General features: G+C 36.2%; 1 protein-coding gene and 1 long non-coding RNA gene across 2 annotated transcripts; one reads left to right on the top strand and one right to left on the bottom strand.

Moving 5' to 3' along the window:
* Positions 1-11,077: 11,077 nt before the first annotated feature.
* On the top strand, positions 11,078-227,625 carry LOC140844268 (uncharacterized). The gene is made up of 5 exons (XR_012122417.1): positions 11,078-11,178; positions 18,816-18,964; positions 78,032-78,157; positions 211,390-211,460; positions 227,367-227,625. It is a non-coding gene; the product is annotated as an uncharacterized lncRNA (long non-coding RNA).
* On the bottom strand, positions 157,323-159,537 carry LOC140844267 (uncharacterized). The gene is made up of 2 exons (XM_073215732.1): positions 158,397-159,537; positions 157,323-157,647 (listed from the first exon to the last, which is right to left on the bottom strand). The coding sequence occupies exons 1-2, from the start codon at positions 159,394-159,396 to the stop codon at positions 157,643-157,645; spliced, it is 1,005 nt and encodes a 334-aa protein (XP_073071833.1). The 5' UTR covers positions 159,397-159,537; the 3' UTR covers positions 157,323-157,642.
* Positions 227,626-288,358: the final 60,733 nt, after the last annotated feature.

A 288,358-nucleotide genomic window follows, 5' to 3' on the forward strand; every position in this document is an offset into this window, starting at 1 on the left:
TTTGGGCTAGGGCATCTCTCCTGTTTCTCAGAAATGAAGGCAGCTCATCATGTCCAGCCATTTACTGGCACTAGATACCTTCTTGCAGGAAAAAGTATCAAATGTAGCCAGCGTATTCACACTTGCACTATTTCCTTATGAAAAAATCCATAGCCCTCTTAAGAAATAAATTAATATTAAATATTCCATTGGCTGAATCCCATGTAGACACTAATGGGAATCTGAAAAGGGCCCTGCTTTTGGTAAGCAGTCTTGAGTGATTTTCTTTTTCATAATACTGAAGAATATGGATCTAGTTCTCATCTCTTTACCCTCTGTAAATCTATCCTATATTCTGTGAATATAAATGGTCATATTTAGATAATTTGTGAAAAAATACACAATAGAGCTCAGTTTTCCTAAAAACCTCCTTGTCCAGCTGAATAGGCAGCCATATAATATAACTGAAAGCATCAACATCAAATATGAATGCCAATGGAATGGTATTGCCTGCAACTTCGTCTTTAATTTCCGCCAGTCTGTAAGTCAGATTTATTATTTGAAGTTCCTCTCTTGTATTCATTTCATCAATGTTATTAATTATCAATAATTATCCATTATAATCAAACAATAATTAATAATTAAGAAGCAATGAAACAGCACTGGTTTTTTTTTTAGCTTGTTACCCTTTCATATCTCCATCTTTTATGCTGTACTTATGCCTAAACAAACTTGCTGACTTTTCTTCCTCTTATGGCTTCAAGCCCTTCATACAAGAGCTAACAGTTATCCCCACTGCATTTTACCCTTTCTCTGATGGGCTATTTCTTTAGTTAATCAAATGTTCATTTGAATTATCTTTCTGTTATTCTTGAGTTAGGTGCAGCTGTACTTGACTTAATATCATCTACTGATTGTATGACCATAGTTTTAATGCTCTTATCGAAAATCACTGGTAAGGACAAAACAATATGTGTATTCTACAAGTGTTTCCAAAGAAGTTTAAGAGAATAATCCTTATATACAATTATCCATTTATCTAACACCCACATTTCACCATCAAAACTAAAATAACCAACCTTCATCAAGCTCCTCATGAACCGATAGTTTGCTAATGTGTCAATCATCAAAGTTGTAGCATGATCAAGTAGGAAAAACTTCTTTAATTAAACTAGATGATTGGCTCTGCTATTTTAATGAGTTTGGCAGTCCCCAAAGTGCAAATCAGATAAATAAATACACTCAATATTTTGTTGTATGAGTAACAGCCAAAAGAATTAGGTAGAGCTAGGTTACAGGTGAGCATTTTGAGGAGTACCAAGCTTTTTGGTTGATTTCAAACATTTGGAATGTTATCTTACAAAAATGAAGGAATGGTCTTATTCTAAATTGCCATAAAAATCAGAGCTAATACTATATATAGACACATGTCAATAGAATTATTTCATTATCCTCTGACTTATTTCATGAAGAATTTCTAAAGATATATGAAGAATGTAGACTTCTTGGATAAAAGGGACAGTAAGCAGGAATGGTGGTAAGTTTCTTGTCAATTTAGGGATCCAAAAAGTCACATGAAGATTACTTTCTAAGTCTCTTGTAGAAAGAAATTAAGCTTCAGATTGGAGGTTTTATTAAATGGCACACATGTTTCCTTCTAGCCCTGGTAATCTATTATTCTATGAAGGATGTCATCTACCTTCCTTGTCCCCTTTTCCCTTCCACTTACTCCTCAGCCTCTTACAGTCTGATGCTCATTATTACTCAAATTATTCCTTGCAGCAAAGTTATTATATAAAATTGCATTCATGACACTGATTCTTTACCCCCACCCCCTCATATTTATATTCTTTGTTATGTGACTTTGCAGTTCCTGCTACCAAAGAGGAATGTATGTTCCCACCTTTGATTTGAATTTGGCTATGTGGTTCTCTTTGACTGATGTGATATTAAGAGGCATGGTGTGGCAAAAAAAAATTTAATTTCTGTGTGATCAGGGTTGCCTTCTTGTGTCCCTGATATATCCATGAGAATAACACATCTGGATTAGCTTGCTTATTCCAGGAGGAGGATGAAGGACTTGTGGAGCAGCTCTGAATGATCCACAGATACCAGCCTAGATCAGTTGATCCACAGCAAAGCTGCATTTCTTGAAAATAAATTATTGTTGTTTAAGCTGCTGAATTTTTAATGGTTTGTTATGTACCTTTTTTGAACCAGTAGCTGATATGAAAATTTATACTTAAAAAGAAGGTGCTAGCATATTAAATACTTAAAATCTGTGGCATGAGTCTTGAGACCAGCATTATCAGTGATGAGGAAATAATTAGGGGAGGCAAAATTTAGAGGGCATATGGAGTCAATCCATAACCTGGTGGGTTAGAAAATAAAAGAGGTTCTTGACTCTAGCCTCTCCAGGCAGTGAAAGAATCTTCATTTCTGTAAGTCCTAAGGGGGAAGAGAAAATCTAGAATACAACTGATATATACAAGGTCTCCAAATAAAAACTAACTGAAGGCTATGACTATAGGGCCAAATGTCTTATATGTCTTTGATAAGGCCTCTGGAAAATTTAGGGTAATGCTTTTTCAGACTCTCTGAAGAAGGTTGAGGTTATGATCTCACAGCAGGTGCCCAAAATACATGAAATTAAGTCTTAGCTGTTTTGTCCTGTATGGCAGCCACTAGTCACATACAGTTATTAAAATTATAATTATAATTAAATATTTGGTTCATCAGTGACACTAACTAAATTTTAATTGCTCAGTAGTTACATATGGCTAGTGGCTTATGGCTTATTGGGCATTACAGATTAACACGTTTCTGTCATTGTAGAAAGTGCTACCAGACAATTCTGGTAGAGCTATCTAATAAAATCCAGTATGTTTTAGACAGCTCAATTACCATATTTGCTACCATTCTGGATTAAAAGACTCTGAGACTGTTCAGAATATAAGAAGACCACTGGATTCTCAACTTTTTTCAGGCAGGAAGTTGCTCAGTCACAAAAGATGTCATCGGTTAACTCTCTCCTCACAAGAGCCAAAGAGGCGTGATGGAAAAAAGGAGCGCTTCAGAGGTTGGAGCCATGGGGAATAGTGTGCTCAGGAGCCACTTCCAGAGCAGAGCCAGTACCTGATAAAGAAGTATTCTCTGACCCAAGAACAGGAACAGGCGACGTGTTTTCACAGTGCGATTTTAGAATTGCAGTGCTCAAATGGCTGCTAATCTCATTTCTCTTCTACTTGAATAGGAGGGTTTATTGCTCCTATGGTGCCTGTTTCACCATTGTATTTTGGTCTTTGTACTGTAGGTCACTCATCTTTTTAGACAATGCCTTCAGATCAAGGGAAGTCACATTTGAACCTAATAGGATCACAAGATCCTGGTAGAGTCTAATGCATGAGTGAATGAAAATTTTGTGGTTCCTGAGAAGGGGTTTATTAGCATATTTTGTATGTGAGAAAGATGTAAATACATGTCACTAGGAAAGCAGACTGTGATAGATTGCTGTAATGGCCCTAATGCTACACCTCCTCTCTATGGCCAGATATTTGCTCTGTGACTATAGTTCCTTTAACTAAGGAGGCACAGAATATTTTCCCATCCTTTGACTTTGGATTTAACCATGTTACTTGCTTTGACCAATGAAATGTTATTGAGTTTGAAAAGACCAAATGCTTGGAAGTGTTTATGTGCTTGGATTTATCTTCTTGACCCTGGTATTGCCATGAAAATAATGTTTCTGGACTAGCTTGGTGGTTCCAGGTAGAGGATAAGTAGATGTGAGTGGCTCCAGCTGAGTTCAGAGCACATCAGCTAGTCTTCCAGCAACACACAGATCAGTGAGAATCAATGATTCTTGGTTTGAGCCACTCATTTGGGAGTTGATTGTCATGTTGCATTTGTGTGTCAATTGTGAACTGATAGAGTCATCACTGACCTCTTGTTTATTAACTTCAGTGAGCACTTCTTAGTCTTTAAATCTCTCTGGAACATTTGTCACTCTTCACCATTCCCTGTTCTTGTAACTTGATTTCCATGACCCACTATTTTCACCTGTCTGCTTTTATGGTTGCTCTTTCCCAGCTTTCCTTTGTGGGATTTCTTTCTCTGCTTCTTCCTTAAATCCAGATTCTCTCTACCATTAAGTTGTCCTCTTTTCACTCTATGTACTATGTGTGATGATGCATCTCTCTTCCTGACTTAATTCTCTCGTACCAACTCATAATGCCCAGATCTCTATGTCCTACCAGGATCTCCCTGTGCTCTGGAATACTTAAACGTCAATGGGCTACTTCAACACGCATGGCTCACTGAATTTGTTTAAACCCACATTCCTCACCATCATCCTTGAATATGTACCACTCTCTGTGTCTCTTGGCTCAGTGGGTAGCTGTATCACACGTCTGGCTGGTCAGGCCAGGGACCTGGCCTGCTTCCTTCTCCTTCATTTCCTTACCTAATGAACTGCAAAGTCCTCTCAGCTCTATCCCTTAATGTATTTAATCTACCTTCATTTAAACCCTCTAGCTTTGTCTTCATTATTTTAGGTCCCTGTTATTTCTTGCCTAGATTTCCACAGCTGCCCTTTAATTGTTTTTTGTGACTCCAATTTTGTATTTATAAGTCATTGTTCTCACTGTGGTCAAGCTGATTGCTTATATTAATTAGGGGTCTTTGGTGGCAAGAAAGAGAAACCCTCTCTTGCTAACCAGAGTAATAAGGTGATATATATTGGAAAAAATTGGAAAGATATGTGGAAATTTAGAGATAGAAGGGTATCTTAATGAATCAGGCTCAGAACAGACATAAACAAATTCCTATCAGTAGGTATTGCTCCGTAGGTTTGCCTAGGCATACTGGCTGGAAATGAAACAAAAAATATGTTTTTTCCTTTGACTGGCTGAGGTTAGGTATTTCTTTTGTTCAGAATGAGTGTCATAGAGTAGTGAAAGAAATAACAATTGAAGCCTCCAATGACTCAAGTTTCTGAGGGCAGAAGAGCTGGAATTACAATCTTACTAAAATTGTACATAATGAGGTAGAGGTCATTCCCAAGAGGAAACAGGACTATTGTTAAGAAGGGAAAACGGATGCTGGGTGGCCCTCTGTAGGTAAAATGTAGATCTTTTCCTATACTTTCCTTACATTGCTTAAAATCATTTTAATATTTCTTCATGTCCTTTGGGGTAATTCCCATATTCCCTGCCATGAGAGGTATACCTTTTCCTGGGGAGTTTTTATGTTCTTAACCTCGTAGAACCCTGTATCATTGAAACCAGCAGAACAGTCAGACTACTTGTACCTCTTCTAACCAATCATGTCTTCATCCAGTTCAGAGTACCTTGGTAGCTGCTACCTCCCAGGCTGCTTCTGACTGTGCCTACCTAAATGTGTCTGGTCCTTCAGAACTCACATACTATTCATCTCTTCCAAATGCTGAGATGGCATAGTGTGTTCTCCATGGGCTCCTATAGTCCCTTGCGTTGCTTCTAGCATAAGACTTACCACAATGAGTGTTAGCTGTCTTTTTAGAGAAACTGGGGTTGATTCCCATACACATTTGAATTCCCAGTGACTTACACTGTAGTTGGCACATAGTAGACTCTCACTGAATGTGTGGAAAGTTAAAAAAAAAGAAGACCCTGATTTCATTGGTAAATTATTTGTAAACACTATTAAAATGGTAGTAACATTAACCACATGGCAAAGATACAAGAGAGTAAGGCTTTGAATTAATGAAATCCACCCACTGTGGACTCATAAATCACACCATAACACTATGTTCCAGGTTCCACAGGTGCAATGCTTACATTTAATTGCACTGATCAAACTCTCCTTATGCTGAATTCCTGTATATATCATCCTCTGGGTAGGATCAACTGAGCAGTTTCAAATCCATTTGTTTCAAAATCCCAGGAGGACTTTGTGTTCTTGTGTGACTTTGTGTTATTTCCTGATGACTCATGGAGTATAAGAGCAATGAAAGTAGATGCTGCGTAAATAGATTCTCCTGGGGAGAAAATTCCTCTTTAAATCAACTTAATTTTCCAAGTTTTTTGAAATGTGAGCTAAGCATGTTGCATCTTTCTTTTAAGGAGCTCAAACCTCTTTGCAAATATTTGATCCCTTATTCTTAAAGCATTCTGAAAGCCTAAGGCAACTGGCTTCAGCGTCCAGGTTTCGTAATTTCCTATAGTTTGGTAGGTATATCAAAGGCTAGAATCCTCTGTTCTACTTTAAAGACAGATCAGAGGTATATTAGAAAAATAATAATAAAAGAAAATGAGTACCATTGTGTTGGGTTTCCATAGAGTATGTTTTTGCTATAGAACTGGAAATTCTTTCCCATATACTATATTATATTTATATGTTCTGTCAATATGACAGAAATGTAGAAATAAAATAATTGGGGATGCAGAGGCATAAGAAAAAAAAATCTGTTCAGGAAGGTCTCCAGGCTCATCCTGCTGGCTTAGATTCTCCAAAATGTGTTGGAGAAATGTCTCACCCACATTTAAAATGTTGGTCATGATGTTTTGAGTTTCACAATGGGTATACTCGCAAATTCCTCTCAGTTTTCTTCTGGCTAGTTTGTCTTAGAGTAAGAATGACTCCCAGTTGACCAAGGCTGTATTTTGAACACACATTGTAATGAATCAATTTATACAGGCAAACACTGGCTTCTCTCACTGATTTGATTTTCTGAAATATACCAAAAAAGGCCAGAAGAAATTAGATTGATTCTCTGTCTTCTACCATCAGATCCCCTAAGCATTCTCTATCTCTTTGCTCTGACTAAACACTTTACAATGTGTATTCTTTGAGTATTAGTCCTTCTAAGTATTCTGGAAAGTGAATTCCTTGGTAAAATAAATTTATTAATGGCTGAATATTACATTACCCTCTTAAGGACTTATAATGCAAATTAGCATGTTAAAAGCTCTGAGAAGTCCTTTAAAAAAGAAACTGGCTCAATTTTGTTTAACCCAGTGTTTTTTGAACTTAGTTGATATAGATTCCTTTTTTCACAAACCTCATTAATTTCCTAAAGGAAGAGTTACATTCCATGAAATGTGTTTTGGAAAGCCTTGTTTTAGCCACATGCAACTGTTCCCAGAGTTTCCTATGTCTATCCAGTCTCTCACCTTAGAAGATCTCATCTACCATTTGCAAACACCTTCCCAAGCAAATTCTATATGCCATCCATACTCTTTCCCAGTCTTCCCAAGCAGATGTATCTTCTGCCACTTCTGAACTCTCATTGCATTTTATGTCTATCTCTTCTATGGCCCTGCTTATTCTCTATATTGAACAATAATGAAAGACAGTTTAATTACTTTCACTGGACTTTAGGCTACTTGAGGACAGAGCCTCTTTTTAATTATTGTTCTATCATCTAAAGTATAGTATATCATCTATTTTAAAACATAAATGTAGAGCAAACAAAAGAACAAAGAGATGAATGAATAAATAAATTCATGAATGATTAACCTTTTATTATCATTAATCAAATGTCACTTTTAATGTGGCTAGATTCAACTCTATAAAAATATTTTCATTGATGATATGCAAGGTGACTATATAGTTTAATGACATTAGTGCTTGATCATTTAATTTACATAGGAATCAGCTTCAGCAGCCTTGGCCTTCCATTTCAGGCCTAATATTGTTGCATATCTCTTTTATGATCATAAATCTTCAAGAACCAAACACCATATCCTCATTTTCAAGAGGTCTCATATATTAGACTCCTCTTACTTCAAATTTTGACTGTCTTCAACAGAAAAGTCTGTTCCAGGCAAATATATCTCATCAAATGAATGCATAGTCCATTCTTGCTTTATGCTTCCATGCAATACACTCTTGCCTTGCATGCTTTTCATTCTCCTAATCAGGAGAATTAATTGTACCATTTTTCAAGGCCCCATTCCAATCACAAGTTCGATATGAAGACTTGATCACTTCAGTCTTTCCATTTCCTTTGACACCTAGCATAACAGATCTTGTGTTACTACTTACGTTTTGTTCTGCCTCCCCTCACCAGGCCTCAGACATCTTGAGAGTAGGAAAATTTTGTCCTTTTAATTGCTGGAAAGAATAATAGTAATAGTAATAATAATAATAATAATAATGAGATAGCATTATTTTGCACAGATTGGTTCAGTAAATCCTCACTAATCTGAGGTATAGAAAAGTTAAGTACTTTGCCCAAAGTAACACAGCTAATCTGTGATTTGAACTCAGGTGGTATGGCTGTGGAACTCACATGCTTCACCACTAATTGGTTAGCTAAAATAGGTGATTTCTATTTTCTTGGGCATTATAAATTGTGTGTACCCATACACATATTTATTGCATGAATTATGTTGATAAATATGGATAGTATTTTTAAAAAATCCTACAAGAAAGAATTTATTTTAAATTGGATAGGGTTAAATAATCCAAAGAGAGATTTAAAACCCAAAAAAGTTAAAATTTCTTTTTTTAGGCACATGAAGTTCATATCCAGACCCATATATATGAAATACATAATACAAAGACATAAATACACAAATAAAACAATATTGGAAATAAATAAAACTCTGCATGTATAATTGCAGGAAAAAACAGGTAAACTTTGATAGCCTACGGAAAATATCAGGCATTTCAAAATCCCAGAGAAGTCAATGTGTTTTAGATTTTCAAGGGGAAAATTACAGTTTTCACACAAACTAGAAAAACCAGCTATAATAATGATTAATATTATTAGCAAATTTTGCACTACAGAATGAAAAACTGTGTCAATCAATGAGCTGGTAAGGGTTTATTCTCCCCTATTTGCAGGGGCAATTTGACAGGACTACTAGTTTCAATAAGGTTGGGCTTTCCTGACTTCTCAGATGAATTCGGTAGACATCTAAAGTGTAAAGAGATTTCAGAAGTTCAATGGGCAACACTGCTCATAGCAACATTCTGGAAATATTGAAAGATTGTGATGTATAAAGATAACACTAGACATTGGTTAGGCAAACACATTGAAAAAACGTGGATGAGTTGTTGTTTTGCCTTGTGATATTAAAACTCTAAAGAATACCTGCCTGTACTTTTGTGATCAGGGGTTTCTCCTGCAGCACCTTTCTCCCCAAGAAACTAAGAATCTCTACTAGGGGTTTCTACAATGTTAGGGCTCTCCTGACTTTTTCTACTGATAGTTCTTGTAACTGGTTATATGTTAAAGAATACCACTAAAATGTCAATGCTGTATAATGTCTTAATGTGTCATCTCTTCAAAGTATTTACATGTAAAAGCTGGACTATCTAAGGATACTTTGCCTTGGTCCCAAATGACCACTCCTTTAAGGTAGTAAGTCAGTCATCTGGCCAGATTTGTAAGGCACTCCGTGTGTGTGTGTGTGTTTGTATGTGTGTATATGTATGTATGCATGTAATAGTTCCAGAATTTCTTTGGACACTCATTAGCCTCTTGTTCTCTTTACACCATCCTCCTTTGCAAAACTTGCCTTCTGGAAAGATTCTAATGCCTGTCATTTACAGCTTAATATAAATTTAAGTACCAGTATTTCTCTCCAGTGGCATCTGAATTTTAAATCTAATTTAAAAACAAGAGGTTCTATCACAGTAAAGGATATTTTAGTCACTTCAATATGGGGAGGAGGGAAGTAACATTCTAGCTTTCCAAAATATTCTCTTACTGGATGTTCTCCCCCAAATTCATGTCTGCATAGAATATGTGAACTGTAACTTGATTTGTAAATAGCTACTTTGTAGATGTAATCAAGTAAAGATGAAGTCATAGTAGATCAGCCCCTCATCTAATAACCAATGTCCTCATAAGAAGAGAGGAAATGGATACAGGCATACCCAACAGGGATATGCCATGTGAGGACAGAGGCAGGAATTGCAGTTCCTACCACAAGCCAAGGAATGCCAAGGATTGTTGGAAACTGACAGCAACTGGGAAGTGCAGCCGAAGGATACTCTCTTAGAGCCTTCAAAAAGAGCATAACCTGCTAACACCTCCATATCAATTTTTTATCCTCCAGAGCTGTGAGAGAATAAATTTCTATTCTGTGAAGCTACCCAACTTGTGCTCATCTGTTAGAGCAGCTCTGGGAAACTAATGGATCATCCAAGCAACGGTTGAAAAGATAAGTTGAGTTTTTTGTTTAACTATAGTAAGGGAGAACACTACCCTGACAGTTTTAGTAACTTCCTGAGTTGCAGGAGGGGAAGAAGGGGAAAGTTTTCAGGATATTAACTGGCATTTTTGAGGTGTATCTTTCAGTTAGCGGGCTTTGTTAGCATTGGGTAAAGATTATGCTATAATTGATCAAGATTGATAGATTGCAAGGTGAGAAAGTTGAAATGAGGGGGGTCAAAAAATATTGAGGTGCAAAATATCATTTGAGCATTCTACTGAAGAGCTGATGTGCCATTTAGGAAGTTTCTAGAAAGAACAATAAAGTGCTTTATAATTGTAATTATTATCTTCCTGTCAAGAGATTTCTGGAATAGTAAATTAAGACAATGAAGACCATGGAATAGTAGAGTCAGGTTAGTATAGACAGTAAGCTGTATTGAGTATGATGGTTTCTTTTCTCAGATACCAAAAATCACAACCTATAGTAAGTGACTTACTCTTATCATCTCACTTAAGCAATTGTGTGTGGGGGGTGCTGGCATCTTGCAAGCCATGATTTCATCAACCCTTAATGTTAGCAGCTCACTAAATCCTGCCTCTGATAGGCTGACTTTTTTAGGTGTCAGTACTTGAATCTGGAGTGTCGGATCTAAAAAAGCAGAACAGACCATGTGTTAATTTGGATAAGACTCTTTAAGGATGAACAAGGCTATTCCTCAGCACCTTTAAGCTGTCCACTGTAGGGGAAAGTGGCTCTAAAGATCCAGTTTGTGCTTTACCATCTCTAGAATGTGGCCCAAGCAGAAGTACTTCCTCCCTCTTTTGTGTACCTTTGGCACATGTAAACACCTTATCTGTAGAGTATGTATTAGAGTATGCTAACTGCTATAACCAAAACTCCCAAATATTGATGGTGTTAGGTAACAGATATTCCTTTCTCAGGTAAGCATCCAGTGTGAGTATTCTGCAAGCAGCCTTGTGAGCAGACTTCCTGAGACACACATTCCATCTAGTGGTTCTGCTATCTGTGAAGTTCTCAGAATTATCAGCAGGTGAGGAATCATAAAGAATATCACTAGTAGGTGGTTTCTATGAGCCAGCTTTGAAGTGTCCAAAACCATTTCTTTCCATATTCCATTGGCAAGAACTTAGTCAGATAACCACAGTTAACTGCAAGGGAGCCTGAGAAATGTTCTCTAGCCATGTTGTCAGAAGGAAAATGAAATAAGCTTTTATATACACACAGCAGTCTATGTCACATAGACCTTTTCACATCATATTATATTTAAAACATTATTTATTGCTAATTTCTCCTACTGTTTCATGAGCTCTTTGAGGACAAGAACTACATCAATTTATAATTTGGTATCCTCAGAGCCTAGTATCAGAGTACCTAGTATAAAATAGTAGGGGTCTAATAAATATTCATTGAATGATTATTTCAATGAATATTACAGTAGCAGGCTGAAAACTATTATTTGATATTTTGAGGTTGTATAAGACTACCTAATATCATATTTTCAAACAAAATAAAAATTGAGTAAGAAATAACTCACTTTCAGCATGTGTACAGTTCACTCACCCAGCACATACTAGAGCACAAATAAAAGCCTCTTTTCTCCATGCTATCACACTGCCATTATGTGAGTCAGACTACATGCATGCTGTTATTATGGGATTAATTTCCTTGCTTAACTTTTACTGGAAACTGTTTTACTGACTACTATTAAGAGTAATGTGAAACACTTTCGACTTGCTCCATTAAGCAAAGCAACTATTGCTTTTAGCACTTTCCTTCTGGTTCTTAATACATTATGTTTTTTTCAAAAGGCTCATTCCAGTAAGAGTGAGGTTTGCTCATATGTTCACTTTAAATGAGTGGCTTTGATCCGTAAATACTATCTAGGAATATTTACATGGGGCAGTATTCCATACTTGAGGAAGCCTATGTTAAACCTCTGAGCAGGAATCTTGTTTCCATTGTATTTTCAGATATTAAAAAATGTCAAAAGTATATATTTGCTCTGTGCTATTCAATATTATAATAAATAAACATGGCTTGCATTGTAGTCATCAGTGAACACTTATTCTACATTTGATATTCTCAAAATGGGCTTATAAAGAAAACTAGGGAAGTTACAAGAGCAAGTCTTTGAAATTTGACATTGATGGAATTAAACTCTTAGTTTTGCCACTTGAGTTACATGATTTTAAATCCTAGATATCCCTGAGTCTCAGTTTTCTTCTCTCTAAAATGGGGGTAAAAATAGTACCTCTTCCACAGTATGATTGTGAGAATTAAGAGATTGACGATATAATGTATATGGATACATATCCCACATCAAACAAGACTCAACAAATGATGATTTAAAATGTTTTCATAAGTAAATCTATTTAGCTCCTATCATGATGAGATGTTGTTCTAAATACTCTATGGAAAGTTGTGACCTCCCCTTGTCCTATCAATAATCCTTAGGTGAGGGGAATAGAGAGGAAACAGAGGCTGTGGTAAGGGGTGGGTTCAGAGTCTAGGACTTGTCATAACTGCTGCTGTCTTTTCCCCAAAGGGCTTACAAACCTATTGGAGAGAAAAATCTAACAAAATCTCAGTGGAATAGTAAACTCAGTGGCATGACAGCCAACAATTAATGTCAAGCATTTGAAAAATCCTTCATACACCATGAGATAATTGCTACCATCATCCCTATTTTGAGGCAAGGAAACCAAAGCAAATAAAGTTTAAGTAATTTGCCAAAATACATACATCTTATGAACATCCTTAAAAATCTCAGAGCTATCGGCGATGCTCACCTGCAATCCATGTCATCGCTCCAGGACATCCTGAGGGCAGCCCTGCCTATGGAAGTTTAGGGGATTAACCCAGAGGCTGCTCCCTGTATGTGGCCCACTGGCCCTGACAGTGGAGGCAGGCACTGTGGCCGGGAAGCAGGAAAGGGCTTGCTCGTTAGGGTAGGCACCAGCTCTGCTCGCCTGCAATCACTACCACTTTTACAGATACTGGGAAACTCCAAAGAGAAGAGCCTCTGGACACAAACCTAGTATTTCTCACTACTCAATAGGATTATGGAAAGGCAGAAGAACCTTGTTCAATCTAAAATCAGTCAAACACCAGAAAGAGGGCTCAGTGAGACTGACATCAACAAACTTCCTGAAAAAGAATTCAAAATAAGAGTGAAAAGCATGCTAATGGAGCTACAGAAAAAATATTCAAGAGCTAAGGGATGAATTCAGAAGGGAGATAGACACCTAAAAAATACAGTAGCTGAAATGAAACATACAATGGAGGGATTTAAAAGCAGATTAGAAGAGGTACAGGAGATGGTAAATGGAACAGAAATTAGCAGGAATACAAAGAAACTGAGGCAGAGAGAGAAAAAAGGATCTCTAGGAATGAAAGAATATTAAGAGAACTGTGGGACCAATCCAAACATAACATTATTATCATTATAGGGGTACCAGAAGAAGAAGAAGAGAGAGAAAGTATTACAAAGTGTCTTTGAAGAAATAATCGCTGAAAACATCCCCAATATGGTGAAGACAATAGTTTCTTAGGCCATGGAAGTGCACAAATCTACCAACACAAAGGACCCAAGGAAGACAACAGCAAGACATAATAATTAAAATGGCAAAGATCAAGGACAAGGACAGAGTATTAAAAGCACCCAGAGAGAGAAAAAAGATCACCTACAAAGGAAAACCCACCCAGTTATCATCAGACTTCTCAGGAGAAACCTTACAGGCCAGAAAGGAGTGACATGATATATTTAATACAATAAAATAGAAGGGCCTCAAACTAAGAATACTCTACCTGGCAAGAATATAATTTATATTTGAGGGAGGGATTAAACAATTTTGAGATAAGCAAAACTTGAGGGAATTTACTTTACACAAACCATCTCTACAGTGTATTTTGGAGGGATTTCTATTGAAGGTTAAATAGCTGTCACCAGAGAAAATAAAGCCACAGTAAAGGAAATAGACCAATTAATTACTAAGCAAATATAAAATTAAATCAGATAACCACAAAGTCAGTCAAGGGATAGACAAAGAGTACAGAATGTGACACCTAACATATAAAGAGTGGAGGAGGAAGAAAAACAAGGGGGGGGGAATCTTCAGATTGTGTTTATAATAGCATAATAAGTGAGTTAAGTTAAACTGTTAGATAGTAAAGAAGCTGCTGTCAAACCTTTGGTATCCATGAATCCAAAGCCTGCAATGGCAATAAGTACGTATATATGGATAATCACCCTAAATGTAAATGGTCTGAATGCACTAATCAAAAGACATAGAGTCACTGAAATGATGAAAAAACAAGTTCCATCTATATGCTGGCTACAAGAGATTCACTTCAAACCCAAAGACATACACAGACTAAAAGTGAAGGGATGGAAAAAAATATTTCTGCAAACAATAGGGAGATAAAAGCAGGAGTAGCAGTACTTGTATAAGATAAAACAGACTTCAAAACAAAGAAAGTAATAAGAGGCAAGGACATTGTATAATGATAAAGGGGTCATTCCAAAAAAGAGGATATAACTATTCTAAATATCTACGCACCCAACATAGGAGCACAGATATATGTGAAACAAATACTAACAGAATTGAAGGGGGAAATAGAATGCAATGCATTCATTTTAGGAGACTTCAACCACCACTCACTCCAAAGGGAAGATCAACCAGACAGAAAATAAGGAGAGAGAGGCACTGAACTACACATTAGAACAGATGGATCTAACAGACATCTACAGAACTTGACACCCAAAAGCAGCAACAGGATACACATTCTTCTCAAGTGCACATGGAACATTTTCAAGAGTAAATCATATACTAGGCCACAAAAAGAGCCTCAGTAAGTAAAAAGATTGAAATTGTACCAACCAACTTCGCAGATCACAAAGGTATGAAACCAGAAATAAATTGTGCAAAGAAAACAAAAAGGCTCACAAACACATGGAGGCTGAACAACATGCTCCTAAATAATCAATGGGTCAATCACCAAATTAAAACAGAGATCAAGCAATATATGGAGACAAATGAAAACAACAGCTCAATGCCCCAATTTCTGTGGGATGCAGCAAAGGCAGTTCTAAGAGGAAAATATATAGCAATCGAGGCCTATTTAAAGAAGGAAGAACAATCCCATAAAAACAGTCTAAATTCACAAGTATTGAAAGTGGGAAAAGAAGAACAAATGAGGCCCAAAGTCAGTAGAAGGAGGGACATAATAAAGATCAGAGAATAAATAAATAAAATTGAGAAGAATAGAACAAGAGAAAGAATTAATGAAACCAAGAGCTGGTTCTTTGAAAAAATAAACAAAATAAACTCCTAGCAAGACTTATCAAGAAAAAAAGAGAGTCTACACACATAAACAGAATCAGAAATGATAAAGGAAAAATCATGACAGACACAACAGAAATACAAAGAATTATGAGAGAATACTATGAAAAATTATATGCCAGCAAACTGGATAACCTGGAAGAAATGGACAACTTTCTAGAAGAAAGCATACTTCCAAGACTGACCCAGAAGGAAACAGAAAATCTGAATAGACCAATTACCAGCAATGAAATTGAATCCATAGTCATAAAACTACCCAAAGCACAACTCCTAGACTAGATGGCTTCATGCTGAATTTTATCAGACATTTAGTGAAGACCTAATACCCATCCTCCTTAAAGTTTTCCAAAAAGGAGAAGAGGAGAGAATACTCTCAAACTCATTCTATGAGGCCAGCATCACTCTAATACCAAAACCAGGCAAAATGCCACACACACATAGAAACGAAAATTGCAGACCAATATCCTGATATACATGCAAAAATACCCAACAAATATTAGCAAACCAAATTAAAAAATACATCGAAAAGATCCTCCATCATGATCAAGTAGAATTTATTCCAGGGATGCAATGATGGTACAATATTCAAAAATCCATAAACATCATACATCAAAAAAAAGGATAAAAATCACATGATCATCTTCATATATGCTGAAAAAGCACTTGACAAATTTCAACATCCATTCATAATAAAAACTCTCAATGAAATTGGCATAGAGGGCAAGTACCTGAACATAATAAAGGCTGTATATGGAAAACCCACAGCCAACATCATCCTTAACAGCAAGAAGCTGAAAGCTTTTCTTCTAAGATCAGAAACAAGACAAGGATGCACACTCTCCCCACTTTTATTCAACATAGTTGTGGAGGTCCTAGCCATGGCAATCAGACAACACAAAGAAATAAAAGGCATCCAGATTGGTAAGGAAGAAGTTAAACCTTCACTGTTTGCAGATGACATGATATTTTACATATAAAAACCTAAAGAATCCAATCCAAAACTACTAGAACTGATATTTGAATTCAGCAAAGTTGCAGGATACAAAATTAATACACAGAAATCTGTTTCATTCCTATACACTAATGATGAAGTAGCACAAAGGGAAATCAGGAAAACAATTCCATTCACTATTGCATGACAAAAAAAAAAACCTAGCAATAAACCTAACCAAGGAAGTGAAAGACCTATACCCTGATAAGTACAAGACACTCTTGAGAGAAATTAAAGAGGACACTAATAAATGGAAATACATCCTATGCTTTTGGGTAGGAAGATTTAATATTCTCAAAATGACCATCCTGCCTAAAGCAATCCACAGATTAACTGAAATCCCTGTCAAAATACTGACAGTATTCTTCAATGAACTAGAACAAATAGTTCTAAAATTCATATGGAACCACAAAAGACCCCAAATAGCCAAAGCAATTCTGAGAAGGAATTATAAAGTGGGGGCAATTATGCGCTCTGACCTTATGCTCTAATACAAAGCCAGAGTAATCAAGACAATTTGGTACTGGCATAAGAACAGACCCATATATCAAAGGAACAGATTAGAGAGCCCAGATATAAACCCATACATATATGGCCAACTAATATATGATAAAGCCATTGTATAGCCATGGCTATACAATGAGGAAATGACAGTCTCTTCAACAACTTGTGTTGGCAAAGCTGGACAGCAATATGTAAGAGAATGAAACTGGATTATTGTCTAACTCCATACACAAAAGTAAACTTAAAATGTGTCATGAAACCACAAAACTCTTAGAGGAAAACATAGGCAAAAATCTCTTGAATATAAACATGAGCAACTTTTTTCTGAACACATCTGCTTGGGCAAGGGAAACAAAGGCAAAAATTAAGGAATGGGACTACATCAAACTAAAAAGATTCTGAACAGCAAAGGACACTGTCTTTATAACAAAAAGGCATCCTACAGTATGGGAGAATATATTCATCAATGCCGTATTCAATAAGGGGTTGAAATCCAAAATACATAAACAGCTCACATTGCTCAACATCCAAAAAAGCAAATAATCTGATTGAAAAATGGGCAGGGGATCTGAACAGATACTTCTCCAAAGAAGAAATTCAGGTGGCCAACAGGCACATGAAAAGATGTTCCACATCATTAATCACCAGAGAAATACAAATTAAAACCACGATGAGATATCAACTCATACCATTTAGGATGGCCAACATTCAAAAGACAAGCAACAACAGATGCTGGTGAGGATTCAGAGAAAGGAGAAGCCTCCTACACTGCTGGTGGAAATGTAAATTAGTTCAACCTTTGTGGAAAGCAGTATGGAGGTTCCTCAAAAAACTAAAAACAGAAATACCATTTGACTCAGGAATTCCATTTCTAGGAATTTATCCTAAGAAAACGGGATCACAGATTCAAAAAGATATGTGCACTCCTATGTTTATTGCAGCAGTATTTACAGTAGCCAAGACATGGAAGCAACCTAAGTGTCCATCAGTAGATGAATGGATAAAGAAGATGCAGTACATTTTCACAATGGAATATTATTCTGCCATAAGAATAAAACAAATGCTAGTATTTGCAACAACATAGATGGAGCTAGAGCGTATTAAACTCAGTGAAATAAACGAGGTGGAGAAAGACAAGTTTCTAATGATTTCACTCATCTGTGGAATATTACAACAAAGCAAAAACTGAAGAAACAAAACAGCAGCAGACTCTCAGAACCCAGGAATAGACTATCAGTTACCAAAGGGAAAGGGGTTGGGGAGCCTGGGTGAGAAGGGAGGGATAATGGGATTAAGGGGAATTATGATTAGCGCACATAAGATAGGGGGTGGCATGCAGAAGGAAGTATAGCACAGAGAAGTGAAGTAGCGACTCTATAGCATGTTATTCTACTGATGGACAGTGACTTTAATCAGGTATATGGTGGGGTCTTGATAATAGGTGGGAATGTTGTAACCACAATGTTGCTCATGTGAAACCTGAGCATAAGATTGTAAATCAATGATACCTTAATAAAAATAATAATCCCAGAGCTGGAATTTTAATGCACACAGTATGGTTTAAGAGATATGCTCCCCGTGAAGTCACACAACTACTACAGTATAGCTGCATCATTACGTACACTATATTGTGTAGGACAACAAAAGAATAGGGGAATCAGAATATGTAATGGTAGTTTAGGTGAGGAATTGAGGCAGGATTTATGCTATACCTTAAAAACAGAAGGAAATTTAGATCAATGGTAAAGAGTAAGATGAATAGTTAAAGGAAATGGACTAGCATGATCAAATGGTAAAGTTTGCAGTATAAACATTTCCATTCTATTGCAGTAAACAGAACTACACATTTGCTGATGAAAGTATCTAAACAGCACAGCACCAACTTGGAAAGACAGAACTGTTGAGCAAAGCATCCCAGAAGCCTTCAAGTTTCAGGTGGAATTGCGTGGGCACATATTGAAAAAAAATATGGATGACAGGTAGACTTGGCTCATCTATTACTTTTTTTGAAATCCATTCAAGTGTCACCATTAAGTGACAAGCTCATTGAACTTCACATAAGAATCCACAGGATTAAAAAAGTGAATTCATGTCAAAAAGTATATTGGAAATGGCCAAGGAAATCTGATAATGAAAAAGGCAGTGCCCTTTAACATACTTAATGTTTTTAACTGGTTTTGCAAAGTCATGAAACTTGTTTATTAGTCCAATGATCATGTTATCTCCTGAGCAGTTGAATGTACAGTTGACTTTCATTTTTAATTTTTGTTTATTTGCTTTTAAGACTCCCCTGAACTTCTGTTTTCTATTTCTATTTAATTCCTCTTTTAAAAGGGAATTCACCATAGCTGTAGTTGCCCCAGCAGTGATCTCTGGTTGAACTATTTCCCAGTGGAAGGATCATCTGATTGAGTCTTAGGGTTGGTTTGCATCTACTTTCTGATATATGCTCACAGCTCTTTTCTCTGTCCACGGAATTCTTCTGGCTGCTCTTTGGTAATTGTTCTTTTGAGTAGTAAGTTAATTTGCTTTATATTCCTACAACTAAATACATTAACCAATAGAATCAACTCAATTCTTGAGAAATTCAAGACTAAGGAGGCTTGTCATCTCTCTCTAATGGTCTGCAGTCTACATCAGTGTAAAGATTAGGGCATGTGATAATCATCAGCATCCCCATAATCACCATTATCATCATGACACTGTCAGTGGCATCACCACCATGGTTGTTATTGTAGCTGTCGGCATCATCATCACGACTTGTTACAGGCTCACTCTAGTTGCCAGACTCTTTACAGATCATTATTTTTTTTTACAAGGCTCATTATGAGAAAAATTGTAATTATTATTCCTACTTACCAGTTGTGGAAATGAGGTTTCAATAACACAAGCAAATACACATTCCTTGTTTGTGGAACCGAAAAGCTATTTTTTTTTTTTTTTTTGCCAAGGTTTAACATTCTGAATCTTGTTTTCCCTTTCTACTGTACATGAGTTTTATTCACCAGCTTCAATCTAGAGCCCTAGTCCATGTCTCAGGGAAGAATATTGTTCATAGCTATAAATTAAACTAAGTAGAGTGTTTTTTTAAATATCTGCACTTCCGATAGTTTGGTGTAGATCATAGTTTTTGAAGGAATGGGTGGGGAGTGTGCTTTCCTGTGTATAGTCGGTTGTTGAGCAGCATCTGTGGCTTCTGCCCACTAGAAGCCGGTAGTAGCCCTCTCCAGTCCTGGAAATCACAGATGTCTTCAGACATTGCCAGATGTCCCCTGGGGAGCAAAATTATCCTGGTTAAGAACCACTGAGTTAACATCTTGGAAAGTGTTAGCTTCTCAGGAATAGAAGTTATTTTTCCCAGGGGCATTTCCAAAGAACTGATTTCACGATGGAAACTCTAGGCATTTCCAAGGACAAAAGGGAAACTAATTTTAGGCATGGGGTAGAGACAAGAGATTCTTCTTGATGCTGCTGAAAATATGTGTCTTGCAGTCACAAGGCGAATGTTGATGTGCATATTAATGTAATATACAAGAAACAAAAAACTAAACACAGTAGTCTAAACAGTATAATCTTGCTTGCTATAAACTTCTCGCACACTACTCAAAATCTTATGGAACTGTTTCATCTCAATAATTCAATTTTAAAAACCAGTTTTGAATAATTTAAAAAGTGAATAATTACATTACAGAAAGTTTGGGAAATTATATCACACAGTGAAATAATCACCTATCTCCCAAATAACTACTGTTGGCATTTTGGCACATTTTCTTCTATGTAGTGTGTGTGTGTGTGTGTGTGTGTGTGTGATAATAATAGTACCTTTCTCATAGTGCTGTTATAAATCTCAGTGTTTACCATATCGCCTGGCACACAGTAAGGACGCTTTTTGTGTTTATTTTCACTGTTATTATTATCTTTGTAATTAATTATTTTATGAAAACTGCGACTTGTAAATGTATCATAATGTATTTAACTATCTTCCTATTTTGTAGCATTTAGATTAGTTCAAAAAATGAGAAATCACTTTTTAATTCCAAACATACTATTGAATGTAGTTTATAATCAGTAAGGGGCAGAGGACTTTTTTCTAAAGCCAGGCAATTAGTAAAACAATATCTTCTTGGCATTAACATCTGTTCACTCTCTCCACAGTTTGGCTTTATGGTAAGAATAAGCATTGAGACAGAAATTTATTTATTGATTAAGTTCAGGTGGGATGTATTGTGCATAGAAATCTTCCTTTTGGAATGATCTGATCACCTATAAGGTATTTAGATGTTATATTCATTTTTTGTGGGGGGGGGGTTCAATTATGGCACTCAGGGAAACAGGTAAAGTGGTTGCTATAAACCAATTTCTGGGCAATGTGGAAAATTAAAATAGTTACAGGAACTTCATCCACAGCTTAGATGTTCCACAAGTGAGATGTGAAGTAGAATCCCAACCCCACAGATTCTCAACTCCGAGTTTCCTGGGCTCTGCTCATGAGTAGCCGTGGTTCTGGAAAGATGTCTATTTGCCTAAGTTAATGGCAAATATTTTCTTTAAGCTGATTTTTAAGCTGATTTATGTTTAGTAATTACAACAATAAGAAGAATTGGGGTAGAGATGGTTCTTCCCTGAGTGTCAAGAAATGTTGGTTTTCACTACAGCCTCTGTAGTGAAATTATTCTGGGACTGGGACTCTTTCCTGGTGTTTAGCAATGAGGGTAGAATTAAATCACTTTTAAGTCCTCTTACAATTTTCTCATTTTAGTTTTTAAGTTTCATTCAACAAGTGTATTCAATGCCTTGCATATAGATTGACAGAAGTAGATTATTAGTATGCAGTATATTATATCTGTCAGAAAAGAGATCAGACAAAGCCTCAAGTTTAGATCACTCAGCTTTTAAAGTAAGATTCAAGTGAGTCAAAGGATTTCAATCTATGACACTGAAAGAAAGGACTGGACAGCAATGGTGGTCCACTTTGAGGTGCAGACACCAAATACAAAAGTTACTTAATACAAAGACTATAAAGAATATCTACTGGACAATTGGAAAGACCTGATGGTTTGAAGTCTCAAAAGCTTATTCTTTCATGGATTGTATATTCAGTTGGGTCAGTTAAAAGAATTTGAAATAGCAGAAGCTAATGAGGCCACATTATATCTGCTCCTCAGTCTATGTTCCATGGGTTGCCAGAGAGGACACCGGCTAGAAACTACAGACCTTGGATCTTTAACACTTTGTCAGAGTATCATAAATATGTACTTAGTCCAGCTGTTCTTTTTTTTAATTGAGGTATAATTGACATGTAACATTACATTAGTTTCAGGTGCAAAACACAATGGTTCAGCATGAATATATTATGAAATGATCATAATAAGTCTATTTAACATCCAATACCATGCATAGTTACAAAATGTTTTTTTCTTGTGGTAAGAACTTGTAAGATCTAGTCTCCTAGCCACTTTCAGATATATGACACAGTATTATTAACTATAGTCATCATATTGTCCAGCTATTCTTAATATCCATAAACAAAGCAGAAAAATGTCCCACAATTCCCTTAATTTATGCATTAAAATATGTTGATATCTATTCTTTGTCAAACACTGTATTGGACACTGGGGATGCATGTAATGAAATCATATTTATTTGATCTGAAGGCATCCCTGCCTTCATGGATCTTAGACCCTGCCAAAGAAGCAAATAATCATTTAAATGAATACTCGCTGGATTGCATGCCTGAAAATGTTTCAAATAATCTGTTATTGTGAAAACACAAGCAAGGAAGATAAGAGAAACTTTCACTTCTTTACCTGAACTAAACCACAGGGACATCTCCAATGATCTGACTTACTTCAAATACTTTGTGACCTCCTTTTCTTTCATTCAATCCCAAAGATTTTTGTGGGATGAGGTAGACACAGGCATAAATAATCCACTGATGCTTTCTCCATGCTTTGATATAGCACTTTCCTCTTTGGGATTCCCAACAAATCAAGAGAATGCAAAATGATGAGAGCAAGAATATTGATCCTCATACCAGCTTGTACTTAATTTCACCTTATAGTAGATAGCTTTAAATTTGACCATAATTGAAAGACAGAGATGTGTAGTTCAATGAACCTGGGCCATATTAGGACTGACTTCCATATTTAACATCTACTTCAGACTTACTCATCTTTCAGAGATGCAGAAGAAATTTCTTTTAGTTTGCCTACCTGATTCATCCATTTATTTGACGAGTATTTATGAAGTGCTTGCTTTTGCTAGATGTCAAGAGCTCTAACATTGTAGAGATACACATTGTACCCACCCTCAAGGGACGTAGTGTCAGATGCATTCAGGGTGTGGCTGCAGATCTCTCAAGTGGTTAGAAAAAAGCTATTTGGCCAAAATGGTGATTTTTAAAAATGTGTTCTTTTGTCCATAAGATTATAGAATGATGCAGAATGTTATTAATCATCAATTCCCCCAAAACTTAAGGTACTCATAGAACTACTGGCAATTGAATTTTCAATTTTGATTAGAATTAACATGAAGACATGGAAGCCAGCCTATTATCAAATTAACTCTTTATGGTTCCTCATGTAATCTGCAATATATTTTCACCCAATTTCTGTTCATTTATCTGGACAAAACATTAACTTATTAATATTGTCCTCACATATTGCTTCATTTAGACTGCTATGAAGTGCCAGTTAACATTAGAATTTCGGGCAAAAGCCTGGGATTTAGACCAGAACAGTCAATTAATAACATTAGCAATAACAAAGATAATAATAATAATAACAATGATATGTATTATTGAGTATATATGCCAAATACTACTTTAAATACATTTTCCACATGGCTTTTAATCTTTACAAGAAGTGACATAGGAGGCGTAATTAACTTACCCAGTGTGGATAAAGTGAAGGTTCCTGTGGCCAGAATTCTCACCTGGCCCCAGTTGGCTAGCTCACTACACATGTGTGGGCAATACCTTGTTATTGAGTCTACATAAAGAGCTCCACCCAGTGCTCTGGGCGACATGGTGGTACAGCTGCAAGGCTGCAGGAGAGCAGAGACTGGAGTGGTGGCAGCACCTAGGACAGAGACTGAGACGGCTGCCAGAGTAGAGAGGCCCAGAGGAAGAGACCGAGACTTGCTGCCTGCAGACTCACTCTGAGAGGATGGGATTCTGAGTGGATGAGATTCTAGTGATTGACCTGCCACCATGGGAGTGCAGATGGGTATAACCCTTTCACCCCAAGAATGTTCAGCTGTGATTTCTTTGGTCACATTGAATTAACAGTGAACTTTTCCGGAGCTGAAACTCATTGGCAAAACAATTGGCAAGTCACCCAGTGTCATGTAGCTTATAAATTGTGAAACTAACTGCAAACTGAGTCTGTCAGATTTTGAAATCTGTTCTAATCTCATTAGTTATACTAACTGTGACCGACAGGGTGTTGAGAAGTCTGACATTGCTATCTGTTCATAGCCTGGCTCTCCCATGGGTATGGCAAAGGTGAGGGCTTGCAGTCAGGCCACCTCTGCATGTGGTTTGTTGCCTTTCATGAGGGATGAAGAAAAAATTTCCCAAAGCCATAGGCATCCTTCTGGCCCACTTTTCAAACCTTTAATATTGGTAGCAAGATAACTCGATGTATAAGGAAAAATCTGTCTATTTCAAAATTGATGTTTTTATAGAGGGTAAATATTACCACCTTCATTTTTCAAAGTGCATCATTAGAATACTTTTAAAATAAATTAGAATTGATGCATTCATTAAAAATATATTATTTTTCTGTATAAGCTTATTTTCAAATATATATATTTGAAAAGTGCAAAATATGTACTGTGGAAAGTCAGTCTCTTTCTACATTTAATCATTTATCATAGTAATCATTTATCCAGCTACCCTCTCTATAGAGAGTTTTGCCAGTTTCTATGTATCTATTTAAAGATAATCTATAAATAAGTCTACATAGGTATGGGGAAGTATATTTTTTCATCAGATATATATATATGATGGAAATTGGTCCATGTTTATATGTCTGTACATAATTCATACAGTTAACATCTTTATTTTGTTGTACATGGGTGCTATAATTCACTTAACCCATCTTATATTGATAGGTATAGTTTCCAATATTTCCTTAGAAATGATGGAATAAATATATTTCTATATACTTGTTTTTATACATCTAGGGGTATATTCATAGGAAAAATTCCTAGAAATCATTAGAAAAGATATGTGCATTTTAAAATGTAGTTATTACCAAATTTTGTACTCCAATAAAATAATATGTAAGTGCTTTCTCCATACCCTCATGAAAACTTTGTTTTATCTTTTTGTTTAAAAATAATTTCAAACTTAAAGATAAGTTAGAAATAAAAATAATACAAATAATATCCATACATCCTTTATCCGGATTCACCTATTGTTAACAGTTTACCTCATTTGCTTATTTGTTACATCATTCTTTCTCTCTGTATGCATATATGTGTACATACAAGTGCACACACACACACACACAATATTAAGGGTAAGTTAAATACATCATGAGCTTTTATTCCTAAATATTTTAGTGTTCATTTCCTAAGACTTAGAGATTCTTTTATATTAACATATAGTTGATGGAAGTAAATTTAACATTGATACATTTACCCAAAACTGTTTATACAGATGGGTGAAAATTTTTTTCCAAATTTATTATAATTGTTTTTCTTAAATGAATATGTATTTGTTTATATGTCTACATTTCTATTTTTTTGAGTTTCATGTTCATATCCTTTGTCCTCATTTTTCTATTGATTTGTAAATGTTTTTATTTTATTTGGCAAATATGACAAGTATTTTCTTCTATTTTGTAATTTGTTTTGACCTACTTTATGGTACAATTTGCTTTGTAGAAATTATTTTTTAAAAATTGACTTTATTTTTTAGAGAAAAATACAGATATTTCCTATATAGTCTATGCCTCTACTCATGAATAACCATTCTCATTGTCATTCCCCCTTTAGAGTGGTACATTTGTTATACTTGATAAACCTACATTGATACCCCATTACTACCCAGCATCCATCATTTACATTATAGATCTCTTGAACATTCTATGGGTTTAGACAAATTATCATGAAATGTTTCCACCATTATAATATCATACACAATAGTTTCACTGCCCTAAAAATCCTCTGTGCTCTGTCTGTTCTTCCCTTCTTACCCCCCTAACCATGGCAAAACCATAGATCTTTTTTACTTTCTTCATAGCTTTTCTTTTCTAGAATATCATACAGTTGGAATTATACAGTATGTAGCCTTTTCAGATTGGCGTCTTTCACTTAGCAATATGCACTTAAGGTTTCTTCATGTCTTTTCATGCCTTTATAGCTTATTTCTTTTTAGCACTGAATAATATTCCATTGTCAGCATATACCACAGTTTATCCTTTCACCTACTGAAGGACATCTTGATTACTTCCAAGTTTTGGCAATTATGAATAAAGCTTCTATAAACATACATGTGCAGGTTTTGATGAGGACATAAGTTTTCAGATCCTTTAGGTAAATATCAAGGGGTGTGATTTTTTTTTGCTGGATCATATGGTAAGAGTATATTTAGTTTTGTAAGAAATCACCAATCTGTCTTCCAAAGTGGCTGTACCATTTTGCATTCCCTCCAGTAATGAATGAAAGTTTCTCTTGCTTTACATCTTCTTCTGCGTTTGGAGTTGTCAGTGTTCTGGATTTGGCCATTCTAATAAATTTGTAGTTGTATTTCACTAATATTTTAATTTGCATTTCCCTGATAACATATTATATGAAGCATCTTTTCATATACTTATTGATCATTTTGTGTATCTTCTTTGGTGAAGTGTCTATAAAATTTTTACTTTTCATTAGCCAAATTTGTCAATCATTTTGATAATTTCTGGTGCTATGATTTAAATAAATTCCAAGAATGAAAGTATAATTTAAATACTCCCATATATTTTTTTTATATATTATGGTTTCATTATATATATTTAAATATTTGATATATCTGGACATTCTTTGAATGGCAGAGATTACGTGAGAACCCAAGTTCATTTTTTCCAGATGGCTGCATAATTGTTTCAACACTATTTAATTTTTTTTAATTGTTTGATTGAACTGTTACATTTACCAGGTATACTATATTATTATATGTACTTGGGTCTATCTGGACTCTCTCTTATTCCATTTATCTACTTCTGTTCATGTGCTAATTCCAAACATTTTTATGACTATATTTATACTGTATTTTACATTTTGCTAAAGAAAGTACTCTCTACCTTTCCTTTCAGAATTTTCTGGTTTGTTATGGCAAGATTTTTTTAATGCATATTAGCTTTAAAATGGCACTGCCCATTTCCAATATTAACCATACTACTAATTTAATTAGAATCACATATAACTTGCAACTTAATTTAGGGAGAATTAATATTTTCACAATTAGTCTACCATTTTTTTCTATGTATTGAATTGTTATATCCCTTAAGAGCACTTTATTTATTAGAATGTAGTGTTTGTTTACTTATTTAGTGCTCTTTTTATGTTTAACGTATATTTCCTACCTTTTGTGACAACAGGATGACCACACTTAATTCCCACCCAAAAGATAAGTATTTTAATAAGATGGAGTATGTGTGTCCATATTTTTTAAATTATTATATACTCTTTTATACACACACACACTTGACACACGCATACATTTTTTTCTCTTTTGATCAATTTTAAACAGTGATCATTTAAATTTTAGGTTTGCCAAAATAAAATATTATTAGGTACCTTTCTGTATCTTTATTCTCTGTCTTCAGCACATTTTAGAAGTCCCTCACTATCCTCTGCTATACTTTAAATTCATTCATTTGTATGATTGTATAATATTTAATGGTGCAAAACAACACTATCAAGTGATTCCTTTGTTGATAGCTCTGTGTTTCAAGGTCTTGGCCACTGTGAGTAAGGTTGAATACATGTCCTTACCCATATGCCTTTATTGTCTTTATGAGTTGGTTTCTTTCTTTTTGTGACTACCATAAAATACCATGGATTACCATAGGAGGGATAGAGTAAGTATCATAAGAGATATTTTTCGGTGTATATTACTGAATTCCTTCTGGAAGGGCTTCCTTCTGGAAGGGCTGTAGCACTTCACATTCTTAGTAACAATATGAAATAGTTTGCCATCAGAAAGAGCTCTAGACTCTAGAATTTAGATAACATATCATTGTCACTTAAATTCTCATTTCACTATGAGTTATTAAGCACATTGTTACATATTTGTTGTTTATGTGGATTCGCTTTTCTGTGAATTATCTACTCGTATAATTTGCAAATTTTTATATTGATTTGTTTTTACAACGTGTAAGAGCTAGGGTATATATCATACAAATTAATATATGGTCTATCATCAACATTATATATTTTTTAGAGCAATATTTTTCTTTTAACTTTCTAAAGGTATCCTCTTCCAGACAGGGATCTTTTCAATTTCTTTTCTTTTCTTTCATATCATCTTCTAGGTTTCAGTTAGGAAAATCTCCCAAATTCCTAGATTGTGTAGTCTCTTAGAGTTCTTTATAAGACTTGTTTTTGTTGCTGTTACCTATTTAATCTAGCTGAAATATATTTTAGGATATTAGGGCTTATTTTTCTTTACTCTAGATCGCGAGCCTGTTTTGCCAGAACTATTCATTAAATAGTGTATATTTTACTCACTTAAATAAACTTTATATTTGTTATATATCAACATCAGATATGTAATTCTAAGTTCATAATTTATTTAAAAAATTCTATGTGTTGTACAGCAAAGCCAAATTATATTGATTTTACTTCAGTTGTCTTATAATGAAGTTTCTCAGTTGAGGTTCTGCAAAGTGATGCTAGAGGTTCCATGAGAGATCATGATTAGTAAAATAGTTATTTAAATTTGGGAGCTTTTCAATGCTCCTAGGAATTTACCCTAAGAATGCAGCAGCCCAGTTTGAAAAAGACATATGCACCCCTATGTTTATTGCAGCACTATTTACAATAGCCAAGAAATGGAAGCAATCTAAGTGTCCATCAGTAGATGAACGGATAAAAAAGATGTGGTACATATACATAATGGAATATTATTCAGCCATAAGAAGAAAACAAATCCTACCATTTGCAACAACATGGATAGAGCTAGAGGGTATTATGCTCAGTGAAATAAGCCAGGCAGAGAAAGACAAGTACCAAATGATTTCACTCATCTGTGGAGCATAAGAACAAAGCAAAAACTGAAGGAACAAAACAGCAGCAGAATCACAGAACCCAAGAATGGACTAACAGTTACCAAAGGCAAAGGGACTGGGGAGGATGAGTGGGAAGGGAGGGATAAGGGGGAAAAACAGGCATTAAGATTAGCACACATAATGTATAGGGGCATGAGGAGGGCTGTACAATGCAGAGAAGACAAGTAGTGATTCTATATCCTCTTACTATGCTAATGGATAGTGACTATAATGGGGTATGTGGTAGAGACTTGATGGGGGGTGTCTAATAACCATAATGTTGCTCATGTAATTGTACATTAATGATACCAAAATAAAAAAATAAAAAGTAATAAAAGAAAAGAACTGAGTGCTTTGCAATGCTTACTCTGCCAGTAGTTACTACTGAATGAGTAGCTCTATTTGAATTTGTATTATATGTGTAGAGTGCCTTGTATGGCATTACCCATTAGGAAGGGCCATTTGATTTGGTTCATTCTATTGCATTGCTGGCATGAGGGAGGGGAGAGCACTGATCACTGATAGATGCTATGCTAGAGGGAGGCCAGACAGCATGGTGATGACTCTGGCTTCTCCCTCTAGATTACCTCCCCCAGCGTTCCCTATGTGCTGCTGATGGACTCACACCAGTAGAAGAGAAAATTGGAGGGAGATTTTCAATATAAAAAAAGAAATTTTTGCCTACCATGATTTAGTCATCCCTCTGTATTTTGCTGCTGTAAGCTTGGTAAAAGGAGGATTGTATTAAAATTGATTGTATTGTGACTTTAATTTTATTTTCTAGTTTTATCGTTCAGTTACTTACCATGCCCTTCTATTTTTTTAAATTAAGGTGTCATTGATGTACATTCTTATAAAGGTTTCACATGAGCAGCATTGTGGTTACTACATTCACTCATATACTCAAGTCCCCCCCACATATCCCATTACAGTCACAGTCCATCAGCATAGCATGATGCTATAGAGTCACTACTTGTCTTCTTTGTTCTATACTGCCTTCTCCGTGCCCCCCTTACATTATGTTTGCTAATCATAACATGCCTTATTCCCATTCTCCCTCTATCTCCAACAGCCCTCTCCATGCCCTTTCTCTTTGGTAACCCCTAGTCCTTTCTTGGAGTCTGTGAGTCTGCTGCTATTTTGTTCCATCATCTTTGCTTTGTTATATTCCACAAATGAGGGAAATCATTTGGTATTTATCTTTCACTGCCTGGCTTATTTCACTGAACATAATTCCCTCCAGTCCATCTACGTTGTTGAAAATGGTAGAATTTGTTTTCCTATTATGGCTGAATAATGTTCCATTGTGTATATGTACCACCTCTTCTTTATCCATTCATCTACTGATGGACACTTAGGTTGCTTCCGTGACTCGGCTATTGTAAATGGTGCTGTGATAAACATAGGGGTGCATATATGTTTTTAAATCTGTGATCCTGTTTTCTTAGGGTAAATTCCTAGGAGTGGAATTCCTGGGTCAAATGGTATTTCTATTTTTAGTTTTGTGAGGAACCTCCATACTGCTTTCCACAACGGTTGAAGTAATTTATATTCCCACCAACACAGTAAGAGGGTTCCCCTTTCTCTGCATCCTCACCAGCATCTATTGTTCTTGTCTTTTGAATGTTGTCCTTCCTAACTGGTGTGAGGTGATATCTCATTGTGGTTTTAATTTGCATTTCCCTAATGATTAGTGATGTGTAGCATCTTCTCATGTGTCTGTTGGCCATCCGAATTTCTTCTTTGGAAAAGTGTCTGTTCAGATCCCCTACCCATTTTTTAATCAGGTTATTTGCTTTTTGGGTGTTGAGCTGTGTGAGTTCATTATGTATTTTGGATTTCAACCCTTTATCAGATATTTCATTGATGAATATATTCTCCCATACTGTAGGATGCCTTTTTGTTCTAAAGATGGTGTCCTTTGCTGTTCAGAAGCTTTTTAGTTTGATGTAGTCCCATTTCTTAATTTTTGGTTTTGTTTCCCTTGCCCAAGCAGATGTGTTCAGAAAAAAGTTACTCATGTTTGTATTCAAGACATTTTTGCCTATGTTTTCTTCTAGGAGTTTTGTGGATTCATGACACATTCAGGTATTTTATCTATTTTGTTTTTACTTTTGTGTATGGAGTTGGACAAAAATCCAGTTTCATTCTCTTACATATAGCTCTCCAGTTTTTCCAAAACCAGTTGTTGAAGAGGCTGTCATTTCCCCATTGTATATCCATGGCTCCTTTATCATATGTTAATTGACCATATATGATTAGGTTTATATCTGGGCTCCCTAGTCTGTTCCATTGGTCTATGGGTCTGTTCTTGTGGCAGTACCAAATTGTCTTGATTACTGTGGCTTTGTAATAGAGCTTGAAATCAGGGAGCTTAACCCCCACCCCCACTTTATTCTTCCCTCTCAGGATTGCTTTTGCTATTTGGGGTCTTTTGTGTTTCCATATGAATTTTAGAACTTTTCTTCTCATTCATTGAAGAATGCTGTTGGTATTTTGGTAGGGATTCCACTGAACCTTTAGATTGCTTTAGGCAGGATAGCCAGTTTGACGATATTAATTTTTCCTATACATGAGCATGGGATGTGTTTGTATATATTGGTATCTTTTTTAATTTCTCTCATGAGTATCTTGTAGTGTTCAGGGTATAAGTCTTTCACTTCTGTGATTAAGTTTTACCTAGGTATTATATTCTTTCATATATAACTGTAAATGGAATTGTTCCTCTGATTTTTCTTTCTTCTAGTTCATTGTTAGTGTATAGGAATACAACAGATTTATGTGTATTAATTTTGTATCCTGCAACTTTGCTGAATTCAGAGATCAGTTCTAATAGTTTTGGAGTGGATTCTTTAGGGTTTTTTATGTACAATCACATCATCTGCATACAGTGACAGTTTAACTTCTTCCTTACCAATCTGAATATCTTTTATTTCTTTGTGTTGTCTTGTTGCCGTGGCTAGGACCTCCAGTACTATGTTGAATAAAAGAGGGAGAGTGGGTATCCCTGTCTTGTTCTGTATCTTAAAGGAAAATCTTTCAGCTTTCACTGTTTAGTATGATGTTGGCTGTGGGTTTCTCATATATGGCCCTTATTATGTTGAGGTACTTGCTTTCTATACCAATTTTGTTGAGAGTTTTTATCATGAATGGATGTTGGATTTTGTCAAATGCTTTTTCAGCTTCTATGGAGATGATCATGTGATTTTTCTCCTTCTTTTTTGTTGATATGGTGGATGATGTTGATGAATTTTTGAATATTGTACCATCCTTACATCCCCAGTATAAATCGTACTTGATTATGATGGATGATCTTTTTGATGTATTTTTGAATTTGGTGTGCTAATATTTTGTTGAGTATTTTTGCATCTATGTTCATTGGGGATATTCGTGTGTAATTTTCTCTTTTTGTGGTGTCCTTGCCTGGTTTTGGTATTAGAGTGATGCTGGCCTCATAAAATGAGTATAGACGTATTTCCTTCTCTTCTACTTTTTGGAAAACTCTAAGGAGGATGGGTATTAGGTCTTCACTAAATGTTTGATAATATTCAGCGTTGAAGCCATCTGGTCCAGTGATTTTGTTCTTAGGTAGTTTTTTTTACCTATTTTATTTTGTTGCTGGTAATTGGTCTGTTCAGATTTTCTGATTCTTCTTGGGTCAGTCTTGAAAGGTTGTATCTTTCTATAAAGTTGTCCATTTTTTCTAGGTTATCCAATTTGTTAACATAAAATTTTTCCTAGTATTCTCTAATAATTCTTTGTATTTCTGTGGTATCCATAGTGATTTTTCCTTTCTCATTTCTGATTCTGTTTATGTGTGTACACTCTCTTTCTTTCTTTATAAGTCTGCTAGGGTTTATCTATTTTGGTTATTTTCTCAAAGAAGCAGCTCTTGTTTCATTCTTTCTATTTTTTTATTCTTCTCAATTTCATTTTGTTCTTCCTACTGAATTTGGGCCTCATTTGTTATTCTTTTTCTTGTTTCATTAATTTTGATTTAAAACTTTTCATTTGGGATTGTTTTTCTTTCTTGAAATAGGCCTGCATTGCTGTATACTTTTCCCTTAGAAATGCCTTTTCTGCATCCCACAGAAGTTGGGCTGTTGATATGTTGTTTTCTTTTGTGTATGTATACTATTGATTGTTCTTCTTTCCTGAGTTAAGCCTGTATTTCAATATACTTCCCTCTCAGCACAATCTTTGCTGCATCCCACAGGTTTTGCAGTGTTGAGTTATTGTTGTCATTGGTCTCCATATAATCTCTATTTTTATTTGGTTATTGATCCAGTGATTATTTAGGAGCATGTTGTTAAGCCTCTATGTGTTTGTGGGCTTTTATGTTTTCTTTGCATAATATATTTCTAGTTTCATACTTTTGTGGTCTGAGAAGCTGCTTGCTTCAATTTCAATATTTTTAAATTTACCTAGGTTCTTTTTGTGGCCTAGTATACGATCTGTTCTTGAAAATGTTACATGTTCACTTGAGAAGAATGTATATCCTATTGCTTTCTGGTGGAGTGTTCTGTAGATGTCTGTTAAGTCCATCTGTTCTAAAGTGTTTTTCAGTGCCTCTGTCTCCTTACTTATTTTCTGTCTGGTTGATCTGCCCTTTGGAGTGAGAGATGTTGAAGTCTCCCAAAATGAATGCATTGCATTTATTTTCCCCTTCAATTCTGTTAGTATTTGTTTCACATAAGTAGGTACTCCTGTGTTTGGTGCATAGATATTTATAATGGTTATATCCTCTTGTTGGACTGACCCCTTTATCATTATGTAATGTCCTTCTTTGTCTCTTGTTACTTTCTGTTTTGAAGTCTATTTTGTCTCATATAAGTATTGCAACACCTGCTTTTTTCTACCTATTAGTTGCATGAAATATCTTTTTCCATCCCTTCACTTTTAGTATGTGTATGCCTTTGTGTTTAAAGTGAGTCTCTTGTAGGCAGCATTTTGATGTGTCTTGTTTTTTTATCCATTCAATGACTCTATGTCTTTTGATTAGTGCATTCAGACCATTTACATTTAGGGTAATTATCAATAGATATGTACTTATTGCCACTGCAGGCTTTAGATTCCTGGTTACCAAAGGTTCAAGGGCAGCTTCTGTACTATATAATAGTCCAACTTAACTCACTTATTATGCTATTACAAACAAAATTTAAAGAATCTTTGTTTTTCTTCTTTTTCTTCCTCCTGCACTCTTTATGTGTTAGGTGTCATATTCTGTACTCTTTGTGTATCCCTTGACTAACTTTTTGGGTAGCTGATTTAATTTCTTTTTTGGCTATCATTAATGTACAATTACATGAACAACATGGTTACTAGACTCCCCCTATTATCAAGTCCCCACCACATACCCAATTACAGTCACCTGTCCATCAGTGTAGTAAGATGCTATAGAATCACTACTTGCCTTCTCTGTGTTATACTGCCTTTCCCATGCCCCTCCCCTACATTATATGTGCTAAATATAATACTTGTTTTTCCCCTTTATCACTCCCTTCCCACCCATCCTCCCCAATCTCTTTCCCTTTGGTAACTGTTAGTCCATTCTTGGGTTCTGTGAGTCTCCTGCTGTTTTGTTCCTTCAGTTTTTTCTTTGTTCTTATACCCCATAGATAAGTGAAATCATTTGATACTTGTCTTTCTCTCCCTGGCTTATTTCATTGAGCATAGATATTTATAATGGTTATATCTTCTTCTTGGATTGACCCTTTTATCATTATGTAATGTCCTTCTTTGTCTCTTGTGACTTTCTTTGTTTTGAAGTCTATTTTGTCTGATACACGTTCTGCAACCCCTATTAGTTGCATGAAATACCATTTTCCATTCTTTCACTTTTAGTCTGTGTATGTCTTTGTGTTTGAAGTGAATCTCTTGTAGGCAGCATTTAGATGGGTCTTATTTTTTTGTTTTTTTTTTTGAGAGGGCATCTCTCATATTTATTGATCAAATGGTTGTTAACAATAAAATTCAGTAGAGGGGGGTCAATGCTCAATGTACAATCATTAATCCATCTCAAGCCTAACTCTCATCAGTCTCCAATCTTCTGAAGCATAACGAACAAGTTCTTACATGGTGAACGAATTCTTACATAGTGAATAAATTCTTACATGGTGAACAGTACAAGGAGCATTCATCACAGAAACTTTCGGTTTTGATCACGCATTATGAACTATAAACAATCAGATCAAATATAAATATTCGTTTGATTTTTATACTTGATTTATATGTTGATCCCACATTTCTCCCTTTATTATTATTATTATTTTTATTTTTACTAAAATGCTGAAGTGGTAGGTAGATGCAAGATAAAGGTAGAAAACATAGTTTAGTGTTGTAAAAGAGCAATTGTAGATGATCAGGTGTGTGCCTGTAGACTATGTGTTAATCCAAGCTAGACAAGGGCAATAAAACATCCACGGATGCAGAAGATTTCTCTCAAAGCAGGGGGGATGAGGTTCTGAGCCTCACCTCTGTTGATCCACAATTTCTCACCTGATGGCCCCCCTGCGACTGTGCCTGTCTTAGGTTGTTCCTCCCTTGAGGAATCTTACCTCTCTGGCTAACCAGTCATCTTCCGGGGCCATACAGGGAAATGTAAAGTTGGTAAGTGAGAGAGAAGCCATATTGTTTGAAAAGGTTAGCTTTTTACTTCTTTGCAGATTTATGCCCTGTGGCTTCTATGCCCAGCACTTGTCTCGAGGTATCTTTACCACCTGGAGGAATTATGATACTCGGTAACTTCGATATGAGGCACGAATTCTATTTAAGGGTTGTAATTAGGAAGGAAGAAGAAAAGCTATAGAGGTAGCATATGGAAGAAAACATGGGAGGATTGATTATTTCTTTGACATATCTTCTTGTAGAGTACCTTAAGTATGTATAGGTTTTAAACTACTAACTAATTTGTACACACATATTAACATAATAGGAATATGGTGACATTAACAAAGCAAATCTATAATTACCATCCATCTCCAGTGAAGCCAAGAAAACCATTTAGGCACCCTAGGCATTTGTGAAAATTTGTCTATGATATGATGGATATTGTTCAACTGTACTTGAACAGTCTGAGAAAAATCAGACAAATTAAAGCAGCCCATTTCTGGGATCTGTTCACCTCCCATATGTTCTTTTAACCGTAGATAGTCTATAGTCATAAGATTTTGGAGTGCTACAACTTGCACCCCTCCCAACTCCTGGTTGAGTTCCAACAGTACAGACCCGGTCAAGTTCGTTGTCTCACTGTATGCACATGCCAGCCTAGACATCTCCCTCCTCATTCCAATGGCAAGTCCACGAAACGGTGGGGTGGATGCAGCCACAACCACAGCATCGCCCGGATCCCTGTGGAGGCTTTTTGATGATCATCCCCCGGCACAAGTCCTCCAGAGAGTGCTGATGCCGGAAGCTCCTCCTCATATCGTATCTTAGTTCATTTTCTGGGTATCCAAGCTAGGCCTTGATCTTCTGCATAGAAACAAACAGACCCTTTGCCTACACTTTGACATGCCCTCTATACCACTGTGCAGAACTCATTGGAGGTCAGCACACAGGGACTGCTTTTTTTTTTTTTTTTTTTTTTATTAAGAGAAAGGAATATTATCAGAAAAGAGTACCTCCATAGCTGATCATCTGACACCCTTTAAGTGATCAACATTAAGGATATTTAAAGCATGTGTTGATCTTTGATTTACCAATAGTTTTATCCTATCAAGGAGTAATCCCCCTTTTCTTTCTTTCTTTCTTTTTTTTTTAATCTTTAATCAACACTTACATGAAGAGTACTATGTTTACTATGCTCTCCCCTATATCAGGTCCCCCCTAACAACCACATTACAGTTACTGTCCATCAGCTTAGCAAAATGTTGTAGAATCCCTACTTGTCCTCTCTGTGTTGTGCAGCCCACCCTCCCCTTTCTCCCTACCCCCCATGCATGCTAATCTTAATACCCCCTTTCTTCTTCCCCCCCCTTATCCCTCCCTGCCCACCCATCCTCCCCGCCCACCCATCCTCCCCAGTTCCTTTCCCTTTGGTACCTGTTAGTCCATTTTTGGGTTCTGTAATTCCGCTGCTGTTTTGTTCCCTCAGTTTTTCCTTTGTTCTTATACTCCTCAGATGAGTGAAATCATTTGGTATTTCTCTTTCTCCGCTTGGCTTATTTCACTGAGCATAATACTCTCCAGCTCCACCCATGTTGCTGCAAATGGTTGGATTTTTCCACTTCTTATGGCTGAGTAGTATTCCATTGTGCATATGTACCACATCTTTATCCATTCATCTACCGATGGACATTTAGGTTGCTTCCAATTCTTGGCTATTGTAAATAGTGCTGCGATAAACATAGGGGTGCATCTGTCTTTCTCAAACTTGATTGCTGTGTTCTTAGGGTAAATTCCTAGGAGTGGAATTCCTGGGTCAAATGGTAGGTCTGTTTTGAGCATTTTGATGAACCTCCAAACTGCTTTTCACAATGGTTGAACTAATTTACATCCCCACCAGCAGTGTAGGAGGGTTCCCCTTTCTCCACAGCCTCGCCAACATTTGTTGTTGTTTTTCTTTTGGATGGCAGCTATCCTTACTGGTGTGAGGTGATACCTCATTGTAGTTTTAATTTGCATTTCTTTGATAATTAGCGATGTGGAGCATCTTTTCATGTGTCTCTTGGCCATCTGTATTTCTTTTTTAGAGAACTGTCTGTTCAGTTCCTCTGCCCATTTTTTAATTGGGTTATTTGTTTTTTGTTTGTTGAGGCGTGTGAGCTCTTTATATATTCTGGACGTCAAGCCTTTATCGGATCTGTCATTTTCAAATATATTCTCCCATACTGTAGGGTTCCTTTTTGTTCTATTGACGGTATCTTTCGCTGTACAGAAGCTTTTCAGCTTAATGTAGTCCCACTTGCTCATTTTTGCTGTTGTTTTCCTTGCCCGGGGAGATATGTTCAAGAAGAGGTCACTCATGTTAATGTCTAAGAGGTTTTTGCCTATGTTTTTTTCCAAGAGTTTAATGGTTTCATGACTTACATTCAGGTCTTTGACCCATTTTGAGTTTACCTTTGTATATGGGGTTAGACAATGGTCCAGTTTCATTCTCCTACATGTAGCTGTCCAGTTTTGCCAACACCATCTGTTGAAGAGACTGTCATTTTGCCATTGTATGTCCTTGGCTCCTTTATCAAATATTAATTGACCATATTTGTTTGGGTTAATGTCTGGAGTCTCTAATCTGTTCCACTGGTCTATGGCTCTGTTCTTGTGCCAGTACCAAATTGTCTTGATTACTATGGCTTTGTAGTAGAGCTTGAAGTTGGGGAGTGAGATCCCCCCTACTTTATTCTTTTTCAGGATTGCTTTGGCTATTCGGGGTCTTCGGTGTTTCCATATGAATTTTTGAATTATTTGTTCCAATTCATTGAAGAATGTTGCTGGTAATTTGAGAGGGATTGCATCAAATCTGTATATTGCTTTGGGAATGATGGCCATTTTGATGATATTAATTCTTCCTAGCCATGAGCATGGGATGAGTTTCCATTTATTAGTGTCCCCTTTTATTTCTCTTAAGAGTGACTTTTAGTTTTCAGAGTATAAGTCTTTCTCTTCTTTGGTTAGGTTTATTCCTAGGTATTTTATTCTTTTTGATGCAATGGTGAATGGAATTGTTTTCCTGATTTCTCTTTCTATTGGTTCATTGTTAGTGTATAGGAAAGCTACAGATTTCTGTGTGTTAATTTTGTATCCTGCAACTTTGCTGTATTCCGATATCAGTTCTAGTAGTTTTGGAGTGGAGTCTTTAGGGTTTTTTATGTACAGTATCATATCATCTGCAAATAGTGACAGTTTAACTTCCTCTTTACCAATCTGGATTCCTTGTGTTTCTTTGTTTTGTCTTATTTCCGTGGCTAGGACCTCGAGTACTATGTTAAATAACAGTGGGGAGAGTGGGCATCCCTGTCTGGTTCCCGATCTCAGAGGAAATGCTTTCAGCTTCTCGCTGTTCAGTATAATGTTGGCTGTGGGTTTATGATATATGGCCTTTATTATGTTGAGGTACTTGCCCTCTATTTCCATTTTGCTGAGAGTTTTTATCATGAATGAATGTTGAATTTTGTCAAATGCTTTTTCAGCATCTATGGAGATGATCATGTGCTTTTTGTCTTTCTTTTTGTTGATGTGGTGGATGATGTTGATGTATTTTCGAATGTTGTACCATCCTTGCATCCCTGGGATGAATCCCACTTGGTCATGGTGTATGATCCTTTTGACATACTGTTGAATTCTGTTTGCTAATATTTTATTGAGTATTTTTGCATCTATATTCATCAGGGATATTGGTCTGTAATTTTCTTTTTTGGTGGGGTCTTTGCCTGGTTTTGGTATTAGGGTGATGTTGGCTTCATAGAATGAGTTTGGGAGTATTCCCTCTTCTTCTATTTTTTGGAACAGTTTACAGAGAATGGGTATTATGTCTTCTCTGTGTGTCTGATAAAATTCCAAGGTAAATCCGTGCGGCCCCGGGGTTTTGTTCTTGGGTAGTTTTTTGATTACTGTTTCAATTTCTTTGCTCGTAATTGGTTTGTTTAACTTTTGTGTTTCTTCCTTGGTCAGTCTTGGGAGGTTGTATTTTTCTAGGAAGTTGTCCATTTCTTCTAGGTTTTCCAGCTTGTTGGCATATAGGTTTTCATAGTAGTCTTTAATAATTCTTTGTATTTCTGTGGAGTCTGTCGTGATTTTTCCATTTTCATTTCTGATTATGTTGATTTGTGTTGATTCTCTTTTTCTCTTAATAAGTTTAGCTAGAGGCTTATCTATTTTGTTAAATTCTCGAAGAACCAGCTCTTGGTTTCATTGATTTTTGCATTGTTTTATTCTTCTCAATTTTGTTTATTTCTTCTCTGATCTTTATTATGTCCCTCCTTCTGCTGACTTTAGGCCTCATTTGTTCTTCTTTTTCCAGTTTTGATAATTGTGATGTTAGACTATTCATTTGGGATTTTTCTTCCTTCTTCAAGTGTGCCTGGATTGCTATATACTTTCCTCTTAAGACTGCTTTCGCTGCATCCCACAGAAGTTAGGGCTTAGTGTTGTTGTTGTCATTTGTTTCTGTATATTCCTTGATCTCTATTTTTATTTGTTCATTGATCCATTGATTATTTAGTAGCATTTTGTTAAGCCTCCATGTGTTTGTGAGTCTTTTTGTTTTCTTTGTAGAATTTATTTCTAGTTTTATACCTTTGTGGTCTGAAAAATTGGTTGGTAGAATTTCAATATTTTGGAATTTCCTGAGGCTCTTTTTGTGAGCTAGTATGTGGTCTATTATGGAGAATGTTCCATGTGCACTTGAGAAGAATGTATATCCTGTTGCTTTTGGATGTAGAGTTCTGTAGATGTCTATTAGGTCCATCTGTTCTAGTGTGTTGTTCAGTTCCTGTGTGTCCTTACTTATTTTCTGAGATGGGTCTTATTTTTTATCCATTCAGTGACTCTATGTCTTTTGATTGGTGCATTCAGTCCATTTATATTAAAGGTTATTTTCAATAGGTACGTACTTATTGCCATTGCAGGCTTGAGATTCGTGGTTACCAAAGGTTCAAGGTTAACTTCCTTGCTATCTAAGAGTCTAACTTAACTCACTTAATATGCTATTATAAACACTATCTCCTCCTTTTTCTTCCTCCTCCATTCTTTATATATTAAGTATCATATTCTGTACTCTGCCTATCCCTTGATTGACTTTGGGGATAGTTAATTTAATTTTGCATTTGCTTCATAATTAGCTGCTCTACTTTCTTTACTGTGGTTTTATTACCTCTGGTGATAGCTATTAAACCTTGGGAACACTTCCATCTATAGTAATCCCTTTAAAGTGCACTATAGAGATGGTTTGTGGGAGGTAAATCTCAGCTTTTGCTTATTTGGAAATTGTTTGATCCCTCCTTCAAATTTAAATTATAGTCTTGCTGGATAAAGTAATCTTGGTTCAAGGTCCTTCTGCTTCATGGCATTAAATACATCATGCATTAAATACATCATGCTGCTCCCTTTTGGCCTGTAAAGTTTCTGCTGAGAAGTCTGATGATAGCCTGATGAGCTTTCCTTTGTATGTGATCTTATTTCTCTCTCTTTTAATAGTCTGCTTTTAATAGTTGGTTCTTATCCTTGATCTTTGCCATTTTAATTTCTATATGTCTTGGTGTTGTCTTCCTTGGGTCCCTTGTGTTTGGAGATCTGTGCACCTCGATTGCCTGAGAGACTATCTCCTTCCCCAGATTTGGGAAGTTTTCAGCAATTACCTCTTCAAAATACTTTCTATCTCTTTTTCTCTCCCTTTTTCTTCTGGTACCTCTCTACTGTGAATATTATTCTGTTTGGATTGGTCACACTGTTCTCTCAATATTCTTTCATTCTTAGAGATTCTTTTTTCTCTCTGTGCCTCAGATTCTTTGTATTCCTCTTCTCTAATTTGTATTTCATTTATTGTCTCCTCCACAGTATATATTCTGCTTTTAATACACTCCATTGTGCCCTTCAACAATTATATCTCCAAATGGTATTCATTCCTGAATTCTTGAATATTTTTCTGTACCTCCATGAGCATGTTAATGATTTTTATTTTGAACTCTCTTTCAAGAAGATTCATGAGGCCTGTGTTATTTAAGTGTTTCTAAGGAGTTTTATTATTAATTTTACTCTAAACCAGTTTCCTTTGGCATTTCATATTTGTGCGTGGTGCCCTTTGGTGCCCTCTATTGCCCAGAAACTCAGCTCTCTGGAGCTGCTTAGCCCCTGAAGCAATGTTGGGGGTTACAGGGGAGTGGTTTTGGTGCATGGGGGGAGGAAAGAGCTACTTCCTGCTTCCCAGCTGCTATGCCTGTCTCCACTGCCTGAACCAGTGGGCCAAGCACACAGGTATAAGCTTCTATTCTTTGTGTTTGTAGTTTCTGTGGACAGGTTTTCCCTCTGGCTGGCCTAATGCCAGGGTAGGGTTTGCTGGTATGCGAGCAAGATTGGGCTGGCTGGGAGAAAGGTGCAGTAGGCTGCTTATCATGGGTGGGGGGAGACCTTTGAGCTGTGTAGCCAGCCAGGGAGCTGGAGTGCCTGAAGATCGTGAAAGCTCCCAACCTGCTGGGCAAAGTGCGCCCAGACAATTTTGTCTACCTGTCCTTTCTCCTGAGCAATAAGCTCTGTGCAATCCTTGCCCCTTTAGCAGTCCTCTTGCTGTTAGGAAGTCTCTCAGATTGCCCACCTTTCTTTTGTCCCAGAGCAGCAAGATATGGATCCCTGCTTTCCACAAGTGGCTTGCATCTCTGTCTCTCCAGGAATTCTGCCTGTCTTAGCTTTCCAACCCCCTAATCACAAGAGTACCATGCAAGCCCCATGAAATGTAGGTTTGTGCTCCCAAAGCATACCTCTGGTGTTAGGTATTTAACAGTCCCAGGCCTTCACTCCCTCTTACTCCATTTCTCTTCCTCTTCCCCATGAGCTGGTGTGGGGGAAGGGCATGGGTGCCACCGGGCCATGGTTTTGGTGTGTTACCCTGTTCCTTGAGGTTTAATTCTTTTATCCAGGTGTATGCAGTTTGGCACAATCTTCTGTCCAGTTGCTTTTTCAGGATTAGTTGTATTAATCATATTTTCATATTATATGTGGTTTTAGGAGGAAATCTCTGTCTCACCTCTCACACCACCATCTTTAATCCTCTCAGGGTTAGTGAAGTTTTATTTTTGAATATTAATGTACCTTTACAGTTTAAAACAAATTACTGATAGCATGCCAGTCCTTTTCAATCATTTGCTGTTAACTTATCTTTAAGTTTAAAGTGGATTTTTTATATAAGAGCATATAGTTCAATTTTGCTTTGTTCTGAAATTTTCTCCTTTTAATTGGGGTGTTTATGCTTTCCTCCCATAATGTAGTCATTTGTATTGTTGGGTTTAGATTAGCACCTTGATAGGTATTTTCTATTTGCCCTATGTGCACTTTGTTCTTTTTTCCATCCCTTTCTGCCTTCTTTTAATTAGTTTAATGATTTAAGCGCTACACTTATCTTGTTAGCTATACATGTTTTAAAGTTTTTCTTTGTTGTTCGAATGCATACATCTTTTCACAGTCTATCCTCATACCACTCTATATATATGAACCCCGCAACAGTATACTTACAATTCTCCTTACACTTTGAACTGTTTTCATACATTTTATTTTTACATGTGTAATAGATAAGTAATAGCTGTAATAGATAAGTAAAAATACCCATAATGTATGAAAGCCACTGAAAATATAGAAAAACTATCTTTTATATTTCCCTTTATGTTTTACCATTTCTGATGCTCCTTATTTCTTTGTTTATATTGTTTATCTATCTAGTATTATATTTCCTCTGCCTGAAGAACTTCTTTATAATCTCTTACTCTATAGTTCTGTAAATGAATTCTCTTTGGTTTTGTATTTCTGATAAATATTTTATTTTGCTTTCATTTTGAAAAAAATTTTTTGCTAGGTGTAGAATTCTGTGTTGGTGGGGTTTTTTTTTCTTTTAGTGTTTTAAAAATAATTCTTGATTTTTCTTCTGTCTTGCATGATTTCTGACAAAAGATGCACTGTAATATTTATTCTTTTCTTTGTGTAATGTGTCTTCACAACCTCTTCTTACCTTTACCTTCAGGATTTTTTCTTTGTCTTTGGTATTTATAAGTCTTACTCAGACATGTCTTTCTTTTTATTTCTTTCTGTCTTTCTTCTCTTTGGGTTTTAGGGATTCACATCTGTACTCATTGTTAATCAAGAGATGCCTTTTCCTCCCCAGAAGTTACAGACATCTGGTTGGTATGGTCCCAAGAGAAATCATTGCTCCTTCCCCATGGATAGACGATTTTTTTCTGCTACTGTTCTCATTGTTATAATAGAGCTTTGCTTGTGTTCTGAGAGTGACAAATTTACTGCTCTTCTCCAAGTGGTCTTAAACTTTAGCTTTGTTTAAAGAAGGTAGGATCTGTGGAGTAGGCAGGACTTCACAATTACCTGCTAACCGCCATCAATCAATTTCAGCATGCCTGCACCACTGAGGAGAGCTTTTTTGAGTGTTCTACTCTACCATTAATCTTTTCTTCTCAGTACATAATGGAGGCCCTGGGTAAGGTCTTGCAAGTGAATGCAGACATCGCTTATGTCTAGAGCCTCCATCTATTCTAAAATAGCATGTTAGTTCACACTTTGCCTTTTACAATGTATTACATTTTTGACTGATGTCTTCCTTCCTCCTTGTATGGTAACCTTTGTCTCCTGTGCTCTGCCAAAGGTGCAACTCTTGTGTGTTTCATCTGTCTGTGAATGAACTTGCTCCTTTTTGGAATTCAAGTTAGTCTGTCGCTTTACAAATTTACCTCTCTGTAATCTCAAAAAAGTTTTAATTTTGTAGATTATTCATCTTTTTATCATTTTAAATGAATGGTGTTCTTTGGAGCTTTTTATATCCTAAGTGGAAGGTTCTGCTATAGTGACTTTAAGTGTAATTAGTGAATGTTGACTATCATGCAAATAAGTTGTAACTTGACTTTATCTGGACAAGAACCTGGAGAGCTAAGATGTTCTTAGTAAGTGAAATTAAGACTCATGCTTTCCTAAATAAATAGTGTAACTGGATTTTTAAGATTGGGAAGAAACAAAGCCACACATATCTATTTGCTTCGTAATGTCCGTAGGTGTACAAGATTATGAAATGGGGTTTCAAAAATATGAAAGATTATCTGATGAAGGCACTTTTAGAGAGTGGTGTTTCTGAATTAATACCTGAATTTGTTACAAAGATCTCCGTTATTGGAATCAGGGAGGAAAGCAGTTGTGGGAGGATTGTTGGCTATGACAACAATGTATGTATTCTTATTGTAAGGAAATTATTTGGGTTAATTGGCAGAAGTCTAGCTAGAATCAGGAGGAGTACATGGGCCCTGAGTGAGGCTCTAGTGATACTGGGGACAATAAGTTGAAGTCAGGTGACTTCACTGTAGAACTGCTAGGACTTTTGGCACAGCCACTAGCAACTGTGAACACTTAGTTCTTCTGTCAGTAGCACTGGAGACATCCAACAAAACAGTTATTACAGGATCTGCATTTATAGACTCTGACACCAAGAGAAACTCCTCAGAATCTTCTCTTCTATAAAGCAATTGAAGATGAACAGTAACAGTGACTAATTCAATAACAGTGGACATATTTGAGCATCACTGAGGATTTGGGGGTGAGGAAATCCCTGGAAAAAGGTGAAATCTGTGTTAATAAAACCACTTGTTCTCAGAGTCATTTAATTTAGTCCATTTGAGCACTCAAGCTAGTGAGATACAAAAATGGTTGCATTTGAAGATTAAAGAATCTGCACAAAGAACCTAATAACCACTCTTGATGGTAGTTTTCTTAATATGCAGACTGTTGTTATTTGTAATTGCATCCCAATATCTGATCCAGTACCTGACATGCATAACTTTTCATTATATGTTTCACAAAATAAAGAATGGCCATAGGTTTAAGGAGAATGTAATGTGATACTTGACAGTATTTATTATTCAGAGTTTTTTTTCTTGCATAGTTCCTAATAGTTCCTAATAGAAACATTCTGTGACTGAGAATACCATTATTTCTATCAATTGCTTATGTGTTTGTTCATACAGGTAAAAATTTTAGAATTGTATAGATTGTTATATTCTAAAACTGGACCAATCATAATGACTATGATTTACAAGTTTCTTAAATTTTCACACCTATTTACGGTCATTGGACTTTGGACTATCTATGTGTCAGACAGCTCAGGAGGCCCTTAGGTTGTAGGATTCTATCAGGTATTATCTGTAGACTCATTTTACCAATCGGATACAAAGATGTACTTCAGAAATGGTAACTACAATTTCTTGGAACAACAAAAGTTGCTATTATGCCTATGAAAAAAATGCATTCCTAAATGCATATAGTATATAGGAACAAAATTTCCTCATTTAGTTATATCCATGCTAACTCAATTCAGTCATAGTCTAAGATGGGAGTCGACACATTACAACTCACAGGCCATCTGTACCGCCTGACCTATTTTTGTAAATAAAGTTTTTATTGTAATACAGTCATGTCATTTGTTTGTGTATGCTATGGTGAAAGAACTAAGTTGCAACAGAGACTGTATGGCTTCCAGTACCTAAAATTTTTACTTTCTGGCCCTTTATAGAAAAACTTTACCTGTTTCTGCTCTAAGATAAACTATATTCATGTGTGTGTTCTGTCAACCTTAAAAATAAAATAGCCAGTTATTTTACCAGCCACATGAATTTAGTTTGGATAGGTAGAGGAATATAATTTGGGACATGCAAACTATGGCAAACAATAGGCAGGTCCAGAGAAGAAGGGAAAGGAACATTATTTTATTTTGTTGAGAAAAAGGAGGAAGTTAGGAGGGGCTTCTTTGAAATAAGGTCTGTTGGAAGAAAGTGAGAATTCATGGTGGCAATGGTTTCTCATTGTCTGAGTTGTGGCAGTTTCTCACTGGCTAAGCTATTCTGGGCAAGGAGAAAAATCTTTCCTCCTTGTAGGCAGTACAGTGAACTTCCTGCCCAAGAACGTGAAGTTAGCTGTCTGTGGCAGAAGGTTTGTGCATGAGAGCACCCCCTTCTGAGTTTCCCAACTCTGTTTCAAGTGAGGTTTTCTTTATTCATTTTCACAGTTTCTTTGTGTACAGGATTTCAGGAGAGAGTGTTATGCCTGGAAATAACTGAAATAGACTTTGCTAGGAGGGTTGAGCATGTATGGCCCGTAAGTTTTTAATCTTATATGCTGAGATTTGAGTTAATTAATGTATAAGTTTGGGTCTGAATGTTAACCTGATCTGATAAGTACATATCTGGCAATAGCTTAGGACATTAGGGTTGCATACTTATAAATAAGTAAAGAGAAAATCAATGATTCTTAGCATTTCACAAAAGATTGTGCTTCACAATGTGCTCTTTTAGAGAACTTTACCATGATTTTTTATTATTACCATGAATAAGGGTTCAAGATGTTGCAGTGTATTTGATCAAATATTAATAAATGTGCTTGGAGAGAGTGAACGTCTACCAGCAAAATAGAGGGAAAATGTCATCTGATCTGGCGTAGAAACTTAGCAAACCAGTAGTGGAGATTGTTCTGGGAGGCGGATGAGAAAGATTATTTTTCACAACTACAGCTGAGTGAAATGAAAATGCGTAGCTTTATCCCTTTATCGCAAAGGCTGAGGAACTATCAGTCTTGTCAGCACCTGAATACTATTCTGCTGGTGGACTTTAATTACATAGGCTAGACAGCTTGCAAAGGAAAAAAACGTTGAGAATCTCTATTCTGGGGTAAATTTCCTGAGCTGTGTGTGAGAGGTGTATGCAGAAATCCTGTTGACAAAATATTTTGTTCAAGTGCCTCCTACACACAGCTTTAAAACGTTACCCCTATGTATTTTCCATTCCTGCTGCTATTCAAGTAACAAATGTCTGCAGCATCTTAATATGTTTCCTTCTCTGCATTGCCCCATGACTCCTCCAAGAAACATTAGCGACTATTGCATTCATCTCCTTATGTCACTGCATGTAATTTTTAAATGATTCTAGAATTAAATTGAGTCCTAAGTTTTCCTAAGAAGTTATCTGGAAGGTAAGTTAAATTAAATGAACCATGCACACATTACATCAGTATAATATGCTTTTTAAAATGTTGAAATTCACATTTTCAGTGAAAAAGTTATAAGTTTTCTTTCATGTATTTTTTAATGTTTCCAGGAGTACCAAGGAAACATGTAGTTTGAGATTCTGTGGAGTAACTGAAATGTTCCATCCTGTAAGGATCAAACCGTTTTCATGCCATCCTTCCTCAGTGCCTCCAATGTTTTTCTTGCCTGCCCTTTTAAGTGAACCATAATGTTGGTCAAAGTGTCTTTGCAGTTTCTGGAAGCTCTCTGGAACCTGTCCACTGAGAGGGCCACTGAAAATACAGTAATAGTGAAATTAAGGTCATTTTTATTGAACACATGTGGTGTACATGTTAGAGAAGTGTGTGGTATTGAGGAACAAGTGTTCCAGTGGAAAAGCATAGACTGCATTCACGGAGAGTCAGAGTAGAATCCTGCCTTTGCCTTTGCTGCCTGTGTGGCTCTGGGTGCTGGGTTTAACCTACCTGAATCCCTCTCCTTCATATCTCATCTGCATATCTGTGGTGTGAGGATTAAAGATACTGGTATGTACAGGGCCTTAGATGTGGTAGAAGCTCAACTGGAGCAAGTCATTTTCTTCTATCCTGTTCTTTGTGGAAAGGGTTACAGTGACTGTTGGGAGAGAAAGAGAATGGCATAACATGGAGTGTAGTCTTCTATTAAGACATATCTGGATTTGAATTTATGCTCTAACACTTTTGGGTTGGGTGGGGTCTCAAAGTGACCCTAATTCAGTAGTGCAGAGAAAATGTAGATTCTTTATTGGTTCCATAATGAATCAAATCCCTCTCATAGATTTGGGGGTCAGTGTTAAATGTCCAGTACAGTTGAGCTTTCAAGTTTAGGCTGTGTGATAATTTAGTCTTATTAAATCAGTGGTCTCAGACTGTGATATATGTTGTAATCACCGGGAGGTCTTCAAAAATAAAGATTGTGGAACCTCATCTCCAGTCTCTACTTCAGTAGGTCTGGGAAAAGCCTGAGAATTTGCATTTTTAACAAGTCTCCAAGTGATGCCGATGCTACTGGCTTTTGCGCTGATGCATTTTGAAAAACTGCCTTAGATAATATTCAACCTTTAAGGAAAATTTCTGCTTGTCTTTTATTTCTTCTCACTCAAATTTCAACACCTGACTTATTTTAATAAAGTTTTACCTACAATTGATGAAAAATAAGCATATTTTATTTCATTCTGAATGTTAATATTTATGTTATATATATATTTTATATGTAATATATATTGCATATGTAACATATTAACATTTATGATAGTCAACTTAGGCAGTTATAAAAGCTTAGAGATGGTATTCAAATGACATTAAAAATATTTTTGATAATGTCTTTAAATTAGTATAATTTATATTATTTGTCCTTTTGAGTAATATGGACCCAGGGCACTTTAGAGGCTAAATTGTCTCTAGTGAAGTCTGATTATTATTATTATTTTTATCCTTTTAGCTGGGATACTTGTCCTGGTTAGCATGTCCAGATATCTTTGAAAGCACTCTTGCAATCTAACAACATGTTGTTATCCTATACGCATTATGGTTTTCCCTGTCCAAAACATGGACTCCACTAATATTCATGAACAGTAATTAGGGATCATAACTGTGTGTTCTAGGAGTATATTGAATTAGGTAATAGAACTAGAAACATTTATTGAAAATCCCGAATTGATATTGATGTATGTAATTTATCAAATTATTCTAATGTTTTGAAGTCATTTCTCATCATCTTCTATTATTTTACAAGTACAATCAATATTTCTGTTTTAAAATATCAGCTTCTACAAGGTCTATCACAAAATTTTTATCAATTTAAGTATGTTATATATTCTGTCACTGCAAATATTATGATTAATTTAGAATATTACCATATTCCCTTGGATGCTGGGAGATGGTAGCATCCCTAAGATGCTACCTACTGTATCATAAAGAAAGAAATCATGCCTTAGGGATACAATATATTTTTAAAAATATCTTGATTTGTACCACACACTGTACACAAACATCAGTTCAGGTATGTTGTGGATATAAATGTGAAAGGTAAAAAATTAGGGCTTCTACAAGAAGGTAAAAAATTAGGGCTTCAGACCTTGAGGTAGTAAAATATTTTTTATGTAGAATACAGAAACATTAACCATATAAAATTAACAAATTGGACTACATTAAAATTAGAATCATTAATAAAATGAAAAAGCAGACCACAAAGGAGAAATTACTTATATTATGTATAACTGAAAAGTGTTCATATCCAGTATATATAACCATTTCTCAATTATAAGAGAAAAAAGCTCAATTATAAAAATGTTCATAAAAATGCTTTTCATATATGGGTGAAAAACTTGAACAGTTAGTTCACCAAAAAATAAATAAATAAAAAGCCAAATAGCCAAGACACATATGAAATATTTTGACTCTTATTTGTAGTCAGGGAAACTCAAAGGTAAAACCACTGTGAAATTTCACTTCATACCCACAAGAAAGACTAAAAATAAAACGACTGAAATACCAAATATTGGTACAGATGCAGAGCTGCTAGAATTCTCATGCACTGCTGATAGGAACCTGATTTTGGAAAAGTGGTAGTACTGTCAAAGTTGGCATAGGCACACCCCGTGACCCAGCAATTCCTTTCCTAGACTTATGCTTAATAGCAATCTATACATATGTGCACCAAAAACTATGCACAATAGTTTATAGAAGTGTTATTCTTGATGCCAAGGTCTGGAGACAGTACAATAGACATCAACAGTAGACTGGATAAATAAATTGGAATGCTAAACAACAAGGAAAATGAATGAATTACTGCTTCATAAAACAACCTAAATCAATTTAACAAATACAATAGTTTCCTAAAGACTCTTTGTACAAAAGAATAGATGCTGTGTGTATAATATTCATGTAAATTCAAAAACAGGACCTAAATCTAATTTGTGGTGGTGGAAGTTAAATTAACTGGTTACTTTAGGGGAAGGGGGATGGTAGTGACTAGAAGGCAGCACAAGGGGGCACTCTGGGTTTCTGTGAAGGTTTTATTTTGGGTTCCAATTTTGTGCTCATTTGGAGTAAGTCATTAAGTATGTCCTTTAATTTGTGCGTTTTTAAATTTATACTTGAATTAAAACATTTTTTTTGTTACTGTTAAAAAAAACTGTACAAAAGTATGTGAGAACAACAAACACAAAATATCTGACTTGGGACATCAAGGAAATCATCTCAGAGGGAGGATTTGAAGTCATATCTTATACTGTGATGCATTCAAATGGCAAATATAGAAATCCCTTTCTTTAGTAGTTTAAAGAAGTAAGGACTTTATGTTTATCAGAAGAGAAACAACTTTGGGAATGTGCATGACTCAGTATCAGAGGCTCAGGCTAACTCAACTCCTGCTGTCCTAACTCTGTTTTTTACACTTTTGACTGCAAGATGGCTGTTGCTTCTTCAGGGATTTAGTCTAAGTTACAGAAATGGAGAAGGAAAGAGAGAGAGGGAGGTTGCCCAGCAATCTCATACCTATGCTTCTTTGACCAGAGCTGCGTCATCCCTAGGTCTGAAGAAGTCAGGACTGATAAAATAGAGGGAGGCAAGGAAAGGGGGTTTGAAATTAGTGTTTAGTGAGCCAACTGATAGGCCTCACCATATATCTGAAGTTCATGTCTTATCTATCAGATGTGTTTTGGGAAGATACTACTATGTAAAGGAAAAATATGTACAAATGAACAATTTTTATCACCATCTACTTCCTCTAGCTTAAGGAAGGACACATGCTCTCAGAAACTTTCCCATCTCTTCATGTGTAGTAGGATTTAAGGTACACTGACAATTCTTACAGTAATGGTCTTCTCAAGGAATAAGGACCACAAAGGAGTTTAGTGCTTGGTAGTTAATTAGGAAGCAGGAGGAGAAATGTCTAGGCCCATATAGTAACAGGGAGATCATTTTTTTTTCTTTTTGGTTGTTCTTTAGTAGTTTGGCATAGAAGAAATCATGGGAAAAATAATGTTAGGCGTCAAATTTCTGAAGTTTTCAGTAGACATCCAACCTTAAAGTTTCTTAAACAAAAAAGCAAGAAAAGAAAAATCATGTAGCGAACTTCAGAAACAACAAAGCTATCTTGTTCAGTCCACTTCAGTAGAATAGAAAGACTTTGTCAGTTCTTAAATTCCTGGGAATTGATAACTCATTTGTTCAACAAATAAGTATGGTGTAACCCTTAGGTGCTAAGTGCTGTGCTACCTATTTTAATGCATGGTACCATATTTATCTCCACAAAAGGCTTTCTTATTTGTAGCTATGAAACTGAGTCCTTGATGGGTTCAGGAATCAGTCAAGTAATATACAGCTAGCAAATTCTGGAATTAGAGCAAAGGCCTTCTTGACTTTAAGTCTTTCTAATCTACAGGCTGCTTGGAATGGTCTTGATCCCTATAATGATCTGGACGCTTGAATGGATCCATCCAAATTTCCAACTGAATAGCCAGTTAATGTTAACAATGCATCGAGGTGGTGTGTGTGATGCAGTTTCACATTATTTTACATTAAGTCTCAGTTGTTGTCAGTAGGTTCTAAGGTATTTGCTATTAACTAACTTAAAAAGGAGGAATGTGTATTCCAATTCTTTCCCCAGGGGTTCACTGGATTATAGAATTTAGATGTGATTCTAGCTCAGATTTCTGCCACATAGGAGTGGGGGTCGGGATATATCTCATGCAGCCTAATATTTTGATCATTATAGAAAAAAATTAGACAAGTCCTTAAGTATTCAATTATTAGGGTTAAAAATAAAGGGAATAATAGAAAAGAAAGAAATTTCAATAGATGACATACCAAAATAAAACACATCATCCATTTTTCTAGACTTAGGCAATCCTAAACTGGATCCTAAAGCAGGGTTGGTACGAGCAACCTCTAAGAAGGAATGCTGTGCGTGGAGGTGGAACCTCCATTTAGCTTTGTACATTAAATGCTTTTTCTTGGCATTATTGTATTGTTAGAGATATTTAACTTTTCTTAAATTAGCAATTGAGGCAAAAGCATTCCAACTGATGCTAAAAATAGAATTTTAAACAAAATAAAGTGCTGTTCAGAATTCTAAAATAGAATCAAATGCTGATAATCTCATGGTAGTGACTCAAAGCCACATTAGGCAAAGATCACATTGGTGTCGATCTTTGCATAGATCAACCTGAAGCAGAATATATGTCGCCCACGAACATCTAGGAACACTGATACTGAATTGTAATTTTGCCTTTTGCACTGTACAGAATATTTTTACTCTTTCACTGCCCTGAGCAACTGATAAACACTTAATGACTACTACACTTAAGAGTATTGTGTCTGGTGGGCGTTTTCTTCCCTTTTTAAAAATTTTGAGGCAAAATATCTGGCTTGCCTTTCAGTCGTAGAGATAGGTCCACGTGTATGAAAAGGAAGCAAAGACACAGATTTTTCATATGGTTCTTTCAAGTATAAACCATCTTTAAAATATTTAATCCCTTGTCTGGGAAAATAAAACTAATTTATACACTGTAAAAATTTACTTTCTTGTCAGCAAGCCATTGCAGAGGATGGAAAATCCTTTCTGATGGCTCATGAAACTTGTCACAGGTAGGTGGCATTTGATGACTCATAAAAGAGGAACTGTGGTGCAGATTAATTATTTTTTTGGCTATAAAATGAGGCTGATTTATTTTATACTAATAATAGGAAAGTTAATAAATGTCATTCAAGTCATTAAAACAGAAGGTTCTGATGCTATTGGAAACTGTAATCCAAGAAAGTTTTGAGAGAGGAAACGTTTATGATAATCTACCAAAATTGCTAATATCCCTACCATTAATGTAATCCACCATTAATTGTTAATATTCCTTAGCAAATCTATCCTTTATCAAGCAATGGATAACTTGCCTCATGGTTTCACTCAAATAGGGGATAAACTAACATTAACACTTAATACTAAAGTTTCCTTCCTACATATTAATATCATGCCATAAAATAGTTTTAAGATATGCCAGGTTTAGTGTGGGTGAATATGTTGGAAAATGGACATCTTCATATATTGCTTGTGGGAGTAAACTAGTACAACATTTCCAGAGGGCAACATGTGTCAAAAGATAACATATTTTTTGAACTAGTGTCTAATTCTAGAAGTCCGTTCCAAGAAATTAATTAAATACTAAGCATTTATCACAATATTATGAACAACAGAAAAAATGAAAAAAATGAAATATCCTATAGGAGGATTTTAAAGATGTTATCACTGATCTATACAATAAATTATGTCAGAATTAAAATTAGGTAAATTTATGTTTCTGATAATGCAAATGTTCATACTGTATTACCAAAAGGGAAAAGGAGGTTATAAGAAACTAGTATCTGTTTTTGTAAAAATAATTGTATTTATTCATAAAGGTAAACATACATGCTTTATAGATATGCATTCTATCTAAAGATAGCTTATATGGATATAATTTGCCATATAAAGTACAAGTGAATGGAATAGAAAAATAGTGTTATAATATTAAAAATCTCTATATAGATTATTTAAAAATTTACTTTCCTTTTGGTGTTTATCTTTTACTAAAATTAGCATGAATACTTGAATAGTGGAAGTTAAAATTAATAAAATATAGGTTATTCACTGACTTCCTTCTCTTCTCTCCTCCTGGAATGGCTCTGTCCACTTGTGAAATTGTAAGACGCAAAAGAGCAATCTAAGCAGTAAACTACCTAGATCACACCTCCATTTACATCAACACGTAAGGCACCAGGACTTCTTCCTATCCACACACGTCACCCTCCCCACACACAGATACAACCCATTTAGGGCATTGACTGGAAGGGCATAGGCAGGACATTGGGCTTCTTATTAGGGACCTTCCCGAATTCCTCTCTGATCTTACTGCTTCTGTTAGTTGGTTGAAATTTTTCCTCCTTTTGAGTTTGAAAGATCTTCTTCCACTATTACATATCTTTATCCATGTGGAGAGGGGAATTCAAAATTTGAACCTGGGCACTTAGCAAACCAAATTTTCAACTGTGGGTCTAGGACTTCATGAGAGACTTCTGCTTAACTCTACTTCCTTACCTGTTTAGAAGCATTAGGAAAAATGTCCTGAACCTGAGACTGTGGCTCCTGCCACTTGGACATGGAGTGGGGGCAAGGGGGAAGCGGAATCTAGAGAGGGGTTAGGAAAACATTGGAAGGGATTTTTCATTCCATTTTGTAGACATTCCACTAGTCTATACTTTGGAATATCTCCAGCCATGCTCCTGGGCCAGTTTGAAAAGAGGACATGGGAGACAAGGGGGACTGTGTAACTTAGTGGTTAATAACCTGAGCTGTTGTATTAGGCATACCTGGATTTGATATCTAACTCTGCCATTTACCCCTGGATGACCTTAAGACAATTCAGCTAGGCTCCTTGAACCTCAGTTTCTCCATATATAAAATAGGCATAAGAATACCTGTCAATTACTCCATTTTATTTATTTTTTAGGGGCAGATATTTTATTTATTTATTTATTTATTTATTTATTTATTTATTTATATTCTGTTATCATTAATATACAATCACATGAGCAACATGTGGTTACTAGATACCCCCCATTCTCAAGTCCCCACCACATATCCCATTACAGTCACTGTCCATCAGCATAGTAAGATGCTCTAGAGTCACTACTTGTTTTCTCTGTGCTATACTGCCTACCCCATGCCCCCCTACATTGTGTGTGCTAATCGTAATGCCCCTTATTCCCCTTATCCCTCCATTCCCACCCACCTTCCACAGTCCCTTTCCCTTTGGCAACTTTTAGTCCATTCTTGGGTTCTGTGAGTCTGTTGTTTTGTTCCTTCGGTTTTTGCTTTGTTCTTATGCTCCACACATGAGTGAAATCATTTGGTACTTGTCTTTCTCTGCCTGGCTTATTTCACTGAGAATAATACCCTCTAGCTCAAACCATGTTGTTGCAAATGTTAGGATTTGTTTTCTTCTTATGGCTAAATAATATTCCATAGTGTATATGTACCACATCTTCCTTATCCATTCATCTACTGATGAACACTTAGGTTGCTTCCATTTCTTAGCTATTGCAAATAGTGCTGTGATAAACATAGGGGTACATATGTCTTTTTAAAACTGGGCTCCTGCATTCTTAGGGTAAATTCCTAGGGGTGGAATTCCTGGGTCAAATGATATTTCTATTTTTAGTTGTTTGAGGAACCTCCATACCACTTTCCACAATGGCTGAACTAGTTTACATTCCCACCAGCAGTGTAGGAGGGTTCCGCTTTCTCTGCATCCTCACCATTATTTGTTGTTCTTAGTCTTTTCTATGTTGACCATCCTAACTGGTGTGAAGTGATATCTCATTGTGGTTTTAATTTTAATTTCTCTGATAATAAGTGATGTGGAGCATCTTTTCATGTGCCTGTAGGCCATCTGAATTTCTTCTTTGGAGAAGTGTCTGTTCATTTCCTCCCCCTATTTTTTAATAGGGTTATTTGCTTTTTGGGTGTTGAGGTATGTGAGTTCTTTATATATTTTGGATGTTAACACCTTGTTGAATATGTCACTTACAAATATATTCTCCCATACTTTTAGATGCCTTTTTGTACTGCTGATGGTGTCCTTTGCTTTACAGAAGCTTTTTAGCATCATATAGTACCATTTGTTCATTTTTTATTTTGTTTCCCTTGCCTGAGGAGATGCATTCAGGAAAAAGTTGCTTATGTTCATATTCAAGAGATTTCTGCCAGTGTTTTCTTCTAAGAGTTTTCTGTGTTCATGACTTAACATTCAGGTCTTTGATCCATTTTGAGTTTACTTTTGTGGATGGAGTTAGACAATAAACCAGTTTCATTCTCTTGCATGTAGGTATCCAGTTTTGCCAATACCAGTTGTTGAAGGGGCTGTCATTTCCCCATTGTTTATCATGGCTCCTTTATCATATATTAATTGACCATATATGCTTGGGTTTTGAGTTTACTTTTGTGGATGGAGTTAGACAATAAACCAGTTTCATTCTCTTGCATGTAGGTATCCAGTTTTGCCAATACCAGTTGTTGAAGGGGCTGTCATTTCCCCATTGTTTATCATGGCTCCTTTATCATATATTAATTGACCATATATGCTTGGGTTTATATCTGGGCTTTATAGTCTGTTCCATTTGTCTATGGGTCTGTTCCTATGCCAGTACCAAATTGTCTTGATTACCATAGCTTTGTAGTAGAGCATGAAGTTGGGGAGCATAATCCCCCCAGCTTTTTTCTTCCTTCTCAGGATTTCTTTAGCTATTCAGGGTCTTTTGTGGTTCCATATGAATTTTAGAACTATTTGCTCTAGTTCATTGAAGAATGCTGTTGGTCTTTTGATAGGGATTGCATTGAATCTGTAGATTGCTTTAGGCAGGATGGCCATTAATATGACAATATTAATCCTTCCTATCCATGAGCATGGATGTGTTTCCATTTATTGATATCTTCTTTAATTTTTCTTATGAGTATCTTGTAGTTTTCAGAGTATAGGTCTTTCACTTCCTTGGTTAGGTTTATTCCTAGGTATTTTATTGTTTTTGATGCAATTGTGGATGGAATTATTTTCCTGATTTCTCTTTCTGTTAGTTCTTCGTTAGTGTATAGGAATGCAACAGATTTCTGTGTATTAATTTTATATTCTGCAACTTTGCTGAATTCAGATATTAAATCTAGTAGTTTTGGTATGGATTCTTTAGGGTCTTTTATGTACAGTATCATGTCATCTGCAAACAAGGACAGTTTGACTTCTTTCTTGCCAATCTGGATGCCTTTTATTTCTTTGTGTTGTCTGATTGCCATGGCTAGGACCTCCAGAACTATGTTGAATAAAAGTGGGGAGAGTGAGCATCCTTGTCTTGTTCCCAGTCTTAGAGGAAAAGCTTTCAGCTTCTTGCTGTTAAGTATAATGTGGCTTTGGGTTTGTGATATATGGCCTTTATTATATTGAGGTACTTTCCCCTCATTTATTGAGGTACATACCCATTTTGTTGAGAGTTTTTGTCATGAATGGATGTTGAATTTTGTTGAATGCTTTTTCAGCATCTATGGATATGATCATGTGGTTTTGTCCTTCTTTTTGTTGATGTGGTGCATGATGTTGATAGATTTTCAAATGTTGTACCATCCTTGCATCCCTGGAATGAATCATACTTGATCGTGATGGGTGATCTTTTTGACGTATTTTTGAATTTGTTTTGCTAATATTTTGTTGAGTATTTTCACATCTGTCTTCATCAGGGATATTGGTCTGTAGTTTTCTTTTATTGTGGTGCCTTTGCCTGGTTTGGATATTAGAGTGATGTTGGCCTCGTAGAATGAGTTTGGGAGTATTCTACCTGTCAATTATTAAGAACGTGAAGATAAAACAGTATACTCAAAGTGATTAGAGGAATGCCTACTACATAGTAAGAGCATGAAAACACTGACTTACAGTGGTAATGATATCCATGTGCATTGTCAGCATTGTCATCATGACTGTCATCACTGACACCAGCGATCCATCATAGGAAGTAGGACTCTCACCTTAGCGTTTCCCTTAATTGTCCTGAAGTCATTTCTTCATTAGTAAAATGAATGACCAGCACTTCTAAAATTTTGATTCTCCTGTTCAAGGTCATTTTTTGTCCCTAAAAATGCATGTGTGGTTGTAGAATTTCCACCATTAGTCTTTATGAGACAGTATGTTTAAAATGACTTGTCAGTTATCTTCTTGGCCTACTCATTCTAAAATTGTAGGGAAAGGGCAAGTGGAAGTGATTTTTGAGTGCTAGAACAATAGATAGCTTCTTTCTGCCACTCATCCCTATATTTCACATTTGTACAATGAGAATAATTACCTTTATAATGGAGTGCTACTATGCATATTCTAGTTTTGCTTAGGAAACAAAGGTTAAATACCAAGAGAAGAAATGGAAGAAGTCAAGTGCTACTAAAAACTAATGGAAAAAAATTCACAAGGCAAATAGAAGCAAAAGAAGTGTATGTAAAATTGAAAATAGGAGAGCAGAGTTAATAGAAAAGCAGAGGGTGTGTTAGGCTTTCAGTGTCAATGTTGGTCTTTTTTCTGATTTTATATCTTGTTTAGGATTTTTCATTTTAATTCTTTTACTGTAAGATGATGTTTTCTCCTAAAGTTTCTAAGCTGAAGTTTGTTTAAGCTTAGAATATGTTGAATCTATCTAGCCCACAGACAAGGGATAAAATAATGAAAGTGTCATATTGGGGTGAAATTGTCAGAAGCACTGTCAGAAGGTGGGTGTGCTCATATGAAGACACAGATATAAGAAAAGTGAAATAAATAGAATTGCTTACACTTTACTCTTTTAAGAAGAATAAATGGAAAGTGTTTGTATATAAAGTACACACTCATCTATGTATGTTTACTCATATATCTGTATATTGATAGCATAAGACCTTGCAATTAGACTTTATCTGTTTTGAATTCAAGTTTCAATTTTTTTTCCTTAGAACAAGGCCAAACCCAGGAAAAAGGACACTGGGGAATGAGTTGACAAGAAAACCAATTTACCAGCTGACAGTTTTATTATTTCCTTTGATTTTGTAAGAGGCTTTATCTTGAGAGGAAGTCAAACTCAGCACCTTTATAATGAAAGGGGGAAATTTTGAATTCATAGACATTTCTTCAGGAGTCAGACCATTCATACAAAAACTGTTGAGGGCCTAATTTTGAGAGTTAGGAAATATTCAGGTGATGTGAATAATTGAGATCATGCCTTAAATTATTTGGGTAACATTCTATTAAAAGGAGAAGTGAATCTCAATTACAGATTTACACTGATTTAAATATGGGAAAAGTTACTTAACTCATTGTGTTACCTTCTTAGTGTTTATGAGTAAATTCACATCACATATCAGAATTCCTTATTACTGACTAACAAGGTTAAGTCAAAGAAATTAGAGAATGTCTTGAAGTCATACAGGGCTTTCAGTTTATGCTTGGATATATGACCGTTTGAGAAGGCTAACACATACAAAGTGTTTTCTAAGAGTTTCTAGACTATTTTGCTGGGTTGCCTAGCAACCTAAAATCTTCAGCTTTCAAGGGTTATCCTTTCCTGGTGACATGTCAGTCCCCTTATGAATGATAAGTTCTAAACGATATCCTGCAATCTAGTGATAATTTTCACCCAGGGAGTGAAAGAACTTCTACAGAAGTAGACTTAAGTCGAGTGCAAATTCAGAGACAAAAATTACAGATGGACACTTCAGGGAAGGGAAGGATTTCTGCAGACCAACTAGGCAGCTTTCTGGTTGGTAGTGATCTAGGAAAAATATATTGATATTTGTAGTCTTCATGGGTTTGGAAATATAAATGTTAAAGAATTGTTTACCCACATTGTAAGGTGCTTATCTCATGAGCACGAAAGCTGGAGAAGTTTCCATACTTTAACCTGAGTAGATTGTTTATAAAATCTACCTTAACACTGATATTCTAATCTCTTAGAGCAGCAAAATCTACTTTATGGTTTCTGTACACCCATCCCATCCACCACCAAGTTCTGTTCATTTTCTGTTTCTCCCCACTTTCATCATGAAATCTCAGTCTGTACAATAACTTCTCTTTTGGACTTCCAGAATAACTTTGTGATTGGTCTGCCTGTATCCAGACTTTCTTCCAGTAATCTGTTCTTCAGTCTATGCATATTTCCAAAATACAATTTAATTCCTCTATTAGACATAATTCCTCTATTTCCATTTACTTAAAATTCTTCAAAGGCTTTCCATTACTTTCAGGTCAAAGATGATATTAGGATAAAGGTACATGTCATCTTTCACCACACGCCCCCTTTCATTTTCCCGCTTCTCAGAGCTCCCTCAACCAATCTTTCCTACTTCAGGATATCTCAATGTTTTTGTTTTAGCCCAAAGTACTCTCAGAGTAACACATAATTTTTCTTTTGCAGCATGTACCACTCTGCGATTTTCTGTTGTTTTATATGATTCCTTTATCAGTGCCATTCTTCCCCACCACACCAGAAGTTCCATAAGCAGAGAAATCAAGTCTGTTTGTCATCATCATTGACTCTCCAGTTCCGAGCATATAGCCTAACACTTGGTAAATACTCAATAAATATTTTGTTGGATGTATTAAAGGATGAATATAGTATATTGTTTATCTTTTTCATCTGCTGAAAGGCAGTCTGAGGTGAACACTATAATCTCCAATGTCTTAACATATCCACAGGGTAATTATTTTTCAACATTCTAAACTCAGTATATTTTTCTATAATAAAAGGAATTAAAGTAAATTAGAGTTACCACCTACCTAAAACACTTCTAGCTCAGGAAAATATGAAAACATTCATATCTCTTCATCATCCCAAAGAATATAAAATTTTTCATGTCTTCTCCCCATCAACCATCAAACAATAACATTATAAGTCTTTGATGAAATACTGCAGCCTTGGAAAGAAATACTTTACTTAAAAGCTGCCCATATAGATGACCTCCATAACTCCATTTTTATTAACAAATAGCACAGAGAAACCTAATTTATCTTAAGAAAAGTATGTAGAATATAGGGATGCTTTAGTGAATAAATAATTTTATTAATTTTTTAATTGATTTTAGCTCATGGACTTTTTAGAGATGATTTTTATTTTTTGAAAATCAATGATCAAAGTTGAACAATCAGTGGTGTAGGAGGAACCACTAATTAAAGTTCTAAAATTACCTTTCACTGTTAATATTTAGAAATTCTCCTCTGAATTAAGTTAGGTGGCATTACATAAAATGAAGCAACCAAAGTGCTAAAGCAAAGACCCAAATTAGCAGCAGGCTTTACTGGTATTTGGAACTTGTAAATTAAAAAATCACAAACATTAATTGCATCTTTGTAGTATAAAAATTAATAATATAATGATGACTTCATCTTCATGTTTAATCATACCATAAAAAAATCACTTTATGATTAAGTCAGTTATACTAAGTTAAAGACTATTGGGTTTTCTCATAAATCAAATTTATTTCCATAACGTGTCAGCTCAAGATATAATTATCTTTGGAGCTAAAATTTAGTATTTATCCTATAACTACAAGAAAGTAAAATAACTGCATTCACAAAGTAGCCAAATGTTGCACATGTTTATAATTGATTGATTAATTAATTAATTAATTAAAGGCTATCATAGAATTTGCAAGTTCACAGTTTACTTTATGTTTAAAGATCTCTTCTTTGTTTATTAGCATCAAATTTTGTGATTTGGAGCAACTGAGTTCTAGATCAATGTGCCAAGGTGATTGCGTTCTGGTGACAGCTGTCTTCCTGGGTTGAAAATGGCCACCTTTTAGCTGTGTGCTCAAATGGCCTTCCCTTGGTGCATGCATATATAGAGGGTTCTCTTTCTCTCTTCCCTCATTATAAAACCACCACTCCTATCATATTAAGACCCCACCCTTTTAACTTCATTTCACTTTAAATTGCATCCTAGAAGCCCTGTCTCCCAATGCAGTCACATTGGGACTTAGAGCATCAACATGTGAATTTTGGAGGTACCCAAATCAGTCCATAAAATATCATTTTAAACTTATAATAAGTCTGTTACATCCCAAATGTAACATGACAAAAAAATTCACATTATAAAAAGTTTCCTGTCATAGTTAATGGACTGTTTGCTTGGAGCAATATTCTATACAAAGCAGAGATGTTTAAAGAACATAAAATACATTTCTCGGAAATCAGTTGTTAAAGGGATTTGACCTGTAGTTTCAATATGAGGCACTCAATCATTTTTCACCATCTTTATAGGCTAACACAATTGGTGAAGATATGATTCACACAGGACAAGTTTCCTGTCTTGCTGTGTTCCTATAAAGTCTGACTCAAGTGTGAGGATTCAATTTAAGACAAGCTCCATGTTTGGATCAAAATTGAGAAAGAGGAGGAAGTGGTAGCAGTTTTTGAGCCTTCTTAAGTACAGATGACTTCTACAGAACAAGTTGTACTCTCTTTGTAAAGAGCTGAATATAAATCTGATTTAGGTAAGAGCTTAAAATTGTAGACGTAAATGTCAGTTACTTAGGTAATGAAGCTCTGATGTATGAGAAGCTTATAGTATTTGAGTATATATTAATATTTTGTTGGCTTCTTCAAACAAAATAGCCAGTATTTTCTATTACTTCCATTTGCCCCACTTGAAAGCCAAAGGAACTTGATTTTGGTTTTCCTAAAATGTGTGACAATAATGCTTGATTGGAAAATATGAAATTAGAATCCTCAGAAAAGTAAACTATTAGTCATCTCAAGAAAAGGATGTGTACTCAGACTTTAAGCTTATATATTCCCAGCTTGTTGTAAAGATTATGTCAGAATTCAGAAAAACAAAGGACAACATACTCCAATATTCTAGGGTGGTTCATCTAGTCCAGCCATAAGCATAATCTATATATGAAAACCTTTTAGATGATACTGTGTGGATTATCTCCTCAAGAATATTTTTGCTTAACACATTGGGATCAGTTGTTCTATTTAGACATGATCTGGTTTCCATATTCTTGGTGAAGTTCTGGATTGTCCTACTAGAGATACTAAATGTTTTCCTTGTTCAAACCTCTTTTTGACTAAACTCCCTATCCATAACCCTGAAAGCCAATTAGATGATCTCTCCTAGTTACAGAGTGAATGTGAACTAGCTAACTGGGGAGTTTGTGCTCTACTTATGATTGACTATATGCAAGGATACAGGAAAGTTGGTCTCAGAGAGTTAAAGAAAACTGGAGGAAAAATAGAAAGTCAGCAGCAAGAGGCAGGAGTAGACAAAAATTCTGAAAGAGAGAAAGAAATGTCCACCAGTGAGTTTTCAGTTCCCTTACTCAGTCCCTGTTATGATGATGTCAATTCCATTCATTTCTTGGTCATGAAGGAATGTGTAGTTGACTACTGCACACCTACAAGAACATCTATTTTTACCTTTATATTAGTGTTTTTTTTCTTTGCCACCAAATATGTCTAAGAGAGCTACCAAGAACTTCTGCCCTCCAGTTTCTTAATTTCTTCTTCCCACATATTGGAGCTTTGTGTGTAGTTTGGGAGTGAGGTGAACGAGGCCATTATAGCAGTTCTGCTCTTCAGTGTTGGAAGACCTTGTTAAAAGAGGAGCTCTCCTTACTCCTAATCATGCCACTTAAGATTCTGGCTGTGGCAAAAGCCAAGTTATGGTACCAAGGCCCATTTTAAGCTTTTGATACTTAGTCAGTCCTTTTTGTCTATTTTTAGCCATAGAGGAAGACATTTAACAAGAACAGGTATGAGCTCTTATATACAACTGAAAGGTATTTTTATTACCTCCCAAGTTCTGTATTAAATAACATGTCAGATTCATACCAGAAATTAATTATTGAGATTTCTGCCTTTATTGTATCTTCTATATTTGTTATTGATGCCAATGAGCAATAATATTAGCCCTACTGTATCACTAGTCTCCAAGGCCCACACTTACAGAACTAAAATTACTATACTTTGGTTTATTTATGTGTTTATTCCAACTTTAGATCACTGAATGCTCTTTTTAATTTTCAAAGATGCTTCCTATTCCCCAAACATCACTCTTCAAACATCTATTATCTACACTGCTTACTCACTTTGTTTTGGCTGTCAGGCCATGGAATGCTGATGAAAGAAAATGCACAAGAGTGTGACAATTACAGATTCGTTCTATGGAGTTTCATCATGATCATGCCTGTCATCACATCAACCCTTTTATTCATCTCAAATGTCACAAAGCTATTCTCTCACTTTCTTTTCCCCTTGAAAACATCCAATAATCTTCCATTTTTCTCCTCCTCATTCTGAGTGAAAACATTGCTTCTTATGTTGCAAAGTTAATTTTGCTGAAAACTCTAATATACTTTCATCATCAGCTCAGTATCTCTTTTTCTTAAGTAAGGTATCATTGATGTACAATCTTATGAAGGATTCACATGAGCAACATTGTGGTTTCAACATTCATCCATATTATCAAGTCCCCCAACAACACCGCATTGTAGTCCCTGTCCATCCGCATAGTAAGGTATTTTAGAATCATTACTGATTTTCTCTGTGCTATACTGCTTTCCCTATGACCTTCCTACATTATGTGTGCTAATCATAATGCCCCCTAATCCCCTTTACTCTCCCTCCCCACCCACCTCCCTTTGGTACCACTAGTCCCTTCTTGGAGTTTGGGAGTCTGCTATTGTTTTGTTCCTTCAGTTTTGCTTTGTTGTTATACTCCACAAATGAGTGAAATCATTTGGTACTTGCTGTTCCCCACCTGGCTTATTTCACTTAGCATAATACCCTCTAGCTACATCCATGTCGTTGCAAATGGTAGGATTTGTTTTCTTTTTATGGCTGAATAATATTCTATTGTGTACATATACCACCTCTTCTTTATCTATTCATCAACTTAGGTTGCTTCCATATCTTGGCTATTGTAAATAGTGCTGCAATCAATGTGAGGGTGCATATGTCTTTTTAAATCAGGGATCTAGTTTTTTTCAGGTAAATTCCTAGTAGTGGAATTACTGGGTAAAATGGTACTTCTATTTTTAGTTGTTTGAGGAGCCTCCATACTGCTTTCCACAATGATTGAACTATTTTACATTCCCACCAACTGTGTAGGAGGGTTCCCCTTTCTCTACATCCTGGTCAGCATTTGTTGTTGTTTGTCCTTTGGATGTTAGCCATCCTAACTGGTGTGAGGTGATACCTCATTATGGTTTTAATTTGAATTTCCCTGATGATTTCATGTGCCTGTTGGCCATCTGAATTTCTTCTTTGGAGAAGTGTCTGTTCCGTTCCTCTGCCCATTTTTTGATTGGGTTATTTGCTTTCTGGGTGTGGAAGTGTGTGATATCTTTATATATTTTGAATGTTAACCCCTTATTGAATATCTAATCTATGAATATATTCTCCCATACTGTAGGATGCTTTTTGTTCTGCTGATGGTACCAAAGCTTTTTAGTTTGATGTAGTCTGCTTTGTTCATTTCTGCTTTTGTTTCCCCTGCTCAAGGAGATGTGTACAAGAAAAAATTGCTCATGTTTATATTCAAAAAATTTTTCCCTATGTTTTCTTCTGTGAGTTTTATAGTTCCATGACTTACATTCAGGTCTTTCATCCATTTGAAGTTTACTTCTGTGTATGGAGTTAGACAGTAATCCAGTTTCATTCTCATACATGCAGTTGTCAAGTTTTCCCAGCATCCAGCTCAGTAACTTTCATGTTTTTGTTTAGGCTTCTTGGAGAAGATGTCATTGGTCTGTGTGTAGCTTGAGGGCAGTCTTCATGATTTATTAACTCTTGTGTCTTGATGCCCAACTATTTTTCTTTAATGTTAAGTCTGCTTCCAAACATGCTCAAGCATATCTACTTTTAAAAAATCAAGAACACCTCTTTTAACTCTGCCACTACTTCTACCTACTTTTTAATCTTTCCATTTATCATCAAAATGCCAAAGAGACGTCTGTGTTGCTTCTGCTTCCTATCTATTCACTCATTTTAACCATGTGAAATAAGATTTTTCTTTCTTCCAACCCCATGAACTCCTGAAAATACTATCAAAAGATTACAAGTGACCTTTATGTCTCTACCATCAGTAACCATACCTTTTCTCTTATATTCATTCCTTGAGTATGCTTAGATACTTGATATTTGAGAATACCTTCTCGAATCTTTCTTCTACTTCAGCCTTTGTTGTTCTTACAGCGTATTCATGGCTTTACTTCTGATCTCCATGTAGATAATTCCCAAATGACATCTTCAGCTCTTGTTTCCTGCACGTATTCTTCCTGTGTATTTTCAGCTAGCAATAGTAAAGATTAAATTTAATTGTGGATAGCATAAAAATGCTGTGCAAACCAAATGAATTAAACATTTTGCCCTCCCAGCTGTCCTTTCTTTCCAGATAAACTCATGTAGTAGTTCTCTCATATTGTAGCTTCCTGAACTAAAATCGCAGAATTGCCTTTCACTCTTCTCTCTATCATCCATAGAATCCCGTATGTTACTGTGTCTTTTGATTATTTGAAAAATCATTGGGATTCTTTTTTCACCTTCTCATTTTTCACTAACATGAAGAGCCTAGGCTTTCAACACCCAAAGCATGATACCATTACAGTGATTTTCTTGTCTAGTCCACTAAGTGATTTTTTTAATCATTGGATCATCACCATATCATGAATATTAAATGCAACTTTCAAACCATCATTCCCATCATTGATTTTCCTCTAACATCAAGTTCATGCTTCCTGGTTTAAGTTAATACTCTGATAAGCTTACTTTACTTCCAGTTAGTATATTCTCTTTAATCATTACCTTCTAACTTCTGCCACAGATAAATTTGTGTTCTCATACTTTCTATCTGAACTTTTCAAATGTACATCAAAGGTTTCCTGACTTCTATATTTTTTCTCATTCATCTTTACCCATGTAATCCTATGTTTCCTGAACTATAGTATGTATCTTTTTACAATTTCATGTTTACTCATCAGTCTTACAAGACCCATAGTGCATAAAACTTTGTATTATGATTCCTGCAATATACTGAGTGCTTAGCGCTATGTCTGTTACTGAGCACAGTATATACTAAAAAATAAGCATACTGAGGATTAAAGATGGCAATGTGAGAGGTGAGACAGAGACTTCCTCTTAAAACCGTATATAGTACCAAAATATAATTAATACAAATAATCATGAAAGAGCAACAGAAAAGAGGGCTGCACAAAACTGCATACACCTGGAGGAAAGAATAATCCTCATGGAACAGGGTAACATACCAAAGCCGTGGCCCATCTGGACCCAAGCCCTACCCCCACCCCTGCTCACTGGCTGGAGGAAGAGAAATGGAGCAGGGATGGAGTGGAGGTCTGGGAATGTTGAATACCTAACTCCGGAGATCTGCTCTGGGAGCACAAACCTACATTTCATGGTACTTGCGTGGTACTCTAGTGATTAGGGTGTTGGAAAGCTAAGACAGGCAGAATTCCTGGAGAGACGGGGATGCCATCCACTTATGGAAAGCAGGGATCCATATCCAGCTGCTCTGGGACAAAAGAAAGGCTGGCAGTCTGAGAGACTTCCTAACAGCAAGAGGGCTGCTAAAGGGGCAAGGATTGCACAGACTTTACTGCTCAGGAGAAAGGACAGACAGACAAAATTGTGTGGGTGCACTCTGCCCAGCAGGTTGGGAACTTTCTCAGTCTTAAGGAACTTCAGCTCCCTGGCTAGATACACAGCTCGAAGGATGCCCTCCATGATACGCAGCCTACTGTGCCTTTCTCCTGGCCAGTCCCACTTGACTTGAAAAATGGCAAACCATACCCTGGCATTAGACCAGCCAGAGGGAAGCTCCATCTTCTGCAACTACAAATGCAAAGCATAGACCTTATACCTGTGTCCTTGACCCACTGGTTCTGGCAATGGAGGCAGGCATATGAGCCAGGAAGCAGGAAACAGCTCTTTCCTCCCCCCCAGGCACTAATACTGCTCCCCTGCACCCCCAACATTGCTTCAGGGGCTAAGAAGCTCCTGAGAGTAGAGCTTCTAAACACTAGACGACACCATATACAAATATGAAATGCCAAAGAAACCTGGTTCAAAGCAAAATTAGGAATACAACACCTCAGAAAGATTCAAATGAAGTCAACCACATGAATCTTCCTGAAAGGGTGTTCAAAATAAAAATCATTAACATGCTCATGGAGGTACAAAAAAATATTCAAGAACTTAGGAGTGAATTCTGGTTGGAGATCTAATCATTGAAGAGCACAATGGAGGTTATTAAAAGCAGAGTAGATATGGTGGAGGAGATGATAAATGAAATAGAAATTAGAGAAGAGGAATACAAGGAAGCTGAGGCATAGAGAGAAAAAAGGATCTCTAAGAATGAAAGAATATTAAGAGAACTATGTGACCAATCCAAATGGACCAATATTCACATAATAGGGGTACCAGAAGAAGAAGAGAAAGAAAAGGGATAGAAAGTGTCTTTGAGGAGGTAGTTGCTGAAAACTTCCCCAATCTGGGGAAGGAGATAGTCTCTCAGGCCATGGAGGTGCACAGATCTCCCAAGACAAGGGACCCAAGGAAGACAACACCAAGACATATAGTGTTACAATGGCAAAGATCAAGGACAAAGAAAGACTATTAAAAGCAGCCAGAGAGAGAAATAAAATCACATACAAAAGAAACCCCATCAGGCTCTCATCAGACTTCTCAGCACAAACAGTACAGGACAGAAGGGAGTGGCATGATGTATTTAATGCAATGAAGCAGAAGGGCCTCGAACTAAGAATACTTTATCCAGCAAGATTATCATTTAAATTTGAAGGGGGGATTAAATAATTTCCAGATAAGCAAAATCTGAGAGGATTTACCTCCCAGAAACTGCCTGTACAGTGTATTTTGGAGGGACTGTTATAGACGGAAGTGTTTTTAAGGTTTAACAGCTGTCACCAGAGGTAATAAAACTATTCTAAATAAAGTAGAACAAGTAATTACTAACAAATGCAAAATTAAATCCACTATCCACAAAGTTACTCAAGGGATAGACAAAGAGTACAGAATATGATACCAAATATATAAAGAATGGTGGAGGAAGAAAAAGGAGGAGAAAAAAAGAACCTTTCAATTGTGCTTGTACTAGCATATTAAGTGAGTTTAGTTAGACTCATAGATAGGAAGGAAGTTAACCTTGCACTTTTGGTAACCATGAATCTAAAGCCTGCAATGGCAGTAGGTACATACATATCTATAACCACCCTAAATGTAAATGGACTGAATGCACCAATCAAAAGACTTAGAGTCACTGAATGGATAAAAAAACAAGACCGATCTATATGCTGCCTTCAAGAGACTCACTTTAAACCCAAAGACATACACAGACTAAAAGTGAAGGGATGGGAGAAGATATTTCATGCAACTAATAGGGAGAAAAAAGCAGGAGTTACAGTACTTGTATCAGACAAAACAGACTTCAAAACCAAGAATGTCACAAGAGACAAAGAAGCACATTAAATAATGATTAAGGGTTCAATCCAACAAGAAGATATAACCATTATAAATATCTGTGTGTCCAACACAGCAGCACCTACATAAGTGAAACAAATACTAACAGAATTAAAAAGGGAAATAGAATGTAATGCATTCATTCTAGGAGACTGCAACACTCCACTCACTCTGAAGGACAGATCAACCAGACAGAAAATAAGTAAGAACACAGAGGTACTGAACAACACATTAGAACAGATGGTCCTAACAGACATCTACAGAACTGTACACCCAAAAGCAACAGGACACACATTTTTCTCAAGAGCATACAAAACATTTTCAAGAATAGATCATACACTAGGCCACAAAAAGAGCCTTGGCATATTCAAAAAGTTTGAAATTGTAGCAACCAGCTTCTCAGATCACAAAGGTATGAAACTATTTAAAAATAAATTACACAAAGAAAACCAAGAAGCCCCCAAACACATGGAGGCATCACAACATGCTCCAAAATAATCAGTGGATCCATGACCAAATAAAAATAGAAATAAAGTGATATATGGAGACAAATGACAACAATAATTCAACACCACAAAATGTGTGGGACACAGCGAAGGCCATGCTAAGAGGAAAGTATATTGCAATACAGGCCTACCTCAGGAAAGAAGAAAAATCCCATATGAACACTCTAAACACACAGATAAAGAAACTTGAAAAAGAACAACAAATGAGGCCCAAAGTTAGGAGAAGAAGGGACATAATAAAGATTAGAGAATAAATAAATAAAATCAAGAAGAATAAAACAATAGAAAAAAAAATCAATGAAAGCAAGAGCTGCTTTTTTGAGAAAATAAACAAAATAGATAAACAGCTAGACAGACTTATCAAGAAAAAAAGAGAGTCTACTCACATAAGCAGGAAAAATCAATACAGATACCACAGAAATACAAGAATTATTAGAGAATACTATGAAAAATTATATGCCAACAAACTGGATAACCAGAAGACATGGACAACTTTCTAGAAAAATATAACCTTCCAAGGCTGACCCAGAAAGAAACAGAAAATCTGAGCCGACCAATTACCAGCAATGAAATTGAACTGGTGATCAATAAACTACCTAAGAACAAAACTCCTGGACCAGATGGCTTCACCACTGAATTTTATCAAACATTTAGTGAAGACCTAATACCCATTCTCCTTAACGTTTTCCAAACAGTAGATGAAGAGGGAATACTTTCATCTCATTCTATGATGCCAGCATCACTCTAATACCATAACCAGGCAAAGACACCACACAAAAAAAATTACAGAGCAATATCTCTGATGAACATAAATGCAAAAATACTCAACAAAATATTAGCAAACCAAATTAAAAAATACATAAAAAAGATCATCCATCATGATCAAGTAGAATTTATTCCAGGGATGCAATGATGGTACAACATTTGAAAATCCATCAACATCATCCACCACATCAACAAAAAGGACAAAAACCACACGATCATATCCATAGATGCTGAAAAAGCATTTGACAAAATTCAACATCCATTCATGATAAAAACTCTTAACAAAATGGGCAAAGAGGGCAAGTACCTCAACATAATAAAGGCCATATATGACAAACCCACAGCCAACATTATACTTAACAGCAAGAAGCTGAAAGCTTTTCCTTTAAGATCAGGAACAAAACAAGGATGCCCACTCTCCCCACTTCATTTCAACATCTTATTGGAGGTCCTAGCCATGGCAATCAGACAGCACAAGGAAATAAAAGGAAATAAAAGGCATCCAGATTGGCAAGGAAGAAGTTAAGCTGCCCCTGTTTGCAGATATCATGATATTGTATATAAAAAACCATAAAGAGTTCACTCCCAAAGTTCTAGATCTAATATATGAATTCAGCTATGTTGCAGATACAAAATTAATACACAGAAATATGTGACATTCCTATACACTAATGATGAACTAGCAGAAAAAGAAATCAGGAAAACAATTTCATTCACAGTTGCATCCAAAAGAATAAAATACCTAGGAATGAAGCTAAAGAAGGTAGTGAAAGACCTATCCTCTGAAAACTACAAGACACTCATGATAGATATTAAAGAAGATACCAATAACTGGAAACACATCCGTGCTCATGGATAGGAAGAATTAATATTGTCAAAATGGCCATCCTGCCTAAAAAATCTACAGATTCAATGCAATTCCATCAAAATAACAACAGCATTCTTCAATGAACTAGAGAATATTGTTCTAAAATTCATATGAAACCACAAAAGACCCCGAATAGCCAAAGTAATCCTGAGAAGAAAGAGTAAAGCTGGGGGGATTATGCTCCCCAACTTCAAGCTCTATTACAAAGCCACAGTAATCAAGACAAATTGGTACTGGAACAAGAAGAGGCCCATAAACCAATGGAACAGACTAGGGAGCCCTGATATAAACTGAACCATATATGGTCAATTAATATAGAATAAAGGAGCCATGGAAATACAATGAGGAAATGACAGCCTCTTCAACAACTGGTGTTGGTAAAACTGGGAAGCTACACACAAGAGAATGAAACTGGATTATTGTTTAACCCCATAGACAGAAGTAAATTCGAAATGGATCAAGGACCTAATGTAAGTCATGAAACTGTAAAACTCTTAGAACACAACAGAGGCAAAAATCTGAATATAAGCATGTTTATTTGTCTTTTTGTTTCTTTATAAATTATTTATAATATAATGTCTGCATAACCAAATTGTCAAAGATAACTTCAATAATATATAGTTTATTGTTGACTTTCAATAGTTTTATATGAAATAGATCAATTATGGGGACTACAGGGACAATCATATTAATCACCCATTTAATCCTTCATCCTTACCCTTATTAAAGAAGGGCAAAGATATTTCATAATTCTTCCTATCTATGTTTTATGTAGTCTTAAGGCAATTGACTTAGCATACTATTCTTTATGACTTCTTTGCTTGGAAACAAGTGAGACTATTGTTCAGTATATTCAGATTAAACAATGAGGTTTATTCTACATTATTATGATTTTTGTTATTATTATTACAATTATTATATTACTCAGACTCTGAAAATTTTCAAAAAACTTATTAGGCTTAGATGTATTCTTGGGATAAATAAGCTATGTTCCTTAAATCCATTTGATACTGTTTATAACATTTAAATTTAAAAAGACAAGCCACCATTTCTTGTTCAGAAAACCAGAAAACTCTGGCTCAGAATTAATACATTCATGAATATAATCTGGAGAAAAGAAGAGGAAAACTATGAAAGGCTTTGGTTTGGTATCATACAGGCTTAAAAGTATATTTCTCGTCTGTTCTATATAATTCCAAATTACTAAAGACAGCAAGGTCAGTCATCTTAAAATTAAAATAAAATGATTATGTTCTTATAACAGAGAACCTTGTATAGTATGCTAATTATAAAAATTGTATAGCTCTTGATAAAGCAAGAGGGAGCAGATTCTTTAAGAATCTTTAATCATGAAGAATATGCTTAAGATTCATAAAAAACGTACTTAACCTTTGGTTTTCTTGGTTTTGGGGACTGTTTGACAAATTTTATTTTCAGAAACTAAATATAAATGCTTTCATGGATAGAAGTCTGGGAAAATGTGACTTTTGCATCAACGACAGGTTAATACAACAGAAGAAATAATACTTTGTAGCATTCTGAATGGAAAACTGGTACTGAGAGTTTCTTTTCTGTCTGAGGCCTTCTCCTCTGTCACCTGCCACCCACTTCTGACCTATGAATCACTGACTAGTTCAACTTCATTTAAAATCTTTATTAAATTAGTTTGAATCCTAAGCCTTCTGTATTAAGAGAAGCTGTATTGGCTTTATACCTTTAAAATGAAGAATTGTAGTGGAGATTACAGAATCCTTAACATGTCTGTGTATTTGTTTATGTGTATGTGTGTGTGTGTATGTATATGAATATATTTGTGTGTGTGAATGTGTGCATGTGTGTATAAATATGAATGCAACTGAGCTGACACAGCCCCCATGTATCCTTTAGTCTGGTGGTGTGCTCTATTACTTCTTTGAGAGGAATAACAACACTAATGATGATTATCATTTATTGAGTGTTTTTTGTGTACAAAGTGATATGCTAAGTGATTTGTCACACACTCTCTCTAATAAAATCTCCTCTATTCAGTGGTAAACTTAGTGTAGTAGCCTGTGTACCTTGTTCATTACTAATGCTGCTTATTGTGTAATGGATACTGAACAAACATTAAGTTATGTGAAAGAATAAATCCCACTAAATCCTTACTAGACAAAATTGTCTTTATTTATTTCTCAAATGAGAAAAAAATAAGACTAGGGTGATTGAGAACTTGCAAAGTTCACCCTTAATCCAAAGCCCATGGATTTAATTACATTATAATTAGATGGGAATATTTACCAGAACAAGCCTTTTTGGACAATGTTTTCAATTTAATTTATTCATTCGTTTGTGGCGAAAAGATCCTACTACTAACACGTAACTTCATTCTGTTATGAAACAGTAACTAAAAAGTTTTCCTTTAGTAAGAGTATCTACAGTACTTCACAACTGCTCCAGATTAACTCCATGTTAAATAAATGGCTTAGAGGGTTATGGTTTCTTGGTATTGTTTTAAACATATTTATGTTGTTACTTTTTATGTTATTTTCATTGTTAAGACATGGAGGTTCATATGACTAGGTTATGTTTAATAAGCCTTAGGTTGTATATAAAATTTAATTTTAGAATTACTTATTTCGAATTATCCTTTGTTAAAATTATCTGGAAAATGTCTACTCTTATCTTTGACATGAATGAATAGAGATAAATTCTAGTAAACTCATTTTTTTGTCCTTCAAAATCATGAAGAATTTGATGTATTAGTAACATGAAATTGATGCACTTGAGAATTCAAATGTATTTGTTTTCTGGAATTCTCTGGGAAATCATATCTTCTTCAATCAATACTAGAAATATATTGTGATGCATTTTTTACAGTTTCTCAAATTCCATTCTTCTCTCCTTTGGGGGATGTTTAAAAGCTAATTAGGCAAAGGAGAGGAAGCTACTTCTGGAGTTTCAGAGAAGAGAAAAGCATGTGCAAAAGGCTTGTGGCAAAACAGCTTGCAGCTATGGGAAAAGAGCAAAAACAAACTGCAAGAAAGCTGCCCTTAGGAATAACAGAATGAGTAAGAGATAGAAGATATAAGGTGCAAGAGAGACCTTATAAGTGACTTTGAGCTGGATGGGCAATGCAAACTGCCAATCACATTTACACTTTGCAGAGTTAGCAGACACCCCTCCAAGATGTGTCCTGTAGGCATTCCGAGAGACAGGTTGGAAACATTTATGTAACAGTGGTGCTAGGTGTATGGATTTGGGAGTTATCAGCATCAAAGGAACAAAAATTCATGAGATCACACTGGAAAAGTATGTAGAGGAGTGAGATGAGAAGAATGAGAGAGATCCCTGAGAAAGACCGACTGTAATATTACCTGCTGTGGTTTATATAGCCATCTAGTTCTCATTTCAAAGAAGCGAGCTCACATCCAGAACCTGTGGTTCTTCAGAAAATGGTTCAGTTTTCTAAATTATTTTGGAAATGTCTATTGAATTATTATAAAACTAATAAATTATCATTTTGGAAAATGCAAAATAGTTTTTAAAAAATTACCTGGAAAGGATAGTTTACCTGTACTTAGAAGGCTTGGATTTCATCTCATCTCCACTGCATCCTGACTCTATTGCTGTAGATAATTAGCTTCACCTACTGGTAATAAAATTTCTTTTTCTGCAGAAGATCTCTGTGAATGAAGTGTAATAATGAATATGAAGTTGATTTATAAGTTCTGAAACATCAGCTGTTCTTGTTTTGCTTTTGTATTAAAGCATAATTCTTTTTCTAAACTGAATTTCCAATTATCAGTTTAATCCAGTTCATCTGTTTTGATATCCAATGCATTGTAGTAAGGGTGTTCCCACATTTCCCACAGCAAAACATGATTTAAGAGTCCAATGGGTTCATATAGCATTATTTCTGTTATTAAGAATAAATATAGAAGCTCATATGATTGAAGCAGATGGGGACCTGATGTGTGTTGTGTTTTGCCCATGTGTTGTGTTTAGCTCACAGGAAGTTCCCAACAACCCTGTGAAACAGGCACTGTTACTATCATCACTTCTCATGTGAGGAAACTGCCAGGACTTAGCCTCTAACTCGGTTTTTCTGAATTTGGAACCTGGGTTCTAAACCATGTTGTTGTGTTCCAAAAATACAGTCCCAGGTTTCAAAGAGCAAACCAACTGTAGAAGTGGAAGCCCTTGTGAAGTTCCCAGGTCACTTGGGGCATCAAGGTGCTGACACTCTACTTTGCTCACTTACGGCTCTTTGCATAGTGATCCAGACTCCCACAGAGAGGGTCTGTGACAATTCGGGATGCTTTAGCCATTGTCCATAACATAGAACCTGTGGCAGTCATCAGAGCACTCCCAACTCACCTCCGACTAACCAGTGCAGCTTTTGGGAAAAAATATTTCTTCCTGCATGGAATTATCAGTTCCTCTTCAGCTGTTCTCTCTCTCTCATGTCAGGTGGTTTGTACCAGTGTTGAAAGTTAAAGCTTAAGAATTTCTGATTTGTATCAGGCTCACTATTTTTCTTTTGACATAAAATTTTCCCTTAAACTGTCCTCTGACCTGACCCTTGCTTTAAAGGCAGGTACTGCTAACTCACTTCATAGTAGGTCAGAAAATGAAAATATGACACTGGCTAACTTGTCATTGAAACTAGTGTTAAAAATCTAATATTTTATAGAGTATTCTTTTTCCCAAAATAAATTCTTTTGATTTTAATGATTTCAGTTCAAGGCAAAATAAGACAACATATCTCCTAATAATCCAGAGCTAGAAGAAAACAAAATCACTATGGACTCCAGAGGATTATTCCTGTTACCCTTTTCTCATTTTTTCAACACTGCCCCCTCCAAGTCCATTCAGGTGCAAAATTTTGTTGACAGTTGAACAGTTTCAATAGTTTTAAGTGACTTTTTTTCATGGTTCATTTGTGGTGTTACATCTGTCATAGATATTGAATTATACCCCTTTTCTTGATTAATAAATTATCTATAGGTTAGTGCTAATAGCAAAGTTACTTTTCCTCTTTAAAGTGCAGCATTTAAAACAGCGAATCATTGCTGGATCCTCCTTGTGAGAGATGTTACTTAATGTAAAAATATAAGGCACCTTTTGAAAAATCTGATAATTAAATGATATTCAGATGCATTTCAGGCTTATATTCAAAAATAAACTGCACTTAGAAGAAGTTCTGACTTTGATCTATTGCCTGAGTATGCAGTTAGTTTTTATGAACTAAAACAAGTAAACTCTGCCATAATATCTATTGAGAAACCACAAGCCTTGCATGTCATCATCTGCAAGCTATCAGATTTTATATTTCTTGAACTTCTCCAAGTAGCTTATATTTTTCAGATATTCTTTTATTTGTTCCTTCCTGTTACTTCCACCAACTTTCCAAACAAGTCTGTTCCCTGCTTGGTATGCTTTGGTTGCATATCACTTCGTGTTGAACTTACCTGTTTTCTTAGCTTTCTTGCCTTCTAGAATTGAATCCCTCAAACGTGGGGATTTAAATAGGCTTTCTGTCATCAGTGACTCATTTAGAGACATATACAGGGTGGGTCTTCATTAATAACTTTTGAGTAAATGCCTCATTTTATGTGTCTTACTCTCCCTTTCCCATCATGTTTCTCCATCATTTTCCCTCTATCCTTCTCTTTTCCCATCTTGCCTTCCATTTTCAAATCTGCCCAGGATCGTAAGAGCCTCTAGAATGTCTGAGACCCAATCTCTGGCTCTCATGTAAGGAGCCTTATGGCTCTGTCCTCAAAGTTCTCTGCAGATTCATAATTATTTTCTCAAATCCTTACACAACAGCTTAATTACTACATTTCCTTTTCCAGTCAGTACTTCCAGATCTTTAAATAGTTCTCTTCCCTTATTGTTCCACCAGGTGCCAAAGAAAAAGCAAAGTGAGATGGATGAACCAAAGCTGAAGTTAAGCAATCTGATGGCCATCCCAGCAGAGAAGGTTCCTTGTTTCCCACCACTTTGCAGGAGTGAAGTTTATGATCCAAAGGTAAGCTTCCCTATCAGGGGACTAACTCTTGGCCTTGGGCCCTGGGAACAATCAGTGGTGCAAATGTGCATCAGCTGTTCATTACTCTTCACCTTCTATGTGTGCAGTCTGTTTGTTCTATATGACCAGCTGATGACCTGCCACTTGGCAGGCTCACACCAACATGGTGTTAACCAATTTGCTTCCCCTTCCTCTGGATCTCGAAATTGGTCCAATGCATATCTGATTTATTACTTCAAACAAGCCTCTGATCAAGAGGCTTGAGAACCACAGGTGGCCATTTCAACTGGGGGAAACAAATGAACCTGTGGAGATAATCTCTTTGAATCAACAAACAACCCTATTTTTATATGCCACTTGCATCTGATTTCTTGAATATAGCAAGTGTTAATTCATATTTTATCACAATGAGATTTCTGCAGCTGTCAAATGAACTTAATATAATGAGATACAACTTTGCATTTCTTTCTACTTAGGGGAAACCACATTATCTAATGCATTTTTCTCAAGCTTTGTATTTATCTGAGCCTTCTTATCCCAACCCTCAAATGAATCCTAATAAATAAAAGATGATCATGTTCTAGGACAAGGTGGACTTACACTTAGGTATTGTTGAAAAATATTATATCCATATTACTGAACATGAATGGAAGAGGAGATATTTATTCTTATTATTATAAAATGTTTTTGTAGTCTTTACTACATACAGACTAAATGTGTGCATTTGGGGGTTGTGCTGAATGTTTTCTCATTTAATTTTCAAAATTATCCTATGAGAAAAAAGAGATAAAATTCTCATGTTATAGATGAGAAAGAGAGACTTTGTAAAGTTAAGCTACTTCTTAGGGGGTCACACAGTTAATAAGTCATAGAGCTGAGAAAACCAATATTATTTAGCACTAAAGTCTATGCTTCTTTAAATCTATGCTATGGTGTCTATGAAGACTAAGAAAACTGGTTGGGACCTGCAGTAATTTGAAAATAATTCCAGATTTGCAATTGGGAATTACATTTTATTGTAGTTCCTAATTAGTTGCCTAATTTTACCTAGAACAAGTCACTTAACCTCCTTGGAATTCTGCTTTACCGCACCATTTGGAGCTTTTTATAAAATGAAATTTGGAGGCAATTCAGTTTTATTTTCTAAGTAGAAATCTAGTTATGAGAAATTCTGATTGGCTTGATTGACTGCATTTCTATGTTTTTATTGACTAGAAAGGGACTCAGAGCTGCTGTTAGCATGACCTATGGAATTTGTGGCAGTCTGACTGCTGTGTGTTATTCATTCTCATCCCTGCCTTTTGATCTCCTTCTCCCAGTGAACATCTTATTGAAGACATTGAGCAGTCACTGTATACTTCAAATGCACTGTTATCTTTTATACCCCTGAGTTTTTGCCAGTACTACTCATTACACTAAGCAAATCACTTAGAACGGTGAAACAGGCTGCACAAAGTAAGAGCTTACATGGTATTATTACTATCAATATTATTTTCCTCTACACAAACTGCTCCACCACTTTTAAGAGTAAGTTAAAATGTTTCCTCATCTGTGACTCCATGAATTAGTAAGAAATTCCACTGCATGTCACAGAAAGCCCAATTCAAATAATGCAATAAACAAAAAACATAAATAAGAGAGGAGAGAGGGAATTTATTGATTCCATAACTGAAATATTCAGGAGTAGATCAAATACTATTTGGGGGCTCAAATAGTTTCATTTTGTCTCTTAATATTTCTCTTCCTCATTTGCTTTATTTGCTTAGTCTCATGAGGTGGCAATAGGACTGGTTATAACACTAGACCTGCCAACTTCATGATCAGCACAGGAACAGAGTGAGTGTTAGTTTTCTCGGAGCTCTTATGCAGGTTCTTGGATTTACTCTGATCAAAGCCATTTGCCTCAAATGTCCATTCCTAAAGCAATCACTGTTGCCTGTGGGAAGAAAGTATGCATACTGGCCAGGCTTAGACCAAGAGTATACCTGTGAATAAATCATTTTAACTAAGCAGCACACTTCTTTATATCCTCGTCTACCCGGTCTACAAGTGTCTTCAATACCAGAATTGTGTCTCAGACTCTTATGGATCTCTGGAGAGTATGATGCTAGGCACAAATTGTTAAATAAATGTTAAATGGATACAGGGATGAATGATTGGGTTCATGGACTCACAAAAGCTAAGTGATTGAAAGATATCTAATGTGTAGCGAAGCAGTGAATTTATTATTTGTTGACTTATTACAGTAATTATAAGTTACCTCTAATGTGCCAGGCAACATACCAACTGTTAGGAAAACAGCAATAAATAAAAGAGAGATTACCTCTGTTCTCATGGAGCTTACAGCCTGCTGGAGAAAACCAACAAGAAATTATAATTGAATAGCATTATAATAGAAACTGAAAGGGCCATTGGCATTTGGGATCAAATCGACCTAACCTAGTTTAGGGGTCAAGGGAAACTTCTTGCCAGCTTTACCTTGAAGCTGAACCCTGTGGGGATAAGAAATTAAGGTAAGAAAGAATTGAGAACCAGCATGGCACGTTCAAAGAAGAGAAAGAAATTCAGTCAGGATGAGGGTGGATTAGGCTAGAGAGGTACTTGAAAATCATTTCTGGGATTGAGTGGCTGATCTGAGGAGAAATGGAAAGTCTATGATTACACGATCATATCTGAAGTGTATGGTAACAATTATATCAAAGGGAGATGCATACAAAGTTGTATGCTACCTGCAGCGTTACTGAGGAGAGTTCACAAAAGAAGTTAGTTATGTGTCTCTTATGCTTTGAAGAATGAATAGAAGTTTTCCATCACAAAATGAGTAACAATAAGACATCAGTAGCACACTGATGCAAAGGAGCCTTATAATGAATTATGTCTGGGTATGGTGGATTGGGTGTGTGTGCGTGCAGGATAATGAATGAATGAATACTCATCAGAGTCCTAGAGATGAGCCTGGAAAGGTAGTTAGTTGACAGTTTGTGAACATCTGTGTCTTCCATCTTAAGAAATATGAATTTTGTCCTATAGTCAATGGAGAATCTTTTTAAGTAACAATGGTCATTCTCTCCATATTCTTTCTACTGTGTTTTATAGTCAATTCTGAAACTTCCAAAGATGAGGAGCAATAAATATAGGCCTAAACTTTTGTTTTTAATTTAGTTGTAAAGACCCACAAAATAATTTACATAAAAAGTAATTCAGATTAATATACTGCATGCAGTTCTCCTTGAAATTTCTAATAACATAGATAAGAATTGCTGACCTTCAAAAGACCACATTTGACGTCACCCCGTAGTCCTAAAATAACTACTTGCTTCATAGATTTATTGCACAATACATTTTTTTTGCTCACACCTTAGAAGATCAGTGTTATTTTGTAGGCAGCTGCCCTTTCCCTTTACAAGGGATGTAGCATTTTATCACCTACCAAAGATCATTGTTGAGAAAATAAGTATTATCAGTCTGTCAATGGCCTATTTTAACTACCTTCCTTGGGTTGTGATCAGAAACTGGCTGAGTAAAAAGAGCTGAAAATATTTCAACATATCTTTATAGTGGAGAGGAAGCAAGAATAGTCACAATCTTGACTTTTTACTGGTTTATCATTATATAGTAGCATAATCTGATATTGGAAAACTCTGTAATATAAGGAGTGGACTGCAAATATCACTTGCTGAATCATCCAGGCACATGGAAGTTATTTTGATATAATTTTAATTTTTTTAATATGTAAAATTTATTAGGTATCTTTACAAATTCCATTTCTTAGAGACAGCTGGGTTAAAAATAACTCACTCAGGAATAAAATTTGCCTTTAGGCATCAATTTCTTTCTGTCTGAAGTCCTAGTGCCTTCTCCTGCTTGCTTCCTTGGATCACCATTGAGACGTCACACTTCTGTCCCTCCTCAAACAACCTCTTCTATACTAATCATAAAATGTTAGTCTGTCTGTACCATTTCCCCAGATTCCTGATTCCTGGATAGGGAATTATTTTAATAAATTAAAAAATGCTAATGCATGATGCAATAATTTTAAGAAGTTTCTCATGATTATGTATTGTTTTAGAAAAATTGTTCTGTTGAAAGTGGGCTGGATGTATTAAATAGTATGGCTAGTTCATTGCTGTTGTTAACTGTAGCAGTCCACATATTAGCCATCTTACCTAGTATAGGTAAGAGATAATAAAGGCATTGGCTGGAAGATGAACAGTAAGAGTGTTATAGATTACACACACACACACATGCAGAGCATTTGGAATTTGTAGAGTGATTTCTGTAGGAAATGAGGAAGAAGAAAATAATAAGAGTGGCAAGAATGGGTAAGAAGGTGGACAATGGGAGGTTACTGACTCAAAAGCATATAGAAAGAAGTGTGTTTGGCGTAAGGTAATGAATAGATTTATTGAAATATGAGTATTAAGGTGCCTCTGGGGATATCTAACTGGGGATACACTATAAGCAATAAAAATGTTTTTATAACTTTAGAATACATAAGCTGTAGAAGTCAATTTGATAGTCATCAATAAATAAATAGATAGCTGTTGAGTCCAAGAGAATGGACATCATATGGGGAGACTACATGTCACACTAAGCAAGGGAGTCTAAGGACAGATACCAGAATTCTTTAGCTTATGGAGACTAGAAGCCGACAAAGGAGGGGTCTGCAAAGTAGGAATAGATGAGTACATTGTGAGAAAAGTCAAAGTAATAAATTTTTTAGGAGTAAATGAGTCACAAGGGTCAAAATCTTGAAAAACTGACAGGATAAGTGCTGAAACTTAATCAAGTGTTCATCTTCAGGATTTTGTGAACCAGGTCTTGAGATAAGGATTTACAGCTGGATTACCAGGAGATAATTCCAGGAAGCCTGGTAGAAGGGACAGGCATGTAACAGAAGAGCATGTAGCAGGCAAAGAGAAGTCAATAAAAGTTATTGTTTGGGCCCACTGAGGAAGCAAGTAGCAAGCACCTCAAAATAGTCTCAGCAAAGTACTGGCAGTTGAGGGCTACCCCTGCCAGTGGTTAGAAGTCTGCCCCAGGGGATGTTAACTTGGGAAATTCTGGGTAGGGATCAGGCAGCAGCCACAACTACAGAAAAAGCCCTGGGGCAAAAAGCTGAGAACTTGGTATCCACATGAGGCAGAGGACCTTCGTGTGAACAGAAGCTGTATATCTAAATGCAGCTTAATTTAAACGTGGGCCTAGGGCAGATGACTTGGATGCACAAGGAGTTCATGAGTAAACACACAGAACAGGCTCAGAGGCAGGAAGTAAAACTAAGATCTCGTTGCAGAGAGGTAAGGAAGTTAAAATACTGGGTGGGTGGTGGTATAGTGGACTAAACTGAGATTGGACAAGAGCGACTGGAAATATCTGAAGAATGCATTTCATAATTGATTAGCATTGGGGGAAGAAAATAGAGATGTTTATGGCCTAATTCATACCCGCAGATATTTGGATTATGACTATTTCCAGAATATAGGCCATGGAGGCAAAAATGAATTAGTAGAGGTTTGAAGGTAAGGAATGGCTGAAAGGAGTTTTTTTGAACATGATTGTAGACATTCATTCATTTATTCAAAAACCCTGATTTTATTGGGCAGCTGTGTAGTTCTGAGCCACCCATTCACAACTCCATTCACACACACACACATGCAGAGCATTTGGAATTTGTAGAGTGATTTCTGTAGGAAATGAGGAAGAAGAAAATAATCTAACCTGAATCTAACATGCCCTTTGAGAAGGTGGGAGACCCATCCTTGGATAGATTTGACACCTGGGCTCTAGGGTTTATGTAGCTCCAGGGATAGACGAATTTCTGCTCCACAGGACATGCTCCTTTCTGACCACCATCCTGGGAGGGCGTGGCTTCTTGTCACCTTTGTAGGTTTATTATTGGTCAATTCTAGACCATGCTTTAAGATGCTGTGGTGAAAACTAGAGGCATGATTCCTCCTTCATGGAGTTTGGTATTTAGTACAGGAGATAGACAAGTTATCAATATTACTTTCATTGTAACATTTATAGTTATGATAACTACAACAAAGGAAAATGCAGTGTGTTCCCAGAGCAGGTAGCTAGAGAACGTCACATAGTGAGAAGAGAATGAAAGATCAAACAATAACAGATACAGAGTTGTCTCTCCTGGGGTGGTGCCAGTTCTTCCTTTCCTAATTTGGACTCACTGCTTTTTGGACCCTTATATTCTTCACCTTATTGACATTCATTTAATTTGCTTAAATATATCTTCCAGTAAAAATAAACAGTAAATTATAGATAATTTTGTTCCACACAACTTGACTGAAAGTCTCACCACAGATAGTTTACAAATCAAAACCATTTTTTCTCAGAACACTGTAATCACATTTGAATTCAGTTTTGCTAACGAGAATTCCAGTGCTATTCTGATTCTCACTCCATTACATGTAATCTTCACCTATTTCCCCTTTTTCTTCTGCTGCTATACATCTTTTTTTATATCATTAATCTACAATTACATGAAGAACATTTTGTTTACTAGGTTCTCCCCTTCACCAAGTCCACCCCACATACCCCTTCACAGTCACTGTCCATCTGCGTAGTAAGATGCTGTAAAGTCACTACTTGTCTTCTCTGTGTTGCACAGCCCTCCCTGTGCCCCCCACGCACTATACATGCTAATCGTAATGCCCTCTTTCTTTTTCCCCACCTTTATTCCTCCCTTCCCACCCATCCTCCCCAGTCCCTTTCCCTTTGGTAACTGTTAGTCCATTCTTGGGTTCTGTGATTCTCCTGCTGTTTTGTTCCTTCAGTTTTTCTTTGTTCTTATACTCCACATATGAGTGAAATCATTTGGTACTTGTCTTTCTCCGCCTGGCTTATTTCACTGAACATAATACCCTCTAGCTGAATCCATGTTGTTGTGAATGGTAGGATCTGGTTTTTTTTATGGCTGAGTAATATTCCATTGTGTATATGTACTACATCTTCTTTATCCATTCATCTACTGATGGACATTTAGATTGCTTCCATGTGTTGGCTATTGTAAATAGTGCAGCGATAAACATAGGGGTGCATCTGTCTTTTTCAAAATGGAGTGCTGCATTCTTGGGGTAAATTCCTAGAAGTGGAATTCCTGGGTCAAATGGTATTTCAATTTTGAGCATTCGGAGGAACCTCCATACTGCTTTCCATAATGGTTGAACTAATTTAAATTCCCACCAGCAGTGTAGGAGGGTTCCCCTTTCTCAACAACCTTGCCAACATTTGTTGTTGTTTGTCTTTTGGATGGTAGCCATCCTTACTGGTGTGAGGTGATATCTCATTGTGATTTTTATTTGCATTTTTCTGATGACTAGTGATGTGGAGCATCTTTTCATGTGCCTGTTGGCCATCTGAATTTCTTCTTTAGAGAACTGTCTATTCAGCTCCTTTGCTCATTTTTTAATTGGATTATTTGCTTTTTGTTTGTTGAGGTGTGTGAGCTCTTTATATATTTTGGATGTCAATCCTTTATCGGATCTGTCATTTATGAATATATTCTCCCATACTGTAGGATACCTTTTTGTTCTATTGATGGTGTCCTTTGCTGTACAGAAGTTTTTTAGCTTGATATGGTCCCACTTGTTCATTTTTGCTTTTGTTTCTCTTGCCCGGGGAGGTATGTTCATGAAGAAGTCACTCATGTTTATTTCCATGATATTTTTGCCTATGTTTTTTTCTAAGAGTTTTATGGTTTCATGACTTACATTTAGATCTTTGATCCATTTCAATTTTACTTTTGTGTATGGGGTTAGACAGTGATCCAGTTTCATTCTCCTACATGTAGCTGTCCAGTTTTGCCAATACCAGCTGTTGAAGAGACTGTCATTTTCCCATTGTATGTTCATGGCTCCTTTATTGTATATTAATTGGCCATATATGTTTGGGTTAATGTCTGGAGTCTCTATTCTGTTCCACTGGTCTGTGGCTCTGTTCTTGTGCCAGTACCAAATTGTCTTGATTACTGTGGCTTTGTAGTAGAGCTTGAAGTTGGGGAGCGAGATCCCCCCCACTTTATTCTTCCTTCTCAGGATTGCTTTGGCTATTCAGGGTCTTTGGCAGTTCCAGATGAATTTTTGAACTATTTGTTCCAGTTCATTGAAGAATGCTGTTGGTAATTTGATAGGGATTGCATCAAATCTGTATATTGCTTTGGGCAGGATGGCCATTTTGATGATATTAATTCTTCCTAGCCAGGAGCATGGGATGAGTTTTCATTTGTTAGTGTCCTCTTTAATTTCTCTTAAGAGTGTCTTGTAGTTTTCAGGGTATAGGTCTTTCATTTCCTTGGTAGGTTTATTCCTAGGTATTTTATTCTTTTTGATGGTATTGTGAATGGAATTGTTTTCCTGATTTCTCTTTCTGTTAGTTCATATGCTATACATCTTCAGTAGTCTCTATTCAATGGTGTAGTTAAATTTCACAAAGAATATTTTATATTTGTCTTTCTCAGCAACCTATGTGTTTAGGTTCTGTGAATTTATAGGCCTTTTCTTTTTTTTTCTGGGAATTTTCTTAGGTCATATTATTGCATTAGTTTCTCTTTTCCATTCTCTTTTTGTTAGTATGAAACACCTTTAGGATATGGTGAGGAATGGCTGAAAGGTATCCTCTTGGGTCTTCTTCATTTATTCTTTCTCATAAGATTTCTTTACTTTATGATTTTAAGATTATTCTTATTCTTTTACACCTGATTTTATTCTTAAAACTTTTTCTTCCTAATCAATTGAATATTTGATACAGTCAAATCTATATGTGGTATAGAGATAAAGCTTGTGGTATGATAATAATCTGTGACTAAACTTAAAAATTAAACCATTACCGATCCTAGTGAAGTTTAGTGTGGTCTTCAGATCACATCTGTTCTCTCTGTAGAGGTGATGACCTTTACATTTTCTTTTTAATAACCCCCTTGCTTTTCTCTCTAGTATTACTAAGTGCATATTCCTAAACACTATACTGTTTAGTTGTGCATATTTTTAGACTTTTAAGAGACTAGATCAAGATGACAGTATAGGAAGATTCTGAACGCACTTCCTTTCATGGACACACCAAATCTATAGTGACATATGGAGTAATTCTCTCTGAAAACGACCAGAAAACTAGCTTCACAGCAAATGAAAAAAGGACCTCATTGAGACAGGTAGGAGAGGCAGAGATGTCATCTCACCAGAAACTCGACCTGCAGCACAGGAAGGATTTCACAAACACAGAGTTTCTCCCTGAGGAGCAAAGATTCATGCGCTACCTCAAGATCCCCAAACCTTGGGACCTGCACCAGAAAGATGTGACCACAATATGTCTGGCTTTAAAAACCAATAGGGCTTATGTCCAAGAGACACAAAGGACTGTAGGAAACTGAGATACAGCTTTTAGAGGGCTCATGTACAAACTCATGTGCCCCAGAGCCCAGCACAAAAGCAGTAGTTTGAAAAGTGCCAAGACCGTATGTGAAGGAAATTAATTTGCCAATCTTAAAGTGTCTGCTGGAGGGACAGGGGGCTGTTGAAATTCCCTTCAGGGATGGAGGCACTGGTGGGCACCATTTTTGTGTTATCCCTTGACTTTGCTAGTGCCAGCAGGCACATGCAGTCCCTGCATTCTTCCCCTGCCTCACTGAAGCTGGTGGGGGTGTGTCCTGACCTGTGGTCTCCTGTTACCTCACTAAAGCCAGCAGGTGTGCACAGTCCATACAGGCTGACTGAATGCCTGGCTCTGGTGGCCAACAGAGCTTGTGATCCTGAACGCCATGAGACTGTAACAACTTGAGAGAAAGTTCTTGGCAGACTACCACTCATAGGGCACTGCACAAACAGCAGACCAAAAAACCCCCTGACAGGTTTCCCGTGACTACTCACTCCTTTAGGATTTAGAGAAATAGCTGTTCTGTGTAATACATTAAAAAAAAAAAAAGAGTCAAGCAGAGTGAGGAACTGGAGAAATATGTTCTAAATGGCAGAATAAGATAAGGCTCCAGAGAGAAAATCCTTAGTGAAACAGGGGTAAGTCATCTACCTGATAAAGTGTAATGATCACAAAGATGCTTACTGTCCTCATGAGAAGAATAAATAAATACAAAGAGAACTTCAACAGATAAAAACAAAAGAAAGTACCAAACAGAAGTCACAGAGCTGAAGAATATAATAAATGAACTGAAAACTAGGGGGGTTCAGTAGCAGACTAAATGAAGAAGAAGAAAGGATCAGGAATACATGACAGTGAAAGTCACCCAAACAGAGCAGCAAAAGATAAAAGAATTTTAAGAAGTAAGGATAGCTTAAGAGAACTTTGGGAAAACATCAAGTGGAACTATATTCATATAACGGGGTCCAAGAAGGAGATGATAGAGAGAAAGGGACATAGAACTTATTTGAAGAAATAATGGCTGAAACTTCACTACCCTGGGGAAGGAAACAGATATCCACATCTAGGAAGGAAACAGACATTTACATCTAGGAAGTCCAGAGAATTCCAGATAAGATGAACCCAGAGGGATCCACACCAAGACACATTATAACTAAGGTATCAGAAGTTAAAGATAGAGAGAGAATCTTAAAAAGTAGCATGAGAAAAACTACTGGTTTTGTACAAAGGAAAGTCCCTAAGACCATAAACTGATTTTTCAATAGAAACTTTTCAGGCCAGAAGGGATACATTCAAAGTACTGAGAGTGAAAAAAAAACAAGTTTTCAACCAAGAATCCTCTAGCAAACAAGGTTATTATTCAGAATTGAATGAAAGATAGAGTTTTCCAGACAAGTAAAACCTAAAGGAGTTTACCACCAAAAAAACAAACCTTACTGCAATGTTAAAGGGGTGTCTTTAAGCTAAATTATAGGGCTCAAATTCTCCAAGGTAGATCACGTGTTGGGCCCCAAAAAAGTTTCAATAATTTTAAAAAGTTTGAAATCATATCAAGCATCTTTTCTGATCACAGTGGAATGGAAACCAGAATTTAGTGACAAGAAGAAAACTGGAAAAATCACAAATATGTGGAGATTGAACAACATGCTACTGAACAACCAATGGGTCATGGAAGAAATCAAAGGAGAAATAGAAAAATAACTTAAGGCAAATGGAAATACAACATACCAAATCTTTGGCATGCAGCAAAGCAGTTCTAAGAGGGGAGTTTATAATAGAGACCTATGTCTAGAAACCAAAAAGTCTCAAATAAACCATATAGTTTCATACTTAAAGGAACTAGAAATAGAAGAACAGACAAAGCCAAAGTCAGTAAAAAGAAGGAAATATAAAAATCAGGATGGAAATGAATGAAATAGTAAAATGACATTAGGAAAGATCAATGAAATTTAGACCTGGGTCTTTGAAAAGATAAACAAAATTGACAAACCTTTAGCTAAACTTATCAAGAAAAGCAGGCGTCAAATAAATAAAATAAGAAATTAAAGAGGGTAATTTACAATTGATATCACAGGAATACTAAGGATCATGAGGCTACTTTGAACAATTATATACCACCAAATTCGACAATGGATAAATTTCTAGAAATATACACCCTACCAAGACTGAATCGTGAAGAATTATAAAATCTAAATTGAGTACTAGTAAGGAGATTGAATCAGTAATCAAAAATCTCTCAACAGACAACAGTCAAGGACCAGATGGCTTAATTTTTTAATGCTACCAAATTTTCAAAGAAGATTTAATATCTATCATTCTCAAACTCTCTCAGAAATTTGAAGAGGAGGGAATGCTTCCAAACTCATTTTATAAAGCTAACAATTATCCTGATAAGAAAACCAGTCAAGATACCACAAAAAAGGAAATTTCAGGCCAATATCCTTGATGAATGTAGATGCAAAAATCCTTGACAAAATATTAGCAAACTTAGTTCAACAAGACATTAAAAGAATCATATACCATGATCAAATGGACTTTATTTCAGGGATGCAAGGATGGATCAAGGATTGAATATTCACAAATCAATCAGTGTGATATACCACAGCAATATAAGGAAGGACCAAAATAATATGATCATCTCAGTAGAAGAAGAAAAAGCATTTGACAGAATTCAAAATCTTTTCATGATAAAAAAACTCTTAAGAAAGTGGATATAGAGGGAACATAATAAAGGGCATATGTGACAGACCCACAGTTAACACCATACTCAATGGTAAAAAGCTGAAAGCTTTTCCTCTAAAAATAGGAACAAGAGAGGAATGCCTGTGTCTCTATTTTTATTCAAAATAGTACTGGAAGTTGAAGTCACAGCAGTCAGACAAGAAAAAGAAAAAAAGACATCCAAGTTGATAAGGAAGAAATAAAACTGTCACTATTTTTGCAGTATGATACTACATGTAGAAAATCTTTAAGACTCCACCAAAACTCTATTAGAACTAATAAGCATTTCAGTAAAGTTGCAGGATACAAAATTAATACTGGAGTACCTTGGAGATATTTCAAGTTTGGTTTCAGACCACCACAATTATGTGAATATCACAGTAATGCCAGTCAAATGAATTTTTTAAAGTTTTCTCAGTGTTTACAAAAGTTATGTTTATGCTGTACTGTAGTCAATTAAGTGTGCAATAACATTATGTCTGAAAAACAATGTACATACCTTAATTAAATAACACATTATTGCTAAAGAAATGCTAACCATCATCTGAGACTTCAAGTAATAATCACTGATTACAGATTACCATAAGAAATATAATGAAAGATAAATATTGCAAGAATTATTAAAATATACACAGACATAAAGTGAGCCAATTCTTTTGGAAAAATGGCACCAATATACTTTCTCAATGCAAAGTTACCACAATCTTCAATCTGTAAACAATATATTATCTGTAAAGTGCAATAAAGCGCAATAAAAAGAGGTATGCCTGCATATAGAAATCTGTTGCTTTTCTATACACTATTAATGAATAGCAGAAGGATAAATTAAGAAAACAGTATGACACAATTCCACCAAAAAGAATAAAATACCTAGGAATAAATTTAACTAAGGAGGCAAAAGACCTGTACTTTGAAAATGTTAAAAGACATTGATGAAAGAAATTGAAGACAATACAAATAAGTGGAAAGCTATGCCATGCTAATGGGTTGGAATAATTAATATTGCTAAAAGTCCATATTATCCAAAGCAGTCTACAGATTCAGTGCAATCTCTGTCAAAATACCAATGGCATTTTTCAAAGAGCTAGAACAAATAATCCTAAAATTTGTAAGGAATCACAAAAGACCCCAAATAACCAAAGTGATGTTGAGAAAGAACAAAGATAGAGTTACACTCCCAGATTTCAAATTATACTGCAAAGCTGTAATAATCAAAACAGTATGGTACTGGCCCCAAAGCAGACACACAGATCAATGGAACAGAAGAGAGCCCACATAAATCCATGCTTATATGATTTATTGATCTACAACAAAAGAGGAAAGAATATACCATAGGGAAAAGACAATCTCTCCAATAAATGGTATTGGGAAAACAGGCAGCTACATGCAAAAGAATGGATCTGGAACACTTTCTTATACTACTAAAAAATAAACTGAAAATAAATTAAAGACCTAAATGTAAAACCTGAAACCATAAAAATCCTAAAAGAAAACCTAGAAAGTAAACTCTTGAACATTGGTCATAACAACCTTTTATGGTTTTGTCTCCTCAGGCAAAGGCAACAAAAACAAAAATAAACAATGTGGATTATATCAAACTAAAAATCCTTTGCTCAGTGAAGGAAACCATTAACAGAATGAAGGGCAACTTACTGAATGAGAGAAGATATTTGCAAATTATATATACAGTAGGGGTAACATCTAAACTATATAAAGAACTCATACAACTCAATACCATAAAAACAAATAATCTGATTGAAAATGGACAGAGGACCTAAATACACACACACACACACACACACACACACACACACACACACACACACATATATATATATATATATATATATATATATATATTATATGTACGTACACAATGGGATATTACTTAGCCTAAAAAAGAATGAAATCTTGCCATTTGTGACAAAAAGGGTGGATCTAGAGAGTATTACGCTAAATGAAATAGGTCAGACACAGAAAGACAAATACTGCATGATTTTACTTCCATGTGGAATCTAAAAGGTCAACACAAATGAACAACTGAACAAAATAGAAACAGACTAATAAATACAGAGAACAAACTGGTGGTTGCCACTCATTCAAGGAAGTGTGTGAAATAGGTAAAGGGGGATTAAGAAGTTCAAATTTCCAGTTATAAAGTGAATAAGTCACAAGATATAAAGTACAGCATAGGAAATATAATCAACAATAATAATAACCTTGTATAGTGGTAGATGGTAACTAGACTTATGGTGATCCTTTCATCATATATATATAAATGTCAAATTACAACATTGTACATCTGAATAATATAGTACTATATGTCAACTGTACTGTAATAAAAAATTGTAATATACATCACAGGTGTTTGGCCTAATCCTGATACTTAGTAAGTATTCAATAAACTTACTAGCTCTAGCTATTCTAAAATAGGAACAACAGCCCAATTTACCTTACAGAGTCATCCCAAGATTTTAAATTAAATATTTATATATATAGTTAAGCCACTTTGGTAAATGAGGACTGAGTGAAATGGTATTTCACTTTAAGATAGCTTTTTGTACAACTATTGTCACAGTTGGGAAGCTTTCTTATTTCCTCTTTATCTTACAATTTCATTCCTGGGACAAGATCATAATCATGTAGTCATGTGGTTTCTACTTAACTGCTTCTAATGTCAAGAATCTCCATACATTTCACATCTCCCTACCTTTCACAGCAACCCATTCCATTATAGAATATATTGGAATATTTTTCTTCATATTGAATTATTGCATGCCCATTCATAGCTTACACTTTTGTGTGCAATTTTGTGAGTTAGGAATTCAAGGAGTGTTCATTGGGCATGTCTTTTTTTCCCTGTGGCCAGAATTATCCAGATGGAGGGTCAGCTGATCTGGGGAGTACAAGATATCATCATGTACATGTCAGGTGTAATAGGATGAATTGGACTGCCTACCTGAGCATATATATATATATATATATATATATAAGCCCTCTGTAGCATATTGGCTTTATGGTATAATTGGACTTCTTGCATGGTAACTGGCTTCACTCAGAGCAAAATTCCAGCAGTATCGGTTTGCATGGCGTTTTCTGACTTACTCTGAGAAGCCAGTTAGCAACACTGTACTCTATTGTTCAAAGCAGCCACAAACCCACCTGGAGGGAAGGGTTAGAGACTATACCTTTTGATAGGAGGAGTGTAAAAAAATGGGAGGGAGGTATATTTCAACCACCGTACTTGAATTGTTAGTACACCTCTGGCTGAGGGACCTAAGCCTTTAGAGCAGAAAAGGCTCTGCATATGGCACTGAGGTTTACAAAACACTCTGAAATGAGGTCTGAGTCACAAGCTAAGGGGCTCTGGGGGGCTGCACATCAGCCGGTCCTCTCTGAAATGAAGCATTCCTTGTCATGGGAGATTCTAGAGAGGAGCAGCCATAAATCTTGTCTATCTATTTGAAAAGTGAAAACTTCAGACAAAAATTGTTGTGGCATTGCTGTGCACATAATACCATACAAAAATACGATTGGAAACTATACAATATTAAGATTACTTACAACCACCAAATAAAACCAGGAAGTAGAAACACACACATTTTTTTTCTAATTGTAATTAGCAAGTAATTTGTCTAGAATTTTGCTTAATATGATCCAGTCAAAGCTGGAAACATCTGTATTCTAAAATGTGAGTCTTTTTTGTTGTCACATGGCAGAAATGACTAAAAATTGTGATACCAGCTCCCCACTTTTCCCTAGGTTCCCACCAAGGTAGTCTAATTGCCTACAACACATTGATATCTTTTATTGTTGGTTTGAACCTGGAATCTGAAAAGAAATTAAGTTGGCTTAAACAACTAAAATTATTTTAATATAGATTATGTGGCATCAGTACAAGCCTTATTAATATCATAGATTCATATTCTATCCATTCTTAGGGATTTAGCAGGAAATTGTATACGAAAGGAATTTTATAAAAAAAATAAACAAAGTACCCCAATATAAAGAATCAATAGCAATATAAAATTAGAAAGAGAAACAGAAGAAATAATGAATGCAGAGAGGAATGAAAACTTGGATGGCTTCTGACTGCATATAAAACTACATGTAAACTCTTTTATTTTGTATTCAACTTACTTTGAAAAGTTGTTGCTCCCTCCGCAAGCTTATTTTTCTCTTCACTCTATGGAAACACTTTGTTGCAGTCCAGACTGCTACCTGGCTGGCTACAAAAAATGGCTCCTTCTTTCCTTCATGCAATTTTTCTGCCTACATTACCTTCTCCATGTATCGAAATCCAAAGCTTAAGGCTCTGCCCCAGTGCCATCTCTGTAACAAACTCTGAGCCACCTGCTTCAAAGTATTAACCTCTTCTTCAGAACACCAGTGGCATCTACTTTTAAGATGCTGCCTTATTCGTCAGCTATTTTTACCTGACTCTTCTTTTGATAAAGACATTTGCTCCTTAGCTCTTTCCAATGTGCAGCACATGTGCATTAGGGCCATGTTGACAGATAATTACAGTTTTAAAGAGAAGCTGCATGGGAGATTTTTATGTAACTTGTTTTTCATTATTAAATGTGACTTAATTAAAAGAAAAATTAACATTGTCCTGGCTAAAATGAATCTGTAGGCTGGTGGGATTCATGGGCTTCCACTTTATGACTTTAAAGCATAACCTTTATAGGAAAAAAGAGACAAATAAAAATTGTCCCTCTTTCTTTTCAAGGCTGTACAGTGAGGATCTGTGTCTGCTTCTGCCCCCACACATGTGAAAACCTATCTTTTTCACCCATGGGTTAGAGAATAGGTCTCAATATTTACCAGCAATTCCAACCACATGTATCTCAGTGCGGCCACATAAGAGTAAGTCTCAGCGGGAATCTGTTCACTTCAGGTTGTATATGGAATATAAACATCTGTCTAGTTGGAGAGAGAACACACTCACTTCCCTTATGCCCCTCATTAACTTTCTGTAGTGGGGTTGATTGTTTTGGAAACTTTCAGTTAATGTGAATATTGTGCATGATGATTTCATTTATACTGAGTGTAATATCCTCATATAGAGGCTATCGTGTGATTTCCAACCAGTTCACAAACATTTAATCCATTTTCTGATGTGAATGGCTGTGTTTTTGTTGGTCTAGGCAGGAAACACATGGGAAGTCGAAAGGAGTCACATTAATTGAAAACAGGAAGGTGCCAAGGCCTATACTCTGTTCAACTCATTTCATAAGTAGACAACAATTTAAGAATCTCATATTATATTTGGAGTAGCTTACAAATATACATGAAGAAAATAGCTGGCAACACAATGCATTGAATGTTATATACCATGAGTAGTACAAATAGCACAACAAAAAGAACCAGCAGCAAGGTGGTGACATTACTTTAGGCAGGACAGATCATGGAAGACTTCTTGGAGGAGTGAAGCCTGCAACTGACTAGGATGAAGGGATAGAAGTAACTCTGTTGTTAACAGTGCAACAGTCTGAGTAAGAAATGAAGGGGAGAATCTAAGAAATATTTTCACCAAATGATTATGTAAATAACTTCCCAAAACATTTGAAATCATATTTTATAATATGGAAAAATGCATGTTATTGAGAAAGTTTAAATTATTTATATATAAAAGTGTATGTATATTATTTAAGTCATACGTACAATTTTTTATATATACAATCATACATCACATCTGTATAATATACATGTAAGTGTACATGTCTAGATAATCTGTTTTCCAATTCAGTCTTTTAGTATAGTAAATGGAAAGTAAACTGAAACTTAAAAACTGATAAAAATAATGTATAAGATTTTTATATTACATAAATAAGCTTCTTTTTTCCTTGCTTTGCACAGCAGTTGTTTGGATCACTTCTAGAAACTTGCATGGGTCAAATGTACTAATAAGATAGAGAGTATTCACACTGTTTATGTGGTACTTTTGTTAGCCTTTTTCTAAAAATAATTTTGTGCTAAAGCACCAACTATTCAAAGTCACATTTTAGGTAACTGAATAAAATATAGGGCTTATTATTCTACATTTAACAGGAACTTCATAGAAATCCTCCTATATTTGCCAACTTCTGACAGCTAAGAATTGGTGACATGCCACTGAGAGTTTGAAAATAGAGCTTGATAAAGAGGAAGAAAGCAGTGATTTAGGAACATTCATTTTGTGGTGTTAGAAAAGACAGAACATTTACAAGAAGGATAAATGAAAGAAAGCTGTTTAAAAGCATATAATAAACTCATGTTATTAACAAAATAATTCTATGTTAATCAAATGAACCATTATTTAATAAAGACTTCTATATGCTAGAACAGTGCTAAATAATGGTATTTGTCAGCTTGCAGGATGGCCACCACTCCTACCTGCTGGTATCACACTCTTGTGTAGTTCCCTCCCACACTGGATCAAATCTGGCTTGCATGATCTCAGACATGATGGTAGTAATAGGAGACTTTGGATACAAGGTCTTAAATGGAGTTGCAACTTGGGTCTTGCATTGTAAAAAGCACTGCAGCTTCCACCTTGGTCTCTTGGATCACCCAGACAAGGGGGAAACTGGCCACTGTGTCATGCGGACTCTCGAGCAGTCTGTTACACAGATTTTCATGGAAAGGACCCTTCCACCAAAAGCCAGCACTAACTTGTCAGCCATGTGAGTGAGCTACCCTGGAAACAGATCTTCCAGTCTTAGTCAAGGTTTCAGATCACTGTAGATACAGCTGAGATCTTGACTACTTTAGGTGCCTTAAGTCAGAACTGCCTGGCTAAGCTGCTCCTGAATTCCTAAATCCTTCTGTTGGGGGTTGAGTTTGTTCTCGCCGGTTCTTGTTCCCACTGCAACAAAAAATTGAAGGGCAGAGACACAGTAGGGAACAGAGTTAAAGTTTTAGTTAAACACATTCCAAGGGAAGAACAGGCCAGAGTCAAGGGGGACAAAGGCAGATTTACTTGAATAAAGCAAAGGCGAAGGAAAAGCAGAAGGGGGAAAGGAAAGCTTATTGAGCTCCTGCTCAGCACAGGGCAGATCCTTTGCCAACTCCTAAAGCTAGGGTCACTTGGTGTCCAGTGTCTTCTTGAATCTGTGCAGCATGCGAACTAAGTCCCTAACACCCCAGGATTTGTGGGAGCCGTGGAGCACTGTATGGACTGAGTTTATGTTCTGAGAACTTGCCAAAGGCAATACAGATTTTCAGGCAGGCTACTAAAGAGCATGATTGAACACTGAGGTTCCATCCAGGTCATCCAGGTGACCGGAACTTGCAAGCCCCAGATCAGAGCTTTCAGCAGCCCCTCCCTACTTGTTTGAAGCAGAACAGAGAGAGTGACACACTATAACTCCAGGGGGAAAATCCCAGGACAAAATACCTTTAAATCGAAAATCAATCAAAGGGAGGAATAAAGTTTAAGAAACCTGTTTATTTCTTATAAGCAGTCGTCCCATCTCTCATCCTGGCTGCAGCAGAAGAAAGCTCCACCTGACCTCCCAGGTCCAGATAAACCCTTGCATGCCCTTGTAATTATCTATTGATATATAAATGAGCTAATACTCTCCACCCCTTGGAAACACTTATTGATATGCAGATGAACTAAAGCTAGGTGAGAGATTCTGGAAATAGTACAATTTTACCCACACACAGTCAAAGAAAAGCAAGTGTGGGCAACTTGAGAAAGGAGATGTGCTTAAGGGTTTTGAGTCTGGGGTTTTACAGGGCTTTTCTGGGTCAGCATAAGACATGATGTCTACAGGTGATTCATAATTCCTTTGAAGTTTTGTCTTAAGAACAGGGTTATTTAGGTTAGTGTGTTGATCCAGATCCCAGCATCTTTGTCCACATAGATTTATTTACACTTCTGAGGTTTGTCCCCTGACCTGGTTACAAAGTTACTTGATGACCTGGAAAAAGAGGAAGAACAGCATATAGATTAAGTTAAAGAATAAGAAGGGCCTATTAGCAGGCTAAGTAGATTTTACAATGGCATGACCCTTGTCCTACTTCCCTGCCCTACCTCATGAGGTAGGGCAGAGAAGCCCTTGATTGACTTTTCTTTATCTGGGAAATATTCAGACAGTCCAAGTTGCTCTTGGTCTTTGAAACTTCAGCTAATTAACTTATTAACTGTGAGTATTTTCTGCTTCTCTGGTTTTATTTGGTTAACTCTTTTGAGGCCCTTTTAGTGCAGGTTACTGGCTTTATTCTCCTTCCACCTGCTCATGTCTATTTTTTTTTTTTTGCCTGACATTTCTTTCAGAACTTTGAGTCCCCAAAGCACTTGCACAAAACTCAGAAAGGGAGCAGTAGAACGAGGGTGAAGGAGCTGTTGAAATTTTTTCTTACTTCAGTCATTCCCAGAAATGTCTCTGAAATTATGTGAGTCATGGAGGGAAGCTTTGCCGCCTTCCTGTTCTCTATGTAAGTCATTGTAGAGCCCTACCATGTAGGATGTGGGACAATAGGAAAGATTATTTCCAGGGAGTACTAGTAATGATACTGAGCATGAAAATAGTTAAGCAGATCGAAAGAAAAACCTGAAACAGATCAATTGGGCAGAGAGCTGATGTACATATAAAAGAATTCCCATGTGGAAACCAGAGGGTTGAAGTTCTCAAGAAAACTGCAGGGCCCCAGCCAGACAATGTCTCTCATGCAGAAGGCCTCAGTGATGGAAGGAAATGTCATCAAAAAAACTAATGAGACTGTCAAGATTCAGCTGGAATTGGATGAAAGCCTGCTTCACTTGCAGGGGACAGTCCTAGTTAGAAGATGAGGAGTCAGAACAGAGCTTGAAGAATTGGATGTTTAAGATAGATTTTTAAATTTCTTCTTATTCCCTATGCCCTCTATGCTACATTGAAGAACAATAACTTCAAAGTACCTGGCAACCCAGAATAGCTGGCATTTCTCTGGAGAATGACTATTCAAAAAGGTGCCTGGGACCTCCAGTTTCAAGGGGGAAAGTCTACCTGCATCATGTACAACTTGAGAAATTGGGGCTTTAATGGACCTGACTGTGGGAGATAATTTCAAAAAGAAACAAACTGAAGTGTATGTGTGTAATTGTGCGTGTGCATGTGTATGTGTGTGTGTGTGTGTAAATGTGACCCACATATCAGCTTTGCTTTGCTTTCTAAACACACATGAAAGTATTTGAAAGGCTCTAGCACAGTTTCTCATATATATGTGTATATATATCTTCAGATTTCAGGTTAAAAGGCACATACATATTTATCTACTGCTTCTGAAATTAATAGCCACACTGATTCTTATATAGGACTGATATTTTTTCTACTCATTATATAAATAATCCAAATAGAAGATGTGCTAAAAGTATGTTAATTGATCATTTTCTTCTATGATTTATGTGTAAATGTCCTCAGACCACATTCTCAAAGTATTTATGTTGCTCATGACACATACACACATATGTTTATAGAAATTGCATTTAGATATGCATATATATCTCTGGTACTAATAAACAATATTTTCATAGAATTTCAGGCTGGGTCAGATGCTACTTAAAATATTGAAAGATAGTATAATCTCTCTGTAAAAATTCCTGAGACCAAGCAGTGATGGAGACCACACCTGCCTTTGATGCTCTTTGGCCCTCTTTCTGTATCCACAGCTTTCACCTCTGCTTTGCATCTCATTGCTCTATGATACGTTTTGCTACAGATCCCCTTATTAGGACATCAGTGCTTTCACAAAATGCTTTTCTCCTTGTCAGAATGAAAATTATTGTGATCCATCACTGCATTTCTGTTTTTGTTGGAGGTGTGAGTTTTCTTTTTTTGTTTCCTGTGTCTTCTTTCTTGTTTCAGTGTGAAATTGGTAAAAATGCATTGGAAGCTTTTCTCTAGTTACTTCTTAAACCTTAAGGACTTACAAATAATTTTTGAAATCCATTTTCTTCTTCTTCCTGTTGTACTAACTTTCGAAGTCTGTTCTGGCCTTCATCATTTTTCATCTAGATATGATAATTGCTCCTAAATTTATCTCCCTGTCTCTAGACCCTGTTCTTCTAAAATCAATCATATTCCATGGTTCCACAGAATGATCATTATAAAGCTCAAATATGATTGTGATTTTTTTTAGTTAAAATCTTCCATGATTCTCCATTACCTACACCATAAATGCAAATCAAATATCCTGGTGTACAAGGTTTTTAGTCTGTTCCCAATCTACCTTATTAGACTCATCTTTCTTACTTCTAATAGACTTATCTCTCTCTCTTTTCCCTTTGTTTCCAGACACTTAAAGGACTGTCCCCACCTATAAAATACTTTTTGTCCACATAACACTCAGTTCTTAATTTCATAAATAGATATTGCATAAGAAATGGAAAGAAAAAGCTTTCCCTGACCTTTATTATATATGAACTTACTTACAATATGTGGGTAAAATTGTAGAATTTCCAAAATATCTCACCTGGCTTTAGTACATCTGCATATCAATAGACGTTCAGAGGTGGAAAGAAGTGTGGCTTTAGTGAACATTTGCATCATTCCTCAGGGGTGGAGAGAAGTTCATCTCCACATCAATGGCGTAATTACCTAGGCAGTGGAGGGTTTATCTCTATCTGAGAGGTGATGGGGAGGGCTGGTTTTGCTTCTGCTGGAGCAGGAAAGAGAGAAGGCCCTGGACTGCAGTTTGTAAGCAATAAATGGATTTTAAACTTCATTTCTCCCTTTGACTGATTTCAGTGTTAGAGGTATTTTGCCCTGTGATTTCCCATCTCCAGACTTATGCAATACTACAGACTTCAACAACTGACACCTGGCAATATCCCTTTGCTAACTGAGCAGGAGCAGCTTTACAAAGCAACTATTGTACTTTCAATTCATCTCTTTTTCTCTTCCCCTAGTCAAATTTCTAATCCCAAATACACCCCAGAGCATTACTGGGAAGAAAGCAGGGAAAATATCTGCAAATGGGATGGACAGGATTGGCGGTGTAATGTATCCAGGCAGATGAGATTAAATACTTTTGATGTAAAAGAGACAGGAAATATCCTGTTTTAATAGTTTGTCTCAAAATTTTGTGTGTTTGTCTTTAACTGTTTCATTAGTTCATATTATCAGAGAACCAGTTAACAGATAGGAAAGATAGCTAACAAACTAGAGTTGCATTAGAAGATTATCTTCTAGAGAATTTGTATTGTCTGTCCCTGGAGCTAAAATTCAGAAATTGGAGAGATTCAGACAACATCTAAAGGCACAGGAAGTAGAGACAAAAGCAATCCTATAAGCAAGCACAAGTTTATAGTCTAGGTGGGATTTGTTTATTCAAGGGAAGGTATAAAGAAAGAAGAAAAAACAACTAATACATGTGACTGAGGGGGAAAATTTACAATAAAATAGTATCTTATCTTTAAAACCAAGAGAAAATAGATGCCTTTGAAAATAATCTGTTGTAGGTAAAGGAAGAAAATATTTTTTATAGCCTCAAGGACATTCAGTGACGAAAGTATAACAAACATGAAGAACAGAGAAGGAAAAAACAAAAAGTTAAGATAAATAGAAAACGAATGAGTAAGAAAGAACTGCTAGAAAACTAACAAGGAAAGAACTTTATTAAATGCCACATTGGAGTGCTACACACATAATACTAGGGAAAACTGAATTGGATATATGTAGGAGCAATTTGAGCTAGAGATAAAAAGAAAGAAAACAGAAAATGCTGTATTTAAATAGATTGAAAACTTACTACATGCCAAGTTTTTTATAACATTTACCTATTAGATCAAATTTACATATATTGTAATAGAGTTAATCCTAATAACAACTTTGTGAGATAAGCACTATTATTTTCTCTTACTTACAAATGAGAGAATTAGAGGTTAGGAAGTTAATGTGCCAAGCTTAGACAGATGGCAAGTAGAACTGTTGATGCCAGGTTAAGGAAAATGTCATTAACTAGTCTTCTTATAAAAATAAAAATCTGTCTATCATAAAACACTAAAATTGTAGTTGAAAGGCAAATGAAAAACTGAGAACAGTACAAGTAAAGCATATGACAACAAAAGACACATAATTCGCTTTAACTGTAAAAGAAAACCATGAGTAACATGAATACTGTAAGAGACAATGGTCTGAGGATATTTATAGGTAAGTTGTTGAAGAAGAAACATGGCCAATTAACATACATTTTGTAAATAACAATTTTACTACTTAAAAAAATAATTTCAAAACAGGGCAATGGAGTATTTATTTTTCATGTTTTAAATCAACAAAAAGAAAAAGAATGGTATTGAGTGTCAGTGATGGATGAGGACAAGAACACTTTCATTGACTGATAATGGTAATATAAGTAGGTATAAATTTGCTGGAGTGTAAATTAGCAATGTGAGCAAAGTGTCTGGAAAGTGAAATGGATGAAAAGGATCATGAGGTACAGGCTTCTAGTTGTAAACTGGATAAATTACTGTGATGAAAGTTACAACATAGGGATTATTGTCAATAATACAATAATTTTGTATGGTGACAGATGGGAGCTATACTTATCATGGTGAGCATTTTGTAATGTTTGTAAGTGTCAAATCACTATTGACACCTGAGACTATAATATGTCAATGTACTTTAATTAAAAAATATATGTATACATATGCCATTTTGGCTAAAACTTCAGCATTTTGATGCCCACAGTTTTAAAAATAGTGAAAATACAATTTTTTTAATAATACTGCTTTTAGAGAGTTTTAGATTTACAGAAAAGTTGAGAGAGAGGCTCAGAGATTGCCCATAAACTCCCCATACCCATACATGCATAGCCTCCCCCATTATTAACATAACTCACAAGAATGGTACATTTTTTGCCAAGGATGAACTTACACTGCAATATCATTATCACTTAAAATTCACAGTTGACTTTAAAATTCCCTATTAGTGTTGTCCATTCTATGGGTTTGGGCAAATGTATGATGACATATATCCATCATTACAATATTATACAGTGTATTTTTACTGCCCCCAAAATCCTCTGTGTTCTGCCTATTTATTCTTACCACTACACATCTCACAATTACTGATGTTTTTATTATCCATGGTTTTGTCCTTTTTTACAATTCCATATGGTCAGGATCATATAATATGTGTAATCTTCAGATTGGCTTCTTTTACTTAGTAAAATGCATTTAAGTTTCCTCCATGTCTTTTTATGGCTTGATAGCTCGTTTTTTTTAGGAGTGAATAATATTCCACTGTCTGGATATGCCACAGTTTATTCATCTATTGAAGGGCATCTTGGTTACTTCTAAGCTTTGACAATTATAAATAAAGTTGCTGTAAATAATAGTGTGCAGGTTTGTGTGTGTGTGTGTTTATATGTAAGTTTTCAGCTTCTTTGGGTAACAACCAAGGAATGAAATAGTAAGAATGTGTTTAGTTTTATAAGAAACTGCTAAACTATCTTCTTTAGTGGCTTTATTATTTTACATTCCCTCCCGCAATTAATTAGAGTTTCTATTTCTGCACAGACTCATCAGCATTTGGTGTTATCAGTTTTTTTTATTTTGGTCATTCTAATAGGTACATAGTGATATCCTTGTTTTAACTTGCATTTCCCTGATAACTTGATATGGGATATCTTTTCATATGCTTATTTGCCATCTTTTTATCTCTTTTGGTGAGATGTCATAATAAATATTTTTAATGGTATACCAAGTAGTTTTAGTGGTACTGATTATTTTGGGGTTTCTAAGTCCTCAGTCTTGATATCAGAGTAATTTTGATTTATTGCAAAATGGTAGTATATAAAACAAAACAGTTTTATATATGAATATCTTAAATTGCAAATCATAAAATAAAAATGCATGAAGTTTTTAAAAGATTGAAGTAGCACAGGCATTTCTAGGAATATTTTTTTCAGGGACACAATGGAGTAGAAGAGAAAAGAATATTGATTAGTTTATCTAAAGGAGAGCAGCAATGTCATTTTGAGATCATTAAAATTACCTTGAATTAACTGAGGTTCAGATTTTTAGAGTTCAATTGGGATGGATTCAGTTTCTTAACAGGTAGATGTCAAAGGAAAAGGAAATACTAGGAAAATGAAAAGTCTGTGTTTACTGAATGTATTGAAAAACTGGCCAGAAAAATTAATAAAACTAGCCTGTAGTTTTGTGAGACAACATCCAAGTATAAGGCAAACAGCAGATATTTTAATAGAGCTATACTTTTAACTTTAAAAGAGGCCTAATTTGTTTTTTCTTTTCTTTATTTTTGCTATGGTATCACCAATACTTCAAACATGTTAGATAGCTTTTTGGGGGGAATTGGCCTCAGCGTTTATGGTACATGCTTTGATGTATTGTTATTAGCAGAAAATATCTATCTTTTAAAGTTTAACTTGATTTTTGCATGTTGATAAATCTTTCCCAGATGGATGGAGAGATGAAGTAGTCTAGGGAATACAGACTTACCTTGTTTATTGAAGTTCACTTATTGTACTTCCCAGATATTGCATTTTTTACAAATTTAAGGTTTCTGGCAACCTTGCATTGGGCAAGTCTATGAGTGTCATTTTTCCAACAATATTTTGCTTGCAGTGTGTCTCTGTATTACATTTTGGTATTTCTCACAATATTTTGAACTTTTTCATTATTATTGTACCTGTCATGGTGATCTATGATCAGTGATCTTAGATGCTACCATTGTAATTGGTCTGGGGCACCAAGACCACATCCAAATAAGACAGGAACTTAATCTATAAAAGTTGTGCATTCTGACTGCTCTATCTCTATCAGCTGACTGCTCCCTCTGTCATGACCCCATGTCTCTCCCTTTCCTTGGGTCTCCCTATTTCCTGAGATACATCAATATTGAAATTAGGCCAGTTAATAACCCTATAATGGCCTGTAAGTGTTCAAGTGAAAGGAAAAGTTATACATCTGTCACTTTACATCAAAAGTTAGAAATGATTAAGCTTAGTGAAGAAGGCATGTTGAAAGCAAAGATAGGCCAAAAGCTAGGCCTTTTGTACCAAAGAGTTAGTCAAGTTGAGAATGCAAAGAAAGTTCTTGAAACTAGGAAGTGCTACTTCAGTGAACACATGGATAATAAGAAAGTGAAACAGCTTAATTGCTGATATGGAGAAAATTTTAATGGTCTGGATAGATCACACCAGCCACAGCATTCCTTTAAGCCAAGCCTAATTCAGAGCAAGCCCCTATCTCTTTTAAATTCTGTGAAGGCTGAGAGAGGTGAGGAGGCTGCAGAAGGACAGTCTGAAGCTAACAAAGGTTGGTTCATGAGGTTGAAGGGAAGAAGCTGTGTCCATAGTAGTAAAGGGGAAGGTGAAACAGCAAGTGCTGATAGAGAAGCTGAAGCAAATTACCCAGATCTAGCTAAGATCACTAATGAAGGTGGCCACACTAAACAAAAGATTTTCAATATAGATGAAATAGCTTACTATAACAAGATGCCATCTAGGACTTTATGGCCAGAGGGGAGAAGTTAATGCCTGGCTTTAAAACTTCCAAGGACAGGCTGACTCTCTTGTAGGGACTAATACAGCTGTCGACTCTAAGTTGAAGCCAGTGCTCATTTGCCATTCCCAAAATCCTGGACCCCTTAAGAACTATGCTGAATCGACTCAGCCTGTGCTCTATAAATGAGGAACAACAAAACCTGGATGACAGTACGTCTGCTTTCAACATGGTTTACTGAATATTTTAAGCCCACTGTTGAGACCTACTGCTCAGAAAAAAGCTTCCTTTCAAAATAGTACTGGTCATTGACAATGTACCTGGTCACTGAAAAGCTCTGATGTTTATGATGTATAATGAGATTAATGTTGTGTTCGTGCCTGCTAACAGAACATCCATTCTGCAGCCCATGGATCAGGGCATTTCAACTTTCAGGCTTAGTTATTTAAGAAATATATCTCATAAGGCTATAGCTACCAGAGATAGTGATTCTGCTCAAGAAGCTGGGCAAGTCAACTGAAAACCTTCTGGAAAGGGTTCACCATTCTGGATGCCATTAAGGACCTTCCTGATTCATGGGAAGAGGTCAAAGTATCAGCGTTAACAGGTGTTTGGAAGAAGTTGATTCCAACCCTCATAGATGACTTTCAGGGGTTCCAGACTTCAAGTGCAAGAAGTAACTGTATTTGTGGTGGAACCAGTAAGAGAACTAGAAGAAAAACCTGAAGATGTGACTGAAATGCTGCATCATGAAGCAATTTGAACAGATGGGGAGCTGCTTCTTCTGGATAAGCTAACAAAGTGGTTTCTGGAGATGAACTCTACTCTTGTGAAGGTGGTGTGAAGATCATTGAAATGACATTAAAGGATTTAGAATATTACATAAATTTAGTTGATAAAGCAGCAGCAGAGTTTAAAGAATTGACTCCAATTTTGAAAGAAGTTCTATCGGTAAAGTGCTATCCAGCAGCATGGCATGCCACAGAGACATCTTTCATGACAGGAAAAGTCCATTGATGTGGCAAAGTTTATTGTTGTCTTACTCTAAGATATTGCCACAACCACCCCAGTGTTTGGCAAACTCTATCCTGATTGGTCAGCAGCCATCAGCATCAAGGCAAGACTTTGGACCAGCAAAAAGATTCTTAGTCATTGAAAGTTCAGATGATGGTCAGAATTTTTCAGCAATAAAGTATCTTTTAATTAAGGCATGTACTTTTTTTAGACGTAATGCTATTGTACACTTAAAAGACTATAGTATACTGTAAGTTTAACTTTTATATGCACTGGGAAACTAAAAAAGTTATTTGACTGGCTTTATTGTGATACTCACTTTATTGCAGTGGTCTGGAACTGAACATGCAATATCTCCAAGGCATGCTCAGACTGCATTAGGGATAAATGTTTGGTGGACTTAAAGAGTACTGATTTTCTTCCATTGCATGAAAATTGTTTTTGGAGATAATTCTGAAATAGTAATGTGGTAGATTGAATTATAAGTTCATAATGGTATTTCCACTCCATGTTCCATTCCTTCTTTGTGGACATTGGTTTTGAGGTTGATCTAAGCAGAAATGACATTACCATACCTGAGCAAACACTTTATATGTGTCTTCATGGTTTGGCTCTGTTTTGCTTCTGCCTTTGTCCTGAGAAGACAGCATTCCCAAGTAATTGCTGCCCCTTCAGTCTGGGTTCCAGAAGAAGATGAGACAATGAATTTTATTAGGCCCAGCTTTGCCCAGAAGAATGGATGTGAGCCACACTCAACCCATTGCTCTATCACATGAGCAAGAAGTTATTATTATCCTTCTTCTTATTATTATTCTTATTCTGTATACCTCTAAGGTTTAGGAGTTGTTAGTTTCTAAAAAACATACCAGTAAAGTAAGTGGTGCCAGAATTGGCATTTCTACTAAAATGTGGAACTAGCAAGTAGGCAGCAAGTGATCTGATAAAGGAGGCAGGAAAAATAACAACCTATCTGGTGCATTGGTAAAATATTTGATAAAAAGATTGCCTGCAATAAGTTGGAAAGACAAAAGGCATCTAATAAATTTGTAACTTTGGACAAAGAGTGAACATAATTTTCATACATGACTTAATTATTAGGTAAATTTGATGTGATGTTGTAAGAAAAATATGAGCTAAAGGAGTATTTGACCTGTATCCAAGGATAAAGAAGGAGAGAAATCCAACATTCTAGGTCTGGCAGGTTGAAAGATGCAATGCTTTCTCATGTCCTGCCAGTAAAATACCCTGAAATTAAGACTATCTCAGGGAAAACACCATCACACCCTTTGTTAAGACTATTGGATTTAAGATGGAACCAGAAAACTCTTTCAGTTGGACAAAAAGTCTCAGAGAAAAGTCTTTAAATGGGTTTTTATCCTAAAGAATAATGTTAATTTTGAGGCAACCAACAATAATGATAAAATAGCACTGTCCAATAGAAACACAGCTCAAACCATGTAATTTTGAAAGTTGAATAACAGAAATTTAAAAAGGAAAAGGAAGCAGAAGATATTAATTTCAATAATTTTATTAGTTTTAGTATGTTTATTGATTCCAATAGATACAAAACAATTTCTACATGAAGTCAATATAAAAATATTAATGAGACCTTTTCCATTTTTTGTACTTAATGTTGAAAAGCAGGTGCATATTTTATATGCATAGAACATCTCATTTCAGACAATACACATTTCAAATGCTCAATAGCCTTATGTGACTACTATACTGGACAGCAGAGTTCTAGAGAGAGAGGAATGCCAGAAAAAGGTTTATTGATGTGGTTTCTGGCAAAGGAGATGATTAGAATGAAATACGCCAAAACACAAAACAAAAATATTGTCAAAAAACTTTTTGAGAGGGTTTACATTGTTAAAATGAACTAAAGAGACCATTACTCCTTGAGATGTAAATTGACCTGTTAGACTTTCTATGGCATTCTGAGAACTGTAATTAATGTATTCTGCTGAGATATTGGAGGTGTTTGTTGCCATATCAAAAGCTAACTAACTCAAGGAATATAAAAAAAATATATTTTTAAAAGCAGAGCTTTAATAACATAGTCTTTTACTACTGCCAAACCATGCATAACTATTTCTCCTCACTTTGGTCTCTGCAACATTTATAGAAAAAGTGGAAGGTTATCTCACTATATATACCAGTGAAGACTAATAGCATGGGGCACTGGAAAGAGAAGGGTTGTTATTAGAAAGACCTGGATTTAAATCTTCATCTTACCACCATTTAAATATGTAATACTTACACTGAATACCATGATAGCAAAAATAACACAAGCAGAAGCTTGAATAGCTTTCGTTGGTTGGAGTTCGCTCTCTTGAAATGTGGCCACTATATAAAGAAGTTTAGGATAGCCTTCTAGAGACGTGTAGCCTGGCCAAACAACCATGCCTAGCAGTCAAACCTGGGAGTGAGCTACCTGAGACCATTCAGCCCATTCAACCCATCTGATGACTGCATCCATATGAATGATCCCAGTCAAGACTAACAGAAGACTTGCTTAACTGAGTCCATCCCAAATAGCTAATCCAGAGAACTGTGTGCAAATGAAATGGTTATTGCTTTAAGCCATCAGATTTTAATGTAAATGTTTTTCACACAGTGACCAGAAAACAGATACATATTACTTAAGGGAAGTTATTTAACCCAGTGATCAGTTTCCTTATCTGTAAAACAAGGCTAATAATATTTGCTTCAGCATTATGTGGTAGTGCCAGGCATATAGCAGGCTTCAAAAAGAAGTAATACGTTCTTTCCCTTTTTCTTCACTCTTCCTTCCCCCCTCGCTTTTTTCTCGCTCTGTTGCTCCTTCCTCACTCTCTCTTTCTCCCAGTGGCATTCTAAGAACAATATTGAAATTAATGTGTATCCTACCAAGATAGATACTGCAGAGGGGCCAGATTCATTTGGATAAGTCAATAACAAAAAGTTGGTATAAAATGAGCTACATTATATTACAGACACATTTGATAAAAAATCTCATTAAATACAGGGAAAAACATAGATCCCTAGAGAAGGACAAATTTTCCTGTAACTATTGCATCAAAATCTTCTATATTTCTCTGCTAATCATGATTTTCTCATCAGTAGAATGAAGTCTGTATGATTTTGTGTCTCATCTTGTTAATATACCAAAAAAAATCTTTCTTTTACAAACCTAATAGATGAACAAGGCATTCTTTATTCTTTCAACTTAATCAAAACTTGTAATCAGTGAATAAGAATCATTTGCCTCAAAAAAAAAAAAAAACTTGGTCTGGGATGGAATGACTCATGCAGGAACTTCATGATTTTGTTCTGTGCTTTATAAAGTAATTTCATAATCATATGTAATTATTTTAAATATTTTATAAACTACAGTGACTTTTTAATAAGGGTTTCTAATTATCCAATACAGTTTCTAGAAAGATTTGCCAAATATGTAGTATATGTGTGATGAGTCATTTGTCATCCAAAAGCTTGTGAAGAAACCCTCATTCCTAAAAATAGGGCCACCATAGATTTGGTACCGGCTGTAATTTTTCACTTGAGACATTTTCCTTTTATAGCTCTGACTCTACTTTTGGTAAATCATGATACATAACTATATAAAACATCACATAATCTAAAAAAAAAAGAATAAAGGTGCCAACTATACCATGTCACACAGTATACTAGGCACCATAAAATTAAACTTGCAAAGTAAATTTCAGGATAGGAAAGATTACATTTTAGTTTTCTTTGCTCTACTCTGCTCCATTGTCTCTACCCTACCCCTGAGTCCCCCATGTCTTAGAAATTTATGAGTTCTGGTATGCACTGACAATAGGGGAAAAATCAATTTTTAACACAAATAAGAACTTTTTTAAATATTCTTAAGATAAAGCTTTCATATCAGTGCAAGAACTCATTCATTCTAGTGTATCTGAAGGATAGGACCATAGCAATGTATCTTAACTTTAATATCTCCTATTTAGAAGATAGAATCAGTTTAGGAGGAACAGAGAAATCTTTAGACTTCTCAGTAGTAGCCTTCTAACTACTCAGTTCCCCAATTTTTTTTATGACAAAATGCAGAAAAAATAATGCATAATCCAAGTAAAGAGCTATATGAATTGCAAATTGTTGAATAACATTGCAGGATAATGAATATTTTTTTTTGTGTGTGTGTGTACCCTTGTAAACATCTGGAAAAATCCACAGTTGTGGTCCATCTTAGGCTTTGATGAGTTTCTCCCATTATGCTTTCACCAAAACTGTTGTGCTGCAATCTGATCAAACCAATATTTTAAAATACTTAATTTTTAAAAAAATCTTGGTTCTTGTCCTCCTTGGCACGATTCTTCCAAGTAATGATATTTTTGCAAGGCTTGGTGGTTAACAGAGCACATGCTTCAGGATTATAAAGTTTATCCTGAAATGCTTTTTACCGCCAGGAAACATCTCTATGTCACAAGTCAGCCCATAGTCAACACTATCTTATCACAGATAGTAATGATTAGAAGGCTTTCAAAATGATCCAAATCTCTCTGGTTCAAATCCCTCATTTAATATATAGGAGTCTAGTTCCTAAGAAGTTATTATGCTTTTCCAAGGTTGTACAGCTTTGAAAAGCCAAAAACAAGCAAAGAAAAAAAAAACATGGAGCCTCTTCTGTAATGGTGACTCATTTAAGGGTAGGCACATGACCAGAGTTTGGCTAGATTGGATAATTTTGCTAGCTATAGTGTGACAGCTTGGAGTGCTTCACCAAAACAAAGTGGAATAGTCAGGATAAATTCCACAACCCATATAAAATCCACCAGATTATTTCTTATGTTGGACTTGAATGATTACTAGCAATTCTAGTGCTAATTGTGACCATGTTAATGGAACGACACTTTAGGGGACCAAGCCACTAGAGTAAAACAGATAGGTTGTTTTTGCTTTCCAATGCTTACATGTGTCCCTGATATATCCCTGATTATTTCAGCTATGTAAACCAATATATTTCTTCACTTATTGGTGTATGTATTTTTTATTAGTTTAAATAAGTTTGAGTTTGATATTATGTCACATGTAAAGCATCCTAATTGATGCACTCAACATAATTTACTTAAAAATAATATAAGACTTTTAGGTTGTTCTACTACATTAAAAATAATGTCTTAACATATCTCTTCTTTATTATTCAGGATTATTGCCCTAAGACAAATATTAGACAGATTCTTAATAATGCAATTCTTGAATATGAAAGATTCTTAAATATGGAGTTAGTAGGCCAAGAAAAATGAATAATTTTAAAACTTTTGATACTTATTTACCAGTTACCTTCAAAATGAGCCACTTTATTTCTATTGGAAACACACGGGCTGATCTTTCTCATGGAAAATTTGCTAGCCCTATATACTATCATTTAAAAAACCTGTTTCTACTTTGAGGCAGAGTCAGTATCTCATTTTCAGAAAGGAGAGTTAATTTTTTTTTAACTAGTGTTTTAGGTTTCTTTTAGAATGGGTGGTATGAAAATTATGGAAAATCATTCAATTCTAAGCAGTTACAGGTGGGACAATGTCTCTGAATTTGCAACCAAAGTATCTGTAGCTGTAGGGAGAGGCAGAGACAGTCCACTTGGGATAGCAAGAGTTAGGGCAGAGAGCAGTGAAACCCACAACTAGCACATTTCTTGGAAACAGAATTTCAATTTTAAAAGTTTTTAACATTGGCTTTCTATTTTGCATCAGAACTACATATATTTGTAATCTGAAAGCAATGACTCAGATTTTTCTTTTCTTCTTATTATTTACATTCAAAAAAATAGAAGAAATTCAGTTTGAGAATTTCAACAGGAATGAAACTAGATACCAGCTATTCTGAAATATAGAAATAATACCACTCAAAAAACAATAAAACCACTCAAGAAACAGCAGATGGGCTTACCTCAAGAAAGAATAACAATCCCAAATGCACAGGCTAAACTCACACTTTATGAAACTAGAAAAAGAAGAACAAATGAAGCCCAAAGTCAGTAGAAGGAGGGACATAATAAAGATAAGAGGAGAAATAAATAAAACTTAGAAGAATAAAACAATAGAAAGAATCAATGAAACCAGGAGCTGATTCTTTGAGAAAATAAACAAAATAGATAAACCCCTAGATATACTTACCAAGAAAAAGAGACTCTACGCACATAAACGGAATCAGAAATGAGAAAGGAAAAAGCACTATGGACACCTCAGAATTACAAAGAATTATTAGAGAATACAATGAAAAATTATATGCTAACAAATTGCATAACTTAGAAGAAAGGGACAACTTTCTAGAAAAACACAACTTTCTAAGACTGACCCAGGAAGAAACAGAAAATCTGATCAGACCAATTACCAGAAATGAAATTGAATTTATAATCAAAATACTACCCAAGAACAAAACTCCTGGGCTGGATGGCTTCACCACTGAATGTTATGAGACATTTAGAAAAGATGTAATAACCATTGTCCTTAAAGTTTTCCAAAAATTAGAAGAGGAGGGAATACTTCCAAACTCATTCTATGAGGCCAGCATCACTCTAACACTGAAATCAGACAAAGACACCACACAAAAAGAAAATTACAGACCAATATACCTGATGAACATAGTTCCAAAAATCCTCAACAAAATATTAGCAAACTGAATTTAAAAATACATCAAGAGGATCATACATCATGATCAAGTGGGATTAATTCCAGGGATGCAAGGAGGGTACAATATTCGAAAATCCATCAAAATCATACACCATATCAACAAAAAGGATAAAAATCATATGATCATCTCAATAGATGCTGAAAAAGCTTTTGAGAAAATTCAACATCCATTCATGATAAACACTCTCAACAAAATGGGTACAGAGGGCAAGTACCTCAATATAATAAAAGTGATATACGTCAAACCCACCATCAACATCATATTAAACAATGAAAAGCTGAAAGCTTTTCCTCTAAGATCAGGAGCAAAACAAGGATGCCCACTCTCCCCACTTTTATTCAACATAGTTCTGGAGGTCCTAGCCACAGCAGTCAGCCAACACAAAGAAATAAAAGGCATCCAGATTGGTAAGGAAGAAGTTAAACTGTCACTGTTTGCAGATGACATGATACTGTACATAGAAAACCCTTAAAAATCCACTCTAAAACAACTAGAACTAATAACTAAATTCAACAAAGTTGTAGGATACAGAAGTAATACACAGAAATCTGTTGTGTTCCTATATACTAACAATGAACTAGTATAAAGAGAAATCAGGAAAATAATTCCATTTACAATTACATCTAAAAGAATGAAATACCTAGGAATAAACCTAACCAAGGAAATGAAAGTTATACCCTGAAAATTACAAGACACTCATGAGAGAAATTAAAGAAGACACCAATATATGGAAACACATCCCATGCTTATGGATAGGAAAAATTAATAGTGTCAAAATGGCCATCTTGCTGAAAGCAATCTACAGATTGAATGCAATCCCTATCAAAATATCAACAGCGTTTTTCAACAAACTAGAACAAATAGTTCTAAAATTCATATGGAACCACAAAAGACCCCAAATAGCCAAAGCAATCCTGAGACAGAAGAAAAAAACCTGGGGTATTATGCTCCCCAACTTCAAGGTTTACTACAAAGCCACAGTAATCTAGACAATTTGGTACTGGTGCAAGAACAGACCCATAGATCAATGGAACAAAATAGAGAGCCCAGGTATAAACTCACACATATATGGCCAATTAAAAATAAGATGAAGAGCCATGGATATACAATGGGGAAACCACAACCTCTTCAACAACTGGTGTTGGCAAAACTGGACAGCTGCATGTAAGAGAATGAAATTGGATTATTGTCTAACTTCATACTGAAATGTAAACTCAAATTGAATTAAAGACCTGAATGTAAGTCATGAAACCATAAAACTCACAGAAAAAAATAAAGGCAGAAATCTCTTGATAAGTATGAGCAACTTTTCCTGAATACATCTCCTCCAGCAAGGAAAACTAAAGCAAAAATGAACAATGGGACTATATCAAACTAAAAAGCTCTGTACAGCAAACGACACCATCAGTGGAACAAAAAGTCATCCTGCAGTATGGGAGAATATATTCATAAAGCATATCTGATAAAGGGTGAACATAGAAAGTACATAGAACATGCCTCAACACCCAGAAAGCAGATAACCTGATTAAAAAATGGGCAGAGGATCTGAACAGACACTTCTCCAAAGAAGAAATTCACATGGCCAACAGGCACATGAAAAGATGCTCCACATCACTAATTATCAGGGAAATGCAAATTAAAACCACAATAAGCTATCACCTCACACCACTTAGGATGGTCAACATCCATAAGAGAAGAAACAATAAATGCAGGCAAGGATGTGGAGAAAGGGGAGCCCTCCTACATTATTGGAGGGAATGTAAATTAGTTCAACCATTGTGGAAAGAAATATGGAGGTTCCTCAAAAAACTATAAATTGAAATACTGTTTGACCCAGTAATTCTACTCCGAGCAATTTACCCAAAGAAAACAAGATCCCAGATTCAAAAAGACATATGGACACCTATGTTTATCGCAGCACTATTTGCAATAGCCAAGATATGGAAGTAACCTAAGTGTCCATCAGTAGATGAATGGATAAAGAAGAGGTGTTACATATACAAAATGGACTATTAATGAGCCCTAAGAAGGAAACAAAACCTACTATTTGCAATAATATGGTCAGAGCTAGAGGGTATTATGCTGAGTGAAATAAGCAAGGCGGAGAAAGGCAAGTACCAAATGATTTCACTCATTTTTGGAGTATAACAACAAACCAAAACTGAAGGAACCAAACAGTAGCAGACTCAGACTCCAAGGAGGAACTAGCAGTTACCAAAGGGTAGGGGTTGGAAAGGATTGATGGGGAGGGAGGGACAAGGGGATTCAGGGACATTATCATTAGCACATATAATATAAGTAGGTCATTGGAAAGGCAGTATGGCATGGAAAATACAAGTAATGACTCTATAGCAGCTTACTATCCTGATAGATAGTGACTACCATGGGGTTGGGGGGGGGGCTTGATAATATGGGTGAATGTTGAAACCACAGTGTTGCCCATGTGAAACCTTCATAAGATTGTATATCAGTGATACCTTAATAATAATATAAAAGAAAAAGAAACAGCAGAGGAAACTTTAAGTATTTCAAAGAGCAAATAAGTTAGAATTCAGTCTTTCTCCTTTTGATCCAATTTTATATCCTGATGAATAAAGATCTATTATATAATTGATAACAGACCCTAATGGGACATGGATAACCAAACTGTAGGTTATCACATTGCTTTCTATGTGTATATTTCCTTCTGTACTAAGTGGACATCTTGCAAAGCTTATACCTGGCAACCTTGCTGATTGATAAGAGAAGATATAATTAGTGACAGAAATATGAGAGAAGGTGTGGTCACTGACAATTTTAAGCAAATATTGTAGTTAGCATAAACATTTATGGAACAGATTAAGAATTATTTTCCTCAATTTTGAGGGAAAAAGTCTCAAATTAAACCTCTATGTAATATGCTCAATGTTGCAAAGAAGTATATCAGAACAAGGCTCAGAAAACCCTGGTTGTTGATGTTGTTTTTTAATTCTGTTGCCTGAAATATATATATACACTTCTTTCTATAGAACTGAATTATCTAACTATGGAAAAAAGAAACACATACATAATCCTTATGACTCTAGGAGTGATTTTTCCCTTGGTGATGCAGTTTCTGTTGAAATGTTCTTTCTGTGACACTGCCACAGCAGGTAATTATCATGAACAGAAGACATTGTCCTTCTACAAGGAGCAGAGTCTGTGCATCACCTGATCTGAGCTGGTGTTTTGTGACATTTGAGTAAATTAGTAATACTGTGCTGTTTGAAAAAAAGTTCTATCTTTCCTAAAATGTAATTTTTAAAATCTCATTTAAGAAAAGCTCAGAATGCTTATATTTTTTTTTTATTTCAGATTCACTGACTTAATTGAGTAGGATCATTCTCTGATAAATCTGCACTGAATAATACTCATACTAATATCCTGATCATCTTCAAACAATAACCATTGTCATGGTAACTACTTATCATGGGAAAACAAACTGTGCAAATGAGCTTTTCCATAGCTTTAATTATGCAAATAGAAAATTGAAGGAATATATTTTAAGGAGTCAGTTTCCTATTTCAGCATTGACTAAAGTACATGACTCAAAAGCTGTTCTCTGTATTTCACTATTGATACGTTAAATATGTGAACATGATTACGTCTGCCTGGATTTGTTTTGACGTTCAAAGAGGAAACAATTTAAACTTCTGCTTAATATTTTTCTTTGAAGCACAGTAATGGAGTCCAATTCAGTTGTTTAAATCAATTATTCCGATTGCTATTTTCTGGATTCAGTGCATGTGAATTAGTAAGTGACTATGAAGCAAACTACTGATTTTTCACTTCCAATACAGTTGATTTAATAGTTGGACAGCAAAAGTTAGGCCTACTCTTACAGCTTTATTTATTCATTTACTTTATATTTATAAGCATATGGAATATACACTGGGGGATGTTAAGGTTACCCTAGTGAAAATTAAATGTCTATCCCTAGAACTTTGACCCGGAATAGGACATAAGATATATAAAATATAAAGTGCTATGGGCTATGTGCACATCACTAGCATGAGTATTTGTGGTGAATGTAACATATTCAAGGACATGCTATCAATGTGAGCTCTGGCAAATTAGAAAAAAAGTTCAGAGTGGAAGAGAAGTGTGAAATTAAGAAAGAAAAGATAGGTTAAGGAGCCAGTGATAGAGAAACTCATTAGAAGGCAGTATGAGTCCACATGAATGACTTGGATAATTAATGGATAATTACAAATCAATACACAGGAGGTTATTGTTTTCTTTCTTCTTCAAATGGTTCAGAAAATCAGAAAACCATAGAAAAAAAGATAATTATGAGAAATAAAATCAGGCATAGAACATGGACAACAATTCAGGTATTGATGTCACAACCCTCTTTGGAATTGTGAGCATCTAAGAGGAATATTGTAGATAACACACACATGCATACACATACACACACATGCAAAAAAAAAGATACTTTAAAATAATGTTTTAATTACAAAGAGGAACAAACATAGGATGGATGTATTGTCTGTGATGGCATTGTACTGAAAAATGGAAAAAAAGAAGGCAGAACAAATTGGTTCGTAGTCTATCATTAACAATGATCTTCAAATCAGAAGAGAATATTTCACTAAGGGATGAATGAGACTCAAGATGGAGGAGTGTTAGGATAATGTCAAGTCCATCAATGAAATAATCTAGGACTGGGGTTGTTAAGAATTAACCACAGACGTAAAGGGCACATGTTAGTAGTCTGAAAGAATTATGGAGAAGAGAGTGGTGTAGAAAGTTGGAGATAAGACCATGTGCATATGTTGAGAGAGAGAGCATGGATTATTGAAATTGCTTTTCTATAAGGTTGATGCTGTTTCTTACTGATTTTTCTCAATTTATTAACTCTTGGTTGTTATACTTTAGGAAAGAAGACAGTGATCAGTTTAACAGTGATCAGTTTAACATTGTTTAACTTTCTATACTGTCTCTCTGGAAATATTGATAATGATAAAATAATACTTGTGTAATATTGACATCAAAAGTTAAGCTAGAATCAGGAAAAATGCCTAATCTTGCTGTTCTTGTTTGCTTTTATTATTATTATTTTTTGTTTTAATTTTACCTTAAGGATATTTTGCTCTTTTATCAGGTAAAAGTTGTTATTGGAGAGAAAAATGTTTCTAATGCTTGAATTTCAAGTTTACTTGCAAGGCTGTTACCTCTAGGAGCACCTAGTGTCAAGGCAATGTCATTTAAAATCTCTAATATGTAGGGTTTTTTTCTGCTTAGCTAACCTCTGCTTAGTTTGGGATAAATAATTTGCTAAATTTTAACTAACAGCTTTCTATGCTCTGTTTTTAGTACTTTGTTGGGAGATTATTCAAATAGAAACACTTGACTCCTATTGGACTTCCATATTTTCTTGGACACTAAGGAGGCCCAGCACTTTCCTAGAAATCTTAATTACTATAATAATCCTTCTTTGCATGCTAAAAAATACACTAGAAAAGAAGACATATTCACAGGCATTGAATATAGGTATTATGTATCTGCTATCAAATCCCAAATTTTCCACTTCCTACCTGTGAGACCTTAGTTTAGGCTTATCTTAAACTGTAGTTTTCTCATCTTTTAGAAAGAGGATGATGTCGCCTCATAGTTCCTGGTACACAGTAATTGTTCTTTTAAAAATAAAATTGCAATTGTCTCCTCACTTTTCAATATTATGTCATCTGTGGCAACAGAGAATGAATCAACTTCCTCTCTTTCAAGACAGTATTTCCAGTGTTCATTCATTTGCTGCTTCATTCAAACGTATCCGTATAATGTTTAGTTCTAGTCAATGCACCATGTAAGGAGGCTAAGCACATGAATAGGAATAGTTTTATTGCAATTAAATGGGGATATAGCAGTGTAAAGAAACAAATCATAACAGTGTTGTCTTAGTTTGAGCTACTGTAACAAAGTGCTATAGATTGGGTGGCTTAAACAACAAACCTTTATTTCTCAGAGTTCTGGAGGTTGGAAATTCTAAGATCAAAGTACCAGCAAATTCGGTATCTGGTGAAGGCCTTCCTCCTGGTTTTCAAGTGGTTGGCTTCTTGCTATATCTTCACATGGTGAAAAGAAAGAGGGCTCTGGTCTCTTCCTTTTCTTATAAGGCGGGCACAAATCTCTTCATGGGTTCTCCACTCTCATGACCACATCTAGATCTAATTACCTCCCAAAGGCATCATCCCACACACTATTTTAAATGAGTTCTTTGATAAGAATGTGCAATTGTTTAAATATGGTGGGCTGGCTGTAAGGCTGCTGCATGAATGACACAGAGATCTCTTAGCCTTCTGCAGTTCACAGATTCACTCTTTTCAAATGCCTATTTTGAGATCAGATCTGGGGCTATGTATACATGATGCCAACATAAATTGAAAAATGAAAAAATGCAACAAATTTTCTTTGGCATGGTGCATGATGTTAGACAATATTGCAGACTCATTTTGTCTTCAAACTTTTGGAATTAGGATAAGACTCAATGCAATGAGGAATCAGGCCACTGCTCTGGCAAGAAATGTGACCTGCAGTATGACTCAGAACTCAGCAGAAAATGGTCCTTTTTCACTTTAATCCCTTTGCAGCTTTGATCTGGCTATGCCATCTGTATCAGTCAAATGCGACTGTGTAGCAAACAACAAACATAATTTATTAGCTTCTGACTCAGTGAGTAAACAATTTGACTAAGCTCAGTTGAGCTATTCTTTTTTATCTTGCCTGGGTTCACTGGAGCCACTACAGTCAACTTGTGAATCATATGAGTTGATTGATCCTGGATGATCTTATCCATGCCTGGCTTTTGGCTAGGGTGAATAAGTTACATGTATTCAGCAGGCTTACTCAAGCTTTTTCACAAGGCAGCTGGGTTCTGAAAACAGTAAGTCCCAATACACAAATGCTTTTCAAGCTTCTGCTTGCATCATGCATGTTAATTTCTTATTAGCTAAAGCAAATCACAAGGCCAAATCTAGATTCAAAGAATAAAGATAAATAGATTCTATCACTTGGTAAGAGATGCTGTAAAATGCTGTGGCCTCATTTTTTTTTCAATTTTCCATGTTATATTCCACAATAATGTATAAGTTTTACAAACTTGTACCTCTTCCTATATAAGCATATTTCTGTTCTCAGAAGAAAATAAGAAACAATTATGGAAAGATGGCATATGAGTGCTAAAACCATGGACTATGGTGAGGAAGAGGGGTCATGACTTTGAGCTGGATCAGGAAAGGACACTGTTATTTACTCTGAAAGTCCACTTTCCTGCTTTTACTCTGGGAAATCTGTATTTGTGAGCAGAACTCTATTTAGTCTTGTTTACTTCACTTCTTTTGCTTCAATAAAATCTGCACCTGTTTGTTCTGGCATTGAGAGCAACTGCTCCGTAGCAGTATTTCCCACCTGGGTAGCTAAGCTGTCTCTCAGTGGCAGACACCTTTGTCAGCGCTGGTGGGAAATGAGCATCTTGGCTAATTTGGGTGCTTCCCTTTGGACTTAGTGAAACAGGAAAGAAAGGAAGTGTTTGACTTCCAAAGTCATACTAGTAAGTTTCCTAAGACACACACACATGATGAGAACAGTGTCAAAGAGGAAGCAGGTGATGTAGGACATGAAGAGGCATTAATAACTGTTGCAAACTGTGAGGTAGACAGAACAAATTATACCAAGGGACTTTGATAGTAACCATGTGAGCAAAACCTTTGTAGTTGATACACCACACATACCTAATGTATGTGAGTAAATTAAGATATTTTCCTGTTTTGGACTCTGGGTACCTGAGATATTGATACATTAAGTCATACACACACACACACACACACACACACACACACACACACGTGTATATATATGAATGATTGGGATTACAGTTGTGATTGTTTTGAGATTTATCTATGTTGTTTCCTGTACCAGTTTTTTGTCCCTTGTTATTGCTGAGTATATTCTATTGTATGAATAGCCCACAATATGCTTTCCCATTTACTTATCAATTAACATTTGAGCTTTCTAGTTCTTGACTTTATGAATAAAATTGCTATGAGTCTTATAAGTCCTGTTGTGGCGATGCTTTAATTTTCTTGAGTAAGTACTTAGGAGTAGGATTATTAGGTTGTATAGGAAATGTATAAACTAACTTCACAAGAAATTGCCATAATATTTCCTGAAGTGATTGTACAATTTTTTGTCCTTCCCAGCCGTGTATGAAAGTCATCATTAATGGCATTTGGCATTGCTAGTTATTAATTCTAGATAGTCTAGTGAGAATGAAGTAGTATCTCATAGTGGTTTTAATTTCCATTTCCCTGGTCATTAACTATGTTGAGCTTCTTTACATCTAATTAGTGGCTATTTTGTATTTACCTTAAAGTATCTTGTGAATTTTTTGTTCAGTTGTCAGTCTTCATATTACTAAGTTGTAAGGGTCTATATATTTGCATACAAGTGCTTTGCCACTTTTAATGTAAATATATATGTATATATTGTCAACCTTAAAAATAAAATAGGTAGTTTACCAGCAAAATAAGTTCACTGGGGAATAGCAGAGGAACTGTTATTCAAGATCTGAAAACTATGGTGAAACACAGGGAAAGTCCAGAGAACAAAGCTGTAGAGCTTCCTTTATACAGGAAAGGATGAAGGTGGGGGGTGGTTGAATGAAAATTCAGTGGAGGAGATCAAGAGTTAGGGGTTTGGTGGCTTCTCATTGGCTTAGTTGCTGCAATTCTCATTGGCTGCATTGTTGCTGGACAAGGAGAAGATCTTCCTCTTGACGGGGATAGTAAAGAAAGCTTCTTTTTGTTGGGTTATGTAAAGTGTCAAGGAGGGGTACATGTGTGATATCTCCTCCTTTAGGACTTTCTGACTCCATTTTGAATGAGGTTATCCTTTACTCACTTTTACAATATGTATATGCATGTGTATGTTATGTTTATGTATATACATACATGTGTCAAATCTTTTTTAATAGTCCATGACTTGCCTTTTTTCCTTTCCTGAATAATGTCATTTGATGAGCAAAAATTTTTAACCTTAATGGAATTCAATTTATTCTTACTTTTTAATACTTGCTGCTTTTTGTGTTCTAACAAATATTTGCCTAAAATAAGGTTGAAAATATTTTCTCCTTTATTCTCTTCTAAAAGTTTCTAATTTTATCATTTGTGTTTAAGTCTATATTACATTTCAAATTAAATTCTGTGTTGTGTGAGAGAGGAGTCAATGTTCTTTTTCTTTGTCATATAGATAACCAGTTTTGACAGCACCATTTGTTGAAAGACTGTAATTTAACCATTGAAATTTGTTGGCATTTTTGTCAAAAAACAGTTGATTTATGCTGACTTATGCTTTGATTCTCTGTTCTTTTCACTGGTCTAGCTATACCTGTATAACAGTGTTTTGATTACCTTTGAAATCAGATAGCTTAAGAACTTTGATTTTTTCCTTCTTTTTCAGAATTATGTTGTTTATAGTGAAGTCCATGAGTAACCTTGCTAAATTTGCTTATATAATTGAGAAGTTTGTTTTCTTTAGGTTTCCCAGAATTTTCTGCAATCATGTGATCTGTGAATATGTCTTCCTGTCCTAATTTCATGTTTCTTCATTTCTTTTTCTTACTTTATTATACCTCTAGTACAATATTTAACAGAAGTGGTGAGAATGGGTATCTTTACCTTGTTCTAGTTTTTATGGGGAAAGAATTTAGTCTTTAAGCATTTAAGTATGGTATTAGCTATAGTTTTTTCTTTAAATTCTGTTTATCAACTTGAAAACATTTCTTTTTATTCCTAGTTTGCTTAAAACTTTTCTCATGAATTGGTGTTGAATATGAGTTGATTATTTGAATATTCTCTTTAGTTCTGTTATGGTAGTGAATTATAGTGATTGAAAAATGTTGAACCAACCTTGCATTACTGAAATCAGTTGCACTAAGTAATGATTTGTGACCCTTTTATACATTGCTGGATTCATATTTAATATTCTACTGGATTCAGTTTGCTAAAATTACCTGAGAAATCAGTTTGCCAACAGTATTTAATAGTCTACTGGATTCAATTTGCTAAAATTACCTGAGAAATCAGTTTGCCAACAGTATTTTGAGGCTTTTTATTTCTAAGTCCTGTGATTTTCCCTCTTGTAATATCTTTGTCAGTTTTTATGTTCAAGTTATGCTGGCCTTATACAATAAGTTAGGAATGTTGCTTCTGACTGATTTATAAAGGAAATGTATAAAACTTATATTTTTTTCTTAAATATTTATTAAAGTTATCAGTACAACCATTAGACCTGAATTTTAAGTGTTTAATTTTGCATTAAATTTAAAAAAAATAGATTCAGAGTTATTGAGAATTTGTATTTCTTCCTGATACTGTTTTGAAAAGGTGTTTTTTAAAGAAATTTATCTTTTTTATCTAAGTTACTAAACAGATTAGCACAAAGTTATTCAAAATATTCCCCTACAAACCTTTCAGTGTTTGTAAGATCTGTATTAATAGCCCCCTTTCATTACTAATATTGTTAATCTGTGTTTTATTTCATTTAAAATTATTCTAGATAGTTTATCTGTTTTATTAATATTTTTAAAGAACTAACTTTTGCCTTTAAATTTTTTCTTTTTTATTTCATTGATTTCTGTTCTTATCTATATTTCCACTTATTTACTAAAATTTTATTTTATTTTTCCTAGATGTTTTAAAGAAACTTAAATGAAACATTTTAAATTATGCTTTTTTCCTCCTAATATAAACAATTTAAAGCTATAAATTACCCTCTAAACACTGCTTTTGCTTGTTCCTATAAATTTTTGAATGTTATTTTCATTGTCATTTAGTTTGAAATAATTCTTATTTCAGTTGGTGTTTTTTTGTTGTACCATGGGTTATTTAAAATATTTTATTGCTAAATATTTAGTGCCAATAAATATTTAGTGTAAATATTTAATAACTCAATTCTAATAAGTATTGATTTTTAATTTAATTCTCTTTTAGTCACAGTACATATTTTGTAAAATAGTACTATTTTGTTACTCTGGAAGATTTATTTTATGACCTAGCATGTGGTTTATCTTGATGAACATTCCACATAAGATTAAATTGTGTATTGTTCTGTTTTTGTGTTTAATGTTTTATAAAAAATATCAATAGTCAATTTAATTGATGGTGTTCAAATATTTTATATCTTTACTGATATTTTGTCTATTTTTTCCATTAAATGGTAAGAGAAGAATGTTAAAACCCCAATGTTTATAGACTTGTCTGTTACTCCTTATGATCCTGTAAAATTTGCTTCATAATTAATTTTAACTGGGCACATATATAATGTGTGTCTTCTTGATGAATTTTTTAAAAGTTTCTTATAGTGTCCTTTTAATCTCTTGTATTATTCACTACCTTAAAATCTGCTTCTAGAATTAATACAGCCACAATACTAGCTCTTTATTTCAATATGCTTATGTATTGAAATTTCAAGTGCATCTGTCATAGACAGCATATAGTTCAGTCTTGGTATTTTATTCCATCTGAATTGTCTTCATTTTAATTATTGTTTTAGTCAGTTTACATGTAATACAATTTTAAATGTAGTTAGTTGGGTTTTAGTCTGCCATGTTGTTATTTGATTTTCACTTGTCCCTTCTGTTTTTTTGTTTTCTTTCCTGACTTCTTTTGAGTTAAGCAGTTTCTTTTTCTTTTTCTTTTATTTTCTCTGTTTGCTTTTTTCACCCACCCTTATTTTACTATTTGCCCTAGGGCTTAAAATTTAAGGCCTTTCAGAGTCAGTAACATTTACTTCACACCTCTTATTTTATGCCTATTCATTGTATATGTCCTTCTGAACACTTTCTACTTAAAACAGTATGCCTATGTTTACCCATCAGCTATAATGGGTTAATCTTTTACTTCTTCATGTTACAAAGTCTATCTTATCAATGTTATTCTTCTAACTTTAAACAATCAATCATCTTTAAAAGAAATTACAAGAACAAAAAAATCCTTTATATTTATCCACTTGTTTGTAATGTCTTATGCTATTCATTTCTTTGGTAGATCTGATTTTCTTTCTGATATCATTTCTCATGATTATTTAACAGAAGTCAATAATTACTTGGCCTATAGGTTTTTTTCTTGTAATATTTTGTCTGATTTTGGTATTAGGGTAATGCTGGCCTCAGGAATGAGTAAAAAGTATTCTCTTTGCTACTATCTTCTGAAAGGGGTTGTGGATAATTAGAACTTCCTTAAATGGCAGAATATACCAAAAAACCTATCTGATCCTGATGTTTTTTACTTTGGAAGGTTATTAATTGTTAATTCACTATTTTTAATGAATATAGGACTATTAAGAGTGCTAATTTTTCATTGTGAGTTTTTGTAGATTGTGTCTTTCATGTAATTGGTCCATTTTTTTAGCAGGCATAGAGCTGTATTCTTTTATTATACTTCCAATATATGTGGAATCTATAGTGATTCCCCCTCTTTCATTTCTTGTATTAGTCATTTGTGTCCACTCTCATTTTTTTCTTCTTAGTTAGCCTGTCTAGGAACTTATCAATGTTATTGAACTTTCCAAAAATCAACTTTTGGTTGCATTGATTTTCTCCATTGGTTTTCTGTTTTCAACTTGATGGATTGCTGCTGAATCTTTTATTATTTCTTTTCTTCTGATCATCTTGGTCCTAATTTACTCTTTTATTTTCTAGTTTCCAAAGTTATGAACTTGGATTATTGATTTTAGATTCTTTTACTTTGCTGATTTACACATCCAATGCTATAAATTTCCCTCTAAATACTACTTTTGCTGCAAATTTTGATAAGTTGTTGCTTGTAATTCAAAATATTATTTAATTCCTCTTGAGATTTTTCCTTTGATTCATGTATTATTTAGAAGTATGTTGCTTAATCTCCAAGTATTTTGGGATTTTCCAGCTCTCTCTGTTACTGATTTCAAGTTTAATTCCACTGTAGTCTCAGAGCAATCATTGTATGACTTCTATTCTTTTAAACTTGTGAAAGTGTGTTTTGTGGTCCAAAATGTGTTCATCTTGGTTATTGTTCCATGTAAATTTGAACAGAATGTATGTTGTGCTGTTGTTGGATGATGTTGTCTATTTCTGTCAATTACATATAGTTGATTGGTGGTGGTGTTGAGTTCAACTAGATTCTTATTGATTTTCTGCCTATCAGATCTGTCCATTTATGATAGAGGACTGTTGAAGTCCCAGCTGTAAGAATGGATTCATCCATTTCTCCATGAAAGTATATATCAATTTATGCCTCATGTATTCTGACACTCTTTTGTTAGATGTATACACATTGAAGATTGTTTTACCTTCTTGAAGAAGTGACCTCTTAACTCATCATGTAATGCCTCTCTTTACCCTGACAACTTTCCTTGCTCTGAATTCTGTATCTGAAATTAATACAGCAACCGTTGCTTTCTTTGGATTAGTGTTAGTATGACATTTTTTACCATCTATTTAATTTTAGTTTATATATGTCTTTAAAGTGAGTTTCTTTTAGACAACATGTAGTTGGGTGTTATTTTCTTATTCACTCTGATAATCTTTTTCTTTTAATTGGTATGTTTAGACCACTGACATTCAAAAACAAATATTGATATAGTTGGATTAATATCTACCATATTTTTTACAGTTTCTATTTGTTGCCTTTTTCCTTATTTCTATATTTGTCTTCCATTCTTTCTCTGCTTTTCTGTGGTTTTAATTGAGCATTTTGTGCCATTCAGTTTTCTCTCCTTTGTTAGCATATAATATATTTATTTTTTCCTTTCTTTTAGTGGTTGCCGTAGAGTTTACAATATACATTTACAACTAGTCTGAGTCCACTTTCAAATATCACTATACCACTTCATGGGTAGTGTGATAACCTTGTCATAGCAAAACAGTCCTAGTTCTTCCCTCCCATCCCTTGTATCATTACTGTCATTCATTTCACTTACCTATAAGCATACATTAATTTCTACCTGTATCATTTTATTTCTCTCTAAAGAACTTCTTTTAACATTTCTTTCTGGAAATGTCTACTAGCAACAAATTTCCTCAAGTTTTGTATGACGAAGTCTTTATACTTCTTCACCTTTGACGGTACAGTGTTCTTGATTGATGTTTTTTTTTCCTCTCAACATTTAAATATTTCATTTTATTCTCCTCTTGCTTGCATGGTTTCTGAGAATTTGGATTAAATTCTTATCTGTGTTGTTCTAAAGATAAGGTATATTTCCTATCTGGCTTCTTTTGCTTTGCTTTTCTGTAATTTGAATATTATACTGGTAAGTGTATGGGGAGGTTTTTGGTGTGTTTTTTTTTTGGCATTTACATACTTGGGATTCTCTTGAGATATCTAGATCTGTAGTTTGGCTCTGACATTAATTTGGGGGAAATTCACAATCATTATTGTTTCATATTTTTCTGCTCTTCCTTTCTCTCTCTGTTCTGCTTAGGGTATTCCCATTATACGTATGACACACTTTTTGTAGTTATCCCATGGTCCCCAGATATCCTTTTTTTTGCAGTCTTTTTTCTCTTTGCTTTTCAGTTTTGGCAGTTTCTATTGAGATATCTGCTATTATTATTATTATTATTATTATTATTATTATTATTATTATTACTACTACTACCATTATTATTATTATTATTGAGAGACTCTTGCCTCAGCCATGTCTGATTTATTAATAAGCCCATAAAAGGCATTCTTTATTTCTGTTACAGTGGTTTTGATCTGTTATTTTTAGTTCTTTCTTAGAATTGTCATCTCTCTATGTTTATTGCCTATCTGTTATTGCATGTTGTCTACTCTATCCATTAAAACCCTTAGCATATTAATCATAGTTTTAAATTTCTGGTCTAATAATATCTAACATCCCTATATCTGAATCTGGTTCTGATGCTTGCTCTGTCTCTTCAAACTGTTTTTTGCCTTTAAGTATGTCTTGTAATTTTTTTCTTGAAAGCTAGACATGATGTATTGGGTAAAAGGAATTTCTGTAAATAGGCCCTTAAGAATGTGTTAGCAAGGTGTGGGGACAGGGAAAGCATTCTACAGTCTTATGATTAAGTCTTTGTTTTAGTGAGTATGTGCCTCTGTACTGTGAACGTCAAAAGGGCTTCTCATTTGTTTTCCACCCCCTTAGATAGGACAGGATGGGTAGAGTGGTCTTGGTTTTGTGTTTCCCTTTCTCCATGTGAGATGCTAGAGCACCTGGGGTTGGTTGTTTTGCCTTTCCAAAGGTCAGTTAGGCACTGGTACCCCAGCAGGTTAGGCTCTTGTTAACTAGTTTCCACTTAGGGCATTCCTTTTTAAGAAAAGCAGAATGCTCTTGTATATTTCAAAATAGTTTCCTTTCCTCTCTTCCTGTCAGGAGCAAGAGAGATTTTCCTCCAATATTCACTGTGAGAAACTGGTCAAACTACTGTCGGTAAAATACACAAGTGTATGGTTCCCCTATGACTGGGTCTCCCTGGACTTTTAATCTCTCAGATATGTCTACACTGAGCATCAAGCAGTTTGTCAATTACTATTCAGGTTTTCCTATCCCAGTGCTGGTTCCTACAGAGATTCCTGATTGTAGATTTCTGCTCTTTCCCAGTGAAAATGTAAAATGCTTCATCTAATGTGCCTGAAGTCATTAAACTTGCTCAAAAGCTACAAACCTTCAAAAAGTTCTAATTGCTCAGTTTGATTCTTTCAAGGAAAATCATTTGGATATTTCAAGTGCAAAGAGTTGGAACATACACCATAATCATAGCTAAAGTTTTTCGTTTCAAAACAGGATTTATTACTTTTTTGTTACCATGTTTTCTTTGGAGGCTTCATGAAAACAACTGGAATTAATGAGTAATCTAAAATTATGAGTTTTGCCATTTGAGACCATATATCTCATATGTCTGAAAGGGGACATATATTTGAAAAAAATAATATAATTCAAATAATATTTGCTGATATTTTACCCTTATAGAAAGCAAATGATATCCTCCTAAAAATGTAAGAAATGATTTTTCCTTCCAAACCTTTGATAAGCATTATAGGATCTGCATATAAATATGTAATGTGAGCGTATCAGAAACCAGTATTATAAGTCTTCATGAGAGTAATCCACAGTATAATTAATATAAGCAGATAGATGACTACTGACTGATATATTAAGAAATAAAAGCAATTTATTCCACTTCTGAGAATAGAAACAGCAGTAGCATTTATAAAACTTGGACTATGTGATGGATCTTGTAAGAGAACTTTTAAAGAAATTAACAATCTAATTTTCATCAATATCCTATGAGGCTGATATTAAAATGGATGAGGAACCTAAAGTGTATCTTTTATAAGGTTATACTTCTATTAAGAAGCTCAGAAACTATTTGACTTTGAGTCTGGCCCCAAAACCTCATGTTTTGTGAATTAAATCCAATTAGAAATCATGAAAAATTGTATACTTATAAAACCAAAAAAAGATCCTTCTCAATTATTTGTTGTAACCATAAAAAAAGAACACACTGGTGACTTGCACACACTGAGCCAAAATGACTTCCTTCCTTTAGACATAGCATATACAATTTAGGGATAAAGTGTAAATAAACTTTAGTAGTGTAGAAGCTTTTAATGTAACTAGTAATACATGGAGAATCATGACATTCCCAAACCATATTTATTCCAGTAATATTTGGAGAAAAATAAATTTGTGTAAAGCAGTTTCACAGATTGGGATTATCATATAATTAATTTGCTCACAAACAGTTTGGAGTGATTGGGTATCCATCTCCTAGCCTATCACCTTCAGCAGATTCAAGGATTATTTGCCACTGAATTTCCATAGATGATAAAGAGGCATTTACTTAAGTGTCAGCCTGAAGAAACAAAGATTTAATTACTTGTATTTCCATATTACATTTATCTGTTCTATTTCACCTTGGAAAGTAACTGTAACAAGAGATTGGTTTAGTTCTAGATAAAGAAATCAAAAAGGATTGTAGTTGTTATAGTTTTCTCTCTTTCTTTCTTTCTTTATTTTTGGCAAGACACCAAAATATCTTATTTTAGCTTTCAGGATGGTGATTAACTTACTCAAAGTTAATAGTTTGACACACTTTTTTCCAGAGTATCTGAAATAAGAGTGAACAAAGCAGCCATTCTCTCCATAATTGCCTCACAATTACTTTGTAAGCTTTAATCATTTACATTTCATCAGCTACAGAAGTAATTACATAATCCTGCATCCCCTTTAAATTCCACTTGTTTTGCTTCTTTTGATACAAATTTAATCTCCAAGCTATTGTTCCAAAAACAAATAAACAAAAATATGGCCCTGTATTTTCTCCTACTTTGTGAATCATTTTCTCATCATTTTATTAGTATCAAATTTTGAGTAGTTTTTCTTTCCCATCAATTTGTCTAAAAGGTTAGTAATGACAAAGTTAGGAGAATAACTTTCTGATTTTTTTTTTTTTTTTTTTAGTGAGACATTATGGTATAGTCTAGGCAGATTTACTTTAGTATATGTTTGCTTTAGTATAGGTGTTCTTGTTTTGTTTACTCCTGTTGCATTGGTCATGATCATTACTGTCTCACACCAGTGCTGACTCCTGGGCGCACTACCTGTGCAGTTTCATAGGGCCTCATGCTTGGTTTAATGCTCTGCTGTTGCTGTTTTGAAATTCTTAAAAGTCTAAATTTTCCTTTTTCACTGGACCTCAAACATGTACCCAGTCCAGTCATACAAACACATGCTGTCTTAGTCATCTTGGACCATTACAAATTACCAAAGACTGGGCGGCTTAAACAACAAACATTTGTTTCTCACAGTTCTGGAGGCAGGAAAGTTCAGGATACAGGTGCCAGAAGATATGGTGTCTGGTTAAAGTCCTCTCCCTGCATGGCCACCTTCTGGTTGTATCTTCATATAGTGGGGAAAGAGATCATCTCTTTATATAAGGACGGTAGTCCCCTTTTGAAGATAGGGCCTTCATGATCTAATTACCTCTTAATTACCTTTAGATTGCCATTACACTGGGGATTAGGACTTTGACATACAAATTTCTGAAAGACAAACATTCATTTCATAGTACATATAAACACACTCAATGATATATGCTATTATGTCATTGCATGAAGTTTAGCAGGGCTTAATAGATTTAAAAATCTATCTATTTTAATACCTATGTTGTGGATTGACAAATGAATATTTCAAATGAATAAATGACTTGCTAACCTACACTCCTACTGTTCCTCCATGAAAGAAGGAAAGTAAAAAGGAAGGAAGGAAGCAAAGAATGTTTGTTGACTTGATTTTGTCCAACTTACTCATAGATAAGTGAACTGAGTCCAAACTCAGTCAACAATATAAATGAACCTATTGGACTTTTACACATGGCTTTACTGCCCATATCAAGGCTTTGTCCTGAGATACCTTAGATTTTTACTCCATTACTTACTAAGAAGCATTCCCATATAAAGAGCCTTCCTTCTATGGTTTCATGATAATTCAGTGAATTCAAAAGCTTCCTGTATTTTTAATGAGAGACTGTAGTCTTTCAGAGAAGCACAAACAAAAACTATTTACATCTCTACACTTCATTCATCTATGCTGATATTGTTACATTAGTGCTGAGACTGAGATGTTGCACAAGCAAGTTTCTATATTTTGTGTTTTCCCCTTGTCTCTACCACTGTTTTTGGCACTTATTCTGCATCCATAATATATGACCCAAGTTTCCCTTTTCACAAGTTCCCTTAAAAATTATAGTGAGCAGAAGAAAAATGTATATTCAAACGTCTAGGAAATGAACTTGGAAGCTTCTATGCAGGCCTGCTGCATCTTGTGTGATACAAATACCTTACAGAGGGAGAAGGGTGGTGTCTGTACAGGTATAATAGTACCTGCTTACTATCTTGTCTTCTATACTTACAAACTAGATCAGACACTTTTCCTTTGTGTGCCTCTAAAACCTTATGGGGTTGGGATATGACAGAGAAAAAGCTAAGGATAGTCTGGCTCACAGAATTTTAAGGCATTCTCTTGATCTGATGGTACCTATCACCAAAAAGAATGAAACATTCTATGTCTTTAGGCTGACCCAGAAAGTGTAAAATTTTCCTGAAACTTACTTGGGCCAGGTTCTTTTCTCTGCATTATATTTTTTCTGCAATATATTCCAATTTTTAATCCCATTGTTATAGCAAAATCACCATAATGTCTTTTTTGGGAACTTACAGATTGTGATGGTCTATTTTATTGAAAAAAAAAAGACTAAAGAGATTCCAATGATTATTTCCTCTGTAAGATCATCATTATTTCTTTTTTCACAAATCAGTTTTGCTTCTAGGTAAGATAGAATAATAGGACTAGATTTACCTATCTGCTGAAAAATCAATCAACAGAGAAGAATGACTTCCCAGAGGTGGGAAAGAAATGAGGTCATTGCCCCACCTTACTGCCCAGAGATCATTTCCAGGCCACCATGCAGTGAGAGGTAACTCAGGAGTAGAATCTTTAAGATTCTTGAGCTGAGGAAATGGATCAGAGTGTCTGTGGAGACAAAGGCCAGAGGAGAGTGCACAGAGAGAGAACCCCAGAAAAACACAAAGGCTTTGTTTGAGCATGCAGCAACACACTTGTGAGTACATAATTATGAGGCAACTACTCAAGTCCAGGGAAAGGCCCAGCTGAACAGATTGAAGATCTTCAGAACCCACACATGGCTGGGAATAGTGCCTGTTAATCCAGACCACAAAATCTCATGATTTATGGAGGATTGGAGAAATACTCAGAGGAGTCTTGCCTTGGTAGTTGAGAATATTCCATTCTAGACTAAATGCTAGACTAGGTCCTAACAAATCTTAAAAAGCAAGACCCAAAAGGATCAAATAGTTTATAATAAACTTAATTGCATCCTAAAGAAAGATCAAAGTTGCTTGTATGAATATAATAATATCTAGCATCTAAAATAGTAAAATTCATATTGTTTAGCATCCAAAGATTCCCATATTTGCAAGAAAATATTATTCATAATTTGGAGAATTACCAACTAAACCATTCTTTATCTGTTAGATGTTCAAATTAGCAGATGAGGACATTAAACATCTACTATATCTTGTATATTTAAAAACTTAAGTAAAGACATGGAAAATATAAAAAAAGACCCAATCATCCTTCCAGAAATGAAAAAAGCCAACATAGAATGAACAATATTCTAGATAGGATTAACATATTAGACATTTTAAAATAAAAGATTAGTAAGTTTGAAGTAATAGTAATAGAAAGTATACAAAATGAAACCCACACAGAGAAAAAAGTAATTTTAAAACATCAAAAGAACATCAGTAAGCCATGGGACAATCTCAGGTGGTCTAAAATACATTTGATTAGAGAGAGTCTCTGAAGGAGTAAGCACAAAAAATATTTGAATAAAAATGCCCAAAAATGTTCCAAATGTCATGAAAGCTTAGTGAACCCCAAACACAAGAAACACGAAGAAACTACAATACATAGTGGTTAATTTTTATGTGTTAGTTTGACTGGGCTATAGGGTGCCCAGATATGTGCTCAAACATGATTCTGGGTGTTTATATCAGGGGATCTTTAGATGAGATTAATATTTAGATTGTAGACTGAGAAAAGTTAGATTGCCCTCCCTAAAGTTGGTAGACCTCATCCAATCAGTTGAAGTCCTGAACAAAAAGGCTGACCATTCCCCATCTGCCAAAAGAAGGAAGAATTCCTTATGCCTAATTTCCTTCTAAGAACATTGGCTTTTTCTTGCCTTTTGGACTCAAACTGAACCATCAGCTCTTCCTGGGTCTCCAGCCTCTGACCTTTGGACTAAAACTGCACCATTGGCTCTCTGAGGTCTCCATCTTGCCTAATCATCTTGCCAGTCTTGGGATTTTTTCAGCCTCTGTAATCACATTAGCCATAAACTAAATCTCCCTATAATAAATCTCTTTGTATATACATCCTATTGATTCTGTTTCTTTGGAGAATCCTCACCAACACATACACCATGATCAAATTGTTCAGGACCAATAATAAAGAGAAAATCATAGGAATAGCTAGAGATAAAAGATGTTACAGACTAGAGAGAAACAAACAAAAACAAAACTTCTTGGCAGAAATTGCAAGCATAAAGACTAGATATCTTTAAGGTACTTAAATCTAGAGTCCTATACCTATTGAAAATACATTTCAAAAATCAAGGCAAAATACTTTTTCATCTGTATAAGAGAATTGTAAATTAATCTACAGAAGACACAAATTACAGAAATATTGAAGGACAAAATTTGGAGAAAAGGAAATGAAAATAATGTCATGTGAAAATAAGGACCAACACAAAGCAACCAAAAACACAAGAAATGGTAACTTCATGGGTCAGAAGAATAAAGCTGGAATCGAGGAAAATCAAAAAATCTTTAATAGCAGACTGTATTTTCCTGGGAGTGTTACCCAGAATGGAAACTATCTTTCTCATCTTTATAATTCCCCTTGCATATGCACTGCAGCCCTCACAGGAACATCTATTCTGATTTTCTTGATTTAGAGAGATTTCTAACTTCACAAATATACATAATTATTGTTTAACCCTCCTTTATTTGGCTTTGATAGGCACTTCTGTTTCTAAAGTGGCTATCGACGTTTTGTCTGCAAGGAGAAACTATCCCATACTGGGTGTGGTCCTCAGATCCTTCTCTTTTTGGCCCTTGGAATGTCCAGTGTGTCTTGCTCACCCATGTGGCTTGTAACCATATGTCTGTCTGCTGCAGGGCACCAGCCATTGTGAGTCATCAGGTCTTCCAACAACTGGCAGTAGGGTCTTGGATTGGAGGATAACTTTCTTCCTTGGCAAATACAATCTACATTTTCCATTTCCCCATCTATAAAACCAAGGAAATTAACCACTTCTTTTGTGTTTGTTAATTCAGGCTCTTCTCAAGATGTCCCATGAAAACCCCAGTACATATCAAATAGTCTTGTTAGTTACAGGTATTATATTACTATTCATCCTGCTTGTCCTCACCCTAACGTCATCTTACATGCTTATCTTACTGCCCTACACATGAAGTCTCACAGACACAGACAGACAAGGTCTTGGCTGTATTTTCCTACCTTACAAGTGTGGTGGAATTCCAGTGTGGCCAGGAAACTTCATTTGTATAACTTCCAGTTCCTTCTGAACCCCAGAACAAGGCCAGGATAGCTCTATGCTGGACAGCATATTATACCCACATTGAGACTCCTGATGTACATCCCGAAGATTACAGACATAGTGAGGACTCTGAGCGAGTTTTTGTATAAGTAAACTCTAAAAGGTAAACACTGGATTACTGTAGCTTTGAAAATACATGTGCACCAGAACAGAGTGATTTTCCAAGCATTGCCATACCCAGACTATAATAATGGACACAACAGTGGCAAACTAAGAATTGGGAAAAATAATTAAATATTTGTGGATTTTATAATCCTGAATTGTAATTCTGTTTTTCTTTCTATAAGAGAAATAATGTGAGCACATTTTAAATTTTACACAGAAATTTAAAAATGTAATTACTAAAATGGTATTTGAAGTATGGGATTTGAGGAATATTAGCACACTTCTACTCTAACTTTTTAATTACTGCTTTAGTTTGGAACAAAATGTGATACTCAGGGTCTGAATTGTTTCATAGTTAATGAAATGATTTATTTTGACTCTGTAGACTGTAGACGACCTTATTAATATAAAGATTATTTTTAACCATAATGCTAACATAGTGAATTAAAGATGGATGCAAAATCTTTGGCAGTCCTTCCATGGGAAGATAGGTTTTTTTTCTTTCCGTTTGAATTAGACTGGCCTAACTGACCAAGAGATTATGGCACATGTGATGTTATGTCAGTTCCAGGCTTAGAAGACAGTTAACTTCCATCTTGGTCTCTGGAAGATTTGAGCTGCCATGTAAGAAGCTTGACTCCCCCAACTCTTCAGCTAGGGAGACCACATAGGAAGTAAGGAAAGGTTGGCTGATCCAGACAGAATATGAATAAAATCATCTTGGACCCTTCAGACAGGCAAAGCTACCAGCTGAGTACCATCAAGTGACCCCAGTTGATGCCACATGGAACAAAAAGTCACTCAGCCAAACTCTTCCCAAATTCCTGATGCACAGAATTGAAGTACATAATTAAATGTTTGTTATTTTAAGGAAAGAAGAGTAAGAAAAAAAAAAGGGACTATCTTCAGCTCAAAATTGTTTCGTTATATCTGCCCTCTACCCTTCACTTTTCTCTCCAAACTGAAAAATGCTACCGAATAAAATTACCCAAAAGAACTATTGCTTGTGATGCCATTGTCTAGCAAGCCTGCCTGATTTGATGCTCCTGCGAGAGGTAGCTCTTTGACTTAACCATACACTAAACAACAAGGACTCAGGCTCTAAAATGTTCCATGTTAACTTACAGAATATTGATACAATGCAGGTTCCTTTTGCCTGATGTGGGTGAGATGTCTGTGAGATGCAGGTGGATTCAGTCCAGTAGAAAAAATAATCCCAAAGATTATAGTTTTAAGATTTATGGACTGTAGGGCATCAACCAGTTTTATATTTAATTGTGCACTCTTATTTTAGCAGCCTTTTATTGATTAAATGTGTCAGATTCTCTCTTCCTCCTTGGCTTTACCATTCTTTTTAATAAGTTAAATTCATGCTTAGCAAGTAAAAATATTGAAATTTTAAAAATAAATTCTCCTCTCGGTCTCCTAAAACCTGTACTTCCCATCTCCACTTCCTTGACTACCATGCAGAGTGTGGATAGTATTATTGTATTTTATTTTTGTGCTTATTAATTTCCATAACAGAACAATTTTTTTTGTTTATTCATGTATGATTTCAAAGTATAGGAAGTTTTGAATTGTCTCAAGCTCTGCCATTCGATATAAAATATAAAACATATATTAAAGATCATCTATCTACAAAGATATATCTATCGACAAGGACAATAATGTTGCTGTGAAATGTTTTATTCACTCTAGCATTTTGTTGATTTTTTTTTCTATGTAAGTGAACATAGATATGCATCATTCATTTTTTTAAATGTCTTCATAGGGTGTCTTGACAGTAACAAATTGTGGCCCCCCCAACCCAGTTTGTTATATAAATTAAGACAGATTATAATGTTCGGGCTAACAGTTACTTATTTAGTTTAGTTTATAATATTCATTATTTCAAATCTATCCCCTTTTCATATATGATTTGCGACATTTATATCATCTTTAGGAAGACCTCCAGAGCTTGAAATTAAAAAAAAATATGATTTTGTCTTATTTATTATATGTTTAATATGTTTTAATATGGAGGGAGGGATAAAGAATCAAGGAAGAATCTAGCTTTATTTTTTCCAGATATTCTTGTTCAGGATTTCTTTTTGGATTCATTTATTTATAATGCATTTTTATAATATTTTAATTTCCCATATATACTTGATTATGTGATTTTTCTTTATACTTAAAAAATTAGGATTATTAATAGATTAAAGCTACCCATTTTTGTGTAATTTGTGTATTTTATAGCAAACAATTTTTCTGAATTTTTCTAATTTTCTAATAGGGAATTAACTATAATTTTTAATAAAAATTTGCTTTCTCATGTCCAGTATTTACATTACTTATCTTTGACCAACATGTAGATAAATATTCAATAATGGTGATGTTTGTAGGCAGACTCTCTTGTTACAAATAAGAAATTTTTTAAGTCTTGCTGTGTTCAACTGTGTTTTTCTTTCGGCTTTCTTTTTATTTTATCAAATGTGTATATGTCACAGGGGTTTAACAGTCCCCCTCACCCTCGCCCCCATCCCTCACTCCCCTCCTCCTTGGTAACCACTAGTCACTTCTCAGTGTCTGTGAGCCTAATGCTGTTTTGTTCCTTCTGTTTTGTTTTGTTTTTATATTCTATGAATAAATGAAATACGGTATTTGTCTTTCTCCTCCTGGCTTATTTCACTGAACATAATACCCTCTAGCTCCATCCATGTTGTTGCAAATGGTAGGACTCCTTTTCTTTTTATGACTGAATAATATTCCATCGTGTATATGTACCACATCTTCTTTATCCATTCATCTACTGATGGACACTTAGGTTGCTTCCATATCTTGGCTATTGCAAACATTGCGACGATAAACAAAGGGGTGCATATATCTTTTTGAATCAGGGATTTTATTTTCTTTGGGTAAAATCCTAGGAGTGGAATTACTGGGTCAAACAGTATTTCTATTTTTAGTTTTTTTGAGGAACCTCCATACTGCTTTCCACAGTAGTTGCACCAATTTGCAGTTCCATCAGCAGTGTAGGAGGATTCCTATTTCTCCGCACCCTTGCCATCATTTGTTATTTCTTGTTTTTGGATAGTGGCCATTCTAACTGGTGTGAGGTAATACCTCATTGTGGTTTTAATTTGCATTTCCCTGATGATTAGTGATGTGGAGCATCATTTTATGTGCCTGTTGGCCATTTGTATTTCTTCTTTGGAGAAGTGTCTGTTCAGGTCCTCTGCCCATTCTTTGATCAGGTTATTTGTTTTTTGGTATTGAAGTATATGAGTTCTTTATATTTTGGATGTTAACCACTTATCAGATGAGTTGTTTATGAATATATTTTCCGAGTTCAACTGTGTTTGACATTTCCTATTTTATTTATAGATTATATAAAATCACATCTCAGATTATAAAGTTGATATTATTACTCTATGAAATATAGCATCTCAGGTAATAAAATCGGTATTTGTCAAATACCATATTTTACTCTATAAATAATATTACTTTACTAGCCAAATGTAATGCCACCCATGCTCATAAATTAATGCATTATTAAATGAGGCCTTGCATTGTGAACTGCAAGCAGATTATTAGATAAGAATATGTAGATGTGTATATTTTTTATGTCAACTGTTGTGGGAGCTTATGTGCAGTACTCAGAGATTTTCCTAACATTCAAGAGTTTGGTGTTATTCACAATCTCTTTTGTATACAGAGTTTGATTTGGTCTGAGTGAAAATTTGTAATAAGCATTATGAATTAATTATTAATTATCATTAAATAACATTACTTACATTATAATATAAATAATAATATGAATAATAATCAATGAATAAAATGATTCATTTATTCACCCAGTCACTCACAGAGTGTAGTGGTATTACATTCCCAAATTGTACATCATATTATAGCCAAGAATATATTCCCTTCTGGGCAGAGTTTAGTACCTCTAGGATACTGCACTGGTTTCTTGCTCAAATGCAATTGTCCCATACCAACTGGATCAGTTTTCCAGCATGCATCAAGTCATCCCTGAGATGCACAATAAAATGGTACATTTGAAAATCCTTTTATTTTTTAAAAAGCCAGTGTTAGAATAAAGCAAAAGCAACTCCTTGTACACCTCTGGAATTTACAAAGCATTGAATGCAGGCCATGTTATTGCTTTATGTATATATTTTGGTAATTTTGTAAATATAGTTGTACTGTAAAGCTGGTTTACTCAAATGACCAGATCAAATCAGAATGAAATTTTAAATAACAAAGCACGTGAGTAGTGGCTTTGGGGAATACTGGGGAACACTGAAGGAGGCAGGCATGAACAAAAAAAGGGCACACAGTTCCACTAAGGCTATTTTAAGAGAAAGGTGTACAAACACACACACACACACACACACACACACGTAATCCAAAGAAGTCATTTATGATCCAGTATATCTAAGTTTTAAGTACATGAATTGAGAGGCAAATCATATAGATTCATAAGTGGAATGCTTTTTCTTTATGGAAGAGAGAAATTTAAGGATTTTTCTTATAATCCTACTGTTATGGAAGAGAGAAATTTAAGGATTTTTCTTACAATCCTACTGTTATTAATCACAGGACAGGCTTGTCATCATTACAATTATCCAGTTTTAGTATTCTCCCACTTTACTTTCATATTCCCATGACTTTGCTCCACATCTGAATATAACAATTCATACCAAAGCTTTGGAAATTTCCCACAGGAACAGTTTCCTCAATTCCCATCTTCCCTATTAATATAGCAGGTTTATCCCTCACTACATCCACTATTATTTTTCATTTCTCATTTTATCTTTAATTCTATCTTACCCATTTATTTCTAGTTCTTTACAATTTCTCTCCCCAGGTACAAAGTATTATCTCCCCTTTATTATGATTTTTCCTCTAATCATCTTCTATTATCTCTTATTTTAGTACTTGGCTTTCCCTCTTTGATGTCTTTTAGTTTAAACTTCAGGTAATTTGACCCTTTTTGTTAATTCTTTGACGTATCATAGATCTATTATCTGTTCTTTTTTTCCCATCTTTCATCTTTTTCTATATATTGAAATTCATGCAATTGTATGGTTTAGCTGCAGCCAGCAGGGTGATGAGCTGTGGAGAGCTGTCAGAAGGTGAACAAACAGGCTTTTATGATAAAAGGTAGAAGTAGAGCACACATGTGATTTTTTTAAAAAAGCATCTATTATAGGATTTAGAGGATTGAATGTGTGTGACATGATTCAGATAAAAAGAAAAAATACATTAAGTAGGTAATGACATCATAACATTGTGTTTCTCATGAGGAAAGCACTATTTATTTCATCAAAGCTTAGTGAACTTAAATGCTAAATCACATAAAGCATGCATTGCAAAATAGTTTGTAGAAGGTTAGATCAGAAAATTAACATTTGAAGTCTGTATGCATAAGCCAGAAGCACTGGGTGTTAGAATCAGCACCTGACCTGGAAGGCAGGAGATTTCACCACTGGTTTAACCTTTTTTATTTTGACTTTTATTTTTTCTTTTACAAAAATGGAATTAATAGAACCTATTTGAGTAGTTAAAGATCCTAGAGTTATAGGTTCTTGTCATACCTTATATGTGGCAAGGTCTGGAAGTAAGGTTAAAAGCATCCTTTTCTTAATATTCTTGAATTTAAGTAGACTCAAGTGAAAATGTGATGCTCTTTATTGCTATCTTCAGCTGCTTCAGTTTTCATATATTAAAAAAGAAAAACTTTACTACACAAACTTAACATTTAAGAAATTCATGAGATATAAAATGACAAATTTTAGAAAAAAAATAACTCATATCAAGAATCTTAATATATAACCCCTTTGGCCTAGTAATACTACTTATAGAAATACATAAAAGAAAAAACTCCCAGAATACAGGGGAAAGCTTTTAACAGTCATTCAATGCAGTGTTTCCTTAAAATAAAATAAGGACATTTTGAAGTGATATACATATCCAGTGATAAAGAAATACTTAAATAAATTTATGTAACCACATATGATTTATATGAAGCATGTTTAAGAAGAGTTTTAACATAAAAAATATTATATTTCTAGGTAAAAAGCATGTTTCAAAATTATGTAAATAATAGATTTTAACTGTGTTAAAATGCATAGAAATAAAACAAGTAGAAATACATAAATCAAAATATTGTGATTTCTTTCACAGTCTAGGTAAGTTTAGGTATTTCTCTTCTGTATTCTCTAAATTTTCTATAGTAAGATTAACTTTTAATGGAGGAAAGAGTAGCACACTTTTTTAATAAATCTGACATAACTTATTAGGGTATTCCTTGCACTCCTTCTTTGTGGCAGGATTGTATTTCTGAGAATGAAATGCCATGTCATGAGGGATATTCGAGAGTAGTAAATACAAAGCCCAAACTGAATCAAATCTCAAAAAATCATACTTCACCTAAGGGATTATACATATTTCCCTAAATTTTATTTTTTAACATCTTATTGCCTATTGTGTGATAACTAGCTTCTACTTCTCTGGAATTTTATTTGCCTAAATATGTGTTTGTTTGAGCTTGGAATTCATCACCTAGATCTTGCATTTTTCCCTTATGTCTATCATGGTATTGTGCTACCCCCACTTCTCAGCCAAAGCAAACTGTTTAGTTAAACACTTTTATAGGCAGAATGCTGTCTTTCTTGGACCTGTTGCTTGCTGAGGTTAAAGCATTGTGGATGCTTCTTGTTTATGATGCCTTTTCCTGAGAAACAAATCATTAAATGCAGTGACTTGAGAAAAACTAGTTGGAGGCCGAGGAAGGCAGGAGAAAGCTTACATTACTATTACTCCAAGTGACATGGTAACATAGAAAATGAAATTTTGAGTATTTTTTTTGCTCTTCCTTACTTTGATACTAACAAAAGTTCTGGTTGCTTGGCAACCAGCTATGCTACTGAGCATCTATCTAGGTAGGGAACAAAGCAGTTATTTCTCCCTCTTACACTCTGCCATGGAGTCAGGGAAAATTAAGTCATGTTAAGCACACTCATATTCTCCATGCCTATGGTAGATGGCTTTAGAATAATTTATTTTCCCCCATGACATAATTGCCTCAAGTCATTTTTTTTCCTCTTTATGTTCTTAAATGGCACAACTCAAAAGAAGCAACCACATTAGAAGCAGGAGAGGTTTTCATAAGAGCAAAGTAGAAAGCACAAACTAACTAAGATGATATGAGAAGCATTTCAATCTCTTGTCCAAAATAAAAATTGGGTTCACTGTACTTAAAAATTCCTGGGAGGAGTTTCTTCATCACATTTTTATTTTCAGCTCTCTGACTTCCAGGAATGGGGAAATGTATTGGATAGTAGAAACTGCTGGGGATTTTTAATCACCATAATCTGAATTAGAATATTCTACCCAGTTGAAAGTTGTAGATGGTCGAAGCTCTATGCCTTTTGACACAACATCAGCTCATGTGTAACTGAAGACACTGTCATATGTTGTTCAGAACCTTGCTACTCAAAGTGCTGTCTGAGGACTGTATCAGGTATTTACCTACATGGGAGCTTAGTGAGAAAAGCTTTGAGTACACAGGCCATTTTTAACCCAACTCAAATTGTTTCATATTCCCCAGACCAGCTGAATCACAGCAAGGTTCCCGAGTGACTGAGATGCATGATATAATAGAGGCAATGCACTGGTGGAGATTCTAACACTGTGTCTTGGCTCATGGCAATGTTCAAAACTGACCATTCCTTTTCTCCTTCAACTTAACAGATAGGACTTTATCTTTCAAAGCAGATGGATCTTATTTTCAAGGCTATGTTATAAACCCAAATGACCATCCTGTAACTCCCTTTGTTATTGTGAATTTTTCAGAGGGTATTAATGTTCTGTTCTGTGTAGTTGAACATTTTAATCTACCATCAAACACAAAATGTGCTTAGTTAGTAAAACAATATGTGTCATTATCTAATTCAAAAGCTTAATTTTTAGAGGTATTTGTAACACAATATTTCAATTTAAACACCAGCAGCCAAACATTTATACTAAAATCACAATTAAATATTTGAAAATAAATTGAAAAATGAGGAGGATTTGGGGTAAATTCCAAATTTTTGAAAAATCTGGAATGTTTGAAGGCTTTGGAGTCATAGTTCAATCTTGGCTTTGACCTTCCTTAGAAAATTAGTTGCCACCATTTATAAAAATGTGATAGAAATAATATGAACTACCTAACCCATGATCAGTTAGCATATTTACATTTGCTCCTCCGTTATCATGTTTAGAAAGAACTGGTTTTTAGATGAACAGGTGTGCATGGATATATAAAAATATATAGAAGTCCTTCAATACATAAAAAGTTACATATCTATCATTCATCACCTCTCATTATAATAGGAAAAAGTTTAAGTTGTTGAATAAATAAATGCAGTCAGGTTATTATTTCCATGTATATACAGTGATTCAAATAAATCATTAACGAAGTGTTCCCAAGCAGAGATCCTCAGGGACTAGCTATAATGAAAACTGAAGATACCTTTGTAATTAGCGATCATGTGCATTAAAAGTATAATGCACTGCCAGGCTTGTCTCATCTTAGTGATAACAGGCTCCTCTTTCACCTGGTGAATGCTGGTGAACATCTGTCATGCCCCTCTTCTCTTACCCCACCATGAAGAGGAGTGTCATCCACCCTAAAATATAGTGGTAAACATTGAAGTCCCCACAAGAAAAAGATAAGCCTATATCAGAGTTTTACTGACCCCCAAATCATTTTTCTTTCTTTAATGTATCCACCAACTGAGATGGCTTTCAGGTGCAAACTTTAACCCCAGAAAAATTCTGTCACATTCTCAATTAGTAGGGCACAAACTGACAAACTCAGAAGATAGAAAACCTGGCAGTCACTTTTTGCACCAAGGAATGACGAATACATAGTATATACCCTAGAGCATGTCTTCCTTGGAAGAAAACTGTGGGTTGGTTGGTGTCAGGTAGTACAGTCTAGTCCTGGCTCCCTGAGTCTTAGAGACTTGACTGGGTCCCTAAGGCACTTTCAGCCTGTTTTCTAGGGACAGAGACTGTGCCTGTCTACTACTGCATCTCAGTGCCTAGCAGGGTAACAATCCTAAGCATTTTGTGAATAAACAAAATTATAAAACCTGCTCATCCATCTCTCCACAGGGAGAGTTGAGAGCAGAGCTTCCCAGTGGAGTGACCTGTCCCACTGATAGCCACGAGTGGCTACAAGTCTGCTGAAATGTTGTTCCCTTCAGCCCTGGGGGCATCAGGGCCAGGCCTGGGGCTTCTGGAGCTCTGGGGCCATCTCTTAGTGGTGTCGTCCATTAGTTCAAAGGCTAGACTAATAAAGTATTGTCATTTTCTATATGTGCCACGACATGAAAAACACTGGAAAGCCCTTCTTTAGAGCAGGAATGATAAACACAAAATGTCTACAGGGACCAGGAAGATAATTTGAGTGAACTAGCCTGGCGTAAAGTACCTTCTAGCTGATAGTTTCAGCCCTGGCCTAGGAAGCAAATAAAATGAGTATGAAAGTGTTCTATCAAACTGAAATTGTTTATAGAAGCTTAAATCCTGAAGGCATCATAGAAATTGAGCATCTTCATGAGATTATTAATGTATTTGTGATTTGAGTTAGACAAATACTGGCCTCTGAAATTTACAGAATCAGAATGCCATATTCTGGCCAGCTGGTGTTGTCCCTTGTTCCTTCGCCCTTTTCATACCTCATCTTTTCATCATATTCACCTTTCCTATTGCCAGTTTGCGTTTGTCTCTCTCACTTCTGTTTCAAGATTGCACATGGAAATGCACACTCGGGTTTGTGTCATCATTTTTACTTTGTAGCCTCATCATGTGTTTTTAGTCCATCATAACCATAACTCCTGTATTCCTGTATAAATGCCTCAAAAGCACCAGGCATTATCATAAAGCAGAGGGGAAAAAAATTAATGTGATCTGTGTCTTAAAAATCTCACATTTGAGACAAGGCCCTATGATTAACCATTAATTAATAAATTTTTATTGAGCACAACTGGGTGCTAGGACTTATTCTAAGCAATTTTGCATTTATTTCACTTAATCCTCATGTCGGTTTAGACCCAATGTGATCCAAATTTTCTGAAATCTACTGTGGGATACTAGGTTTCTAAGACAGTATATTCCAAGATACTGGACAGTCTTGATTTTCATAAAGTTATCTTATTATATGTACTTTGCTACCCTCCCACTGCAGTCTCTCTTTCATTCCAAACCCACAGGTACTTAAATAGCCATAATCTGTGCTTATCTAAGATTTATTGTTATTCAGGTATGGCCTGCTTCCATATTTCAAAGAGGTCAGATAATCTGAGGATATATTTTGTGTATATGTGTGTATTTCTACACAGAAACTGCAGTTCATTAAGAGCTATCTATTCACAAGGAATTCTGTGTGTCTACATTACTCACAATCATCCTTCAAGGTAACAATAATAATAATATCCATTTCAAAAATTCGGCCAATAGGGAGTAGGTGATTTATCCATGACACATAGGTACTCACTGCTAAAGCTTAGATTCATACTTACATCTGACTTTAAAATCTAGGATTTTAGCTATTGCCTGTCTCTTACTTAGGTAATTAAGTCCAGCTGTCCATCTGATACTTATAATCCATCTGCAGTTTCCTTGGCAAATGGTAAAACAAGCATATACCTTCAAAATTGAAGTGACAGGGTTCCTGTATTACCCAGAGGCACCCTGGACTGCTCTGGGCTTTGAAAGTTAAAATATCTTGAAATTGAAATCTTTTTAAAAGTGAAATCTTTTTTGCAATGAGGGTGTCTCAGATTCTATGCCTCGAACTGTGTAGAACTTGCTTACATTTTCTTTTTTAGCAATCTTTTTCTCTTCTCTCAACTTTGCCTTTTCAGAATAACTGTCTCTGTTTTTTCATCTGGTCTTCATAGTGCAGACGTCCCATTTTCATCCTTTTCCCTGTTCCTCTCTGAACAAGTTCAGAGTTAATGTATTGAGTGTGATGTGTTCAGCCAGCCCTTCCATTCACTTCTAGTAGCAAATTCTACTCTATCCCACACTCTATGCATACACTGGCCATGAGAGCATTCATATGATGAAATCATGGCCAACCATATTACCCCATTTCCCTGACAATAATGATTAGGGCAAAGATTTTTATATGGCTGCAGTATGGTCAATCAGAATTCTTCTCAGTGATTGATTTATGGGTATTGGGCAAAAAGAAGCTTTCTCTTTCAGCTGGAACAACTAAGCTGAGCCTATTTGTAGTGACATTCCCTGCCAGTCTTGAAGGTCTCCTGTTTGATGTAGGAGAGGATGAGACCAAAATGCAAAATGAAACAGTGAAAGCAGAGATGAGACACTGAAAACAGATTTGATGGCTCTGAGACTATATTTTCCATATCTAAAGTCATAGATTTCAACAGTTCTTTCTTCAGGGCTATAGATTACCCAAGAACTCTTCTCAGCTTTATAGCCAAAAAAAAATCCCTTTCTTGCATATGGAGTTTCTGTCATTCTCCAAGAGAAAGAATCCTGATAGACACAATCCATATTAAGGTATAGAATATACTGAAAAGCAAGCATGCCACCCCCCTTTCTTCAGATAGTCTTATCCTATAATATGATCTAAGAATTTAAAAATTTTCCTAGTAGCCATATCAACACTAGTGACTCACCATGGGCTTGTTAACAAAATATCTATGAAGTTCATATTTAATCTGAGATATTAGTGGGCTTAGATTCTTTTAGAACCTGATTCTGTAACTCAACATATTAGTTCTCCAGCTTCATGTAATTTTCAAATTTGAGAAGCTTGAAGTTCCTTTCTATAGTTTGGTGTCCCTGGGCAAATCTTTTAATTTAGGTGATATAAAATTTGAAGAATATCTGTCTTGTTGGTCATTGTGAGAATAAAATTTATGTCAAAGGATTGGCACAATGCCTAGCACTTAGTAGGTGCTCAAATGTGGTAGCTATCTTTAAAAACAAAGAATGGAGACATCTGGAAAACAGTAGAAAACTATGTTCTACAATTTAGTCAATCTGTGTCTTTGATATGGTTGTTTAAGTGCTTACGGATCTATTTCCCTGTATGATTATCCAGGTTATGTTTTTGTTCTGTAACAAATGTCTTGCTAAAAATAGATGAATATAATTCATCTCTTTATAATACTTGTCTGAAGTAGAATGAAGCCATCCTGACCTGATTTGTCCTTTGTTAACTCATCCTAGATCCTGCTGATCTCTATTTCTATTTCTGAATGTTTCCCGAACCAGTTTTTTCCTTTCTCCCTTTCCTTCCCTTCTCTTCCCATTCCTTCCCTTCCTTCCCTTTTTTGCCTGCCTCCCTGCCTTCTTTCCTTTCTTTTTTTGCCAAGCACAGTGTACTTTATTGATGATACATGACAAGGTAGGCCTCCATAACCTCCTCCCCTTCTTCAGGAGGTCTGGGATAGAAACTGTTAAGGATGGCAGAGTTTCAGTTTGTTAGGAGAGTCAGTCAGGACAATTAACTCTGCGGCAGCTAAAGGCCCCTTTCCTTCCTTCCTTCTTGGGCTTTCACGTAATCTGGTGGTCCAGCTGGCTGTTAGTCCTTGGGATCTGTGTGAACCATAAGGTCAGCCACCCTGTTGCTGTAGGGTGTTCATTGTCACACCAGAAAATGAGCTTCATGTTGTGCTTGTTGAGGGTAACATCAACCCTAGCATCTCAGGTGGAATAGGAAATATCACAGTTAAAGTCCTTAGCATGGTCCAGGATGCCTGCTGGGGGCCCTCCAATGCCTGCCTCACCACCTTCTTGATGTCATTATATTTTTCACTTTCTCCAGATGGCAGGTCCGATCCATGACCTAACACATTGGGGCTGAGACACAGGAAGTCATGACAGGGAGCTTCCCATTCAGCTCAGGGTTGACCTTGCCCACAGCCTTGGCAGCAAGAGTAGGATCAGAGATGACATCTGGGCAACCCCACTGCCACTATGCCGCAGCTTCCCAGGGGAGCCATCCACAGCTTTACCCCATTTGATGTTGGCAAATCTTGCTCCTGGAAGATGGAGATGGGCCGTCTATTGATGACAAGTTTCCCATTGTCAGCTTTGACTGTGACACTGAACTTGCCATAGATGGAATCATACTGGAATATGTAGATCATGTAGTTGAGGTCAATGAAGGGGGTCATCAGTGGTGACACTGTCCCCTTTTCCAGAGTTAAAAGCAGCCCTGGTGTCCAAGTACCTAATTTGGGCAAATTCATTTATTTTCTTTCCAGTGTCTCATGGATGTGGCTGGTACTGTATCGGAAGATGTGGCTGTCTATCAAACAGGGAGAAGCAGAGAGTCCTATTTCTTTAATAATTATCAAATTGTGCTTAAGAGTCACTTCGGGCTTGGAAGTCTAAAGTTGTATGTAACTAATTACTGTCCTTTTTTAAAAATAAAACTACAATTGTTTATCTTCAGTCTTGTGGCACCAAGCCCATTTCTCTATAGTGATTCAGGACCACTGAAAACAGCACAGTAATTTCACACACAAGTTTTTAGTACCCTGAAATGTAGTTTAATATAAATCAGTGGGTGCTTTCCTATAATTCATCCAACTACCCATAACAGGAATTCTCTTACTGAAAATGTTTGTTACACTTGTTTTTTTTAAGTCTGAAGCTCATTCTTACCACATAAAAATGATGTATATGCACACATATATTAATATATGTATAATTTTGTCAGTGGATAAAAGATAGCATTTACTGTAGAAAATCTCAAGTTCATTTTATTACCCATGCTCTGAAAATTGGTGTAAATGCATCTGGGTTTCGAAATGGTATTCCCTGCTTCATCCCAATTGGTTTCATGAGTGAATCACTGGGCAACACCTACACTTTGCTCTCACATCAGACCTGCAGTCCTGTATAATAGGAATTAGTTTCACAGGTTTATCTGTGTATTTTTTCATTCCCTTCTACATCCAGTTTAATCATTTGATTGTGCCAGATGGAGTTTACACAAATATATTCTTCCCTGCTCTTATGAAAGTCAGTCTAACTTTGCTTGTTGAGGTTTAAACTTAGAGGCACCTGTATTCATACAAAGTAAGATATGGGCAATTGTCATACCAAATTCCTGTTTATTACATTTCCTAATATATTAGTGCTCCTTAAAAACTATTGTTTTCAGTCTTCATCAGATTTTACTTAGCTGAATTACAAATTGCCATATATATAGCAAGCCTTATTAAATTGGGGTGAGGAAGATATTGTCAGTCTCTCTGTCTAGGCTAGGTGCCTCAGATACAGTAACAGAAGCATTTAATTGTACAGAACACTTTGTTTATCAAGCCAAACACATATTAGAGAGATAATTGGGAAAAATAAAATTACAACCCAAGGAAGTCATTTATTAAAGTTGTCATAAGGAAAGACTATGATGACTCTCTCCTGCACATTAGACTGTGTGTGTGTGTGTGTGTGTGTGTGTGTGTGTATTTTCTTTTCTTACTTTATAGATGGCCTGGAGTTCAGGATAATTGCAATTATGTCTCATTATTTTATTTGTGTCTTATAACCTTCTTCACCTCTCTGCTTGCTTCCCCTCCCCCGCAGCTTATGGCCAGATGCAGGTATAATGCCACTCATCGCTATTGCTTGTGGGTTTGGAATATGACTTTCTTCCTTTGTTTAAAGTTATGATATAGTTCAACAAAAGCATCAAATATAAAACACAATATATCACCATGTAGGACTTATCTACAAGTTGGTTAGAAAAGAAAGAAGAAAAAAAGACAAGAGATGTTATTGAGGCATACCTATCCCTTTCTTAAAAATCTGGATCTAGTTTTTTGAGTGAGCATGAATGAAGAGTCAAAATTAAGAAAGAAGGTACTTAATATTTACATTCCTTTCTTCCCAAGCTTCCTTCCTGAATTTCAGTTGAATTATTTTATTCTTTGGTAGTAAATACTTTATTGACCCCATTTTCTTGTTATAGCACCCTGATTTCCCCTTGAGAAAGTACAACTTTCCCATCCTCTCACTTCATGGGATTTGGATGGACACTGAATATAGGAATGGCTTTCCTCGGCTACAGAGATTGGCATAAGGATGAACACTTCACCCAAGTTGGTCCATTTAGAGCTAGTACTAGGGGCTTCTCATAAAAAGAACAGAAAAGAGGTGTTCTTTCTCATGCAGTTGCTGAGAGAATACAGTGCAGGTTTAGAGCCCTTGTCATCTATTTTGCCAGCAAGAGGAACCATGCAGCGTAAGGAGGATTCCCGCACAGAGCAAAAAACCTAGCTAAGAGATGAAAAGAGCAAGTCTTAGTCTTGATAAGGGTTTTGAGCTCCTGGATTCAGCTACTCCTGAAGCCATTGATCCCTAATAAGTTTTAGCTATCTAATAAGATACTATTTTCATTTAAACCTGTAGTGATGAAAAGTTTCTTATCTCTTACAAATGAAAGGGTCCTGCCTAAGACATCATTTTCCTCCGAAAACATCTCTTTATTTTCCTGAGCATTTAAAAGCGTAACATTCATCTGCTATTTGTTTTTTTTCCACTTTGTAAAGAAAGTATCCTTTAGTTCTGTCTCTGTTGCTTCTTCTTGTTAGCCTCACTCTCATATCACAGTCACTTTTGAAAAAAATTACTATTGCGTTTCCTGTGTCCTGAAAAGTGATTGGCACAATAGTAAGCACTCTTACATATTTCTGTGTTTCCATATATGAATTTTCCATTCCATTTTACCAACCTTCCACAATCTGTGACCTTATTACTCTGGCTGCTAATGCTTATTGAATAAATACTGTATGTTAGGGACCAGATATGCACGTTACATAGATTATTTAATTTGATATTCCCAACTTGTATATAGCCTTTAGTTTATTATGTGTCTTCCAGATATTTATTTTACAAACTTAGTTATACATTCTTTTATAGCTATGTGAAATCAAGTAATTTTACTATTACCTTTAAACTTAATGTAAAGACAAAGACCTTGTAGACTGGGGAGGAAATATTAAAGTCGATGTCTTTATTATGAGAGGGACTCTAGAAGTTTGGTGTCCTCAATATTAAGAATTGGCTTCCTCACTTGCTAAGACCCTAGCATCAGTATTGAAAATTTGTAGTTCATCCAAAATTAAATTTCAGCATACCAAAGTACCACAGTTTATTCATGTATCTTTTAAAATTTAAACATTAATATTTAGCTGATTGTTAATCTTAACAGCATAAATATAATGGTGTCTGGTTTTTTTTTCATTTTTTTTCACTTATTCTCTTTTTTCAGGCAAAAATCCAAGATTGAGCTACTCCCACTTCCCTTGGAACACATCCCTTCCGTTCTGCTTCCTCCTGCCTCTCTTCCTTCTTCTTCTGACTAAAGAGGTTTCTTCTTCCAAAGAGCCATGCTTAAAGTTGAGCTACAACACATTCCTTTTACAAACTGATGATGAAACAGCAGTATTTTTTACTATTCATTCATCTTAGTCGTCCATAATTTGGGTCTCCGTGAGCTGTTATCATATACAAACAGCCTGGACCCTTGAGATGTTCTAGAATAAAGATAATTTGTAATTTGTACATACTGTGATTGTTAATAGACAATTTGGTGTATGACATTGATTCTTTACAATGCAATAAAGATAGTTGCAGTTGCAGACACAAAATAAACCTTTTTTAGCAAGGAAATTGTTTAGAGACACAAGATATTTTTATGGGTCTCCTCCAGAAGGGGCAGGCCCTGTCAATAATTTACATTTAATACCAAAACATCAAATAACCAAGTGATATCAGCCTTCAGGGAAACATGTGTAACTACCTGTTCAAATTACATTTTAAACATTTCCCTAAGTGAGAATGTCATTTTTTAATATCCTGTGGCAGTTTGTAAAGTTGGTTAGAGGGTAAGGAGCTACTAAGAAAAAACCTTTTTTAAAAGGATAAATAATCTCTGCATTGTGTGTAAACTATGGTAGAAGATCGAGTCCAAAAAATGTGTGTGGAAAGAAAAGAGAAGGAAAAAAAGAAAATAGATAAATGGGAGGAAAATGCAGTTAAGAGTGGCAAGGGTTCTTCCTTTTTTTTTTTTTTTAATTATGTGGAATGTAGTTCCTTGTGGGAAGAATGGTTTGAGTTCTAATAGGAATCCAGAGAAGAGAAAGATGGAAACATAACTTTGTTTTCAACTAGTGTAAGGGATACTGTGGTGAACCACACTGATTCCTCTTCAGGACTGAACGCATTATGCCCCTACCTGCTAGGAGTACTGGCTACTGACAGCCCTTAACTGTGAATTTTCTCCATAAGTTGCCCTAGGCTGGAGAGAGCTACTTCCTGTATCCAAAGACTGATTCATACCTGAGGCTAGAGGCCCAGATTCTTTGATGCAATGCGGGCTAACTGGACGGCTATCCAGCTTCCCTTGGGAGATAGCTGAAGCATTTCTGAGAGTGCATCAACTTCTGTCTCTGCCCAAATCTGCTTCCTTCCTGTCTTTTCCCCTCCACAGGTGATCCTGAGAGTGTCTCAAATTAACTTCCTGCATGTGAATCTCCGCCTGAGAGTGTGCTTCCCAGGAAACCAACCTTCCACAATCTGTGACATTATTACTCTGGCTGCTAATGCTTATTGAATAAATACTGTATGTTAGGGACCAGATATGCACGTTACATAGATTATTTAATTTGATATTCCCAACTTGTATGGGAGGTACTATTATCATGCACAATTTTCAGCTAAAAACACTGTGTTGAAGTGGGGTTAAATTGTTTTTGGTCCAAGGATGCGGAATGTTGAGGTCCAGAGCTGGAGTCCAGCACACTTTCCAGGGAACTGTGGAGAGAGAGATTTCCCAGCAAAGAGTTAATGAGAAAGCTTTAGGAGGCTCTAAAGTAGAATTGAAAGGCAACATTTAGGAGAGTATGTTGCATCCCATTTAAGTAGGTTAATTGGAATTCTCTTTAAAATAGAATGATAAAGGCAAATTTTCTTTTTTTTTTCAGTAATGTTGAAGTATCATTGACACTCAGCACTGCATAAGTTTGAGGTGAACAGCCTTGACTTAGATATATTGTGAAATGACAAGTGTAGTTAACATCCATCATCTCATATAGACACCAGAAAAAGAGTTTTTTTTTCCTTTTGATGAACACTTTTAGTGTTCACTTTTGCTCACTTACCAACTTTCAAATATACCACACAATTATATTAACTATAGTCATCATGTCCTACATTAATATCCTGTAACTCTGGGGGGCAAAATCTTGGGACAAAATACCTTTGAAACCAAAATCAGTCAAAGGGAGAAATAAACTGGGAGAAATCCATTTATTGCTTACAAGCAGTTGTCCACTTTTGCTGTCCTATGTCTCTCACAACTGGCTGCAGAAGAAGAGACCCCACCCAACCTCTCTGGTCCAGATACGCCCTCTCTCGCCATTGAAATTACATATTGATATGGAGATAGACTACTTCTCTCCACCCCTTGAAACCACCTATTGGTATGGAAATGCACTAAGGCCATGTGAGAGATTCTGGAAATACTGAAATTTTACCCACACATCCCCATCCTTATTTAAATTATAAAGAGAAATATATACCTTTTGACTCCCTTCATCCAGTTCCCCCACACCACCTTCTGCTGCTGATAATCACAAATTGGATCTTTTTCTAGAGGTTTTGTTTTTTGTTTTTGTTTAATTTTTTTTAGATTCCACACAATAGTGAGATCATACTTTTCTTTTTCTGATTTATTTCACTTATCCCAATGCTGTCAAGGCCTATCCAATCATCATAAATGACAGGTTTTCTTTCTTTATGTCTGAATAGTGTTTCATTATATATGTGTATGTGTATCACATTTTCTCTATCCGTTCATCTGTTGATGGACACTTAGGTTTTTTCCTTGTCTTAGCTATTGTCAGTCAGTGCTGCAGTGAGGGTGGGAGTGTAGATACCTCTTTGACATAGTGTTAGGGTCCAGGCTTCCGAGGCTTCCCCAGAGAACAAACTACACAGGCATAGAGATGTAAATTCAAGCAAAGTCTTTATTCAGCTAGCTAGCTGAGGTCCAAGTCAGCCCGATGCAGCGGGTCTCAACAAGGACCCCGAGCACTCCGAGCCAAGGGTTTATATAGCAATTTCAAAGCACTTAACTCATAGCAATTTTCTATAACTATACATTATTCTTGCAAGACATATATCCTGGGGTTAAACAAGGGCAGGGTAAGACTACTCCTCAATGGTTAGGGAGGTTCTGCACGATAAGCTTGGTATGTAAGATTTACTGACCAAGGTTAGCTGACCAAGGGTCACAGCTGCCCACCACCCGGTGCTCATGATTAACTTGTTTTTCAAGGCCTTACCCAGGCCCAGGGTTTGTTTTTTTTGTTTTTTTGTTTTTTTTTCCTCTGAGTCACACTCTCAGAAAATGGTTTCTAGGTTTCTAAGATGGCTATGCTAATGCTAATTTACTAATCTTACTAATGCTTAGATTCTACATTTCCCCACTTTCCTTTGACCATTCCAATCATGGAATGTTTGTTTCTTCCTGCTGTGTGAGTGAATGATACTGCGGTCTCAGCATTAGCACCTGAACAGCACTCACTCTTTCCCTAACAAAGGCTATTAGCCGGTTTAAGATACAGGGACCTAAAGTGAGAAGCAGTATAAAAATAAGCAAGGGCCCTGCCAGGGTGGATATCAGGGTTGTAAACCATGGGGATTTAGTAAACTAGGATTCAAATAGCCCTTGGCAGGCCTCTCGCTCTCTCTTCCTTTGATCTGGTCTCTCTCTAAGTTTAGACATTGAATCTCTTACTATTCCGGAATGGTCTGCTGTTAAGGTTTAGCTAAGTTTTATTAGTTCTTTTTCCTGACTCTTAATGCTCTCTGCACTCCTTTACATTTCCCCCCTTTTCTTGATTAGACTGTGGAATCTTCTACAGCGGCATCTGGGTCCTGATACTTTTGACGAAGGACTAAGAGTTGGACAGTGTCAATTCTTTCCTGCACAAACTTAACAAGCCTGTTAATTATGCACGGGCCAATCGTAAACAGCAACAGCAGGATGACGAGCGGCCCCGCAACGGCCGAGAGAAGGGTAGCAAACCAAGGCTTGTATTTGAACCAAGACTCAAACTAGCCTTCGCTACTTTCATATTCTTTACGCTTCTTCTCTAAATCTTTTTTCAGTTTGGCCAAGGAATCTCTGACTGCACCTGTTTTGTCTACATAGAAACAGCACTCTTCTCTTAAGGCTGCGCATAACCCACCTTCTTTTAAGAACAAGAGGTCCAGGCCTCTTCGGTTCTGTAGGACCACCTCGGACAAGGAGGTGAGGGATTGCTCTAGGTCTGATATTGTCTGTCGGAGTTGTTCTAGATCTCTGTCGATTGCCAGCCTCAGGGCTGTGAGCCCCTTTTCTCGAGTTACAAGGGCTGCAACTCCCGTGCTTGCCCCTGCCATCCCTAGGGTGAAGAGGGTTCTAATGGTCAGGGCGGTACCAACCTCCCTCTTGCTCCGGTGGGGGCTCAGCCTTTCTTCTCAATAAGAAAGCAGAGATTCATGAGAATGATACATTAGGCGAGGTAGAAGGGCCACCAGCACACAAAACTCACTGTTAGCATTGAACACAGAGGTGGATAGGGCCGGAGTGAGGCCTGTCTTTGAGCAGAGCCACCAGCCCAAGGAGGGTATAATCCACTTTCCCTGCTCTCACTTAGTGTTATTATAGGAGGAGCATAACTGGCTCTGGGTCGTCGGGACTGTGCCTACACACGTACCAACGACTGAGACTTGAGCGATTGTAAGTCCCCACGGTCTCCCGTCCCAGTAAGTGGGATGGGAGTTGTTGATAGTGTAGGAGCTATTTATCTCGATTGCTTCATAGAAGGGGGGTGAACCTGGGTAGCATAGCCAACAGGGATCGGTGAGGGAGGAAGTGGTGTGGTTAAGAGTCTCTACAACTGCCTGCACCATTTCCCACATGGGATTATCTAACCCGGAAGGGGTGTGCTGGGCCCATAACCCAGAGGTCGATGGACTCGGTCCTCTTGTGGGCTCTGGAGCAAACGTTCTGGTCGGCATTTTCTCATCCTTTTTGCTCAGGCCCTTGTCCTGGATTGAAGGTTTCTGGGGATTTATAACCGAGTTGGGACCTACGGCAGCGGTGGGAGTTGACACGGTTAATTTAATGATGAGGGTCGAGCCAGCATGCCCCCCATATTTATAATACACTATTCCCCACGCTAGTCCATTTATCCAGCGCGATACCTCAGTGTTTTTGCCTGTCTCGGTGAATTGAACTCTTACCCAATCTTGGTCCGTTTTGTCACAAGCCTTGGTTTTGTAAAGGGTCATAGGCTGGTGACGAGGGATGCCCTTGTTGACATAAGTAAATTTGACAGAATCGATTTTTGTAACTGTCCATCTCCAATCCCCATCGTTCGAGGTTACACAGTCCCAGCTGGCACAAAAGAAGTCATGCCCCCCCCACAGTGCCTTCTTTTACCTGTTCCTGGGCAAGCATAAAACCCATGGGAGCGAGCCAAATTTGGAGGGATGGATCGGTAAACGGGGTTGATCTGTCGAAACAGAAATACAGGTCAGGCCACCAGGTTCCGATTGGCGCACTGTGTTGTGTGGAGTTGATGACTTCCCCATTGTCACTATCAATCAGCATCCAGGTCAGGTTCCTTGGTTGATGGGGGTTGGTGCCTCTGATCCCCACAGATGTGGCTCCCGTGAAGATCCATACTAAGGAGCTTATTAGCAGGATCTCTTTCATCTTCGGCTTAAGTGTAGTTTTAGGGGATTGGCAGGATGCTGCTGCACCTTCCACTTTTCCTTACAGGCCCCTGGGTCTTTATGAGGCAGGACTTTCCGAACGTGGGTGTGGTGTACCCAGGGAGCGATACCATCAACCTTGAGAGCAGTGGGGGTGGTAAACAATACAACATAAGGTCCTTTCCACCTGGGCTCGAGAGTCTTCACTTGATGTCTTTTGACCCATACTATATTCCCTGGGACTATGCCATGTTCCGGGCTCGGAATTTTCCCGCCCTCATAATATGCTCTGATCAGGGGCCAGATTTCTTGCTGCACTTTAGCAAGAACTTGCAACACATTCAGATAGTCAGGGGCTGGGTCCTCTGCATCGGGAAGCTGCACTCGTCGAGTTATAGGTGGAGGGGCCCCACACATTATCTCAAATGGAGTTAAACCATGTACATAGGGGGAGTTCCGAGCGCGGAAGATGGCTAAGGGAAGGAGAGTCACCCAGTCCCCACCAGTCTCCAATACCAATTTAGAAAGGGTCTCTTTCAAGGTCCGATTCATTCTCTCTACCTGCCCAGAGCTTTGTGGGTTATAAGCACAATGTAACTTCTAATCTACTCCTAAAGCTAGGGCTAGTCCTTGCAGGACTTTGCTAATGAAAGCCGGGCCGTTATCGGAACCTATTGCTTCAGGGACCTCATATCTGGGGATGATTTCTTCAATTAATCTTTTTGCTACTACCTGGCTAGTCTCATGCTTAGTTGGAAAGGCCTCCACCCACCCAGAAAAAGTATCTACCATAACTAGCAAATACCTGTATCCATACTTCCCTGGTTTTATTTCGGTGAAGTCTATTTCCCAATTCCTCCCTGGAACCCTCCCCCTTTCCCGGGTACCTGCTGGGTGCAGCCCTCTTGGGGCTGGTCTTAGCATTGCACAGCTACTGCATTCTTTCATGATCTGGCGAGTCACCTCATTCTGGTGGGGAAACACCAACTGCGCAGACTGGAAAAGGCTGAGCAGTTTTTTTCCACCTAGATGGGGGGACTTATGCAGATTAGCAAGCAGGTACTGTCCTAATGCTTCTGGCAAGATCAATCTACCCTCCTGGTCCCTACCCCAATGTCCCTCTCCAAACACTTCCCCTGGGACTTGTTTCCTAATCCACTCAAGATCTTGAGGGGAATACTCAGGTTTGGGCGGCAGTGCGGGCAGTTCAGGTATGGGTATTTCGAGGGCCGCAAGCACAAGAGAGTCCGAGAGGGCTGCCCTTTTAGCTTCTGCATCTGCATGGCTGTTGCCGATGGCCTCGGGTGTCTTCTTTGATTGGTGGCCCGGTACATGTATAACTGCTACCGCTTTAGGTTTTTCAACAGCAGCTAATAGTCTTTGGACTTCTTGCAGATTCCTCAGTCCCTTCCCTTCCACGGAACGGAATCTTCTTTCTCGGTAGATGGCACCATGGACATGGACAGTGCCAAAGGCGTATCTGCTATCTGTGTAAATGTTGGCCCGCTTTCCTTCTGCTCTTTCCAGGGCCTCAGCGAGAGCAATAAGTTCCGCCTTCTGTGCTGAGGTGCCAGGGGGCAGAGCTGTGCTCCAGACAACTTCTCTATCATGGGTTACTACTGCTGCCCCTGCTCTCCTGACCCCCTCTTGCACAAAGCTGCTCCCATCCGTATACCAATTTAGCTCACAGTTCAGTAACGGTGTGTCTTTCAGGTCTGCTCGCACCTGGATAATTTCGGAAAGGATATCTCTACAGTCATGGATGGGGGTCGTCAGATCTGGGTCCGGCAGAAGGGTGGCAGGATTTAGGGTTACCGGGTCAGAGAAGGCGATTCGGGGAGAATCTAGTAGGAGCCCTTGATAGTGGGTGAGTCTTGCGTTCGTCATCTATTTTCCTGGAGGATGCTTGAGGATCCCCTCCACGGTATGTGGGGCTGTTATTCTCAGATTTTGGCCAAAAGTCAGCTTGTCTGCCTCTTTTACCAGTAGAGCGATGGCTGCTAGGATACGCAGACAAGGTGGCCACCCGGAGGCCACTGAGTCTAGCCGCTTGGACAAATAAGCCACAGGTCTCTTCCACGGGCCCAGCTGCTGAGCCAGAACTCCTTTAGCCACTCCCTTCTTTTCATCTACAAACAGGATAAAGGGTTTTTCTGGGTCTGGCAGAGATAGGGCGGGGGCCCGGAGGAGAGCTTCTTTTAGTCTGTCAAACGCCTCTTGTTGTTCTTGCATCCATTGCCAGCCCGGCCCTTCTTTGGTTGCTTCATATAGTGGTCGGGCTATTTCTGCGTACCCTGGAATCCAGAGCCTGCAAAACCCGGCTGAGCCAAGAAATTCTCTCACTCCCCGGGGTGAGGAAGGGATGGGGATAGCCAGGACAGTTTGCTTCATGGCCTGTGTTAGCCACCTGGCCCCATTAGATATTGTGTACCCCAAGTAGACTACTGACCTCTGACAGATGTGTGCTTTCTTGGCGCTGGCTCGATATCCCAGTTCACCTAGTTCAGCCAGCAAGTTCCTCGTGGCTTCTTTGCACTCTTCACGGGTTTCTGTGGCCAGCAACAGGTCATCTAAATACTGCAACAACGTCACGTGGGGGTGGCTCCTGCGAAAGGGCTCCAAGTCCTGGCTTAGGGCTTCATTGAATAAGGTGGGAGAGTTCTTGAAGCCCTGAGGCAGTCTAGTCCAGGTAAGCTGCCCTTTTCTTCCTCCCCCTGGCTCTTGCCACTCAAAGGCAAACAAAGGCTGACTAACTTCAGAGAGTGGAATACTAAAGAAGGCATCTTTCAGGTCCAGAGTAGTATACCACACATGCATGGGTGGCAGGTGGCTGAGTAAGGTGTAAGGGTTAGGCACTGTAGGATGGATGTCTTCTACCCTCTCATTGACTTTCCGCAAGTCTTGCACTGGCCTATAATCTTTACTGCCAGGCTTCCTCACTGGAAGCAGAGGTGTATTCTATGCAGATTGGCAGGTCTTAAGGATTCCTGTCTCTAACAGTCTATGGATATGGGGTGCTATCCCTTTCCTAGCCTCTTCTGGCATTGGATATTGCCGGACCCGGATGGGTAGAGCTGCGGCTTTGAGTTGAACAACAACCGGGGATAGGTGTTTAGCGAGACCAATTCCTCCGGTCTCGGCCCATGCGGAAGGGAACTTCTGTACCCAAGAGTCTATCTCTCCCTGGCCCCCCTTTTCTTGATCCACCTGAAACAGACGATGTTCATCGGCTAGGGAAAGAGTTAACACATGTGCTGGTTGTAGGGGCTGCCCTTCTTTGTCCATGATTTTTATCCCTTCGGGTTCAAAATGAATGCGAGCCCCGACCTTGGTTAATAAGTCTCTGCCCAGCAATGGTGCGGGGCTTTCGGGTACGACCAGGAATGAGTGAGAGACCTGATGCCTTCCTAGGTCTACTTTTCTGTTAGTAGTCCAGGCACATTTCCTGGACCCTGTCGCTCCCTGGACTATACTTGTGCGTCCTGGGTTTAGGGGGCCGTGGGCCTGGTTGAGAACTGAATACTGTGCCCCAGTATCTACCATAAACCCAATGGGAGTCCCCTCCACGCACAGGGTTACCCAGGACTCGGGGAGGGGTGCCGAGCCCCGTCCCCATCAATCCTCCTCTCCTAGGTGCAGGGTCTTAACAGGGTTCCCTCTCCCTTGTTCTCTCCTTTGGGGGCACTCCCTCTTCCAATGTCCATATTTCTTACACAGGGCGCACTGATCTTGTCCTAGTCGGGATTGACGGGGTCCTGTTCCTTGAGGTGGCCTAGGGCCTTCTTTCACCCCGGCCAGGAATATCCTGGCCATCTCTTCCCTCTGCTTCTTGTTCTCCCTTTTCTGAAATTCTCTGTCTTCTTTCCTATTTTTCTCCTGCATTACCCATTTCTCTTTCCTCAGCCTTTCTTCTCTATCTTCCGGAGTTTCTCTAGCATTGAAGACCTTCTCTGCCTGCTGCAGCAGCTCTCTAATAGAGATCTCCCCTAGGTCCTCCCGCTTGTGGAGTTTTCTCCGGATATCGGGGGCTGCCTGGTTGATGAATGAGAGGACTACAGCTGACCTATGTTCCTCTGCTTCCGGGTTTATGGGGGTGTACTGCCGGTAAGCATCAAACAGCCTTTCCAGATACGCGGCTGGGCTTTCCATTTCCCCCTGAACAATAGTTTTTACCTTAGCCAAGTTAGTGGGCCGTCTGGCGGCCGCCCGGAGACTGGTCATCAGAGTCTGGTGGTAGACCCGGAGACGCTCCCTACTTTCTGCAGTTCCGAAGTCCCAATCTGGGCGCGTAAGTGGGAACGCCTCGTCGATGATGGGCTGGAGGGTAGTGGGTCTTCCATTTTCTCCGAGGACATTTTTCCTGGCTTCATTGAGGATATGCTCTCGTTCTTCCGTTGTGAAGAGAGTGCAGAGTAATTGCTGGCAGTCATCCCATGTGGGACGATGGGTAAACATAATGGACTCCACTAAACCTATAAGACACTTGGGGTCCTCTGAGAAGGGAGGATTCTGAGTCCTCCAATTATAAAGGTCACTAGATGAAAAGGGCCAATATTGATATTGCTGAGCAATGCCGGTACCGATGGCACGCACAGGCAGAACTGGCACTGCTCCTTCTGAGGTGGAGGAGGGAGCCTCCCCTTCTTGTTCCCTGGCCCCTCGAGACCTTAGCTGCATTCCTCCAGTTCTACCTGGTGCCCAGCGTGGGGCCAGGGCGGGGGAGTGTGAGGAAGCTCTTTCCGGCCTCCCGCCTCTCTCTGCTGAAGAATCTGGGGAAGCTGCAGCCGCCTGGTTCCTGCTGGGTTCTCTAGCCGCATTTTCTATCTCCCCGGCAGCTTCACCCCTCTCCTCTGCATACGGGGGTGGCTGCTCAATCGGCGGGAGGGGGTAAAGAGGAGAACTGTCGGGGAGGACAGGTGGCGCACTTGGGCGCACAGGATTTCTGGCCCTGCGATCAGAGGGCTTTGATTTTTCCTGGGCAACTAGGACGGAGGTCTTTTGTGGGTCAGTATGAGGTTTCTCCACCAAAAAGGGCTCCAACCAGGAAGGGGGATTCTCGGCCAAATTTTCCCAGACAAGAATATAGGGAAGTTGGTCAGGGTGGCCCTCAGGACCTGGCCGGGAGATAATGGCTTTGATCTTGCCAATAAGGTCCAAAGAAAGAGACCCCTGGGCTGGCCAGCCTACTCCGAAGGAAGGCCACTCGACTGAGCAAAAGGTGTCGAGCTTACCCTTCTTGATGCCAAGGCTCATACTTAAGGCCTGTTCCTTGACCTTGGGGAAATGGGAGAGGATCAGACTCTTAGGAGTAGCCTGAGTCTGACCCATGGTGAGAAAGAAGAAGGAAAAAGAATATGAGGGAGACAAAGGCGAAGGATGAAGATGCCACTTCAAACAAAATGACTGTTGTATGTGCTTATAAACGAGTGCCTGTCGTTGCACAGTTTTTCTTCCGCGGGGGATGCGAATTTATCTGGGATTCGCGGCTGTGACCCCCTTATCCTGTCACGGGAGTCTTCTAGCGGCGGGCGCCCTAATGGCTCTTAATTGCCCGACCCGTGCCCGCGGGGAATGATATAGTGGCAGAAAGGAGGAACGGAGAGAGCAGGAGAACCTTAGAACAAGGAAACTTAAAATGAGAAGTGCAAAAAGAAATATAAACCAAAACCAAAACACAGTAAAACAATCAATGATAACACCAAACATACACACCACATCTGATCGCACTCATTTGGACCGGTCCTTTTCTCACTCTGGTGCGCACCACACTCACCACTTTCAGGGTCCTCAAAAACTCTCGTAATTCTCCCGAAGGGCGTCCACTCGGACTGCCGCAGGGTGATGAGCTCGATCTTTTCCTCCTCGGGCGCCAGTTTTCTGCCGATCGGATTTGCCTTCCTAAGGCCCAGTCACTCGGACCCTAGGGCCAGGATTGGTTACCTGGGCTTTTACCCAGGGTCGCTAACCTGGGGGCCGGGACTACCAGCCCGGACTTCCTCACTCGGGACCACTAACCCGAGACCATACACGGGATGGCAACTCCCGCTTTATAATGGATTTATGCAGACACGAGGGGGCGACCCTCGAATTACACTGCCCCGTCCGGACAATTAGACCTTGCCTCCAGCTGTCCTTTGTTCTCAGGGAAGCCGCTCGAATCCCGGACGAGCCCCCAAATGTTAGGGTCCAGGCTTCCGAGGCTTCCCCAGAGAACAAACTACACAGGCATAGAGATGTAAATTCAAGCAAAGTCTTTATTCAGCTAGCTAGCTGAGGTCCAAGTCAGCCCGATGCAGTGGGTCTCAACAAGGACTCCGAGCACTCCGAGCCAAGGGTTTATATAGCAATTTCAAAGCACTTAACTCATAGCAATTTTCTATAACTATACATTATTCTTGCAAGACATATATCCTGGGGTTAAACAAGGGCAGGGTAAGACTACTCCTCAATGGTTAGGGAGGTTCTGCACGATAAGCTTGGTATGTAAGATTTACTGACCAAGGTTAGCTGACCAAGGGTCACAGCTGCCCACCACCCGGTGCTCATGATTAACTTGTTTTTCAAGGCCTTACCCAGGCCCAGGGTTTTTTTTTTTTTTTTTTTTTTTTCCTCTGAGTCACACTCTCAGAAAATGGTTTCTAGGTTTCTAAGATGGCTATGCTTATGCTAATTTACTAATCTTACTAATGCTTAGATTCTACAATAGTGATTTATTTCCTTTGGATATATACCCAGAAGTGGAATTATATAGTTCCATATGTAGTTTTACTTATGTTTTGAGTAAACTCCTTACTATTAATAGCCGCTATACCTATTTACATTCTCAACAGTGCACAAAGATTCCCTCTTTTCCATACACTTGCCCTCATTTGCTGTCTTTGTGTTTTTTATGATAGCCATCCTAACAGGTGTGAGGTGATATCTCACTGTGGTTTTGTTTTGCATTTCCCAGAATATTAGTGATGTGGAGCACCTTTTCAGGTCACTGTGGCCATTTGAAATTTTGGAGGATAAAAGTTAACCAATAATGAATAGACATACTTAATTGTACCCCCTAGGTTTGGAGCTTTTAAGTTCAATTTTCATTCGATCTTGAAATATAGTTATCTTCTGAGGGTGTCTCAGATGAGTACTTTTAATAGAAATATTAATTTCTTATGTAAAAGTATAGTTTTTTTATTATAAATCTTTAAAGTTTGAGGTAGCCCTCCCTTACTCTAAGAAAATTCAAGGATTTTACCACTTCATTTAACTCGGTGTTGACATCAAGTAGAGGAGAAAGGATTCCCTTTGATAAAAAATAAAATGTATTAATTTGTTCACCCTTCTAAATATAATATGTAATTATTATTAACAACAGATGGAAGTATAGAATCATAGAAAATATAAATCGGTTTTATGTTTCCCTTTGTTTTTTTAATCATGTTGTAACTATACTAGCAGTAGTATATTCTTTTTAAATTTAATATAATAATAGTTACTTTTCACCTTTATGAGTGCTTTGTAAACATTTTTATGGCTGTGTGATGCCCTGCTGGGTAGATGTATAATTTTAGACTGGATTCTTAAACTTTTGTTTAAAGAATATGCCTGCCTACTCAACAGACCAGTTTTGACTATTTGTCAACCAAGGAAATTGGTTACATCATTCCCTTGCTTAACTCTTTGGTGGTTTCCCCGTTGTTGCAGGCTGGGTTCCTTCTCCTCAGTTCTTTTTCCCCTCCACAACAAAGAATCAAAAGGCAGAGACACAATAGCGAGGCAGAGTGAAAAGTTTTATTTGAATGCCCTCCAAGGGAGGGGTGGGCCAGAGTCAAGGCAGACAAAAGCCTCTGTCCGTTAGGTGGGAGGCCAGTAGATTGCAATTAGGAGGCACCTCTTTGACGGACAAAGTGGGGTTATTTGATGTACAGGCCCACCTACATCACCATCCCTCTCAGCGCGCATGTCCATTCCCCATGCTGAGTGTGATCTGGGCAGTCCTTAGTTCCGTTATATTGAGCCCCTGTTGGGATCTGGCTGGGGAGGAAGTTTTCTCCCTGCAAAGCGTTTGTTGTCTTTACATGGGAACCCCTACCTGCGCAGAGTTAGGGCAGTTTTCTCTTTGAACCGTATCTTCCCTTTTCCAGCTGCTTATGTCTGTCTTTCTACCTAACATTCCCAACACCATCACTGTGAGATTAAAATAACATCTATTGTGATAATTTTATTCCTAACTACTTCTTCTGTCTCTCTTCTTATCACTCCCACCTTGGTCCACACAATCCACAAACTACAATTTTTGAACCAGAAACTCTCTAAAACCTTGCAATATCATGGCCTTTGAGATGCCACTCTTTTAACCAAAAATCTCCTAACCTTTAAAATCTCCACCCTGTTTGTCAGTTCAATTTCCATTTATTATTCGTGATTCCTTTGAAATACCATTTACTTAGAAAACCATCTCTGGGATACAGAATTATTAAATTTGACTAATATATATACTCTCTTGGCATCCAGTCCTACTTTGGGCTTTTGTCTCAGTTTTAATTAAACAATTGCATGCAGTATTCTATGGGGTAGGTATGTACTTACAGTGCGATTGATGTGGTGAAGCCATATGCAGGGAGTGACATGTGGTCAAGGACTCCCATTTACCACTGTGACTTCAGTACTAAGCTCTGGGCTTGACATATATTGGATATGTGTTGAAATCAGAAATTTCTTCCTCTGACTTTTCCTGTATTTGTTTGCATTTTTAACCAAAACAGTTTTCTTCCCTGTTCTTGCTAAAATGAACACACATATTGGCATATACACGCATGTAGCATTTAATGGTTCATAGTGGCTGTACCAATTTACAATTCCAACAGTGAACCAGGATTCCATTTTTTTCCACATTCTGCCAACATTTTCCATTTCTTATCTTTTTTGATGACAGCCATTTCAATTTTAACACGGGTTAAAATCTCATTGTGGTTTTGATTTGTGTGTATGTGTGTGTGTGTGTGTGTGTGTGTGTGTGTGTGCATGTTTTTATAAAGTCTTCAAAATCAGGTTCAAGTTAGCATTTTATCTTAAACAATCTGTTTAAATTGACTTTATAGATTTCTGTTTTTATTTGAAAATTGAAACCCTGTTTCCAGGATTTCAGGATATGTCTCATAGTTTCCTCCAGTTACAGGATTACTTAGCCATTCCCAAAATCTCTGGGCAATTAGACTGCTGCAACAAGCTTACACTTACAAAACAAACTTCTTGTATTTTCTAATTGAAATTACTTCCTAAGACCAAAGAAATGCTTATAAGAGATAAGTAAGCCCTTTCTGGGATGAAATATAAATTAAAAAAGAAATTATATGATAATGGATCTTTAATTTTTAAAAATCTTTTGATTTCTCTGAATTCTCAATATATTATGAAGACTCATGTACATGTAAAAACATTACCAGCCTAGAAAGAGACTATGGCTAGCTGTATTTCATTTCCTTCAATCTTTCAGGAAATGACAAAATGTTCAACCTGTTGAGAGAACTTTATGCTCCTATATTCAATGTTGACACTGCTAAGAATGAATCATTGAATGTTAGAGAAAGGTTATAAGGAAAAATGTTTACCCAGTTGTTCTTTCCAGTGCCACATTTGGAAAGACCATTTTTTAGTATATAGAATATATTTCAACAGCCAGGATATAATAAGACAGAAAGAGTATTTGTCAGTTGTTGGAATTCATTTATAAAAGCATTTTGCATATTTACAGAATCAAATTTTGGCATCTGGAATAGAATGTAGAGGGGATGGGGAGGAACATTTATTAGTAATAGAAAGAGATGTGACTTATAAAGTGAAATAATGGAGCCCATTACATCATACTCAGTAAGACGATTTGAATTCAACATGGAAGGAAGAAACTACTTCATCCTTTTTGTAAATTCATGAGCTTTGGCTGAATGAAATAATAACCTTAATCACATAGAGTTCAACTAAAAGAGACATACAATTAATCATATTATGCTCAAAGTGTTCCACTTTGGAGAAAAGTAGGAGACCCAGAGAGCAGCCAGTTAAATACTATGTATAGGGTTGCTGACTAAGAGTTTAATTCTGAGGTGTGGATGTGTACTACTAAAAGCATGTTTATGGGTTTTGTGTTAACCAATGAGAAATGACACATGGGGTGATTTATTTTTTAAAGAAATATATTTGAGTACCTAAGATGTATCCAGGTATATGGTAAACTAAATTGATATTATCTCTTTCCTTTTAAAGTTAGAATCTATTCAAGAGCATAGGCATGGAAAAGTTTTTATTTAAAAAATTAGGTAAATTAAAACTCAGATAAGCACAGCATGGAAAGTTACATAATGTTTCAAGAATGTGTACTATAGTCATTTGACCTAATTAGGAAAGTAAAAGAAAGCTTTCCTAACAAAGGAGTGTCTGGGCAGTGAGATGAAGAATGATGCGATTATAGCTTAAGAAAGAAAAGAATAAGTTTTGAGCTTTCAAATTTGTTCTTTCAAATGTGCACCCTCTATATGAAAAGTACTTATGACTGGAACATGAAAACTTCTCTTTTAGGTATAATTGACATATACCATTATATTAGTTTCAGGTATATAACATAATGACTTGGTATTTGTGTGTATTACAAAGTGATCAGAATTTTAATTCTGTTTACCATCCCACCATATATAATTAAGTTTTTTTTCTTCTTGTGATGAGAACTTTTAAGATTTCAAATATGCAATACAGTATTATTAACTCTAGTCACCATGCTGTTCATTACATCCCTATGACTTTATTTTATAATTGAAAATTTGTATCTCTTGACCTTTCACCCATTTTGCACAGCCCTCTCCCCAACTCCAACAATTACAAATGTGTTCTATTCTCTTATCTATGAGCTCATTTTTTTATTTTTATTTTTTTAAACATTCCACAAACAACTGAAGTCATATTTGTCTTTTTCTGTCTGACTTATTTCACTTAGCATAATGCCCTCAAAGTCCATCATGTTAGAAAATCCCATTCTTTTTTATGGTTGACTATATATTCCACTATGTATATATACCATATTCCTTTATGCATTCACCCATTAGTGGGCACATAGGTTGTTCCCATGTCTTGGCTGTTATAAATAGTAGAAGAATATTGTGGTTATTAGTTCAAGAAAGAAGGGAAAAATTTCTGAATGGTGAGCTTTAAAATTTGTTATTTGATATTGTCTCTATATAAATTCATATGACTGGAACCATGATAACATTTAGAGTGGTAAAATCACTACATTTGAAGAGTTTCATTTCATTATTTTTTGAAAAAATAGTTATTGTCTACTTGTAGCAAGAAATCATCTAGATTGTGGGAATGTGGTAGTGGCACTATGATCCTCCTATTTGGCCAAGTCCTCACCTTGTAACTTAACTTCTGGTAACTCCAAATAAGTTAGCCAATAAATAAATTTCAGATCTTCATAAGTGTTGTATAGATAATAAACCTAGGTAAGGGGCTAGAGAGTGAAGATGACAGGAGGGAATTTTTTTTGTATATATGTGCATGTGTATGTATTTGGGGTGTATATATAGTTATTTTAGATAAACTGGTCAGGATAATAGGATATATAGAAATAACTGACAGTTAAGGAAAGACCTGAAAACTGAGAAAGATTTGTAAGAAAATATTACTGTAGAGAGGTTTATATGGAGGGTAAACAAGGGCTGAACTGTAATTATAAGGTTGTGGACCAAACATTTCATTCTGAAAGGCCAGGGTAATTGGGACCCGGTGGATATAGGAGAGAATGCCAGACAATGAGGATCCTGGAGTCACAGGCAGAATTGGACCATACAAGGTATTGTTGGTTGTGGGAAAGAGTTTCAGTTTTATTCATATCAAAGTTTTGGAAGGTTTTAAGCAAGAAAAAAGAATTAATAGGGTCTAGCAGTAATCTAGCTGTTAACTGATTATGACATCAATGATCGTAGTAATGAGAGAGATAGGGAGAAGTGGTGAGATTTGGGATATATTAATAGAAGGAACTTACTGATGGATTGAACTTGAGAGGGAAGGAAAATAGAAGAATCAAGCAGAACTTATAGGTTTTTAGCTTGGCCAACTGGGTTGATTATAGTGCCATTACCAAGGTGACATCATATTTGTATTTATAATGTGACATGTCTTTCACCTAACACTTGCTCATCCACCATCCATTCTTTTATTCTCATACTGAGTGCTTACTTTGTGCCTTGCAGGAATCACTTACCCTAGGGAAACACAAACATGAAAAAGACAGACTGGGTCTCGGTCCTACTGAAACACCCATTCTAAATAGGAAAAGATAGACTAGCAATCAAATGAATAAATAAATTAGAAATCCTCTGAACTGTGATAAGTGGATGGACAGTAAATCATGATAGCTAAATTAGCCAGGATAGTCAGGGAAGGATTCTTTGAGATGATATGTGAGCCAACATCTGTAGAACATAAAGGAATCAGACATATAGATAACCTGGGTAAGGCTTTTAAATCTTTTCAATCAGCAATAATTTTATTTTTCATTATCTACCAAATGAGATTACATGACTCTGGTAAGACTAGGAATTTTTCTTATTGAACATTCTTGAGAATAATTATTTGAAAATAATTTCAATAATCTTGGAAATAATTCATAATTTATTTTCTGCTGTAGAGTATTAACTTCTGATTTTTCAAAGAATTTTAATATTCCTGCTGGTTACAAAAGTACCACAAAACTGCACTAAATTACATTATAGAACTCAAATATAGAATTTGAAATTTCCAACTACTTCACCATTCCCTCTCTGAAATACATTGTCAACAGTTCTTGGATCCTATTTCAGCTTTTTTATGTTGATATGTTTATATATACTATATTTTCTCTATTTTAACAAAATGGTAAAATATTAAATATGTTTCTCTAGAGCTTGTGGGTTTTTGTTTTGGTTGCTTTTTATTTGTCACCTTACAATAATATCTTGGATGGCTTTCCCTGCCAACTATGGAACATTTTATTGTTTTTAGTAGCCACAAAATACTCCATTTATATGTCTACCATTGTTTAACAGTTTCTCTATTTGAGAATATTTAGCTTCTTTCCATTTTTCACCATTATTGCGATTGATGAATGAAAAATTCTTAGCAATTGTGAGGTGTTTTTAAAGAATGTAGCAGAAATGTCAGGTCAGAAGGATATGTATATTTAAATTTTAATAGGTATTTCTGTCTTGCATTCCAGAAGTTTGTACCATTCTCATTTACTTAAATGAACAAACCATAAGTGTACTCATTTAGTTTTCTTTGATAAGATTACATATCAATATATAATTTTTATGTTCAATTCTTTGATAACCAATGAAGTTCATGCTAATACTATTTCCCTTTTAACAAACTGATTCCTCATTTCTGACTTCACTTGTAAATAGTAATGCTAACGGTAATTTGTCTCACCATTCCAAATTTCTTTCTGAATTTCATGTATTTTTATTGTCCAAACATGTTGGACATACGCAAAGCCCCAAACCAAAAAAGCTCCCAAATTTAAAGGAGAAATTACCATGTTCAACAGTGAAACAATTTGGGATATGAGGAAAACTTATGTGCTAGGTTAGTACTTGTGCAAGGAAAAGAGAAAGCAGTAGAAGTGGACTCTGCTAGAAGTTGTACTCTTTTTGTAGCAGTGAATTCCAGTAGATCCCATTTGAAGCCATGCCACAGAGATACCAAAGAGCATAACATTAAACCTGTACAAGGGTCAGCAGAAAATATTTTTCACTATTTTTGGGTAGAGCACTTACACCTCTCTGGAATTTATTGAGATTTTCTTTCAAATATGTGATGAGTTTTTTAGTGTTCTGTGAATACTTAGAATGCATCTGTATGTTTTAAGTTTCACCAATTAATTCTACTTTATTAATCATATAGGTTCTTACCCTTAAGCCTTTTATCTTAGACTGAAGCAGCATGCTCCAGTGAAGAATAAACAAATCCAAAAACAATGTATGACATTTTTCTGGAATGCTGGTATCAATATAAAGCACTGGGAACTTCTGTTAAAGTTTGATTTGTGGAAGTACCACTGTTATATATTTAATATACTTGAGAAATTTTTCTGTCATATCCAAAATATGGTTTCATAAATGTCCACTGCTGTTGTGTTACTGTCAAGTGTTTCATGTTTGCATCTCTAACTTTGTTTTTTGTTGCTTCATGTGTTTTAGCGCTTTTTTAATTTGACATATAGATATTTATGATTTTTAGGTATTTACATGTAGCTTGCATTAATTTAAAATGTTTCTAATCTTCCCTTTGCCTTATATTCTAGTTTATCTATTGAATTTTTGTTTGCACATTAGTTTCTAATGCATATTTAATAATCCTTTTATTTTTAACAAGTTTTATTTTCTTTTAGACCTGTGTAAGTAAGAAAGCAAAATACAGTGTATTTTAGTCTACTTCAAGTGTTTATGCTTTTTAATGGTCCAAATCAGTTTATGTTTATCCTTAGAAATCTTATTTCATGTTTTTCTGTTATTCTCTTTTGTTCCTTTTGTTCTACATTGTTTCTCTTCCCTTTCTCTAATTTCTAATTTTTTTCTTATATTCTTCCTAGGTTGGGGGTCATAAAACCTGTTTTTAATTATCCTTGTTGCCAACCCTCATGTTTTACTGAACATATTATGATTATACCCATCTAATTTCAAACTTAAAACTAAACAGTAACTTTTAACTTCTCCACATATAAAGGTGGGTAATTTAGCACTTTTTCATTGTTTGTTCCAAATCAAATCTATCCCATTTTCAGATTTGGAATTATGCAATAGATTATTTTTTCTTTTAAATACAAATTACTACTATTTTTGGAAATGATTATTAAAATAATTTATGTCAGAAATAGGGTATTTATGTAAACTCAAAGGGTCTCCCTCAGGACATTTATTAACTATAAAAGGAAAAAGAATAGTGCTGACAGACAGCACTTTAATGAAGTGATCAGTTTACTTTCACTAGTAAAGGTATGTATTGCTATTATGTGGCCACTGATATGATGTGTTGGGGAGGATATATCACTTTTGTGTTATCCTTCCTAAAATGCATAACTTCAATCTAATAATGAGAAATCGTCAAATAAGTCCTCAGCTTGAGAGACAGTCCTCAGAATAACTGAGCAGTTCCTCAAAATTGTCAAGATCATGAAAGACAAGGATAGACTGAGGAACTGTCACAGATGGGAGAAGATCAAGGAGACAACTTAATGTGTTGTGGGATCTAGGAATAGATACTAAAATAGTGTTAGCAGAAATACTGATGAAATTTGAGTAAGATATATAGTTGGGTTTTAAAATAGCAAAAAATATGTAAGAAGAAAACCACTCTATAAATAAGCCAAAAGAGAAGAGAAACTGAAATTAAAAGTTATTTAGAAGGGTAGAACATTTTAAATACCTGTAATGAGAACAAAATCATTAGGAGATAATGTATAGCCAAAAATGCCTTTTTTAGATACAAATATTTAATTGAAAAGAAATGAATTAGGCATTTAAGTCAAGAAACTAGGAAGAGGGAAATGATCAAATAAATCCAAAAGAATTATAATGATGGAGTTTCTAAAGGTTAAATAGAAATGATTAAAATAAAGCAGTAAAGTATAAAGTGATAACAATAGATTTGATCAATAAAACTAAATATTTTTAAACACTGACAAATTAGATGAAATATTAACAAGTTTACTGTAACAAAATAAATTATTGATGAATGACTATATGAAGAAATAGTTAATTATGTGCCCATAATATAATACTCTGTACAACTTTAAATAAATAAATTAATAATCCAGATGAAATGGATAATTTTCTAGGAAGTACTAATTCAAGAACAGGTAGAATTAATTTTCATTTGCAAAACCCTAAAGGCCAATAAACTGAAAAGATATTTAAAAGAAGTAAAAGACAAAAAACCTGCACAAACTCATCTATAAACATATTGGGGAGTATTTTAAGGCTAAGAACCACATATAAAGAGGAAATTCTCTTACCAAAGAAAACCTAAAGAATATTTTTAAAATAAGGAATTATGTGCTGCATGGAAATATCTTGTATCATAAATATGTTAATTTTTCCCAGTCAGCATTTGCAGTGCAATTCTACTCAAAATCTTGGAGAAACAATCTAGAATACCAAAATGCACAAAAATGGTGAAGAAAAACCAGAAGAGAGGAGAAAAGCCCAGTCACAAATAACAGCTGAGGAATGAAGACAACATCCAATTCCTCAACAGTCCTGGAAAACTGAATACAATAAAGAAGTCTCTTGAATTCTGTGGCAAATTAATTGCAATGTCATGTTTTATATATATATATATATATATACTATTACCTTATCTCTCTGAGGAAATCCAATATCTGAAGGAATAAGTAAACTAAAGAAGAAAACAGGAAATGCAGGAAATAGATTTTCTAACTTCAGCATAGTAGATATAAAACCGCAAAGATGATGATGAAGTAGGAACATAAGGCTGCAAATATATGGCAGGATTGGAAGACAGAAAGCTGAGAAGGGCTATATCAAAGAAAGCATAAATAAAAGAGGTTTAATATATTTCAGCAAATACCTCAGAGATTCCATTTATGACAAAGAATTAGGGGTGATTGGGTAATTGTGCCACTTTTCTACCATTTTTTCCTCCAGATCCCTCTCCCTCTAGTCTCTGCTTCTAAGAAACTGATCAGTATGAAAAATATCAGTGGTCCACTCCAAAACTACTAGACCTAATATCTGAATTCAGCAAAGTTTCAGGATAAAAAATTAATACGCAGAAATCTGTGGCATTCCTATACACTAACAATGAACTAGCAGGGAGAGAAATCAGGAAAACAATTTCATTCACAGTTGCATCAAAAAGAATAAAATACCTAGGAATAAACCTAACCAAGGTAGTGAAAGACCTTTACTCTGAAAACTATAAGATACTCATGAGAGAAATTAAAGAAGATACCAATACATGGGAACACATCCCATGCTCATGGATAGGAAGAATTAATATTATCAAAATGGCCATCCTGCATAAAGAAGTCTGCAAATTCAATGCAATTCCTATAAAAATACCAACAACATTCTTCAGCGAACTAGAGAAAATCATTCTAAAATTCACATGGAACTACCAAAGACCCAAAATAGCCAAAGCAATCCTGAGAAGGAAAAATAAAGCTGGGGGGATTATGCTCCCCAACTTCAAGTTGTACTACAAAGCCACAGTAATCAAGAGAATTTGGTACTGGAACAAGAACAGACCCATAGACCAATGTAACAGACTAGAGAGCCCTGATATAAAACCAACCATATGTGGTCAATTAATATATGATAAAGGAACCATTGATATACACAACCGGTGTTGGCAAAATGGAACAGCTATATGCAAGAGAATGAAACTGGATTATTGTTTAACCCCATACACTAAGTAAACTCGAAATAGATCAAAGACCTGAATGTAAGTCATGAAACCATAAAACTCTTAGAAGACAACAGAGGCAAAAATCTCCTGAATATAAGCATGAACAACTTCTTCCTGAATGCATCTACACAAGCAAGGAAAACAAAAGCAAAAATGAACTCATGGGACTACATCAAACTAAAGAGTTTCTGTATGGCAAAGGACATCATCAACAGAACAAAAAGGCATCCTACAGTATGGGAGAATATATTTGTAAATGACATATCCAACAAGGGGTTAGCATCCAAATATATAAAGAACTTACATCCCTCAACACCCAAAAAGCAAATTACGCAATTGAAAAATGGCAGAGGATATGAAGAGACAGTTCTCCAAAGAAGAAATTCAGATGTCCAGCAGACGCAGGAAAAGAAGCTCCACATCACTAATCATCAGGGAAATGCAAATTAAAACCACAATGAGCTATCACCTCACACCAGTAAGGATGGCCAGCATCAAAAAGACTAAGAACAACAAATGCTGGCAAGGATGTGGAGAAAGGGGAATACTCCTACACTGCTGGTGGAAATGTAAGCTAGTTCAACCATTGTGAAAAGGAATATGGAGGTTCCTCAAAAATCTAAAAATAGAAATACCACTTGACCCAGAAATCCCCCTCCTTGGAATTTACCCAAAGAATACAAGTTCTCAGATTCAAAAAGACATATGCACCCCTATGTTTATTGCAGCACTTTTTACATAGCCAAGATATGGAAGCAACCCAAGTGTCCATCAGTAGATGAATGGATAAAGAAGAGGTGGTACATATACACAATGGATTACTATTCAGCCATAAGAAAGAAACAAATCCTACTATTTGTAACAACATGGAAGGGGCTGGAGGACATTATGCTCAGTGAAGTAAGCAGGCAGAGAAAGACAAGTGCCAAATGATTTCCCTCATTTGTGGAGTATAACAATGAAGTAAAACTGAAGGAACAAAATAGCAGCAGACTCAGAGACTCCAAGAATGAACTAGTGGTTACCAAACGGGAGGGGTGTGGGGGAGGGAGAAGGGAATTGAGGGTTATTATGTACACACTATGTACATATGGTGTGGGGAATCACAGCAAAAACAGTGTAGCACAGAGAAGGCAAATAGTGAATCTGTGGCATCTTGCTGCACTGATGGACAGTGAGTGACTGCATTGGGGTATGGGTGTGGACTTGATAATATTAGTAAATGCAGTAGCCACATTGTTTTTTCATGTGAAACCTTCATAAGAGTGTTCATTAATAATATCTTATTAAAAAATTAAAAAGAAAAGAAAAATATCAGTGGGATTATTTGGCCTTTTTCTTTAAGATGTATAGATATATCAAAAAAATGACAAAGAAGATAGCATTACATATCCCACAGATAATTTTAAAAAGGTATAAACCATTTTATTAACATAATTGTGAAAATTAAGAGGAATGAATGCATATTTAGGAGGATAGAATCTACTAAAACTGACATAAGGAAGAGAATAACTAAACATTACTATTATCTGTCAAAGAAATTGAATCTGTAATTAAAAACCTTACAAATAAAATTCCAAACTTAGAGAACTTCCCCCAGTATAAATAAAATCCAATCATATTCAAACTCTTTCTGAATATAAAACAAAATGAGAGCAATTTCTAAATCATTTCACTAGGTCAGTATAACCTTGATACTAATGTGATATAGGCATTATAAGAAAGAATATTATAGTCCCTCTCAGAGACATAAATATAAAAAATTCTAAAGAAAATATTTGCAAGTTCCAGAGAAATACAGTTTGAAAAGTTTGGAGAGATACTATATCATGACAAAGTTGGGTTGATTCCATTAATGCAAGTTTGGTTTACATTTGAAAATCAATATGTGACCAGTCATTAATAGAACACAGAAAAAATTAAAAATGTCAAAAGATGTGGAAGAAGTGCTCAATCAAAATAATCATCCTTATGCTTAAAAAAATCACCTAATAATGAAGGAATTTTTCTCTAATAATGAGTATTTTTCAGCAAACATCTTACTTAATGGAGAGATATTACCATTCACATTCCACATTGTAGGGCATATTTTAGGCTTACCCATATCCCCATGGAATAAGGCAAGAAAATAAAAGACACACAGACACGAAAGGAGTGGATACCTCTCCAGATCTGATAATGTACATAAAGATGTTCCAAAAGAATCTATAGGTAAACTAGTAGAATTAATAAATGATTATATCAAAGACACAATCTAGATTGTGGTTACATGAACATACTACTTCAGTGATTTTTGACCATATGCTTATTTATAATTTTTTGTCTGAATGTTATACTTCATTAAAAAGCATTAGAAGAAAATGCAGAATAATGTGGTTATAATCTTGGCATAAAGGCCTTCGTGAGGAACTTGAGAAGTGCATAGTAAGATAATTTTTACTTCATGACTCTGAAATCTTCTGTAGTTTAATAAATAATGGAAGACAAGTGGTGCTCTGGGGAAATATTTGCAAAAGTAAAATAAAGCGTAACCTGTTATCGAAATTATAGAAAAACATTCAAATCAAGTTTTAAAAAGGGCAGAGAAATACAATTGACTGGCGAATATATAGAAATGATTTCAACTTGAATATTACTTAGAAAAATGCAAAGAAAAACATATACTAGATTTAAAAATAAAGATTGCCAGTATCAAATGTTGGCTACTATGTCAGGAAATAGACGGGGGTGTGAATGTGTATAGTTTTTTTTCTGAGGCCAATATGATAATACCTACTCACAGTAAAAATGAGTATTGTCTTTGACCCAACAATTACATTTCAGTTTGCCTCACTTAAAAGATTATAAACATGCTCACAATGAGTCATATGCATGGATTTTCACTAATAGGAAAAATTGGAAATAATCTAAATCTACCAATTAATGAATAATAATGCAAACTCTGGTATATGGTAGATCTACATGTAGTGATACGAAGTAATATGAAAAGATCCTAAGTCATATTGTGAAGTGAAAATAGGAAGTTACAGAGCAATAAATCTAGTTGGAATATATTTCTCTATTAAAGAAAATTACCTGTAAGTATATAAAATATTGAACATACATTTATGTATTTGTTTTGTTTTTGTAAAAGTAAGGGAGAAGGTTTAGAGAAATATACAACAAAACAATTACAGTGGCAGTTCTGGGGAAGAATTAAGAAGGGCAAAGAATTCAGAGCTTTTGCTTTTTTCCTTTTGCTAGAATTTGTTTCAGTTTTTTACACAAGGAATCTATTCTTGCATTACTTGAATAATTAAAAGGGAAGAAGAAAACAAAAAGACCAGTACAAATATGACTCATGATTTTTATTGTAATATGCATATTTTACAATATTACTCTTTGGTGTTATACTTAAGGGGTTAGCATTTACACAAACGCTTAGCCATCCAGTAATACAAAAGATTCAGAGATAGTAAATGAAATTCCTACTCGTTGCAACTATAGGAGAAATGTTAATGAAATTATGGGGGAATGTCAGGAAAGACATCCAAGTATAGACAAGAACATGAGTAGAGAATACAGACAAAATCAACATTTCCATGACCCTTACTGTATGGTTTTCAACTCCCCCTAATTATTTTTCTTCTTTCCAGGAAGACATTAAAAAAGTCGAAGTAGTTTCTTGCCATAAAGAGACTACCTAAAAAAACTATGCTAGGATGCTAAATGTGGATTTTGATGAGTATCTAAAGAATTCTCAAAACCAAGGAACGTTTATCTGAGCATACACTATATGTATTTGAATTATATTAAGTGAAATTTTTAAACATCTGACGTCTGTTTACTAGTAATTAATTAAATATTTGGATATAACAATGTTAAATGAAATGTATTACAGAAGCCATTCGGACTCTGCAGTTGTAACAACAGTCCTAACAAATTCCTAGGAGGACAATAGAATCTGTTAGTGCAGTCAGGGACAATGGAGCCCATTTGTTTGTGTTTTTCTTTATTCCCTTGTTTCCTTGACTGTTTTCTGCTTTTTCTTACCACCTATCCTTCAATGATGATGCATTATTCATCAGGACCTATGTATGAGAAGGTTGGCATTGTGTAATCAGAGCAGAGCATTGTGCATATGCACATTTAAAAATCATTTATTCCCCCAGTAAAAATAAAGAGTGGGTCTTATTAAATTTTTTCCATTTGGGGCATTGTCTAGCTACTGGAAGTGTGACAAGACTACTTTCAACTGCCGATTGGATATGAATCAAGCATTGCAGCTTTAGCAGATTCCATGTAAATGCTGCAGATATAGAAACTCATTTCATGCCATGCTGTTTGTGTAGGGGAGAATATATGAGCATAGACACATGGGAACACGGCCTCCTGAGTGCAGGGCATTTACATGAGCCACGGTGACTTCAGGACAGAGCTGCAGAGTGGGTGTCTATAACCTCTCCTGTTGGACACTTCTTATGTTCCAGCACCCTAGGAGGCCTAGAGCTCTCCTGTTGCCCAGTTCATACAGTGTCTCTTGAGACTTTCCAGCACGGTGCTCTAGAGAGTCCGGACCGCCAAAGCAGCCGTCATTGCGCAGGCTTTTCTAGATCCCACTCATCTCACTGAAAATCGAAATTCACTATTGCTCATTCCTGTTCCCTTAAGATAAATCTACGTGACTACAATTTAGTTGGGGTTAGGAGAAATCAAATTGTGGCGTTGGTAGCTGATGAATGACTTAACTAGGTCTCCCTTTCAAATAACACTGGTATTTGGAAAGTAATTTTTAATGTCCTTAGACAGCATGAAATATTGCATACAAGCAGCTTGCATGCTGCACTGAGTAAAAACAAAGATGATTGTCATTGTTGTCGTGCTATCATAAACAGCACACGGTCAGCAGGCAGAGGGTCTTATTTTGAGACCCAGCTTCTTTGTCGGTGATGCTTCCCAGTTCTATGGCTTATATTTGTCTTCTAAATATTAACACAATGTTTAATTAATTGCATTCTGGCTCTATATCCTCAACGGCTGCAAAGTATAATGTTCTCAGTGTGTTTATCCAGATCCTAGAAGGGCTTAAACATTGTTTTCCTCTAATGATAATGACAATGATGGCTAATATTCATTGATATCATACTCTATGCCAAGCTCTGATATTTATATGGATAATCCTGTTTAATCTATACAATAGTTCCATAAGGAAGTTATTTTATTTTTAGTAGACAAGGAATCCTCAAGTCAGAGAAATTAAGTAATTTGCCAAAGGTAATATAGCTAGTAAATACCAGAATTAGAATACAAATTCAAGCTCTTAACTATTAAGATACTCTGCTTCTACCATTTATGGGGAGGTTTTCTCCTCCCACCCAAAGCATTGCCTGCCCTGGTCTACTACTAAGCTATATTTGGCTGAGGATATCTCTGCCACTCATGAAATGGAACGCCAGTACCTTTGCAGATTATCTTCTTTTTCAACAAGGGTTCCTTCCTCAGCTCCCTTTTTAAAAAGCATTAACTACCATCGGGGCAGAACAAAAGCATTCCTTCAATAAATGAGCTTCTACTAAGTGTCAGCCTCTGATCTAGGTAATGCTGATACAGCAAATTAATGAGGTATCTGGTTTAATGGCACCTATCTGCCAAAGAGGGAAGACAGAAAATAAGCAATAAATGAGCAAGATAATTTTATAGTGATACATGCATTAAGGAAAATAAAATAATGATAAAAGCAAGTGATTTATGGAAGGCTGCTCTACTTTAGATTATAGCAAAAAACTGGAGCAAAATCAGTGACCAGCAATAGAGGCCTTATTGAATGGACTATGCTCTGTCCACACAATGGAGTTTAATCAGCTACAAAATATAACAAGGGAATCTCTAAATGCTGATGTAGAATGATTGCCAGAATAGTTTCTTATTTAGTATAGTACATTTTGTATAAGAAGGGGGAAATATGGGTACATATATATGTATATATACTTATGTGTGTATATGTATACACACAAAAATATGTTTATATAAAAATATATGTTTATATAGGAATTAGAAATCACTTAAAGTCCAAACAAGAAAACAGAAATCACCAAGTATTTACAGCAAAAGAAAATTAACTCAGGGAGTTAGCGGGCATAGATGATGGAAGACATGAAAGTCAAATGAGAGACAGAGCTGTAAACCAGGGGTTAATAACAGCGGGAAACTACTGCAAACCTAGCCAAGAGAGACAATAGGAGATGTGGTGATTACAGAGCTCAGAGCCTGTGCAGGCCAGGACCACGCAGTGACTACTGTATGGGGGCTCTGGGAGACAGAGCCCCAGAGGAGGTATAACCAGTGTGTCGTGGAGAGGTTACATGGGGGGCGGGAAACATCCTGGCTGTCCTGTCCCTGCCCTCCAGTCTCCTGGGAGTGCTCTCCACTAGCTGGATTGATCTGGAAGTGGGTTGACAAAGGAACCTGTGAAGTGCAGCTTGTGGGGATCAGCTCACTGGTAGTCACAGCAGAGCAGGAAGATGAGGCCCAGGCAGAACAGATTTTGGACTTTTGGGTTTCTTTAAGTCATGGTATGTATGCTGCCTTCTGCTTCTAGTGTAATAAGAAGGCTCTAGAGGATTATTAGCAGAGTAATGCTATAATATGACATACAATTTGATAGTGTTACTCTGGTAGCAGTATAGATAATATACTACTAATTGGGTAGGGAAATAAGCAAGGAATAGTAGCTATTGCAGAAATCTAGGTGAAATATGAAGACTGCTTGGACTAGGGTGGACATTGTGGAGGGAATGAGAAGCAGTTGAATATTTGGAAGTCTGAACCAACAGGATTTTTGATAGATTGGACATGTATGAGGGAAAGAGAGGAGCCCATGAAGGCTCCAGGATGTTTGGCTTGAACAACCAAGTGAATGATAGTGGGTTACTAGGCTGGGAAACACTTAGGTTTAGAGTTTGAGGAAGGGATGAGGCATTAGATTTTTTAGATGTCTGTAGGAATGCCAGTTTCACTGGATGTCTTAGATACCCACTGCATTTCTAGTAGTAAGGCAGTGACTACTGGAAAATATCATTTCATTGGCAGTATCTACTTGGATCACTAGCATCCTTCTTAGAGGTAAAACAAACAAGCAGAACCTATGTGTTGTGACTAGAAATATGTTTTCATAAAGTCACCATGTCACAACACTACCAAGCTAACTATGAGTTCCTTTGGTGGATAGAGAAGTGTTCCCACTTTTCCCCATGAAAAAACTGTAACCACATCTGAGCCTTGGAATAAGAAGGAAGGATCTGGGGTGAGAAGGAAGAAAATTTTGGTTTTAAACCAAAACATAACTGAGTCATAACATTTGAATACTCAAAGTAATGACTTGAATTTGTTCCTTAAGAACTGAGACTAATCAATATGTTACATAATTATAATCTTATCTAAAATACTGACATTAAGGTAAATATACATGATTGTAAGACATCTATAACATGTTTAAAATAAAATAATTATTATATTAATGATGATGATGTGAATTACTATACCATATTTTTAAAAAAGTATTCTCACATATTTTACTTGGATTGCCTTTAAAACAGCTTTCTAAGTTAGCATGCTCAAATACAGAATAAGAAATGGCTTTCAGCCTGTCCCCACCCGATTCTCCTTTCTGAGGGAGCTCAAATTAGTCAGTGTTTCAAAATACTGATGATGTCTTGAAATGGACACAGTATTCCTGATGAGATCACAGTAAATTACAGCATAGAGACACTATGGCTAGCATGATCTGGATGCAGGGCTAGACAATGGCAGTATGACATGGTGATTACAACCAGACTCCTTGGGTTTGAATCCCTGCTGAGGTACTCACTGGTGATGTGATCTTGAGTATGTGATTTGCTTTTCAACTTTCTCATCTGAAAAATAGCATGTCCTAGGAGACATTGCCTCTTAGCACTTGGAGTATAAACCTCTTCACTTACCCATCTCTTTCTCTATGTACTTTCCCAAAACAAAATGGTAATATAATAACTCAGAATAAAAGTCTATAAAAACTGAATCTCCAAATGAATGCAATGATCTGTGGTGGAAACGATCATTTTCTACCCCTAGGGAAAAATATAGATAGGTGATGAGTCATTTTTTTTGCTGCAATTGTGGGTTGAGGAGGTCCTATAACTGCATTCCCATGTATTACCCATCACTCTCCTGGGTGTGAATTATTGATGACCTTTTGTGGATTCTTCATAGGTTGATTAAAGTTCACAGGTGAAGCAAATATTCACAAAACATGACAGCTTTTGTGGGGGTGGGACATGTATAGATTGAGTCAGAATGGGAAAACAGCTGTTTCTTTAGTAACGACATATATGAGATATTGGCTTCATTAATTTTACTGCCTTGTAAACTTAATTAACAAACATCTGCATCCTGCTATGTACTCCCCAAGGTTCTGACATTTTCCACACATTTAAATACCTTCATTTTTATTGACTGAACATTTCCCAAAAAGCTATTCTGACAAAATTACCAATCCGTGATATGTCAGGGATAAAACTATAGTTTTTTGAGGCTTTACTTGGTTAGAATACTAGTGCAATTTTTGACCAGTAATCATGGGATATGGGGGAAAACCTGGATACATCACATGTTTTTCCTTTCTTTCTGTTCATCATTTCTATAGATGTCAGCAAAAAATTCAGGATCACTTCTATGTCTGTAGTACATATATAACTAAGTTTCGGATCAATTCACGTTCAGTTTTTAAAATAACCAGTGATCCACTATGCAGATCTTAGATGTATTTTTATACTCCTAGGCATATTCATTTGTCCCTTTGGTGCCCCTTCAAAAACCACACAGGGTTTGATCTTCCTCAATAATGGCAGATTTATTGCTGTGATTACAAGGAATGGAAAAATCTTTCTGCTTCTCTTTCATATGAATGTGACAGCTTAAATACGGATTTTGATGGAGTTGAACAAAATTATTCTACCTCTTAAAGACCTCTGGTGAGTGAATTTGTGTCTAAAAGCCCTCTGAACTATGCCGATTTCTCTTAAAGTTATATCAAAGGACATCCCTTGCAACCAGCTGATTGCTCGGCCTGCATTATCAATGGCCTGCATAGGTGCCACAATTTAAATTGGCTCCCTGGCTTCTTGGGATGATAGTTAATAATTTCAAGGGCTATCTCAGTGCTAATGAAATACTGCTTGGAAATGGAAAACTACAGCCATATAGGTAAAAAAAATATTCATTTTTATAGAAGGAAATGTGTTCTTTTAATATGCTGTGATTATTTTTAGATGTCTAGATGAGAGCATGACTCACTAACTTCCATTTCATCCACCACTTGTGCCGGCCCCCACTCGTTTTCCCTGACATATTGTGCCAATGATGGGAATGACAGCCTGTTCTCTACAGCATGGTCATCACCACATGTTGCAGCTGCTTTTGAGAAAATATGGGGTGCTGTATTTCTTGCATACATATCCCAAGATTTAACATCAGTATTCTGAGGGTCAGTCCACCCTGAGGCCTAAGGTATATATCATCACAAAGGGCATTTCATTCTTCCTAATATTTAACAATAAAGTTTCAGATATTAGATAGTTAAGTTCAAATCCAGCCCTCATCTCTGAGAAGTTTCTAACTCTAAATGAAGTTTGCAACCATTTTGAATATCTTCTTTTCTATAAGGGAATGAATAATATTAACCCAACAGGATGATTTGAAATAGTAAATGAGATTGTGATTATAAACGATTTTGCATAGTGCTTTGCCTAGAGTATGTAAGCCATTGCTGTCATAATAATAGAAGTCATTGTTGTCATCATAGTGATTCCAGCTATAGCCCCTTCTGTTTTCTCAACTGCAAAATTAAAATATGCCTATAGCATCCACTAGAATGTTATAAGGCTAAATTTCTACATACTCATGTAAACATGGTATGCTTTCGGGGAGGGATCCCAAGAAATCCAGTTGATTTCTTTTATGCATGTTCAAATCTGGAAGCCTCTTTGATTTGTGGTATCAAAAAGCAATTTCCTTTGCTATTTGATGTTTCTTAGGTTTAAGAGACAATTAGTTATTTGTAGTCAATTTTATCAAGCCTTAGGCATGATTCATGTTCTGTCCCATCCCTGGCCAAGATGCCTGCCCACCTGCTCCCCCGCAGTTCTGTCTCATTACTGGCCCACTGCTCATATTTTCAGAATTATCCTCTGCCAGTTTTTCTATTATTCCTCTTCCCACCTTGCTCTTTCCAAATGTAATCTAACCTTAGGTTTATTTTACTGACCGACCAAAAGAAACATAATCACTGTAAAATACTCTTTAAAAAAGGAGTGAACGAAGAGTATCCAAATTATTGTGTGCATAATTATTCTCTTCATGTGTATGCCATCCCCCAAACCCTGTTTTCCCTTGCTTGTAAGACTGGTAGGCAGATAAATGTTAGACTTTCTTTGTTAAGCCAGGAAGGGACTAATAATCATTATGGTAGTAGTATGTCAAATTATTATTTTTCAGAAGGATTTAAGCCACGAAGCACAATTCTTCCTTAGATATGCTTCTTGATATAAACTTAAAGGTCAGAAAATTACAGAGAACATTCCAGAAAAAACACATGCCTGTAGTGATTTGTCTGGTGATCCCTTCTTTTCTCACCTCCTTTTCTCTCTTGGTAAAGGAAAGGGGAGAGAATGAAGAGTCTCAGAGCTAACAACATACTGAACATGAAGTTGGCAAACCGCCCTCCTCCTGAGGAGAGGGTGAAAATACCAGTTGATTGTGAGTGACTCAGAAATGGAATTTGTATATAGTTAAGGCCATTTTAGGAGGATGGAAAATGTGAAGTGAAGAAGAAACAGTTTAAAGGAAATGTTTACTCTGGTTCCTACATTACTGTGGATATCTGTGTGGTGAAAGAAGGAGGGCAGCGACCAATGCAGGTTTCCCACTGCTGCTAGTGGTGCCCAAGGTCCAATAACCCCTAAACAATGTTTTCAAAGTGAATCTGTTTTACTTCTAGAGTAGGGTCAGATTAAGACATCCTCAACTTCTAGAAGTCCTAAATGATAAAAACATCAGTGCTCACTTCCCAGACCTGTCACATAGAATCCAATTTAAATGTAATACTAAGACTTAAAACACAAATCACGAGCATACCTTAGAGATATTGAGGGTTCAGTTCCAGACCACCACAATAAAAAGAATATCATAATAAAGTTGATAAAATGAACTTTTTGTTCATATAAAAGTTATGTTTATACTGTAGTCTATTAAGTGTGTATTAGCACTATGTGTAAAAATATATGCCTACCTTAATTAAAAAATACTTCATTGCTATAAAAAGGCTAGCCATCCTCTGAGCTTTCGGGGAGTCATAATCCTTTTACTGGCAAAGGGTTTTGCCGGGATTCATGGCTGCTGACCAATCAGATGGTGGTTTCTGAAGGTTGGGGTGGCTGTGGCAGTTGTTTAAAATAAGGCAATAATGAAGTTTCCCACGTAGATTCACTCTTCATTTCATGAACATTATCTCTGTACCGTGCAGTGCTATTAGATAGCATTTTACCAATGTTGAACTTCTTCCAGAATTGGAGTCTGTCCTCTCAAACACTGCTGCTGCTTTATCAACTAAATTTATGTAATATTCTAAATCCTTTAATGTCATTTCAATAATCTTCACACCACCTTCACAAGAGTAGAGTTCATCTCCAGAAACCACTTTGTTAGCTTATCCAGAAGAAGCAGCTCCCCATCTGTTCAAATTGCTTCATGATGCAGCATTTCAGTCACATCTTCAGGTTTTTCTTCTAGTTCTCTTACTGGTTCCACCACAAATGCAGATTACTTCTTGCACTTGAAGTCTGGAACCCCTGAAAGTCATCTATGAGGGTTGGAATCAACTTCTTCCAAACACCTGTTAACGCTGATACTTTGACCTCTTCCCATGAATCAAGAATGTCCTTAATGGCATCCAGAATGGTGAACCCTTTCCAGAAGGTTTTCAGTTGACTTGCCCAGCTCCTTCAGCAGAATCACTATCTCTGGCAGCTATAGCCTTATGAGATGTATTTCTTAAATAACTAAGCCTGAAAGTTGAAATGCCCTGATCTGTGGGCTGCAGAATGGATGTTCTATTAGCAGCACGAACACAACATTAATCTTTTTTCTGAGCAGTAGGTCTCAACAGTGGGCTTAAAATATTCAGTAAACCATGTTGAAAGCAGATGGCTGTCATCCAGGTTCGGTTGTTCCTCATTTATAGAGCACCGTCTGAGTCTATTCAGTGTAATTCTTAAGAGGCCCAGGATTTTTGGAATGGCAAATAAGCACTGGCTTCAGCTTAGAATCACAAGTTGCATTAGCCAGGCATTGACTTCTCTCTGGCATGAAAGTCCTAGATGGCATCTTGTTATAGTAAGCTATTTCATCTACATTGAAAATCTATTGTTTAGTGTGGCCACCTTCATTAGTGATCTTAGCTAGATCTGGGTAATTTGCTGCAGCTTCTCCATCAGCACTTGCTGCTTCACCTTGCCCTTCCCTGCTATGGACACAGCTTCTTTCCTTCAACTTCATGAACCAACCTTTGCTAGCTTCCGACTGTGCTTCTGCAGCCTCCTCACCTCTCTCAGCCTTTACAGAACTGAAAAGAGTTAGGACCCAGCTCTGAATTAGGCTTGGGTTTAAGGGAATGCTGTGACTGGTGTGATCTTCTATCAAAACTACTAAAATGCCCTCCACATCCAAGGTCACGACTGATCACAGATCAGTGTAACAAACATAATAATAGTGAAATAGTTTGAAATACTGGAAGAATTACAAAAAAGTGACAAAGGGACATGAAGTGAGCAAATTCAATTAAAAAAATGGTACCCATAGAGTTTCTCAGTGCAGAGTTGCCACAAATATATTCAGTTTGTAGAAAACACAGTATCTGCAAAGTGCTCAACAAAACAAAGTATGCCTGTATAACTTAGCTTCCTTTTAGAATGGACTTTTCTCATTTTGTTTGTATTGAAAAGCCTAGATTGCCTTAAAGTTTAACAGATATGGGGTAACAAGTTGTTAGTGGTTGTAAGTATGCATTAGGGTGGACCTCTGTTCTTTATTGGGAAGCCAGGGACAATTTCTTGAAGCCTTGGTTTTTCATAAGTGACATGCATAATAGTACATATAACATATTGTTGATAATTAACTGAGAATTTTAATGATTAATAAATTTCACTGTTATTATCAAACTTACTTGAGTCCTAACCTCTTAATTAGGTGATCATAAACAATAGGGCCAAACTGAGCCACCCATGTGTCTACTGTATAAAAAATGAAAACGGATTATCAGCAAAATGGGAGTAATGGATGAGTGCTATTCTGGAAAGGTGGAGAGAAATCACATGGTATAAAAAAACAAAAACAGAAAACAACTCTAGCATGTAGTAAACAATGCAGTATATCATGATTCTTTTTTACCAGCATATTGTACCAGCACTGATGCTTTATTTATTTATTTTTGGGAATGTAATACAAATTACCAAAAAATGGACCATGAAGGATATAGTATGGACTCTTTCTCACTTTGATTGAGATATTAAAGGATTTTAAGTAGAAAAATAATTTCATAATAATAATTAACTGATTCTGGAATTGGTTAGCAAAATATGAAGATCTGAAAAGGATAATATTCTTCTCAAGTTGAAATTATACGTTAATACCATCAGTAGAGGCACCATTGGGTAGGTTATAGAAATTCTAAAAATTTGTCCAAATAAGGGTGCTGGCACAAAAGATTGTCTCAATTATCTTCTTGTTTTGTTGATGGCTATTTGGTTTTATATTGATTACTACTGACGTCAGTGGATATTTATGGAAATTAATTAAAATCAGTAAAATCTGGGGATCTGATGAATATTCAAAAATAATCAACTAAATATCTGATATTCAAAGAGCATGCTCACAATAAGTCTAGCCAGGTTTTTATTGAAGACCCACATGCTTGCCATGACTATAATTATTATAAAGTCATGACAAATGTCAAATAATTTCATCTCCAAAAGTTTTGGGAAATTAACTTCTATAGCAAACATCACTTTCCAGGTTCTGTTGTAAACAGATAGTGTTCATAAATATTTTGAGAAATCCAATGCCCATTTTTTAATTTTTTTTTTTGTATTTCCTTCCTATAGAATAGACATGAACAAAAGAGTTAATTTATCAGCCCCACTTGGCTCCAGCTTCTCAACCAACAAACATTTGTTAATTGGTGGGAGAAAAAATATTGGCATCTCCAAACCCAAATCATAATTGAACCAAACAATAAAAAAAATAGGCAAAAATAGACAAAGGTTTTTAAAACATTTGATGTAAAGGATGGTGAACCCCAAGAGACAGAAAACAAATAAAGTGAGCCAAACAAATTCCTAGAATACTAATTTGAGAGAGTATCTAGGCAGTGGTATATGAAGGAGAAAGCTATTTGTGGTTTACTATACTCCAGTCAGGAGACATTACCGAGAGTCCAGGCAGACAAAGGCAGCTACAGTATAGGACAGATCATCAGAAAGAGTACATGGAAATAGAACTCCTAAGATTTAGAACAAGTCTCCCTCAACTACTGAGCCACACATGCTTCTTGGAAAAATTACTCAAGACTAGGGAAACTACCTAAAAGGATTAGGGGTAATAACAGTGTCTGGCATTCACATGGGATCAGGAATAGTGCCTGTGTGCATCAAGCAGATTGAAAAATCTCATGGTTCACAGGCAATTGGGCAGAGTAATCAAGAAGACCTTGCCTTTGTAGTGCGGAATTATTATTTCTATACTGAGCATCGGTCTAGAAGCAACTAACAATCATTAAAGCAAGACTAGTTCCAAGTAATATAATTGCATCCCAGAACAAAGCTAAGTAAGTAGTATTTGTAGGCATACAATGATGCCTAGCCCCCAATAAAGTAAATTTTTTAATGTCTAGCATTCAAAGGTTACCAGATATATAAGAAAATAATACCCACATTGAGGAGAAAAGTCAATCAATTGAAAGCATTCCAGGTCTGAGCCAGATGTTAAAATTAACAGGGCTTTACATACAGTTATTATATATATATTCCATATGTTTAAAAAGTTAAGTAGAGCAATGGAAGATATGTGAAAGACCCAATTCAAATGGGTGAGATGAGAATTACAATGTATGAGATGAAATCTGTACAATTAAGTAGTAGATGTGATTAACAGCAGAATAGGTAGTATAGAAGAAAAGATGAGTGAATTTGAAGATAAAACAATACAAACTATCCCAAATAAAACAGGAAAAAATAATTCTTAAAAAATGAAAAGAGAATTGTGGAGTTGTGTGACATCTTCAGATGACCTAATGTATATTTGGAGTCTTCTGAAGGAGTTTGGGAGAGAAAAACTTAGAAAAATTGCTCTAGAAAAGTTTTTCCAAATTTGATTAAAATTATAAACCTACAGTACCAAGAAGCTTAATAATCCCTAGGCACAAGAAATATGGAGAAAACTACACAATGTACATCATACTATATTGCTCAAAACCAGTAGTAAAGAGAATATCTTTAAAGCAAGTAGAAAAAACACGAAGGGTCAAAATAAGGATGATCGAAAGTTTCTCATAAAAAACAATGCAATCAGAAATACAGTGGAGCACTGTTTTTAAGGCACTGAGGGACAAAAGCTATTACACAAGAATTTGTATCCAAAAAAATGTATTTCATATATGAAATGAAATAACACTTTTTTACAAAGCTGAATGAGTTCATTTCCAGAAGACCTGTACTACAGGAAATATTCAAGGAAATTCTTTAGTCAGAAAGGTAATTAAGCCAGATAGAAATATGAATCTACAGAGTAATGAAGAACACTAAAAGTGATGACCAATGAATTCTGTTCCTAGAACAATCCTCAACAATCCTCTTGCATGCAAACCTCAGCATATCAAATTACACAACCTACAGCAATAAGGGGAAGATGATAATGATTAAACCCCGATGCCTTTAAATATTAAGCCTGAGCTAACATTGGTGAAGAATATTAAAACTAGTAGCAAATTAATTAATTGAGGGATTATTTATGTCTATTTTCAATTATCCTACTTGTTTTTTAAGTTCCTCTAAGAAAATAATATATGGACTTGAATTTCACAAATATCTGGTAATTACCCAAGTGTGATAGTTCTTTAACAAGAACCAAATTCAGATTGCTTTCAGATACTGACTTTTCTCAGTGCAGCAGAGTCTATATCAAAATAATTTATCCTTTGCTTTAGAAAAACAAGCCCCATAAATTCACTAATAAAACTTTCCTATTTATACACTTCTCAAGTTTGACCTGAATTATCATATATTATGTGTATGTATATATATATATAAACTTAGTAGTATTATTTAGCTTATACTGAAAGTACAAAGTCAGCTTATACTATCATTCCCCTTATACTAAGAGTACAAAATCATGTAAGCAAAGTAATATCTTCATAAAGTCATTATATTTCCAAAGAATTAACAAATGAGCTTGAGGAGGTATATAAAACAAAGGAGGTGCTCCAAATTGATAACAGGAGTTAATTCAGGAGAAGGAATTTGCTGAGATTATAGTTTGATCTCTTATCTACACTGTCTATAGTAGTACTCACCATGCATTATCTCATAACTTAAAAAAAATGTCAGGACAAGTGGGCAATGTTAAATAAATGTATATACCAGATGACTGAGGAATGTGTCTTGCAGATAAACTGTTATCTAGACACAAAGATATTTGATAAGGATGTTCACCATGGTGTTGTTTATCAGAGAAAATGAGGCATATATGCTCATTTGAAATAGTCAACATATATTGTTAAGTAAGCAAGTGGCAGATCAGTGGTATAACATAAAATGTTCACTTATGTTAAAGTTTATATCATTTAAGTGTATATGTATACATAATACACATAATAAATAAATATGTATTGTTATATATGTACATATATACACACTATTCATAATTTTTATACATATAGGTATATATATACATATATACATATAGATGTATATGTATGTGTGTGTGTCTATATATATCTATATATATGTATAGTTGTAGTTTTATATAAAACTTATTTTTCCATAGACACAAACCTTTTGGGTAGAATACACAGGCACTGTTAATATGGTTGCATATGGGGAGAGGGATTGCGGGTCTAGGTGAGAGACTTCCTGTTCTTGTTCATACCTTTTGTATTATTTGAGTTCTGTTCATTCATCACTTATTTGTTTTCTAGTATGTAGTGTAGCATTTGGCTTAATATTTTAGAGTCATGCTATCCAATTCAAGAGCCAATAGCCATATGTGGTGTTGAGTACTTGAAAGTGTTAATCCATATCGAGATGTGTTGTCAAATATAAAATATGCACTAGATTTTGAATACTTAACTATCAAAAAAAATTAAAGATAAAAGATATCTTAGTAATAATATAATGATTATATGTTGAAACAAAAATATTTGGAATATTGACTAAGTAAAATCTACTTATTATAATTTATTTATTTACTTAAGTACAACCTAAATCTGCTTCTTACATTTTTTTCATTGTTTACAGTGGTAGGAAGTAATTGTACCTTCCTTATCTTATCACCTTGGGTTAATGCTAACTTATTTTATTATTAAACACTTAACATTTACATTTCAGAAGCTTTCAAATTCTCCTTTTGTCATAGAGTTATGCTGGCATTACCAGGAATATTGGATGTTGTTGCATATTTCACCATCTTTTGTGGGTGGTATGACATTAAAGTTGACATAGTACTTATGATGCAGATGAAGAAATAAATATTTCCTAACTCTAAAGAGTAAATACTGATAGATGGGTAATTCCTAAGCGTGCCAAGAAAGGCATTCTACAATCTGTGTTAATCTTGAGGTCTTAAAATTTACAGGGCAACATGAAATAAGCCAATGCCTTAAAGATAGCTGAAATGGTTCGTTATGGAATTAACAATAGAATGACATTTTGTAATTTTGTATGAGGAAGCTAAGCTCTGTATCTCATTGGCTGTACAAGTGAGCAGCTTTGGTTTTTTTTCCTATGCATATATATAGGTCTCATTTAGATGAGGCAAACCAAGTTCTTCCTTTCCCCAGCATGTTGATGAGAATGCACAAACACACACACAACACACACATTTTGCTAACCAATTTTAATTATTTAAAGGAATAATAAATGAAATGAATGGGTAAGGTAGCAAGGTATCATGGATTCTTTTTAACTAAATATAAGGTACCCTCCCCGGACAGAATCTAAGCCTTTAGAATTCAAAGGACTTTTTTAATGCAATTCGTTGAAAAAAACTTCTTGGAAAAACCGACTCTTGGGGAACAGTTTCTTCAAAATAAAGAGCTTTGCTCCATTTCTATGTTTTCTCCTGGAATGCACACCTCTCAATAATGATGTCGTCCAGCCTCTGAGCTTTGTTACTTGATTCATGTGTATACAGACATATAGGAATAGCACCACATAAAATATGATAAAGAGAATTTGGAGAGATTTATGGAATAAATTACAAGAGAATAAATCACAGAGAATCCTTATTCTCTGTTTTAAATGATATCTGTGTAACAGGAGAAACAAATGAGAGGCATTTAGTCAATAAATGTTATATTTTTTCACATATAATAGCAAACAGTTTTGCTCAATTTTATTTTCTGAACTGGGTTGGTATTTTAATATCCTGCACACAGTGTATGAAGGAAGCATTAAGGGAGTTGCTGTATTTGCTTCTGAGAACTCCTTACTACTTATGACTTCATGAATTTCTGCAAGTGATCCCACTATGGCTGAGTGGGAAAAGCAAGGGACTTGTATTAGAAAACACGAATTCAATTATTATCATTTTCACTTATTTGCTCTGTGAAATTTTATAAGTCCAAATTTCCTTTAGATGCTAATCTTTAAAGAAATAAAATTTAGAGATATGATCAAAGGAAGCTTATCTACTACCCTGCACTTGCTCCAGAAAAAAGAATCACTGTCTTGGAGTGGTGTGGTGTTAATAAGATATTTAAAATTATTTCATGAACTTTTTTTTATAAAGGGTCTTAAATTGTACAGATCATATTACACTTTGTTCTTATTACTTTTTTTTATTACAACTGATGTTGCTTATTTTTTCTTACATTTATTGGCCATTTAGGCTTGCACTTCCCTGAATTAGTTCTTCCTGTATTTTGTTTTCTCTTTCTTTTGGTGTTTTATTTTTGGATTGTTTATCTTTCTAAGGTTAATTCTTTTTTTACAGTTTTTTTATTAAGGTACCATTGATAAACATTCTTACGAAGTGTTCACAAGAAAAACAATGTGGTTACTACATTCATCCATATTATCTACTACTCCCCATGCCCTATTGCAGTCACTGTCCATCAGTGTAGTAAGATGCCAGAGTCACTACTTGTCTTCTCTGTGCTACACTGTCTTCCCCATGATCCCCCCATGCCATTTCTAAGGTTAATTTGAGGCATATTTATTATGTTTAGTATAATCTAGATACCAATCCCTTACTGACTGCATGCTATGAAAACACTTTCTCCTAAAGATGTTTGTCTTTCAGCTTTGTTTATGGTATCACCTGTAATGCAAAGTTTTTAATTTTACTTGGGTCATTAAGAATTTCTCTAATTAAAGTTATGCTTTCTGAGTGTTTTTCCAGAAATGGTTGGGATGTAAAACTTATAAAGACATCCCTAATTTATAAAGGCATTCTCTTCTGAAAGTTTTAATGTTGAAGTCTTTAATTGAGGTAATTTGAACTATTGTGCAAAGTAGGGAATCTGGTTTTATTATCATTGGTAAGCCATTTTTTCTAGAACCATTTTGTAAGTGATCTTTTTCTTTCCTCCACTGATTTATCTTGCCACATTTGTCACACATCCCTTTCCAAACTATGAATAGGTGTAGGTCCAGCCTCTGGTTGCAGTTCTCTTCCAAGGTTCTACTTTTCTGTCTCTGTAGGAAACAAACACTATCCAGTTCTTAGCATTTTGGCATCTTCATATATTGTAGGGGAATTCTACTTCCCCTTTTCCCAAATTGCCTTGGCATTTTACTATTGTCATAATAATGACAAGCCAGATTATCATTTTCTATGAAAAATCATATTCACATCTTAATTGGGTTTACATTTAATTTATTGTTTAACTTGCAGATAACTGACATTTTTGCTATATTGTCTTTTCATCAATTATTATAATATGATAACCATTTTTAATAAGATCTCTGTCATATATCCTTTCTTTGTTTTTAATGATAATCCTTTGAAGTGTTACTACACAAGAATATGAAGAAGAGAAAAGAAAAACGTGGAAGACCAAAAGCAGAAGGGTGAATGGTAACCAAGTTAAAGAATCCAATAGAGCAAAATTATAATCTGGCTGTGGGGACGGCTTGGCATGAGACTTTTACCAGAGGAAACATGAAAGTCATAGGAGCTGGAAGAACCAGGTACCCTTAAAACGAAAAGGCAAAGGAAGCCTAAAATAAGGGAGTTTGGGTCAAGGCTTTTTGACAGGAAGATTCCTAGATCCTTCCCTTCTTTTGCTTTGTTGGTTGACAGCTCTTCTTCCACCCCAGCAAATGGCTGTGGATCTACTGTCGTCAAAGTTTAGGCCATCTTTGAACTGAAAATGTCAGGCACAGTTGAGATCAGAGGTCCCTCCTGATAAAGAGGAAGATTAGGTAGTAATATGTATACTGATGGGTAAAAATAGAGACCCTTGGATCTATACCCCCATTTGAACTCCAGAATATTGGGAACCAAATCGTTTCTCCAAAATTGAGATCTAAGGATTGCTTTAAAGATGTCTGATCAGCTCAAGGAAAAGGGTAACAAATGACACATCCATATCATGCTGTAAAGGACAGTTTTTTAAGCCACAATTTTTACTCATTTCCAGAGAGCCAAATATATTCATACAAGAGAGGAAAGTTAACAAGGAAGAAATAGACAAGAACCAAGAAACCAGAGAAACCAACTTAGTGGGAAAAAGATACTAAGAACAAAACTTCTAAAATATTATTAATATTCTCAGAAAATTGGAGAATAGATTGCATCTATAAAATATGATGTTTTTAAAAATTACATTCAGTGAATAGAAAAGAATTCTTGAAAATCACAAATGTGAAGTTATAATAAAAATAATAGTAGAAATACTAGAATATATAATTGAGTTTCTCAAAATTAGAGCAAAATTTTAAAAATCTGAAAAAGGGAAGAGAAAAGAAAGTCCAACATCTGAATAATAAATACCCTGGAAAAAGGGTACTGAAAGAAAGAAATTATCAAAGAAGCAATTCTAAGAATTTTCCCAGACTGTCAGACATACTGGAAATTGTCAAGCTGCAAAGTCAATTGAATTAGTTATTAAATATGTAGAAACAATGTTCTTTAATATTCTTGTTCTTGAAGTAATTAATATTATACACATATCAATTCTTTAAACTGGTCTGTAGCTTCAGTGCTACAGTCACACACAAAACACACACACACACAATAATAGTTTTTCCATGAAACTAAATAGTTTATGACATTTACTATTGCTGAGGATAAGGTTTTTTTAAATTATGTTTGCCTATCATTTGTTACTGTTTAATGGGAAAGCTTTTGCCTCTTATATATTGATCTTGTATGCAAAAAAAGCCTTGTTTTCACACTTTAATATGTTTTTAATAATGTTTGTATAGATTTTTCTAAATCTACTATGTAGAAAATTAAGCTATTCATGGATAAAGACTTTATATTTCTTCCTTTGCTATCCTTAGAACCATTAAGTTGCATTTCTTATATAAGGCATTAGTTAGAATTCCCAGTACAATATTAACTATGATATTTTAGTGAATTTCAAGGACTGAATTGAAAAGGAAAGAAAAGTTCAAAGAAAGTTTTCTCTTTCTAGTTTGCTAAGAATTTTTATTTTCATTAGTGAGTACAGAGTTTTATCTCTTTTATAATCTACTAATGTGGCTAATTAACTAATAAGTTTTATGTCATAGTGTGACTACTTGAACATCTGTATTCCTAAATTTAGTTAATATTTTAAATAGGAGTTTGCACATATGTTAATAAGTGAGAGTTGCATATATTTTTACTTTCTTGTGCAGTCATTTTTGGGCTTTGGCACTAAGGCCATACTAAACTCATAAGTTTAGAAATTCTCACTTTTTTTTTCCTATTCTCTTTAACATTTTATATAAAACAGAGACTATGTGTATATTTCTTGAATATTTAGTAAATGCCCCTTTACTACCATCAGGATGCTGTTTATTCTGTGGGTAAATTTTTAAAATATAAAGCTATTCATTTACTCATTATAAGCTTGTTTAATCACTAGAGCATTAAATTGGAATTCTGGCTTTCATTTTCAGCCTTAAATCACAGGAATTATGACAAGTTTCTTTTTTAATTTTTTTGCCCTGCTGGATATTCAGATTTTTTAAATTCAATTAATTAATTTTCCAGTTAAACTAATTCAGTCAGTATTGCTGACTCCCATGAAAATTTGAAGAAGTTGCAACAGTTATTGTTTTTCCCTCTTCTCTGTATTTGAGTATTTTAAGCCAAACTCTTTTAAATATGAAAGAGCAGAGCAATCTAGTGGATTAGAAAGAGTAAGACATGGTTTTGTCCTCAAGGAACCAAAGGATGGAGTTAAGACAAAGCAAATGTAGATCTAAAATATGTTAAAATAGGATAATGTCATAGGGGAAATGGAAACACATTGCTATGGCCTTGTATGATTTGATCCCTGCTATAAACATCCCTGTTTGGCTTACGTTCCTATTTATGCCTTGCTTATGGCTGAAGAATCCTGAATTTTCCTCTAAACCTCAAACATTTTAAGGTGATTTGCCTCTAAGGTTCTTCATACTTACTACTTTGTGTGAAGAGCATTTCCCCATATCCCCATATTCCCCATACCCCACAATTACTACGTCTTTGAGAGAGTTTTTATCCTTTGAGAGAGACCATCCTAGTTAAAGAAGCCCCCACACATAGTCAATCTCTATGGTCCTGTTTTATGTTTTCAAAATTCTAATCTGAAATTATCTGCTCACTTGTTTATATATTTATTGTTGGTGTACTCTCACTAGGATGTAAACCCTATAAAGATGGAAATGTTTCTATCATCGCTGTATCTGTGATACTCAAAAAGCACCTTGCAAACATTATGCCGATCCACAAATATTTAACAAAAACTAACAGTATTTTCTATATTTGTGAGCCTTTGTTTCATGCTGAATCCTCTAAAGTTGGAAGATGCATGTCCTTCATTTTAAAGATAATAACATTATAAGGTTAGATGTTCAGCAATAAATCCTCAAATAGTTCCAGAGAGCTCACATTACAGCACAGCATTGAACAAAATCATTTCATACATAAAATACAGCAAAGAATATTTTTAATTTTTAAAAAGAGTAAAGATGAAATTTATAAATGTTCAAATTTCACTTGGTTATTCTTCTAATTTGCCAAATTTTCTGAAAGGTGAATTACCTGAAAAATAACTGTCAGTTTTTAATATGCACTCTGTTTAGAAGGTATACTCTAGAGCTATAGATAAAGAATGATTTTTTAAATTTTATTTACAGTGAAGCAACCTCTAGAAGGAAATGTTTCTAATAGCACTTATATAACAGCATCTTATATTATTTCAAGTCCTTCACAAGCAATGAGTTCTATTATAGTTACCACTGATGTCATATTATCTTTCCTGTATTTTCAACTAGACCGCAGTACATTTTCCTGTCCACGTTTAACAAAACTAATCAGGTGGCATCAAGACGGCATTTATTAAATGTCATAGACCTCATTTTTCACCCATAGCACCAAGAGTTTCATACCATATCAAGACCAATGTGATATCTCCATGGTTATGGTTCTACTAATACTGTCCTGCATCTTTTTCAGTAAGATGATGTCTAGCTAGACAGAGAAAGTTGATTAGCTGTATCATCATCATCATCATCATCTCCGTTATCACTACCATCATCAACTGTTTTTAAAGACACATGGAAGGACTTTTTCAAAGAGAACACATGGCAAAAATCAATCAAGATCTTAAAAATATGCATAAAGAGCTCAATTTCTCCAATGCAAAAACAAGTGCTAAGCATACCTTTCATTTGTACTTATATTCAGATCCAGATATACTCCAGATTGCAAAAGTGATGAAATCCATCTTGATATAATTGAGAAGTATCTTGCCACCATGGGGAAGCACTCAGCAGAGAAAAGAGGAGGCAGTTTGGAGAACTGATTGACTGCTCCCCCCCAGTGTTGCCATCCTGTCATCTAGCCACATGTGCTCCTGATACAAATCACTGTGCATATGCATGGCCATATGTTTCCTCCATGTGGGCCTCCTTAGTCTCATCATTTAGTTCAGTATCAACATTCCCATCCCCTTCCTTGCAATTCCACACATTTCACTTCACTCATTGCACCTCTAACCACACCTCAGGAAAACTGTCACTATCATGAGGGAAATGGAATCGCCTGGGACGCGTGAGGGTTGTCATACTCTGACTGTCTATGCTGTAATGCTGTTTTCTGACTGCCTTCTCCTGTGATCTGTCATCACAGAAAAGTCAGTGTTTTTCTCTGCTTTGTAAATTGGAGTGTAGGCTGAGGTTCTTTGCCATCCTCCACTTCTCAAATGAATTAAGGTTCTCAGAATAGCTCTGAAGGGAACTGAGTTTTGCATGTGTTTCTCGCAGCTTTGTCTGCAATGGAGGTGATCTAAACTGCTATGACGCCCAAGGGAACTTTAGTGAGAAATGCCATCTGACTCGTCATCACCCATGAAAATTTAACTGTGAAGTAGTAGGGGTGGGGGCCCAGTGGGAAGGGAACAAAACAAAGTAGAAATGTGGAGAGATACAGTGGTGCTTCTTTCCCTGAGTGTCAACAAGGAAACTAAACAAACATTTAAACAAGCAACAACTGTTCTCTTTAAGTAAGATCTCTTGAAAAACACAATTGTCCAGAAAACCAAAATGCTGTGTTGGTTTAGAGGGAAAAGGAATCTTAGAAAAGGAAACCAACTGCAAAGAAGTGGCTCACGGTTCTTACATCAGATTCTTTATTACCTTATTCTACTTTTAGGTGCTGTTGCATAATTCGCAAGGCCCAATGCAAATGAAAATGTGGGTCTACATGTATAAAAAGCAGAAAAAAATTCATGTTAAATGTATTAAAAAGTATTTTTTCTTCTGCAGTGTCAGTCTCAGTTCGTAACTGTATTTATTATGACTGAATAATGTCATCTTAAGTAACAAAAATTAAAATTCTTAACCATTAGCCTGTATTTTGCCATTCATCTTAATATTGTGCAATGCCAATTTTAAGATCAGTTATCAGACCATAACTCTTATGTGGAATCCCTGAAGTTATATCATTTGCTTTTGTAGCTTATACATTCATATACATTTTGTTGTTACCAGAACAGTAGAATCATTTTGCAAAACTTACTCAACTTTTTAATTTCACTCCTTGATACATGCACATCTGCCAATGCTCTCTATGTTGGCTTGCTAATGAGTAAAGAAAGATGGAAAGGAAAAGGAACTATGGGTTGGTATAAATTTCCCTTTCCTTTTGTGTTATTTTCAGCCTAATTGGCTGACTAATAAAATGAAATAACTTGAATATGACATGTAAGAAGGATATAACAGAGTTCCTTGGTCATTCTTATTTCTTAGAGTTCCATTGTCTTCTTTCTACATTCCAGCAAGTTCTAGTTCAAATTAAGTGTGGCCTCTTAGGGTTCTTAGCACCCCTGCTTATTACTCTTTTGTAAACTTAAAGTTTTTTATTCATATGCGTCTCAGTCAACTACCACTCATTTTGAGTCCTTTGGAATTCTGTTCTCATAGGGCATCATGAACGCTATATGCAAACGGAGTGAAAGGAACAGGAGGCGCACATATTGAAGGAAACTGCTGTGTTTTATCGTCCCATTGTACTTCTCTTTGAAAATTCATGCTCAAAAATAAAATTGTTAAGAATTGTAAGATGGTGACAGCAGAGCATTAAACCAAGAAGCCCTTCTAGATTTCTAGCTCTGTGTGACTACACAATTGTACTCCCATAAAGGTGGCCCTCTCTACTTGTGATTATTGCCTTGTAACTGGGAATCTCTATTTGAAGACCTGAAGTTGTGTATTATGTTATTATGTTCACCCTCATATTCGGTCCTACTAGAATGTATCCTGAAACTATGAGGGTAAACTCTTCAGTCTATTTACTTGAAAACAAGGAAAAGACTGGGAAAAACAATCAAGAATAAATTCATTCAAGTAAATTCAGCTTGAAGAAGTGCTGGAGGTTAATGATACTTAAGTCTAAGGGTATGCAGTATCAATATAGTTATCCTCAGGCCTAAGGAAAGGATGGTATTTTGAAGAACGAGTCCAAAGCAGTGTAAGGATGTCTTAATACAACACTTTAGAAGCAAAAGTCTTCTTTGTAAGGAAAATAGCACCACACCAAGGGACTAATATTGGAGTCTAAAATTCATGTGCATGAAACATCTCCAACCCAAAAAAGAAACCTGATAGTATTTTAGGCTCTAGATGATATTAATTCTTTCAGTTAAACATTTTTGACTTCTTGGTGTCAACACAGAAGCCTCAGTACTATTGGCAATAGGAAAGAGCTCCACAGGAAGAGAGGAAAAGTGGTAAATACAATTTGTTATTAGGAATAATAGTAATGATGATAAATAACAATTATGGCTAATGTTAAAAGAGTGAAAAGTTTGAACTCTGTGTTTAGTGTGCTGTGCTAAGAGTTTGGAATATCTTATCTAATCTCCCCAGCAAATCTGTAGGACAAAAAGAAAAGAAACAAGCTTTATTAAGATACCTTTTTAAATAGTATAAATATGTGGCCCAGAGGGTTAATTATCTTACCTAAGGTCGCACAGAGGATGGGTTGTGGAGGCAGGGTTTGAGAACAGGAGGTAAGCAGGTGCCATGGATGATTCAGGTGATTTCTGCACCATCTACATGTGATACTCCTCTTCTCTTAAAACTGCATCACATCCCCTCCCCAGAGGTGGAACTCATAGCCAGATATACAAAGCATTTTACTTCCTTCTTTGAAGGCTATATATATGGTTCAATTAGGTAGACATAAACATCTCAAAATCAGTCAATAAGAATGTTTTTCAAACATTTTTTTTTTTGAGAGGGCATCTCTCATATTTATTGATCAAATGGTTAACAACAATAAAATTCAGTTTAGGGGGGTCAACGCTCAATGCACAATCATTAATCCATCTCCAGCCTAATTCTCGTCAGTCTCCCATCTTCTGAAGCATAACGAACAAGTTCTTACATGGTGAACGAATTCTTACATAGTGAATAAATTCTTACATGGTGAACAGTACAAGGGCAGTCATCACAGAAACTTTCGGTTTTGATCATGCATTATGACCTATAAACAATCAGGTCAAATATGAATATTCGTTTGATTTTTGTACTTGATTTATATGTTGATCCCACATTTCTCCTATTATTATTATTATTATTATTTTTATTTTTAATAAAATGCTGAAGTGGTAGGTAGATGCAAGATAAAGGTAGAAAACATAGTTTAGTGCTGTAAGAAGGCAAATGTAGATGATCAGATGATCAGGTGTGTGCCTATGGACTAAGTATTAATCCAGGCTAGACAAGGGCAGCAAGACATCCACGGATGCAGAAGATTTCTCTCAAAGCAGGGGGGGTGAGGTTCTGAGCCTCACCTCTGTTGATCCCCAAATTCTCACCTGATGGCCCCCCTGCGACTGTGCCTGTCTTAGGTTGTTCCTCCCTTGAGGAATCTTACCCGTCTCTGGCTAACCAGTCATCTTCCGGGGCCATACAGTGAAATGTAAAGTTGGTAAGTGAGAGAGAAGCCATATTGTTTGCAAAGGTTAGCTTTTTACTTCTTTGCAGATTTATGCCCTGTGGCTTCTATGCCCAGCACTTGTCTCGAGGTATCTTTACCACCTGGAGGAATTATGATACTCGGTAAATTCGATATGAGGCACGAATTCTATTTAAGGGTTGTAATTAGGAGGGAAGAAGAAAAGCTATAGATGTAGCATATGGAAGGAAACATGGGAGGATTGATTATTTCTTTGACATATCTTCTTGTATAGTACCTTAAGTATGTATAGGTTTTAAACTACTAACTAATTTGCACACACATATTAACATAATAGGAATACGGTGACATAAACAAAGCAAATCTATAATTACCATCCATCTCCAGTGAAGCCAAGAAAACCATTTAGGCACCCTAGGCATTTGTGAAAATTTATCTATGATGTGATGGATATTGTCCAACTGTACTTGAACCATCAGACAAATTAAAGCAGCCCATTTCTGGGATCTGTTCACATCCCATATGTTCTTTTAACCATAGATAGTCTATAGTCATGAGATTTTGGAGTGCTACAACTTGCACCCCTCCCAACTCCTGGTTGAGTTCCAACAGTACAGATCCGGTCAAATTCGTTGTCTCACTGTATGCACATGCCAGCCTAGACATCTCCCTCCTCATTCCTATGGCAAGTCCAGGAGACGGTGGGCTGGATGCAGCCACAACCACAGCATCATCTGGATCCCTGTGGAGGCTTTTTGATGATCATCCCCCGGCACAAGTCCTCCAGAGAGTGCTGATGCCGGAAGCTCCTCCTCATATCGTATCTTAGTTCATTTTCTGGGTATCCAGGCTAGGCCTTGATCTTCTGCATAGAAACAAACAGACCCTTTGCCCACACTTTGACATGCCCTCTATACCACTGTGCATAACTCATTGGAGGTCAGCACACCGTAACTGCTTTTTTTTTTTTTTTTTTAAATTAAGAGAAAGGAATATTATCAGAAAAGAGTACTTCCATAGCTGATCATCTGACACCCTTTAAGTGATCAACATTAAGGATATTTAAAGCATGCGTTGATCTTTGATTTACCAATAGTTATATCCTGTTAAGGAGTAATCCCCCTTTTCTTTCTTTCTTTCTTTTTTTTTTTAATTTTTAATCTACCCTTACATGAAGAATACTATGTTTACTATGCTCTCCCCTATATCAGGTACCCCCTAACAACCACATTACGGTTACTGTCCATCAGCTTAGCAAAATGTTGTAGAGTCACTACTTGTCCTCTCTGTGTTGTGCAGCCCACCCTCCCCTTTCTCCCTCCCCCCCATGCTTGCTAATCTTAATACCCCCCTTCTTCTTCCCCCCCATTATCCCTCCCTGCCCACCCATCCTCCCCAGTTCCTTTCCCTTTGGTACCTGTTAGTCCATTTTTGGGTTCTATAATTCCACTGCTGTTTTGTTCCTTCAGTTTTTCCTTTGTTCCTATACTCCTCAGATGAGTGAAATCATTTGGTATTTCTCTTTCTCCGCTTGGCTTATTTCACTGAGCATAATACTCTCCAGCTCCATCCATTTTGCTGCAAATGGTTGGATTTTTCCACTTCTTATGGCTGAGTAGTATTCCATTGTGTATATGTACCACATCTTCTTTATCCATTCATCTACCGATGGACATTTAGGTTGCTTCCAATTCTTGGCTATTGTAAATAGTGCTGCGATAAACATAGGAGTGCATCTGTCTTTCTCAAACTTGATTGCTGCGTTCTTAGGGTAAATTCCTAGGAGTGGAATTCCTGGGTCAAATGGTAGGTCTGTTTTGAGCATTTTGATGCACCTCCATACTGCTTTCCACAATGGTTGAACTAATTTACATTCCCACCAGCAGTGTAGGAGGGTTCCCCTTTCTCCACAGCCTCGCCAACATTTGTTGTTGTTTGTCTTTTGGATGGCAGCTATCTTACTGGTGTGAGGTGATACCTCATTGTAGTTTTAATTTGCATTTCTCTGATAATTAGCGATGTGGAGCACCTTTTCATGTGTCTCTTGGCCATCTGTATTTCTTTTTTGGAGAACTGTCTGTTCAGTTCTTCTGCCCATTTTTTAATTGGGTTATTTGTTTTTTGTTTGTTGAGGCGTGTGAGCTCTTTATATATTCTGGACGTCAAGCCTTTATCGGATCTGTCATTTTCAAATATATTCTCCCATACTGTAGGGTTCCTTTTTGTTCTATTGATGGTGTCTTTCGCTGTACAGAAGCTTTTCAGCTTAATGTAGTCCCACTTGCTCATTTTTGCTGTTGTTTTCCTTGCCCGGGGAGATATGTTCAAGAAGAGATCACTCATGTTTATGTCTAAGAGGTTTTTGCCTATGTTTTTTTCCAAGAGTTTAATGGTTTCATGACTTACATTCAGGTCTTTGATCCATTTTGAGTTTACCTTTGTATATGGGGTTAGACGATGGTCCAGTTTCATTCTCGTACATGTAGCTGTCCAGTATTGCCAACACCATCTGTTGAAGAGACTGTCATTTTGCCATTGTATGTCCATGGCTCCTTTATCAAATATTAATTGACCATATATGTTTGGGTTAATTTCTGGGGTCTCTAATCTGTTCCACTGGTCTGTGGCTCTGTTCTTGTGCCAGTACCAAATTGTCTTGATTACTATGGCTTTGTAGTAGAGCTTGAAGTTGGGGAGTGAGATCCCCCCTACTTTATTCTTCTTTTTCAGGATTGCTTTGGCTATTCGGGGTCTTTGGTGTTTCCATATGAATTTTTGAATTATTTGTTCCAATTCATTGAAGAATGTTGCTGGTAATTTGAGAGGGATTGCATCAAATCTGTATATTGCTTTGGGCAGGATGGCCATTTTGACAATATTAATTCTTCCTAGCCATGAGCATGGGATGATTTTCCATTTATTAGTGTCCCCTTTAATTTCTCTTAAGAGTGACTTGTAGTTTTCAGAGTATAAGTCTTTCACTTTTTGGTTAGGTTTATTCCTAGGTATTTTATTCTTTTTGATGCAATGGTGAATGGAATTGTTTTCCTGATTTCTCTTTCTATTGATTCATTGTTAGTGTATAGGAAAGCTACAGATTTCTGTGTGTTAATTTTGTATCCTGCAACTTTGCTGTATTCCGATATCATATCCAGTAGTTTTGGAGTGGAGTCTTTAGGGTTTTTTATGTACAGTATCATATCATCTGCAAATAGTGACAGTTTAACTTCTTCTTTACCAATCTGGATTCCATGTATTTCTTTGTTTTGTCAGATTGCCGTGGCTAGGACCTCCAGTACTATGTTAAATAACAGTGGGGAGAGTGGGCATCCCTGTCTGGTTCCCGATCTCAGAGGAAATGCTTTCAGCTTCTCGCTGTTCAGTATAATGCTGGCTGTGGGTTTATCATATATGGCCTTTATTATGTTGAGGTACTTGCCCTCTATTCCCATTTTGCTGAGAGTTTTTATCATGAATGGATGTTGAATTTTGTCAAATGCTTTTTCAGCATCTATGGAGATGATCATGTGGTTTTTGTCTTTCTTTTTGTTGATGTGGTGGATGATGTTGATGGATTTTCGAATGTTGTACCATCCTTGCATCCCTGGGATGAACCCCACTTGGTCATGGTGTATGATCCTTTTGATATACTGTTGAATTCTGTTTGCTAATATTCTATTGAGTATTTTTGCATCTACATTCATCAGGGATATTGGTCTGTAATTTTCTTTTTTGGTGGGGTCTTTGCCTCGTTTTGGTATTAGGGTGATGTTGGCCTCATAGAATGAGTTTGGGAGTATTCCCTCTTCTTCTATATTGTGGAACACTTTAAGGAGAATGGGTATTATGTCTTCTCTGTGTGTCTGATAAAATTCCGAGGTAAATCCGTCCGGCCCCGGGGTTTTGTTCTTGGGTAGTTTTTTGATTACTGTTTCAATTTCTTTGCTCGTAATTGGTTTGTTTAACTTTTGTGTTTCTTCCTTGGTCAGTCTTGGGAGGTTGTATTTTTCTAGGAAGTTGTCCATTTCTTCTAGGTTTTCCAGCTTGTTGGCATATAGGTTTTCATAGTAGTCTTTAATAATTCTTTGTATTTCTGTGGAGTCTGTCGTGATTTTTCCATTCTCATTTCTGATTATGTTGATTTGTGTTGACTCTCTTTTTCTCTTAATAAGTTGGGCTAGAGGCTTATCTGTTTTGTTTATTTTCTCAAAGAACCAGCTCTTGGTTTCGTTGATTTTTGCTGTTGTTTTATTCTTCTCAATTTTGTTTATTTCTTCTCTGATCTTTATTATTTCCCTCCTTCTGCTGACTTTAGGCCTCATTTGTTCTTCTTTTTCCAGTTTTAATAATTGTGATGTTAGACTATTCATTTGGGATTTTTCTTCCTTCTTCAAGTGTGCCTGGATTGCTATATACTTTCCTCTTAAGACTGCTTTCGCTGCATCCCACAGAAGTTGGGGCTTAGTGTTGTTGTTGTCATTTGTTTCTATATATTCCTTGATCTCTATTTTGATTTGTTCATTGATCCATTGATTATTTAGTAGCATGTTGTTAAGCCTCCATGTGTTTGTGAGCCTTTTTGTTTTCTTTGTAGAATTTATTTCTACTTTCATACCTTTGTGGTCTGAAAAATTGGTTGGTAGAATTTCAATATTTTGGAATTTACTGAGGCTCTTTTTGTGAGCTAGTATGTGGTCTATTCTGGAGAATGTTCCATGTGCACTTGAGAAGAATGTATATCCTGTTGCTTTTGGATGTAGAGTTCTATAGATGTCTATTAGGTCCATCTGTTCTAGTGTGTTGTTCAGTGCCTGTGTGTCTTTACTTATTTTCTGCCCGGTGGATCTATCCTTTGGGGTGAGTGGTGTGTTGAAGTCTCCTACAATGAATGCATTGCAGTCTATTTCCCTCTTTAGTTCTGTTAGTATTTGCTTCACATATGCTGGTGCTCCTGTATTGGGTGCATATATATTTAGAATGGTTATATCCTCTTGTTGGACTGAGCCCTTTATCATTATGTAGTATCCTTCTTTATCTCTTGTTACTTTCTTTGTTTTGAAGTCTATTTTGTCTGATATTAGTACTGCAACCCCTGCTTTCTTCTCACTGTTGTTTGCCTGAAATATGTTTTTCCATCCCTTGACTTTTAGTCTATGCTTATCTTTGGGTTTAAGGTGAGTTTCTTGTAAGCAGCATATAGATGGGTCTTGCTTTTTTATCCATTCTATTACTCTATGTCTTTTGATTGGTGCATTAAGTCCATTTACATTTAGTGTGACTATGGAGAGATATGTACTTATTGCCATTGCAGGCTTTAGATTCGTGGTTACCAAAGGTTCAAGGTTAGCTTCTTTAGTATCTTACTGCCTAACTTAGCTCGCTTATTGAGCTGTTATATACACTGTCTGGAGATTCTTTTCTTCTCTCCCTTCTTATTCCTCCTCCTCCATTCTTCATATGCTGTGTGTTTTGTTCTGTGCTCTTTTTAGGGGTGCTCCCATCTAGAGCAGTCCCTGTAGGATGCCCTGTAGAGGTGGTTTGTGGGAAGCTAATTCCCTCAGCTTTTGCTTGTCTGGGAATTGTTTAATCCCGCCATCATATTTAAATGATAGTCGTGCTGGATACAGTATCCTTGGTTCAAGGCCCTTCTGTTTCATTGCATTAAGTATATCATGCCATTCTCTTCTGGCCTGTAGGGTTTCTGTCGAGAAGTCTGATGTTAGCCTGATGGTTTTTCCTTTATAGGTGACCTTTTTCTCTCTAGCTGCCTTTAAAACTCTTTCCTTGTCCTTGATCCTTGCCATTTTAATTACTATGTGTCTTGGTGTTTTCCTCCTTGGATCCTTTCTGTTGGGAGTTCTGTGTAATTCCATGGTCTGTTCGATTATTTCCTTCCCCAGTTTGGGGAAGTTTTCAGCAATTATTTCTTCAAAGAGACTTTCTATCCCTTTTCCTCTTTCTTCCTCTTCTGGTATCCCTATAATATGAATATTATTCCTTTTGTATTGGTCACATATTTCTCTTAGTGTTGTTTCATTCCTGGAGATCCTTTTATCTCTCTCTATGTCAGCTTCTATACGTTCCTGTTCTCTGGCTTCTATTCCTTCAATGGCCTCTTGCATCTTATCCATTCTGCTTATAAATCCTTCCAGGGATTGTTTCACTTCTGTGATCTCCTTCCTGACATCTGTGATCTCCTTCCGGACTTCATCCCACTGCTCTTGCATTTTTCTCTGCATCTCATCCCACTGCTCTTGCATTTTTCTCTGCATCTCTGTCAGCATGTTCATGATTTTTATTTTGAATTCTTTTTCAGGAGGACTAGTTAGGTCTTTCTCCCTCTCAAGTGTTGTCTCTGTGATCTTTGTCTGCCTGTAGTTTTGCCTTTTCATGGTGATAGAGATAGTTTGCAGAGCTGGTATAAGTGACCGCTGGAAGAGCTTCCGTTCTTGTTGGTTTGTGGCCTTTTCCTGGGAGAATAGCGACCTCTAGTGGCTTGTGCTGGGCAGCTGTGCTCAGACAGGGCTTCTGCTTCCTGCCCAGTTGCTTTGGGGTTTATCTCCGCTGTTGCTGTGGGCTTGGCCTGGCTGGGGCTGTTCCTCCAAAATGGTGGAGCCCCGTTGGAGGGGGAGCGGCCGGGGGGCTATTTATCTCCATAAGGGGCCTCTGTGCTCCCTGCTGCCCAGGGGGTTAGAGTGCCCAGAGATCCCCAGATTCCCTGCCTCTGGTCTAAGTGACCTGTCCTGCCCCTTTAAGACTTCCAAAAAGCACTCTCCAAACCAAAACAACAACAGCAACAATGAGAGAGGGAACAGAAAGAAAAAAAAAAGGAAAAAACAGGCGATTTTTTTTTTTTTTTTTTTGTCCTCAGGTTCCGGTCCCAGGCACCCGCTCACTGGTCCTGCTGCCCTGTCTCCCTAGCAGCAGGGTCCCTGTCCTTTCAAGGCTTCCAAAAAGCACCCACCCACCGGTCCCGCAGGGAAGGAACGCTCGATATTCTTTGTCCTCAGGCGCTGGTCCCAGGCACCCGCTCACCAGTCCCGCCACCATGCCTCCCTAGCACCGGTGTCTCTGTCCCTTTAAGGCTTCCAAAAAGCACTCGCCAAAAAGAGAGAAAAAAAGGGGAAAAATGCGCGATTTCCTCCATCCTCATGTGCCTGTCTCAGGCACCCACCCACTGGTCCCACAGGGAAAAACGCGTGGTATTCTTTGTCCTCAGGCGCCGGTCCCAGGCACCCGCTCACCAGTCCCACCGCCCTGCCTCCCTAGCACCGGGGTCCCTGTCCCTTATAGGCTTCCAAAAAGCACTCGCAAAAAAGAGAAAAAAAAAAGGGAAAAAACGCGCGATTTCCTCCGTCCTCAGGCACCGGTCTCAGGCACCCGCCCGCCGGTCCCGCAGGGAGAAACGCAGGATATTCTTTGTCCTCAGGCACCGGTCCCAGGCACCTGCTCACCGGTCCCACCACCCTGCCTTCCTAGCAACGGGGGCCCGTCCCTTTAAGGCTTCCAAAAAGCACTCCCCCCAAAAAAACCGCTCCAGTTTCTTTCCACCCGCCGGGAGCCGGGGGGAGGGGCGCTCGGGTCCCGCCAGGCCGGGGCTTGTATCTTACCCCCTTCCCAAGGCGCTGGGTTCTTGCAGGTGTGGATGTGGTCTGGATGTTGTCCTGTGTCCTGTGGTCTCTATTTTAGGAAGATTTTTCTTTGTTATATTTTCATAGCTCTATGTGTTTTTGGGAGGAGATTTCCGCTGCTCTACTCACTCCGCCATCCTGGCTCCGCCTCAAACATTTTGACAGAGACCTAAAGTAAATTTTACATCAGTACCAAGTACACATACTCATACACTTGTAACATCTACTATGTGCTTTATGGTCTGATATTTTCTGTTCTATTTTTATTTCTAAAAATGCCAAATTCATTCAATAGATTGGATAACAAATTAGTAGTAGTTTGAAAAAAAAAAGCTAGCTGATAAGGATCTATCTCCCAGGAGTTTGGAATTGGGACTGAAAGACAGCAAATTAAGCTTTATATGACTTTTAACAGTGATATGTGAATTTTATTTATAGTTGTCAAGGGGGTAGCCACATTCTGCCTCATCTTACCTACCATAAGCCAAAATTAATAAATGCCTACATGTGTAGATAGAAAACTGATCTGGGAAGAAAGGAAGAGAGAGAGGAAAGCGAGAGAAATGATATTCAGATAAACGCAGATAATGCAGTCACAGATGCAACAACTACCCAGTCTTTAGTTGCAGGCCTCTCCGTGAGTCTAGGCTATACTCCTTCATTTGAATTTTACTGATATTCCCCTAGTTTAAATGATCTCTAATTTACTTTTGTTGTATTTACAACAAGTAGAGAATTTCTGATTACGGAACTGTGGGAAACACATCGGGAGGGTCCAGAAATAGTTGGGAGGAGTTTGACAAGAGAAGAATTGTCCCTACCCCATACTTACTGTGTTTGAAAAAATTAAAGTGGAAGAGAATGAATTATAGTACTTAATTCTGACCTCTTATTTGTCTAGTCAATTAGGTTTGCTGTTTGGGCGAGAGAAACAGAAACACTGGACTACTTAGAGAATCACAGAAGTACCAGGTGAGACTCAGTTCTCTGATTCTAACTATGTTTTAAGTAATCATCTTTACCCGACCTATAGGTAAGACAGGAGAAGTACACTTTGCAAAAATATAAAAAATCTCCACTTACACAGAGGACAAGATTATAACAATTTTAGTAAACTGGATATAGGAACATATTCCACAGTCAGAAATGTGAATACTGCCGAAGGTAATAATCTAAGTCTTGCAGAAATATAATTTTCTATATTTTTCTTTTACTTTGTTTCACATAAAACAGCCTAAAAAGAATACGTTTGAGAAATACTCATGAATACCATAGAATAGTTAGCTCTAGTTGACTGTAAATTCAGTATTTCAGGAACTGCAAATACTCTGTTATTGTCCCCTCCTTTTCTACAACAGGGAGAATACATTAACCATTGTTTCAGTGCCACTTGTAAATCTCATAATTAGGTGACTTTTCCCATTGGATGCTTCATTGTTCCAAGTAATATTGAATGACAGAGACAATTTCAGATGTCACTTGCTGGCATTAACTTCTGCGAATCACCCTCCACTTATCCCCCAAAGCAATGAATGCTTATTTGTGTACAATGAGAGTAGGGAAAGTTGGCACAATTAAGAGCTGAACTGTATGTTGGCCAAACTCAAATTCATGGAAATAGAGATGGTTGGAGAAGCTTCCAATTCTTTACTCCTATCTCTAGGTCATAAGCTTCAATACTTATGCAACAGAAAAATTCACTTATAATAGTGACTGAAGTATCAGGAATCCAAAGTATTGGTAAATATCTGTAAAATATCTGTAAATAAGTGAATTAATTATACATGGGATATTTCATTTCATAATCTAGTATTTGTGATTTGGGCTCTTCTGTGTTTCCTTAATTAATTAATTTAGTCAATAATACTTCAATGAGCACTTACTAGCTACAAGATAAGTGCTAGGTAATAAGTTATAATAATGTGTATGAACAACTTTATTTCTTCAAGATGAATGTGTGCATATGTGTGCACATACTCCATTCCACATGCTTTTCCTTCAGTGCAGCAAACATTCTTCTCATTGAGGTGTGTGTGTGGTAGGTGGTGTTTATGCATTCCTACTGCAAACCTTCACAAACCTTCTCAACTATATCAATCAATAAAATGTAGCAGAAGAAACATTACATCATATCTAAGGCTAGCTCATATAAGGTGACAGAGCTACACCTGGCTCTGTCTCAGAAAGTTATCCATGAAGACATAAAGACCATATGCAGGGGTCAGGAACATTGGAATTGAGATTCCCAAACAACAGTCTGAATCAATGATCTGATATGAATGAATGAGACTTAAGATAACTCAGGTGCTTAGTCTTTGATCCTCTGGCTACTCTCTTTCCTGTCCAAACTCCTGATTCACAGAAACCAGGAAAGATAAGAAGTGACAATTATCATTTTAAGCTACTAAATTTTATAATAATTTGTTATGTGGCCAAGGTAATTATGACAGTGAGGAAAAAGAGGCCTCTGTCCTCATGGAGATAACACGTTGTTAAGGGATGTGACTACAAACAACTGTGAATTCTAATTACAAGTTACAAAAGAACATAAACTCAACGAGGGCAGAAATGGTGTCAAACTCATTCATTGTCTAGTCTCCAAGGCATAATGAATAGTTATTCTATAATTGTTGAATAAGTAAATGAATGAATCAGATGGTGTGAAAGAAATATACACAGATATATAGAAGCATATACCAAGGAACCTGAATGAGCCTGAAGGATTAGAATAGCTTTTCTGGAAGAACACTTCATGAGCCTTTAGGAATAATGTGTGTTAAAGCCTGATTGAGAGTAAGGAACGTGGTGTCTGCAAAGGTGTAAAATAAGGTCAGTGGGGTTGGAGTGCAAAGAGTGGAGGTTAAAGTAGTCCATGATAAGGTATTAAGCTTTATTCTAAGAGTAATGGGAAAGCACCCATGTATTTTAATCAGGAGCATGGTATGACAAGATTTTTTGGTAAAGTTTACTCTGGCTCAAGTGTGAAGGCCTGGATGGAGGAGTTAGCACATGTTTTAAGGAGTCCAGGTGAGAAATTTAGATTAAAACAGTTGTAGTAGGATGGAAAAAATAAGTGTGTTCAAAAGATTACTTGGGAAATAAAAATCTATAGGATTTGGAGATCTATAACTTTTGAAGAGTGAGATAGAAGGAGGTATTGAGGACATCTCCGAGTTTCAAGAAATATATATAGTTTCATACACTGAGAGAGAAACCATTGGAAGAAAGTGAAGTTTAGGGGTTAAGATCACAGATGTTGCTTTTTAGACATCTGAGTAGAGATGTCATGTACATGGCTGGATACATGAACTTGGACTTCAGAGGAGATGACTAAACCAGAGATAAAATTTGGGCCATATGGCATATAAATAATAACTGAAGTTTTTTTGCAAGGATGAGGTCACATAGTTCAAAGGAAGAACAAACATGGCCTAGGGCAATACTGTGGAACTTAACAAAGTTCCAAAGAATCAAGAATTCTTTGAACCTAAAATTGAGACTGAAAAGATACGGTAAGAGAGAGTGAGTTTAAGAAAATATGAGGACATGAAAACCAGGGAAAAGATTATTGCAATAAAGAAGGTATATAGTTATTAAGTATTGGAGAAAAGCCACATGAGTATACTGAAACTAACCAATTTACAGTGACCTGAAGTATACTGTTGACTTTACATCATGTTCACTTATGCCAGGCATTAGTTTAGGCTCTGTACATGCTTTGTCTCATTTACATTTACAAATAAGAAAAGAGATTAGGAATACTAATAACACATCTATAAAACCAAAATTGTCTGTGGTTTTTATTCTTGGAGATGGTGATAAGGATTGGATACCCCACCATGAATTAATTAAGGAAAACTTGAGATTTCCATTTGTCCAACATTCAGAAAAAATTAAATGGGGGGAGGTTTAAAATGGGCCTAGAACATCAAGTACACCAAGTCAGGTAGCTTGAGGGGGTAAACTACAGAAGATTTGCAAGATATAACAACCTAGCAAAATAATAGACTATTTACATACCTGCATAGTATAGCATATAGTTGTTATGCTTCTTTTGCATGCCATTCTTCTTGGAGCACAAAGAGATTATTCAAAGTTGGCACCAAGAAGTTAATCTATATATTGTTTGCCACCAAATAAAAGTGTGTACAGGTTTTCTCAAACTGGGATTTTACCCTCTCTGAATATCTAGCCATAATAGTGAAAACCAGAGAATAATTAAGTTCATGTAAACCATATGTGGTGGACAAAAGACCATGGCCTCTTTGATGTCTAAAAACAAGAAAGAAAGCTGAAGCTTACTCCTTTAGTTTAGATAGCTGTTCTACTCTGAGCTATGTTGCTTGCAGTGACTATTATTATTTAAAGGGACCAGTAGCCCCTCATGAACAAGAACTGCAGTGAGTGAAAAGTACATTTATTAATAGCATTAGGCACATACTTCAATATACAAAAAGATGGATATATCTCAGATTCTGTCCTTAGAGGTCCAAACAAATAGCAAAACAACTATACTATAAAGTACAGAAAGAGGAGTGATTTTAAAAGGGGGTATATTTCTCATAACATATTAGGAGATAAGATCCAGGTATGCAAACTTCTTAGTTGGGGAAAATTGTAAATTTTATTCTGTGGTTTGTTCTTCAAATTAAATCTTAGTAAAAAATTCATATGCTTATTAGATAAAAGACACTAAAATAAGGATTATTGATTAAAGTATGTATGGGCTGTGGGTGTGTCTATTAAGGGCAAAAATCTGCCAGTACATGTAAATAAGAAACAAAAGAAACATTTGGTAATGAACAAGTGTTTTTCTGAGTGCCTACTATATAATAGAGACTCTGCTAAGTACTAGAGTTATAATAATGGAGGATAATGCATCATTCCTAGTTTTCATGGAACTAACAATCTAGTGGAGAAGGCAGAGAAGTGGTCAGGAAGTTGCAGTTCCAGTTGATAAGAATTATTATGAAGAATAGAGGAGGTATGGGAGAACTGATGGGAGGAATAAGAATTGGAGATTTAGATCTCAAGATTCATACGGTCATGAGAGATTTTCCAGCAGATGTTTTATTTAAATTGCTACCTGCAAAAAATCCGCACAAAGGAGGAGGAGCCAAGATGGCAGTGTGAGTAGGGCAGAGGAAATCTCCTCCCAAAACCATATATATTTTTGAAAATACAACAAATACAACTATTCCTAAAAGAGAGACCAGAAGATACAGTACAACAGCCAGGCTACATCTACATCTGAGAGAACTCAGCACATCACAAAGGGGGTAAGATACAAGCCGTGGCCTCATGGGACCCGAGTGCCCCCCCCCACTGCCCCCCCAGCTCCCTGGATGGAGGAAAGGAGTGGGAGTGGGGAGGGAGTGGGAGACCAGGACTGCTAAATACCCAGCCCTAGTCATCCACACCGGGAGGGCAGACACACATTGTGTAGTGTGCCGGATAATAGGGAAACGGAACAATAAAATCTGTGAGTGGGTCCCTGCAGCTGGTGCCTCTGGGACAAAAGAAAAGTGAGTTCTTTCTAAAAGTCTTAAAGGGACAGGGGACTCACAGCTGGATGGAAGCATCCCAGCACACTCGGCCCAGCGTCTGGGAATCCTGGGGAACTCTGGGCGCTCTAACCACCTGGGAGGCACTGCAGCTCTGAGGCCCCTCATGGGGATAAACAGCCTCCTGTCCATTCCGCCTCTGATCCACTCCTCCATAGCAGGGGAGCAGCCTGCGAGCGGCCGCACGCACAGCAACTGCCCAGAGCCTCCTCCACAGTCATCCAGGCCAGACTCAGAGGTTCCATCAGTGCGCAGCTGCCCAGCACAAGCCACTAGGGGTCGCTGTACTCACAGGAGAGGAAGGCGAACAACAAGCAAGAAGGGGTTTGTTCTCTTAGCTGACACAAGCGCCAACTGCCCAAGACTACCTCTATTGCCATGAAAAGGCAGAAGAATTTGATCCAGTCAAGAATAATCCAGACAACCACTGAGAGGGAGCCTGGGGAGATAAATTTAACCAATCTTCCTGAAAAAGAATTCAAAATAAAGGTCATAACCATACTGATGGAGTTGCAGAGAAATATGCAAGAGCAAATGGATAAAGTTGGGAGGGAGAATACAGAAATAAAACAATCTCTGAAAGAACTTAAGAGCAGACTGCATGAGGTGCAAGAGGCCATTAATGGAATAGAAATCAGAGAACAGGAACACAGAGAAGCTGAGGCAGAGAGAGATACAAGGATCTCCAGGAATGAAAGAACATTAAGAGAACTGTGTGACCAATCCAAACAGAACAATATCCTCATTATAGACGTACCAAAAGAAGAAGAGAGAGAAAAAGGGATAGAAAGTGTCTTTGAAGAAATAATTGCTGAAAATTTCCCCAAATAGTGGGAGGAAATAGTCTCTCAGACTACAGAAGCCCACAGAACTCCCAACACAAGAGACCCAAGGAGGACAACACCAAGACACATAATAATTAAAATGGCAAAGATCAAGGACAAGGACAGAGTATTAAAGGCAGCCAGAGAGAGAAAAAAGGTCACCTACAAAGGAAAATCCATCAGGCTATCATCAGACTTCTCAACAGAAATATAACAGGCCAGAAGAGAATGGCATGATATATTTAATGCAATGAAACAGAAGGTCCTTGGGCCAAGGATACTGTATCCAGCACGAGTATCATTTAAATATGAAGGAGAGATTAAACAATTCCCAGACAAGCAAAAGTTGAGGGAATTTGCCTCCCAAAAATCACCTCTACAGGGTATTTTAGAGGGAGTGCTCTAGATGGGAGCGCTCCTAAGACTAAATAGATGTCACCTGAGAAAATCAACTATACACAAAAACAGTCAAAGGGAACACAAAAGAGCACAGAATAAAACACCCAACATAAGAAGAATGGAGGAGGAGGAATGAGAAGGGAGAGAAATAAAGAATCATCAGAATGTGTTTATAATAGCTCAATAAGCAAGTTAAGTTAGACAGATAGTAAAGAAGCTGCCCTTGAAGATTTGGTAGCCACAAATCTAAAGCCTGAAATGGCAATAAGCACATATCTTTCAATAATCACTCTAAATGTAAATGGACTGAATGCACACATCAAAAGACACAGAGTAATAGAATGGATAAAAAAACAAGACCCATCTATATGCTGCTTACAAGACACTCAACTCAAACCCAAAGACATACACAGACTAAAAGTCAAGGGATGGAAAAAGATATTTCATGCAAACAACAGGGAGAAAAAAGCAGGTATTGCAGTACTAGTATCAGAGAAAATAGACTTCAAAACAAAGAAAGTAACAAGAGATAAAGAAGGACATTACATAATGATAAAGGGGTCAGTCCAACAAGAGGATTAACCATTATAAATATATATGCACCCAATACAGGAGCAGCAACACATGTGAAACAAATACTAACAGAATTAAAGAAGGAAATAGAATGCAATCATTCATTTTAGGAGACTTCAACACACCACTCACTTCAAAGGACAGATCCACCAGACAGAAAATAAGTAAGGACTCAGAGGCACTGAACAACACACTAGAACAGATGGACCTAATAGACATCTATAGAACTCTACACCCAAAAGCAGTAGGATACACATTTTTCTCAAGTGCACATGGAACATTCTCCAGAATAGACCACATACTAGGCCACAAAAAGGGCCTCAGTAAATTCAAAAATATTGAAATACTACCAACCAACTTCTCGGCCACAAAGGTATAAAACTAGAACTAAATTGTACAAAGAAAGCAAAAAGGCTCACAAACACATGGAGGTTTAACAACATGCTCCTAAATAATCAATGGATCAACGAAGAAATTAAAATAGAGATCAAGGAATATATGGAAACAAATGACAACAACAACACAAAGCCCAACTTCTGTGGAATGCAGTGAAAGCAGTTCTAAGAGGAAAGTATAAAGCAATCCAGGCATATTTAAAGAAGGAAGACCAATCCCAAATGGACAGTCTAAAGTCACAATCATTGAAATTGGTAAAAGAAGAACAAATGAGGCCCAAAGTCAGCAGAAGGAGGGATATAATAAAGAATAGAGAAGAAATAAATAAAATTGAGAAGAAAAAAACAATAGAAAAAATCAATGAAACCAACAGCTAGTTCTTTGAGAAAAATAAACAAAATAGATAAGCCTCTAGCCAGACTTATGAAGAGAAAAAGAGTATCAACACTCATCAACAGAATCAGAAACAAGAAAGGAAACATCACGAGGGACCCCACAGAAACACAAAGAATTATTAGAGACTACTATGAAAACCTATATGTTAACAAGCTGGAAAACCTGGAAGAAATGGACAACTTCCTAGAAAAATACAACTTTCCAAGACTGACCAACGAAGAAACACAAAATCTAAACAGACCAATTACCAGCAATGAAATTGAAGCAGTAATCAAAAAAACTACCCAAGAGCAAAACACCTGGGCCAGATGGATTTACTGCGGAATTTTATCAGACATACAGAGAAGACATAATACCCATTCTCCTTAAAGTTTTCCAAAAAACAGAGGAGGGATTACTTCCCAAAGTCATTCTATGAATCCCACATCACTCTAATATCAAAACCAGGCAAAGACCCCACCAAAAAAAAAAGTTACAGACCAATAACCCTGATGAATGTAGATGCAAAAATACTCAACAAAATGTTAGCAAACCGTATTCAAAAATACATCAAGAGGATCATACACCATGACCAAGTGGGATTCATCTGAGGGATGTAAGGATGGTAGAATATTTGAAAATCCACCAACATCATTCACCACATCAACAAAAAGAAGGACAAAAAGCACATGATCATCTCCATAGATGGTGAAAAAGCATTCGACAAAATTCAACATCCATTCATGATAAAAACTGTCAAGAAATGGGTACAGAGGGCAAGTGCCTCAATGTAATAAAGGCTATATATGATAAACCCACAGCCAACATCATACTTAACAGTGAGAAGCTGAAAGCTTTTCCTCTAAGATAGGAAATAAGACAGGGATGTCCACTCTCCCTACTGTTATTCAACATAGTACTGAAGGTCCTAGCCATGGCAATTAGACAAAACAAAGTAATACAAGGAATCCAGATTAGTAAAGAAGAAGTCAAACTGTCACTATTTGCAGATGACATGATATTGTGCATAAAAAACCCTACAAACTCCACTCCAAAACTACTGGAACTAATATCGGAATTCAGCAAAGTGGAAGGATACCAAATTGATACACAGAAATTTGTGGCTTTCCTGTACAGTAACAATGAACTAACAGAAAGAGAAATCAGGAAAACAATTCCATTCACAATTGCATCAATAAAAATAAAATGCCTAGGAATAAACCTAACCAAGGAAGTGAAAGAACTATACCCTGAAAACTACAATATACTCAAGAGAAATTAAAGAGGACAGTAACAAATGGAAACTCATCCCATGCCCTTGGCTAGGAAGAATTAATATTGGCAAAATGGCCATTCCACCCAAAGCAGTCTACAGATTCAATGCAATCCCTATCAAATTACCAACAGCATTCTTCAACAAACTGGAACAAATAGTTCAAAAATTAATATGGAACCATCAAAGACCCTGAATAGCCAAGGCAATTCTGAGAAGGAAGAATAAAGTGGGGGGATCTCGCTCCTCAACTTCATGCTCTGCTACAAAGCCACAGTAATCAAGAATATTTGGCACTGGCACAAGAACAGATCCACAAACCAATGGAACAGAATAGAGACTCCAGACATTAATCCAAACATGTATGGTCATTTAATATACAATAAAGTGTCATGGACATACAATGGGGAAATCACATCCTCTTCAACAGCTGGTGTTGGCAAAACTGGACAGCTACATGTAAGAGAATGAAACTGAATCATTGTCTAACCCCGTACAAAAAAGTGAATTCGAAATGGATCAAATACCTGAATGTAAGCTATGAAACCATAAAACTCTTAGAAAAAACATAGGCAAAAATCTCTTGGACATAAACATGAGTGACTTCTTCATGAACATATCTCCCTGGGCAAGGGAAACAAAACAAAAATGAACAAATGGGACTATATCAAGTTGAAAAGCTTCTGTACAGCAAAGGACACCATCAATAGAACAAAAAGGTATCCTACAGTATGGGAGAATATATTCATAAATGGCAGATCTGATAAAGGGTTGATATCCAAAATATATAAAGAGCTCATGCACCTCAACAAACAAAAAGTGAATAATCCAATTAAAAAATGGGCAGAGGAGTTGAACAGACAGTTCTCCAAAGAAGAAATTCAGATGGCCAACAGACACATGAAAAGATGCTCCACATTGCTTGTCATCAGGGAATTGCAAATTAAAACCACAATGAGATATCACTTCACATCAGTAAGGATTGCCATCCAAAAGACAAACAACAACAAATATTGGCGAGGATGTGGAGAAAGGAGAACCCTCCTACACTGCTGCTGGGAATGTAAATTAGTTCAATCATTGTGGAAAGCAGTATGGAGGTTCCTCCGAATACTCAAAATAGAAATACCATTTGACCCAAGAATTCCACCCATAGGAATTTACCCTAAGAATGCAGCAGCCCAGATTGAAAAAGACAGATGCACCCCTATGTTTTTCGCAGCACTATTTACAATCCTAAGAAATGGAAGCAACCTAAGTGTCCATCAGTAGATGAATGAATAAAGAAGATGTGGTACATATACACAATGGAACATTATTCAGCCTTAAGAAGAAAACAAATCCTACCATTTGCAACAACATGGATGGAGCTAGAGGGTATTATGCTCAGTGAAATAAGCCTGATGGTAAAAGACAAGTACCAAATGATTTCACTCATATGTGGAGTATAAGAAACAAAGGAAAGACTGAAGGAACAAAACAGCAGCAGAATAACAGAACCCAAGAATGGACTAATAGTTACCAAAGGGAAAGGGACTAGAGAGGATGGGTGGGAAGGGAGGGATAAGCAGGGGAAAGAAAGGGGGTTTGTTACGATTAGCATGTATAATGTGGGGGGAGGCACGGGGAGGGCTGTGCAACACAGAGAAGACAAGTAGTGATTCTACAGCATCTTACTATGCTTTTGGGGTTCATGGGGGGGGGGACTTGGTGAAGGGTGGAGTCTAGTAAACATAATGTTCCTCTTGTAGTTGTAGATTAATGATACCAAAAAAAAAAAATTCAGCAGTGAAGAAGTCCACACAAAGGAGCCAAGAGGGAAGAATTTTTCAGAGAGAGAAAATTCATATAAAATTTAAGAAAATAGGAACAGTGTTATCATGATGCTTTCAGATTGAGGCAACAGATTAAGAATTACTGGAATTCAAAAGGGAAGATGAAAGAGCAAGGGTCAAGCAATCGGCAGAGGTGTTTTCATCATGATAGCATAAAAGAAAAGAGCTTAGATTTTATCTGGAGGGCACTGGGGTTTCGTTGAGGTAATAGAAATAAAATTGAAAGAACTGGATGTATTTCAGAAATATTAAAGAGCTCTAATTAATGTGGATTCACAATGGACTCTGTGGGGCCATGCATGGTAAAGACAAAAGAGCTCATGGATGCCTCTGTTTCTGACTTGGCAATTCAATAATTGATAGTTCATTTACAGAGATGGAAATTGCAGGTAAAGAAGCAGATCTGGGATGGAGAGAATTGAGTTTACTTTTTGATGCTTGAGACGGAGGTAGTTGGGAGATATTCAAGTATAAAATGTTAGTAGATACTTGAAAACAGGAATCTGAATTCCCTGTGAATGTTATTGGCTCGATAGTTACTGTGAGAATGTATAAAGTTACAGGGGGAAAAAAAAGATAGTTTGAAACGCAAAAATTTAAGAATGACCAGAGGAAAAGGAGTCTGCTAAAAGACTAAGAACAGGTGGTGTGATAGGTAGGAAAACACTAGAAGAATGTGTTATCAAAAAACCCTTACTGAGGAGAGTGTTTCCAGAATTGCTTTCTGGTGGTAGCATGTACCATAGTCACTTTGCAGTGGCATAAAGGACAGACTAGAGTTCTTGTGGATACCAATCCTCAGAGGGGAGACAGGTTTTTACCCTTTCTTCTGAGAAATTTCAAAGTTTGTTTTCTTATAGCCTATAGAGGACAATTTCCTTTACCTCTCTAATATTTCAGCAGGTTGGTAGACTCATACACCCCCATGTTAACAGATTAATTACAAGACTTAAAGATGCATGAAAGAGATTCAATAAAGTTCCTATCACAGTTACTTTAGTAACTATATATGGAATTATGATTTTATTTGTTGCTTTGTTGAGTACTCAAACCAACTGTTTCTCAGCATCAAGGTGTAGGACTCTTTTGACTAAAAAGCACTCTTAGCCAGTGTGAAAAGAAGAGGACAATGACAGGCTAGAGGGCATTTCACAATTAGTTAATGTATTTGTCACATAGGTATTATATGAGACATATATGTATATATATATATGTATATATATATATTATATCATAACATAGGATAGCATAGTAAATCATATATATGACTTTCCTTGGTTGAGTCCTGCTTATATAAAAACAATCCAGCATATTTGATAAGAAATGTGTTCTTGGGGTTACTGGGTCTGAAAATCAGTGCAGAAATTTCTTGTTAGACTGACAGCATTGAACACCTCTGGCCTTGCATTATCAAGTAGATGTTTTTCAAAAGTTGGCAGCTTTCTCCTCTTATTAGTTTAGAAGTAGGACACTCAGTTTCAGAGGTCTCATTTAGTTAGACACAGTTGTAAGGCAGAGTGTTAGGTGGGCAAGGCACACAACTTGTCTTTGCTGTATACAGCATATTGACTGATTTCAATACATCTAAACTAATTAGACCTCTAGATATTGAGAATCAAAAGATTTTCTAATAGGTAATGTTGATAACTTAGCCCTGATTAACAAGTGCATTATTCTATTGGATCCAAAAGGTTAAGCTTCATTATAGAAATCTTCATAGAGGAATTTCTTTTTAAAGCAGTCACTAAACTACTTGAGAGGCAAAGAATAAAGCAGTTTAAAGTATATATCCTATAATTTTTAAGAGATCAATCAGGAAACTATAAAAATCTGGCTATATTGTTAGAAGTGAATTATTTTGGAAAATAAACTCCCTAAGGGTAAAGAGCATGTCCATTTTGTTCTTTACTGCATCCTTAATTCTTAGCACCTAATACTTCCTGGCACATAACAGACATTCAAAAATGCTTCTTGCATAGATGTTACATAATCTTAGTTTGATTCAAAAGATTCTCATAAAAATGTTTGGCTGAAGCATCCTGAAGTATGGTTTCTATTAACAAATAGTGTTTCTCTATCCATCACTGATGATTGATGTCTAATTTATATTATGTTGAATTGGAAGAAGCATTTAACAGCTACTGAACAGCTATGATGGGACATCAAAGATCTCTAAAACTGCTAAGTGGTTCCATGTCTATAGGGAAGATATTGTAATAATACTGATTCTTTAAAATTATATAATACTTTACATATTACAAAGCATTTCAATAGACTTTTGGTTTTAATTTGAGTTTCACAGTAACTCAGGTGGAGAACAGAATACTATATCCACTTAATACTTCCTTGTGTGATTATTCTTTCAACAGTCATTGATTTTATTCCAAATACTGACAGTACCCCTTGCCAGATAGGTACATAGATCATTAGACATGAATACTGCCTGTCGGAAGCTGACATTCTTTTAGAGGAGAAATGATAACAACATAAATAATTGTAATGAAGAGATCAATATAAAATAAAATGTATAACCTCATTCTGTAGAGAGAGATTGGAGAACAACACACATTTTTGACTGGAAACTGTAATAAAAACTTTAAAAAGAAAAGTGCATGTCAGTGGGACTTTGAGCTCTTCATTAGTTTTATCAACTTTTGGAGTCACTTAATAAATACTATCTGCCTACTATATTTCAGGCACTGTACAAAGTGCTGGGGATACAAAAAAGAGTATATTTCTAACTTTTTGATGATTAATAGTGTTAAATGAGTATAGACCTTAAAGCAAATTATTTCCTTAATGAGGAAAAATTTGTAGCAGGAACCCATTATGACAGAGCCAGTACGATCCTTAGTACTGGATAAATAGGACTTTGCCTCAGTCTTTACTTTGTATAAATATATTCATTGGGAATGGTATCTTGCATACTCTAGAGGAGGCCATGGGTAAAGAGATAAACTAAGTACTCTTGGAGGATAGATATGGAAGAAAATAACTTTTTGAAATAGTCAAAGTATGCTCCCAGAGGAGATAACATTTTAAATGAGAGGACTTGAGATTAAAAGCGTTATGTTGCTATGTTTAATTACAGTAATTATGATTTCAAAAAATATATTTTTTTACTTCTAAAATTTTGTGGACAATTTTGTTAATAAAGATGTAAACTTCTGTGCTATTTGCAGCATGGCTAAAGTGATACGATTTTAGGCTTGAACTTAAGCTCTGAATGAATTACACCTACTATATAAAACATTCCCAAATTCCCAAGATTAGTTTATTTCACAGAAAAGGGCTTTATTTTATTCACATAGAGCATTAGCTAAAAGTAATTTCTTGAGAAAAAAGATGTTAAGGAAAATACAATTCAGTTTGAAAAGAACTGGATTTTGGCTTCAGCTACCAGAAACTATTGAACTATTGGACTATTGAACATTCACTTGCCTCCTGATTTTCACATTTCCATAAAGGGATTTAAGGATGGATTAGTAAAGTACAATAGAAATGTTGCATACTTACTGCAGTGCCTCCCTTCCATGATAATGACACAGGTCTCTTTTCCTGTGATATGCAAGGTCAGAACCCTTTGTCATCCCTAGGTAGATGGTCAGTATTCCCTCAGCCTGGAGTATTCTATGATTTGTGCAACTCAAATGATATAATTGAATATGAAATGGAATTTCTCTAGTTTGTTGTAAAACTGTTGACTTCCTCATAAAGCTGCACATCAAAACTTTATTAAAGATTTCATGGTAAATCTAAATGCATTTATTTAACAACTATTATTGATACAAATATTAGCCAATATCTTCCACCTTTGCCCAATTAGATTCTCACTTCTTACACTTCTTTTTTTTTTCACTTTGTTCTAAGAAAGAAGGAAAAAGCCTATCAGATCTTCACTATTCAGGTTTATTTGATTGATGTTCTTCCAAAAGCTTAGAAGTATAGTTAAGCTCCATTTAGTACCTTCAATTAATTTTGAACAACATATATATTCTCCAATCTAGATAGAAAAAGTATGCTTTTCAGAATGTTGATAAATTGGTATATAATGAAGCAATCAAATATTACATATGAAGGGACAGCTTTTATACCTCCAACCTGTTATATCTGATAGGATTCTACTGCACTCACCACTCAACATCAGACTTTCTTTCTGACAGAAGAAACTGAAAATAAAATAATTCAATCAGTTTCCTTGTTTGACTGTCCAAATATCTTAAAGCCAGCCTACACCAGTATCTATCACTCCTTAACTCCCAAGTAAATGAAATATAAGAAAATGCAAATAATCCCTCAGCTTTTTAAAAAATTTCATCTCATTTACTTTAAATTCTCATGATATGAACAGTACAATATTATTCATTTATTATTTCTGTTTCTTTTTCCACCACATTTAAATTATACTATTCTTCTAGGGAGAAGTATCTTTATTGTTCAAAATAACTATCACTAAACTTGGCACATAAAATACATTTAAAATGCTTGTATAAAATTTGAAAGTAGGAGTGAGAATTTCCTTTTTAATTTCCTCTCACTGAAAATAGTTCATATGGAGACTTTTGAATTAATTTTGATAGAATGGATTGTATATGAAACAATGAAAAGGAAACTTATAAAAATACTTCATGTAGTCCAGAACAGATACCGGTTACACAGATGGATAGACTCATTTAAATTTTGTACTTTCAACAGAAATTTGTCATTATTGAAAAAGTCTTCCAATTACAAAAATATACTGGGAATGAGGTTCTGATAGATAAAATTACACTTACGTAAAAGCTATAGTAAAAATAATTTGATTTTTAAAAAATAAATCTGTTAGGAAAACAATAAAAAAGCATGTAATTCAAATTTTCTCATTGCAACCTTTTAGTTGTAGAGTTCTTGGGGCCTTTTTGTGTCTCCACTGCAAACACGTATTTTATTTCCTAAAGAATTGTAAATAGAGACAGGATATTTAGTAACTCTGGCACATTCTGTGAAACTTTTGGTTTACTTAACACTTTATCATTTTATTTGCTTGTAACAAATCTCCATTATTAACTCATGGAAGTAGAAACCTTCTTAATGTAAATAACTCAATTTATAAAAATAAAAAACAAAATAATCAAATCAATAAACAAAATGAAACCATAGGTTTGAATCTCATCTTCACAGCTAACTGTGTTAATGACTTAGAGGAGTTAGATTTAAATATAAAGTAGCCTTCGGGATATTTCTATTCCAGTTGTGATGAGATAACAAGATTAGGCTACCTTTTTCTCAAAGAATAGCTATCAAAGCTGAGTAAAATTAAAGAAAAAAAAAGCTCATCAGTTTGTGTATGTAAGAGAACAGACAGCAGCTAGGGATTAAGGACCCAAAATGCCAGAGATAATCAAAAATAATGGGAACACATCTGGATGAGCTATGTTTTCAATGCCTAACTTTCCTTCTCAGGGAATTTGTTCATTTTAATGGGGAGATATAGAGTCTTAACAGAAAGTAGTGATGTAAACATTGCAGTTTCACTGGACAAGTTAAATCAAAAGTAGAATTTAAGGCTGCCAAGGCATTCATGACTTGAGGGGCTGGTCTTGAGGAAAGAAAACTACAAAAAAGTAATCCAGGAGTCCTGTGTGTGATTTCTTCTTCAGGCCGTTGCTGGTTCCCAAGTTGATCATCTGTAAGACAAAATGCTGCAAGATAAAATGGAAGAAGTTACTGAATGACTAAAAGGCAAGTAGATATTTCAGCAGTTCCAATATGCTGGAGATACAAATACTGGAGTTGGAAGCCCACCCAGAAAGACATACTGGCAAATAACAAAGACTTTTTAGTTATGAACCCATAAAAGGATAGGACTTAAGCCTAATGGTAAATGACTAGTCAAGAAGATGCTGCCGTAATCCATATACTGCCAGAAGAAAATTAATCTATTACCTCATTCAGGCTATGTATAATTTTTCATATCAATTTCTGAAATTCAATAAAAAATTGACAAGAATAATAAAAAAAATAGATCCAAATAACAAAAACCAGGTAAAGAAGGATTATGTATAAAGATGTATAAAGTATCAAAATATCAGAGTTATCATCTAAGGACTTTACAATAACTGTGATTAATGTGTTTAAGAAAATAGATGAATAAAATAAAGAATATCATTGAAGAAGTTTAATATAACAAAAAAGAATTTAGAAATCCTGGACCTGAAAAATAGAATAACTGAAATTAAGAATTCAGTGGACTTAGCAGATTAGGTAGTGTAGAACAGATGATTAGTGAACTGGAAGTTTTGTTGGTAAAAATAATTCAGCTTGAACAACTCCAACAGAAGAAAAAAGAACATACAATTGGAGGGAAAGAAAAGTAAGAATCATATAGGACCAGTGAACAGTTTTAACACAAACGTAATTTGAGTCTCAGTAAGGGAGTCATAGAAAGTAAGTGGGTCAAAAACAGTATTCAAAAAGATAATGATAAATACCTTTATAAAATTAATTGGATGTCATCCAAGAGATTCAAGAAGCTTTTGTAACCCTAAGCAGAGTAAATACAAACTTTAACCACGTGTAGGTATATCACAGTAAAACTTGTAAAAAACAAAGAATTAAAGCAGTCAGAGATAAAAGATAGACTATCTGGTAAGATAAAGGAAGAAACTATTCACCATAGCAATGGAAGTTGGCAATAAAGTAATGTCACTTTTGTAATGATAAAGAATGTCATCCTAATATTCAATGTCCAGTAAAAATACTTTTAAAAATTAGGGTAAAACTTACCTTCTCCTACACTCCCCCAAAAACTTCCAACAAAATCTGAGAAGGCTTGTGGCCAAGAGAATCACAATAAAAGAGATATTAAAAATAGTTAATTTTTCAGACAGATGAAAACTGATCTCACATGGAAGCTTACTGGTACAGAAACAAGTGAAGAGTGCTGGTAAAAGTAAATATTGTGTGTGTATATACATACATACATACATATATATATAAACGATAATTATTTGAGAGGTAAAAAACCGCAAATACACATGACAACACGGTGCAAGAATATAAGTGTGTATGCCCAAGACATTAGAAAATTCTAATTTAATGTCTAGGGAAGTCACTAATGGATTAATTAAAGGATGGATTTATAACAAGTTATTAAGAAGATATTATGTACTACTTCATCCCAAAATTTAAAAGTTGATATTGAATGGGAAAATTCTTAGAAAAAATGGGATTTATCAAAACTGACACAAATAAATAGAAAATGTAAATAGCCCTATGTTCATTAAAAATATAATCATAATTTACAGCCTTCTCACAGAGGAAATTCCAGGACTAGAAGTATTTATCTACAAATTCTTCTAAACATTTAATGGAGGAATAATACCAATATTATAGAAAAATTATAGAAAACAGAAAATAAAGATGAAACATATCAGAAAAATTTTGAGAGCTTAAGAGCCTTGGCTTGTAGAAATAGACAAAAATAATAAAATAAAGGAAAATTACAGACTTGCCTATCTCAAAAAAAAACTGGATGAAACAGTCCTAAACACATTATTAGAAAACTAGATCCAGCAATATACTAAAAGGATAATGTATCAACTAAGTTGGATTTTCCAGAAATGTAATGTTGGCTTATTATTTGAAAATACACTGTTGTGAATCCCCTCATTAGTAAAGGAAATGAATCATATGTTCATATTAGTAAATGCAAAAAGCAGTTTATCACTTGTCAACCATTCATGGAAGCCTTAAATAGAATGGAATGTTGTTATTCTGTGGAGTTTAATTTAAAATTTAGAAAAACATGATATTTAACAGTGAAATATCAAAAACTCTTCCCCAGAGTTCAAAAATTAGGATATCTGCTCTTAGTACTTTTATTATATATTTTAATGGAAATATTCCTAATTTTCCTGACTAGCACACAAAGCAAGAAAAAGAAATGAATTTTATGAGTATTTTGAAGGGTGGAATAAAGTTGTCATAATTTATAGACAACTTGATTGTGCACCTAGAAAAAAGACTTTATATATTTAGAATATCTGAATTTAGCAATGTGCCTAGATACAAGATTAATATAGAGTAAATAATTACACTTCTATTTATAGCAATGAATATTATAGATACTTAAGAATAGATCTAAAGGAAAATGAGCTTTGAGGCAAGCATTCAGTATTCTAGTTCCCAGTGTCAGTCAGTCATTAAATATGGGTCATCTGCCCTTGTCCCGTGATGGAGATCAGGAGACATAACTTCCCTATGTGGTCATTTATAAAGGTAATTCTCTGGAGAAGGGGACAGTTATGACCCACTAATAGCCAATGCTCACAGCTCTCTGTGTCTAGTAGCTAGTGTCTGGGTGCATTGGCTTAGTAAATGGGATCTTGTAGGCATATCATAAGGGTCATCCACATGTGAGTTTTTGCTAGTTGTCTTCTGTTATGGGCTGAATGTTCATGCCTCATTACCCTCCAATTTCATATATTGAAAACCTAATGCCTGAGGTAATGATATTAGGAGGTGAGGCCTTTGGGGGATGATTATGTCCTGAGGGTGGATTCCTTATGAATGGGATTAGTGCCATTATGAAAGAGAGCCCAGAGAGGTAGCTTGCCCTTCTGTCTGGCATATAATGAGAGGTCTGTGACCCAGAAGTGGGCTCTCACCCAATTATGCTGGTACTCAGATCTAGGACTTGCAGCCTCCATACTATGAAAAATAAATTTCTGTTGTTTATAAGCTACCCAGTCTATGGTATTTTGTTGTAGTAGCATGAGTGGAACTAAAATATTTTTCCACCAAAAAAGAGTACTAATATTCCTCCTAATGTTATTATATATCAATCAGTACTTAGTTTTAGAGATTATATGAAATCATTTTTAATGTAAAAGAAAACATGAGTTTTATAAAGGAAGATGGTAGTAAGTGTAGGGTGAATAGAGAAAACAGTATGAAAAGCAAAAGTTTTTGAAAATATGATGCCCAAATAAATAATAATGCAAGAATGCAAAGTTGAGGATTACAAAAGCAAGAAAAAAAATTCTATGTAGTGCTTTTCATTTAAGATGGCATCTTCCTAGCGTAATATATTCTACCAAATAGAAAATTAAAACCTCTCTTTAAACTAAGACATGTAACCTTGAAAAGACAATCAAAGAAATGTTTTCACTACTTATGGATTTGAGAAGATATGAAATGTAAATGGCCACCAGCGACTGAAGATGAAACAGTTTTCTCTTGAAGGGAAATAAAATCTGAGGAAGGATATGAGAAGACATCCTGGTATTGCATTTCTCTATCTCAGAGGTTAGGGTCTACACTAAGAAAACTGAAAACTGATAGTTGTGTTTCCACTACCTTAATCCTGGAATACACTCATGCATTTCACATTCTGTTTCTTGTAATAAAGAAATATACCAATGCACGGATGCTAGCACTCTTGCTCTATTTCAAGTCAGACTAGTAATAGTTCGTGAAAGAAAAGTCATGAGAATATGAGAATGGTACTCTCTTGAAATCTCAGTTTTTATTTAGGCCTTTTGGCAAGAGGAAACTAAGTATTACTTCAAATTATGGAAAAATAAGTTTCAGTTTTCTTAATCCCACAGATCTCTAGCAGATGATCTATTCCCTTAATTCTGTAGCCACATTTGAAAAGTTATTTCTAGATACATACGTTTTGGCTAGAGGCTGTATATATCTGTGGCCCCTCTAGCTTTAGTTCTGAGAGGAAACTGTGCTACTTACAACCAGAAAACTAGGATAGAAGGCATGGGAAATGCTTGTTTATGGCAAAATGCTAGGAATGACTGGATCTCTTTTCATTCAAGGATGTGTGAACAGAAATACAAAACTAAAAAATGTGGCCATGAAAGGACACTGTACTCGTCAAAAAAAAAAAAAAAGAATAGAATACTCAAGAAACAGAAGAACATACTTTCTAAAAAAATGGTAAATATGAGAAACAAATTTAAGGAAAATATTTGCTTTGACTTTTTTACTTAGTTCAAATTATTAGGGGCCTCATAAAATTAAAACTTTAATTAAAGAATATAGTAAGATAAACAAAGAGACCTTATTGAGAGGAGGGTAGAGATTAAAAAGCAACCATTTTAAAAATGGGATTATTGAAATAAATTTAAGTATTTATATGGTCACACAAAGAAATATACAACATGCAGTTTTTTAAAAAAAGTTTAGTAAAAGCAATAAATTTTAAAAATAAATTTCAGACAAAGCTGATGATTTATAAAATAACTTTATAGTAACTCTAGACTGCCGAAGTAGAGTAACACTATCAGCAAAATGGGGAAAATATGATTAGTATGGAAGATGCAAAAGAAAACTCATTGTCTATGGGAGTGTTGTATAACAGACTCATATGTACTTACTGCTAGTATAAACCAGTATGCTCATTTATTCTACAGATATTTAGCACCTACAATGTACAAGGCACTACTATAGATGAATCTGATATATTGGTGAATTAAAGAGTTAAAGATTCCCTACACACACATGCAGTTTTTAGAGAGAGGAGACAAACAAGTAAAAATAATATAATAAATAAATTATATAGTCAACACCTTGAGGGTAGACACTGAGGAAGAACTATGTTGCTAAGGATGCATTTCATTGAGGAGGTGAGATCTGGGGGGAAAGTTGCAGGAGATATGGTAGACTTCAGTAGGGTTGCTGAGAGAAGAGTAATCCACAAGGAGGAACTAGCTAGAACAAAGGCTCTGAGAGGTTAGAACAGGCCTTTTGTGTAAAAAGAGCAGCCAGGAGTGTCCTTGCGATGGCTCCACAAGGAGGAAAGTACAGAAGGGACGTCAGAGCTTTAAGTGGGCCAGATATATGTAGACCTTATAAGAATTTTGGCTTTTATTTTGATTGAAATGGAGAACCTCTAGGGTTTTGAACATTTCTAGAGAAGTTTAATAAGATGAAACAAGAGATGTAAAAACATTCAAATACATCACCCTAGTAAGTATGTTTCATAGAATTTACCCTGAAGATTTAATAAGATATGCGACAATGATTTATATCCAAGAATACCATAGCTTCAGTGAATATAAATTCAATACCAATTTCAACAACTGGAAACAACGCACTGTTCCAGTACTTAGATAATGATTAAATAAAGTGTGAATACTCTGCAGGCTTCACAAAACATGCTCCTTTGAAAAATATTTAATAATATGAAAAATGCTGTGGGATATAGACAATAAAAATCGAGACAAACCTGAGTAAATATTCATTTTTGTTAAAGTTTCAACTGATATAAGCACATGAATTAATACATGAAAGGAACTAGAGGGAAATACTAACATGGTAGGAGGGTATCTCTCTGTGTGGTAGTATTATGGAATTAAAAAGAATTCTTAGACATATTTAGCAATTTATTTATTTTTTGTAAGTTAGCATGTACATTTGAAAGCAATAATAAGCCATTATTCAAAATAATACATTGATTATGAAGCAGATTACTTTAAAAAATTCTGTTTGAGAAGTCAAACATTAAAATAAGCTATTTGAATGGTGATGATAGTAGACAGAGTTCTTACTATAAGCCAGGCATTGTCCTAAATGCTTTGTCTTAATTAAAGCAATCTGTTTTCTAATCTGCTGGATTCAAATTAATTCGTGGAATATAAGGAGTTATAAGAATGCATTTCATTTCATCTGTTATACCAGAAGATGCAAAACACACAATGAAGATGGGTTGTCAGAACTCTCATCGCCAAAATTTTTATCTTCTGCTTGGGCTTTTAACCTGCAAGTCTCTCTGATTATACACAAATACCAAAAACACTGCGTATTGCTGAGCATTTCTGTGTTTCAAAGTTTGTTTGAAACATTGACACACATTATATCTTTTCATCTTTACCATAACTTTATGAAGTAGGCACTGCTCGTGATTTACATCTCCTAAAAAAAACAGTCTTTGGGTTGGCTACATTGCATGAAATATCTTAGCTAGCAAGTGGCAGAAGCAGGACACAACAAAATACATCCAACACTCCTTCTCATTTTCTTAGTCACTACTGTGAAGTCTTAGGAGTACAGTTTTAACTCTTAAATTGCTGGATTTTCATTAGTATGCTGAGTAATTTGTTCACTGCATTTACCTACTTCATTAAATTCTCAGTCTATTTAGGAATTTTTAATGAACACATTATACATTTAGATTCATAGAATACTGGAATCCAGAGAGACTTTGAATATTTTCTATAATCTTATAACTCAATACCACACTCCCATTTTAATGTGCTTTTGCTATGTCAGGCATTGCTCTTACTCTAAATTCTGATGCATCAGTACATCCCAGTAACATCTCTTACTGGGGGTATTCTGAGTCTACATTCTACTTGAATGGAACTGTTCCCACAGCATTTTCAAGGATCACTCTATAGTTTCAAAGTATTCCTCTAATTTTAGTAAATTTAATGTGAGAGTATAGGCTCAGGTATTTTAACTTCAGAGGGAGAAGCAATATCCTTAGTAGCAGATTAAGTTTAGTAGTGGAATGCAATACATTCAAATGCCCATGTGAATATATCTTCAACATCTGTACACACACACACACACACACACACACACACACACACACACTTTCTCCTATTCATTCATTGCATGGCAAGTATTTATGGAACACCAATCAGATTCCAGCACATTTTCTAGATGATAATGATACAGTAGTGAACAAAAATAGATAACATCCCTTCCCTTAAGACTTTAGGGAAGATACATAACAGAACTAGTCAAGGGGATTTGAGGAATAGAAAAGATGGAGATTGCACAATTGATAATAAGGCTAAAGCCAAAGTAATTGCAATGAAACTATTAATTTAACTTCATTAATTTAACTGACATTAGTTTTACTGCAGGGCTGTCTGTGGCCTGGGAAATATGCATTATGGTATTTTGTAAAATTTTGGAGTTGAAGAGAACAGTAAACACAACCTATGCTCAGTCTCCCTGCTCATGTACAGGATTCCTTTCTTTACCTTTCCCCATTGATCTGGGTTCTGTCTACTAAAGCAAATAAGAACAAGAAAATATGACATGGGGAAAGAATTTTAATCATTACAGTTCTCTGCAATACATATCAGCATCCCCATCTTATAAATAAAAGTGTTGATGCTTGAATAGATAAATTGTCAACCTAAAACATACAGTTAGTAAGTATAGAATGTGGGAGTAGAACACAGGTCTGTTTGTCTTGAAACTTACGTTTCTAAACACTATACTCCCTACCTGGTCCAATCCTTTCAACTCGGAAGCTCAGTAAAATAGTGTGTCTCCACAGTCCCTGACTTTAAGATGTTTACCTTACAGTATGAGTGACAGATACTTCATTAGACTGACTTATCTGTTCAAGCAATTTTTAATAGAAGTGCTAAGGGAGTAGAACTAAGGACTAATTAGTGTCAAATAGAGGAAATTAGGGATGATTTCACAGAGTTAATTTGAGATGGGCATTGAGAATACATAGAATGTCGACAGATAGATATGGTAAGGCAAGGTTATATCCCCACTAGCCTTACCATGATAGTAAACAAAAGCAGACTTCCCACCACTCAAAAGCTTTCTATGATGCCAAATCCACTCTTCCCAAGCTCAAAGTAAGCCAAATATGACCCTCTCCCTCATTCCCACCCCGCCTCCCACCCAAAAGTAAAATGAATGTCTTTCAAGAGCTGCTCTCAACCAATGACAAATAGGAGCTGGTATATACAAATATCCCAGTTCCTTTGTTCTCCAGGCAGATTAACTTTGAGGTGCAAGTCCCACACTGAGCTCTAAGTTTTCAACAGAATTAAGCTCCAGCAATCCACGGAGATAAGAAGATTCAGTGCACTCTTCATTGTTTCCTTTCCCTTCCTTGTTTTCTGCACTCCTGTATTGGTATTTGCTGAGATTATCACTCTCCTAAACTACTTGTATTTGAGTCCTTTACTCAGGATCTAATTCTGAGAAACCCTAAATTAGAACCCTAAATCACCCTCCCCCAGTCTCAGCCTGCTTGCCAGAGTGGGTGCTTCTGAAGAGCTTGCAGAGGCCACTGTACATCTCGTGGTCATTGAGTAAATTCACAAGGCTAACTTGGACAGACAAGAGAGTAATGTCAGGGATTCACCCTAAAGCCAACTGTGAATCTCAGCATTTGCCTCTGTGGGGCTGCTAATGCTCCTAAGAATTATGGGCTCTCCTTGCCTACCTTCCAAATATGACATGAATGCCTTTACTGACACCTAACTCCAAATCTCTGAAAACAGTGATGGTGATGTTCAGTTGATAATAGGAAATTCAGTATAATTTTAACCTAAACATTATTTTACCACATCTCTGTACAGATGCTCCCTACTTGCCACTGTTTTCTGTTCACATCAACACTAACCATGCTGAGATTTCTTTCTCACTTCTCATTTTCTCTGTCAATAAAAATCCTACTCTGCCTTCAAAGTACAGCTTTTGTCATTTCCTTGCCGTGAAGTTGGGTGGCTGGAAGAGATTTAGACAAAGATCAGCTGCTTTTGTTGAGAATTAACAGAAGAAACAGCTAAACTTACAGAAAAATTAATGATGTAGGGAATAAAAAGCTGCAAAAAATTAGTACATTTATTTAAATTCACATGGCTAGATACTGATTTTTCAAGTTATTTTGGAAACGCTCCATTAAGGAATTAGCTTTTCTGACAAGGTTATCAGAACTTTGCATATCCAGTCTCTCTGACCTCTTGGGAGAATTACTGTTTCCAAAGTGTTATCCTATAACTTTCATCAATAAAATGGGAGCAGACGGTGCAGCTAGAAAAGGTTTTGTAGTTGAATATTGGTTTGATGACTTTCTTTGATGTCCTACAAACAAAACCAAAACTATTTCTCAAGCAGTGATATTTTCTTCTTTCTCTTTTACTTATGTTCATAATCAAAGCATCTGACCAAAGGTTTTCCTAAATTTTATGTATCTGGACTGAGCAAATTCAGTCTTCAGGTATGTGTGTGTGTGTGTGTGTGTGTGTGTGTGTGTGTGTGTGTGTGTGTGTGTGTGTGTGTGTGTCTGTGTGTGTATGTGTGTATCTAGTGTTTGTGTGTGCAGCTCTATATGTCAGAGGAAGAAACAGACTTGAAATTACTTTTTGAATCATGTTGTTTTGATCACTTATGAATTATGATAACTAAAATTTATTACAATACCTAGGACTGTCGAACTTGCATATTCCCATATTCTCATTTAATCATGATAGCAAAACTCCTGCATGGATACTTTTATTATCTCTACTATTATAAACTTCTAAAAACTTAAATATCCTGTGTAAGACCACAAATTGTTAAGAACTAGAATCAGAAGTTGAACCCAAGATTATTTCATTCGTGTTTTTAAGCAGTAAAATCTTCTGTCTCTAGGAGATAATTAATTTTGGTTGTTCAGGGTTTATGGTACAATTTAAGAGTGCTGCAGTATCATTGGTATACTTTCTGTGGTTCAAGAAATGCAAGACCACTGTGCTGACAATTTTCTTTCCATTATCATATGTGACTGTTTGTCAGCCTCCTAATCATAGGCAGTGAACACCAGGTTTTGGTCAAATTCTATAGGCATAGGATAGTCGCTATGGAGTAGGTAATTCCTTCTTTGGTAAAAAAATGGATATAATTGGGCTGAACATTTCATGTGTTTTGTCACAAAGGCCATCTAAGCTTGCACAGTGCAGATTATAGAAAACAAGTAGTGTTGTCCTTTATATGAAGATTTATATGCATTATGTCCTTTATGTTCAGATTAGAAAAAAACAAAACATACTGACCTTCATAATACATATAAATAGGTCATGGGGCAATTAAACCTTGGTTGCAGAGACTAGAAGTAATATATAAATTGATGGAAGGGAATTGTTATAGTAGCAGAAGAAGAGAAATGCCAGCTGTGAGGTCACCCCAGAGTTGTTACATTAGTGGCTTTTCTAAGCAAGAGGTAATTGAATTATTTGAATGGAGCAAAAACTTAAACTCAGTTTTATTTAATACTCAGGATATGACGAGGATGTACTGTCTTAATAAGGTTTTTCACTGTTCATTTCTGGGGAATTTCTAAGCACCCCTGAGTTTAATGGAATCACATAGAATACCTGTTTCAAAACACGTTAGGATACAGTCCAGAATAACCACTTTATGTCCTTAATGAGGAACAGGTACCACAAAAATACCCAAGGACCACTTAGGAAGAGAAAGAGGCAATAACAATAACAAAATTGAATTATTCTTCATCCGTACTGGATTTTTAGAACTGAAAACACTTTGGTAAGCTAAGCAGAATTTTTAAAAAGTTGCGTGGATTCTGTTTTTCTTCAGTTTCCTAGTCCTCTAGGAGGACAATATCTGATGTAATCTGACTCACCTCTGCTTCAACAAGCTCTTTGAGTTGCTTTAGTACACTTGAGTTTTATTTATATAAACCAGAGCTTTAATTCATGAAAGAAAGATATTCTATCATAAATTCTTGCCTAAAGAGACAATATATTCTGCTTTTGTCAAAATATCTTCCTTCACATTGGAGACTGGAAATTACCCAAACATCTTGTGGTGTTTCTTATATTCATACATGCCTGGAATACCTCACTTGTCTTGTCAGAGCGGAAATAGTCCTGAGGAAGTCTTTGAAGTCAGACTGCCTTGTTCCAAATCCCTATTCCACCATTTCCTCATTATATGATATTTCAAATACCAAAATCTCATTATATGATATTTAGCAAATGGCCTAACTCTAAATTTTAACATCCTCCTCTGTAAACTTAAGAGTATTACTAATAGCTACTCGAACTGTTGAAAGATAAGCCATTTAGAGGATTTAGCTAAATGTCTCACTATCACATACAAAGAATGATGGAGATTCCTATTATAATAATTATCAGTATCTAAGTAAAAATTATCTTCAGTCTCTTTAAGCACGACGAACCACTTCAAAATATTGGTCACAAGCTTTCAAGATACCTTGAAGACTAATGAATACCAAAATCGGAAATTTAAGTCAAATCAGAAGGAAGTGTCAAATAATTCCTTAAGGTTGCCCAAAGATTCAATATGAAAGATCTAGAAACACGTAAAAGGCACAGTGATACTTCATCTTGGTGACGTGGCTGAGATTAGCAATTCTGTTCCCCATCCATGGACATATCTAAATGCAATGATGATATTATTATTTTGTTACTATTTCATTAAGAAAGGTGATTTTAGTTTCAGAATCTCAAAGGCAAAAGAACATTATTTCTACTTTAGGCTTGTTAGAATTCATATCCATAGAAGGCTATTGTATTGAAAGTATTCTCTGACTCTGTTTGAGGAACTATGGCTACTTATTTCCAGAGATAACTATTCACTGGCTACTAGTACTGCTTACTAGCTATGTGACTCCAGACAACTTTTCTAGCTTCTCTGACTCTGTCTCCTCATTCACAAAATGTATAAAGTAATCTTAATAATATTATTTCTAACCTGGTTTCTATGATAATTTATAATATATGTAGTGTGTCTTGCACAAATACCATGTACATATACCATATGTAGGCAGTATACAGCATAATGGGTAGTTAATGATATTAGCTTCCCTGACAGGTAAATATGAATATGGATATCATGATATCTGCATCAAGATATCTATTTGTATATCATATTCCCCCAAATCAGCCCAGATCAAATATCAAAAAATAAAAATAAAATCCTGAATAAAACTGAATAAAATTTATCCTAAATAAAACTATACAGTTAAAATAAAAATATGTACTTAGGAAATACGTATTGTGTGCAAGACACTTTGCAAGATTTTATTGATGCAAGAAGGCATAGTCATTGTTCTTCCCAAAAATTTACCCACAGGTTGAAAGATGAGGCTTATCCTTTTGAAGGTGTGATAATATGGCAATAATAACAAATGCTGCTATATTAACAATACAAATAACACTTTTTTTGCCTATTAAGTGTTATGAAATAATTCAAAATTTTCACCTGAGAAGGTCTCTCTCTACCTCCCCCGAGAAGCCACAAAGTTAACCATAGTTTCACTCTTTGGGCACTTTGCATAATTTTCACAGTGAAGTCTGTATTCTGTGCAACAAGGCCTACAAACTCTTGTAAATCTACTTCACTTTTCCAATTCCATCTTCCTTCTCTCTATCATATGTCCCCTATGCTCCAACAACACATCACTTTTGTGTTTCTTTAATTATAACCAACTCTTACTGAACCCAGATCTTCAGTCATACTGTTATTCTACTTAGAAAACTTTTTTGAGGCCTCCCTCACCTATCCAATGCCTGTTGATCCTTCCAGGCACAGCTCACACATCACTTCTATTGAGGTGAGTGTAGTGTCTCTCCTTTTCCATGCCAGTCATATCCTGTGTGTGTCAGTTATCACAGTGTTTCAATTAGCTTGTTTTCAGTCTCTTCTTGCTGCTGGGATATGAACTTGAGAAGAGAGGTCCTGCTCTTCTTTGGATCTGTGTACAGAACACTATGCTTACCATAGTAAGAGTGTAGTAATGGGTATCAATGTTTGATGGATTTTTTCTCAGAAACGTTGGCTTTTTGACTTAGCTCTGATGGTACAAAGGAATGTCTTATGCGTGCCTCTTAACTCATGGGATGGAGGAGGCTCTTATAGTAAGGAAGACCTTGGAGAGAAGAATTGCAGTTATAGGACCAAAGAAATTCTGATTGCTTTGGCTATAAAGTATAAAATACATATATCTCATTCCAATGAGGACAGTAGGTATATATATATTTTAAACTGTGTGGGTAACATCTTGCACAGTCGGCCACTAAAATCCAGTTTTTAAAAGTTTTCAGGAGAATCAGTTGTTTTATTTGGTAACAGAACTCTTTCTGTGCAAATAATGGTAGCAGTCCTAGATCTCTACCTGAAATAAATATCAAAACTCATTGCATGATCAGAATGCTAATGGAATGGAATGTTCCAGGCAATTGTATTTCTTGATTGAACACTAATTATGATAATTATTCCTTTTATTTTCTCACTATATCATAAATCAGGTTCCTTTAATATTGACAAGAATGTTATGAAATGGAACTCTAATTTTTCACATAGGAAAACTGAAGTTACTAGAAGTTTTGTGTGAATGGTCACATTAATATGAATACATTTTTTTTGTTCCTGCCATGTAGAATGTCTTTGTAAAATGAGAAAATTATAACACTTTAGAGGTTGAAAATAACTTTGATATTTTTACATTCTTCTATCAAGCTAATTTCCTGCCTTATAAAGAATCTTGCCATTTGAAATAAACAGTCCTGTGTCCTTCAGAAATGCTCACATTGATGAATACCAGTATAACTCCTTCTGAAATAAAAGTTTTAAAATCATTCTTTGAGTTCTTAAATGGTCTTCAATGAGGGCAGACTGACAGAAGTGGATGTTGTGAAGCAGTTGTAGGCAGCAACTTTATCCTGTAACATCTTTGTACTGTGATTCAAATTCGTAGTGTCAAAATTACTGATAAAAGTCATAGATCTTTGCAGTGATTTGAATGGCCCAAACCATAAAGAGTAAATTTGACAATAATCCACCAAAGATATGTAACACTTTACTTGACATTTAAAGGCTTTTCAGTGCTCTAGTGTCCTGATTCTGAGTCTGATTTCTAGTTATGTGGAGGCATATATAGTAGGTCAAGCTAAACATATATGAAGTGAAAGTCATAAATGGGCAAGCAAATACTTATAGATCCAAGAGCAAGACTTTTTTTTTTAATGAGCCTATTATACCAGGGTGGATGAAATGAAAGTTCCTGTGGCCAGGATTCCTGCCTGGCCCTTGTTGGCTAGCTCACTACACACACATGTGGGCAATACATTGTTACTGACTCTATATTAAGAGCTCTGCCCAGAGCTCTGGATGATATGGTGGCATGGCTGCAAGGCTGCAGGAGAGCAGAGCAGAGGCTGGGGTGGTGGCAGCACCAAGGACAGAGACTGGGATGGCTGCAGGGAGTAGAGAGGCCCAGAGGCAGAGACCGATTTGCTGCATACAGACTAACTGAGTGGATGGAATTCTAGTGATTGACCTGCCACTGTGGGAATAAAGTTAGGTCTAACCCTTTCACCCCAAAAACGTTCTACTTCCATTTCTTTGGTCATACTGAGTCCATAGTGAGCTTGCCTGGGGCTGAAACACATTGGCAAGACAATGCAGTTCTCCATATATCAAGAAAATACACAAACTTTTTAAAAAGAGAAAGTGCATTTCTCTGTTGTTAGAATTTGGATAATTACAATAGCAGCACAAGTGTTTCTAGTATTTTTACCATTGGCCTCCTCTAATCTCTTCTCCATGCTGTGGAGCATGGTGCATTTTGGAAAGGCAAACATGATGAACTCATACCCTTACTTAAAATAATAGAATGCCTTTTCTTTGGGTTTTCTTAGGATAAAGACTCAGATGTCTCTTAGGAGGATCTGCCCTGTGGGCGATCCCGTTTCTTTCTGATTTGATCTCCCATGGAGCAACCCCAGTCTCAGTGGAGGCCTCCCTAGCCTCTTGATTTCTCCAGCCCTCTGCTGCATTGCTCTCAGGTTTTCTGTTCAGCCTCAACCCAAATCTCTCTTCCTCATCCCTCAGCCCTACTTCTTTCTGGAGGTAGCACCTATTCTTTCCTTCTTTTTTCCCCTCTCAACTCACTCTCAGTTTCCCCAGGAAAAACATTTCCTTTTCTCCATGACTAGGTAAAAACTTCTGTTAGAATTTTTCTCATAACCATATAGTGCCTCTTTGTTGTACTTATCACAACTGTACGCTTACTTTACTTGTGTAAGTATTGATTTTTCCATGCTCTGCCCAGGACAGTAAGCTGTATAATGAGAGACTACTTTACTGACGTTATATCCCAACACCTAGCACTATGTCAGGACAACGTGTGTGCTTAGTAAATTTTGGTGGACTGTTACAAGGATTTGTAGAAAGTGAAAATGAATGTGCTTCATGTTATGTACTTCAGCCATGGCTAGGGAAGATAACTGAATTATTAGGTCATAATGCTGATTGGGTAATTAATGAATAAAATGTGAAACACTGGACATCTTTTCACATAGGTGGTTTGAACTCTTAATAGGTAGGAAATTGGTAGGTAAGGAGAAGTTTTGAAAATGCTTGCATCCTAGAAATCATTAAATGTTATTTAAATTGTCACCTTACAATTCACTGATTTTTGTCCAAGTGATACTGTTTTAGTCACTTCAGGCAGCTATAAACATTTAACATAGACTGCGTGACTTAAACAACAAATATGCATTTTTCAGCTGCAGAGCTATTTTCTAGTTTGCAAATTACCTGCTGTCTCATTGTATCCGAAAGTGGTGGAGAAAGGGATCATCTCTTTAATGTCCTTTTGTATAAAGGCACCAACTCTATGCATAAGGGCTCCACCCTTGTGGCATAATTACCTCCCAAAGTCCCCACCTCCAAATACCATCACACTGAGGACTTAAGTTTCAATATATGAATTTTGGAGTGAAACCATTTCTTGCCAATGCCCCAGCAAGTTCGCTATGGACTCAATATGACCAAAGAAATGACAGTAGAACATTTCTTTGGGGTGAAAGGGTTTATTACCAGCTTGTTCTCTGGTGGTAGGTCCAGCACTAGCATCTCTGCCTCCGCCCAGAGCACTGGGCCGAGCTCTCTATATAGCACAATAATAGCTTATTGCCTAAAGGTGTGGAAGCAGTAGCCTAGCAACAGGCCAGTTACTTCATCAGGTGGTTTAAGTTCAGTGAGGATCCTGGCCATAGGAACCCCAACTTCCCCACACTCCACCCCTCCAGGATCCTCTCTTACAATCTATACACTCTCAATCTTCTGCAATGGTTCCTGTGCAAGAAAGCTGGAGCACTGTAACCAGATTCCACAACAGCAACAGAGGATAACAACAACTTAAAGATAATAACAAAAATTAAGATATAACAAGATTTTGATACAGATAACAAAAATTATAACTATCCTAATTGCAAGAATTATAAAAATCCTCAAGCCAAAGGAGGTTCCCAATCCACAAAGACCTTAGGGGCAAAAAGACACATGTTTTAATAACACTAACATAGGCAAATCATGTCCACTAGCTAGGATGCATGCAAGAGAGTGGTCCTGTGATAGGACTGTAGCAGGAAGGGGGTCCCTTCCAGGTTTAGTATACCATAATTTACTCCTTTCCCCATGGGGGTTACTGAAGGATCTATATATAGTGCTTATATCTATCTATCTATCTATATATACAGTCCAGTAGGAGGTGCATGCATTGACCATAATGATAAAACAAAACTCCCCAGTAAGATGTTTCTACCTTCTGGCTGTTCAGGATACACTACTGTGACCTTTGGCAGCCACTCTGCTGTTATTCCAGGAATACACAGGAGGCCAGCTTCCAGGCCTTGTCCCCAAGGTGCCAGGAAAGCCAGCCATCATTGGTCCATGTGTCAAAAGGTCCAAGGCCACGTCCACTCAGTGGAATCTCTGGGGTTCAGTGCAGTTGGTGCTGGCAGCAAGATGTTATTCTGGTGGCCAGACCTCGGCTTCAGTGATTCTTCCTTGGTTTGTACTTGCAGTTGTATGGGGGAGGCAGCCATATGTGTTAACATGTCTAATGGGCTCAGGGCTCCCTACTGGGGTCTCTCGTTCAAATGCCATAGCATGGTCCATAGGTGGACTGACCATCCCCACAGACTATTGATATCTGACTTTAGTCCGGATTTTAACAAGCCATTGTAATTCTCTATCATGCCCTTTGTGGTAGGATTGTATGGCACATGAAACTTCCATTTGATTCCCAGCTGTCACACCCATTCTTGCAGTGAACATCCAGTGAAATTGGTGCCCTGATCACTCTCAATTACCTGTGGTCAGCCATAGGCAGCAAAGAGATGCTCCAGGCCTCTTTTGGTCATCTACTGGCCTGCATAACGGGTAGGAAAAGCAACCAGAAGTCCAGTAGCTGTGTCCACACAAGTCATAGCATACCGATATCCTTCTGACACAGGTAGAGGCCCAATATAGTCTATCTGCCAACTTACAAGGGGTACAGGCCCTTTAGCTATTGTCCCATGCTGCTGTGGAACTCGGTGTAAGTCACTTTTGGAGTGCACGACACACTCCTGCCAGGCTCTACTAACTTCTTTGAAGGTCAAAGGCAAGCTCCACCAATGGGCTACAGCCCACATTGTCTTTTGCCCCACATGCAACAAATGCTGATGTAACCATTGTGCTACATCAGAGTCAGGCTTTCCTTCTAATGAATGTATCTGGGCCAATTTATCTGCTTCATCATTTCCTGGGGAAGCCAGCAGCAAATGACCTGTCACATGGTATACTACAATGATTTTAGTCTGACCACAGGCCCACAGGTCTTGCCACAGTTCTTGCCCTCAAAGGGGTCGGTGACCAAACAGCCAGTTGGCATAGTACCAGGTTGGTAGCCACATGGTCAAGCCCTGATAAACAGCCCAGCTGTCAGTGCAGACAACTATAGGGGAGGGCTCCTGGCTGATCACAAGCCACATGACCCGTGACTCTGCCCATTGGCCTCTCTTCCCCTCACCATCTTCCATCCATATTGTCTCAGTCTTAGGTTGGAAAGCTATGGCCCTCCATTTTGGAGGCTGCCCACTTCTGGAGCTGTTTGTATACCATGAATCTTCAGGTATAGAGGCTCTTCCCTCCCAATAGAGACTCGTTGCTACTAATGGTTCAAAAGCAAGTTCTTTCTGCTTTTCACTAGTATATGTCACCGGTCCTAACAAGCATTGGAGTTCTTTACTCAAGGGGCTACTAGAGAGGGCACTACGTTGCTGTAGGTAAGCACCCCACTTTGCCAGTTTGGGCATTTGTTCCACACCACTCCTTGGCTTTGGGTCCAGTCTCGTGCCCACCCCAAGATGGGATAGGTGGTTATTACCTTTATTGGGGCCATTCCAGTGATGGGTTTTGTGGCCAGCAAGGCATGATACATGGCAGCTAGTTGTTTTTCTATCAAAGGGTATTATATCTCTGCCCCTTTCCAGAGTTGTGACCAGAATGCAATAGGTTGGTGAGTTCGTTGAAGCCACTGCCAGAGACCCCAGCCATAACCATCTTCAGTCACATGAACATCGAGCTCACAGGGCCTTAATGTGTCTATCACACTCAACGCCTGCATGGCCTTGACTGCCTGTTTTGCTGTAGTAAAGGCAGCTGCACATGTCTCATCCCAGTCCCACCTGATGCCCTTTTGTACAAACCGGTATAAGGGCTTCAGAATTTGTGCCAAGTGCAGGATAAATACTCTCTAGTAGCCTAGAAGACCCAGAAACTCCTGCATCAATGCTACAGTTGTAGGGGTTGGAAAGGCCTGGACTTTATCTATAGTTGCTTCTAGTATAATTTTGGTCTTACCCAACCAGACGACCCCCAAGAATTTGACAGACAAACCAAGTCCCTGAACCTCAGTACTGTTCACAGCCCATCCTTTCTCCTGTAAATGTTGCAGCAGTTTAGGTGCTGCACCATCTAGATTTGAAAGAGAATCATATGTGAGCATGACATCATCAATATCATGGTATAGCCACACCATTGGTGGTTTCTCCCATGTAGCCAAGCCCTGGGCTACAAGTCCATGACAGACGGTGGGGCTGTAGAGGTATCCCTGTGGTTGGACGGTGAAAGTCCATTGCCATCCTTCCCATATGAAGGAAAACTGTTCTTGACTTTCCTGTTCAGTATCAATGGAAAAGAAGGCATTAGCAAGATCTACCACATAACGGTATGTTCCTAGTTCATGGCTGAGGGTATCCATCAATCCTGCAATAGAAGGGATGGCAGCATGCATAGGGGTAATGACATTTTTGAATTCTCTGTAATCCATGGTCATATGCCAGGAGCCATCTGGCTTTTTCACTGGCCACACTGGGGAATTGAAAGGACTATGGGTGGACTTTTTCCAGCTCCTGGAGAGTTTCTCCAAACTCCTTATGCCCTCCAGGCAGTTGGTATTGTTTGGTATTAGTCACCCGCCGAGGCACAGGCAAAGCTATGGGTGGGTGCCTAGCATGTCCCCTCAGAACTGCCATCACCACATGTACTCTCAGTCTGAACTCACCTTCAGTGGTCTGCAACCATAGACCCTACAAGATATCAATCCCCAACATATACTCAGGAATAGGAAATATATACACAGTATACTCTTTTGGGGGTAGATGCCCTATTCCCAAAGGGATTTGTACTTGTTTAACTCTGATAGCCTTACCCCCATATCCGTCTATGATAGTGGGGATTCCAGGGAACCACTCAGGGTTACCATGAATCAGTGAACATTCAGCCTCAGTGTCCACTAGAGCCAGGACACGTTGTATGTTCACTGGGGACCAATGGATAGCTATTTCAACATGTGGCCTCTGGTCCCACCCTGGCCCCTCAGGGCAGGTACCTCGACCTTCCCCTTAGTCCAACCATGTTCCTCAATCATCTTCCTGTGTGGGCTCAAGTGAGGTTGGCTTGCTCTCCAGCAGGAAGTCTTGCAAATACACAGGCAGGACTTGTGGCTCTGCCTCTGAGCTCTGCCTCTTTGGTCTTAATGGCTGGAACTGCTGCTCTCATTTCACTTGTTGCCATAGCTCTACTAAGGTCCTATTTGACTTTCCACCTAATTTCCTTCCATCTGCTCTTGCCCGTGTTGAAACAACCCCATGTGGGTCCTCATAACCTTCATGGGACCTTTAAATTCTTCTTGTTACTTTAAGACCTAATTTCTCTCTGTGTTCTCATTGCTTCAGCCTCTCATAAGTTGACTAGTGTACATTTCACCTCATTTATGGGATGCCCTAAGTGAAGGGAAAGAATGGCTACTAGAGACCTAAAGAGGGATGTGGGAGCTGTTTGAAGCACAATATTTCTCATCCCAGTAGTGAAAATCACTTCATCTGGGCCATAATTCTCTGGGCTATAGATGGCATTTCTTATGCCTAGCTCTTGTCACACCTGTTGGAGCTCAGCATATGTCTGCCATCTAGCAGGGGAGGATGGTAGATCACCCTGATTGGGCCACACAGCATGATTTCAGCCATAAGCCAATTGAGGGGGGAGTAATTCCCTGGGGTCTGATGTGCATTTTGTAATTGCTGCCTCAGGGTGGGCTGCACTGTCAGGGAAGCCAGCTTTCCCATCTCTGATTCCGACAGAATAATTCCATCCACCCCTAAGTTGCACAGGCACAGGAGCCAAGCTGATACTGACTCCGATGGCTTCTGCCTAAACTGGGAGCCCAAATCCACCAGCTCAGCCTGAGTATAGGGGCGGACCATAGAGAGCCCCATGACCTGGGGAGGGGGCTGCTCCTCTCCTTGGGGAACTTTCAGCTGCTGGGTCTTTATTTTCTTTACAACCTCTGGGTGCGCTTTCAATACAGGAGGGGCTGGTTCCTCCAGCACCACCCCTTCATCCTTCCCCAGCTCCTCCATTTCCAGGGATGATGTCATCTTTCTCTCCCCTCCCCCAGAGCCTCCTTGCTACAACCTTTACCTTTTCTACTGTGCCTCCCAGTAATGCCAGCTCAGTCTTCAGCTGCTCTCTTACCTTCACCTCAATGCTTCACAGCTGGCGTTCTCATGCCACCTCCACCTGTGCTTCCCTCAGGAGTTCATCTTTTTCCTTGATGGCCTTTTCCTCCTTTAGAGCACCTGGCAGCGGTGCCTTCTCATTCTGTGTGGAATCTTTTACCTCTTCAACGGCACCACACTGCTGGAATTCTCATGTTGCCTCCTCTCTCGTCAATGCCATTTCCTTCTTCAGGGAATCCACAGAAGTTTGCAGCCCGCCTTCTTGTGCCACCATTTCTTGGGTATTTTTCAGGACTGTGTCCTTCTCTTCTATAGACATTTTTAATACTGTGAGAAGCAGCCAACCTACAGTCCCCGCTGCCTCACGGGCACTCTTGTCTCTCAAAAGACCTACTTACTATACCAAGGGCCACCCCTACTGTCTCAGGTATCACCTCCACTTGCCTCCAGTCTTGGAATGGGGCCCAGTCCTCTAGGAGGCAAGCCACCTCAGACCACATACCCACTGGGGGACAGTCCACTGTCTCCCCACTCACAGGGGCAGCCCGCTGAGGCACCCCTCCCATAAGGGCAGCCTGTCTTTTTCCTTGGTCAACAATGAACCCAACTTCCCCACATATCAACATTCAGTACATAGAAGATACAGTATATTTGTTAGGGGAAACATTTGTTTTAAGAGAAAATGTTAGTTGTTTACTCAGAATTATAAGCCATATCTGTTATAGGAGGATAATTTTTCCATCTACCTTAGTGAATTAATTTAGCCAACATCACTAATCTAGCTTTAATTAATTCAGCTGGTGAGAAAGTACTGTGAAGTCCTTAAATTTATTAAAATGAGGAATTAGAGGAATACTTAATTCTTATAAATATATTTACAAATAAATTTGATTTTAAAATAAACCAGAGAACCTAAATATTGTCAAATTGGTGATATGTAATAAAAATTATCTGTTAAATAATTTTGTGAATTTCTGGGTTAATCTAACTTAAATTAGTTTCTTAACTGCAAAATGTCTCAGAATCTTTAATATAGTAATTTTCACTATGAATCCTAATGTGGGAATGATGTAAGCTGCATTTAATAAACTATTTTTTACAAGCCACTCCCAAAGAATATGCTTAGGAATGTTAATAGCGGGATACTTTCCACCTCTGTAATTCTACATTTCTTGCCTAATATGTATGCTATTATATTATGCCTAGAGAAGGGAAGGGAAGAGAGAGAAATTTTTTAAATAAAAAGAAAGTGAGGCTATCAGGATCAAACCAATGGGAAAAATCTATTAAATCTAGAACTAGATGCAAAATAACACACTTTCCACCCTTCCCCCAACTCAGCTCTGAATTTGAGATGTTACTCTGTGTGTAAAGTGTACACACATATATAAAACTAATCCAACCACTTGGTGATTGAATAGTGATGGCGACAATTGCTAATGATGTTTTCATGATTGTGAAAGTAATCCAATATTTACCTCATTGTACAATTTAACACTAAATGGCTCATTTCAGTAAATAACTTTCAAATTTGAATTCTAAAGTAATTAAGTGGAAACTTTTTCAATGCCCTCTAGCTCAATCACCAAATTATATTAATTTAAGATGTTTTCTCAAGAAATGTGGCCCGTTTTAATTTATGTTGTCAAAAAAATTTGAAAGAACACATTCATTAAGTTCTTCTGTTATGTTCTTGTCATTGCTATTTGTATGAATGTTCTGACCTTTGAAAATGATGAACAATTCAGAAATTAAACATTTTTAAAAAGCAGTATTAAGCTGTGATTGAGGATACTGAAGGGTTGTTTTGATATTCTTGACTTCTGGAATTTGGTGCTGGTTGTTATCAATTTCATCCAGTCTTTCTTTCAATAAAATAAATAAATAAATTCTGAATTAGTGGTCAGGCAGACATATGAGCACCTTTATTAGAAATTCAAATACTATGGAGTCCTTGGAGTGTTTCTAAATCAAGCACCATGACATAAGACCAAAACAGTTTCTGAACAGTCAATCATAAAATCCAGTCACATGTCAAAGGTCAGAATGTTTATCTACCACAATCTGTTGGTTCTAATTTGTATTTACCAAGTACCTACATGCAGGGGATAAATGATCAATCACCTTCTGGGTAATTGGTATTTTTATTCAAGAACTCACGGTACTTTGGGATGTAAAAACATACAAGCAACTAAGAAATAAATCAAGTGTTTATATATAGAATATTCAATGTGATGACATCACAGAAGAAATGTTATAGGTGTATTTCATGGAAAAATACAAAGCATATTATTTTAGTTATGTCTTAATATATAAGGATTTTCAAGGCCAAAAAGAAGGTGATGGGCTGGGGAGGAACGGGGGAACCATAGGAATGTCACATTTGGCAAGTAAGAATATAGGATACTTTGGGAATCCTTCATTTTATTTAATATTCCAGATTGGAAGGAAATAGTGTACACATATGATTGATTGACGTTAACTTGCATATTTAAATGGTAATCCTGTGTCAAGGCAATCTTGAGTTTATTAATGCCAAGTTATTGATAAGTGGAATGGGAGTAAGTGGTGCTCTAAGTGCATATGGGTTAAAAATATTAAATGTTTGGAACAACCATTATAGAGAATCGCAATGATTGCTGATTTATACCTACTAGAAGAATTTCTTTATGGCATTGAATTTTCAGTTAGAAACTGTCTTTCACTCTGTGTTATTTCAAATATCTATATACTTAATATGGTGTAAGAACATATACACAAATACACAGTTTTAACTATGTAGAGGCTTCTTATATTTTATTATATAACATACATACCTAATTTTATTTTATTACAAAATTAATACATATGCAATATAGGAAAGTTTAAAGTACATAATACATAAATATAAAGGAAAAAATAATTACATCAACAGGTAGAAATAACATTTTGTTCATATTATATAGGAATATATAGATCTGTAGATAAATATGTATGGATGGATAGATTATATTTCAGTGAAAGTTTTGTGTACTGCTTCTTGCACTTAGTATCACAGGAAAAGCATTAAAATAATATGAAAATGTCATTTTCAATGGCTACATAATATAATATTGTTTGTGTTGATAATTTAGCATTTCCCTATTATTTAAGGTTTAGAATGCTTTTCAAATGTGTATTGTTATAAATAACACTGAGGTAAAAAGTCCTTTAGCATAGACTTATTGTGTACATTTTGATATGTTCTTAGGATGAATTCCAAAATGTATAATTAGCTGGTGAAAGCATATACATCTTTTTAGGTCTCTGGGTTTGTTCTGCTAAATTGCTTTCTAGAAAAGTTTTGTGAATTTAACAACTTCTGGGAGTATAAGAGAGTTTTTGCTTCAGTGTAAGTGACAAGCATTGCAGTAGTTTTAATAATTCTTGACTTTTGTTGAAATTTGCATAGGAAATTTTAACATTTGATTAAAGGAGGGATATCTTTTTCTAATTCTATGAGTTATCTGCTCATGTTTCATCCCAGTTTCCTCTTAGGTTATTAGCTTTTTAGTTTCTTAATGATTTGCTGCAAGTATTAATATTTTTTACTTTTGGCCATGTTTTGAAATGTATCTCCAAGTTTTCATTTGCTCTTTGTGATAAAAGGTATATGATATGTAGTAATTTTAAAGTTTTATATAATTAAATATTCAATATTCTGTTATTGCTTCATTACTTGTATGTACAAAATAGATTTCTCTAGCCAAGAAGTAAATGGATATTCATTTAAAACTCCTAGTATTTCCTTTCATCTTCTTCGTCTTTTTAAAAAAGTGAACCATTTTAAATTTAATTTGCTGTAAAATCTGAGGTAGGATGTAATATTCTAAAATATTCTAATAATTAAGGGTTGCCAACTTTTCCAAAGCAATTAATTGATTGACCAGATTAACACTTTCCACTTCAGTTAGCAATATATTTGTTTTTTATATGTTGCTATAGATAGATACAAACATTGATATAAAATCCGTTTTGGATTCACCTGTTATGTTCCTTTCATTTTGCTGTCCACTCTTAACCAGTTCCACACTTAGTGAAGTTGTCCAATTTGTGTAATACCAGATGGCTACAGGACGACTACCCTTACCCTCTCTCCTTGATACCATTATCCTTAAATGTCCAAAATCATTTCATTGTTGGTTCATTTTTCAGACAACCTTTAGAATAGTTTTGTGAACTCTTTTTGTCAAAGGAATTTTACTGAAATGACATCAGTAAATAAATCAATCTGGTCAAAACTAAGAATTTTGAAACAATAGTGTTTACTTAAAGTGTCAACAGTAACTCACATTTTTTGAATGTTTATTTATACCATTTATTCTAAGGCATTACCATTTACTAACTCATTTAAAACCAAATACACTCTCTTCCCTGGTGATTTCATTGAATTCCTAGGGTTTGAATGTACTTCCTATGAGTACATCCACGTTTACTTTTCCAGTTACGAACATCTTCCTGTACTCTATAAAATGCATCACCTTCCTACTTAACACCTCTTCTGGGATGTCTAAATAGACTTTTCAAACTTAACATATCCAAAATAGGACTTTACTACTGCCTTCCTTGTTTCAGTTAATGGTTTCATTTAAAAAGTTTGCAGTCCTAATTGACCCTTCTTTGTCTCATACTCCACATGTAATCCATCATGCTCTACTTTCATAATAAATCCTTCAATAGATCCATCAATAGCTCTAATTTCAAAAAATTCCAATATATGAATATTCTGAATATATTTTGTACTGGATGTATTTCTTAGCACTTCCATTACTACCACATTGTTCCAAACCATCTCTCACCTGGCCTCCAGCAACCTCCTGAGGGGTCTCCTTGCTCTGACCATTGCTGCACTAGGGTCTTTTCCCAACAGAGTAGCCTGAAGGATCATTCTAATAAATGAACTCAGATAATGTCACTCCTGTAGGAAAAAACTCCTATGGCCTCCATCTACTCACAGTAAAGCCAAAGTCTTTACAGTGACTTAAAAGACTATGCTAGCATTCCAGTTTACTTAAAGTTGACCCTGAACAACATGGATTTGAAATGCATGGGTCCACTTATATGAATGTTTTTCAGTAAATAATATTGGAAAATTTTGAGAAGATTCGAGCAATCTGAAAAAACATTTTCATTTTTCTAGCTTAATTTTTGATAAGAATACTGTATATAATATATATAGCATACAAAATACATGTTAGTCAACTGTTTATGTTATTGATAAGATTTATGGTCAAAAGCAGGCTATGAGTAGTTAAGTTTTAGGGAAGTCAGGAGTTTTATGTGGATTTTCAACTGTATGGGGAGGTGGTGCCCCTAACCCCTGCTTATTCAAGGGTCAACTGTATTTAGTTTTCCAATAGTTTATTTCTTGCTTCCCTCTTGAGAATGTATCATCTCCAAAGGTGGGGATATTTGTCTGTTTTATTTATGGGTATATCTAAGCACCCAGAATAATATACTCTTGTGACAAAATAGTTGCTCAATCAATATTTTTCATAAATATATAAAATGGTAATACAATCTAATAAAGCATACACTGTTATTTTTTTCTACTTTTCCTATGAGAATAACAAATCACAGAAAAGTAAAGTCACCGAAGGATACTTAGGGTCAATCATCAGAGCTGGGATTTGACTCAAGCACTGTTTCTGGAGTCTGAATTCTTAATCTCTAGGTTGGGTATTGAAATCAGCCACCTTATTTTTTCACTTAGATTGTGGTTAGTATTGTACTACCTCATGCCTTTGAAAAGCATGACATATATACCTTACTTTGGCCAATTAAGTCTAAGCAGAAGTGGTAAAAGACTCTGTTGAACAATTTTTCGTCTTCCTTTTCCCTTGCCACATTGCAGAGCATAACAATACTTGGGTCCCTTAGTAACCACATTGAACAGAGCCTCTTCTAACTGATCAAGGATATACAACATGAGTGTTAAATAGACCAATGTTATTTAAGGGGATTATTTGTCACTGTAATGTAATGCAGCCTATCAAAATAATACAAGAATTTAATAACGTTCTTCTTATAAATTCACACAATGGTATTACTAGGCAGTGGTTGCATTTGCATGTGTGTGAAAGGTATGTTGTTTTGTGTGTTTCCATCATAGTAACATTTTGGCTTAAGGATATTTGATTGAAATATTTTTTAACATATTTCAGGTACTGTATTTCAAGTATATCCAGTGTACTTTTTTAATATTAACCTAATTTTTATATTAATCTAGAATATAACCACTATTCTTAAGATGAATTTAATCTAAGAGATTATCTCTCAATTCTATACCATTTCCTTATATATAATCCTGTCACTTATAAATTATGCTAGCTTTGTCTCATTTCTAATAGTTACATTTCTTATTTCTGTCCCATGCTTTATTACTTTGGACAGAACTTCAAAACAGTGTTAGAAAATAATAATGTCTTTGTCTTGTTCCTGATTTTAATGGAAATGACTATAGTATTTCACCATTAAGCATGCTGTTGGCATTTGGTTTAAAAATTCTTTATCATTTTGAGAAAGTAATTTTCTATTCTGACATTTCTACATGTTTCTTTTCTTTATATGCAGAAGTGATTGTTCGAGAGCATCAACTGCCTTTTATTGTTATTTATTAAAATGACCACATGGTACTTTCACTAATATTAACATATTAATTGATCCCCAAATGTAGTGAAATAGTATTTCTTATGTATCATTTGCTAAATGGGTCCTTCTCAGGAATTTTTTTTACCAAAGCTTTTCTACTAATAAGATAAGCCCTTCCACTTTGATAGCCTCTGAGAAGAATATCAATACTCCCTCTGGAAGAAGATACTAAATAGTTGCTTTTGGACCAGAAAGGGAAATAGAAGCCCTTTCTGTTGCAAAGATGAATTTCTGAGGACAGAGAGATGAAGACAGGCAGTTTCTGACAGATTAGAGAGCACATGCTGCCAAACATACAGTCTTTCCGGTTATATACATGCACAGATAACCCTAGGTATGGGGAATAAAAATATCTTCTAATTTTCCAACACTCAATATATTCTCAAAAAAAGTAAAACTATTCATTTTTCTCTTAGGTGTAAAAGCAGAAGTTTAAAACTTCCAAATGTTGACTACTGAATACTTGATGCAGAGGAGCTGGAAATTTTTAGAGATCTTTGACATTTATAATTGGGATGATGGATATGTTAAGTGAAGTAATTAGACTCTTTGGTTGCAAGTAACCAAAATTCAACTTAAAGTGGTTAATGAAAAAGTGAAACTGGTGGTTGCACTCTTACGCTTTTTGTGGTTTGATTTTGGGATCCAGTAAATCCCCTGAACTAGAATCAGACATCATTCAATCTCTCACTCTCTTTCTATTCCTTCTCATCTTTAACTCTGTCTACATGCTGCCTTATGTCTCTCAGGTGTCTTGTTACCATGAAAGTGAGGTCATGGACACTGGTAATTCCAGCTGGGTGGTGGGTCAGGTAAGGACCAGATTGATCTGATCTGGATCATGCGCCTACCACTGACACTGACATATTGTCCTGGCAACATGATGCTGGGTCAAATGTCTGCATTTGGCCCTGGGATTGGGATGCCATGATTCTTATCACCATGTGAAATAAATGTTGGAGAGATGAAGCATTTCACTAATGGTATGTAGTTGCCAGGAGAATGCAGGAAGGTTCTTTGGCAGCCAAGCCAGCTGATGTCTGTTGCAATTAGAACATGGGAAACCATGACCATAATGTATTGATAAAACAAAAAAGGCACAATTAAATGTGGAGTACAGATAAACTGAATTAACAGCTCAAGGAAGAGAATGTAGTTGGTTGATGGTTGACAACTGATAGTTGAAAAAGAGTAAGTGAAAGATCAGTGTAGTGTTGAATGGACAAATACAATTGGGATTTATCAACTGAATGACAACAATAAATAGAGGGATCAAGAAATAAAAGACATACAACTTAGTGAATACAAATTTTGGTACTGTTATTAAATTACAAATGTATCCACTTTGCTATTAATAGGAAATAAACAATTTTGGTATAAAGAGATGTGAGGATTTTCTGATTGAGACATAAGCGATACATGGAATCTTAAGTGCTAATTAACTCTCTGTATCCTGATCTGTGAGGAATTCCATACACTTGAGGCACAAGGAAAACACTGACAGAGTCATGGCCAATTTTTTTTATCTCATCTGCTTTATCCTTGAGAAGTAAAAACTGTTCTTAAACACCTACAGTGTGAAGAGACCATAAAAAAAGAAGGTGGCTCATGAAGGATGGTCTAACAATTAAGTAGTGTTTACATCAGTAAAAAAATTAAGTAGTCTAATTATTAAGTAGTGTTTAAAATTAAGTTTTATTTCTATCATGGAAATTATGGGAATGAAGATTGTACTCTATAAGCATTTGAAGATACCAATGTGTGTATATAGGGCAAGCTCTCATATGAGATAAAATTTCAAATGGATAAAAGATGAATGTATTGATTGACTATAGTATCCATCCGCATCCTCTCAACCTACCATTTTATTTCAGCTTTTTCTGTGGAATGCAGATTTGGGCAGGTGTGAACTAATAGCGTTTCACTTCATATGCACTATATACCTCTCACTTTCTGCTTCCTGGCTTCTATTCAGCCATTTTGATGCATTTGCAAACAAATATGAGGTAGTTATGGATCAACTGTTGACTAGTGTGCAAAGAATCCAGTGGACTAATACCTGCTCTTCTGACCCTCAAGCAGGCAATTCTGAAGTGTATTCTCTGGAACTCCTCAGAGAATTCTAGCAGGAGTAAACCTCAGGTGCCCACAACAGAGCGAGCTTGTAATTCACTCTTTGAATCATCTTTCCTTCTTCCTGTTGCACATTCCTGATCCACGACTCTTGTTCTCTGGAGACATCTTCCAAAATAAACTAACTGTTAAAAAAGCCCCTCTTTCTGGTCCTGCCTTTAAGAAAAATCTAAAATAAAACAATGAGATAAAAATAACACAAGTACGATTGGCACAAATGAATTCAGGGAGGCCAAGGACTGGAACAAATGACATTTGTATGCTAAATGGAAAAAACTAATCAAAATGCTAACCTTGTGAGTTATGATCTGGTCAGTGAAGTGATAGTTGCACTGTTTGGTAAGGGTATTTTAATGTGAAGAGATTACAGTGAGAATATAAATTTATTTAGTTTTAACTCTATTATGAAAAACTATGCTACAGTGCTCAGAGGCATGTGACCAAATGCAAACTACTTAACTTCTATTAGCTTAATGTTCTTATTTATATAAAAATGTAAATCTATCTCATTTGGTTGTTGTAAAAGACCAAATGAGGTAATATCTATAAATTAGTACTATGTTTTGAAAATACAGGGCCAATTTCTCCTTCTCTGTATGGAAGGAGAAAGAAAGACCTTACATTATATTGTGATGAATCAGTATCATCTCTGAGCAGAGATAAGGATTCTTCCTACCAAAGTAAAATCAATAATTACAAGTAGGTTATCTGGGGGCCACCCCACTGTCCAAGAATTTCTTAGGATCCCCTTCTGTTCTTACTACAACTGTTTCTACTTGTACTGCTATCAATACTAAATCAATATGATTTTATTTATATCTATGGTTCCAGCATCTAGCTAGTCCCTAATGTAAGTACTCAGTAAATATTTGTTGAATGTATAAATAAACAATTTTCTAACTGTGAAGGGTATAACAATTATCATAAAGAGTGAATTGACAACTAAAATGGTATGGGAAATTTTTCACCAGATGTGGCCTCCCTGGTGGCACCAATTTACTATAGCAAAGACAAAGATTAATGTAGTTTTCCAGATCTGAGAACAGGTTGACATCATGGCATATGTCTGCATCACAGGAGTAGACAATAGCATATCTTAAGCTCTACTAGAAAAATCAAGCGTTTTCAATTCCAATGTATTAGTATATCAACAAATAATAGATAAGCACTAACTTTACATATATCCTACATAGCACATTTCAGGAAGGTACAGAACTTTAACTCTGATCACAATTTGGAATTCTAAAATTCTCTGAAATAAAATGGAATGCAGAATCTCACAAAATAACATTTAGCCAAAAAAATAACATATGCAAGCCTTCACCAGCAATAGTAATGATATCACCCAGAAACAAAAGGTAGTTTCCAGGGCAGGGCTAGGAAGGGCAAGCCACGGAGGCAGAACTAAAATTCCACAGAACACTGTTGGCTTTCAAAGCCTCTGGAAAGTATGGCTTGTTCTGTTTCCATTCACATACTCTTATTTTTAAATCCCTCAATAAAACCCTCTGTAAATGGGAGTATATTGACAGTGATGTTGCCAGTCAAATTTAAAGGACCAGATATTTTCCATTAAAGTATGAAGAATAAACTTTCCATTAAGATTTCAGCATCGCTATGCTTACCTTTGGAGAAATCACTGACTGAAAACTACCACATAACTGTAGACAGGCAGATGTCTCAACAGATCAAAGGCAGAACAGGAGAAAATGGTGTAACATGTGACCGGTAAACCTGATGTCAAATCTTAACAAAACTCCAGAGTAGATTATTAAACACGTGCATAATAAGCAGTAAGAACAAAGGTATCAACATGGGTTCACTCAGGAAAGTTATGTCCAACTAATCAAACTTTTAAAACTGTTTTGATGATGTGCTATATATAAGCATAAAGTTCTTTAATATTGTCAAAATGTTTGATAAAATGAGAAGACTTTGTTGGCGGAGAGTATAGGGTAAAGTGAAACCTGAATGACGTGAGTTAATGTGCCATGTGAAGATCTGGTCAGAAGAATGTCTTTGGGTAAGGACGCAGCAAGGGCAGAGGTCCTGAGGTGATAAATCACTGATCCCGTTTGAGGAACAAGGAAGCCAGCGTGAATGGTGTCCTGTCAGCAAAGAGAGAATAATGAAAGATGGAGATGGGTCAGAAATCAGAGGGTACAATTTGTGCAGGGGTGAGATTGTAGTAGAGTCTGGTTTCTCAGTTATGATAACTCTTGGACAAGCAGGAGAATTACATGTTATGATCTAATCTTTTTTTAATCACTCTAACTGTTATGGAGAATAGATTATAGGGAACTAAAAGTTGAATCAGGATATAAATTGGGAGGCTATTGTAAAATTCCCGCTGAGACCTGCGATTCTTATATGGGCTCATGAAGGCACAGGTAGGGAATTGGTTAGATTCAGATTCATTTTGAAGAGAAGACTAACAGACTTATTTGTGACTCTATGTAGAGCCAAGAACAATGTCTGGCGCATGACTGTTCTTTGGCAAATGTTTTTTCAGTCAGTAAAAGAATTTGTGATTAGGTGAAAGAGAAAGAGAAGGGGCAAGCATGATTTTTAGGTTTAGAACTGAGGTGAGATGAAGAAAAATAGAAAAGAAACAAAGAAACAAAGCTGGTCAGGGATCAGGAATTTTATTGTAGATATGAAAACTTAAGGATACCTGTTTTATATGTATCCAATTAGATGTCAAAGAACAAGTAAATAAATAAGCCCATATATTTAACATTTACTTAGTGTCTACTAGTATGAGACACTGGAAAATAAGCCATTCCCCTGTTTTTGTCTTTATATAGGCATACAAACATATTTTTTCTGGTGTGTCTAGAGGAGAAATTCAACCTGATGGGCTCAGAGAGGTAGAATTATTTATTATCAAGAATCAAAGCTACATTAGAGAGGACCTTGAAATGTTCTGAAGCATAATTTTATTTTATAAAGATCACATTTATTCTCTCAAAATTTATTTTATTTAAAATAAATAAATAAAATTTAGTTTATTTAAACATTTGATTTTAAAGGCATGTTGTATTGGTTTCCTATTGCTGTTACAATTCTTACAAATTTAGCATCTTAAAAAAACCCCTCAAATTTATTATCTTAAAGTTCTAGAGGCCAGTAGTCTGAAATCAGTCTCACTGGGTAAATCAGTGTCACCAGGGCTGCTGCCTTTTCTGCAGACTATACGAGAGGGTCCATTTTCTTGTCTTTTCAACTTCTGGAGGCTGTTGGCATTTGGCTCATGATCCCCTCCCGTCTTCAAATCGAGCAATGATGGCTTAATCCTTCTCAAAATACATCACTCTGACCCTGACTCTTTTGCCTCTTTTTTCCATTTGGATTCACCTAGATAATTCAGGATAATCTCCCAATCTTGAAGCAGATAATCAACAAATTTAATTCCACATGCAACCTTAATACCCCCTTTGCTAAGCAACAGAGGGATTTAGATGTGAACATCTTTGGGGAACCATTATTCGGCCTGTTATACATATTGATAAACTAAGTTTCTCAGGTCAATATTCTGCAAGAGAAGGAGATTGATTTTTGGCACAGCCATTTATTTCTCTATTGATTATTTCTCTGTATTTTATCACATTGTGAAAAAAATATGTTGAGAAAACCATACTAGCATTTACAGTGTTGATAGGCATTTCCTTAGTCTTTATCAGAACATTGGCATTAATTATTGGGTGAAATGTATGGCTCAAAATGCCATAGAAACAGGTGTTCAAACTTTACCTATCAATGGCACCTAAATGTAAGATTTGTTAGTAACAGTTTCTTAATGGACAACACAGTTTCCAGTGGAATTTTAAAAAACATGCCTACACTTGGTAACTCCTCCTCCATTCCTTTCCTCTAATTTGTACATAAATGACTTATAACACTTCTGATGGACAAGATACATGATACTTTCTTCTATGCCCACATGGAAATAGAAAGTTAAATATTTTCTATAGACTTCAGTCAGACATTTCCAGCCCACAATCATTTTAATTATTGCCTAGCCAGCAAGTCTGTTTAGATATGCTATTCTCAGGCAAGACTTCCCTGTGACCCTCACGTTAGAATAATTCCTTCAGTAATATTTCTTCATAATACTTTTTCTTCATAATTAGTACAGTTGTAATGAATTGTTTGGAGGATTATTTCCTTGATGTTTATGTTCACTGAGTACACAGACTGTGCCTGTCTCATCAGCTACTCTGCTTTATCATTGGTGTTTCACACACTACCATGCCATTTGATATTCAATAATTATTTGATGAGTAAATGAAGTCAACAGACTTAACCTAGATACACATTTTGTAACTGGGTTTTCTTGGAGAATTGATAGTAAAGTTAAAACTTCAAATTTAGCTTTTCTGTGGGTACCTTATCCACTTTATTTTGTATGGCTTTTTGGGAATTTGAGAATATTTGCTTTCAAAAGTGTTCAGGCTAAATTTTTCATGTGCATTACTGTGGACCTAGAATAGCTAATTGCCTACATATTTAAAAGTAGATCAGAACTTACTGAGAAAGAAGATCTTAACCGTGATGACATTAAGAACCTTGACTCACCTCTGTGTGGAACTTCAATTTAGCACATTCATCTCATTAAAATGTCTTAACTGGCATAAGTCATCTGAAGACACAGTAGTGACTAACATTTACTGAAAACTTACTATTGGCCAGGCACTATTCTAAATGCTTTCCACACCCATTTAATTCTCACAACAATCCTGTGACACAAGTATTATTTATTGTTTTCATTTTACATACCAGGCAACTGAGATACAGCAAAGATAAGTGCTTACTCAAGGTTGTACAAAACTGAAGGAGGTAGCCAGGATTCTAGTGGAGGGGGATTTTGCTCCAGAGCCCATACTTTAAACCAGTATACTTTATTGACTATGTATAACTGCTAAAGCAATAGAAAATATCTTTATTTCAGGTACTTTTTAAAGGACATAAACTAAGATACACAACTACCAGATAGTTTTCCAAAGCTCAAAAATGAAAAATATTTAAGTGAGGCTGTCTGACCAAGTAGTCTGGACATTCCTGGAGCAATGATTCTCAGAATGTACTTCTGGGACCAGCAGCATCAGCCTTGCATGGGAATGTGTTAAGAGATGCAAATCCTCTGCTACATCACAGATCTACTGAGTTAGAAACTATGGCAGTAGAAATTACAGGAGTGGTGCCCCATGTGAGACAAAACACAATCTGGGTTTTAACAAGCCCTCTACATGATTCTGATGCATACTGAAATCCAGGAATCTCTGCTCTCTTGTGGGAAATCTAGGGCCTACAGACCAAATTGGGCTTTTTGTACCACCCCAGTAGCTAAGAATTACTTTGACATTTTTAGAGATGAAAAATCAAATGAGTAATATTTTGTGACATGTGGAAATTACATGAAATTCAGATTCAGGGTCTGTAAATAAAGGTTAAAGATAGTTCATATCCATGAATACAGCCATGCCTGATCACTTACATATCATCTACGGCTGCTTTTGCAGTAAACTAGCAGAGTTGAATAGTTGCAACACACCTGTATGACATGCAGAGACTGAACTGTTTACCACCTGGCTCTTTGCTGAAAATGATTGCTGAGCCCTGATTTAATAGAATAATGGTATTCAACTGAGAAAACGGGGCTGTGAAAATTAGAGTCACCTGTGAGGCTTCATAAACCTATAGTGCAGACACGCAACCCAGAGATACTGAATAAGAATCATCAAGGGTGGGATTTAGGCATCAATATTACAACAAAAACAAATCAAATCATGAGGTGAGTTTGAGATGCAGCCAGAAATGGAAACTCCACTTCTAAACATACTATGTTATGTCAGGTTTTCTCCACAGCAATTCTGAGAGATAAATGATATTTATAATTTTCTCCAGATTACTGATAGGAAAACTGAGGCTCACACATGTTAAGAATACTGTTCAGTCACATAGTAGGATTTGAACCCTGGATTTGATCTCAGGCTTAAAAATCACAAAACCAATATCCTTAATCCCCCTCCTCTATTCTGCTGGGGTTTTTGTTTTGTTTTGTTTTGTCTTGCTTTTGCCTAAGGGTATCTTCTCTGGGCCTCCTCTACTGTGTTCTTTTAATACTGTCTCACACTCTTTTGATGTTACTACTTTTCTGGTGCCTGGTTCTCAGTGTTTTTACATTTTCAACTGTGTGTATGTATTCTCTCCTGACACTAAATGTGTCTAGCTTCTCAGTCACTGATCTTACTTTTTTGGCTTTCAGTTCATTATCATTTGCCTGCTATTTCCTATTATATTGACCTTGTAATTGTGAAAAGGTAAAACCTGTTGTTCTGATTTTCAGCCTCTGAAAGAATATGAGCTGTCTTTCACAGAGTATGAGGTCTTTACATCATGGGGTAAAAACTGAGGGGTTATGCCTTCAGTTGATCACTTAAACACCTAAAATATGTCAAAACAGCTGTTCCCTTTCAGAGAAAAGGTCATTTTCAAGTTGACCTCCAATCAGAAGTAGGACTGGTTCTGCTGCAGAAGCATGAAGCACCGCTCACGGGGTCATGTGAGAATGATGCCTGTGGAGACGGTATAGGTCAGAGGGCAGCATGGCACCATAGCTCTCATTAGGAGGGTAGCACTTTACAAAGTCTGCTGCTGAAAAACAAAGACCGTCTGATCTCAGGACTTGTGGCAGAGATTTCTAGAACTCTCCAGTATGTAAACTCTCCTTTTCTTGTGCACATGTCTAGACTCCATTTCCCAGACTTCTTTGAGTGACATGCAGCCATATGATCAAGTTCTGTACAATGTAATGAAAACAAAAGCTATGCATTCAACTTTTGGTCTTGACCCTTAGAAATTCCCATGACTGACCCCACCCCCACGCTTTCCTCATCTTGAAAGGAGAGAAATCTGAGGACCTAAATAAAATCTGTAGAAACCTAGAGGGTATAGTAGATGCTTTGGTCTCTGAATATCTGCATGGGACAAACTCCAACATATAACACACATACATATCCCAAGTACCTGCATTGGAATATGACATGAACAGGAATTTAATTGTATAAAGCCATTGAGATTTGGAGATGTATCTGTAATGGCATCCAGTGGTGTTTACCTTAAATAGTACAATCCTTAAAGTCAATTCTGAGAAATCGCATCAGATGAAGTGAAAATAATATGAAAATAGTGATCAGAGACTGAAGAAAGGGAGTAAAGAAGTTCAGATAATGCACGCGGACTGTGAATTCCATGTTCTAATCCATCTAGTCTTCAAAGCATCCCTTTTATGGATGAGGAAGCTGGCATAGGGAAGCTAAGAAACTTGTTTCAAGTGACAGACTTTCACGTGGGAGAGACCCTGGTCACTTGGCTCAAATCTTTATTCTTGACTTCTACACAGTACAAAATGCTATGCATACTTTTATAACCACCAGATTATCCTGAGCTAAAGATTCTTTCCACAGCTATTAAGATCCTTTTGTCAATGGTAAGATAGACATTGTTCTTAGCAACTACAGGCCTGATTTGTCTGAATACATTGTAACAATGCTATTATCCCCCTTGTACAAAGGAGAACACTGAGGTTTGACAGTGAGGCTCAAGCTTCCAGAGCTGGTCTGAGCTACTCAGATCTTCAGATTCCAGAGCCTTGCTTTCAGAAGTATGCTCTGCTGTCTGAAATCTGTGGGAACTCATATTCCACAGCACTGTCTTCCTCCTGGCTGGCTGTCTACAGGATTGCTTTGTGAGTAGAATGACATAACATATGGAAAGTGTTTTGTAAACCAGAAAACACTGCACAACCATAAGGTCTGGTTATTACCATTATTACTTATGAGAGAGAACAAACTGTTAACAACCAGCTGCAAGTACCTCCTTGTTACTCAGAGAGGGAGCTCAGAGGAAAAGGCTAGCCTGGGGAAGTCACAGCTATCTGACTGTGCACCCTGCAGTTCATTCAGAAAACTGTGACGTGGCAGCTCCCCTCTGAGGCTCTGCTCCCCAGTAATTGGGTGATACTCACTTAGATGCAGTGCAGTAGGATCACCTCTGCCTCTTGCACCCATGCCTCATTTCCTCAGTGTCTTCTTAGTTCCATTATTTATTTTCTTTAATATTACAGCAGTACAGCAGGATGAGTCACACTCCCTGCCATTCCCAGTAGCATCCTCGAAAGGCTGTGAAACAATAAGGTGGTTTATGAGGCTTTTCCATCCAGGTGCTACATGGTTACAGAAGCTCACTTTCATGGTGTTGGTCTCCAGATCAGGAATAGGTTTCAGCCACCAGATCAGGGAAGGGGCTGTGGATTATTTGACTGAGTTCCTGAATGGAATCGTTCCAATGTAGGGAGACAACAGATGGCAGGATATCTGCACAGGGCAGAGAGGGTGAAAACAAAGGTCCTGGGGTTACACATGCAATCTACTGGAAGAGAGGTCACAAGCACAGAGTTCACGTTGTGTATTACTTCTTAGAGTGGGAATGCCATACATATAAACTCATAGTTCTCAACCAGGGAGCATTTTGTCCCATAGGATCACCTGGCCAAGTCTGGAAACTTTTCACCTGTAACAGCTGAGGTGGTGGTACTGCCTGCATGTAGTTGGTAGGAGCCACAGATGCTTTAATTCCACAGTGTGGAAGAAGAACTCTCCACCCGCAAACGAGGAATTAGCTGGCTCAGTATCAATCCTTCTGAGATGGAGAAATGCTGTTCTAAAACCAAGAGAAGTTCAGACCCATTGAGAATTAGAGTTTGGCCTTTGGGACCATCATGGAAGAATGTAGAGATTGGGCTCTCTACACCCTTGGCAACACCAGTGTTTTCTTCTACCCAAATGCTGCTTGTTTTGAAAGTTAAATTATATCACTGTCTTTTTAAAATTATTTTCCAGTTTTACTGAGATGAAATTGATATATAACATTCTACCAATTTGAGGTGTACAACATATGTTTATATTATAAAATGATTACCACGATAAGTTTAGTTAACATTCATCACCTCACAGTTACATACTTTTTCCTTGTGATGAGAACTTTTAAGATCTACTCTAGATCTACTCGCTTAGCAACTTACAAGTACAGTACATTATTATTAACTAGAGTCACCAGTCCATACATTACATCCCCAGAACTTATTGTATAACTGGAAGTTTGTACCTTCTTGACTATCTTCACTTAATGCTCCCACACAACCCCAAATCCCCACCTCATTCTATAGTTCAGGGATTTTTTAGACACATATAAATAAGACCATACAGTATTTGTCTTCCTCTGTGTGACTTATTTCACTTAGCATAGCGTCCTCAAGGTCTATCCATTCTGTAACAAACGGCAGAGTTGCCTTATTTTTTGTGGCTGAATGGTATTCATAATGTATTCATCCATCAATGAACACGTATGTTGTCTCCATCACTTGGCTATTTTAAATAATGCTGCAGTGAACATGGGGTGCAGGTATCTCTTTGGGTTATAACACTTTCTTAAAGAGGTAGTTTGTGAACTGAGGAAGGGAGTGTGACTTAGGTGCTGGGCAGACCTGAATTCAACCACAGGGTCAGTAACTGACTGGCTCTGAAACCTTGGAAAATGTCTATACCTCTCTGTACCTAAATTTCAACACCTGTACAACAGAAATAGTAAAAATTAATGTGCACAGTAGTGCTACCATTTGACAAATGGCTGGAGTTTCAGATGTTCTCCTCTACTAAAATGGAAGTTCCTTGCTGCCAGAGCTCTAGTCTAACACTGGGGTGGTGGGGTGTTGGTGACTCTGTACATCAGTCACTTCACCTAATCAGCAGGGCCTGATTTAGAATGGTTCCAGTGATAGGAAAGGAGAGGCTGTACACCACATCACCTCTTCTGAGATAGGACCAACTGAGGTTTTCCCAACAGGAATCCTAATCATGCCTACATGATGAGATGCTTTCCTAGTGCAAAACAGATCTGCCTCCTTAGAAAGACTCTTCATAACCTCTCTTTGCATCTGTGGTACCCTTCCCCTGCCTCTCTTCCCAATTCTTTGGCTGCTTTTTGTTAACTTCTTGAAGAAAGCATCTTTTAACTGTTAATGTGGGACTCTGTCCTAAGTCCTTTGTACCTCTGGTTCTTTTTTTATTTATTACCAATTAATACTTTCCATAGATGGCTTTATAACCATCCAAGATCTAAGCTGCCACTTATAGGAACAGTATCTCCAAAAATGTATTCCTAGCTCAACTGTGTATTTTTTGCATTTATGAAGGGAGTCAGTCTTGCATAATGGTTAACAAGTATAGACTTAAAATAGTCAGCATTATAATAACATTTGGTCCTGCCACTTACCACATTAAATAGAAAAAGGTAATCTGCAGAAGTTTTCATTTTCAAAATAAAAAGATCAATACATCACAGGACTTTTGTGATGATTAATATACGAAAGGTCCAGTAGAGTCTTTGCTATATAGTTATCCCACAATATTCTTTACTCAACATAGGTATCTGAAGGGTAACTCTGTCTAAATCTAAATTGCTTTTTTTGCACTCTCACTCCCCAAGGGAGAAATACCCCCTCTCTTAACATCCACATCCAAGATTGATAAATTGTACCTCTAATTCTATTTTGATTCTAGCCTTAGCTTTCCATTCTCACTGTTTTTGCCTTAGTTTAGGCCTTTACAGTTTTTTACCTGAATTACTGCAATAGACTCAAAACATGTCTTTTTGCCTTCACTCTCCCCCACTTCTCTAAGTCCACACTAACAGTGCAATCATCTTAATGTAAATCTGATTAACTCTTTTCACTTTGAAATTCTTATTGTTTCAATTGACTTTCAGAATATAATTCAAGCTTTTTAGTCCACCAGATTCAGGGTCTGTCCCTCGCTTTGCCCCTAGCCCCACGGCTTACTGTTCTACCAAGTGAACTCCAGCCTCAGTATTTCACTAACTTCATATATGATCCCTTTTAGGAGACATTCTCCATCATCTCCAAAGAGAGTTAAGTGCCTCTTCCTGCATGTAACCACACCACATTGCTCTCACCTCTGTTTTAGCATTTATCACGTTGTAATTATTTGCTATGGGTCTGGCTAGATGTTCTAAGTTTACACCAAGTGTTTAATAAACATTTGTTTATCAAATGAATGACTGAATGAATTAGTCCTCCAGTGTGAAAGTTGGTAGGCACTGATTGCAGTCCTTAGTATATAATGTTAGTCTAGTCTATTATAGTCTATTTTTCTCCACCATATTGGACAAGCTATGGTAGAGATCATGCCTTACTCATGTCTGTATTTTGAAGGGAAAGAGTAGAAGAATTAATATACACACCTACATAATATATACATGCAAATATATATATATATATGTATACACACACACACACATACATACTAATTTCCACTATATAGTACGTGTAGCCAGAGCAGGCACATGTTACTAGGTTAAGTGAAATTGTCTTTGGTAAGTGCAGCCTACATACTCTGTGGAGTTCTCTCTGGTTGAGTAAGTCTTCATAATTCAGTACCAGAGAGGTTCCCCTCTACTCTTATAATATTATTATTTTTTTTAAATGAACTCCTATGCCTGGAAAAATATCAAATGTCTCCAGGCACCATCATTTCCTTTCCCATTAATGCTTGTCCAGTACAGCATGATGCAGAATGATCCAGCTTTTGCAGCTAGACCAATATGGGTTCAAATCCTGCTACTTCCTAATTTTGTGAATACATGCAAGTTATTTAATCTCTTCCAGTGGCCTCATCTGAAAGCTGAGAATATTATACTGCATAAAGCTCTGTGAGTTTCAGCTTTAGGGTTTCTTAACATTGGTGCTATTGAGAGTTTAGGATGGGTAATTCTTTGTTGTGGGGGATATCCTATGCCTTGCAAATGTTCAGCACCATCACTGACCCCTACCCATTACATGCTGGTAGCACCTGTCCCTCAGGTGAGCCAGCTAGCAATGTCTCCAGACATGGCCAGGTTTCCCTGAGAAAAAAGGGTACAGGGAATCAATCACACCTGGTTGAGAACTAACTTATACGTGATAATGTGTGTGATATGCCTAGAATATGTGTGTCATTAATCTCCTTTCTCTCTCTTCCTTAGTGAGACTAATGCAATTCCATATCAAGTACTTAAATTTCCTCAGAAAAAAATATTTATGTCTGTTAATCATGGTTACATCCTAGTGAATATTTAATTTGAGATGTATGATTCTTTTTTCAGCCCTACCTGGCTCTTCACAACAGCTTTACTCAGAAAACCTTAATTACCAGTGCAAAGTGATAGTCCAAATTTTCCAATGACAAGCCTCAGGCTCTAATGAGTGTTACTGTGAAGAAATAAAAGATATGCTGCTTTTAGTTGGAGAAGAAAGGGAAAGAAAAGAAAAAGAAACCACAAACCTGAAATAAATTGGAGGCTGTAGGTGTCATGGCAATGCACATTGAAGGATGATCGATTCCCCTAGATTCCAAGTGGCACATTCTGTGCACGGAGCACCGGTTGACGTCAATCAGATTAAGTGACCTCAATGGGAGCATGCATGCAAGGTGAGTGAAACGCAGGCCCCAGAATTTGTCATTGCCTCCAAATGCAGCTTCCTACCTCATAGTGAGAGGTGAGAGGAGGAGAGTCTGTGTATGAGGAGTGAGAAGAGGTATGTTCTTGCTGAAGGAAAAGGGCTCCTGGTCTATACAATCACTGCAATGAAAGTGAACTCTGAAAACGCTTTACCTCTTTGCACATGCATTTATTGAGTAGTATCTCTAAGAAAATGGCATACTTCACTTTTGAATCAGAGGCTTACAAGGTCTCCTGCTCCATTTTGAGGAAAGGGGACAAACTTTCAAGACACTGTTGCTGTAAGATGTGAATTTAGAGCAGAACCTCAGAGTTCACTAATAGGTTTTGCCACTTCTCCTAAATTAATAATTTAAATGAATTAATCTAGGCAAAGGGCTTAGAATAGTATCTGATGTAAGAATTCTATATAATTGCTAATTATTTTCATTACCATTACTGCTATGACTAATGTTGCTTTCATTTTTTGCCAAATACTATCCTGTAAGAGTCATCTGAGGACTCTCCTGGGTAGATTAAGTTCCCCTCTTCTGTGATCCTACAGCTATAAGTTATCCCATTCACAAATTACTCCAGTCCATTAAAATTGTCTGCTTAGCTTATTAGTTTTTCTTTACTGAAATAACATCTTTGGTTACAGGGTCTTATTTCATTCATTTTTTTAAATTTTAGTATTAGTGACTTGCTTGGTTCACACATGTTTGTGTGATTCAATTAGTGAAAATATTTTGTCCGTGAACAATCTTCATGATTTTCCTAGAGTATTTCTGTCATGGAGAAAGGATACCCAGAAAACCAATCAAAGTGAGAGAGTATGAGAAATCATTTTTCCCAAAGCATCATGGGCTTTCTCTTCATTGGTGTCACCCATGAGTCCAGTGGAGACTTTAGTTCTCAGAACAGCTGACCAGAGATCCATATGTGGCCCTGTGCAGTAATTAACCTTACTCAAAAAGGGGTTTAGTCTTTATCCTTGGCTGCTGAGAGGAAATCTCAGGTGCCTGGAATGTCCTCTCTGATAGGAGCGTCTTTATTTGCCTGGAGACTTTCACCACTAGACAGTCTAGTGATATGATCTATGACGCGAACTTTGAGACACACATTAACAATCCCAACCTCTGGGAGAACTGGTGACTAATAACCCAATGTCCAGGAAGGGCTAGAGACTAAAAGTCAGCCCTGTGAATGGTATGTGATCAAGCCCCAGGAAAAATTCTTAACATCAAAGGTTTGGAAGAGCTTCCTAGCTGGCAATAGTCTGTGTGTATTGTCTCACCTCATGGCCGGGAGGAGATAATACTGTCCATGACTCCACAAGGAAAGGACAGACAGAAGCTTATGGTTTGAACCCCTCAATAATTTACCCAATGCATCTCTTCCTTTGGCTAATTTTAACCTGTATCATTTCCCTGGATGTAATATTGTCCAGTTAGCTCTGTGAGTTATTCTAGTGAATTATCAAACCTGAAGGTGGTTGGGGGAACCTCCAAACTTGGTGCAAAAAGTGAAGGTGTTCTTATGGAAAATGTCATAGAGTTAGCTGTGCAGTTCACTAAAACCACACTATCATTTGGTTTGGGTCAATCTATTCTCCTTGCACATCATTTCCCTGTACCTTAGGCCTTTTGAGTCTACCAAAGACATCAGCAGTACACTTCTTTCTCACTGTTGCTGCCCAGAACTGGGTGATTATGGGAGGAAAGATAAATGAACACATTATAAGATTATTACAGACAGAATTTACATGAATTGTTTGCTCTTTTTTACTTGAATGGCTATAACCCTCACACTGTTTCTTAATACACACGTTACTATGCAAAAGATGTATCACTAAAGAGTATACATACCTTAGATACACATACCTTAGAGTTCTAGAGAATTCTTATAATTTCCAGAGCTGAATCTAGGATTGACAGGGAAACTAACTAACAGAATCATTTGTCAAGAAGAATAGCTATTGCCCTTTTGTGGAAGGACAAGTTTATTTCTACCACCCTCCCTGGATTGTCTGCCTTTCATCGTGGGGCTCCTAGCGAGACATATCTTCAAATAGAACAACAAGTTAGTAAGATATTAATCAGACAAGATCCTCAGTCCTCAAATGCAGGTGTACAAATACATAACTTTCTTATTTAGATCTCAATGTAGCTTCTATTTCATGCCTTCACAATGATAGGTTAGGAAGAATTTTAAATCACTTCCTCCTGGGATGTATCATGATTTTCGGGATATATGTGTAGTTCCTGGGTTTTGGAGATGAGAGAAAATATACGTTCTTAGAGTTATCTAGATACATAAGAAATCACCAAAATGTCCATTTCTGTGGTCAGTTCAGGGGCCATGTGTTGCTCTGCTTCCGAGCTGCTTTGGGCCTTGAGACTCTGTGAAGCTCTTATGATTCCACCTGCTTCAACTAACCAAGTTCCTCTCTCTGAAAGAAAGAAGGAAACTCAGGAAGGAAAAAAAGAGTAGATTCTAAAGCATCTCTTTAAAATCTTGACCTCAACCCATATGATGAAAAGCACATTTAACATCATGACCAATTACCACATGGGCATGCTGCCACATATATTGGCATAACATAGATTGGCATAACCAGTTGCCATGTTTATATATATACATACCCACATACAGTGTCATGTGCATATATACACCCATAGAAATATAGGTATTTATGCACGTGTATGCATGTGTAAATGTATGAGAGAAATGCAAGTTTTTAGAAAAATGCCTACTTCTACTGTATTATATGTACTCCTTAAAAGTATTTTCCTCTACCTGTTTTGTTATTGATGGTGGCCATTCACCAGACTGATTTTATGAGCGGTGGTGCATCACAGTTTGGTGTTTGAAAAACAGTAACTCTATAAGAGTGGCAATTCTGTTTTCACTGCTGAAATGGACGTTTGAGGGAAGTGGCTGAATTTGTTTCACCTTTCAGGTCAGAAAGTCAGTGATCCATCAAACCATGCAATTGGAAGGATTTTGTTGCAGAGGATTAAAGAAATTCCAATTCCTATAAGTCCTGTGATTCTAGGAGCACAAGTTTGGAAAACTAAATTAAAACCTTAATAATTGGTTTTAAACAAGTGTTCCCAAGTCTCATATCATCTCTCTGGTCCAGGCATTATTATTATCATTTTATTGACAAAAAAAGAAAAAAGGAAATTTATTCTGAGAGATTTAACATTTTCAGGGTTACAAAGTTAGTAAAAGCAGATGCGGCTCCAAATCCAGATCACCAAATGGCTAACCTCATTGATATTTTGCTGTATCACTTTGCTTTTCAAGTACTTTTAAGTCGAAACTTATAAAGTGCTTATTATGAGCCACATACAATTATAAAACCATTGTGTGTAGTGATTCATTTAATCCTCCCTGCAACTCTGTAAGATATTATTTTCCCAATTCTATAAAAGAGGAAACTAAGGCAAAATAGATTAAGTCACTTACTCAGTGTCATACAGTTTATAAAATATGGAGGCTGGATTTAAGCTGAGATGTCTGACTCAGGAGAATCCTCAGTGCAGAGGTCTGTAGGGAAGGTGTGTTTGTTCGTTGGTTTAAAATAATAAATTTAGTGACAACCTGTGACCATTAATATAAAGTTTCTTATATTTTTACATATTTATATCATGCCTCATGAAAAATAAATAATATCAATAATTATAATATATAAATACATAATTTATAAATGATATAATTTATATGAATATGTAATATACAGATATAATTATAATAATATTAATATAATGTTGCTGGAAAGTTCAAATATATATAATTAAAAAGTTAAATTTTAAGTGGGATGAATAAAAAGGTACTTTTTTTAAATAGAAAATGGAGAAAGTAATGGTGGGAGAAATAATGTGCAGTTATTACATAAGAATCACAGTGAAAAGCCCTTGTCTACTTGAGACACAGAGAGATTATTTTGTGCAGATGTTCTTAGCAGGCTATACAAAGAGATACATATTACTTTTGGTTATTCACAGGATTTATTAAGTAAAATAGATTTTGATTATAATCTAGCATGGGAAGGGTCTAGTTCATAACAATGTGTGATTAAAGCCAAAATGATTTATAATACTGGCTCAAAGATATTTTCATTCTGTGACCATATTAAGATTAAGTCAAATATTTAAAGTTTAAAAACCAATAAAAAGTTGGTAATATACACGAGAACAAAAAATAGAAGTGGAAATGGCATGAGTCTGATTATTATCAGAGATCACTTTGATTTAACAGAACTGAGATGAGAAATAGACTGTATTCTTTAGGTAACTGAGTGGAGAGTTTAATCTGTAATACATGGATGTTATTTAGTAGAGCAGTTCTTAAACACCTCCCTTCATTTTTTTTCTTTTCTGGTCACCAACTCACATATGCCAGTGATCCAGTATTATTTGCAGATTTTGATGAACTATCAAACAGTTTTGCAAAGAAGTAAATTATAGCTATAATCTATAATCCAAACTTAGAAAAATTGAAAATAAAATAAAAGTTATTAATAATTACACTGTGATTATAGGCATAAAATGGGACTGTCCTAGGCACATTGGGATACAAAGTCACAGGGAGAACATTCAGCCAGTATGGTTGTAAAAATGTAGAAGTTATTTTTCTGTACCAGGTAGAAAACGCCCACTGCTCCAAGTTCCTTAAGTATCTCTTAATGCTTCTAAACTATTTCACCCTCCCTTTGATCCACTGGACCAATCAATCATCCGGCAAATAAATGGACAATCACTAGGACCTTTTATGGCACTACTGCTTTAGAGTCCTTATATCCATAGTAGAGTGACCATATTCTTGATTTGAACCCTGGCATCATTATTTATGGTGCTCCCTTTCAATCACAAAAAAATGCCCTAAATTGGATGATAACTTACCCTTTCCACTGGGCATTCTGAACAAATGCAACAATTCTGTTTGGAGCAGTGTACGTTGGAAACTTTTTCCCAAATCCACCTAGCTGAATAATGTAATAGGTACTCAAGTTCTGAAACATGGCATATAATAATAGCTTCTCAGTGTGACTGGTATCCTATGGAGTGGGTATTGTGGCTTTACTCTAGTACACAAAGTGATTTTCCTTGAAGCTGTGGACTCCTTTGAATGAAGATGAATCAGACAATCCTTAGAGGCAAAGGAAAGGATGTATATTACTGCACTGGAATTGATTCTAGTTCCTGAGAATATTCTCTTCCCAGGAAAAACCTTTGGTCCCCAGGTATTATTTTAAGATACTTTTTAAATTGACACTGTACTGTCATCTTGAACCTTAAAATTATGTTTATTTTAAAACATAAAGATATCCCAAACTACCTATATATACAAATCTTTCCGGAAGCTGTAAGTGATCAGAAGAGACTAAATTTGAACATTCATAGAGTCAGTCAACAATAAAATATTTATGAGTACCTTTTATGTGCCAGGCACTGTCTTAAGTACTTAGAACACATTAGAAAACAAACAGAAAATTATTGGGGTATTTGGCACTTTTAAATAAGATTGTCCAGGTAGTTCTCTTTCAGAAGAGATTTGAGCAGACTTTAAGGAAGTAAGATTTAGATGATTTATGAATCATCTGGAGAAGAGAATTCCCAGAAATGAGAGTAACCAGTACAAAGGTTCTGGGAGGATGTTTTGCTTAGCCATTCAAAGAGCAGTAGGCAGGTGGGCTTGGATGAAGAAGAGTGAGCAGAAGATGAGGACAGACAGCAAGAAAACAGGTCCCAGAGAATGCAGAATCATGCAGGCCATTGTAATTATTTTTACATTTCTCAGAGAGAAATGGAAAGCCATTGGATAGTTTTGTGCATATCTGTGACATTGTATGACTTACATTTTATAAGACATACTTTAGCAGTTGTGGGTTGAAAATAAACAATAGGGATACAGGTTTGGAGTCTACAGCAGTAATCTGGGAAAGAGACGGTGGTGAGTCAAGACAAGGTGGTCAAAGTGGAGGTGGTATGATTCCCCCTATATTTTACAAGTGAAACAATATTTCTTGAGAGATGTGAAGTATGGGAGAAAGTAAAAAGGGAAAAGTCAGTGACAATTCCAACACTTTATTTGTATTAATCAACTAAAAGGAGACAGTTACCATCAATTGACATAAAGAAGATGGTACATTGATAAGGATCAGAGAATTGGGGGTGAAATATAAGTTAAATTTAAGGTACCTTTTGGACATCAAATGAATATGTCATGTTGACAGTTAAATATGTAAGTCGAGAATTCACACCTTATTTGGTTCTATTGTGTTCAAAACTGCTTTGTATACTAGGACTTACAAAATTTTGGAAGGTACCATCCCTGCCTCTTTTTGATCCTGTTACCTCTTCAGCTACTATTTCTCTCCTTCACAGCCATTTTTTAAAAGCAGAGTTATACTTATTTTCCCTCCATCACCACAGACCTAATCCTCAACCCCCTACAATCAAACTTCATCCTTTATCAGTTCCCTAAACCTAATCATCCTGAATTAACATGGTAATATACATGTTGTCACTGTCAAAGGTCTTACTTCTTATTTTACTTGAACCCCCTGTGACATGTGACAGTGTTGAACATTTTCTCCTTGAAATTCAGACAGTTGTTTGCTGGTATGTCCAGGGGTGTCTCCTATAGACACCTCAAAGTCAACAAAATCTCTACTTTCACTCTCCTTGGACATATACAATTTCCTTTCTCAGTTAATAACATTTCCTTCCTAAGCAGGCTCTCAAACTAGAAATCTTAAAATTATCCTTACTCCTTTTTTTCTATCCCACCTAATTAATCCTACCAATTTTAGGTTTTTAATAGATTCCAAATATATCCTCTTTTTTAAAATTCCTATCTCTAGATTTCTTAACTGTTTTCTTAATTCAGCCTTACATAAATACCCACCATATAATCCTGGAATTGTTGCCTACAAGGCTGGGACTGTACAGTAGCTAGCTGAGATGATGCTGTGACTCTTAAACTGTGCTTGTTTTCTTTCTCCACAAACTTCAAATCCATGACTTCATTAATTTTGACCACTGGTCATGAGACCTCTGTTGTCTAAGAGGAATGGAGCAGAACCAAAGATACAAACCCTTCATGTTCAATGTTTAAAAGCAGATGTCCTGTTCATAAAGGGGGCAATCTTTGTAAGAATACTTTATGACTCCTTTTGTTGTTGCTGTTCTTAGAAGTAACAAATCCTCTCTGAGCTGGAATAGAGAGAAAGAGATTTTGAGAAGAGAACAATAGACTCTGATCGTTATGTTGTTTGTAATTTACTCTAAAATATTTCTGGGAAAATCAGTGGTTTTCAAGTTCTTTTTTTTTTAACCTCAACTCATAATTTGAAATGCATTGTGTATTGAAATTCAGTGCATATGCACACACACATACACACACAAACATGCCTATGCATATGTGAACACACACATACACATATAACTTATGTAAGTATTTTAAAATAAATATTTAACCTGCCTTTCTGTGTTCCTGTATTCTGATTTTTTTTCTGTTGAATATCATTTTGTTAAAATTCTGCTCCTGACACATGAAATTGTTTTCATTAGTCATTGATGGGTCACTGAGACCTGCAATTGGGAAAACACTGAGACAGAGCGACCTAGATATATGCGTTTGTAAGTTAATTTTAATCTATAATCAAAAGGCGGTTAGTTAACATTTAATTCTCCCTAATCATGTACCTACACTGCAAGAATTGTTGGTTAGCACCACAAAAAAAACTGAATTGGGGATTCATGCTCCCCAAGACTTCATAGCAAGTACTTCAAAAACTTTCTCAAAATTCACTAGCAAATTGGCTAATTAGACCACTGGATTTTAGGAATGATCTCTGTGTTAAAATAAATAGTATTCAAAATATGAGTTGGTTTCAAATACTGTATAATCATGTCTGCTTTTGCATGAATGGAATTTGAAAAAAAAATTTAATCTGGTGAACCTAGCAGTCAAAATTTGGAGTTGTACACCTGATATACAAGTTAACATTTCCCAGGTTTTCACCTCACTGGTACAGAATTATCCTGTGTAACGTAACTACAATTATATCTGATCCTGCTGTAGAATCATTTCTGTGTCTGCCTCATAGTAAACTTAACATGACAAAACTCAGAAAGTACTAAGCATGCAGAATAGGTTATATGACTGTCTATTGGACCTGCTTGCTAAGAAATGTTCCTACCAGTGGCAGATTTCATTCTAGATTTGCTCACATTGTAACAAACATTGGGTAGAGGAGGAGAGCAGGAACAAGAACCTTCTCCATCTCTAATCATCAGAATAACCTGACATAACAAAAATGAAGAACCTGAAAATTGTCAATAGTCAAAGTAGCCTCTGGCTTGCAATATAGGTGTTGGTGGGTGTTTGAGAAGCGCTTCAACTTGCCAAATTTTGCAACTCAGGTGTTCTCTAGGTAGGTAGGGGCCAATAAACATGCCAGATGAGTGGAAGATGGAAAGTAAGAGAGACCTGTTTTCCACTTCCTCCCTGGAGTCTGGAAGTTGAAAGCTTCACAGAATTTCTACGACCATCATCACATAAGATGGTTGGCAGCCTGGGTGCTGAGACAGATAAGACCTAAAAAACCACAGCAAGCTTCCTGAGATCCTAGACTACATCAGAGAGCAATCTGCATGGGAGAGCTTTCCAATCAACCTGAAAGGTTTAAAGTGGTTGCTTGCTAACGGGGTCTTAAGGTCAAGGTAGGGAACACAACATCAGAATTTTTGGACCATGACTGTAAATCTTGAGCACTTCCTAGATGTACATAAGTGAGTTATTTAATGCTCTCTGAAGCATGGTTTCCTGACCTATAAAATGAGGAGAGGGATGTATACCTATTGGCACTGCCATGAATATTAATTAGATAATATTATGTTGAAAGTATTGGTAAATAGTTTATAACTATGTAATATGTAAAGTCTAATTTTGATTGACATCAGAGAAAAATACCACTTCCTTCTCTTCTAAGAGATATACTGTAAAGCCCACTTACAAATTGAAGAAAAAATAAAATTAATCTTTATTGAATGTCTATGGACCACATACTGAAGTAGGCACTTGCAAATATGTATCTTTAATCAGCTCAGTAAATAGCCCTAATCAGGGGCTATTGGTCAATCAATGGGTATACTTGTTACACTCATTTTATAGATGAGGAAAATGAAATACTAACCTATTTACCCAAACCTCAACAGCACAGAAGTGGTTAGGTCTATACTAAAAATGAAATCTGACTTTTCAGATGAGGACAAATACTGTATTATTTCATTTATGTGCAAAATCTGAAAAAATGCAAACTCACAGAAACCCCAACGAGATCGGTGATTTCCAGAGGGAAGGGTAAGAGTGGAAGTACAAACTAATAGTTATAAGATAATTAAGTTCTGGGATGTAATGTATAGCATGATGACTATGGTTAGTAATACTCTACTACATGTTTGAGAGGTGCTAGGAGTAGATCTTGAAAGTTCTTATAAGGAAAAATAATTATAGGTAACTGTGAGATGATGGCAGTCAACTAAACTTCTCACGGTAATAATAACTTCCCAATATATATATATATCAAATCATTATCTTGTATACTTTAAACACATGAAATGTTATATACCAATTGTATCTTAATAAAATCAGAAGAATACATAAAAATAAAACCAAAAAGTGTGACTTTAAAAGCCATCCCTCATGCCCCTTCCACTTTAAAGAGAATGGGGTACCATATAACTATACTAGACAGAATCAGTAAGCCTCCTGAAAAAGGAGGACAAATCATCCACATTATTTTTAGTAACAGTGTTGAGTGTACAAAATAAATAATTTATAACATCATTTCTCTACGGGAAGTTTAACAAAGATTTCAGAAATATTTTTCAGGTAAAGGAGAAAAAGCTATTTTAAGTAAAATTATACAAATATCCTTGCAGGAAAAAGTATTTTTTTCAGTTTTTAGCCTTTTTAAGAGATAACCTGTCATCATTACAAAATATGAAGATTATTTCTTGCAATTAATATTCAACCAACAGAAATAATCCTGCTCATATTTATTTTAATAATAACTTTTACAGAATACTAAATAAATTAGAAATTTAAAAAACTTGGCTCTCCCTGCTTGCTGTATTGTTATTCAGAGTTGGAAAAAGATTATATCTCTGGGATACTCAGTAGCCTTTTATGGATGCTGTTAACCTTAAAAATAAGTTATTTTTACCAACAAAATGTGTTTATTTAGGAAGAGCAGGGAATTGCAATTTGGGACATTCAACCTCTGGCAAAACCATGGGAAAACCCAATAAACAAAGAAAATGAGGGTTATTTTATGGAAAAGAAGGAGGTTGAGGTTGGGGGGGTTTGTGTTGAATGAAAGTTCATTGGAGAAAAGCAAGAGTTCGGGATGATAGTCTCTCATTGGCTGAATTGCAGGGGTAGTTGATTTCTTGGAGATGCAATGTATATCTTTTCCTATGGGTACCCTTAATTGATGGCTCTTTCCTGTTGACAAGTTTTCTGTTGGGGTTTGTAATTGACAATTCTTACTGTTATTTTATGAAGAAGTAGGAAGTTGAATGGTATGGCTTTCCTGTCTAGCCTCTCAACTGTACTTCAGTGAGGTTTCTGTTTATTAATTTTTATAATCCCACACTGCATTGCAAAACTCATTTCTCCTTTTTTGGTTTATATGTAATGATTTAATGGAGAAAATATTTATGAGTGTCCTGATCTAATCCTGGAGTACTTATGTCTCATCAGATGTCCCTATTAAGTGATCATATCCCACTATCTGTTGAAGCCAGACCCTGGTCAAAATTGCCCATTAAGTAAGATAAAGATGAGGGAAGTATACATGAAACACATATGCCACTTGTTTTGTGTCTGGTACTCAGCTCTCACTAAATGCTCTTAGTGCTGTCATTATAGTAGTAGTTGGTATTTCTGTTATCATTATTTTATTATTCTAAGGTATGAGAGAGTAAAAATTCAATAATTTATATCCATAAGAGTTATATTTTGTAGCTTTGGGTATCAACTTGGCATAATGATGATGATGGTGGTGGTTTTAATGCCAGTCTAGCATTAATAATCTAATATATATCTTTAGTTTTAGACATATTTTACATAATACTCTGATTTTATAAACTGCTCCTTATTAACTCTACTTGGCAGATGAAGACTTGAGGTTCCTAAGAATGAATGTATATGCCCAAGTTTATACAGCTATTAAAAATCTGTTTCTGATGCTCTTCAGGGTCCATTTACTTTCCATTTCTCATGCTGCCTCTGTTTAGCCAAACTCCTTTCAGATTCTTGGGATATTAGTCACTGGGTAGGGAATACACTAGAAAAAATCTCATGAGGCTTTGAACTCAACAGTTTAACCAAAAAGACATCTCTGTCACCACCCAAAGAACTTCACCATTGCCCAGCCATCTCTTGAGCAAACATTTAATTCCGCTTGAGTAAGTCTCCACCTGAGAAATTTACCTTCTATATTTTGGTAAATTGTCTTCTGTTGCAGAGAAACTTGTCTGCACCACTGGAAATACATCCTGCATTTATTTTCACTTTTCAGTAACCCTAAAAATAAAACTTGAGGTTTCATATTAGATGTACTTATTCTCTATTGAGGAAAGGGGCTTAAAAATAAAATGTTGAGAGGCTAAACCTATATACCTCTTGTCAAACTCAAATGAAACAGTCTCATACTTAAATTTGGGCTTAAAATTTGTGGAGGAATCAAGTTGAATTTTCTAGTAGCTTTCAGATGGCATAGAAAACCTGCATTGGAGGTTATGAATTAATGAGAAAGAAAAACAAAGTCAACTCAAACTTCTGACATTTTATAATAGCATGGGTCTGACTTGTCCTTATTGTGAATATGCATCCGTGAGAGAGCTTTTAAATGATGCTTGCTGGTGACTCTGTCACTTGCATTTTTCTCAGTGCTTTAGTGAAGGTAATGTTCACAAGATCCTCTTTAGGAATAGAGGTGCAGGGAACATGCTAATCTATGATTACATTTTCTTCCCAGTCTAGTGATAAAGCTACTTCTGGCTGAGTGAGTTAACATATTGCTGTATAAGCTCTGATAAAGGCACCCACATTAATACATTCAATCCAATGTAAGTATGATATTCCTTCTTCCTCTGTCTCCTATCCTTAATATTCACTGACATATTCTCTAGTTTCTGCTGCTAGAAAATAGGAATGTTTTGCAACTCTTTTGGAGTATGTATTTCCTTCTGTCAGACTTTGTACTGGTCCCACTGTAGCATACTGAGATCTGACTCATGTCATGGGGTTTAGCAACAATGAGAGATGGTTAGAGTATGTCTTGATAAGATTTGGTTCCTCTTGCAAGCCTACTGCCCCAGGCAAGATTATTAAAGTATCTTCAAAGAGGGAAAGGCAAGCCTCTCAGACACTGGATGGCAGGCCTTTTCCACACGCAAGTGAATTCCTGAGTGACATAGGGTCTTAACATTTTCAGTTTCATTGGAGTGAGCTAACATATTCTGATTCTAAGTCTCAGGGCCCCACGCCTTCCTAAACAATGCTCTATTTTAAACATAAGCAGTTGGCGTGGCTGTGAAGTCAACTTTCATTTTTATTATACAACCCATGCAACTAAATATTATACCTGATTTTCAGTGAGGTCAGTTTCAAGTCTACAAGAAAAAAAGGAGTCTTTTAGGGCTACCTTAGAAACTCCTGTGAGTTTAAAGAATGAGTTTCATCATTTTTTTCTGTTAGCTCTCCAGTGTTCTCTAATAAGAACCACTTATGCCCCCACAGTTTTTGTAATAATTACTACCGCCCTGTTGCTTAAATGCAGCAAGTACTTAATATGCCAAGGCACTTGCTTTTGCTGGCGTTTCAAAACACACAGAATACAGATGATAACTTTATCAATTAGGATGTCACTGCATGCCATAGATTATAAGTGGTGGCTTTAAAACATGCCCATCAAATCTTTGACATTCTTTGAAAAGAGAAGTGATGTCCAGATTCCAATCTTTGAATCTTGGAAGGGCTTAATTACTTATTTGTAACAAACAAAATGCAGCACAGTGACCCTGTATGACTTCAAGGTTTGGCCAGAAAAAGTCACACAGCTTCTGCCTGGCTCTCTTGGTAACTGGTTGATTTTATTACTTGTAAAAAAAAATGTGTCTCAAAGAGTGTTTACACCTGGAAATGGGTGTTATTTTCTTCTTCTAGTAGTCTGTTAGGGTAAGAAGTTGAGTGAATCTATTCAAGTAATTGATATGGGTTTGGGTTTTGTTGTTATCATTATCCAAGTGCACTACTGGCTTCAAAGTCCTCTCGAGGTGGGCTGCTATTGTTCTGTGCTTATGATGTGGTCTGGAGTGCCAGAGGGATTTTTTCTGAGTGATATGCCCTCTCCTTTTCTTTCATCCATCTCTGCACATCCATGGTCAGGAAGAGATCTATATCCATGCTCTCGTCCCTCATCAGTAGGCTCCTGTAGCTTACTCTCAGTGTGGGAACCAGAAGTTCTCTTGTTTTTCTATCCCAGCCTCAGTTTGAGGCTAGTCCTGTGTGCCTTGGCCTCTGGAAGTAGAACTTTTTAGTGTTCCTGCCTCTCTTCACCATGGCAGCCAACTCGGCCTTGTGTCTGTGGTTGATCTTGAGAGGGCATTTCCTACCTCAGTATAACATAAAGCCTTTTTGTATGTAGGAGGAAAGGGTCCCGGAAAGCAGATGCACTAGGTACATATCCCTCAGTGGCTGCTGATCAGATCACCTTCAGGCTTGCATCACCAAAGGGGATTTTATCAGGTTTCCTGTCCTGCACCCAGTCTTTCTTGTGAGCACATGGTAGAGACCTAAGGAAAAGAGCTGGTAGTGTATACAAACTCCTCTGTATCTGGAATTCCCATCCCTGGCTTTTCTAGACTAACTCAAACTCACACTTGACCTTTAACAATTCATTACAATTTCAGCTGATTTATTCTTTCCTTCCTATATGGCTAACATGTGGTGGTCACAGATGAGCTCCCTTTTTGAATCCTATCTCTCTTGAGGAATTTAGGTTAAATGGTTATCTTGTGACATAATTTGATTTGGTTAACAAAAGTTAAGATTTTTTGATAATTATTTCTCTCTAAAGTTTTGAGATTTGGACAGCTATATGCAAGAGAATGAAAATGGATTATTGTCTAACCCCATACATAAAAGTAAACTTAAAATGGATCAAAGACCTGAATGTAAGTCATGAAACCATAAAACTCTTAGAAGAAAACATAGGCAAAATCTCTTGAATATAAACATGAGCAACTTTTTCCTGAATGCATCTCCTTGGGCAAGAGAAACAAAATAAAAAATGAACAAATGGGACTACATCATGCTAAAAAGCTTCTGTACAGCAGAGGACACTATCAGCAGAATAAAAAGGCATCTCACAGTATGGGAGAATATATTCATAAACTACGTATCCAACAAGGGGTTAACATCCAAAATATATAAGGAACTCACACACTTCAACACCCAAAAAGCAAATAACCCTATTAAAAAATGGGCAGAGCATATGAACAGAAAATTCTCCAAAGAAGAAATTCAGATGGCCAACAGGCACATGAAAAGATGCTCCACATTGCTAATTATCAAAGAAATACAAATTAAAACCACAATGAGATATCACCTCACACCAGTTAGCATGACCAACATAGAAAAGACTAGGAACAACAAATGCTGGCGAAGATGTAGAGAAAGGGGAGCCCTTCTACATTGCTGGTGGGAATGTAAACTAGTTCAACCATTGTGGAAAGCAGTATGGAGGTTCATCAAAAAACTAAAAATAGAAACACCATTTGACCCGGGAATTCCACTCCTAGGAATTTACCCTAAGAATGCAGGAGCCCAGTTTCAAAAAGACACATGCACCCCTATGTTTATCACAGCACTATTTACAAGAGCCAAGATTTGGAAGCAACCTAAGATTTCACCAGTAGATGAATGGATAAAGAAGATGTGGTACATAACACAATGGAATATTATTCAGCCATAAGAAGAAAACAAATCCTACCATTTGCAACAACATGGATGGAGCTAGAGGGTATTATGCTCAGTAAAATAAGCCAGGTGGAGAAAGACAAGTACCAAATGATTTCACTCATCCATGGAGCATAAAAACAAGGCAAAAACTGAAGGAACAAAACAGCATCAGACTCACAGACTCCAAGAAGGGAGTAGGGGTTACAAAGAGAAAGGGCATGGAGACGGCTGGTAGGGAGGGAAGGAGAAGAGGATTAAGGCATGTTATGATTAGCACACATAATATAGGGGGGTGGCACGGGGAAGGTAGTATAGCATAGAGAAGACAAGTAGTGACTCTATGGCATCTTACTATGCTGATGGACAGAGACTGTAATGGGGTATGTGGTGGGGACTTGATAATGGGGGGAATCTAGTAACCACACTGTTGCTTATGTAATTGTATATTAGTGATACCAAAATTTAAAAAAAAAAGAAAAATAAATAATTGAGATTAATATATGCATATATCTCCATACTTTCTGTATTTGTGTATCAAGGCAAGCTGAAATAATATACATGAAGTAAAAATCATGCAAAGAATCTTTAATCTCATCTAATTTGATGAACTATCCAATTGATAAAGATCTGCTATAGTATTCTACCAAGTGGTCATTTAGTCTGCACATAATTATTTCTTTAAATAAACTCTTAAAAATTTTTAGAACTTTTAGATTACTGAAAAGTTGCAAAGACAGTTCAGAGACTATATCAATGTTTCCCTATTTTTAGTATATTTGTGTGCTATATTTGTTACAATTAATGAACCAACACTGACATACTATTAATAATTGAAGTTCATGTGTTTTTGAGATTTCCTTAGTTTATACCTAAAGTCATTTTTCTTTCCAAGATCCAATCTTGGATAATGTATTTTTATTTTATTATATTCACATTATAGTCACATTTTGTCAAAACATCTTTTTCAGCCCCCCTTGGATATGACAGTTTCTCACATTTACTTTGTTTTGATGACCTCCATACTTTGGAGGAGTGCATGTCATGTATTTTATAGAATGGCCCTAATTAGGATTTGTCTAATGTTTTTCTCATGATTTCATCAGCTGAATTATTTTAGAAGGAACACTACAGAGGTAAAGATAAGGTACTGTTTTTCATTACATCATATTCAGGGTACATACTGTCAACATGATTACCATTGTTGATGTTAACTTAGATCATGTGGCTGAGGTTGTATATGCCAAATTTGTCTACTATAAAGATTCCCCTCAGCCCTTTTATACTATGCTATGCTGGAAGGAAGTCACTATGCACAAACCATACTTGAGGAGTAGGGAGTTATGTTCCACCACTTTGAGGGTAAAGTATCTACATAAATTATTAATAATACTTCTGTTTATTCATTCATTAATCCATTTATTCAATCATTTATTGGCATCAATATTGGATATTGGTATAATCTTTATTTCATACTTTGGGTTAAAAATCCAATGCTTCTTTATTTTGTTGCTCATAGTGTTCCAACTTTGGCTATTGGGAGATCTTTCAGTTGGCTAATGGGTCCCTTTGATAGAACCCCATCATTGTATGTGTTTGTGTTTAGCAATTCCAACTTTCTGTAAAGATGCTGTAGGTTTATCTTGTATGTATTCTACCACAGTTTTAGATCAGGTATGTCTCCAAGGAGTTCTGCATCCTTTTATGGGAATATGATATTTGAAACCAAGATCTTAGAGTTAGGTGTATTGTTGGGACTGGGATATCATTGCTTATAGGCCCTTTCCATTGCAAGACCAAAGAAATACATGTATGTAGACTAACAATTGTATATACATTTGTCTCTAATATTTATATATGAAATCACCTGTATCTATATTAAGTTGAATATGAATTCATTCTCTAATCTTCAACTCTAATCAGTTACCACATGGATCATTCTATACTCTTCCTCTTGCTTGTGTTTAACCACCCAGCCCAACAGTGAGAAACCTGGCTCACACATTTGCCATACATAAATATAATTGTTGAATTCTGGTATACATTTCCAGCAGTCTCATAATTGTTAATCTGTATCTCTGCCAGAAAAAACTATCAACTTAAGTGTTCTTATATACAGTTACTTTTGTCTTTAGTCTTACAGATTCCACTTATTTCCAAAATAACATAGGTCAGTACCTTTCACTCCATTTCCTTCAGTGAGGTGATATCATGCATTCTGAATACAGTTAGATTCTTTTGTCATATTATGCATCTTATCATGAAATTTCCAATCTCATAAATGTTTTTTTTTAAACTGGTGTACGTCAAGGTTCAATCTTTGTGCTATATAGTAGTATGAATTTTGATAAATGCATAGTGTTGTGTATCCATCATTACAGTATCAAATAGTTTCAATCCTGTAAAAATCTCCAGTGCTTCATCCATTAAAATCTACCCTCCCCTTGAATCAACTAATTTCTCACCATTAAACATGTTGTTGTCTGTGAGATTTATTTTTGATCTATAGATGCTCTTTATCAAAGGGAGAATGTTCTTATTTCTAGTTTGCTTAGAGTGTGTGTTTTAGCTTGTCAAATACTTTTCAGCATCAATTAATATAAGCATATGATTTTTCTTCAGCTTGTTGATATGATAGATTGTACTGATTGACTTTTGAATATTCAACAGCTCTTGCATACCTGGAATACCTTGTATATGGTACTTAATCATGATATAATATTTTTATATACAATTGTCTTTAACTTGCTAATTTTTTGGTGTAAGTGTTGCATTTATGTGCATAAGAGACATTAGTCTGTGTACCCTTTCTTTCTTATAATATCTTTATCTGATTTGGGTGTTAGGTAATCTGTCCTCATATAATGTGTTTGGGAAATAGTACATCTTCTTCCATTTTCGGGAAAAAAATCATGGAGAATTGGTGTTATTTCTTCATAAATATTTGATAGAATTTACCAGAGAAACCATCTTGGCTTGGTGTTTCTTCTCTGAAAACTTAATTCATTTTTTATTCAGTTTCTTTAGTAGATAAAGGCCTACTCACATTAACAGTTTCTTCTTGTGTAAGTTTTGGTAACTTGTATCTTTTTAAAGAACTATTTTTTAAGAATTGGTGCACTTCATTAAAATGATCAAAGTCGAGGATTTGAGGGTGTAGAGCTATTTGTAGTATTCCTTTATCATATTTTTGATGTCTATGGGACCAGTAGTAATGTTCCCTCCTTCATTTTATTATTCATGATTTGTTTCTATTTTTTTCTTAGTCAACCTAGCTAGAGGATCATCAATTATATTGATCTTTTCAAAGAACCTGTTTTTAGTTTCATTGACCTTCCCTATTTTTTACCCTGTTTTTAATTTGTTCTTATTTTTATTATTCATTTTCTTCTCTTGCTTTAGGCTTAAATTGTTGTTCTTTCACCAGTCCTTAGATGATTGAGTTTAGATATTTCTTCTTTTCTAATAAATGCATTTAGTGGTATAAATTTCCCTCCAAACACTACTTTCATGACATCCCAAAGATTTTGATCAAGTTACATTTTAGTTTTCATTTAAACTAAAATATATATATATAATTTTAATTTTCTCTCCTAAAGAGACTTCCACCTGACTCAAGGGTTATTTGGAAGTTTGTTGCCTAATCT

The sequence above is a fragment of the Manis javanica genome, chromosome 11 (assembly GCF_040802235.1).
Source record: "Manis javanica isolate MJ-LG chromosome 11, MJ_LKY, whole genome shotgun sequence".
In the NCBI taxonomy this organism is placed as follows: Eukaryota; Metazoa; Chordata; class Mammalia; order Pholidota; family Manidae; genus Manis; species Manis javanica.

Bases quoted from the DNA above. Each gene is read 5' to 3' on its own strand.
- LOC140844267 (XM_073215732.1), bottom strand. From the start codon at position 159,396: ATGACGAACGCAAGACTCACCCACTATCAAGGGCTCCTACTAGATTCT.